This window comes from Suncus etruscus, chromosome 7 (genome assembly GCF_024139225.1).
Source record: "Suncus etruscus isolate mSunEtr1 chromosome 7, mSunEtr1.pri.cur, whole genome shotgun sequence".
NCBI classification, from domain to species: domain Eukaryota; kingdom Metazoa; phylum Chordata; class Mammalia; order Eulipotyphla; family Soricidae; genus Suncus; species Suncus etruscus.
The window spans coordinates 81,111,625-81,399,982 of NC_064854.1; the positions used below are offsets into that span (position 1 = coordinate 81,111,625).

General features: G+C 35.2%; 2 protein-coding genes, 2 non-coding genes and 1 pseudogene across 4 annotated transcripts in view; 2 read left to right on the forward strand and 3 right to left on the reverse strand.

Annotated features, from left to right (window-relative positions):
- GFRAL (GDNF family receptor alpha like) overlaps nt 1-4,705 on the reverse strand; it is a 61,720-nt gene extending 57,015 nt beyond the window's left edge. Inside the window, 1 exon segment of the mRNA XM_049777646.1 lies at nt 4,447-4,705. Within this exon segment, the coding sequence (XP_049633603.1) occupies nt 4,447-4,705 (259 nt within the window).
- Nucleotides 4,706-28,256: 23,551 nt separating this feature from the next.
- HCRTR2 (hypocretin receptor 2) lies at nt 28,257-181,870 on the reverse strand. The gene is made up of 7 exons (XM_049777019.1): nt 181,597-181,870; nt 70,333-70,511; nt 64,219-64,462; nt 50,084-50,199; nt 34,567-34,787; nt 31,372-31,493; nt 28,257-28,537 (listed from the first exon to the last, which is right to left on the reverse strand). The coding sequence occupies exons 1-7, from the start codon at nt 181,817-181,819 to the stop codon at nt 28,308-28,310; spliced, it is 1,335 nt and encodes a 444-aa protein (XP_049632976.1). The 5' UTR covers nt 181,820-181,870; the 3' UTR covers nt 28,257-28,307.
- LOC126013603 (lung adenoma susceptibility protein 2-like) lies at nt 119,874-124,552 on the forward strand (annotated as a pseudogene).
- Nucleotides 181,871-186,784: 4,914 nt separating the features above from the next.
- Nucleotides 186,785-186,916, forward strand: LOC126014804 (small nucleolar RNA SNORA51). Its single transcript, XR_007497795.1, has one exon. It is a non-coding gene; the product is annotated as a small nucleolar RNA SNORA51 (small nucleolar RNA).
- A 37,081-nt stretch (nt 186,917-223,997) lies between these two features.
- On the reverse strand, nt 223,998-224,130 carry LOC126014742 (small nucleolar RNA SNORA51). Its single transcript, XR_007497740.1, has one exon. It is a non-coding gene; the product is annotated as a small nucleolar RNA SNORA51 (small nucleolar RNA).
- Between the last annotated feature and the right edge of the window lie 64,228 nt (nt 224,131-288,358).

The following is a 288,358-nucleotide window of genomic DNA, read 5'->3' on the forward strand; positions in this document are numbered from 1 at the left end:
ATGCTAATATACTAGGTGACACAGTGCAGCTAATTAACAATCTGTATAGGGAGAAAGAACAGAGAAAATATTGTCTGTCTTGTAATTAAAAAGAAGCTAAAGCATCCTCTTTCTGAGAGTCCAAACGACATTTGAATGCATTTAATGACTTTTTATATCGAATCTTTAAGATTTCTGTAAATTATAAACTGTGATATTAGATAGAAGATAAGTATGTGGTCATCAAAACTAAAATATGCAATTTAATCAGCAGTTGAATATTGGAATTATGTTACATGCCATAATGAAGACACAAGGATCTCACTGAGCATCTCACAGTCTTGTAGAAAATATTGACACATTAATATTTAAATTTGTCCCATCTTAAACCATCTATTAATTCATAGAAAGATTGCATTAAATCTGTACAATGCTTTGGGAAGTATAGCTATTTTAATTATGTTAATCCACCCAGTTTAAGAGCAGGATATACGTCTCCATTTCTGAGTGAACTCTTCTATTTCTTGAAGTAGGGTCTTCTAGTTTTCTGTGTATAGTTCCTTTACCTCTTCATTTAAGTTGTTTAGAAGGCATTTCAGTTTGATACTAATGTTTGATACTAATCAATTGATACTAGTTTGATACTAATTAGTTTGATACTAATGTAAATTGGTTTTTTTTATTTCTTCTCTATCATTATTGGTGTATGAGAAGGCCATTAATTTTTGAGTGTTAATTTTGTAGACTGACATTTTCTATCTATTGTTTATAGAAACTTTTTGGTAGAATCTTTAGGATTTTCAAATTTTGTCTTATGTAATTTGTGAACAGTGAGAGCTTGATTTTTTTTCTTTTCCTATCTGGATGTCCTTGATATATTTTTCTTGCCTAATTGCTATGGCAAAAACTTCCAGCACTGTATTGAATAGGAGTGATGAGAAAGGGCAGCCTTATCTTGTACCAGATTTTAGAAAAAGGCTTTTAGTTTATATTCATTGGGAATAATATTTGCAATTGGCATGTGGTAGATGGCCTTGACTATATTGAGAAAAATTCCTTTCATTACCATCATGATGAGAGTTTTTATCAAGAATGGGTGTTGGAACTTAACAAACGTTTTCTCTGAATTTATTGATATGGTCATGTACTTTTTATTTTTTTATTTTGTTGATATTTTGATTAATTTACATATGCTAAACTATTCTTGAATTCCTGGAATAAATCCTACTTGGTTTTGGTATATAACCTACTTAATGAGGTGTTGAATCCTATTTGCCAGAATTTTGTTGAGGATCTGTGCATCTGTTTTCATCAGGGACATTAATCTGTAGTTTTCTTTTCTTTTCTTTTCTTTTTTTTTTTTTGCAGCATCTCTGTCTGGTTTGGGTATCAAGGTGATATTAGTTTCATAAAAGCTATTTGGCAGTGATCCTGATTTTTCAATTTTTATGAAAAGTATAGGTAGTAGTTCCTCTTGAAAGATTTGAGAGAATTCATTAGTGAATCCATCTGGGCCTGGATTTTTGTTTGTGGGAAGACTTTTGATGACTAATTTAATTTTCTTAATCCTGATGGGTCTGTTTATATGTGCTAGATCATCCTGGTTTAACCATGGAAAATTTTAAGAGTCCAAGGGATAATGGTCTATAATTTTCTTTATTAGCAGCATTTCTGTCTAATTTTGGTATCAAGGTAATGTTGACTTTATAAAAGCTATTTGGAAGTGTTCCATTTTTTTTTCAATTTCATGAAAGAGCCTGGGCAGGTTGATTTGAAAGGTTTGAAAGATTGCATTCATGAATTCATCCAGGCCTGAGCTTTTGTTTTTGGGCAGATTTTTGATTACGGTTTTAATTTCCTCAATAGTGATGGGGGTGTTCAGATGTGCTATGTCCTCCTTATTCAAGTGTGGAATGTTATAGGAGTCCAAGACTTTATCCATTTCTCCAGGTTCTCATGTTTTGTGGCATAGAATTTCTCAAAGTAGTTTCTGATTACCCTCTGAATCAGTGTAGTTTGCGTCCTTATATACCCCTTTTCATTTCTAATGTGTTTTATTAACTTTATCTCTCTCTGTTTTTTTGTGAGTTTTTGCTAGTGGTTTATTAATCTTATTTATTTTCTCAAAGAACAAACTTTTACTTTGGTTGATCTACTGGATTTACATTTGATCTCCACTTCATTGATTTCTGCTCTATGCTTTATTATTTTCTCCTGCCTACCTATGTTTGGTTATTTATGTTGGTCATTTTCTAATTTTGAAGCTGTGTCATTAAGCTTTTTATATAGGCCCCTTTTTTCCTTCCTTTAGTTTTTTTGTTTGTTTGTTTGTTTTTGTCTGTTTGATTTTTGTTTTGGTTTTTGGGTCACACCCTGCAGCGCTCAGGGATTACTCCTGGCTCGACTCTCAGAAATTGCTTCTGGCTGGCTCTGGGGACCATATGGGATGCAAGGATTTGAACCACCATCCTTCTGCATGCAAGGCAAACACCCTACCTCCATGATATTTACCTGGACCCCCTTCTTTCTGATATATGCTTGCAAAGCTATAAATATTCCTCTTAGTATTGCTTTTGTTGTGTCCAACAAATTCTGATAATTTGTGTCCCATTGTCATTTGTTTCCTGGAATGTTTTGATTTCCTATAATATTTCCTCTCCAACCCACCAGTCATTCATCAATAAGCTGTTTAATTTCCAGGTGTTAACATTTTCCTTCTGTGTCCCTTTGTATTTCAATTCTAATTTTAGTGCCTTGTAATCTGAGAGGTAGTTTGTACAATTTATGTACTCTTGACTTTATGGAGATATGTTTTATGGGTCATCATGCAGTCTGTCCTGGAGAATTGAAGAAAAAATTCTGTACCCAGTTTTCTGGGGATGGAGTGCCCTATATATTTATCTACTAGCCCACTTTCTTCCATTTATCTTTTCAGAGATTTTATACTCTTGTTGGGGTTCAGCCTGGTTGACCCACCAATGGGCAACAAGGCAGTGTTGAGGTCTCCCACTATTATTGCATTGCTATTGATTTCTTCTTTCAGACTTGTCAACAATTATATTTAATACACTGGTGGTTCCTAATTGGGTGCATATATATTTAGAAGTGTGATTTATTACTGTTGAACATATCCTTTGATTAGTTCAAAATGACCATCTTTGTCCCTTATAACTTTTCTGAGTCTGAAATTTGTGTCATCTGATATTAATATAGCCTCTTCAGCTTTTTTAAGGGAGTTGTTTTCTTGGTTAATTTTCTCCAGCCTTTGATTTTCAGTCTATATTTGTTCTGACTATTCAGATGTATATCTTGTAGGCAGGAAAATGTTGAATTCAGCTTTTTGATCCATTTTTCCACTCTGCACCTCTTAACAGGTGCATTTAAGACCATTGACGTTGAGAGAGATAATTGTCATGGGATTTAGTGTCATCTGGTGTAGAATTTTGTTGGGTCTGTTGGTATTTCTTTTCTTAAAGTAGACCCTTCATTTTTTACTTTAAGGCTGGCTTTGAATCTGTAAATTTTTGAGCTGTTGTTTATCTGGTTGGGTGCAGTATTCTAGGTAAAGCATTCATTTCATTGAGTATTGTCACTTTATCCCATCACTGTCTTCTGGTCTTGAAGGTTTCTTGTGACAGGTCTGCTGTAAATCTTAAGAATGCTCCTCTGAATGTAATTTCCCTTTTTGACCTTTCTGCTTTCACTATTCTATTTATATCTATGGGATTCATCATTGTGACTAGGATGCGTCTTGGGGTACTTTTCTTTATGTCTCTTTAATTTTGTACTCTTCGGTATGCAGTATTTGGTCCCATGCAGTCTTTATTTCTGAATGTTTCCCTGTAGTAATATCCTTTACTGTCGAATTTTCCTAGGAATTTTCTTCCTGGGTCTTTGAGACTCCAATGATTTTTATGTTGTTTCTGTTGAATTTATCAAATATTTCAACTTTTATCTGTTCACATTTCTTGAATAATTTTTCCATTATGTGATCATTTGCTTTAAGGCTTTTTTTTTTCCCAATCTCTTCTGATGTATGGAGTAGTTCTGTATCTCATCTTCCAGCTCACTGATTCTGTCTGCAGCTTCTGTTACTCTGTTCATGAGGCTGCCTATTAAAGTCTTTATTTCATCTACCAAGATTTTTAGTCCTGTTATTTTAGTTTAGAGTTTTCTGATCTGTCTTTGTGTTCTATTCAGCTCAACCTATGCTTTCTTTGAGTCTATGAGCATCTTCCATATTTCTACTCTAAACTCCTTATCTTATATGCTAATTAGTTTTTCAGCATTTTGGGGAGTCAACAGAGCTGCCACCTTTATTCTCTATATCTGGTGTTGGCTAGCATTGTTTCCCCATTGTCACACTTGCTGTGTGTTTTTTTTCCTCTGAGCTTTAGGGTGGAGTCATTTGCTAGAAGATGCACATGGTCATGAAGTATACTGAACAGCTGCTTTCTCTGGTCTCACCCTGCTCAATTGTTTCCAAGTCATCTCTCAGCACCTTTGGGAATTTTGTGATGGAGTTTTTTTCAAAGTAGCAGTGATCAGGTGCCCTTAGTAATGGCATTGGCGGTGCTGACCCATCCTCACCCTCTTTGGGTGTTTTCAAATAATCTCCATCTCTCAGCTTGTTTTGGGGATTCTGTGCTGGAGTTGATTTTAAAGCTGCAGCAATCAGGCGCCCTTCTGCTTTATTTCTGACCTCAAATTTATTCAACTCTTCCATGCTCTTCACTTGAACTATAGTATTTTCTTTTTGAAACCTCTGGACATATCCCTGGTGTTTTGTTTGTTTGTTTTTTTTTTAATTTTAGCTGTTCTTCCCCAAGATATCTACATGGTTCATTTCTCTTTGTTTTTCAATCTTTACTTCAAACATTTATTTTATTAGAGAATTTTTGGCCATGTTGTTAAAATTACAGACCTCCCATGCAGATGTCTTCCCTGATACCCAGATATTCTATGTGATATTCTCCTTAACACAACACTATTTAAAGTATTTCTATTAAAATCATTTATCTTTTAAACATTTATCTATTTTCCATACTGGGTGATGTGACTTATAAATTTTTCAACACACGGTGATCTAGGTAGGAATTCTCTAGCTCCAGTATTATTAAGTTCTGCACAACATCATAATTTTTATGCATTGTCTTCATCAAAAAGAAAGTACTATACTCAAAGCTACATATAGTTCCAGGATATAGTTAATATCTAAGAATTTGAGGGATAAACTCCCTTGCATTAATGGATGACTTTTTTTTTGAATAGGCACATCCTTTGATGCTAAGAGTTTACTCCTGGCTATGCACTCAGAAATCACTCCTAGCTTGGGGGACCATATGGATGCTAGGGATCTAACCAAGGTTTGTTCTGGATCAGCAGAGTGTAAGACAAATGCCCTGCTGCTTCACTACTGCTCCAGCCCCAAAGGATGACATTTTTGAAATACTATTTCAAGCCCAACAATTTTTCTATGACATCTACTGTTCATTTTAAAAACTCCTTCCCATCAATTTTGCATTTCTACTTTCTTCCAGCTCATGTATCTAAGCCTTTAGTCTAATATGTGTTTTGCGTGCAAACTTGTCATAGAGACTGTTTCTTGGAAAACTGACTGAAGACAGTTCAAAATCTATAGTGTAAATTCCCAGACATAAATATTTTCTTTGTTATTTTTCCTGCAGGTCATGGATGTCCGAGGACATGTAAAATACAAAGAATGTGGAAGGTACTTGAAATAGGTGGAGGTAAATTGCAATACTTTTGTGTTTTTATTTAATCTCTTAACAATAATAACCAATAAAATTTTATTTTATATTATTCTTCAGAAACTAGGATATTGTAAATATTTTTGTGAAGTGTAAATATTGTATCTTATACTACATAATACACATTGTAAATACTATTTCACACTATGAATTTTCACAAATAGAGGTTCATTAAATGCATAAATAATTGAAATTATTATTACATTGAAAGCATAAGGCACTTTGCCTCCATTTATTACTCCATTTGGACACAGAAGATTATAAACAGAATATTATTGAATTTTTAAATGTTCTTATAAAAATCTCTAGCATAAGTGATATAGCTAAAGAAAAATTCTTTAATTATCTAAAATTTGTGATTATATTTAATAGGCCCTCTTATGTTTATAAGATGTTATGTGGACAAAAAACAACAGTGCTCAGGTGCCATGTAGTGGCATGCATTGAGCCTGGGGCCTTGAAAATGCAAGATGTGTTCTGTCTCTTGAGCCACACTTACAAACCCCTAAATTCATCTTTTGAATACTTATCTGCAATATTCTTCTAGGTGAATCTTTCTGCATAGTCATTACTGAATGATGATGTTTTCTTTGCTTGAGAATTCCCTACACAAATGCCCTCAAAGAAACTTTTCCTAATATCAACACACTTTGATATTTCAAAGTATGGTTACATTGTCAGTTCCACAAAGCCGTCTATTCCAGTTTTTCTCTTAATGCTGCACAAAAGCACTTTCCCTCAAGAATGATTCAACTTTCTCATTCTCTCCCACAGATTTTTTTAAAGTTTCATATAGCAGAGCACAATATTCACTTTCTTCACAAATATATGTTGCTATGACACACTCATGCGCTTGTTCCATCATTAATGAAGAACATTTCTGATGGAGCCTTTGTGTGATATTACATTGTGGTGCCAGATTAGATACATTATTGATTTTTATATGTTAAAAAAGTGACTATAATTAAACAATTAACTTATATAGGACATCTAAGTACTTGAAACCATATTTTATTAAAATATGTATGACTTTTATAATTATAAATATTCTAGTATCTATAGTATTCAAAATCATTGATAAAAATATTTAAAGAGATTCTTGATATTGAGTGCCAGGCAGAAAGAACAGAGAGTTTAGAGTTTTTCCCAACCTGGCTGACCAAGGAACAAGCCATGGCACATATTTGATTCATTCTTCCCATCCCCAGTATCACCAGGAGTGATCCCTAAATATAGAGCCAGGATTCATCACTGAGTACTATTGGTTGTAACTCCATAAACCAAAGATATACTGAATTTTCTTAACTTTGGATAAAAATAAAATTAAATGGCCAGAAAATTGTACAAAAGGCTAGAGTACATGTTTTGCATAACTCCATTCCCTTCCAAGTTTTATTTCCAGCACTATAAAAACATGAATACTGTGGTAACCTTAGTAAACATTTTTAATTAATAGATTTATTTAAAAACATTCATTAGAAATATGATTGTGGTTGGGTTTCAGTCATGTAAAGAAAACCTGCCTTTAACAGTGCAACATTACCATTACCAATGTGCCAAATCTCCCTCCAACAACCGGACCCCCGTCTGTACTCTAGACAGGCTTTCTACTTCCTTCATTAATTAGTTATGATAGATCTCAATGTAGTTATTTCTATGACTACACTCCTCACTCTTTGTGGTGAACTCCATGAAGTGAGCTGGAACTTCCAGCCCTGCACCCTTTTGTCTCTGAAAATTATTGCAAAAATGTCTTCCATTTTTCTTAAAACCCATAGATTATTCTGCATTTATATCTCTCCCTCTGACTTATTTCACTCAGCATAATAGATTCCATGTATATCCATGTATGGGAAAATTTTATGACTTCATCTCTCCTGATGGCTGCAAAATATTTCATTGTGTATATGTACCACAGTTTCTTTAGCCATTCATATGTTGAAGGGCATCTTGGTTGTTTCCAGAGTCTGGCCATTGTAAATAGCACTGCAATGAATATAGGTGTGAGGAAGGGTTTTTTTTTTGTTTTTTTTTTTTTTGTATTGTATTATTGTGTTACTAGGGAATATCCCTAGGAGTGGTATAGATGGATTATATCGGAGCTCAATTTCCAATTTTTGGAGGAAGCTCCATATCACTTTCCATAAAGGTTTGACTAGATGGAATTCCCACCAGCAGTGGATAAGAGTTCCTTTCTCTCCACATCCCAGCCAGCACTGGTTGTTCTCATTCTTTATGATGTGCACCAATCTCTGTGGTGTGAGATGTACCTCATTGTTGTTTTGATTTGCATCTCTCTGATAAGTGATGTGGAGCATTTTTTTGTGCATTTTGGCCATTTGTATTTCTTTTTGTCAAAGTGTCCATCCATTACTTCTCCCTTGTAAAGTTCTGTCAGTGTCTTGTATATTTTGGATATACGCCCCTTAGCTGATGGGTATTAGGTGAATAGTTTCTCCCACTCAGTGGGTGGCTGTTGGATTCTGGGTACTGGTTCCTTTCAGGCGCAGAAGCTTCTCAGCTTAATATATCCCCCTCTGTTTATCTATGCATCTACTTGTTTAGATAGTGCAGTTTCCACGTGAAGATATCTTTAATTTCAAAGCCATGGAGTGTTTTACCTACGTGTTGTTCTATATACCTTATGGTATCATGTCTGATATCAATGTCTTTAAACGAAGGATTTTACCTTCGTACATGATGTTAGCTAAAGTTCTATGTTTCCTTTTTTGCAAGTGGCTGACTAGATGGGCCAACACCACTTGTTGAAGAGGCTTTCCTGCTCCAATTAGGATTTCTTGATCCTTTATCAAAAATTAGGTGATTGTATGTCTGGGAAACATTCTCTGATTATTCAGGCCTATTCCACTGATCTAAGGATCTGTCTTTATACCATGTCAATACCATGCTATTTTGATAACTATTGCTCTGTGATACAGTTTAAAGTTGGGGAAAGTAATGCCTCCCATAATCCTTTTCCCAAGGATTTCTTTAGTTATTCAAGGGTGTTTATTGTTCCAAATGAGTTTTAAATGTGTTTAATCCACTTCTTCAAAGAATGTCATGGGTATATTTAGAGGTTTTGCATTAAATCTGTATAATGCTTTGGGGAGTATTGCTATTTTAATGATGTTAATCCTGCCAATCCAAGATCAGGTATGGATTTCCATTTCCGTGTGTCTTCCCTTATTCATTGTAGCAGGGTTTTATAGTTTTCTTTTATAGGTCATTCACTTCTTTTGTCAAGTTGACTCCAAGATAGTTGAGTTTGTGTGGCACTAATGTGAATGGGGTTGTTTTCCTTAATGTCCATTTTTCCCTATCATTATTGGTGTATAAAAAGGCCATTGATTTTTGTGTGTTAATTTTGTTGCCTGCCACATTGTTATATGAATCTATTGTTTCTAGAAACTTTTTGGTAGAGTCTTTAGGGTTTTACTGAGTATCATGTCATATGCAAATAATGAGAGTTTGACTTCTTCCTTTTTGATCTGGATTCCCTTGATAACTTTTTCTTGCCTAATTGCTCTAGCAAGTACATCTAGTACTATGTTGAAAAGAATTGGTGAGAGCTTTCCCTGTACCAGAATTAAGAGGAAAGGCTTTTAGGTTTTCTCCATTGAGGATAATATTTGCCATTGACTGTGGTAGATGGCCTTAATTATATAGAGAAAGATTTCTTTCATTCCCATCTTGCTGAGAGTTTTTATCAAGAATGGGTGTTGGACCTTATCAATTTCTTTCTCTGCATCTATTGATATGATCGTGTGATTTTTATTTTTCTTGTTGTTGATGCTGTGTATTATGTTGATAGATTTATGGATGTTAAACAACCTTGCACTCCTGGGATGAAACCTACTGGATCATAGTGGATGATCTTCTTGATGAAGCATTAAATCCTATTTGCCAGAATTTTTTGAGGATCTTTGCATTTGAATTCATCAGGAATATTGGTTGTAATTATCTTTTTTGACAGAATCTGTGTCTTTATTTGGTATCAAGCTAACATTGTTTTCATAAAAGCTGTTTGGAAGTATTCCCAATTTTTCAATTTCATGAAAGAGCTTACCTAGGATTGGTAGTAGTTCCTCTTAAAAGGTTTGAAACAATTCATTAGTAAATCCATCTGGGACTGGGCTTTTGTTTTTTGGCAGACATTTGATTACCGTTTTAATTACCTCAATAATGTTTTGGTGTTTAGATATGCTACATCTTCCTTATTCAGTGTGAAATGTTATAAGAGTTCAAAAATTTATCCATTTCTTTCAGATTCTCATATTAATGCCATAGAGTTTCTCAAAGAAGTATCAAATTACCCTTTGAATCTCTGCAATATCTTTAGTTATCTCTCCCTTTTCCTTTCTAATATGGTTATCATGTATTTCCCCTTTCTCTCTTCATTTTTTGTGAGTTTGCCAATGGTCTATCAATCTTGCTTATTTCTTCAAAGAACCAACTTCTAATTTCATTCGATCTTTCCAATTATTTTTGAGTTTACATTTCATTGATTTCCTGCTCTAAACTTTGTCATTCCTTTGTCTCCCTATGTTTGGTTCCTTTTGTTGATCATTTTCTAATTTTATTAGATGCCTCATTATGCTGTTCAAGTATGCCCTTCCTTCCTGATGTGTGCTTGACAAAGCTATAAAATATCCTCACAGTACCTCATTTTCTGTGTCCATAGATTTTGGTAGATTTTGTCTTCATTGTCATTTGTTTCCAGGATAGTTTTGATTTCTTCCTTGATTTCATCTCAAACGCACTTGTTCTTCAATAATAGGCTGTTTAATTTTCAGCTGTTAATGTTCTTCTGTGTCCCTTTGTAATGCACATGTAATTTCAGAGCCTTTTGGTCAGCAAAGGTAGACTGCAAAATTTTCATCCTCTTGATTTTATGGAGGTATGTTTTATGTGCCAGCATCTGTTCTATCCTGGAGAATGATCTATGTACATCAGAGAAGAATGTATATCCAGTATTTTGGAGATGGCGTGCTCTATATATACCTACTAAGCCTCTCTCTTCCATTTCTCTCTTCAGGGCTAGTATATTTTTCTTGGGTTTCCGTCTGGTTGACCTATCAAGTGTTGGTAATTCTGTGTTCAGGTCTCTCACATTATTGTGTTATTATTGATGTGTTCTTTCAAAATTGTCAATAATTGTGTTAGATAATTTGCTGGTCTCTCATTGGGTGAATATACGTTTAGTAGTGTGATTTCTTCCTGTTGCACATATCCCCTTGATTTGTACAAAAGTGTCCATCTTTTGTTCCTTACAAACTTTTCTGAGTCTAAACGTTGGTGTCATCAGATATTAAAATGGCCACCCGCAGACTTTTTTTTTACTAATTATTTATTAATTACTTTCTTTAAACACCATGGCTATATGATTGTTCATACATTTGTTGTTTTTTTTCCACAGTTTAAAGTCATATTAATATACAATACCCCTTTACCAGTGCACATTTCCCACCACTTATGTCTCCAATTTCCTCCCATCCTCCTTTATGCCTTCTCCCCTGCTGTCTCTATGGCATATATTTATTCTTTCTCTCTCCTCTCCACCACTCCCCTACTCTCTCCTCTCCTCTTCTCCCCTATTTTTCCTCCCTCCCCACCCCCCCCCCATCCAGAATGTCTGGACTAACATTTTTGAGGAAACCACTTCTTAGATTTCAGCCTCATCACCACAGAACACAAATAAAGTACTGCCTTCCCCTCTGGACTGCAGAAGACCCATCTGAAAAACAGGAATGGAAAACAACTGGGGAAATGGAACAAATAGCAAAAAACACCAACATACATATTCAAGAATGGAAATTTGAACTAAACAAAAACAAAAGTGCAGTTTTATATGGTTTTACAAGTGTTTTTTAAAAAGGTTTAGAGTCAAAGGAGCACTGTAAAAAACAGTGTTAGAGTGGCAATTATCATTTGCATAGGCCCACCAAAGTATGAGGGACATAGAAAGGAAAAACATTGGCCTAAGTACAAGGAGATTTTACCCCTGAAGTTTCCTGACATAAGTCCAATTCTAGGCTCCAGGCAAACTAAGTCCAATCCAGGTCATTGTCTGTAGTGCCAATACAGTTTTATTTTTCACACAGTCTCTGTTGTTGGTATCATGTTTCTGTATTGAAGATACTAGAATCTGTATATCCTACATTGAAGTTAGGATGGTGCGTAGCGTTGTCTAATTTCAACTCACAATTAAAGGGCAATGCAGAAAGCCCTGTCCAGTAAGCAGGTCATTGTTTAAATCTTCTCAGTATTAAGGGAAGACTCTTTGCAGTAAAACGTTTAGAGCAGTAGAGGATTGCTTCCAGGTGATGTCATAGACATCTTTGGATGTTTCACACCCCAGATTTTTTAAGTGTGTTGTTTGCTTGGATGATTTTCCCCAGCCTTTGGTTTTGAGTCTATGTTTGTTTATTCAAGTTTTTTTTTTGTAGGCATCAGAATGTTAGGCTCATCTTTTAGATCCATTTTGCCACTCTGTGTCTCTTTATTGGTGCATTTAGTCCATTTACATTGAGGGAGATGATTGTCATAGGATTTAATGTCACCTTTGTGTATAAGTTTGGTGTGTTTGTTGGTCTGTCTTGTTAAAGTAGACTTTTCAGTTTTTCTTTTAAGGCTGGTTTTGCCTCTGTGAAGTTTCTGAGCTGTTGATTATCCTTGAAGCTATGAGTCCTTCCTTCAAACCTGAATGTGTGTTGGGCTGTGTTGTATCTGAAAATATTTCCATAAGATTATTCTTTGCCTGTTGTCCCACCTTGACCTTCCAGGTAGGGACGTTGTTGACAACCGAATAAATAGCTTGGGTGCCAGGCGTTTCGTGTCAGTGACCAGAGTTGGCTGGCTGGCTCTAGGTGCTTTAGAGCTAGCAGCAGGTTGACAAAGGACTCTCTTTACCCAACCTTTTAACCTTTAACATTCCTATCTGTGTGGACTATTTGCTGTGGATAAATATTACCAAGGTCTCACCTCAAAAGGCCTCTGGAACTCCAATGATTCTTATGTTGTTTCTGTTGAATTTATCAAAGACTTCTATTTTTATCTGTTCACATTCCTTGAGTATATTTTTCCATTGTCTGATTATTTCTTAAGGTTCTTTTTCAATCTCTTCTGCTCTATGGAGTTATTCTGCATGTGATCTTCCTATTCACTGATTCTGTTCTCAGCTGCTGTTACTGTTTTTCAGAAACTGTCCATTGAGTTTTTCAGTTGAGCTATTGTGTTTTTCAGATCTGTTATTTCAATTTGGAGTTTTCTGATTTCTGTCTTTATGTTCTGTTCATATAGAGATATGTTTTCTTTGATTTCCATGAGTATCTTCCACATTTCTATTGTAAACTCCTCATCTGAGTGGTTAAATCAGATGGGTGGTATTTTTGGTGTCATCAGAACTATCATCTTTATTATTTGTGCATGGTGTTTGCCTGCGAGGTTTTTTTATTGTCACACTTGTAGTGTGATTTTTATTCCTGCATGTTGTGGTGGCGTTCATTAGTTAGAAAAATGCGTGGCTGCGAAGCAAAGCAAATTTTGGAGGCTCTTCTGGGTTCTCCAGAAAACAGATTTTGGGGCCCTACCTAGCCCTCTGAGGAGAGCTTCAGGAGACCAAAGAAGAGAAACACATAAAGCCAACGGGTCCCCTTAGCTGCTTCCAGTCGCCAATCTCACAGCAGGGTGGACTCCTTCACAGACATAGGAGACACCGCTATGCCTGGCATCCCTGATAGCCAGTGTTTACTCATGCCATCTTTCTTGGCCTTTTGGCCTCAGTGGCTCCAAGAGACTGGTTATTTTTTGTCCCTTCTTAGCCCTCTGAGAAGAGCTTCAGGAGACCAGAGAAGAGAAACACACAAAGCCAACAGGAATGTTGCACTGGTGATGGGTGGTGCTCTTTACATGACTGAAACCCAAACACAATTATGTATGTAATCAAGGTGTTTAAATAAAATATATAAAAAATTAATAAAAATATAATTAACATGGCAATAATCCCCAATGTATTGTACAGATTTAATGTGATCCCTCTAAATATACCCATGGTATTTTTTAAAGAAGTGGATCAAACACTCCAAATTCATTTGGAAGAATAAACATCCACGAATAGCTAAAGCAATACTTGGGATAAAGAAATATAGTAAGCATTACTTTACTCAACTTTAAACTGTATTACAAAGCAATATTAATCAAAACAGCATGATATTGGAATAAAGACAAATTCTCAGATCAGTGGAAAAAACCTGAGTTTTCAGAGAATGTTTACCAGACAATCAATGAATTATTCTTTGATATAGAGGCAAGAAATCCAACATGGAACAAGGAAAGACTCTTCATTAAGTGGTGTTTGCACAACTCGCTAGGGAATTCCGAGCCCCATCTAACACCATGACAAAGATCAAATCCAAATGGATTACAGATCTTGATATTAGGCCTGAAACCATAAGGTATATAGAACAACATATAGGTAAAACACTCCATGACATTAAGACTAGATGCAATTTTAAGGAGAAAACAGCATTGTCGAAACAAGTTGAGGCAGAGATAAACATCTGGGACTATATTAAGTTGAGAAGCTTCTGCACCTCAAAGAAATAGTGCCTAATATACAAAAGCCACCCACAGAATGGGAGAAACTATTAACTCAACACCCATCATACAAGGGACAATAAAAAAATATACAAGGTGCTGTCAGAACTTAATCGGAACAAATAATATAACCCCATCAAAAAATGAGAAGAAATGAACAGCCATTTTCTTAAAGAAGAAATACAAATAGCCAAAAGATACATGAAAAAATGCTCCACATCACTAATCATCATGGAGATGCAAATCAAACCATCTATGAGGCACAATTTCACACAACAGAGACTGGCACACATCCAAAGAACAAGACCAATCAGTGCTGGCGGGGATGTTGAGAGAAAGGAATTCTTATTCACTGCTGGTTGGAATACTGTCTAGTCCAGTCTTTATGGATAACAATTTGGAGCTTCCTCAAAAACCTGGAAATTGAATTTCCATATGATTCAGCTATTCCACTCCTAGTGATATACCTTAGGAACACAAAAATCTAATTAAAAAATTCCTTCCTCACACTAATATTTATTGCAGTGCTATTTACAATAGCCTGACTCTGGAAACAATCAAGATGCCCTTCAACATATGAATGGCTAAAGAAATTATGGTACATATACACAATGGAATATCATGCAGTCATCAGGAAAGATGAAGTCATGAAGTTTTCCTATACATGGATGTACGTGGAATTTATTATTCTGGGTGAAATTAGTCAGAAGGAGAGAGATAGACACAGAATAGTCTCACTCATCTATGGGTTTTAAAAACATTAAAGACATCACTGTAATAAGGCCCAGAGATAATAGAGTTAAGGGCTGGAAGGGCCAGAAGGACTGGCTCACAATTTGAAGCTCATCACAGAGTGGTGAACGTTGTTCACCACCAAATAAACTAACAACTAGTACAACAATGTTAAAGAATGAGAGAGTTAGAATGCCTGTCGCAAATACAGGCAGGGGTGTGGTGATGGGGTCATTGATAGTGGGAATGTTGCACTGGTGAAGGGAGTTATTCTGTTTATGACTGAAAACCAACTACAAATATACTGGTAGTCATAGTGTTTAAATAGATATATATATTAAAAAAAGAAATGATTGCCTCATAGATTATTATATTATCTGAATATGGTGTGCTAGCTTTTCATATTACACATTATATTTTATCAAATCTAAAATGACATTAATTATAATATTCATTATAACCTATCTTTAAATAGGAAGTCCAAACTTTCTAAATAATTATGCTCAGACACATTAATGCCAAAATATCTATCTTAAGACAAACATCAATATCAAAGTTCACAAAATGTTAAAAAAATGATAGTGGTGAAGGGATGTGACACTTATTCATTAGTATATTAATAATCTGCATATCAATACCATAATTTTATTTTTAATTGTAATAATATTGTCATTACCTAAAAACTCGATGGCAAACTTATGGCACACGTGCCAACGACACGCAAAGGCTTTGTAGCTGCACTCGGGAAGGTCTACAATTAAGATATGCAGAGCGGTGGAGAGGCGAGTGTGCCAGTGTCTGATTTGCAGCTCACCTGGCAACAGTGCCAGACTGGCCATTGGGATGACCGGGCATTGTGCGGCAGTTTGGGCACTCGGGTTCAAAAAGGTTCGCCATCACTGAGTCCTAAACTTTCATACATAAATGTACATATATAATTTGTAAGAGAAGAAATGCAGCTAATGACATGAGACACTTGCATAGAGTGTTTTTGCAGTGCACCCATGTTGGGGAAGAGTGATAGCTGGATCATAAATCTTCTGAACATCTATTTTAAAATGTGCTCAAATATATACTTTTATATTTAAAATATATACTTTTATAAATATACAAATATTTATTAATTATTATATAAATATATAAAATATGTACTTTTATATATACTTTTATACTTAAAAGTTTATGGGCCCGAAGAGATAGCACTGAGGTGTCTGCCTTGCAAGCAGCCGATCCAAAAACAAAGGTGGTTGGTTTGAATCCCGGTGTCCCATATGGTCCCCCGTGCCTGCCAGGAGCTATTTCTGAGCAGACAGCCAGGAGTAACCCCTGAGCACTGCCGGGTGTGTCCCAAAATCCAAAAAAAAAAAAAAAAGTTTTAGAAGAGTGCCTCTAAGGAAGATTTTATGATGCTTATCAGGCCAAATGTAATTTATATTTAAATAAGATCTAGTAATAAGTACAATAATAAAGAATGGTCTTTCTTCCCCCTGAGGATGAGGAAGGAGGTAAAACAGGATTAAAATGATAAACTGAGATAAAGTAAAAGACATTTTTCTATAATTATTTATTAGAGCACCACAGTAACAAAATTGTTCATGGTTGTGTTTAAGTCATAGTGTACAACACCCTTCACCGGTGCACATAATTCCACCAATGTCCCCAGTTTTCCTCTCAACCCCACATGCCCCTGGGGCAGGCATTTTGCTTTTCTTTCTCTTTCTCTCTCTTTTCCTTTTTGATACTGTGGTTTTCACTTAATGAAGTGGTACCATTCATATCATTTTATCAACTCTTAGTACTCAATTCTTGTCCAGAGTGATCAGTTCTGTCATTGTCATTGTGAATCCTTCTCTACCCTTACTGCTCTCTTTATGGCAAAAAACAATTTGGTCCTCCTGACTGGTGCTACTGGCTTTCATCTCTATTGTCTCTGCATATTATTATCATAATGTCTTTTATTTTTATTATATTCCACAGATGAGCAAGTTTATCTACAAAAAGACAACACTCATTTGTGCATTAGAGAGAGGTAAGGGTTGTACTAGTAAGATGAGTAAAATGTTCAAGTATGGATTAGTAATTGCTTGTTCAGATGAGACTAATAGACAGTGGAAGATGAATTATTACAGGTGGTAATAATATAGAATTTTAACTTATAAACCCTGAAACAAAGAGAGTTAATAAATAAAGAATAAAAATGAAGATTTTACATCAATGCGACAGAGCTATAGTAGAGTGGTTAGAACATTTGTTTTGCTCACCAAGAGCGATTCTGAGACAGAGTCCACCAAGAGTGATCCAGAGCCATCTTGAGAACAGAGTCTGAAGTACATCCTGATAACTTTCAATTATGGCCAAATTTATCAAAAAATTACATCAAGAAAGTGTGGCCCTGAATTCTTAAGTACATTTGATATCTACTATATAGAACTGGTCAGATGTTAATGTATGTGATGAGGTAATAAGAAAGTCGAGGCTGATAATCAATAGATATTGGTGGCAAAACTTTCAATGGAGCTGAATTTTACTTAGATATAAATGATTTGTCATCTTGTCCTACTGTTGATAACGTGGAGAATGCAGCTGCTACCTCCCAACTACATGGTGGTTAGAGAATGAAAATTATTGCATTATCAACATGTAATTTATTTTGTTTGAAAAGAAATCCCATGAGCTATAGAGAAAGTACTTTGGCAAGGCACTTTCTTATATATGCTGACCAGGGTAAAATTTCTGACGTCCCATATAATACCTGTAACTCATCAGAAGTAACTCCTGAATGCAGAGTCAGAAGTAATCCCTGAACATTGCTGGGTGTGACCGCAACAATAAATAAAGCAAAACAAAACAAAAAACGATTTGTATAACTCTGAGAATATATATTTTCTTTAGTAAAAGAACTATAAGGAAACTTGGAGAAAACAGAACAAGATGATAAATAAAAGAGGGACCAGATCTAGCATATCTTGCCTGTATTTGAACCCCAACATCAAATAGGTCCCCACAAACAACCTTAGAAATAATTCCTGAGTACTGAGACAGGAGTTACCCCTGAGGACTTTAAGGTGTGACCATAAAATACAAAACAAAAAAATAAGTTGAGGAAGATTTCTCATGCAATTAATTTTTTAATTCAAGATATAGTTATTAAGTGATTTCTATGTGCCAGGCACAGGTTCTAGTGACCAGGGTATTCTAACAAATAAGAGGACCATAATGTCAAAACCTTAGAATCATTCTATTATTAATAAAAATATATGGGAAAAAACAGATTATTCTTTTCACTTGTTCCAAAATGATTTTATTGTGACTACTAATAAGAAAATAGACCAAATATATCTTATAAAGAATTGGAATTTATGCCATATATGTGGGGTTCGCTTTTTGATCCCAACTTACACTTGCATTCTGAGCAACGGCAGGACTGACCCTTGAGTAACATAGGGCATGGATGAGAAATATCTAACTGAAACCCAACTACAAACAAGTCTATAATCATGGTGCTTAAATAAAATATTATTAAAAAAGAAAAAGAGATTTTAGAGGAAAGGTTGTTTTGAATAGTAGCCTCCTGGAATCTATCTTAATTATTTAAAAAGACGTGAGAAAAATAAACAAAAGGATGAAATTATATAGATTGGCTAACCAGATGAAAGACATTTTCCTAAAAGTTAAAAATCTAATAAATAATTTTGGATAATTTTCCTATTAATATCTTTGTGTATATGAGGTAATGATACACTACAAAGGTAATTTTTCTACCCTATCATGGATATTAATAATTTATACACAGCTTAATAAAAAGCTTATCCACTTGTAAATATGTGTCCATGTGAATAAAACACCACTATAGTTTTATAGTGATGTTTTGTTTACCACATCTGCAACAAACTAACCTTCATCTGGCCATGAAATATTAAAGATTTTCGAATCCCATAAATATTCTCTGCATCATTCTTCCTTGGAAAATTAACATTCATTCTAATATTTTGAAATTAATTAGAAGTGTGTTATATAATAACAAGAGGATTTAAAAATGGTTTCAATATTTTGCTGTTGCAAAGGGACTAGAACTATAAAACGGAATAGATGGATTTTTTTTTTTCAAGATTTGGCCCATACTTTCTCAGACATTAACCTCTAGTTTTCTATGGCGGTCTTGGTCTAGGAGTTTAATACTTGGGACCCTTTCCAAATTGAGATAGCAAATTTATCTATGAAATGGAAGAAAAGATGACAATGAATCAGAAGACAACTGATAGACACACATTATTGAAAACAAGTAACAGGCATTTGGGTTTTGTTTATTTACTTTTTCCCTGCTTCCCTTGAGTTCTCCATTTATTTTCAAAGTAGTAATTTGCCACTTGTTAGCATTAGGAGTACCAGGAACTTGTAGTAGTAGGTTTGAGGTTTAGGTAATGGAAGTTCAGTTTGTCTTGGAAGGCAGGGCATTTTGAAAGGAGGTTGCCATTTCTTAGCTTGTAGACAGAAGTGTAGTTCTATATTTTTAAACAATTTTGATTGTGACCATAGTGAATAACAAATCTTTCACAGTAATATTCAGGGTACATAAGAGACAATGAATCAGGGCCATTCCCACTACCAGGTTGTCCTCCCTCCACCCCTGTTCCCAGCATGTTCCATATCTCCCTCCTTTGCTAGCCGGAATGCTAGTGTAATGGTCCCCCCCCCCCCCCCCGTGTATAGCTTGTTGTAGATAGGGTATCAACTCTTTTGTCCTTGACTTTGGGTTTGGTGTTTAAGTATGATCATCTTTTTTATTTTCACTCAATGTCAATATGCCTGGTTAATGGTCCTGGTACCATTCATAATGTTAATGGTACCATTCATTTTTATTTTCCTCTCAATTCATGAGGCAGAACAAGATGATTAAAGTTGTGTGGTTCTGTTGAAAGGAAACAAAATAAAAGACAAAAAAGAAGAAAAACATAACAAGAAACCAACAAACAACAAAAATTTTTTTAAAAAAATCAGTAAATACCTTAATAAAAGCACCCAGCAACAAAAGTCATCAAATAATAAAATAATAACCATAAGAGTGAAAAAGTTAGAAGAAAAAAGAAAAGGAGAATAAATAAATATAAAGAAAGAAAGAAAAAAGAAAAAACAAAGGAAGGAGTGCTAATGTGAAAAGGTTGGTTTTTTTTTTGTTTTGTTTTTATTTTTGCATAGGCACAGTAAGTATTGGGGAAATAAGAAAGGAATTCCCTTGGCCTAAGAGATTGAGGGTTTCTCCGCCCTTGAAGCATACTGCCATGGGAACAACTACTGGCTCCGTACATGCTCATTATCTCACCCTAAGGTCTTTTTATGGTGCAGGAAACTTTCCGCTCAGTTGTGGATGATGAAATCAGGCTTCTGTAGCTAGAGATCTTGGTATGTACACAGGTTATAGGATGAAGTCTAGTATAAGGTTGTAGAAGTTCTGTTTCTTCATTGTTGTAACTAGTCTTCTGTAATAAGTGGTCTTGGTTTTTGCTCAGATCTTAGGCCAAAGCCTAGGATAAAGTAATACAAAGAGGTTGAGTTCTATCTGGTTCTAAAGTGGAGAGTGAGAATTTTAGGGTCCAAAGTCTAAGGGAAAGAACAGATAATTGAAATAAAACAAAGCATAGCTTTATTTTGTCTAGCAACAAGCTACAGACTGACAGATCAAGGCCACTTCCCACAGGAGACAACCTCCTCAAGGGCCACAAGCCAGGTTATATAGGTTTATAGCAGAAAGTTCTGGCCTTTAAATTTGTTGGTTGTTATTTAGCATGTTTCTAAAGTGTGTTATCATGTCCTTTTATGGCTATATGTCTATGGAAGTATATTTTGGTTTATAAGGCTTTGAGGTCTACATCATTACTGTTGGAAAAGGAACTTAATTTTTAAATGGAAACTCAGTTCTTCTTAGCCTTAAATGGAAAATTATCTTTGGGTTGTCAAAATGCAGTCCCTTCTGCTCTAGGAAACACAAGAAAAGAGATTATGGAGGGCAAAACTAGGTGGTGTTTCCGATAATTTGTTACTCTCATTTGCATCCAAACCTTGACCACTGATCTAGAATAAGGTCGAGGTGGGTGGTTACAGTGATGAGTGGAGGAATGTCAGACACACTGTATTTCTCGATTTCTAGATGCAAATAGCCTCACCAATGAAAGAGGTTATATTACTTGGAATTTCTATCTGAATTTTACTTTATCTTAAAGAATTATCCCATATTCAAATATTTATCTTAATTGGTTATTTTGGCTCCATATTTATGTTACAATAAACACTATTTTAAAAATAATATTTGTGGGGTATAAAAAATTCACAAGGATAGTATGGTAATAATATCCAAAGGCAATAGGGCTGACGCTTAGTAGGACCAGTGTATTGTAGAAAGCTTCCCACAAATATCAAGGGAGTGTATGTAGTGCACAGACTATGACAATGATAGTTGGAAATGATCATTCTGAACAAGAAGATAAAGTATAAATCACAGTGATAGCACAGAGAATAGGTTGTTTATCTTGCATGATCCGCAGCATCCCATATGAGCCTGTCAAGAGTAATTTATGAGCACAGAGCCAGGAGTAATGCTGAGTAACTCAGGTGTGCCCCCAAAATAATAAAAAATAAAATTAAAGTTATACCTTTCCAGTAGCAATGTTTAAAACCACCGTGTCTGAAAGAAAAATAAAAGGAAGAGAGAAGCAGAGGAAGAGAAAGATAGAAAAGAACAATGTCTGCCATAGATGCAGAGATAGGCAAGGAAACAATAAATCAAGGGTGGGGAAAGGCAGAAACTGGGAATATTGGTGGCCGAAAAATATTGCACTAGTAAAAAGCATCATATGACTGAAAATCATGAACAACTTTGTAACTGTGTATATCATGGTGATTCAATTAAATAATTTATTTAAAATATTTTATATTTTCTTCTGTAATGTATCAGAATCATTTAGTGCTATAAGTATTTATAGTGTAATAATCCTGGTAGATAAAAATGTTAATTCATTGACATTATAAATATTTTCAAAGAGGGAAAGGAATAATCATTAAGATGGAACAGTTCTTTACTCATGCAGACAGGAGCAAAAGAGTGACTTACATATCAACATAATCATGTATGTGAAAGGCAAGAACAGATAAGTGCCTGATAGGAAGAGAGCACATTAAATTCAAATTGAATATGTGTGCTAATAACACATTCCTAAAATGATACACATTTTAAGAGTGAACTGGGATAGACTTAATAGAGTTATTGGAATGACTTTAAATTTTCCCTATCCCATTCCAATAGGGGAGGAGATGGTCCTCCTCTCTGAAAATGGACAGCAGGGAAGATATCGACAGCTTCTTATCAGCTACCCTCCTTTTATTTCTTAGATGCTTCATAATGGCCCCTCCCTCCAATAATTCCTAATAAACCCCATGCGTATTTGTATAAATTAGAACTCCCCTTCCAATAAATCAATACTGTAACTATATAGAGTTGGACTGAATTTTAGAGTAAATATGCTCATGTAAAATTTTATTTTTATTTAGTATCAAAATATCATATTTTAGGTAAATGGAGAGATAATACAGAAGTAGGTTTCTCTCTTGTTTTGATTTTCATTTGTAGCCACACTCAGCAGTGCTTGGGGTTACTCCCAACTCTGCTCAGTGATCATTATGATGTTGCTCAGGGTACCATATAGGTACCCAACCCAGAACCTGGTGGACCACATGAAAACAACCTTTTTTGAGAGATAATACAGTTATTAATGTTCTTGACTTTCACACGAACAACTCAATTATATTCCTGACTTTCCATATATTTTTCTGTTGATTCCTGAGCACAAACCAGGATTAAATCCTGAAAAATGCCAGTTGTGGCCTTAAAAATAAACATTTATTTTAATGTAAATGGAAAATAAAAATTAAATATTTAAAAGTTTACAACTGAATTTAAAAAAGTTTAAAGTTTATATTTAAGTACAAATAAATTGTTCATATTTACTCCATACCTACTAATCTAATAAATATAAAATGAAATTACAAGGTCATACTTTTATTTAAGGCAAACAAGATTAATTTTTGTTTAAGATATGTAAACGTAAAGTTGTATGTATGTAACTTGACAAAACCTTTATGCAATACTAATCTTAACCATCATTATTAAAGTACCTGTTCATAAAAAGCAGCATTAAGATTAGTATTGCATAAAGTACCTATTCTTAAAAACAGCATTAAAAACCTTTTATATCATGATGTCTTGTTATATAATCTTATGGGGGAAATATTTTTGTATCACTTAGCATAACAATATAAATTTTAATTCAATCTTTTTCAGCAAATATTTCACACTAGTTATGAGTAAACATCTAAATTAGTTAATTTACAACAAATTTTCCCACAACAGAGAGCAGAGTGAATAGTATTATCAGTATGTTTTTCCTTAAAAACTATATAACAAGCATCTTTCACAGTTATTGTTGTGCAATAGCATTAGATTTGATAAGAAATTTTTTTCATAAAGATCATTTATCAGTCAAAACCAACTAAATGTATAAGACAATTGTTAAACAGGAAACTTGATGTTTCATACATAAGATACAATAGTTATAGAAACACATTTCAGAAAAATTCAAAAGAGATGTTTAACTCCAAAACTTACAAAGAAAATTTGAGATAATGGAAATATGTGGCAAATGGGAAGATGTCTTTGCTCTTCTTAGTAGCTATAATTCTCTAGAAAATATAGTACTTTAAATTTGGATGATTAACAGTATTTTTCATGCCTTCCTTAGCACTTCATTTTATGTGGTATATAGGTAATATAATACATTTTAACAATATTGTTTCTGTTTTGTTTATATACTATAAAAAATCTATTATTTTGCTCATGCGATCTGAAAATTAATTTCATATTACCTAAATCAACTTTTAAAACAATTGAATATTTGGAAAGTAGAAAAGTCATCTGTTTAAAATTAATTGGAATTGAAGTCTGTAAATTTTAATAATTACCAAGAATTAATAAAGTTTAGATGATACTATTATGATTTACATTAATTATGAACCATTCTAGTAAATTATTTGTATATTTATTTATATTTATTTAATTAAGGTTTTGTTTTGGGGCCACAGCCAGATGCACTTAGGAATTACTCCTGGCTCTCCACTCAGAAATCACTTCTGGTAGGATCAGGAGAGCATATAGGATGCCGGGGATCAGTGATCTCACCCGGGTGTGTTGCATGCAAGACAAACACACTACCCACTGCGCTATCGTCCCCTTCATTATTTTAAAAAATATAATAGTCCTCAAACTTATGTCCTCATTATTTGGGGAGGTTCTTATTTTGGCATTTTAGTTTACATCTATTCAACTGCACTTATAAGCATATGCATGTTTATCTTAATTAAAATTAGTAGTGAAATTCTATGTGTCTGGCATTTTTTAATTAACATTTCAATAAGTTTTAAGAGTAATTTTGTATTGAAGAAATGCTTCCAGTCTTGGAAATTTTAAATGTCAATTACTTCATAAAGTATAATTAATATTTTGTCAAGAAAATATAATTTAAACATGATTTATAAAAATTTAGAAATAAGGAAATTCAAATAAATTCTGTATTGGACAAATTAGTCTCATAACTGTTAGTAAAAACGTCAATAACATTATCATTTTTCATTGCCTTGAGATATTGTAAAATAAAACATACTATAGGTTTAGGATAAAAAAGTTGTAAAACAATATTTTCATATATCATCTCATTTATGTTATTAGCACAGAATAAACTAAGTATTTGACCCTTTTCCCATAAGACTGGCACACTTGTTTCTGTATCAAGTTTTATTAAGATAGCTATATTAAATCCAGACTGTTTTGTAGTAATTTTGTATTAAATGTCGAAAGCAATGATCACAGTCTGTCATTTCATTCCTTATCTTTTGTTAGTACTGTTCTTTGTTTATCTTTCATCCATATAAATTCATTCTTATTATCTGTCTACTTCTACAAAAGATTTCCAGATGGGTTCTTCAATTAGAAAATACAACATTTTAAGTCATCCAAGTATCCATAAACACACAAGCCCTTTTAGTCTTCTTTCACATTGCATTGGTAATGCAGTAACAATTGTTTCTGAGACACATCTCCTTAAAATGACACTGAGTAACACTCAACATATAACCTCTTCTTTCATCCTTCCAACCAGGTTGATAGTAGTGAGGATGATGATGATGGTCCCTGTTGCATATATGTGTACAGTAAAATACTTAATTTCATACAGCTAATCAACAAGTACCAGGTGGTATTTAGTTCAGTTCTCAAATTGTATGGTCCTTAGAATCACTTTGAGGGTTTTTTTTTTTAATGAATTCTTTATTTTAGTCCCAAGTTTTCTGGCTTGGTAAGTAGAAGATAGAGTAGAGATATCTATGTATAATAAGGTCTCAGGTGATGCTGTTAATTTCAGAAGCGCACTTTGAGAATCTCTGATTTACAGCTAAGGAATTTTGACTTTAGAAATTTTCTTAAACAGTCATATAGCAGTCAACATTTTCAATGTATCCTACATTTAAATAAGGAACTACTTACTTTAAAATCTAAAAACATGTATTTGAATTGTTATTTGGCTATTAAGGCATATCATCAATATTATTTGAAATATTTCAAACTATTTGAAGTATAGCATCCTGGTAATCTGAAAACACATCTCTTTCATGAAGAGGAAATAATAAAAAAATTGTATAGATACTTTCATCAATATCACCCTAAATGTAACAAGATAACTTTAACCTTACACAAGAGCAGATTTTTGCTTCAAGTAGTAAAAAACTCAAAGAAATCTCTATTTTGAAGATTTGAAACAACATGTGAGTAATTTTATTGCATTCGTGCTTTTTGAAAATGAAAAATTGGAAAGGAAAAATAAAATCTATCAGAAAAAATTTATTAAATATTGTTCTCCACATCTTCATTTCAATAAAATATTTATGATCATTAAAAGAGTGATATCCCATAAGCATTTTACTTTAATTTATTATTATTTTGTTTTAGGGCCACACTCTGTGGTACTCAAGGCTTACTCTTGGCTCTATGTTCAAGGGTCACTCCTAGCAGTGCTTCAGGGCCCAAAAAAGTGCCAGGAATTAAACTCAAGTGAAGCAGCATGCAGGGCAAGTAATACCTACTGTAGTTTACCTCCAGCCTCTACCTTAATTTTTTTTCTTTTTTCCTGCCCCCTAGACTTTAATTTTAAAGTAAATATAGAAAGCAAAATATTTTTCAAAGGAACACGTCAGGGATATTTATAAGCTTTGAACCCCATATTTTATGCTTGTATAAACATAAACAAACAAAACACACAAAATACTATCCTTCCTTTGTGCCTGCATTAAACTAGAACCATCTATCTGAACAATGGCTCTGTGCTGCAGACCCAGGTGAGATTGCCTAGCACCAAAACATTGTTTTAATTAAACAATAACAAAACTTTTCATCCTTACTGCCAATGTCCTGATAAAAACAAAACAAAACAAAACAAAACAAAAAAAACAAAAAACACTGATTTGCAATTAGAAGCATTAGTGCTCTGAGTGTGAACAATCTCTAGCCCAAGGTAGCTTGAAGCCACGAAAACTCATAGTCCTCCCACAATTGAGAAGCAGTTTTATGAGCATTTTATTTCCCTTCTATCTCATTTCCTAGAACCCCAAAATGACTACTCTGGGTTATTAGAGAAATAAACATAAAACTTAAACACAAGTATTTATCATCAAATATCGATGGCATTAGCCTGCCCAATATGGGAATCATATGTGATTCAGCATTTCATTTAAAAAATGGATATGTAAATAAAGATGTAATCCAGAAAGTATGCTACTATTTTGATAGAAGAATATAATGTAGTAATTTTGTCTTATTATTAAATATTTAAGTGTTTCTTAGAGATAGAAATTAAGGAGTGCTTTTATTTACTCATTTATTTAATTTGTTTTTTGTTTTGTTTTTTTTGGGGGGGGCACACCTGGTGACGCTAAGGGGTTATTCCTGGCTATGCGCTCAGAAATCACTCCTGACTTGGGGAACCATATAGGATGCCTGGGGATTGAACCGCAGTCCACCCCAGGCTAGTGCCAACAAGGCAGACGCCTTCCTCTCTGCACCACCGCTACAGCCCCGTATTTACTCATTTTTTGGGGGTGTTATAATACAAAATATGTTAGTAACGGCAAGGGTCAAAACCTGAGAAAAATTTGTCAAGTGATAAAATAATTGAACTTTTAAAATATAAATTTTATAAAAGATAATTTTGGGGATATCTGATACAATATTCCATTTTTTATACTCATAGTCTCTCAGATAATAAATTATAGTGATGTCCCTTTGGATTTTGTTTCTTTGGATTTTGGGCCACATCCATGACACTGAGGGGATACTCCTTTTTATGTGTCCATAAATTACTCCTGGCTTGGAGGACGGTATGGTACACAGGGGATTAAACCCAGGTCCATCCTAGGCAGCTGTGTGCAAAGCAAATGCTCTACCACTGTGCTATTGCTCTGGCCCCCAACACTTGAATTTTAAAACAAAAAATTAAACTAACGTTCTCCATTCTTTCTATTCCTCAATTCCACATAGCCTGTTAAGTGTCAGTAAGTGCTATTTTTATTTTTTTAGTTATATTATTAATATAGTAACTTTGGATCAGTTTTAGCAATTAAGTTGAATGTGAAAGACTAAGGCAGCATTAGAAATTAGACATGTTCAAACATCTAATTAATGATAATTAAAATAATGCATGAAGCTAAAAGAAATAGCCTAAAATCCTGTGGAATATTAAATTTCTTTTTTTTTTTTTTTTTGGTTTTTGGGCCACACCTGGTGATGCTCAGGGGTTACTCCTGGCTATGAGCTCAGAAGTCGCTCCTGGCTTGGGGGACCATATGGGATGCCGGGGGATCGAACCGCGGTCCGTCCTAGGCTAGTGCAGGCAAGGCAGGCACCTTACCTCTAGTGCCACCGCCCGGCCCCAGAATATTAAATTTCTAAGATAAAAATGAAAAATTAAGAATCTGTTTTAAAAAATATTTTAAAATTGCAATAGATGCTTAAAAATAAAATCAGCAAAGTAGTTTAGCTTCACAACATTAGTTATTATAATTACTGTGTAAAGAGATTTAAAAATAAAAGAAAGAATATTTAACTCAGGTTTTCTTGCCATATGAATAAATATTCTACCAGTTTTGAAGGGGTCCTGCTCCATTAGCAGCTGGAAGTGTGCTTATACTGGTGAGCACAACTTGCTCAGAGAGTTTTGGTATGTTATCAAGGTTGCTGATCTGGGTAGTAAGAGATTTCCTACTCTCTGTGCTTGTTCTTCCTCTGTTGAGTCGATTCTCCTGGCGGTGGTGAACTCCAAGGCAACAACAAGAGAAGGCAGCTTTAAATTCTTCTCGAAATTTTCCTGGCAAACCAGGCATAATGAAAGAAAAAATAATTAAATGTAAATATCTTTCAACAAATATGGATAGGGTCAAATATTATAAAATAATAGAAATGTCTAATGTTTCATAATCTGCTTAGGTAGAATAAAATATTGGTGGATAACTCAACTACTTTTGATGATATTCTTTGTTGATGATATAAACTTTTAATATCAACTTATCAATATCATAAACTGCTTATATCATCTAAGTTGATGATATAAACTAGAAATGAAAGTCAATCACTTTATAAAGGATGAATGACAGCGTTAGGAATCATGGTTTCTACTTTCATTTAATGCAAGTTGGTTATTAGGAATTTAATGGGACAATAAAAGTTTACTGGATCTTAGGATAATAAACTGATTACTAGTCAAGTTATTGTCAGCTACTTTTCCTATCTCACTCGTTTTAATTGCTTGGGATAGATCCCAGAATGCACACACGGAAGGGAAAACTTGTGCTCTTGATCTGGGTGGCATTGTCAATCCTCCCTGTTTTACCTATTCCCACAGCAAAAATGTGGCTTGATTTCAAAACATCCGCTTCGAACAGTTCTCCATACAACCTCTTAAATGGTTTCCCCTGATTAGTACAGGGTTTATAATCATAGCTTTTCCACTGCTATAGTCATTGTTCATTCACTGGCAAGTTCTTTTTCTCCATTTTTTTCCTACTCCTTAATTCTATATGGCCTGTCCTTTTAAACACAGACCATGAGCAGTGGTATGTGATTGTTCACATTTATTATGTTTCACTTTTGGAGAATGAAATTGGGTATGGCAAAAAAAGTTATTAGAAAGAGAAAATGGTATATATATATACCATTTAATTCTTCTTTTCTCCTTTTCTCCTTCTTCCTCTTCTTCTTCTTTTCTTCTTCTTTTCTCCTTTTATTTCTTTTTCTTCTTTTCTCCTTTTACTTCTTTTTCTCCTTCTTCTCTTCTTCTTTTTCTTCTTCTTTCTTCGCTTCTTCCTTCTTCTGTCTTCCTCCTCCTCCTCCTCCTCCTCCCCTCCTCCTCCTCCCTCCTCCTCCTCCTCCTCCTCCTCTCTTCTCCTTCTTCTTCTTCTTCTTCTTCTTCTTCTTCTTCTTCTTCTTCTTCTTCTTCTTCTTCTTCTTCTTCTTCTTCTTCTTCTCTTCTTCTTCTTCTTTCTCTTCTTCTTCTTGTTCTTCTTCTTCTTCTTCTTCTTCTTCTTCCTTCTTCTTCTTCTTTTGGTTTATTAGGTCACACCCACTATTTTTTAGAGGTTACTCCTGGCTCTATGCTCAGAAATCACACCTGACTCAGGGGACCATATGGACTCCCAGGGATTGAACCCATGTCCTCCTGGTCAGCCACATGTAAGGCAAATGCCCTACCTCTCTGATACCACTCCAGCTCACCATATAATTCGTGGCAAAATAAAATAAAGCAGGTACAGAGCCTATGCTGTGACTAAAATAAGTCCTTGTACTACATGAAAAAATATTTTAAAAGGCAAAATACTTTAGGATTCTAAGTATATTACTTCTAGGAAAAGCCAAAATCTGAAAACAATAAAAAATACCAGCTGTTGAAAATGGGTAGGGGTGAATAGGTAAAGAATAAATAAATTTTAAAGCATAATAATTGGTGCATCTCCATTATACAATAGATGCTATCATGATGACATGATTCACATAAACAAGAGTACAAGATAAAAGAGAATTCAAAAGAGCAAGCTATAATTATAGGATGTTTTTGAGTTAATGGTGTCTGTTCTTCAATTTTGAAAAATAAAGCACTAATGATGTAGATCCTGTTCATGAACTATTTGTGAAGTCTTTGCCATCGCATTTATTATGAAACAAAAACTGCTTAAGAAATAAATGCTCAGAAATAAAAAAGGAGAGAGAAATAAAGCTTGAAATGAAGAACAGTAAAAGTATAAGAACTATAAAAGTCTAGAAATTCAAAGTTAAATTTGAAAAATAATTTTCTAAATATAAATACATCATTTATTATTAAATAAGATGAAATGTGTTGGCCCATATATTATTTATCACATATTTATAGATAAAAATAAAATAAAGCTAATTCTTAAGACAATTATGAATATGTAATTAATTGAGAAAACAATTCTTCAGCTGGTTCTTCAAGCTAGTATTGACCAATGAACACATATCCCACATGCTTGTCTCTATTTTTCTTTACATGTTTATTTCCACTCTTCAAATTGAGCACAAATTACATAAATAAAATAGTTAAATGATTTTTAATTATATTTATTCTACAACTTTACATGTCAAATTAGTAACAGATGTGTATATATGTTTTGTTTGTTGCTATTGATGACTATTTACTTTTTTGTAGCCAAGAGAAATCTTGAGATAAACCTAAGAAGTGTGACCCATGAGAGTGTGTATTTATAAAAAAAAAAAAAAGCAAGCAAAACCCACCTTAAAAGAAGAAAATCTCCAGTTAAATCTCAAATGTTGATAAAAAGAAAATATATCAAGGCAGTTTACTTTTCACATTTTTAAAATTTATGTTTAATATATGGTATATAAGATTCTGTTCATTTAGTTTACATGATTTTTATATTTTTACTTTTTGAAAATTTTGTACAAAATTTGAAATAAAAAATTACTTTGCTAATTTTCTTTATGAGATAACATGTTCCCCTTCATAAGGGAAAAACTTAAGTCAAATAGAGCCGGGTGAAAAAAAAAGTCTCATTTTGAAACTATACTCTTCATGTAGCTCAAGAGTGTTTGACACTTTCTCACTAAAGAATTCTTTCTCTAGGTTAGAATTGTAATTTACATACATAGAAGGTAGAATTTTAGACTTACCACTGAGAAAATTATAAATAATTGGGTTTGCAGCACTATTGGCATATACAAGCCAATGTGAAAATGTGAACCAAGCATATACAGTCTCTCTGTCTTCCGTGTGAGTAAACATCCCAAATACCCTATAGGAAAACAAATAGGATTGTGATTTTTGAAAGAATCTTAGAAATAATTAAATTCAATGGATGACAAAACTACTGATAGAAGCTACTGGACTATTATTGTTCTTTGCTATAGACAGTTACTACTTATGAGTTTAGAATAATAGTCTATAAAATCTTTGTAAAATGATAAATAAATATTAAGTCAAAGGCTAAATCAGATCAGTCTAGAAGGACAATTTGTCCTGTTAATAGTAAATGCACTCATATTTCTTGGTGTAAAATACAGAACTTGGAATTTATTTATGTCTATAAAGAAGGATTAATAGTTCACAGCATACCATTTAAAATAATCTTAAATTTCAATGTAATTATTTCTTTATACTTTTGATTGCACATTTATCAAATAATTGTATTTCTTCAACTCTAGTGATCTGATTTTCCGTGGATATCACCTAGAGGAAGGACTCATGTTCAGTTGTAAAATCGTTTTAAAAATTGATGTATGATTTTTATTTTAATAAACTCTTAAAATAATTTAATTATCATATTTTTAAGAATCATTTGAAGACCCTGACAAACTTTGAGAACTCATCTATGATATTCTAATCACTAGGGAGTGATGGGGACATTCAGCTCACAGGCACATAAGACCCCTAAAGCTATGCCCCTGCTGCATGATGGGACAGATACATTGGCCTCTTCTACGTTGTCTGCAGGAATCCTTTTGGGTGCATGGCCTGAAATGATGTGAATACATAAAAATAGCCCTTGGTACTAAATTCTTTTACCCACTTTAACATGCAATATTAGCAAATAACTCACAACAATACTATAAACGTATACACTGAAATATAATAATGATCACTCAATCATGGTAATGTAACTTGTGCCATGATTCACATGCCTTTCTATAATAAAGTAATGTTCCATTACCACAGATAGATATTACAGTGTAGGGAGGCTGACAGAAATAAAATATAGAGTAAAATAATATGACAATTTGACCCCCTAACTGAATATATATTTGAAACCCTACAGAAGAAAAAATTCCTTTAAAAGTTTAGTTTTAAGTAATCTAGAAAAAATACACTTTAAGAAAGCAATTTAAGAACTTATTTTTAAAATAAATATAATGCATGGTTTCAAAAAAGACACATTTAATGTGTATGGTAATGAGAAAACTATTTTAAAAGCATCTTTTGTTTTCTGTGGAAACAAGAAGAGCTTCCCCCAAACCAAACATCTTTTATGTCTAAGATGGACTTTATACTTAGAAAACTTTTGCTCTTCATTGAAAGTAAGGTATATTAATTAGAATAAGAGAAATACTACAAATAAGTCTATATTTGGGTCTAGCTCTAGATAGAGTACAAGTGGAGATTAGTATGCATTAAAATGAACTTTCTAGAAATCATGTTAGAAAATACAATTTTGTTTAAATTTAGGCTAAATAAAATGAATTAAAAGCATTTTATAAAAGGGAGAAAACCCATATGTTGTCATTAAATACATATTCATAATAGTAAGTTTCTTTGGAGGGGGTAAGTTTCTTAAGAGCTAAATCCATGACCAAGAAAAATATGTACATTTGTATAGACTCTTGTGAGAAAGAAATATTCTATAATATTTTAAGAATATTAGAATAATAATATAATATATGATACATCATAATATTTTATCATAATAATTATCATATCACAAAATATAACATTATATAACTATACTATTAATTACATAATTATAATTATGTTATTAATTATAATTATAGCATTATAATAATAGTAAAATAATAGAGAATAATTGTAAAAAGATATGAAGGGCTATGAGCCAGTATCTAGAATTCAAGATCCCAAGAAATTTTAGACCTTTAACTTTGTGTCTCAAATAAACAGTATAACTGACCAGAGGTTTATATTTTTTTCCTCTTCCTTTCTTTGAAAATGCCATTAAGCAATCAAAATAAGGGGCCAAAGAGAATAAGAAAATTTTGCAGCTGTCTATACACCATATATGTGTCAAGATGAAATTTTTCACTTCAGAGTGCAGGGGAAAGTGAGAAATACAATCATAATTTACATCCAAACTTTATTCATAAACAGAATTATCATCACATATAGCAGCCTATGTGCAGTTGTTAGAATCCCTGATTAATGTTGACTGCCATTAGGTTCATCCACATCAGTGCAGTGACATTACGTTTTAATGTAATAGTGTAAGCAACATAACAAATAACATATTGTACTTTCTCTCCTGAAAAACTTTTTTCCCACAAATCTTATTCATTTATTTATAAAATTAGCTCCCATTTTTAAATGGTTCTCACACTTTATGTATATGTGTATATATGTAATCTTTATTTAAGCACCATGATTACAAGCATGATCATAGTTGGGTTTCAGTCATAAACAGAACACCCCTTCTCATGAGTTCAATATTTCTACCACCAAAGACCCCCTCCCTCCTTCCCAACCTTTGCTTGTATTTGAGACATGCTGGTTTTTATTAATATCGCTGAGAGCTCAATTCAATGACTTCAGGAAATGAATTTTATTCTTTTCGTTTAAACATTCAAAACACCGTATGTTCTGTGACTCCGTGTATTCATGTGACTCCATTTGTGTGTTCACAATGCACTTTTAAGTACAATTATAATGAAAACCCACAAAACATAGTTATCTCTTTTTATCCTTTAGAAGGTATGTGTTTACAATTCCTCAAGTCTTTAAGAACGAAGTTTTGAACCTGTTCAGGTCAAAAAAGAATTCTGATATATAAATTAAATTTTAGATCGTGTTCTTCTCTTTTGTTTTTGCCTTTTTTTTTTTTTTTTTTTGCATCTCAGGCTTAAAGCATTTAACTTGAAGGGGTCAAAGAACATCTGTTTTATGTCTGCCATTCAACAAAAGACTTGAGGATTGAGAGTCTGAGAAATTTTTGAAAAGGGCTATTTGCTTTATTGGTAAAAACACATTAACTTTATCTCCCTGGAAAATACCAAGCCAGAGTTTTGACTCCCCCCCCCTTTTTAGTTTTTAATTAAAAACCTAGAAAAGATAAGTTGTTTTATTTTTAAAGGGGGTGTGAACTTTACCTCTTTAGCACATTGAGGATGCTAATTGGCAGATAGCAAATTGCAAACACCAAAAGCACAACCATCAGCATCCGGGCTGTTTTCCTTCTGGCTCGTATCTGTTTTATTTCAGCAGCCACAGCACTAATCTTGGACTTGGTCTGCTGCCCTGGACCTCGAGCCTGTGAAATGGGTTGTAGGGGCTTCCATTTCCTCTGAACCACAGAAGATGTTCCCGGGATCTGAAAAGAGAAGACACACTTTAATGAATTTACGAACACACTTTTTAATGACTTTAAAGACACAGTTTAATGACTAGGATAGTTCTATTTCAGGGAGCCCGAAAGGAGAGTGTCTCAAATGTTGAAGAAAGAAAAACAAACAAAACTATTACCTTTGAGATCTCCTTTATCCTGATTGCAGAGTCAGGTGAGTTCTTAGATAGGAGTATTGATTTTTTTTTAACAGGATGTTAGTTGAAAAAATAAAGTGGAAGCATCGTATTTTGCCAAATTCCAATGAGTTAACAATGAAAAAGATGTCTTTATAGAAAGAGAAATACCTCCAGAAAAAGAAGATGAGCTACCAACTGATATATAAAAGTTGATTACCTCATATGTGTTGTACTACTTGAAAATAAAAACTATCTAAAAAGGCAAAATACTATAGGATTCTAAATATATTACTTCTAGGAAAAGCCAAAATCTGAGAACAATAAAAATATCAACTGTTGAAAAATGGGTAGGGGTGAATAGACAAAGAATAGATAAAATTTAAAGCATAATGATAGGTGCATCTCCATTATACAGTATATGCTATCATGATAACATGATTCATATAAACAAGAGTAAAACATAAGTGAATTCAAAAGAGCAAGCTATCAATATAGGGTGTTTTTGAGGTGGTGGTGTCTGTTCTTCAATTTAAAAAAAATGTGCTTATAATGTGCAGCCTGTTCATGAACTATTTGTGAAGTCTTTACCATCACATTGATTATGAAACAAGAAATGCTCAAGAAATAAATGCTCAGAAAAAGAGAGAGAGAAGGCTTGGAATGAAGAACAGTATCAGAACTATATCAACATTAGGAATTCTCAGTCAACACAGAAACCTAACCTAAGAAAATCTTAACAGGTAATTTACAAAAGGAACCTGAAGGACCCTTTTCCCCATGCATCAATCAACACTGCCACCTGCTGTCCAATTGGAAAATATACAATATACGACTTAGTGGTTTTGTTTTTACTGGATCTTGATGGCTTTTCAAGTTTGACTAGGGACAAACCTTTGTATGACAGAAATAAAATACGTATTAGATTAATTTCTCTGTTGATAATTTGCTGTTATGAAATTTTTGAAACCATGATCTGGTTGTTTAAAATGTACAGAAAGACAGCATGTTTTGTGACCTTACAATTAACATTTTTAATTCCAAAATTAACATTTTGGAATTTTTAACAACTTACATAACTGTACCTTTTAATTTATCTTGGAAACTTATTGGGTAATGTCATAAAGTTTTTCCAGGCATAATATTTCTTAATTAGAAGGTCATGAAGATTGATAGGGTTTAGTGACCAAGAGCAATCAAATTCAGCATTTAATTCGTTAAGCAGAAAATGTGCCAGCCAGCACCAGCATAAGGCTTTTAGTTCTACTAAGATTTATCATCTGTTGCTTTTATCACTCTGTGCTGTATAGCCAGGACAGCCCAATGTGTCCCTGTGGTTTTCCAGAATGAATGTTGGATAGATTCTGCTGCTTATATATCCCAAGATCCAATATTGCTAAATATCTTTACTTGAAAACAGAATTTAACTTTGGTTTTCATCCATACAAATTAAGACGATACTTCTCTTTAATCTGTAGCTATTCTCTGTTTAAAATAACAAATATAGTTAGATTAAAACTTTCTCTTTATGTCTGACATAAATTATATGTGACATATTAATTATATGTGACATATAATTGCTCTTCTATAGAAATAGAGAAAGACTTTTGTACAGTATCGTTTTTTCCAATCACCTCATCCAATGATGGAAAACTGTCCTCTGAACACATACATTTGAATAGTCATTTTCAAAATAATTCAGAAACTAGAGTGGATGTCAGAAAGTTTTAGAAGACCTCTAGCGGAGTTGCCCTATAAATGTTTACTAAATGGCTTGAGCTGTTTTCTAAATGATCTCTGAGCGACTGCTTAAACGTTAGCAATTCTGTTATTGAATGGTACCCTGAAGGAATCAATATTCTGCATCTGATGACTTGTGCAATTATCAGAACCCATCAGAGTTCCCATAAAGAAAAATTATCATTGAGATTATGTCAGATCCCTGCAATCAAGAAAATGAGAACAAACCAACAAACCAAAAGAACCTGATGATTGTATTCCTTTTAAATGATACATTTTGGAGGCTGGGAAAATCTATGAAACTACGCTGCCCAGTGGGGCCTGACATGAGAAATTGTGAGTGCTGCCTGTGTGTATCTGTCTCCTGTCCTGTCGCCTGAACCTCTTGGGAGTTGGGCTGAAAAGAGGCTCCAGAAAACTTGCTATTTCCAGAGGCTCATTTAAGGGCAGGAACACCAAGAAATTGCTTCATAACGTGAAAAATGACTATAAGCAGTACTTTGCAGAAGTCAGGTCCCCTGTTTGTGACATCAGGGCTGGGGAAAATATTGTGAGTGCTGCCTGTGTGTGTCTGTCACTGTCCTGTCACCTGAACCTCTTGGGAGTGGGCCAAAAAGAGTCTCCAGCAGACCATGGCTGCTCAGCTTCGTTACATGGCCATGCGCTATTTCTAAGGAAAGAATGCCTTTGCAACAAGAAAAAAAAAAACACACTAAGAACTGTGCTGGATTACTGAAGCCCAGCATTTCTCCCCAGACTGTATTCTCTGCTGCATGCTCAGGCCTAAGATTTGATCCTGTGTGAGGCTTCATCCAAGGAGGACACTCCCTTCCTTGGAGGCAAGTCAACCTACCCCATAAAGGGCGGAGCCAGAGGAGCATGTCCACGTACATCATTTAGCCAATGAATACCACCACAACACGTAGAAAAACCCACAAAACAAGTGTGTCAATGGGGAAACAATGCAGGCCAGCATCAGACATAGAGAATGAAGACAATTGTGATGACCAGAAAATGACCAAAAAAATTAATCATCTCTCAGATAAAGAGTTTATACAAGCAATATGGAAGATGCTCAAAGAACTCAAAGAAACCATGGATAGAGTTGAACAGAACACTAAAAACAACCAAGAAAATATGAAGACAGAAACCACAAAACTCCAAACTGAAATAACAGGTCAAAAACAGGCCTGAAAACCTCAGTAAATGAATTGAATGACAAAATGAATAAGCTCTACACCAGGGTAACAGAAGCTGAGAATAGACTTGGTGCTGTGGAAGATGAGATAAATAACAACACCTATAGCAGGAGAGATTGGAAAAAAAACTTAAAGCATGAACAGACAATGGAAAAATTAGTCAAAGAATGGGAACAGATGAAAATAGATGTTTATGATAAGCTCAACAGAAACAACTTAGAAACATTGGAGTCCCAGAAACCCAGGAAGAAAATTTCCAGGAAGAATCAATGTTCAAGAACATAATTAAAGAGAAACTTCCAGAGCTAAAGAATATATGTGATCAAATCCTGCATGCTCGAAGAGTACCAACCAAAAGAGACCCCAGAAAAAATACCTCAAGACACATCCTAGTCACAATAATGAATCCCACAGATAGAGACAGAATTCTGAAAACAGCAAGATCAAAAAGGGAAATTACATTCAATGGAGCATCCTTGAGATTACAGCAGACCTGTCACCAGAAACACTCAACACCAGAAAGCAGTGGTGGGACAAACTCAATGAAATGAATGCTTCACCTAGAATACTGTACCCAGCAAAACTCACTTTCTGGTTTGACGGAAGAATACATGGTTTCACAGACAAACAACAGCTCAGAAACTTTACAAACTCAAAACCAGTCTTAAGAGAAAAACTGAAAGACCTAATTTAAGACAAGATTGACCAAAAGACACACCAAATTTTGATATAAAGATGGCATTAAATCCCAGGAATTTCTTTCCCTCAATATCAATGGACTAAATGCACCAGTTAAGAGACACAAAGTAGCTAAATGGATCAAAAAACTCAATACAACCTTCTGCTATCTACAAGAAATGCACCTGAAGTCAGAACAAATGTAGACTCAAAATAAAAGGCTGGAAGAAAATTATTCAAGCAAACAACACCCATAAAAAGGCTGGAGTGGCCATACTAATATCAGATAATGCAAACTTTATACTGAGGCAAGTTGTAAGGGACAAAGATGGACATTTTATATTAATCAAGGGGTATGTAGAGCAGGAGGAAATCACTCTCCTAAACATTTATGCACCAAATGAGGGTCCAGCAAAATACTTAATACAAATGTTGACAAATCCGAAAAATAATATCAATAACAACACAATAATTATGGGGGACCTGAACATAGCTTTATCAACACTGGATAGGACATCCAGACTAAAACCCAACAAGAAATTACTAGACCTGAAAAGAGAAATGGCAGAAAGGGGCCTAGTGGATATATATAGGACACTCCATCTACAGAAACTTGGATACACATTCTTCTCCAATGTACATGGGACATTATTCAGGATAGACTACATGCTGGCACATAAAATATACCACCATAATATCAAGAGAATAGAAATCTTGCAGGCTACCTTCACTGACCACAAAGCTCTGAAATTATTTGTAAGTTCCAAAGGGACACAGAAGAAAAACTTTAACACCTGGAAGTTAGGTAGCCTCATACATAATAACCAGTGGGTCCGAGATGAAATCAAAGAGGAAATCAAAACCTTCCTGGAAACAAATGATAATAAAGACACAAACTATCAGAACTTATGGGACACAGCAAAACAGTACTGAGAGGAAAATCCATAGCTTTGCAAGCACACATCAGGAAGGAAGAAGGGGCTTACCTGAGTAGCTTAATGACACAGCTCATAGAACTAAAAGTACTCAGCAAAAGGATCCAAAAATAGGGAGACAGAAGGAAATAACAAAGCTGATAGCAGAAATCAATGAAGTGGAAACCAAAAAAAAAAATATCTGAAAGATCAACGAAAGCAGAAGTTGGTTCTTTGAAAAAATAAACAAGATTGATAGACCACTGGCAAACCTAACAAAGAAAGAGAGAGAAACTTGATAACTCATATTAGGAATGAAAAAGGAGAGATCAGTACTGATATGGCAGAGATTCAAAGGGTAATCAGAAACTACTTTGAGAAACTCTATGCCACTAACAATGAGAACCTGGAAGAAATGGATAAATTCTTGGACTGTTATAATCTTCCACAGTTGGATGAAGAGGATATAGCAAATGTAAACACCCCCAACAATATTGATGAAATTAAAACTGTAATCAAAACTCTGCCCAAAAACAAAAGTTCAGGCCCAGATGGATTCACTAATGAATTCTTTCAAACTTTCCAAGAGGAACTTCTACCAATCCTGGCAAGACTCTTTTATAAAATCAAAAAAACAGGAACACTTACAAGTAGCTTTTATGAAGCCAACATCACCTTGATACCTAAACCAGACAGAGATGCTATGGAAAAAGAAAATAACAGACTAATATCACTGATGAATGCAGATGCAAAGATCCTCAACAAAATCCTGGCAAATAGGGCCCGGAGAGATAGCATGGTAGTGTTTGCCTTGCAAGCAGCCGATCCAGGACCAAAGGTGGTTGGTTCAAATCCCGGTGTCCCATATGATATCCCGTGCCTGCCAGGAGCTATTTCTGAGCAGACAGCCAGGAGTAACTCCTGAGCAATGCCGTGTGTGGCCCAAACCCCCCACCCCAAATCCTGGCAAATAGGATTCAATGCCTCATTAAGAAGATCATACAATACGATCGAGTAGGTTTCATCCCAGGAATGCAAGGCTGGTTTAACATCCATAAATTTATCAACATAATACACAACATCAACAAGAAGAAAAATAAAAATTACATGATCATATCAATACATGCAGAAAAAGCATTTGATAAGGTCCAACACCCATTATTGATCAAAACTCTCAGAAAGATGGGAATGATGGGAATCTTTCTCAATATAGTTAAGGCCATCTACCACAAGCCAGTGGCAAATATTATCCTCAATGGAAAAAAAACTAAAAGCCTTCCCTCTAAATTCTGGCACGACAAGGCTGTACTCTCTCACCACTCCTATTCAACATAGCACTGGAAGTACTCGCTATAGCAATTAGGCAAGAAAAAGATATCAAGGGATTCCAGATAGGAAAGGAAGAAGTTAAGCTCTCGCTGTTTGCAGATGACATGGTACTCTACTTAGAAAACGCTAAAGACTCTACCAAAAAGCTTCTAAAAACAATAGACTCATATAGCAAGGTGGCAGGCTACAAAACTAACACACAAAAATCAATGGCTTTTCTATACACCAATAGTAATAAGGAAGAAATTGACATTCAGAAAACAACCCCATTCACAATAGTGCCACACAAACTCAAATATCTTGGAATCAACTACTAAAAATGTGAAGAACCTATACAAAGAAAACAATAAAACTTTGCTCCAAGAAATAAGAGTGGACACACGGAAATGGAAACACATACCCTCATCATGGATTGGCAGGATGAACATCATCAAAATGGCAATATTCCCACAAGCATTGTAGAGATTTAATGCAATCCCTCTAAAGATACCCTTGACATTCTTCAAAGTGGATCAGGCACCTTTGAAAATCATTTGGAACAGTAAACACTCTAGAATAGCTAAATCAATCATTGGGGAAAAGAATATGAGAGGAATTACTTTCCCCAACTTTAAACTTTACTACAAAGCAATAGTTATCAAAACAGCATAGTATTGGAATAAAGACAGACTCTAAGATTAGTGGAATAGGCTTGAATACTCAGAAAATGTTCCCCAGACATATAGTCACCTAATTTTTGATAAAGGAGCAAGAAATCCTAAATGGAGCAAAGAAAGCCTCTTCAACAAGTGGTGTTGGCAGAGCTGGCTAGCCATTTGCAAAAAATTGAACTTAGACCGCCAGCTAACATCATGTACGAAGGTAAAATCCAAATGGATTAAAGACCTCGATATCAGACCCAAAACCATAAGATATATAGAACAACACATAGGCAAAACAATCCAGGACATTGAGACTACAGGCATATTCAAGGAGGAAACTGCACTCTCCAGGCAAGTGAAAGCAGAGATTAACAGATGGGAATATATTAAGCTGAGAAGCTTTTGCACCTTAAAGGAAATAGCGCCCAGGATACAAGAGCCACCCACTGAGTGGGAGAAACTATTAACCCAATACCCATCAGATAAGAGGCTAATCTCCAAAATATACAAGGCACTGACAGACCTTTACAAGAAAAAACATCTAATCCCATCAAAAATGGGGAGAAGAAATGGACAGACAACACTTTGACAGAGAAGAAATATAAATAGCTAAAAGGCACATGAAAAAATGCTCCACATCACTAACCATCAGGGAGATGCAAATCATAACAACTATGAGGTACCACCTCACACCCCAGAGACTGGCACACATCATAAAGAATGAGAACAAGCAATGTTGGCGAGGATGTGGAGAGAAAGGAACTCTTATCAACTGCTGGTGGGAATGCCGCCTAGTTCAACCTTTATGGAAAGCTATATGGAGATCCTCCAAAAACTGGAAATTGAGCTTCCATACAATCCAGCTATACCACTCCTAGGAATATACCCTAGGAACACAAAAATACAATACAAAAATCCCTTCCTTACACCCATATTCATCACAGCACTATTTACCATAGGAAGACTCTGGAAACAACGAAGATGCCCTTCAACAGAGGAATGGCTAAAGAAACTGGTACATATACACAATCGAATATTATGCAGCTGTCAGGAGAGTTGAAGTCATGAAATTTTCCTATACATGGATGTACATGGAATCTATTATGCCGAGTGAAATAGTCAGAGAGAGAGAGAAAGATGCAGAATGGTCTCACTCATCTATGGGTTTTAAGAAAAATGAAAGACATTCTTGCAATATATTCTTGCAATAATAACTTTCAGGCACGAAAGAGAAAAGAGCTGGAAGTTATTGCTCACCTCATGAAGCTCCCGCAAACAGGGATGAGTTTAGTTAGAGAAATAACTACATTCTGAACTGTCCTAATAATGAGAATATATGAGGGAAATGGAAAGCCTGTCTAGAATAGAGGCGGGGGTTAGGTGGGAGGAGGGAGGAGGGAGGAGGGAGATTTGGGACATTGGTGATGGGAATGTTGCACTGCTGATGGGTGGTGCTCTTTAAATGACTGAAACCCAAACATAATCATGTATGTAATCAAGGTGTTTAAATGAAATAAATTATATTAAAAATAAATGATACATTCTTTTGGAAGATACCTAATCTTTATAGAAATTGAGAGATTTGAATGTTCCTGTGACTTGCTTAGAGAAAGATAAATTAAGATTTATAGACACAATTTATAATAACTGATTTCTAAATGCCATACATAAGGCAGACACCTTACCTCTAGCGCCACCTCACCAGCCCCTGTTTTGTTTTGTTTTTGTTTCAAGTTTTGTCTTTTATTTATATATATATATATATATATATATATATATATATATATATATATATATATATATATATATATTGATACAAATTCTGTTGGAGAGGGAATTGTGCTCAGTCAACACTTCAATGGTTCTGGAATCAGAACCAAACATTATTAGGGGCACTAAAGCCACACCTGACAATACTCACAGGACCATGGGAAGCTGGAAATAAAAATTTGTATATTCTTACACATACAAGGTATCTACACTTATGTCTGATCTATCACACAATCTCTAGAAATAATTATTTTTCAATTTAAAATTGTAAATATTCTCTCATTCTTCAAGTCGCCTTTCATTTTATTCATGGTATACTTTGTAGCAAAAGGTTTTCATTATGATAGCATCTAATTTATTCCTTAATTGCGATTTTGTTATAAAATTTAATAAGCTATAACTTCACCCAAGATTGTAGTAATATATAACCAAAATTACATATTGCATGTGTTTTCCTCAAAAAATACTTACTTTATTAGTTTTATTTTTCTTTTTGTTATTTTTGGGCCACCCTCAGTGACTCTCAGGGGTTACTCCTGGCTATGTTCTCAGAAATCACTCCTGCCTAGAGGGACCATATGGGACACCAGGGATTGAACCAGGTCCATCCTGGATCTGCCACATGTAAGGCAAATACCCTACTGCAATTCTATTTCTCTGGCCTGTTTTATTAATTTTTATATTGAAGTATATTATTCAACTTGAATTAAAATGTATATATTATAAGGTGGAGTATAGCTTTATTCTTTTACAAAAGGATATACAATGGTCCTAATACCATTTGTTGACAAATACGTTTTCTCATCTCACTGGTTTGTTGGCATCATTGACAAAAATCCATTGATTCATATCATAAAGATTTATTTCTTTAAGTTATTATGCATTTTATTTCAATGATCTAATTCAGTTTTTATAATATTATTTAACATTGAAATATGTCTTCTAGCTGTCCTTTCTTTAAAGATAAATTAAACTATTTCTGATTTGCAATTTCATATTAATTTTAATATCAATTTTCTATAAAAGAAAATTAAAAAGTAGTGAAAATTTTGATATGTTGAATCCATAATTGAATTTGAGAATTTTCTCTAACATAACTTTATCTTTCAATTCTTGAATGCATATGCAATATAATGTTTTTTTAACATTTTCCTATATTTATTCTATAAAAGAAAATTAAAAAGTAGTGGGAATTTTATATGTTGAATCCATAATTGAATTTGAGAATTTTCTCTAACATAACTTTATCTTTCAATTCTTGAATGCATATGCAATATAATGATTTATTAACATTTTCCTATATTTTTCGGTTTTAAGAGATAAGACAGGGCCCGGAGAGATAGCACAGCGGTGTTTGCCTTGCAAGCAGCTGATCCAGGACCAAAGGTGGTTGATTCGAATCCCGGTATCCCATATGGTCCCCCGTGCCTGCCAGGAGCTATTTCTGAGCAGACAGCCAGGAGTAACCCCTGAGCACTGCCGGGTGTGGCCCCCGCAAAAAAAAGAGAGAGAGAGAGAGAAAGAGATGAAACAAATTTTTGTTTTAGTTTTAAATGTTTTGGTTGAATATATTCCTAATCATTTTGGTTTCTTTTAGTACTATGTTATAAGGAATTATTTTCTTGGTTTTATTTAACTTATATTTGCAAGTGTATAAATGTGAAATTAATTTATTGTACTTATATATTATCCTATGGACTTGCTGCTTTTATATATTTATTATTTGTATTTATTATTTCTATTATTTTGCTTTTGGGTCACGTCTGGTAATACACAGGGTCTTTGAGGTCTTTGAGGGGCCATCTGCATTGTTACTTAGGGTGAGCCATATGCATGACAAGCTCTTCAGTATTATCTCTCTTCCACTTTTTATTATTTCGAATATTTTATGTGGATTCTTGAGTTTTTCTTACCAAAGATATTATAATATATAATACAGAGAGCTTCTACTTACCTTCCAATTTTGATGACTCACTTTTAATTACTTATTGATTGATAAAGATAGAATACATATCTATTCAAAAAGATGTTCAAACTGTACAATTCAAACTGAGGATTATCCACCCAAGTTTGTTACACAGAACCAGGTACATAGTAAGTGTTTAATAAGTATTTGTGAAATTAATTTATATAATTTTAAAATATGATTAACAAATAAGATTAAATTATATAGATAAATTAAAAATACTGAGAGAGGCACATATGTAAAGGGTAAATGAGTACTTCTAAGAGTTTTAGAACAAAATTTGTGGAATTTCCAAATTCCAAGTTTATGAATTATATTGTCAAAAAATAAAGTTTAAGTCTTTTATTATAGTAAAGAAATGGATAATTCTTTCAGTGAGGCTTAAATTTTTTTAGCAAGTCAGAAAATAAGTCTGAAGTAGTCATCAAACAAGTCACTAATAATCTTATACTCACTATTTCCAAAGTATATATCAGATTACTGCATCTTCATAATTTTATGCAAGACCTCCATTAATTGTTTGCATTATACTGTCTACATATATAAAGCTTTAGAACTCTGTTTATAGACATGAACAGTTGGAAATAGAGTTGCTCAAGCAGAATTCTACATAATCACCCATTTCGAGTTAATTTACTTTATTGTGGCTGTTAAAGTGAACTCAGCTGAACTTGCCATTTTAAACTCCAATCTGTTTTCTAAATGTTTTTAGTTTCAAAGGCATTTTATTGCAAATCTTCTGAATCATGTGGCTTGTACTATCAAGTTAATTTATCAAAAGAATGTGAATTACTTCTCAAATTGTACTAGCATTTTAAATTTATTTTAAATTTTGATAAACTTAAGACTATAAACTTAATTGAGACATTGGCTCGGGGCTAGTAGTTATGTAATTATTTTATTCATTAAATATTTTGAATGAGGCTGGAGAGGTATCACAACTGTTGGGCACTTGCCCTACACGGCTGACCCAGGATGGACCTGGATTCCAACCCTGGCTGACCCAGGATGGACCCGGATTCCAACCCTGATGTCCCATATGATCCCCTGAGCCAGGAGTGGATAAAAAAAAACCAAAAACAAACAGAAAATAAAAATATTTTAAGTATCTGGTACAAATTATTGTAAATTTTGGGATATAATAACTATGAAAACCTAAAAAATTTTAAAGTTGTATAAAACTGTAAATAAATAAATAAATAAATAAATATGGTATGCATATTTAAGATACTAGTCATCAATATGCAACTATGGAATATCTTAATATTAAATATCCCTTGTCAAAATATCAATAAAAATTAAAATATTTTATGCTCACTAAATATTTTTCACCTGAAAGAGTTAAAAAATATTTTCTTTGTGGATTAAATTCACATTTTTAAAATTCTAAATTCTCAGTTTTCTAAATTGTTGGACAATAGATTTCCTTATGTCCATCTCCATACTTCCTTAGCAATCTCTGTTTTTAATCTGCTTCTTTATTTCATGTAAAGTATTGATTGACTTATCTGTAGTAATATTGTATTAATAGGAGAGATGCAAGATAGAATAACATGAACTATATTTATGTTAATAGAAAAGAGAAAACCAAAATAAAATCATCAATGCTATAATATGATACAATGGAAATATATATTTAATAAAGTGGTTATATTTATTAATTCACCATATGATTGTGTATATATCTTTGTTTTGTTTTTTGGGCCACACCTCATTATGCTCAGGGGTTACTCCTGGCTATATGCTCAGAAAACCCTCCTGGCTTAGGAGCCCATATGGGACTCTGGCGAATCGAACCATGGTCTGTCCTAGGCTAGCAATAGCAAAAGGGAGATGCCTTACCGCTCCATACCACCGCTCTGGCCCCATGATTATATATTTTAAAGTTATGAGGTTAATTAGTTGAAGAGCTCAGTAACAGTATATGCTATTTAGATATTTTCTTATTAGATACTTTCTTTTATCCAGGTACTTGGTTTTAACAACTGTGTGCAGTAGATGTATATAATCTTATTTTAAAGATGATTGAAGAGGTCCTAGATCATTAATACAGCAGTTAAGGCACCTGCCATACATAGGGATGATCCGTTTTATCTCCAACATTTTATGTGATTTTCCAAAATTTTTTTTTGGTCTTTGAGTCACACCCAGCAGCGCTCAGGAGTTACTCCTGGCTCTGTGCTATGGGACGCCGATATTCGAACCACCGTCCTTCTGATGATAGCCAAACGCCTTACCTCCATGCTATTTCTCCGGCCCTGATTTCCCAAATCTTGAGAGTAGTAAACCCAGACCAAAAGCAGGTGTAAAAAAAAAAGTCAAAGAGAAATACAGAAACTTTAAAAAAAAATTGAAATATCTCAAGTATCCATTGATTGGTAATGTAAGAGTTAGGTTAAAAATACTCATACTCTAAACCTGGAATGTATGTGTTTCAGTTATCTATACTAAAACATTTCCAAATATTTATTCCCCAGCTTAAAAAATAAATTCTACATCGTTTAATTTGTAGTATTTTTTTTCCTTTGGTCCTTCCTTTCTCTTTCTCTGTCCTTCTCACGTTGGTCCATTTCCTTTATTGTTGTTAGTATTGCACAATTGCTTATAGAGCTTACAACAGTTGCATTTGTTTTGGCACCAGAGATCACACAAGCAATGTTGGAGATCATACTCAATAACGTGGCACAGTGTAGAGCTCACTTGTTTGACTCCATATATGAAAGTTGAACACTACCTCTGAACAACATCTTGATAACCTTGCTGTATCTTTGTTTTTCTGAGAGATTATTTTCTGTTTTTATAGTCAAGTTCAGCTACAGGACTTGGTCATTAAAATTTAAGGAGACAAATTAATGGCGGGAAGGTTGCACTGGTTAAGGGGTGTACTTTTTTTTGTTTGTTTTTTGTTTTTTTGGGCCACACCCGGTGACGCTCAGGGGTTACTCCTGGCTATGCGCTCAGAAGTCGCTCCTGGCTTGGGGGACCATATGGGACGCCGGGGAATCGAACCTCAGTCCATCCAAGGCCAGAGCAGGTAAGGCAGGCACCTTACCTCTAGCGCCACCGCCCGGCCCCAGGGGTGTACTTTTTAATGACAAAACCCAACTACAAACATGTTTGTAATTATTGTGCTTAAATAAAGATATTAATAAAAATATAAATAAAATAAAAAGAGAAGTCTAGGTACAGCCCATTCTCACCACTGCTTTGGAACATGAGTGAGACAAACTACTTTTAAAACTACCTACTTTGAGTTTACTGTGTACAGAATAACCAAGCAAACAAGGGATGTTATGATTAAGTTACTAAGTGTTGAAGTGAAATAGTAACAAGTACCCTAAATTATATCATTTTGGAGAATGTTGAGCAAGCTGGTTCTCAGATATCAAAAATCAGCACCTAGTTTTATAGTGATAAACCTTTGTTTTCTTCATTTAAACATTGAATAATAGAACAAGGATTACTAGCAGTCACATTTATAAGATCATAAAAGAAGTTATTCCTTTGAGAAGAAAATAGAAAACTAGATAAAATAAAATGATGAGATGTGCAGGAATAAGATATGCAAATATTGCTCAGATTCAAGAGTAAAGGGCAATTTCTAAAATGTTTGAGTAACTAGGTACAGATTTAGCATGGAACTTAATCTTAGAATCAAATGGCCTCTGCATCAGTGTGTACAGGTCTGAAAGCTTAAGGGCACCGAAGAAGCATCTATAAGAAACCATTATCTCATTTTCAGATAGTTGCTTTAAAAAGATTTGTGAATCCTTCTGGTAAGTTAAAGTGGCCCCAGTAAATAGTTTCATTTAGACAAAATGTAGCAGAGAAAAACAGCTGAGAAAATGTATGACTTCAAAATCCTAATGAGCTCAAACTCAAAGTATTAAAATTTACTTTTTTTATCCAATTGTCTCTTGGAAAAAAACGTTAATTTCAAGAAATATGGAACTTTAAGATAAATTTATAGATTCTGCGAAAAGACTGGCTTTATGAGTAATTTTATAAATCATTGCATGCATTTTTCGGTGATTTTCTTCAAATAATCAAGGTTCCACTTAAAATTTACCTGCTCTGAATTACGTTTTCCTCTATTGTGCCTTTTTCTTATCTGCTCCTTTATTAAAGCCATTATTCTGCATTGAACTCTGCTTTTCCCTAGACTACTTTATTAGTGCCACTGATTGGAGATCTTAGCTTTTTCATACATTTTTCACACATTTTTCATACATTTATGCAAAAGCTGCTTAATAAATATCTGATATTTATCTCTGATTGGAAGAGGTAATCTCTGAGGTAGCCTTCTTTTTCAAGGCTCAGAAATCAGTTATAAAATTCCTAAACGTTTAAATTTTACCTGTGTCTTATACTTTTTAAAAGTAACATAATCATTAAAGTTGGAGAGTTTTCACATATGTTAAAATAATTATCACATAAATATAAAAAATAAAGTTGTAAATTTATAGTTGCAGAAAACATCACAGTGTTTTGTATTTGTTTTTTTTCTTACAAGAAACCAATGTAATAAAAGTTGCAGACAAAATTTGAATAAGTTAGGAACAGAATTTTAAAATTTAAATCACTAATGAAACTCATAAAAGGCATTTCTTAAATATCACTCTAAAACCTTATCTAGATATGAATAATGACTCAATATATTAAAACGTATTTTACTGACATAATCCTTTGAATAATGACTCAATATATTAAAACATATTTTACTGACATAATCCTTTGTTTTATTTTGGGGACAGATCTAGAGGTTCTCTCTCTCTCTCTCTCTCTCTCTGTCTCTCTCCCCTTTCTTTCTCTCACTCTTTCACTCTCACTCACTCTATCTCTTTCTCTCAATCCTTTTAGTTTTCAACACATTCTGTAAAAAATATAATAAATTATGTTAATTTACTTACCTGCCTGCACCATAATTTACGAAATATTTGTAGATATGCCAATATCATAAGACACAGTGGTGCCATGTATGTCACCAGAAAGAAACAGATGTGATACATCTTTGGATAAATTTCACCTGGAATTAAAGCCAAAATAACACAGTTCTATAAGTTACAGGTTCTTTTTCTTTCTTTCTTTCTTTCTTTCTTTCTTTCTTTCTTTCTTTCTTTCTTTCTTTCTTTCTTTCTTTCTTTCTTTCTTTCTTTCTTTCTTTCTTTCTTTCTTTCTTTCTTTCTTTCTTTCTTTCTTTCTTTCTTTCTTTCCTTTCTTTCTTTCTTTCTTTCTTTCCTTTCTTTCTTTTTCTTTCTTTCTTTCTTTCTTTCTTTCTTTCTTTCTTTCTTTCTTTCTTTCTTTCTTTCTTTCTTTCTTTCTTTCTTTCTTTCTTTCTTTCTTTCCTTTCTTTCTTTCTTTCTTTCTTTCTTTCTTTCTTTCTTTCTTTCTTTCTTTCTTTCTTTCTTTCTTTCTTTCTTTCTTTCTTTCTTTCTCTTTCTTTCTTTCTTTCTTTCTTTCTTTCTTTCTTTCTTTCTTTCTTTCTTTCTTTCTTTCTTTCTTTCTTTCTTTCTCTCTTTCTTTCTTTCTTTCTCTCTCTCTTTCTTTCCTTCTCTCTTTCTTTCTTTCTTTCTTTCTTTCTTTCTTTCTTTCTTTCTTTCTTTCTTTCTTTCTTTCTTTCTTTCTTTCTTTCTTTCTTTCTTTCTTTCTTTCTTTCTTCTTCTTCTTCTCTTCTTCCTTCTTCCTTCCTTCCTTCCTTCCTTCCTTCCTTCCTTCCTTCCTTCCTTCCTTCCTTCCTTCCTTCCTTCCTTCCTTCCTTCCTTCCTTCCTTCCTTCCTTCCTTCCTTCCTTCCTTCCTTCCTTCCTTCCTTCCTTCCTTCCTTCCTTCCTTCCTTCCTTCCTTCCTTCCTTCCTTCCTTCCTTCCTTCCTTCCTTCCTTCCTTCCTTCCTTCCTTCCTTCCTTCCTTCCTTCCTTCCTTCCTTCCACTGGTGGTGCTCAAGGGTTACTCCTGGCTATTTTATCAGAAATTGCTCCTGGCTAGGGGGACCATATGGGATGCCAGGGATCAAATCTGTGTCTGTCCTGAGTCACCCATGTGCAATGCAACACCCTACCACTGTGCTACCACTCTTGCCCTCTATCATTATTTCTGCTTCACTGTATTTAATAGACCTCTCTGTGATTTCATGACAAAATATATACACAAAAGAAAAATAATTTAAAGCTATAACTACTTAAATTTACTATCTCTATATATTGATGTGAAACATTTATTTTATCTAGCATGCTCAGAGATGTTAAATGAAATAACATAAAATAATTCAACCTAAATGTTAACAGAAGGAAGAGGTTATTTTTTAATATATTACATACATATACTTTATTTTGACTTAAATATTGTGTGATTGGGTTATTGTATTATTGAAGGATAATATGTCCAAATTTGTAAATAATTTTCATTATTTTAGAAAGGATATGAAGGACATAAAAAGTATATTATAGGCTAGATTCTGTTGTCAAAATTTTGCTAAACAAAATTTATAGTCATATTTGATCAGAAATAATTATGATGTGAACTAATGTTATTCCATTTTGTTTATATAATGGAAATTTGAGGCCAAAGTGTTAGCAGAGTTGTAGGACATTTGCATTGCATGCTGCTGACCCGGGACAAACTTGGATTCAAGTCCAGGCATCCTATATAATCCCCTAAGTCTGCCAGAAATGATGTCTGAGCTCAGAGCCAGATGAGCAACTCTGAGCACCACCAGGTGTGGCCCAAAGACAAACAAGCAAAAAACAAAAATAAGTAATGACAGTTTGATTGGTTTCATACTTTTTCAATATATCTTGAATGTTCTTCACAAACTTAATTTCATAGTCATGTTTTCTAAATTGATTTAAGTTAAATATTCTCCTTTACCTTATAAAACTCTGTCTTCAAATTGAGCATGAGAACTAACTTTCAATAAATCTCTTGACTGGTTTGGAGAAGGGGCAGTTACATAAAAAACAATATGACACAGGGGGAAGAAATTGGTCACTATGGAGGAGAATAAAATGCTAAAATAAGAATAAACTGCCTACAATAGAGTAGAAAATAGGAGGATTGGATTGGATATATTGTTGGGAGGAAGTTGACAGCTAAAGGGTTGGGCATTAGAACATTGTATGCCTTACACTCAATCATGAATAATTTAGCAATTTGTAATTCAGTGTTAGAATTAAAAAAACAAATACCCCCCTCACCCTCTGCTATCTTTTTTCATATAGATGTCTTTGGTAATGGTGCTCTGAAGCAGAGACAAAAGGTGTACAGAATATAGGAGGTCCTAGAGTCCATTTGAGGTGTCATTTTTAGTTCCTCTGTGATCCCAGTGGCATGCGCCTGCTCATCAAATTTCTAACTTCTTTTCAGATTTATCCTGTTAAATAGACTTGTTACATAAAAAGTACCAGAATCTAAGCAGCCTGACTGGAGGAATACCAAACAGTTCTTCCCTTTGAACTGCTACAGACCAAGCTATGATCTGTGGGCCAATTTCAAAGAAACTAAAAAGTGACCTCAACATTTCCCAGGCTCCTGAATTACTTTGAACATTTTGTTTTGAAGAAAGTGTCACAAGAGTTACCCATATAAGTTATACTTTTGAAGTTTACATATCTGAAACCCTACTGTCTCCATAGATTGTATTGAATTAGTGAAAGAAGGCAGACTTTATAGTTGAGATTTTTTTAATATTATTTTATTTTTAACTGCACCTGTATATACCAACTCTGATAACTGTTGCAGTTTGAAAGATTCCAGAGAGAATGCTGATTCAGTGATCAATATAATTATACATAACTAAAAAGCATATACTTGTCTAGTAAATGCACATATTAATAATAAATACTTACAAAGGCAAAATTGGATCCAGCAAAATTACACATTCAGGCTAGAATAAATTATTTAAATAAAGTAATTTTTATAGGTCATTGGAGAAGCATGCACTTCATGCTCATTTAAAACCCAGAAATGCAGCTGAAATTTTAAATTGTGTGAACTTATTCTTAAAGTTTCTTAATAAGAACTGTCTTTATATATTTGTTGACATTTATACATAATCTTTAATCTAACTATTTGCATTTTCTATTTTAAGTATTGCCTAATATTTTAAGTATTACCTAACTTTGAAAATATCATTTTAAAGATCGTAAAGCAATAAAAATACATATTAACAGACAACCTAAATAAATTCTTGCATATATATCAAAACAATGAAAATGGAACATATTAATATTTTTAAGTCTTTGGAACCAACAAATAATGTAATTTGTTAGAGAGTTATGTTTTAGGGTGGACACCATATTTCTATGTCTCAGTGCTCTATCTTACTAAATACCATATAAAGTGCTCATTATGACAATGTATTGATAAAATATCCAATTTACCCATGCCTTTTGTTTATGTCTTCTATTACGACCTAAAAAATATGATCATTCAGACCACTGAAATAGTCAATTTTGCACCACAGACTTATGTTAGAGGTTCCACTCATCGAATAAGTTTCTGCAAATTACCATCTCTTTTTTACTTTTTTACTTTTCTTTTTCCTCTCTTTTAATTTTCTTCTTCCTATTTCATTTTTCCTCCTCCCCTCCTCCTCCTCCTCTTCCTCCTCCTCCTCCTTCTACTTCTTCACTACTACTTCTTCTTTTCTCATAAATTCAATCTATGTTAAGTAAGCCCACACTGGTTTTTCTTTAGGAAAGAAACCTCGATACATAAGATGCAGCGTACAATAATACAATGGGTAACCATCTCTTATAGATCTCACTATTACATTATTTAGTATTATAGACATGAAACTATGCTTATTCTAAAGCACTCTCTAACCCTGAAATCTTCACTTAACAATGCCCACCTCAGTCACGGATGAAACCCCTAGATATTGGAATACCTTCCAACTTCAAAGCACAGGCCCCATTCTTTATATTATTTTCTAACTTATTTTACTGTATTTATCCTTATTTTTCCTTCTCTTTTGCTTTTAATTTCTTTCTCTCCTAATCTATAACTTAGCTAATTATTTATCTTCTTTTAAGGCAATTATATCTTAAGAGCTCAGACCCAACCTATGAGGGTTAGGCCTATAACAACAACTTGAATAGATCTATAATGTCTGTCTATATGTGGGCATAAGTTTGTATACGGTGGTCTTCTCTTTGATTGATAAATTGTAAACAATACATGTATATAGTGTACATAGCCCCTCTTATATACTATCACTCCTCCCCCTTTAGAAACACTTCTATCCTCTCATCCCCCAATCCTGGTCGGTTATCCCACCTTTTTTAACTCTCTTTACTCTGAACTCTTAACTCATTAGCCACCAAGACCGACCTCCTGCCCCAATAAACCACCACCTGGCTCCCAAAATGAAAGGACACCCTCTCAGTCCCACATCTTGTGCCCAGCAAGAAATTACAACCACCACACCTCCTGACATGCTATGTGGCCCTTCTTCTCACACTCCCAAATGTGTATTGTTGCATGGTACCGAATTCAGCGTCAGAAGGACCCCAGCTCAAGAACACTAACTGATCCCTTAATGCTGCAAAACATTTCTCAAACTCAACAAGACCACAGTGTGTTATGTAAAAGTGCCTATGATTTCACATCCAACAAGAATAACTCAAAAAAGTTAATTGGGATAACTATATTTCCTTTGCATGTTTATTATCTCTATAATAATGCCTCTTAGGGTTTTATTCCCAAACATAAAGTTAACCTCCTCCATAATTTTTTCCTTTAATTACTTTTTGTTAAAAATTCATTTTTATATATTTCTTCTATTTTATATATATATATATATTTTCTTTAATTTCACCTATTTGGTTCTGCTTGATATAAAAACCCAGACGAAAAAGTCTAGCCTGGAATAAAAGCTCAGGTCAAAACCAGGGCACAGAGATTGTGTAGCCTGTCATTCTTACCCCCAAATGCACCAGCAACATAAAATGTATAAAATGATATCATACGCTTTTGTAAATGCACAATCAAAAAGGGGGAAACCTTATGCACAGAAACAAGATCTTATCTTCTAGAGATAAGAACTCACACTTTGTATAATACAGCGGTGCCTCTCACCCTGACCGTGTGTCATGTTGACCCACATAGATTCCATGAAATTTGGCAGTGACTATCCAATCCCAAGCCCAGGATCCCAGACATAGAAAGGACACAATTCCCTGCAACAGCACCAGGAACAAAACTTCCCCTGGAAAATTCCTTATACTGCTCTGGTACCAACTTGCAACAGATTTGATATGACATCCTGACAACGAGAAAACGACAATAATGAGATCTGAGAGCAGATTATCCTATCTCATCACCTAGTAATAAGATAAAATCAGAAGACATGTCGTTTTTTGATCTGTGCTAAAACCAAGAGTGCTAACTATAGAAAACTGACTTTGACAATCATGACTGGGACCAATAAGAAAGTCCCTACCATAAGCTTTAGGCTAGGACTTGTACAAAAATCAAGATCTTTTATTCCAGAGGTTTGACTGAGACTGATCAGAAGTTTTGGAACCATAATGAAGACTCTATTCTAGGCTTCAGTCTAAGATCTGAGCAAAACCCAAGACCACTTATTACAGAAGAATGATTACAACAATGATAGAACAGAACTTCTAAAACCGTAAAGAAAGACTCTATCCTAGACTTTGTCCTATGACCTATGCAAATACCAAATCTCTAGCTACAGAGGCCTGATTTTATCATCCACAACTGAGTGGAAAGTTTCTTGGCACCATTAAAAGACCTTGGGGCTTGGTAATGAGTTTTTATGGAGCCAGTAGTAGTTGTTCCCATGACAGTATGCTTCAAGGTAAGAGAAACCCTGAATCTCTTAGGCCACGGGAATTCCCTCTTTTATTTCCCCAATACTTACTGTGCCTATGAAAAAAATAAAAGCACAAAACCTTGCCACACCAGCACTCCTTCCTTTGTATTTTTTCTTTTTATTTATTTTTTTCTCCTTTTTTCCTTTCTTTTCTTTCATTTTCACTCATGAGTTTATTAGTTGGTGATTTTTTTTTGCTGGGTGCTTTTTCATTTTTTGTAGTTATTGTTTTGTTGTTGTTGTGTTTTTTTTACTGTTTATTTTTTTGTTGAGGTTTTTAAAATTTTTTTTGTCTTCTTTCAACAGAACCACACAAGTTGAATTATCTTATTCTGCCTCATGAATTGAGGGGGAATATAAAAATGAATGGTACCAGGTCTAAACAGCTATAAAATAAAATATGATCAGACTTAAACACCAAATCCAAAGTCAACAACAACAAAATAGATACCCTATCTATGACAAGCTATACACAGAGGAAACAGTTACACTAGCGCACTGGGGGGGCAAAGGAGGGAGATATGGGACACATGCTGAGGAAAGGGGGTGGAGGGAGGACAACCTTGGTGGTGGCAATGACCCTGATTCATTGTCACTGTGTACCTTAAATATTACTGTGAAATATTGTTATTTACTTTTGGTCACAATAAAGATTATTAAAAAAAGAAAGTTATGTTTTAACTTTTCTCAGATGAAGTAAGTAGATTATTGAGCCAACATGTTAACTTAAATATCTAAAGACTTCAGTTATTTTCTTTTTGATGTTTAATGATCAATGATTATGCCATGGCATGTAAATTAATTATAAGTTAACAAATATTCCATTTGAACAATATTTATATGTGGTAGAGTCATAGCATTCACTTAGACCTTTATTACATTTTAATATCTTTTCCTCCAAAACTGTTACATGTTTTTTAAAAAATCACATGATAACTTCTGACTACTTTTTCAAGGAGGAATTTATTCATTTATTTTTTCAAGTCACCAAAGTACAATTTGGCAATAACATTCAAAAGGAGAGAAATAATGATTGTTGGTTTTTAGAACAGTATCTTATAATTAGCAAGCATTGATGAAGTGTTGTAAAAATGAATGAAGAATAAATAATAGTAAATTAAATTTTTGGTTTTGGACCCACACTCAGAAGTGTTCAGAACTAATTCCTGGCTTTATTTTCAGAGATCAATCCTGGTGGACTTGGGGGGGAGTGATATGCAATATAAATGATTAAACTCAGATTAAAGCATAAAAATTGAATATGCCTAATCCACTGTTCTACATCTTCAGCCCATCAATACATATTTGATCAATGAACAGAGTCAATTATAAGTGATTATAGCTTTTTTACTCACTGAATTTGTCTAATGAAATTAAGCATTTGCTGACAATAAATCAATAAATTATAATTTTTTGAAACATTCCATTATAAGCATGCAGCTGAAGCAAACAATGAACACATAACATATGTTAGATAACATTAAAATAAATGTTAATATATTTTGTTTCATTAGTGTTTCAGTCACTGGTCATGGTTTCTGGTCTCTAATTTTTAAGAAAATCCATAGATACTGATGAAATAATTGAATTTAAGTAATAATACATTTGTAAATTATTCTACATTTACAGTAATATTTAAAGTTAAATAGACTCTCAGTTAATTTGTACCACATAAGAAAGAACACTTGCTTAAACATGATTTAATAGTTGGGGATCAGGTGATATTTTTTTACTAATTTCCTTACAGATTACTTGCAGGATAGCCATGATCTCACTGCATACTTTTATATTATTTATCTACGTTATCAATTTAATCTGGTATAAAAATAAACAGTTCTAAAAGAAATTAAAACTTGATTGAAAATAAAGAACCAGCATACTCTTTGGATGTGATATAAACTTTATTTTGTTCTTCATCCTTAGATAAGAACCCTCACTCAGATATATTTATCTTAAAGGGTTTGCAGATAAAATCTGGCACTAACATGTGCCAGTTCTAATATGATATCCTGACAACGAGGAAATGGGAACAACTTTGATCTAAGTGCAGGTTGTCTTACCTCACCATCTAACGAAATCAGAAGATTTGTCACCCTGTGATCTGTGCAAAAGCCAAGATTGCTATCTACAGATGACTGACTGACTGTGACAACCATGACTGTGACAACCATGACAACATATCCTGGGACGAATAAAAAAGCCCTAGTCTAGGTTTTGGTCTACGATCTGTACAATAACCAAGATCCTAATTCCAGAGGTCTGACTGAGACCATTGCAACTGAATGGGTCTTCTGGAAACATAACGAAAGACTCTATCCCAGGCTCCATACTAGGACCAGTGCAATGACCAAGACCACAAACTACAGAAGACAAATTAAAATGACAGTGAAGGAACAGAACTTCTAGAATCACTAAGAAAGACTACATCCTATGCTCCATTCCTTGACCTGTACAGATACCAAGATCTCTAGATACAGAGGTCTGATTGTATCTCCCATGATGGAGTAGAAGTCTTCCATACACCACAAAGGCACAGAGGGGAGAATAAATGAATATGAAGGAGTCTATAGTTATTCCCATGACAGTATACTTCAAAGGGGTCTCAAACTCAATTTACCTGAGGGTCACAGGAGGCAAAGTCAGGGTGATCCTTGAGTGTAAGGTCAGTAGTAAGCCTTGAACATTGGGGTGTGTGACCCAAACAACTAAAACAAAACAAAACAAAACAAGATTCCTCTAGGACAGGGCCACAAAATGTTGTACGGAGGGCCGCAAGTTTGAAACCCCTGTAGGGAATTCACTTTCTAATGCCCACAATATTTATTGTGCATATGCAGGGGGGGAAAGCACAAAATAATATTTTTATTTATTTATCTATCTATTTTTTTTATTTCTTTGTTTTGGCTTGGATACTGAACTTGTTGTCTCCATGTTTTTTTTTGTTTTGTTTTGTTTTTCTCTCTCTTTTTTTCCCCCTTTTTTTTGCACTATGTTATGTTTTTATTTCATGACCGTGGTTATTATGTGGTGCTTATCTTATTGCTGTAGTGCTCACTGGATTTTCTATTTGATATCTCCTTTTGTATTGTTTGGTATCTCACTTCCTTTTTCCCGTTCCTCTCTCAAAGGTTGAGAGCTTCTATAAGGACTCCGCCACTTTCGGCTTATATGATTTTTACCCCATTTTATTGCTTTTCTTTTCTTCAACAAAAAAAAGGCATGTCTTGGGGTGCTTTTTTTTCGGTTCTCTTTTAGCTGATGTTCTTTGGGCATGCAGGATTTGGTTGCATGCAATCTTTAGCTCTGGGAGTTTCTCTGCAATGATGTCCATGATTGTTGATTTTTCCTGGACATTTTTTCCTGGGTCTCTGGGACTCCAATGATTCTTAAGTTGTTTCTGTTGAGTTTATCAAAGATTTCAATTTGTTCAATCCTTGAGTATTTTTTCCATTGTCTCATCTAAGGCTAGAACTAAGGCTCTTGTCCAATCACTTGTTATATGGAGTTATTATACATCTTATCTTCCAGCTACTGATTCTATCTTCAACTGATGTTACTCTGTTGGAGAGGCTTTCTTTTGGGGTTTTCAATTTTCTACAAAGTTTTTCACTCCTGTTATTTCAGTTTGGAGTTTTCTGATTTCTAACTTAATGTTCTCTTGATTAGTTTTTGTGGTCCTTTCACCTCGATCTATGCTTTCTTTAAGGTCTATGAACACCCTTCATATTTCTTTCCTAAACTTTTATTTGAGAGGCTAACTAGTTGGTTGGCACTTTTCAGGTCATCAGTGTTGCCATTTTTATGGCATGGTGTTGGCCTGTTTGTTTTCCCATTGTCACACTTGTGTGTTTTTTCTATGTGTTATGGTGGGGTTTTTTGGCTAGAGGATGTGCATGACCATGAAGCAGAGAAGCCATGTTCTTTATAATCCACCTTTCTGAGTGTTCTTTCTCACCTCCAATCACATAGCTTCTGCAAACGCTTCTTTCTGGGATGCATTTTTCTGAAAAGCCATAGCCAATGGTAAGGCTGTAGCCCTTTGCAATGGCGTTTGGCATAATGAGGCTTCACCCTCCTTATTATTTACATTTTAGATTAATTCTATAGTATGTGTTTTTAAAAACAGAGTCTGTTTTTCTCCAGATTAATATAGCTCCTCATCAAATACTTAAGATATTTGAATTTACATAAGTAGAACATAAGTACTATATTTAAAATAATATTCATACAATTTTTTAACTTTTCACTATTTTTTGTACTGAGGGAGATAATAGAGAACTTCCTCACCTTTGTTAAAGAGATTTCTATAAAAATCCAAGAGGCAAAAAGTGTGCCAAACAAAATAGCCCATAATAGAACAACACCAAGACATTTGTTAATCCAAATGACAAGAATCAAAAAGAGATATCAACTAACTCAAGTACAGAGGAAACAGATTAAGAATAAAACCAGATCTTTCATTTGAAGCAATTCAGGCAAAAAAGGGTAGAGTGACATATTCAATCTACTGAAAGAAACTTTCTACCTAGAGTCCACTACCCAGCAAAAACTCTCATTTACATGGGAGGGAGGGTTAAAATCGTTCTCAGACAAAATAGAACTCACAATATTTGCACTAACCAAACTGAGCCTAAATGAGCTACTCAAGGAGCAATTACACAAACCAAATCCTTAATTGTAAAAACTATCCTACACAATATAATGATACAATAGCCCTTTCTGTGAATATTTTTCTTAAATATCAATGAGTTAAACTGTCCCATCAAGAATAGATACACTGTTTAGTTTGAGCAAGTGTCCAATCAACTGATCTTTATAGAAACCTATAATAAAGTTCTATAGCTTTTGTCCAAAGAAATGGGCAAAATGTGTTTATAAGTCATTGAATCCCACTACACTGCTCACTATAAATAGTTTCATTTTACTATGTTTATAATAAATCCTTGATATTTTTGTCCACAGTGGTAAATGGACATATAGGGTGGTCACTTCAGTTCAACATCACAATTCTATTCTATAATAGACTCAGAAAACAGCTCGTTATGATAATGGAATGACAAAAATTCTAATCTTTTTATTTTCTACATGATTATGGCTGATAATATAATCAATTGTTTATGTCCACAAATAGCAATGGAATATACAATTGCATGCCAGGAACTCCTGTTACAGAGCATATTTATTGAATATGTTATTGTAATCTTTTCAATTGTAGGTAGTTTACCATTATAGCATAATGCTCATAATTTTAGATTGCTTTTAGGAAAGGAAACTGAATCCTCAAGACCCACTAGACAATATGACATGGTATAGACTCCTCTTATAGAGCTCATTACCATATCACTTATTTTTCCATTCTTGAAAATTATGATTGTTTTTAAGAATGCTCTACACACAGTCTAACCCATGAAGCCTATGTGTGTACATGAGTGCATGTGTTGGCCATTTTTTGTCTGTCTAATGTTTGTCTTTAATATATATATATATATACATATATATATATAAAATGTCTATTTTGTATATTTTCCTTCCACCTGTCATATAAAACCCATTCTCCCCCCTATTTGCTTACCACCTTTCAAATTCTTTTCTAAGCCTTCCCTCTCACATCCCCCATCAGGTGTTTCCCCCATTTAAACCCCTCTCTTTTTTTTTTTTTTTTTTTTTTTGGGTTTTGGTTTTGGGTCACATCCGGCAGCTTTCAAGGGTAACTCCTGGCTCTGTGCTCAGAAATCACTCCTGGCAGGCTCAGGGACCATATGGGATGCTGGGATTAGAGCCACTGTCCTTCTGCATTCAAGGCAAACACTCTACCTCCATGCTATCTCTCCGGCTCCTCATTTAATCCTTTTTATCTTCAATTCTTAACTCCTCATGAAGCAGAACATTTCCCCCAAGCCAGCCATCTGCCAACCAGCTCCCAAAGTTGAAAAGATAGATTCTCAGCCTAAGAAGAACCTAATACTCTACTGCTACTGATTTGCTCTTTTTCCTTTTTCCTTTTTCCTCCACCTCACTTCACTAGACTTTTGCTTGCTACTGGGTTCTGTTTCTGAAAGGCCCCAGCTCGAGGACATTTCCTAATATGTGACTAATGGGAGCCATTTTTAGACTATACAGACCAGGCTTAAGCTGGCTCCGGATTTTACGCTCCCATCCAGACTATTTCAAAGGACTTAAAGAGGACATGTCGCTCCCTTTAAATATTTCTTTAGATGTATTTACTTAATAGGTAAGATCCTTATTGAATATCTTCTTATGTAGTGACTATTTCCCCCATTTATGGAGATTTACTTACTAGAGATTTTTAGTAGATAAGTTTCTAGTGTTAAGAGTTCATGTTAGAACCAGGTTATGGGGATTGTTGGGTTTGTTCCTCTGCCTCCATATGCACAAGTAATACCTTGTGCTATTGTTCCTTTTTGCATAGGCACATTAAAATGGGGAAATCTTACATGTGAAAACAAGTTCTTATCTAACAGTGATAGGAACAAATAAGTCTTATACTGCAGTGGGGCTTTATACCCTAAAAACCTGTCATAGTTACTTGAGATAAGCTTCAGCAAATCAGACATTGACCATTCACCTCTGAACCTTGGATGCCATCTATAGAAACAACCAGGGTTTTCTACAAAATCACCAATAATCAAACTTGTACCAGGGAATGACCTACTGCTGCCCTAGCATCAATTTATTCCAAAGAGAGTTCTTATGACACCCTGATGACTTAGTAACAGCAAAAACCTGTTTTCAGGGCAGGCTTTTCTGCATTGCCACCTAATAAGACGAAACCAGAAGATGCTCCATGTCAATCTTTGAAGAAGGATCTGTACAGAAAACAGGATTTAAGGATCTACAGAAACCTCACAGCAACAACAATAATTGTGAAGAGCTTTTACTGGGACCACAGAGAATGATTTTGAGGTTGAATAACCTAGTATTTCTGGAACCTGGAATTGATCTTTTGCCAGAATACTTCATGTGTCTCCCTGTTTTAAGCCGAAATTTTTTTCTAATTCCCCCATATTTTTCTGTGCCTATGCAAACAATAACAATTTCCACACATAGACACATGCCTTTTTAATTATATTTTATCTATTATTTAGAAAAAGATCTAAATATACCTTCTGCTATTGTATTAATGACTTTATTAGAGATAAAATAATTTTCACAAATATTCTTGCTACTTAACTTTTTCTTTTTTTCTCTTTCATTTTATTTTTTAATTTTCTTTTTATTTTCTTTGCTATTAGTGCTATCCAATAGTAATGCTTCTACTCTTAAAGATAAATCTGATTGCCAGTGAGTGTTTTAAACCATAGGAACACAGGTTTTAAAATTTTTATTTAAGTGCATATGACTGCCATACTTATCATACGGAAAACTAAAAACAATTCAAAATTAATACAATTCCTTAACTATATAATTGTTTAAGTAATATAATTAAATTACTAAACTGAGAAAGCAGATTTAAATCATTTGTCTCAGAAAACATTATAGGTCCACATAGTCATTCTAGTCATTTCCTAAGTAGAGTATTATTTTAAGATGAAAAATTGAATTGAATTTGAAGTCCTCAAGATAGCTTGATGATGGAAGCATTATAATGTATCAGCCTATAAGATGCTAATATTTCAGAAGACATTTTTAGGTTTAAATAATATAAAGAATAATTCAGAATTGATTATGATTTAAGAAAAATTGTATGTTTTGCATGCAAAAGATCTGAATTTATCCCCTAGTACTCTATTGTCTCCAATACACTGCCCAAAATACCTTGGAGCACTGAGCCAATAATAACCCTGATCACTACTATGTGTGCCCAACTCTAAAGATATGAAAAGTTCTAATATGGTAGTAATATTTGTTAAGCAGTTCACTTATGTAACATTCAAGCAATATCTTCAGTATTTGGCTCAGAGTTCTTTTTTTAAATTTAGGGACTTGGAAAAGAAACAAAAACCTAATGTAACCAATCAAATTGTGTAATAAACTTTTCCTTTCATTTCCTATCTGAAAACTAGACAACAGTACATTTGAAAAGATGCAGATTGGTGCAATTACTTTGTAATCTTTGTTTTTACTTTTATGCAAATGTTTGCTAATAAATGACAATAAGATACCAAGGCCAGCTTTCTAGTGGCTATACCAATCATATTTCCAGTTTTTAAGCTATAATATAAATGTTATCTATGCAACTTGGCATACTTACCATCCCAATGTTCATCACACACAGTAAACAGAGTAGTTTTATTAGCTAAGCCTGGGAGCATTGTGCTGCACTCCATAACAATGGCCTGAGGAATCATTATAATGCAGGAGACAATCCAGATAATGACTATGCTGTTCCGGGCCCTCTTAGCTGTGCTCTTAAACATCAAAGGATGGCAGATTGCATACCATCTATCCAAAGCAATGCAGCTCAGGGTGAGGACAGATACTGACACTGACACAGTCTGGAAGAGAAAGAACATAGTGCAAGGAAAGGAAGAGGTGGGAAACAGATCACTCCAAATATTTTCACCACATTAGAAGGGAAGCTACAAAAATATTAAAAATATATTCAAAAAGATTATCTGCCTCTTACCTTAAATATAAATAGGTGCTATGAACCACTGCAATTTGTATGCCAAATATTTTAATATAGAATACAAAATACTTTGAATAGTTGCTAAGATAATTTTTGCAGCTTTTCCATTGACAGGCTTTTGAATTGTCTTTAAATGGGAAAAAGAATTTTTAATTTGAAGGAAATTTTTTTACAGAGAATAACATGCCATGCCATTTTTTAAATTATCACATAGGAATTTTACCTCAAGAGTATTTAATACTTTTTTGTTGTTCTTGTTTTTGTCTTGGGACCACACCTGGTCTGTGCTCAGGAATCACTCCTGGCAATCCTTGCCCTCAATGGATCACACCGACTGTGCTATTTCTAAGTCCCTGGTATTTTAGCTCTTAATTGGAACATATCAATTTTTTGATGATGAATTATAACAGAAATCAAAAGTAAACACTTAAAATATGTTATTTCACAAAGGTTAATTTTTATTCATTTTTGAGCTCAGCTGGCTATGATCTGGGCACTGGCAGGGCTTAGGGTATCTGTGGATCAAAGTTCAGCCACATAAAGGCAAATGCCCTACCCTCTCTATACTCTCACTCTGTCCAAAAAGTTAATTTTACTTGAAATATAACATTAAACTCATTAACAGATTTGGCTTAGGTCTGTTGATAATTCCCAGACATTATTTGCTGCTAGCTCTAAGTGAACTCAAGACTTCTTAATTCAATTCCCATTTCCTCTACACCTCCACTTTTCTCTGTAAATAAGCTGAACATTTAAGAGTTCTAAGAACCATGGTTTGCCCCAGAGAAGATAACTGTGGTGATTTAAGTCTGGAAAATTAACCAATCATAATTTCTGGACCTGGGATATATTTATCCAATTTGAATTAGAATTAAAAGTATAACACATTCAATACTTAGCAATTCATTTTTCTGAGTTTTAATCTATGTGGATGAATAGAATATATCTCCCAGTTCAAATCTGAAAGGTTTTCCTAGCATTTTCCTCTCCTATGAAATAATGATGATTAACAATAATTCAATTGAAGGGCCAGACTTATACTACAAGGGTTAAGCCTTTTGCCCTGTAAGGGGCTGACTGGTTTAATTTCTGGTACTAAATATTGGTACTCACTCAGAATGACTTTGTTAATTTCTGATATACAGGATCTGTGCAGCATTGGATTCTCAGGTTCTTATATTAAAATGTCAGCCTGATAGAATGAGTATGTGTTTAGGAGCTCCTAAACACTACTGGGCGTGAAAGGGAGATAACTAAAACCAAACAGCTCATTTGCAAACATTACAAACAGTTCAGCTGGCATCAATAGTGAGAGAATAAGGTCAAATACTATTTACGTGTTAACGTAAGAGAATATATAAATATAAACAAGCAGTAGAGCACTTTGAAGATGCTTTTAGAAACCAGGACTTTAATATGAGTGTTTGACTAATAAAGTATATAACATATACTTGCATATAAAATTATAACATTTTCTTTGGAGGATATAAAATTGCATTCTAACATCAAAAATATAAATTTTACTTGTTCCTTTTACTTTTAAAAGTACACTTCTAAAGGTCCTTGTTTAGATATTGATATCAGATCAGTTCAGCAGTGAGTAAATCATTTTAAAAATGTTGAGTTTATAGATCTAGTTGTGAATGAAGTGATATTAGTGTATTATTCATCCATACAAGATATATAGTCTCACTCTAATTAGGACTTACTCTTACCACTGTACTCAGGAATCACTCCTGGCAACCTTGGGAAATGGGAAGTAGTGCCAGAAATCACAAGAACTCTGCTTGTATCTCAGGCCCCCAGAGATGTTACATTCTATGGTCTAATGTGTCACAACATATTTCTTCACAATTGCTTCATAATGCTATCATATTTATACTATATTAAAAACCCTCTTTATCTTACTTTCATCTCACCCAATTCTCAAAAAACATGTTTTGCAAATTACATAGTTTTGTCCTTTCTAACATTATTGGAATCATATAGGCTTTATATTGGTTAATTTAGTGAATAAGCTACATTTAACATTACACCATCAGGAGCAAGAGCAATTTTTTTTTGAGCCAAAGCAGCCTCATGCAAGGCAAACACCCTACCACTGCGCCATCGCTCTGGCCCTGCCAGGAGCAATATTACATGTGTGTAGGGTACATGTCTTGCATGTGGTCGATTTAGATTTCCCGGCATGTCATATGGTTACCAGAACCCATAAGGAGCAATCCTTGAGTGTTGAGCACTGCTGGATGTGGGCCAAAAACAAACAACAAAAAATTCAACCATCAGGGGTGGAGCTATGGCACAAGTGGTAGGGCATTTGCCTTATGTGCTCTAACATAGGACAGACTGCGGTTCGATTCCCCGGCATCCCATATAGTCTCCCAAGCCAGAAGAGATTTCTTAGCACATAACCAGGAATAACCCCTGAGCGTCACCAGATGTGGCCCAACCCGCCCCCAAAATCCAAAACAAAAAAGAAAACAAAATTCAACTATGAGAGCTAGAGAGATAGTAGAATATTAAGGTACTATTTTGCATTCCCCTGACTTGGAACCCATATGAACTTCTAAATCAGGTCAGGAGTGATCTCTAAACACAGTCAGGAGTAAGTCCTAAGCACTGTTGTACATAGGCACACACCAAAAATAAATAACATTTTATCATATTTTTTCATGGTTGGATAGTTCATTTATTTTATTACTCAATAATAGCTTGCAAATTCCCCAGCTTTCTTACCCATTCACTTACTAAATGACATATATTTTATATTAGTCAGCAGCTATGAACAAAGCTATCATAAACATCCATAGGAGGGTTTAAATAATATCATGTTGTTGTCATTTTCTTTTGATATGTCTCAAGAAAGTGTTGCTTGTTCCAAGGAGTAGACTTTAAACTGCAAGAAATTGCAAAATTCTCTTCCAAAGTAGTTATACCAATTTGCATTACCACTGATAATTAATGACTATTTACTCATATCTTAACATAAATTTAATATTACTAGTATCCCAAAATTGATCAGATTAGTAAGTACTTAGTGGTATCTTTTTACAATTTACTTTGAATTTCCCGAAAAGAACATGACTCAACATTCTATATTTCTTTGCCATCTTCTATAAGCGACCTTTATTATGGTTATGTTAAGGTCTCCATTTTTGTTTTGTTTTTGTTTTATTAGTTTTTGGGCCCCATCTGGTAATGCTCTGGGGTTACTCCTGGCTATATGCTCAAAAATTGCTCTCAACTTGGGAGACCATATGGGCCCTTGGTATCCAGTCGAGGTCCTCTTGGGTCAGCCACGAGCAAGGCAAACATCGCTCATCCCCCTATTAAGGCCTCTTTATATTGTTTTATTTGCCTCTCCTATTGTTAAGCTGTATGAATGCTTCATTTGTATTGGATAGTGTCTCTTTATCTTAAATATCATTTTCACATATTTTATCCTATTCTCTGGAATTTTTCTGACTCTTTTGACATTATTTATAGAGCAGAACTTTCACATTCTAATAGTTTATCAATATTCTTTTCAAAGATTGCACCTTTGTTGTTGCCTTTTTATTCTATTTTTATCTCTGAGTTCTAGGTTTACATTGAAATCTATGATCCATTTTATTAAAACTTTTGTAAAGGATATAAATAAAGTGTGTTTCACTTCGTTTTTTTTTGTTTTTTTTTTTTTTTTGTATCACAGTTGGTGTTACTCAGGGCTCATTCCTGGCTCTGGGCTCAGCTATCACTCTTGGCAGGTTCTGGGACCAAAGATAATGCTGGGGATTAAATTGAACTTGGTTTAGGTCAGGGGTGGCAAACACGTGGCTCTCCAGCCGCATGCGGCTTCCAGCCAAAATGAATGCGGCTCTTTGTCTCTTATCATTATTTTGTATACTGTGGCTCTTTGTCAAGTTTGGATTTTTTTCTGCTGCTTCTGAGGAGGGACCTCTGAGGAGAGATCTCCGAGCACGAAGTCATGCCCCCAGACTACGGCATCCCGTCTCCCATCCCTTGGAAATAACTGCATGGGCCAGCGAGTGGGGTGACCGTGTGTCACATGTTGTGTCACATCTTGCCATTAGTTCTTTGTGTGGAGGACGCAGCACACCCTCACCATCACTGCAGGATTTTTAACCTCACTCAAAAAGGCAAAATGCAATATATGTTTAATATATTGTTAAAATTATATGCTTTTGTTTGAGTGTTTGTCTATTTTGGCAGGTCACTGCGTGGTGTGGCTCTCTGACTCTCACAGTTTAAAATTTTGGCTCTTTGTGTCGAACTTGTTCACCACTCCTGGTTTAGGTGCATATAAAAAAAGAATCCTGCCTACCATACTATTACTCTGGACCCCAAATATGTAAAGATTTGTTTTGTAAGTCAACACCTAAATTGTAATTTGTAAGTCATCACCCAAATTCTTATTATTTAAAATAGTATCAATTTATTCAAATATGATGAATGTCATTTGTGTGCTGATTAAAATAAATATGTGAGATAATGATCAGTTATACTTACAAATATTGACAAGTCGCCATGTTATTCACTATGAAACTTTTAAAAGGCATATATGTCTATGAAGACTATAACTTCTACCACTAGTAAGGGATATTATCAAAGATTTAAAACTTATTAGAATATCAGTCATGAAATTATTTTCTTAGTATTATTTATTCTTAATTTCTAGTAGTAATTTTATAACAGAAAACAGCTTTCCATTGTCAACAAAATTTGTAATGGTTGTTGATATATTTTGTAAATATACTATGAATTTACAAGGTGATCCTTCTCCAAAGAATAATTACTGATAATTGTCTAAGTAAATTACCATTTATGATATATTAACTAAGAATATTACCATTTATGTACAAGGAAATCATAATTATTAATTAAGAACAGAAATTCCAAAGACATTAAAACTTGTACACTCTTCTTCTTTAATTATGTAACTCTTAAATTCTCAGTGTACAATAAAATATCTGATAAATATAGATGGCTTTGATCATTTGTACTGGGATAAACTCAGTTGATTATTTCTTTAAATTTCGTATTTTACAAATGTAAAATGAGAAATTAAAGAAGTAAATAGTTTGAGATACATCTAACAATAACTTGAAGACTTGCTTTATTTAATTTATGTGGTTTCTCCTTTTTCTGTCATTGTTTCATTAACTGGGCACATAATTTTGGTTGCAATGACTTATTATTCAGCTGTTACATATACACAAATTCTTCATCAGAGTAACATTGAATTAGATGTGATATTCATGAAAAATTTAGGTGAAATTGTCAGGGGGCTGCTGTGGTTCTCATATACAATACTTTCTGGTGGAAATACACTCCTGACCACAGTGTTTATGAGTCTTTATTTACATATGGCAGACACTAGAGTCACCCATTTTAGTTATGGTAGCTGAAAAACATCTGATGATTGAGCAGAAATGGTATAATATACTCCATCATCCCGGCCCCAAGCATCAGAGCTTATAAGTTTTTTGTCTTATTATTAAGATTTAAAACTTATAGCTTTATATATGTAAAGTTGGCAATTTTTGTCAATGAACCTATATCCTAGACTAAAAATGAGTTACCTAAAATATTTCAGGTATTATTTTTCTTAAGTCTGACAAATCTATATCAGTTTATTTCTTAGAATCCCTTTAATTTAATAATTCATGACTATAATTAAAATACTTTTGTGGGATAGCTTCTTTGTTTAAATCCCAAAATGTTGAAAAACGTTACCTGTAAATAAGGAATCACTTTGCAGAGGGACTGTCCAAAGAACCAGGTCTCTGTAATGTCCACAACCAGTGTGGCTGGAAGGCAGGTAATGGTCACAAGCACATCAGCCAGAGAAAGGTTGACTATGAAGTAGTTGGTTACTGTTCTCATGTGGTGGTTCTTCCACACTGCCACACAAACTAGTTATAAGAAAAAAAGAACAATAACTATTTTTGATTGACTCGTTTTCTCAACTTTAATTGTAAAGTCTTAAAGGTGACTCTTTGTGATCTTATCTGGAAGTAGAAGGTAGACACTATTAGTACAATAAAATAACCCAGAGGCACATTTGTTCATTTACTTTGCAAGACTTTTCTCCACCCATCATAGTAGTGCTTCCTTTATTGGTACTTGAACTTAAATTGAGACATAAAGTATTTTTGTTTGTTTTTGTTCTGGGGCCACACCCACTGCCGCTCTGGGGTTACTCATTGCTATGCACTCAGAAATTGCTCCTGACTTGGGGACCATATGGGACACCAGAGATCTAACTAAGGTCCATCCTGGGTCAGCCACATGCAAGGCAAAAGCCCTACCACTGTGCTATTGCTCTGGACATGAAGAATTTTTTCAAATAATTTCTTTATTTAAGCACCGGGGTCACAAGAATATTTTAGTTGGGTTTCAGTCATCAAATTTACACCAACCTTCACCAATAAATTTTTCCACCACCTATGTTCTTCATTTCACTCCTTCTCTACCCCCATGTCTTTTATTTGTCTTAAAGCGCACAGATGTGGGAGACTATTCTGAGTCTATCTCTCCCTCTGACACATTTCACTCAGTGTAATAGTCTCCATGTCCATCCAGGCAAATTTCACGACTTGATTTTTTAACAACTGTGTAGTAGTCAATGTGTATCACAGTTTCATTAGTTACTCATTTGTTGTTGAGTACTTGTTTTTTTCTTCTTCTCATATTCTGGCTATTTTAAGTAGTGCTGCAATAAACATAGATGTTCAGAGAGCATTGTTGTATTGTGTTTTTGTGTTCCTAAGGTATGTCCTTGTGAGTGGTATTGCTAGATCATACGAGAGCTCAATGTCCAGTTTTTGATGACTAATCATATTGTTTTCAAGAAAGGTTGGACTAGACAGCATTCTCACCAGAAATGAATGAGAGCTCCATTCTCTCTACATCCTTGCCAGCACTGTTCTTTGTGATCCCAATCTCTGTAGCATAAGATGTTACTTCATTGTTGTTTTAATTTTTATCTCTCTGATGACTAGTGACGTGGAGCATATTTTATGTGCCTTTAGCTAGTATTTCTTTTTGGAGCAAATATGTGTTCATTCCTTCTGCTCATTTTTTGATGTTTTTTTAATTATTATTTTTTTTTATTAAGTTCTGTCAGTACCTTTATCTGATGGGTATTGGGTGATTAGTTTTGCCCATTCCATGGGTGGCCTTTGTTACGTAGTTACTATGAAGAAGCTTCTCTGTTTAATGGAGTCCCATTTGTTTATTTCTGGTTCCACTTTTTTGGATAGTGCTGCTTCCTCCTTAAAAAAACTTAGTCTTTAAGTTTTGGAGTGTTTTGTCTAAGTTTTCTTTGATATACCTTCCAATTTTAGGTCTGATATCAAAGTCTTTTAATCTATTATTTTTACCATTGTTCATATCATTTATCATTGTTCATATCAAGGTTTGAATTCCCTTTTTGCGTATGGCTGACAAGATGTCATGTAAAATTTAAAGAACAATATTTGTTCATTCCTTATAGTTTTTCAATGTCCAGCGTGCAATAGATATTTTTTAAATCACTGAATTGTTTTGATAAATTAGATGCTATATTTACCAAAATATGGGGCCATATCCAACAAAGTTTAGTCAGCCCCAAATTTTTGAAGATAAAACTTTAATTGCCAAAAAATTACTAAAAATTTAAAGACAAAATACAACAAGTTTCAGTCTCAATATTACAAATACTAATTAGGCAATTCAGATACCCAAGGCTATTTAATATCAATGACATCCTAAGGGAAAATACCTTTAAAGGAATTTCATTCATGAGCTAATTGAAACATTAAATTTATGGGCCTTGGCTAAACATAACATATGTTTAGGAACATAACAGTCTATAAAATCAGAGAGTGGTTATAATTAGACTGCAATTCCTACTGAAGAGTTTTCATGTCAATAATTGTCATTATTTTTCAAAATAAAGAAGTTTTAGAAAAGCGCATATAAATTCTAGAAAATATCCTTCTCATTATTATTGTTGATGGCTTCAAAATATCACATGAGATCAAACAACTTTTCAGTCAGTCTTCCTCACTATTTTTCAATACATTGCCAATTCTATAAGTTGTGCTGTCTTACACAGTTGCTTTTTAGAAAAAAGAACAAGATTCCCCATGATTCATTGTCCTCCCACTCTCTGCAATGTCCCAAAGGTTACATAATCAGTAGGTTCTGAATAACAAGGTGTGAGTACTGCTATCTTTATCTATTGTGGATTTACTTCACTGAAAGTGACTATAAATTTGCTTGAGGTATCATTAACCTGTCAGAGCTTTCATCTTTGCACCCAAATGATCCATTGATGAGTAACCTTAAACAGTGAAGAGATAAAAGCCCATTTTGTTAAATTTAAGTCACTGAATAGGATTTTTTTTGATAATTATGTTTCCTTTATTAGGAGTTTTATATGCTTTAAACGGCTTGTACTAGCACTTAAGTCAAAATTATCCCCCAGTCACCACCAGAGGCTAATTTAATAAAATACCCTGATTTACCCTGAGAAATTTTGAAAACTTTACATTTCTATTTAACTCCCATATACTAGTTTCCAAAAATCATATGAGCTCTTTTTTAGAATAAAATTTTGTTTTTATTACTTGAAAAATAATTCATAAATTATATCATCTATGCTTAAAATACACACACATTCACACACACATCCAACAAACATTGATCTAATTCAGTAGTTAATAAAAACATTATATTAGTTTATTCTCACTTTTGGACATTAGGTCAATTACAAGTTTGAATGTTACAATTTTGGATCTAGAAAAAAAAGTGAGGCTTGACAAAAGTCACATGGGTTTTAATCCACTCTTAATATATGGGAGATGAAGAACAGAAGTTATGGGATGAAGTGTTAATGAACCAGCACTTTATTTCTTATTTGTTATGTGTCCTGCTTACTCTACTGCAATATAAACCCATAAATAACAGAATTATAGTAATCTAAAGTGCTTACTATTTCTCTATTACTATCTTTTTTTAAAAAATAGGCAATTAGGGGCCAGAATTGTGGCACAAGCTGTAGGGCATTTGCCTTATAAGCGCTAACCTAGGTCAGGCCGTATCCCATATGGTCTCCTAAGCCAGGAGCGATTTCTGAGTGAAGAGCCAGTTGTAATCCATGAGCGTCACCGAGTGTGGCCCAAAAAACAAAACAAAACAACAACAAAAAATAGGCAATTAAATTAAATTGATTAAGGAAAATAAGGTCAAACTATTAGCAAAATGCCAGAACTTAGATTTAAATTTTTTATATCTTTGCCATTCTGTTATTTCTTCTTTTATTTTCTTTGTTTGTTTGTTTGTTTTTGAGCCACGCCCGGTGATGATCTGGGATTACTCCTGGCTCCTTGTTCCGAAGTCACTCTTGGCTTGGGGACCATCTGGTATGCTGGAGGATCAAACTTCTATCCATCCTGGGTCAGCCACGTGCAAGGCAAACACCTTACTGCTGCTCTATTGCTCTGGCCCCATTCTATTGATTCTTGATTGAACCAGAATATGAGAAGAATGCAGCTAAATTCTAGTGACAAAACTTTCTTTCATATAGGGTCACAAAATTTTTGTAGTTATAGCTCATTAATTCTAACTTGCAAATCTGATGCAAAAAGAATCGTTGCAGCATACCTGATCCATACAATAGAATATTGATTATTAAAATTGATTTTGGCCTGCTCTTCAAGCCAGTGTTTTCCCTTGGAAAAATATCTCACCTGTCACTCTTTCTTTACTTGCTTAATTTTTTTTTTACTCTGGAGAAGTCTGTGATCTCTCATGAATACACATTCTCTTTCCTCTTACATCAAAGTAAGTTAATTCAATAAATGTTATATTGTATCCACATAAAAAATATCCCCCTTCTTTTATTACAGGCTCAGTTCTATTCTATGTATTCAATTAGTTATGAAGAATACCATTAAGTAGATCATTAGAGGTGCATATATTTTGCTGTTTTTCAAAGTACTCTTGTTGGAGTGCCTTCAATCTCAAATCTATTAAATTGTTTATTTCATCAGGTTTCTTTGATATTTGAAGTCAGTGATAAAACCCAATGACTCCTATAAGCAAATCATAAACTCCTCCTTTGAACTATATCCAAGTCTCACAGATTGCTTATTTTTTTATTTATTAATTCTCTTTGCTCTTTTTCTTTACATTTTTATATTTTCAACATTATCTTACTCCTTTCTCCCAATTCCTTAGCTCTATTATCAGTATATATTGGATTGTCTTTTTGTTATATGCTATCCATTAATTTTATATCTGTATTTCATAAAACATGGAATTATATAAAACTGATTTTTTTCTTTCTGATTTATTTTGCCTCACATATTTACTGCAAGTACCTTCTATTTTGTTGCCAATATTATTATTTTATATTTTGATTACTGAATAGTCTTCAACTATACAGATATGTGACATATTTTTGTTTGATATTTGAACTACCATATGGTATCTGTGATTGATCCTGGTGCTCCCACATGCATATCATATACTATATCATCTTCCTGTGCATCTCTCTTGTCTATCACCTGTAAAAATCTTATTTACCTATGCATCTATTGATGGTTTTATACTTTTTTTTTTACCAATTTCAGTTAGTTCCATATTTTAGCTTTTGTAAATAATGCTAAAAATGAACATTAGGATGAATATAATTTTTGAACATATATATGTCCATCAATGTCAGGGATCAAACCTGAAGTGTATGTTAGCAAGCATACACCCTTCTGTTGAAGCATCTCCCTTGGCCCATTAATATAACTTTTTAAAGTAATACTAACTATAATAATAAACTTGCAAGTTGCTAACACACTTTACCACCCTTCATTTTATGATCTTTTTAACTGCCAAGAATATCTTCATGTTTTGTTGATTTTTATTTTCCTTATATATCAAATAATTTGGTCTCAATTTTTCCTAAAACTCAAAAAAAAACATTTTATTCATTTTTGTACATTGTGCCTTTGTAGTTTCCTGGAACAAAGTATCATACATTGAAAACTTCAAAACAAATAAATCAATTGTTCTATAGATCTAGAGGCTACAAGACCAAAATCAAGGTGACATTAGGGCTGTACTTCTAAAAACTGTAGCAGTCCTCCCTACTTTTACTTTTCTTCTTCAATAAATTTCTACCAATATTTGCACTGTTTCTTATTGTTGCACATCTCTAATCTCTGCTTTCCTTATGAAATTACTTTCTTTAGGTTTCCATTTCAGATAACTTCAAAATAGAAGACCAATCATACTATATTATGAGCCTACAATTTTCCAGATTCTAAACTCAAATAATAACATATACTTTATAATAATAACTTTACTTCCAACAAGTACATTCTAGATATTTTTGGGGAAGGTTGGGCCACTTTTGGTAGTGCTTAGGGCTTACTCCTCAGTTCTCAGGGATGACTCCTGGCAGTGATTCGGAGACCATATGTGAAAGAAGGGGATCAAATCTGCAAGCCTTTTACCCATTATGATTTCTGCACATTATTTGTATTTTTTTTATTTCTACACATTTAACTGATAAATGTCTTTCCAATGGACTCCTTCAGAGTCATGTATTTCCTGCATGCAAAATACATTTACTCCATCCTAACATCCTCTCAATTTACTATTTATTCCAGAATCAACTCCAAACACAAAATTATTTTTAAATTTTCTGTTTAGGGGCTGTAGTAGGTAGGAAAATACATAGTAGGTAGAGCATTTGGCTTGCATGTGGCTAACTAAGGTTCAATTCCTAGTATCTCATATGGTCCACTCAGCCTACCAGAAATAATTTCTAAGCACAGAGCTAGGAGTAACCCCTAGGTGCTGCTGGGTGTGGCCCCAAACCAAAATGTTGTTGTTGTTGTTGTTGTTGAATTTAGAACATGGTATTTCAAGGATATGATTCTCTATTTGTAAAGAAGTGAAATCTAGATACTAGTTGTATACTTCAAATATGTAGAGAATAGCTATTCCTATTTTAAAAAGTAAGCATCAGTAGGAGAAACAGGTGAACAAGTCAGTGCAAATTTTCAACCCAGAACAATCTTATCTTTTATCATTTTTATCTTACTAAATCAGTAATAAGGTTGCCCTCAAACATCAGATCTGATAAGCCTGAGCTCTATAAACTAGCCCTAACATCTAAACATAAAAAATAATTCTTTTTGTTTGTTTTTTAATCACACCCTTCAATATTCCTGACTCTATGCTCAGAAATCTCTCTTGACAGGCTCAGGAGACCATATGGGATGCTAGGAATCGAACCCTGGTCTTTGTCAGGTCAGCTGCATGCAAGGCAGATGCCCTACCACTGTGCTATCACTCTGGCTCCATAAAATAATTTCTTTTGCATTCCAAAGGTTGATGAATTGCCAGAAGTCTCTAACATCCCTGACTTGCAATGACAAATCCTTCCCTTACTATCTAATAGCTATTTTCTATCTCTATTTTGTCATATCCCTCTCATAATGGCAGCAGTTATGCTGAATTAGAGGCCCACTATAAAACAATATAAGTTCATTTAAATGAACTATACCTTTAATTATATATTTCCAAATCACATTAAGTTTGGAGAGACTGGAGATTAGGAATTCATATTTTTTGTGGACATGATAGAAGGAAACCTCAGCTGTAACCTTCCCCCCAAATTGTTGCTTAGCAAGAATAAACTCCAGAATAAACATCCATATGCAACTAAAGAATTTTATATACTAAATTAGTCTACCCCTCTTTTCTGAACACATTTCATATTAACAGTATTTATCTATATGAGACATTAGAAACTTCATACACATTCCCATGTGTGGTGTAACCAAGGCTGCAGAGAAAGTAAGTCAGCTTTGGTTAGTATCTCAGAATTAAGAACTCTAATATTTCTTTCAGTGTTTCATTGTATAAAATCACTGTTTTTTACACATGTATATAATTACTAGACAATTATAAATTTCTTGTATAGATGTTAAATTAAATATTTTCCACCTTTAAATTTGCCTCAATGAGGAAAAAATAAAGAATTTTCATACATGAGACTTGGGCTTGAATGCTCCACTAAAATTTATGAATTCTTGAGGAAATTGAACAAATATAAATTTTAAATTTATTTCAAATATTTTATTGTGATATTAAATGGAATCATGGTGACTGATACCTCAAAGTGTTTAGCACATAATTTATTTACAGGTGGCCTTTCTTTGATTTCCAGTACAACATGGTCCCCTGAGCACCACCAATAGTATATTCAATATATAGTATATTCAATTATAGTGTTAGGAGTAATCCACAAAGCACTTCATCTGTGGACCAAGAGTCAGAGAAAATATGTAGATTATGTGATTTCTGAATTAAATATTTGAATAGAATTTTGGGGGCCAATTTCTTACAGTACAGGAGGCAATATCTAAATTAATTAAACCTGGTTCTCCTGTGACAAAACATGTGCTCCAGCCCACTTACCACTAACTATCTATCACTTGTCCATTTACTTTTTCTTTTTACTTCTTAAAAATATTAAGGACAATGTGTAAGCCTATTTCCCCAAAATTTAATTATATGTGTCCTTCATATTTGATGCCAATATTTATCCAGAAATTTAACAAATATCTTTGTATTTTCCCAGTAAATGTTTTAATATGCTTCACAAACATATTTTAAATTAATCATTGTTTCCTATTTTATTGTAAATAAATATATAATATGTCTGTTTGTAGGAGTATCATAACACCCTTCTCAGAGTTCACCCAGTAGCATGTCTAAACTTATTTCTATAAACTAAATTCATTGATATCATTTATTCCAGTTATATAATCATTCATTTCAGGCCAATACATTCTTTTTTCTGAATTAAGTCCTACATTTTTAGATTGCTTTCATAGCACTGTGTTCTAGTTGGTACCCAGAAAATTCTCAGATCCATAAGACTTGCTATGTCAGGCCCATACAAAGTACAGTCGTTATTGCATGTAGGTCCCACATATCTTCTTAAACAGCACTGAATGCAACTCTTTAAGTTCGTAAGTAGGGCCAAGTGAACTCTGAATATCTCCAGCACTTCATCCTTGAGTCCTAGCATTGACCGGTGGCTTGGTTGATGTAGCATTGATGAAAATGGCTGCTATACCCTTGGGCACCACTTGGAAGGAATCCATCCCCCCCCCCCAAATAAATGTGATCTGTCACCATATGCTATTTTATATATAAATACGCCATTTAAATCTCCTTTCAAATAATCAAATCTTATGTAAACCATAAAATGTTAGTCTGGTAAAAAGTTTGTTTACAAAAACCTCTTTAAAGTAGCTAACACAACAATGGAAAAAGTACTCAAGGAATGTGAACAGATGAAAATAGAAGTCTTTGATAAATCAACAAAAACAACATAAGAATCAGTAGGATCCCAGAGGCCCAGGTAGAAGATCCCCAGGAAGAATTAACCATCAAAGACATCACAGAGAAACTGCATGCAATCAAATCCTGCATGCCAGAAGAGTACCAGCTAAAAGAGACTGAAGAAAAACCCCTGAAGACACATTCTAGTTACAACGACAAATCCCACAGACAGAGATAGAATACTGAAAGCAGCAAAATCAAAAAAGGGAAATTACATTCAAAGGAGCATCCTTCAGACTTACAGCAGACATGTCACAAGAAACCCTCAAGGCCAGAAGACAGTGGTGGGATATTGTGACAAAACTGAATGAAATGGATGCCTCACCAAGAATACTGCACCCAGCTCAACTCACGTTCAGGTTTGAAGGAAGGATACATAAGCTTCATGGATAAGGGACAGCCCAGAAACTTTACAGATGCAAAACCAGCCTTGGGAAAGCTGAAAGGTCTACTTTAAGACAAGATATACCAACAAACTTATCCAAAAAGATGACATTATATCCTATGACAATTATTTCCCTCAATGTCAATGGACTAAATGCACCAATTAAAAGACACAGAGTGGAAAATGGGTCAAAAAGATGAATCCAACCTTCTACTGCCTACAAGAAACACACCTGAATAGCTAGAACAAAAATAGGCTCAAAATCAAAGGCTGGAGGAAAGTCATCTAAGCAAACAATACCCGTAAAAAAGTGGGGGTGGCCATACTAATATCTGATGACACCAACTTTAGACAGAAATGTTGTAAGGGACAAAGATGGACACTTTGTACTAATCAAGGGATATGTACAACAGGAAAAAATCAGACTACTAAACATATATGCACTAAATGAGAGGCCAGCAAACTATCTAATACAATTATTGACAAATCGGAAAGAAGACATCAATAATAACACAATAATTGTAGGGGATTTCAACTCTGCCCTGTCAACACTTGATAGGTCAACCAAACTGAAACTCAACAATAATATACTAGCCCTGAAAAGAGAAATGGGAGAAACAGGACTAGTATATATATATATATATATATATATATATATATATATATATATATATATATATATATAGGACACTCCGTGCCCCAAACCTGGATACACATTCTTCTCCAATGTACATGGGACATATCCAGGATAGACCACATGCTTGTACATAAGACATACCTCCATAAAATCAAGAGGATAGAAATTTGCAGGCAACCTTTGCTGACCACAAAGCTCTGATAATAGATGTGAACTACAAAGAGACACAGAAGAAAAACTTTAACAATTGGAAATTAAACAACCTGCTAATGAGCGGTACTGAAAGAAAAATTTATAGATTTGCAAGCACACATCAGGAAGGAAGAAGGGGCATACCTGAATACCTTACTGACACAACTCATAAAGTTAGAAAATGGCCAACAAAAGGAACAAAAAATAGGAAGATAGAAGGAAATAACAAAGCTGAGAGCAGAAATCAATGAAGTGGAAACCCAAAAAATAATCCAAAGTATCAACGAAAGCAGAAGTTGGTTTTTTAAAAAAATAAACAAGATTTATAGACCATTGGAAAAATTCACAAAGAAAGAGAGAGAGAGAAACCTGATAACCCATATTAAAAATAAAAAGGGGGAGATCACGGCAGATATTGCAGAGACCCAAAGGGTAATCACAGACTACTTTGAGAAACTCTATGGTACTAAATATGAGAACCTGGAAGAAAGATAAATTCTTGGACACTTATAACATTCCACGGTTAAGTAAAGAGAATATAGCATATCTAAACACCCTCATCACTATTGAGGTTATTCAAACTGTAATCAAACGTCTGCCTAAAAAGAAAAGCCCAGGCCCAGATGAATTCACTAATGAATTCTTTCAAACCTTTCAAGAGGAGCTATTACCAATCCTAGCCAGGCTCTTCCATGAAAATGAAAAAAACAGGAACACTCCCAAACAGCTTTTATGAAGCCAACATCACCTTGATACCAAAACCAGACAAAGATGCTGCCAAAAAAAAAAAAACAAAAAAAAAAAAACAAAATTACAAACCAATATTCCTGATGAATGCAGATGCAAAGACCTTCAACAAAATCCTGGCAAATAGAATTCAATAACTCATCAAAAGATCATTCACTACGATCAAGTAGGTTTCATCCCAGGAATGCAAGGATGGTTTAATTTCTAATGAGTTTTTAAGAGTTCCTAAGTTATAAATAAGAAAATGGAAGAAAGAAAGAATGGGTTTCAGTGTTTCATCCTTCCCCACCAATACTTGGATCTTATTTTTCTCTGTTTTTTGTTTCTTTTTGTTTTGTCACACATGGCAGTGCTCAGGGGTCACCCTGGCTTTGAACTCAGAATTCGCTCCTGGCAGGCACTGGGGACCATATGGTATGTCAGCATTCAAACCATCATTTGCCCTGAATCAGATGTGTGCAAGGCAAAAGCTCTACTGCTGTGCTATCTTTCCAGCCTCATGAATATTATTGTTTCTTGTAGAAAAATATTTCAATTATTCAAGATGTTTGGAGAGAAATTTTGGTTATAATGTACAAACATGTTAATATAAAAGACACTAGTTATGATTATAATGATCAAAAAGAAAATTTATATCATTTTATGTTACCACAATTAAAATAATTTTTATAACAAAAATAAAATTAAAGTTGAAAATAAATCATTTGAAACATTAAGTTGTTTCCTAAAACTAAACAAAATAAAAATGCAAAAAGATAATTTATTAATATTACCCATCTTAATTGCTTCATTTTTTGTCTTTCTTGTTAATATTTTTGTCTGTATCTGGTAATGCTCAGGATTTACTCCTCACAGATCATGCTTGGTGAGAAGTCCAGGGTCTAAATGGGGAGCCAGTTATTGAATCCAGGTCAGTTGTGTGTAATCAAGCACTCGATTATTACTACTTACCTGTTAACCATAATTACTTTTTTTATTAAACTTCATGCCTAGGGATGCTTAGGAACTACTCCTGACTCTGTGTTTTAGAATCATTCTCTCCTGGAGGTGCATGGGAGAATCAAACTGCAGTAAGCTAAGCAGTTACCCTAGCCCCTGTACTATCTATATGGTCCTGAATCTCTTAAATATAATAGTACAAAAATATAATAAAAATACATAATTATTTAAAATATTATTATTTAACTATATAGTGGGTTTATTACAGTTGTATTATCTGTGAAACAAAATAGTGTTCATAGTGTTATAATTTCAGTTTGATACTATAGCAGTGAAAAAACAATTACTTAACTTAAAATTATATATATATATATGTATACATGTGTATATGTCTTGATGTCTTGAAAATTTATTGATTCATATTCAGTCTATTATTATTTTTATTATTCATCATTACATACTATATCAAATGATAAATGTTAGAAAACTGCAATTTGATGTAGTTCCACATATTACCACAAAGTGTCAGTGAAAGTATTTAAATTTTTTACCCCGACCCTTTAGGGAACATTTGGAACATTAAGGTAATTTTAAATTTCTTAATAATGTAGAAATGAAAGTATTCCATATGGGAATTTCAAGATGGAGCATTGGTGGTAGGAATGTTGCACTGGTGAAGTGGAGGGTGTTCTTTTTTATAACTTAAATCCAACTAAAAACATGTTTGTAGTCATGATAAAAGGTATTAAATTAAGATACTAATTAAACAACTTAAAATAAAAACATTAATTAAAAATCTTTAAGAAAATATAAAATATCAGGGGCCGGAGTGGTGGTGCAAAAGGTAGGGTGTTTGCCTTGCACACACTAACTTAGGACAGACCGAGGTTCGATCTCCTGGCATCCCATATAGATCCCAAGCCAGAAGCGATTTCTGAGTACATAGCCAGGAGTGGCCCCTGAGCGTCACGGGGTGTAGCCCAAAAATAAAAAAACAAGTAAACAAATAAAAGAAAATACAAAGTATAAATTTTTTTCAAGTCAATGAGTCAAAATAAAATAATTTTACTAAGTTACATTAAAAAGCAAAAGCCGGAGCTAGAGAAGTACAGTGGGTAGGGTGCTTGCCTATACAAAATCGGCATGGGTCTGATCCCTGGCACTCTCTATGGTCCCCTGAGCCCTTCCATGAGTGACCTCTAATCATATATCCAGGAGTAAATCTAAGAATAGGCAGTTTTATAGCCAAAACAAAAACAATAATAATATATTTTAAAAATATAATAAAAATGCAATTGAATACACATGAGCAATAACCCATATTTAGCTCCTGCAACAACCTATTATGTAAACAGATCACAAAATAGGTACATTATAACAGTATATATTTGTATATATATTTTCCTGAAATATAATTATATTTTTCTACTATTATTATATCCTGCCAATCATGTATTGGGCCACAATTCTATTATTATTTGTGCTTTCTTTATATGTACCAGATAGCCAAGACACCTGTTTCAGTTTCTCATTTTTCAAATCTACATACCACGAGTTTTTTTTATCAATCTATTTTCAGTCAAAATAGTCGCGAGCAAATGTGCTTTTGCTTTTCAACAAATTAGACATATGGCACAAATCACATATATCTGGGTTGTACAATTTACCACCAATAAATAGTATCTAATATTAATACAAAACAATTTTAAAAGGTCTTTATCTATATATAGAACAAGATGCTTTAAGTGTGTTTCCATTTTATTTTCTAATAAAGTATAGGCATTGATAAATTAGTTTTAACTGTCACTTGTTCATTAAATTAATGTAGGCATGAATTCTCACAGTGACTAATGTTGTGACTGGTGGTGATATCCATGGGATAGTGTGAGGAATATTAAGACACAACAACCTTGGAAGAGATTTCATAGGACAATGTATTCTTGCATGAACATTGCAACATTCATTACACTCTACATAGAGAAATGCTATATAAAACTGCAGAAAAATACAGAAAGAAACTTGGAAAATCTTTATTTATCTGTGTGTGCAATGCCATTATTTTTTTCCAGTGAAGGGCTTGGCCTTTTTGGCATCAGGGCCTCTGCCCAGTTGCTTACAGTACTGATATTGATTGGTAGATAATTCTAAACATAGAGCTGGCCTATGGAAAAATTTCCAGTTTAGAGGACATCAAGGTTTTATCTTACATTTCTATTGATTGCTACATCTAAACTGTTTTATATATTTGTAGGAATATATAAACTTATTGTTCATTTAAATATTTATCTTTGTTTACTTTATTTGGAAGTTTTGGGGGACAAATCAAACAGCATTAAGACATCTCTGATGATAGAGAGGCATAGCTCTTTATGGGACTTATTTAACTATATGTGATGTTGGGATTGAACAGATGTCAACATTCTACTAGGAAAGTACCTTCTCTGCTGTACTATCCCTTCAGCTTCTGGCCCTTATCTTTAAAGGTAAATCATTAAAAATGCTTGCCTAAGGAGAGACACTTCTAATTGAAAGTTTAGATACAAGTTTAGATAAATATTTACTAAAAATAAATTTCATTGGGTTGCAATGTAATAATAGATAGTGGAATAGCAGACATCATGTAAGCATGTAGGCCTTTAGCTTTGCAATTTGATTTTTTTTTTTTTGCCACATCCATATGTTCTCAGAGCTACTCCTATCTCTACACTCAGGAATTAGTCCATCAGTGCTTAGTGGAGCATTTGGGATGTTCATAATTGAACTCAGGTTTATCACATGGAAAGCAGATGCCTTACCTACCTATCACTCTGACTCTGACTCCTTGCCTTCCTATTTTGGTGCGTGGTACCACATATGTTGACATCATATTTATATATATATATATATATATATTTTTTTTGATGTAGGACAAGAAAATCATGTAAAATATTATTAAAGGAGTTTGTTTTCCATCATGGGTGCTGAGTAAATATATATCTATATAGAAAAATTATTTTGAATTCTATATCAAACAGTATTAATTCAAACCTAAATACTAGAGATAAAAATAATACACCCATAATTTTGGCCTTAGGAAAGATAAGATTTTGTTGAAAAATTTCTCTCAAATATATTAAGCATAAGGGAATATTTTTTATAGATTTAAGTTACATACAAAGAATATATAAATTCCTACCATAGACTAACACATTTTCAATGCAGTATTTTAACAAAAGCAATTTCAAAAATTATAGTGAATTAATATACTGGATGGGATATGCTGCTGCATTCATTGTGTTTAAAATATTTTACTGAGTATAAGGGCCCTGGCAAGAAGTTGCAATCACCATTCCCAATGACTCATTCTATGTGGTCCTTCTTTTCACATCTACCCCTAATGTGGATTGTTCCATGCTACTGAATTCAGCTCTAGAAGGACCCTCAGCTGTTCCCTTACAGCAGCAAACCATTTTTCAGACTCATTAAGACCCATGGTGTGGGATGAAAATGTGCTCTAAAGGTGCTCTAGATCCTCACCAATAATATTTCAAAAAAACTTAATGCAATATTTATATTTACCTTGTATGTTTAATACCTAAGAGTTTTCCTTCTTAGTGTGTTTATTTCAAAGGTAAAGGTAGCTTCCATTCCCTTTTATTTATTAATATTTTAGATTCTTATCTTTTTGTTCATATATAGAATTTTGCTTGTTTTGGTTCTAATAGGCACTAAATTCTAGAAGAAAAAGTTTTGTTCGGGATAAAATCTTAGGTCATAATTAGGGCACAGAGACTGTATAGCCTGTCATTCTCATTTAACATATGTAAATCAATTAACATAATACACCATATCAACAATAGAAAAATAAAAACCATATGATCATATTAATAGATAAAAGGTACAACACACATTCATGATACAAAAAATCTCATCAAGATGGGAATGGAAGGAATTCTCAGTACCGTCAAGGCCATCTACCACAAGCCCATGGCATATATTATTCTCAATGGAGATAAACTAAAGAACTTTCCTCCAAAATCTGGAACAAGACTGCCCTCTCTCACCACTCCTATTCAACATAGTTCTGGAAGTTCTTGCCATAGTCATTAGGCAAGAATAATATATAAAGGCATCCAGATAGAAAAAGAAGAAAGCTCTAATTGTTTGGATATGACATGCTATAATATTAAAAAAACCCTAAAGACTCTTCCAAAAGATTTCTATAACCAATAGATTCATATAGCAAAGTGGCAGGCTAGAAAATTAATACAAAAAATATCAATAGTCTTCTTTGTATTGTTTTGTTTTGGGGGGGCCACACCCAGTGAGGCTTACGGGTTACTCCTGGCTATGAGCTCAGAAATCGCTCCTGGCTTGGGGGAACTTTGGGATACCAGGGGAGCTACCCACGGTCCATCCTAGGCTAACACTTGCATGGCAAATGCCTTACATCTAGCAACACCGCTCCAGCCCACAATGGTCTTCTCATAAAACAATAATGATAGAGAAGGAATTGACATTTAAAAAGCGATTTCATTCACAATAGTGTCACACAAACTCAAATACCTTGAAGTCAACTTAACTAAAAAGGTAAGGACCTATGCAAAGAAAACTAAAATAACAAACAAACAAACAAAAAAAAAAACAACAGTGCTTCAAGAAATAAAAGAGGACACAAGAAAATGGAGACATATACATTATGCATGGATTGAGAAAATTAACATAATTAAAATGGCAATACTCCCAAAATCATAATATAGATTTAATTTAAGTACTCTAAGGATGCCCATGCCATTTTTTAAAGAAGTAGATCAAACATTCTTGAAATATTTGGAACAATAAACACCCACAATAGCTGAAGCAACCCTTAGGAAAAAAGTGTATGGGAGGCCTCACCTACTCCATCTTTAAATTGTACTACAAAGAAATAGTCATTAAAACAATATGGTATTGGAATGAAAATGATACTCAACAATGAAATAGACTTAATTATACAGAGAATGTCTCCCAGACATACAATACAGTAATATTTGTGGAAGGGGAAAGACATGCAAAATGGAGCAAGGAAACCAACAAGTGGTTTTGGGACAACTGTTCAGCAACATGTAGTAAAGTGACCTCAGACCTCCATCTAACACCATGCACAAATGTTAAATCCAAATGGATTCAATACCATGGTATTCAACTCAGAACCTAAGGTATATAGAAGAACACATAGGTAAAACACTCTAAGACATTGAGACTAAAGACATCTTGAAGGATAAAACAATTCGAAGCAGAGATAAATAGATGACTATATTAAGCTGAGAAGCTTCTGTTCCTCAAAGGAAATAGTGAGTAGGACACAAAGCCACCCACAGATTGGAGAAACTATTCACCCAAAACCCATATGATTAGGGACTAATATCTAAAATACAAGGTACTGACAAAACTTAACAAGAAAAATTATCTAACCCCATCAAAAAAAATGGGGAGAACAAATGGACAGACGCTTCCACAAATAAGAAATACAGATGGTCAAAAGGCACATGAAAAAATGCTCCACATCACTAATCATCAGGGACATGCAAATCAAAACAACAATGAGGTATCTTATCATACCACGGAGACTGGCAGACATCACAAAGTACAAAAACACTCAGTGATGGCGGGGATGTGGAGAGAAAGGAACTCATTCACTACTGGTGGGAATGCCGTCTATTTTAGCCTTTATGGAAAACAATATGGAGATTCCTCGTAATGTTGGAAATTGAGCTCCCATATGATGCATCTATACCACTCCTAGGGATATACCCTAGGAACACTAAAACTCAATACAAAAATGCATTCTGTTGTAATCTCTCCCCTTTCATTCGTGATCCTAGTGATTTGGGTGTTTTCCCTCTTTTTTTGGTGAGTTTTGCCAATGGTTTGTCTATCTTGTTTATTTTTTCAAAAAACCAACTCCTGGTCTCATTAATTTTTTGTATTGTTTTCTTAGTTTCTATGTTGTTTATTTCTGCTCTGGTTTTTATTATTTCTTGCCTTCTGGTTGTGGTTGTATTTCTCTGTTGCTGTTGTTCCAATTCTTTGAGGTGATCTTTTAAACTGTTGGTTTTGTTATTTTCCTGTTTCTTGACATAGGCCTGTATTGCTATGAGTTTCCCCCTAATTACTGCTTTTGCTGTGTCCCATAAATTTTGACATGTTGTCTCTTCATTGTCATTCGTGGAATCTTTTTATTTCTTCCTTGAGTTGTTCTTTGATCCAGCTGTTGTTAAGCAGCATGTTGTTTAATCTCCAGGTATTAGTTTTCCTCCATTGCTTCTTCTTGACATCAATTATAAGCTCTGTTGCATAGTGATCTGAAAGGGTACTTCTAATGATCCTTACCTTTGTGGTCTTATATAAGTTGGCTTTGTATCCTAAGACATGGTCTATTCTGGAGAAGGTTCCATGTGGGTTTGGGAAGAATGTGTATTCTACTTTCTGGGGATGGAGGGCTCTATATAAGTCTATTAGCCCTAAATCTTCTAATTTTTCATTTAGAGCTCTTATTTCTTTGCTATTTTTCTGTTTGGAGGATCTGTCCAGTGGTGATAGTGGAGTATTGAGGTCCCCTACTATTATCACAATGAAAGGGGAGAGATTACAACAGAACCCCAAGAAGTACAACATATCATGAGATCATATTATGAACAACTTTATTCAACTAGGCTAGAGAACCCACTAGAAATCGACAGATTCTTGGACAAACACCCTCTTCCAAGACTGGAAAAGGAAGATCTAGAAAGTCTAAACAGTCCAATCACTTCAGAGGAAATTGAAGATGTAATTAAAAAACTCCCTAAGAACAAATTCCCAGGCCCAGATGGATTTACAGGTGAATTCTATCAAACATTTCAAGAAGACTTATTACCACTGTTCCATAGGCTTTTCCAAACCATAGAAAAAACAGGAATCCTCCCCAACTCCTTTTATGAGGCTAATATCACACTCATTCCCAAAGAAGGCAAAGACACCACAAAAAAAGAAAACTACAGACCAATCTCACTAATGAACATAGATGCAAAGATACTCAACAAAATCTTAGCAAACCGAATCCAACACTTCATCAAAAAGATCATACATCACGATCAAGTGGGATTCATACCAGGAATGCAAGGTTGGTTCAACATACGCAAATCAATAAACATGATATATCACATCAACAACATGAAAGACAAAAACCACATGATCATATCAATCGATGCCGAGAAGGCGTTTGACAAAATCCAACATCCTTTCATGTTAAAGACACTCAGCAAAATAGGGTTAGAAGGTACCTTCCTTAAGATAGTTACAGCTATTTATGAAAAGCCTACAGCCAACATTATACTTAATGGCTAGAAACTAGAAGCATTCCCACTAAGGTCAGGAACTAGGCAAGGCTGTCCACTCTCTCCACTCTTATTCAATATAACCTTAGAAGTCCTAGCAATAGCAATCCGACAAGAGAAGGGAATCAAAGGAATTCAAGTAGGGAAAGAGGAACACAAGCTAGCTCTATTTGCCGACGATATGATGATATACATCAAAAACCCTAAAGAGTCCACAGAAAAACTCCTAGAAACAATCAACCAATACAGCAAAGTGGCTGAATACAAAGTCAATACACAAAAGACAGTAGCGTTTTTATATACAAACAATGAAGTTGAGGAGAGAGAGATTAAAAATACAATCCCATTTAAGATAGTATCAAAAAATATCAAATATCTAGGAATCAACCTTACAAGAGAAGTGAAAGACCTATACCAGGGAAACTTCAAAACATTTCAGAAGGAAATTGAAGACGATCTAAAGAAATGGAAGAACATCCCATCCTCATGGATAGGTAGAATTAACATAGTCAAAATGACTATCTTACCCAAACTGCTATATAGATTTAATGCAATCTCTATCCAAATCCAGACACAATTCTTTAAAGAGAACAATCAATTACAAAATTCATCTGGAACCACAAAAGACCCAGGATAGCCAAACACATACTGAAAAATGAGAAGTTGGGAGGCATCTCCTTACCTAACTTGAAACTATACTATAAAGCCATAGTAATTAAAACAGCATGGTACTAGAACAGAGACAGGACCTCAGACCAGTGGATCAAAACAGAATTCCCAGACATAAACCCCCAGATATACAGCCAACTAATATTTGATAAAAGAGGCAAGAATATGAAATGGAACAAAGAAAGCCTATTCAACAAATGGTATTGGTACAACTGGAAACTCACATGTACAAAAGTGAAAATCGACCCATATCTCACTCCTTATACAAAAGTCAACTCAAAATGGATCAAAGACCTGGAAATCAGACCTGAATCTATAAAGTTTATCGAGAATAAAATAGGCAGAACACTCGAAGACCTTTATATCAAAAGGGTCTTTGAGAATGGAGCACCAATGGCAAGAACGTTAGCATCAAATATAAACAAATGGGACTACATCAAACTAAAAAGCTTCTGCATGGCAAAAGAAACCCTACTTAACGCAAGAAGACAGCTAACAGAATAGGAAAAAATCTTTTCACTTAATATATCAGATAAAGGGCTGATATCTAGAACATACAAAGCGCTCAGAAAGCTGAGCCCCTCAAAACCAAATAAAGCCATAAAAAAATGGGGAGATGAAATGAATAGACACTTCTCTGAGGAAGACAGAAGGATGGCCAACAAACACATGAAAACATGCTCACCTTCACTCATCATCAGGGAGATCCAAATCAAGACAACAATGAGATACCACCTCACACCAGTGAGGTTGGCTCACATCAAAAATAATGGAAACAACCTTTGTTGGCGAGGATGCGGTATGAAAGGAACTCTTATCCACTGCTGGTGGGAATGCCCCCTATTCCAACATCTATGGGGAAAAGTCTGGAGAGTGCTCAAAGAACTCATAATAGAGCTGCCATTTGACCCAGCAATTGCTCTCCTAGGCATATATCTGGAAACAATCAAGATGCCCTTCAACAGAAGAATGGCTAAAGAAACTGTGGTACTTATACACAATGGAACATCATGTAGCCATCAGGAGAGATGAAGTCATGAAAGTTTCTTATATATGGATGGATATCAAAACTGTTATGCTGATTGAAAAAGTCATAGGAAGAGAGATAGACACAGAATAATCTCACTCATCTATGGGTTTTAAGAAAAATAAAAAAACATCGTAATAATGACCAGAGACATTAGAGATGAGGGTTGGAAGGAATGGCTCACAATATAAAGCACACCACAAAGAGTGGTGCCTGAAGTTAGAGAAATAACTACACTGACAACTATCATAACAATGTTAATAAGTAAGAGAACTAAAATAACTGTTTTAAATACAGGCAGAGGTGGAAGAGATGGGAGATGGGAGACACTGGCTATGGGATTGTTGCACTGTTGAAGGGGGGATATTCTTTTTATGACTAAAACCCAACTACAAATATGTTTGTAATCATGATGCTTAAATATATATTTAAAATATAAAAATAAAAATCACAAATGTGCCAACAAAAGTCATTTAAATAAAATAAAATACATATGTTATTTAATGTTTAATCTTGTTTATTATTTTCGTAAGATAATCTTTTTCACCAGGTACGTAGCTAATAAAAAGAATGTACAAGAACTCACACAATTTGAAGACCAAGGAGCAATTAATCTTTCAAAAAAAATGGAAAAAATTTTTGAAGTAAAAATTTATTTAAAAAAAAACCAGGTGGCCTATAGACAATCGAAAAACTTTCCAACATCATTTATTTTTGGGAGAATCAAAATGAAAGCACAATAACTTATCACTTCATATTCATGAGAAAAAGAAGAATTTGAAGAAAAATATTCACAAAGATGTGAAAAGGCAAAACTCTTGTAGCATACTGTAGTTCGGAAAGTAAACTGTCACAATTCCAATGGGTAAGGGTATGAATATTTTTTCTAAAAGTAGACAATTTCATACGACCCAGCAATGCAACTCCTAAGTATGCATCTTCAGTATATAAAAACATTAATTTAAGAGACTATCTGTACACCTCAGTTCATATAATCATTCACAATTGCCAAAATATTGATTCATTCTGAATATCCATAGGCAGATAATTCTTCACAGAGACTGTGAAATACTACTTTGCCATTAAAAATAATACCACTGGGACTTCAGAGCATAAAAACCGGCTAACCTTTGCAAAAGCTGGCTCCCTGTGTGTGACACCAGGCGGGGAAAATCCGCGAAAGTACACCGGCCCAGTGGGGCTCAGCTGTGAAAGACTGTGAGTGTGACCTGTCTATGTCTGTCTACTGTCCTCTTGCGTGAAACTCTTGCGAGTGGGGCAAAAAGAGCCTCCAGAAACCTCGCTCGCCCAGACGCCATTTTCAGGGAGGGACTTCAGAGCATAAAAACCGGCTAACCTTTGCAAAAGCTGGCTCCCTGTGTGTGACACCAGGCGGGGAAAATCCGCAAAAGTACACCGGCCCAGTGGGGCTCAGCTGTGAAAGACTGTGAGTGTGACCTGTCTATGTCTGTCTACTGTCCTCTTGCGTGAAACTCTTGCGAGTGGGGCAAAAAGAGCCTCCAGAAACCTCGCTCGCCCAGACGCCATTTTCAGGGAGGGACTTCAGAGCATAAAAACCGGCTAACCTTTGCAAAAGCTGGCTCCCTGTGTGTGACACCAGGCGGGGAAAATCCGCGAAAGTACACCGGCCCAGTGGGGCTCAGCTGTGAAAGACTGTGAGTGTGACCTGTCTATGTCTGTCTACTGTCCTCTTGCGTGAAACTCTTGTGAGTGGGGCAAAAAGAGCCTCCAGAAACCTCGCTCGCCCAGACGCCATTTTCAGGGAGGGACTTCAGAGCATAAAAACCGGCTAACCTTTGCAAAAGCTGGCTCCCTGTGTGTGACACCAGGCGGGGAAAATCCGCGAAAGTACACCGGCCCAGTGGGGCTCAGCTGTGAAAGACTGTGAGTGTGACCTGTCTATGTCTGTCTACTGTCCTCTTGCGTGAAACTCTTGTGAGTGGGGCAAAAAGAGCCTCCAGAAACCTCGCTCGCCCAGACGCCATTTTCAGGGAGGGACTTCAGAGCATAAAAACCGGCTAACCTTTGCAAAAGCTGGCTCCCTGTGTGTGACACCAGGCGGGGAAAATCCGCGAAAGTACACCGGCCCAGTGGGGCTCAGCTGTGAAAGACTGTGAGTGTGACCTGTCTATGTCTGTCTACTGTCCTCTTGCATGAATCTCTTGCGAGTGGGGCAAAAAGAGGCTCAGAGGAGCACGGCGGCTCCGCTTCGCTACGCGGCCGTGCACTCTTTCTAAGGAAAGAACTCCATTGCAACAAGAAGGAAAAATCACACTAAGAACGGCGCTATATCACAGAAGCAAACATTTCTCTCTGGACTGTCTTCTCTGTTGCATGCTCGGGCCTAAGATTTGACCCAGTGTGAGGCTTCATCCACGGAGGACTCCCCTCCCTTAGAGGCAAGTCAGCCCATCCAGAAAGGGAGGAGCCAGAGGAGTGTGCTGCCTACATCACATAGACAATGAATACCACCACAACACGTAGAAAAACCCACAATACAAGTGTGACAATGGGGAAACAACGCAGGCCAGCATCAGACATAGAGAATGAAGATGACAATTCTGAGGACCAGATAATGACTGAACAACTAATCAACCTCTCAGATAAGGACTTTAGACTAGCAATATGGAAGGTGCTCAACAGACTCCAAGAAACCATGGATCGAGTTGAACAGAACACTAATAAGAACCAAGAAAATATGAAGGCAGAAATGACAAAACTCCAAACTGAAATAACATGTCAACTAACAGGACTGAAAAAGTCAGTAAACGAAGTGAATGACAAAATGGATAAGCTCTGGGACAGGGTATCAGAAGCTGAGAATAGACTTGGTGCTGTGGAAGATGAGATACATAACAATTCCATACAGCAGGAGAGATTGGACAAAAATAATACCACTGGAGTGCTGCCTGTGTGTGTTTGTCTCCTGTCCTATCTCCTAAACCTCTTTGAAGTGGGCCAAAATGGACCCAGAAAATTCGCTCTCCCAGAGGCTCATTCAAGGGGCCAGAGCACCAAGGAACCACTTCCTAAAGTAAAAACCAGCTATAAGCAGTACTTCACAGAAGGCAAGTCTCCTGTTTGTAATGTCAGGCGGGAAAATTTATGCCGGCCCAGTGGGGCCCGACTGAGAACCTGTGAGTGCTGCCTGTGTGTGTTTGTCTCCTGTCCTGTCTCCTAAACCTCTTGGGAGTGGGCAGAAAAGAATCCAGAAATTCGCTCTCCCAGATGCTCATTCAAGGGGCCGGAATGCCAAGGACCTGATTCCTAAAGTAAAAACCGGTTATAAGCAGTACTTCACAGAAGGCAAGTCCCCTGTTTGTGATGTCAGGCTGGGAAAATTTATGCCGGCCCAGTGGGGTTCGACTGAGAATCTGTGAGTGCTGCCTATGTGCGTTTGTCTCCTGTCCTGTCTCCTGAACCTCTTGGAAGTGGGCCCAAAAGGGCTCAGAAAATTCACTCTCCCAGGGGCTCCAGAAGCTGATGAGCTAGGCGGACATGCACTCTTTCTAAGGAAAGAATGCCACTGCAACAAGAAGAAAAAAATCACACTAAGAAGTCACTGAAGTCCAGCATTTCTCCCCATACTGTCTTCTCTGCTACGTGCTCAGGTCTAAGATTTGATCCTGCGTGAGGCTTCATCCACAGAGGCAAGTTGACCCACCCAGAAAGGGTGAAGCCAGAGGAGCGTGGCCATGCATTTAGCCAATGAATACCACCACAACACATAGAAAAACCCATGAACAAGTGTGACATTGAGGAAACAACGCAGGACAGCATCAGACATAGAAAATAAAGATGACAACTCTGATGACCAGAAAATGACCAACAAACTAATCAATCTCTCAGATAAGGAGTTTAGACAAGCAATATGGAAGATGCTCAAAGAACTCAAAGAAACCATGGATCGTGTTGAACAGAACACTAATTAGAACCAAGAAAATATGAAGACAGATTTTACAAAACTCCAAACTGAAATAACAGGTCAAATAACAGGCCTGAAAACCTCAGTAAATGAATTAATTGAGAAAATGAATGTGCTCTACAACAGGTTAAAAGAAGCTGAGAATAGAATTGGTGCTGTGGAAGATGAGATAAATAAATCCACACAGCGGGAGAGAATGAAAAAATACTTAAATCAAATGAACAAACAATGAAAAAATTAGCCAAAGAATGGGAACTATTGAAAATAGAAGTCTATGATAAGCTCAATAGAAAGAGCTTAAGAATCATTGGAGTCCCTGAGACACAGAAAAAAAAATTTCCAAAAGAATCAATGGTCAAGAACATCACTAAAGAGAAACTTCCAGAGCTAAAGAATATATGTGATCAAATTCTGCATGCCCAAAGAGTACCAACCAAAATAGACCCCCCAAAAAATACCCAAAGACACATCCTAGTCACAATGACGAATCCCACAGATAAAGACAGAATTCTGAAAACAGCAAGATCAAAAAGGGAAATTACATTCAAGGGAGCATCCTTGAGATTTACAGCAGACTTGTCACCAGAAACACTCAAGGCCAGAAAGCCGTGGTGGGACATAGTGACAGAACTCAATAAAATTAATGCTTCACCTAGAATACTGTATCCAGAAAAACTCACTTTCTGGTTTGATGAAAGAATACATGGTTTCACAGACAAACAACAGCTCAGAAATTTTACAGACTTCAAACCAGTCTTAAGAGAAAAACTGAAAGAACTAACTTGAGAAAGACTGACTAAAAGACACACCAAATTTTGATATAAAGATGGCATTAAATCCCAGGACAATTCTTTCTCTCAATGTCAATGGACTAAATGCACCAGTTAAGAGACACAGAGTGGCGACATGGATCAAAAAACTCAATCCAACCTTCTGCTGCCTACAAGAAGTGCACCTGAATAGTCAGAACAAACATAGACTCAAAATAAAAGGCTGGAAGAAAATTGTTCAAGCAAACAGCACCCATAAAAACGCTGGAGTGGCCATACTAATATCAGATGATGCAAACTTTATACTGAGGAAAGATGGACATTTTGTATTAATCAAGGGATACGTACAGCAGGAAGAAACCACTCTCCTAAACATATATGCACCAAATAAAGACCACCAAAAATATTTAATACAATTGTTGGCAAATATAAAAAATAATATCAATAACAACACAATAATTGTGGGGGACTTCAACACGGCTTTGTCAACACTGGATAGGTCAACCAGACTGAAACCCAACAAGAATATACTAGACCTGAGAAGAGAAATGGAAGAAAGAGGCCTAGTGGATATATATATATATATATATATGACACTCCATCCCCAGAATCCTGGATACACATTTTTCTCCAGTGTACAAAGGCCTAGTGGATATATATATATATATATATATATGACACTCCATCCCCAGAATCCTGGATACATATTTTTCTCCAGTGTACAATGGACATCCTGCAGAATAGACTACATGCTAGCACATAAAACATGCCTCCATAATATCAAAAAGATTGAAATTTTGCAGGCTATCTTCGCTGACCACAAGGCTCTAAAATTATATGTGAATACCAAAGGGACACAGAAAAAAAACTCTAACACCTGGAAGTTAAACAGCCTAATACTGAATGACAAGCGGGTCTGAGATGAAATCAAAGAGGAAATCAAAACCTCCGTGGAAACAAATGATAATAAAGGCACAAACTATCAGATCTATGGGACACAGCAAAAGCAGTACTGAGAGAAAAATTTATAGCTTTGCAAGCACACATCAGAAAGGAAGAAGGGGCCTACCTGAATAGCTTAATGGCGCAGATCATAGAATTAGAAAATGCTCAACAAAAGGACCTAAAAATAGGGAGACAGAAGGAAATAACAAAGCTGAGAGCAGATATCAATAAAGTGGAAATGCAAAAATAAATCCAAAAGATCAACAAAAGCAGAAGTTGGTTCTTCGAAAAAATAAACAAGATCGATAGACCACTGGCAAAACTAACTAAGAAAGAGAGAGAGAAAATTTATAACTCATATTAGGAATAAAAAAGGAGAGATCACTACTGATATGGCAGAGATTCAAAGGGTAATAAGAAACTACTTTGAGAAACTCTATGCCACTAACAATGAGAACCTGGAAGAAATGGATAAATTTGTGGACTCTTATAGTCTTCTATGGTTGAATCAAGAGGATGTAGCATATATAAACACCCCCATCACTACTGATGAAATTAAAATGAAAATCATATATCTGCCAAAAAACAAAAGCTCAGGCCCAGATGGATTCACTAATGAATTTTTTCAAACTTTTCAAGAGGAACTACTACCAATCCTGGCAAGACTCTTTCATGAAATTGAAAAAATGAGAACACTTCCAAATAGCGTTTTTGAAGCCAACCTCACCTTGATACCTAAACCAGACAGAGATGCTACGAAAAAAAAATTACAGACCAATATTGCTGATGAATGCAGATGCAAAGATCCTCAACAAAATCCTGGCAAATAGGATTCAATGCCTCATTAAGAAGATCTTCCACTACTATCAAGTAGGTTTCATCCCAGGAATGCAAGGACAGTTTAACATCCGTAAATCTATCAACATCATACACAACATCAACAAAAAGAAAAAAATCTTATAATAATATCAATAGATGCAGAGAAAGCAATTGATATGATCCAATACCCATTCTTGATCAAAACTCTCATCAAGATGGGAATGAAAGGAACTTTCTCAATATAGTTAAGGCCATCTACCACAAGCCAGTGGCAAATATTATCCTCATTGAAGGAAAACTAAGTGCCTTCCCTCTAAATTCTGGCACAAGACAAGGCTGTCCTCTCTCACCACTTCTATTCAACATAGCACTGGAAGTACTCGCTATAGGCAAGAAAAAAATATCAAGGAAATTCAGATAGGAAAGGAAGAGGTCAAACTCTCACTTTTTGCAGATGACATGATACTCTACTTACAAAATCCTAAAGACACTAGCAAAAAGCTTCTAAAAACAATAGACTCATATAGCAAGGTGGCAGGCTACAATATTAACACACAAAAATCAATGGCCTTTTTATACACCGATAGTAAAAAAAAAAAGGCATTATGAAAACAACCCATTCACAATAGTGCCACAAAAATTCAAATATCTTTGAATCAACCTGACTAAAAATGTGAAGGACCTATACAAAGAAAACTATAAAACTCTGCTCCAAGAAATAAGTGAGGACACACGGAAATGGAAACACATACCCTCCCATGGATTGGCAGGATTAACATAATCAAAATGGCAATACTCTCCAAGGTATTGTACAGATTTAATGTTATCCCCCTAAAGATACCCTTGACATTCTTCAAAAAAGTGGATCAGGCACTTTTGGAATTCATCTGGAATAATAAACAACCTAAAATAGCTAAAGCAATCATTGGGAAAAAGAATATGGGATGAATTACTTTCCCCAACTTTAGAATTTACTGCAAAGCAATAGTTATCAAAACAGCATGGCATTGGAATAAAGACATGCCCTCAGATTAGTGGAATAGAATTGAATACTCAGAGAATGTTCCCCAGACATACAGTCACCTAATTTTTGATAAAGGAGCAAGAAATCCTAAATGGAGCATGGAAAGCCTCTTCAACAAGTGGTGTTGGCACAACTGGCAAGCCACTTGCAAAATTGAACTTAAACCCCCAGTTAACATAATGTAGGAAGGTAAAATCCAAATGAATTAAATACCTCGATATCAGACCCGAAACAATAAGATATATAGAACAACACGTAGGCAAAACACTCCAGGACATTGAGACTACAGGCATATTCAAGGAGGAAACTGCACTCTCCAAGCAAGTGAAAGAAGAGATTAACAAATGGGAATATATTAAGCTGAGAAGCATCTGCACCTCAAAGGAAATAGCGCCCATATACAAGAGCCACCCACTGATTGGGAGAAACTATTCACCCAATACCCATCAGATAAGGGGCTAATATCCAAAATATACAAGGCACTGACAGAACATTACAAGAAAAAAATCTAATCCCATCAAAAAATGAGGAGAAGAAATGGACACTTTGAGAAAGAAGAAATACAAATGGCCAAAAGACACATAAAAATGCTCCACATCACTAATTTTCAGGGAGATGCAAATCAAAACAACTATGAGGTGCAACCTCATACCACAGAGATTGGCACACATCACAAAGAGTGAGAATAAACAGTGTTGGTGAGGATACGGAGAGAAAGGAACTCTTATCCACTGCTGGTGGGATTGCCGTCTAGTTCAACGTTTATGGAAAGCTATATGGAGATTCCTCCAAAAACTGGAAATCAGGCTCCCATACAATCCAGCTATACCACTTCTAGGAACACAAAAATACAATACAAAAATCCTTCCTTACACCTATATTCATTGTAGCACTCTGTACCATAGTAAGACTTTGGAAACAACCAAGATGCCCTTCAAGTGACTAATGGCTAAAGAAACTGTGGTACATATACACAATGGAATATTATGCAGCTGTCAGGAGAGATGAAGTCACGAAATTTTCCTATACATGGATGTACATGGAATCTATTATGCTGAGTGAAATAAGTCAGAGAGAGAGAGAGAAAGACACAGAATGGTCTCACTCATCTATGGGTTTTAAGAAAAATGAAAGACATTCTTCCAATAATAGTTTTCAGACACAAAAGAGAGAAGGGCTGGAAGTTACAGTTCACCTCATGAAGCTCACCATAAACAGGGATGAATTTAATTCGAGAAATAACTACATTTTGAACTATCCTAATAATGAGAATGTATGTAATTGAGTGACTTTGTTGCATAAAATTTTTGTGGAATTTTGCCTTTTTTACATCAAAGAATTTCTCCTATTTAATATTGAAGATTAAAACAAAGTGGTAGTCAATCATATTGCCACTTTTTTGTGAAAACTTTCTATCACTCTGCTCATATGAATCCCTATAATTATGTCTGATATTATGTAGATAAAGGCTGAATAGAGCAGAATGGCCTTTAAAATAATAGGATGGGCTTGCATAAATCTAAACCTCAGTAAGAGTATAAAGGGAAAATTTTTGATGAGGGATCGGTACATTATAATTATGAAAAATTTTATATGCTAAAAATATACTGCTATTTTAAAAAGTAATTTAATTTAATCAACATAATAGAAACATTATTACTATTTTTTAACTTTAGTAAATAATTTTAAATTATATTTCATATTTTAATTGATACCTAAATAGATTGCAGTGAGTATATAAATAAGTTGAAGGAAAGACTATTTGCATCTTTCCACATTACTACTAACATATTTCAAATTATAGTATTGAAATAAAGTTTGATAAAGGCATACAATAATCCCATCCTAAGATTACATCATTAATTTTCAAAAGTATATCAGTTCTTCTATCAATGTAAAATGTATTTCAGTTTTCTTTGATCCTAACATATCTAATTCTTAGAATAACAAACATGAGTTTGAGCATCAAAAGTTGTTTTATCCTGCTATTATATTTATTTATTTTGGCTTTGGGCCACACCTGATGATGTTCAGAGGTTACACTTCTGCTATGGGCTCAGAAATAGTGCCTGGTTCAAGAGGACCATATGGGATGCCTGGGATCCAACCGAGGTCCATCCTGGATCAGCTGCATTCAAGGCAAACACCATACTACTGTGCTAATGCTCTGGCCCCCACTATTGTATTTATTGTAGAAAATCATAAAGAAAAAAATCTAGTTTTAAAATTATCAGTCTACTTACAGTAAAAGTATTCTCAAGTTAATAGAATTCCACATAAGTAAACTATACATATTGTAATGGATAGTACTGGACACTTTGATAATGGTAGGGTTCAATGAATAATGAATGTTAAGACTATTGTAATCAAGTTACCTAAATTATAAAAACACATATATTTTATTTTAAAACAAACATATATTAAAAATTAAACTTCAGGGGCCAGAGTAGTGGTGCAAGAGGTAAGGCTAGTCTAGGATGAACTGCAGTGTCCCATATGGTCCCCAAGCCAGGAGCGATTTCTTTTTTGTTGTTGTTGTTGTTTTTGTCATTGTTGTTTGTTTTTGTTCTTTTTTTGTTTTGGGGGGCCCCATCCGTTTGGGGTTACTCCTGGCTATGCACTCAGAAATCGCCCCTGGCTTGGGGGGCCATATGAGACACCAGAGGATCGAACCATGGTCCATTCCTTGGCTAGTGCTTGCAAGGCAGACACCTTACCTCTAGCGCCACCTCACTGGTCCCTCCAGAGTCACCACCAAAAAAATTAAACTTCAGGGGCTGGAATGATAGTGCAGTGTTAAAGCGTTTTCCTTGCACTCAGCTGACCCAGGACAGACCTGAGTTCACAGATAGCCAGAAGTAACTCCTGAGCGTCACCTATGTGGCTAAAAAAAACAAACAAATAAAAACACCGAAAACTTCCATTTCAATATCATTTAACCTCGGACAAATTACTTAACATTATTATGATTCATATTTAAAATGCTATATATCTCAGAGTATTGTATTTTTGTTTGTATGTTTTTGTTTTGGGGCCACACCGACTCCCAGTGGTGCTCAGGGGTTTCTACTGGTTCTGCACTTGGATGACTCCTGGCAAGTTCAGGGGACCATGTCAGGGATTGAAAACTAGTTGTAAACTTGCAAAGCAAATGCCCTACCAGCTGTGCTATCATTACAACCCCTCATAGAATTGTTTTTGTGAATATTTTAATCCTTGACATAGAACCTGCACCTTGATCACACTAGTAAATATTTGCTAAAAATAAATTGTTATTCAACCAATGCAAACGTAGAATTCTTCAGAGGTTATCTGCCTCTATCTTCCAGCAGAAGACTTCTAACTTTGGATACTTCAAACGTATTTTTCTTAAGAATTAAATTCTTGTTTTATAATTAAAACTTGTATGGAAATTAGTGAGCCATAAACATTTCCTAGTTTTAGACAAGGAGGAAGAGGAGTAGGAAAGAAAGAGAAGTTGAGGAGGGGAAGGAGAAATAGGAGGAGAAAAACAGAACAACAGGAGGAGAAAGGGAAATAAAAAATAAGGAGGAAAAGAACAGTGTTCTTCACCTGGAACCCTCTACAATCAATGGCATAAGTGGTTAAAACTGTTTCAAGTTTACATATCCAAAAATCAGTAAGAAGTTTCAAGGAAAAATAAACTGTATAGTACATTTTAATAAATGACTATGTAGTCACTGTATTAATTACCCATTCACTAAGTAATATACACACAATGAATGGATATAAAAATTAATCAGAGGCAAATTAATATAAATAATTGAACAATACTGTCATTGTGATGCACTTTGAAGAAAATATTAGTATTGTTAAAGATTTTGAAGTCAAATGTTTCAGAAATATTTTTGAGACTGAAAATAATTTGATATTCCAACATTTAGGAAAATAGGGTAGGGCATATCTGTTGTGTGAAAAATGATCAACATTTAAGAAAGATGGAGAAATTAATTAATGAGGATCAGAGTAACAGTAGGGAGATTATTAGTTATTTTTGAGTAAGGTAAATAATATGGTCTTAAAGAAAACCCATCAATAAGTATGCTGTGCTAAAAATTTATAATAAGAACAAAATACTTGAATAAAGACAGACTTGCTAAGGATGTGATGACAGTTATCCAATAGAAGGCTAGCAGAATATATGACTTTGTTTTTTCTTTAACTTGCCATTTTATCATTTGATATTGCTGCCCTTGCACTCTTTTTTCCTTGAATAGGATTTCCTTCCATTATTTTTTAGTAAAAAATATACTATGTATTAACTATAAGTAAGAATGTTATATTAGGAACTACTATTCCTTTTAGTAAAAAATAAACTTTACCAAAAATCTTACTTTCTTAAAAAATGTAGTACCATATTTTAAATTGAAAATCAATAAGCCTGACAATATCCATTGTTAGTGTAAGAGTTTATCGCTAAAATAAAGAGAATGATCCACTGTAAAGCTTTACATAACCAAATTGTTCTTATATTCTTTTTACATATCTAATTATTTCCACAGATCTAATTTTGTCATGATTAAATAAGCATAGTGAAAATGGTTATGGAACCCATTACTGGCATAAAATTAAAAGTACTTAATAAAGCACCAAAATCTAAGCTCATTATTATAAACAAAATTATTCATATTTATAAATTTAATGCATGTTTTCTTAGGAAATGTGTATATGGTGAATATAAAGCAGGAAATTGTTTCAAACATATTTTTAGGAAAAATTATATTTCGGTGCTTAATCATACTGTATTTCTGAATGATGCTCCAGACTGAAAGTGACATGGGAAAGAGCTGATGGGAACAAGAGTGATGGGAAATAGCAATTATGTGGGCTAATTATGGGAAATATTGAATTATCTCATCTATCTCACTGACTCACAGTCTCCAGTAAAGAATTATTATGTACAGAAATGAAATAAATTTTCTGCCATTTCTGATATAAACACTGCTGTTGTGTCAAGGAGTATTAGGAATTTGGTTCTAAAGCAAGGCAAGATATCCTAATACTAGTAAGAGCCCTGATATTTTTGAAGTTATGTAAAAAGTAGATTTTTAATGGTTTCTTATTGATAGTATTCACATGACTAAACCTCATAATTTCATGCCTGCATTTTTATTCATTCATTTATTAATGGTAATAATATGATATTTTTCAAAATAACTCATACAAGCATAAAATTGTGTGTTGTTGTTTGAGGTTTTTATTATTTTTTTGGTAGAGGGTGGCCTTTGAACCACAAAAGGTAGTGCTCAGATTCTCAGAGCTAACTCTATACTTTGAACTCAGGGATCACTCCTAGTAGGACTCAGGGAATCATATGCGATGCTGTCAATTGAATCTGGGTTTTCAGTATGCAAGGAAAACACTCTGCCTACCACATATCTCTTTTATCTCATATATTTATAATTAATTTAAATTAATTTGATTTAATTTTATGTGTAAGCTTATTTATTTTATTTATTTTTAATTTTTTTAATTTAAGCACCATTGTTACAAACATGTTCCTAGTGGAGTTTCAGCCATGAAATGCACAAACCTTTACCAGTACAACTTTCCCACCACCACTGTCCCCTACTTCCTAACTCTATCTCATCTGCCTGTTTTCAAGAAAGGCATTGTATTTCTCACTTTATCGTTTATCATGGTAGCTGTTAGTGTAGATATTTCTCTAACTGCACTTACCATTTTTTGTGATAATCTTGTTATTATGGGCTGGTCCTTCCAGACCTCATCTCTATATTCTCTGGGTGTTATTATTATACTGTCTTTTATTCTCCTTAAAACCCCACATATGAATGAGACTATTCTGTGCTTATATCTCCCCCTCTGAACTATTTCACTCAACATAATATTTTCCAAATCCATCCTTATATAAGCAAATTTTGTACTTAAGTTTATTCTAAAAGCTGCATAATTTTCCATTGAATAGATAGATGTACCACAATTTCTTTAGCCACTCATCAGTTGTAGAGAATTTGGTTGTTTCCAGATTCTTAATTTTAGAAATAGAGCTGCAATGAACATAGGCATGCAGAGGACATTTTTGGGTTGTACTTTTGTGTTCCTAGAATATATCCTTAGGAGTGGTATAGCTAGAGCATATGGGAGCTTAATTTTCAATTTTTGGAGGAATATCCATATTGTTTTCCATAAAGACTAGAATAGATGGCTTTCCCACCCAGTGAATTAGTATTTCTTTCTCTCCACATCACCACCAGCACTAATTGTTCTTATTATTTATGATGAATGACAGTCTCTTAGCACAAGATGGTACCTCCTTGTTGTTTTGATTTGCATCTCCCTAATGAATAGTGATGTGGAGCATTTTTCAATGTTCCTTTAGTTCATCTCTATTGCTTCTTTGAGGAAATGTCTGTTCATTTGTTCTCCCCATTTTTTGACGGGGACGTTTTTTCTTGTTAATTTTTTTCTTGTTAAGTACCATAAAATCTTAGATCTTATGGGTATTAGGTGAATAGTTTCTTCCATCCTGTGGGTGGTTTTTGTGTCCTGCTCAATATTTCCTTTAGATGCAGAAGCTTTTCATCTTAATATAGTCACATTTGTGTATCTGTTTTGGACAGTGATGTTTAATCCTTGAAGATGCCTTTAGTCTGTGCCACAAAACATGACATCATGGAAGAAATGAATAAAGTTTTGGCCTCTTATAATCTTCGTGGTTAAGTCAGGATGATTTATTATAATTAAACAGATCAATCACTATCGAGTAAGTTAAAATGATATTAAAAGTCTTCCCCAAAACAAAGCCCAGACATAGATATAATCATTAACAAATTCTTTCAAACCTTTTAGAGGAGTTACTACTAATCCTTTTCAGGCTCTTTTTGGAAATTGCAAAAGCAGAAACATTCCCAAATAGTTTTTATGATGATAACATTACCCTGATACTAAAATCAGAGAAAGTTGCTACCAGAAAAAAAAAAAAAAAGCAAATAAAAACTACAGACCAATTATCTCGGATGAACACAGGTGCAAAGATTCTAAAAAAGTCCTATAAAATAAGATCCAATATCTCATAAAGAAGATTATGTAAGCTGTACACATAGGCTTTATTCCAGGAAAGAAAAGATGGTTTAACATTAATAAATTAATCAATATAATACATCATATCAACAATATAGAAATAAAAACGATATTATCGTTTCAATAGATGCACAGAAATTATTTAACAAAGTCCAAAATTCATTCATGATAAAAAAAACTCTCAACAAGATGGAAATGGAAGGAACATTTTTTCAATATAGTAAGGCCATCTACCCCAACCAATGAAAATATTATTCTCAATAGAGATAAACTAAAAGCCTTTCCTCTAAAATCTAGTACAAGACAAGGATGCCCCTCTTAACACTCCTATTCAACATAATACTGGAATACTTGCCATACCAATTAGACAAGAAAAGCATTATAGGCATCCAGATAGCTAAGGAAGCTCTCATTGTTTGCATATGACATGCTATTTTATTTAGAAAACCCTAAAGACTTAACCAAAACATTTCTAGAAACAATAGTTTTATATAGTGAAGTGGCAAGCTACAAAATTAACACACACACAAAACTATGGTATTTTTATACACCTATAATGTTAGAGAACAAATAGACATTAAAAATTATTTCATTCACATTTGTGCCACACGAACTCAAACACCTTAGAGTCAACTAAAGAGGTGAAGGACCTATGCAAAGAAAATTACAAAGAAGAAATAAAATATACAAAAAATAAAATGGCAATACTCCCAAAAACACTATACACATTTAATGCAATTTCTCTAAGTATACCCATGACATTCTTTTTTATTATTTAAACAACTTTATTACATACATGATTGTGTTTGGGTTTTAGTCATGTAAAGAACACCACCCATCACCAGTGCAACATTCCATCACCAATGTCCCAAATCTCCCTGCTCTCCACCTAACACCTGCCTGTTTCTATTTTCCTCATACATTCTCATTATTAGGATAGTTCAAAACGTAGTTATTTCTCTAACTAAACTCATCCCTTTTTGTGGTGAGCTTCATGAGGTGATCTGTAACTTCGAGGTCTTTTCTCTTTTATGTCTGAAAGTTATTATTGCAAGAATGTCATTCATTTTTCTTAAAACCCATAGATGAGTGAGACCATTCTGCGTCTTTCTATCTCTCTGACTTATTTCCCTCAGCATAATAGATTCCATGTGCATCCATGTATAAGAAAATTTCATGACTTCATCTCTCCTGACAGCTGCATAATATTTCATTGTGTATATGTACCACAGTTTTTTTAGCCATTAGTCTCTTGAAGGGTATCTTGGCTGTTTCCAGTCTTGCTATGGTAAATGGTGCTGCAATGAATATAGGTGTAAGGAAGGGATTTTTGTATTGTATTTTTGTGTTCCTAGAGTGTATTCCTAGGAGTGGTATAGCTGGATCGTTTGGAAGCTCAATTTCCAGTTTTTGGAGGAATCTCCATATTGCTTTCCATAAAGGTTGAACTAGACAGCATTCCAAACAGCAGTAGATAAGAGTTTCTTTCTCTCCACATACCCGCCAACACTGCTTGCTCTCATTCTTTGTGATGTGTGCCAATCTCTGGGGTGTGAGGTGGTACCTCATAGTTGTTTTGATTTTCATCTCCCTGATGATTAGTGATGTGGAGCATTTTTTCATGTGTCTTTTGGCCATTTGTATTTCTTCTTTTTCAAAGTGGCTGTCCATTTCTTCTCTCCATTTTTTGATAGGATTAGATGTTGTTTCTTGTAAATTTCTGTCAGTGCCTTCTATATCTTGGAGATTAGCCCCTTGTCTGATGGGTATTGGGTGAATAGTTTTTCCCACTCAGTGGGGGGCTCCTGTATCCTGGGCGCTGTTTCTTTTGAGATGCAGAAGCATCTCAGTTTAATATATTCCCATCTGTTAATCTCTGCTGCTTTCACTTGCTTGGAGAGTGCAGTTTCCTCTTTGAAGATGCCTTTAGTCTCAATGTCTTGGAGAGTTTTACCTACGTGTTGTTCTATATATCTTATGGTTTAAGGTCTGAAATTGAGGTCTTTCATCCATTTGGATTTACCAATCGTAAATGATGTTAGCTGGGGGTCTAAGTTCAATTTTTTATAAGTGGCTAGCCAGTTGTGCCAATACCACTTGCTGAAGAGGCTTTCTTTGCTCCATTTAGGATTTCTTGCTCCTTTATCAAAAATTAGGTGACTGTATGTCTGGGGAACATTCTCTGAATATTCAAGCCTATTTCACTGATCTAAGGTCCTGTCTTTATTCCAATACCATGCTGTTTTAATAACTATTGCTTCGTAGTACAGTTTAAAGTTGGGAAAGTAATTCCTCTCATATTCTTTTTCCCATTGATTACTTTACCTATTCTAGTGTGTTTATTGTTCCAAATTAATTTCATAAGTGCCTGATCTACTTCTTTTAAGAATGTCATGTGTATCTTTAGAGGGATCCTTTAAATCTGTACAATTCTTTGGGGGAGTATTGCCATTTTAATGATGTTAATACTGCCAATCCATGAGCAGGGTATGTGCTTCCATTTCCACATGTCCTCTCTTCTTTCTTGGAGTAGAGTTTTCTAGTTTTCTTTGTATATGTCCTTCACATTTTTAGTCAAGTTGATGCCAAGATATTTGAGTTTGTGTGGCACTATTGTGAATGGGGTTGTTTTCTTAATGTCCATTCCTTCCTTATTACTATTGGTGTATAGAAAGGCATTTGATTTTTGTGTGTTAATTTTGTAGCCTGCCACCTTGCTGTATGAGTCTATTGTTTCTAGAAGCTTTTTGGTAGAGTCTTTAGCGTTTTCTAAGTAGAGTACCATGTCATCTGCAAACAGCGAGAGCTTAAATTCTTTCTTTCCTATCTGGATTGCTTTGATATCATTTTCTTGCCTAATTGTTAAAGCAAGTACTTCCAGTGCTATGTTGAATAGGAGTGGTGAGTGAAGACAGCCTTGTGTTGTGGCAGAATTTAGAAGAAAGGCTTTCATTTTTTCTCCATTGAGGATAATATTTGCCACTGGCTTGTGGTAGATGGCATTAACTATATTGAGAAAGGTTTCTTTCATCCCCATCTTGCTGAGAGTTTTGATAAAGAATAGGCGTTGGACCTTATCAAATGCTTTCTCTGTGTCTATTTATATGATCATGTGATTTCTATTATTCTTGTTGTTGATGTTGTGTATTATGCTGATAGATTTATAGATGTTAAACCAGCCTTGCATTCCTGGGGTGAAACCTACTTGATCTTAGTGGATAATCTTCTTAATGAGGCATTGAATCCTATTTGCCAGGATTTTGTTGAGGATCTTTGCATCTGTATTCATCAGCGGTATTGGTCTTTAATTTTTTTTTTCGTAGCATGTCTGTCTGGTTTAGGTATCAAGGCTTCATAAAAGCTATTTGGAAGTGTTCCTGTTTTTTCGATTTCATGAAAGAGTCTTGCCAGGATTGGTAGAAGTTCCTCTTGAAAGGTTTGAAAGAATTCATTATTAAATCCATCTGGGCCTGGACTTTGGGTTTTGGGCAGACATTTTATTACTGTCTTAATTTCCTCAATAGTGATGGGTGGGTTTAGATATGCTACATCATCGTCATTCAACCACGGAAGATATAAGAGTCTAAAAATTTATACATTTCTTCCACGTTTTCATTTCATTCCAGGCATAGATTTTCTCAAAGTAGTTTCTGATTGCCCTGTGGATCTCTACCATATCAGTAGTGATCTCTCCTTTTTTATTCCTAATATGAGTTATCAAGTTTCTCTCTCTCTTTCTTTGTTAGTTTTGCCAGTGGTCTTTAAATCTTGTTTATTTTTTCAAAGAACAAACTTCTGCATTCATTGGTCTTTTGGATTGTTTTTCGAGTTTCCACTTCATTGATTTCTGCTCTCACTTTTGTTATTTCCTTCTGTCTCTCTATTTTTGGGTCCTTATGTTGAGTACTTTCTAATTCTATGAGCTGCGTCATTAAGCTATTCAGGTATGCCCCTTCTTCTTTCCTGATTTGTGATTGCAAAGCTATAAATTTTCCTCTCAGTACCTCTTTTGCTGTGTCCCATAGGTTCTGATAGTTTGTGTCTCCATTGTCTTTTGTTTCTAGGAAGGTTTTGATTTCCTCTTTGATTTCATCTTGGACCAACTGGTTATTCAGTATTAGGCTTTTTAACTTCTAGTTATTAAGGTTTTCTTCTGTGTCCCTTTCTTAGTTCACATATAATTTCAGGGCCTTGTGGTCAGTGAAGGTAGCCTGCAAACTTTCTATCCTTTTGATATTATGGAGGTATGTTTTATGTGCTAGCATGTAGTCTATCCTGGAGAATGTCCATGTACATTGGGGAAAAATGTGTATCCAGGCTTCTGGGGGTGGAGTGTCCTGTATATATCTACTAGGCCTCTTTCTTCCATTTCTCTTATCAATTCTAGTATATTCTTGTTGGCTTTCAGTCTGGTTGACCTATCCAGTGTTCACAATGCTGTGTTGAGGTCTCCCACAATTATTTTGTTGTTATTGATACTATTTTTCAGATTTGTCAACAATTGTATTAAATATTTTGCTGGCCCCTCATTCGGTGCATATATGTTTAGGAGAGTTATTTCTTCCTGCTGTACATATCCCTTGATTAATACAAAATGTCCATCTTTGTCCATTCCAAATTTCCTAATTATAAAGTTTGCATCATCTGATATTAGTATGGACACTCCAGCATTTTTATTGGTGTTGTTTGCTTGGATGATTTTCCTCCAGCCTTTTATTTTGAGTCTACGTTTGTTCTGACTATTCAGGTGCATTTCTTATAGGCAGCAGAAGGTTGGATTGAGTTTTTTGATCCATTTAGCCACTCTGTATCTCTTAACTGGTGCAGTTAGTCCATTGACATTGAGAGAAAGAATTGTCCTGGGAGTTAGTGCCATCTTTATGTAAAAGTTTGGTGTGTCTGTTGGTCAGTCTTGTCTTAAAGTAGGCCATTCAGTTTTTCTTTTAAGAATGGTTTTGAGTCTGTAAAGTTTCTGAGCTGTAGTTTGTCTGTGAAACCATGTATTATTCCTTCAAACCTGAAAGTGAGTTTTGCTGGGTGCAGTATTCTAGGCGAAGCATTTATTTCATTGAGTTTTGTCATGATGTCCCACCACTGCCTTCTGGCCTTGAGTATTTCCGATGACAGTTCTGCAGTAAATCTCAAGGATGTTCATTTGAATGTAATTTCTCTTTTCAATCTTTTTGCTTTCAGAATTCTATCTCTATCTGTGGCATTCATCATTGTGACTAGAATATGTCTTGGGGTGTTTTTCCTGGGGTCTCTTTTAGTTGGTACTCTTCGGGCATGCAGGATTTGATTGCATGTATTCATTAGCTCTGGTAGTTTCTCTTTAATGATGTTCTTGACCGTTGATTCTTCCTGGAGATTTTCCTCCTGGGTCTCTGGGACTCCAATGATTCTTCAATTGTTTCTGTTGAGCTTATCATAGATTTATTTTCATCTGTTCCCATTCTTTGAGTAATTTTTCCATTGTTTGATCATTTTGCTTTAAGGCTTTTTACCAATTTCTTCTGCTGTATGGAATCTCATCTTCCAGTGTACTAATTCTATCCTCAGCTGCTGTTAACCCGTGGGAATGCTCAACTATGTTTTTCTTCAATTTATCTACTGAGTTTTTCAGACTTGTTTTTGACCGGAGATTTCATTTTGGAGTTTTCTGATTTCTATCTTAATATTCCCTTGATTCTTATTAGTGTTCTCTTCTATAGTTTCTTTGAGTTCTTTGAACATCTTACATATTTGATTCTAACCTCCTTATCTTAGAGACTGACTAGTTGGTTGGTCATGTTCAAGTCATCAGAGTTGCCATTGTCATTCTCTATGTCTGGTGCTGGCCTGCGTTGTTTCCCCATTGTCACACTTGTATTGTGGGTTTTTCTACGTGTTGTGGTTGTAGTCATTGGCTAAATGATGTGCACAGTCAGGAAGCGAAGTGGAGCAGCCATGCTCCTTTGGCTCCACCGTTTCTGGGCTTGTAAACTCACCTCCAGGGAAGGTTCCAGGGAAGTTGAGCCGTCCTTAGATGAGCCACACACAGGATGAAATCAGGCCAAACATGAAGCACAGCACAGAAGACAGGCAGGTAGTGGTGCTGGCATCTGAGTTCCAGCAGAGTTCAGTGGCTTCCCCTTTCTGGGCTTGTAATCTTGCCTCCAGGGAAGGCTCCAGGGAGGGCGAGCCATCCACAGATAAGCTACACACAGGATATCAGGCTGAAAATGGAGCACTGCATAGAATACAGGCAGACAGGGGTGCTGGCAATTGCATTCCAGCAGAGTTCAGCGGCTCCTCCTTTCTGGGCTTGTAAGTCACCTCTAGGGAAGGCTCCAGGGAAGGTGAGCAGTCCTCAGATGAGCCACACAGGATGAAATCAGGCCGAAAATGGAGCACAGCACAGAAGACAGACCCATGACATTCTTTAAAGAAGTGGACCAAATATTCAAATATTCAAATACATTTGAAACAATGAACACCCACTAATAGCTAGAGCAACCCTTAAGAAAAAGAGTATGGGAGGCCTCACCTTCACCAACTTTAAATTGTTCTACAATATAAATTAAAGCAATAGTTATTAAAATAGCATGGTATTACAATAAAAAAGGTTATCAGTTTAAGGAAATTAACTTGAGTATTCAGAGGATGTTCTCTTCAGCTATACAATCAGTTAATATTTGACATAAGGGCAGGGAAATGGAACATGGAGCAAGGAAAACCTTCTGAACAAGTGGTGTTGGGACAATTGGTCAACAGCATGTGGAAAAGCAACCTCAGACCTCCATATAATATAATGCTCAAAGGTCAAGACCAAAAGGATTAAATACCTTGATATTCAGTTATAAGGTTTCATATTTTCTGGCATATAAGACAGCATTTTTACTCATGACAAACTTCTTAAAAGTCGGGGGTCATCTTACACGCCGATATAGGGCATGCTGAAATTTACTCCAGCTTCAGGGATGAGTGATTTGTCCCCCTCTTCCTGCTGCATCCCATCCAGCTGCCAGGGATCATCACTCAGCCCTCTGCTTGCCCTGATTATTCTTTCAGGGCACACAGAGGAGCTGAGTTACCTAGCACCACATCTCATGCAGCTGCCAGATATGCGGCTTTCCTGTGCGCAATCCTCTGTTCAGCTTCTATGGGACACAGAAGAGGCTCTTTTTCTTCCTCTACCTGTCCTATTAATCACTGCACACAAGTTAGCTGCCCTTTGAGGAGCCCCATGCAGATCACAATAAAAAATCACAGTCACGGGGCCAGCAAGGTGGCGCTAGAGGTAAGGTGTCTGCCTTACAAGCCCTAGCCAAGGAAGGACCGTGGTTCGATCCTTTGGCTTCCCATATGGTCCCCCAAGCCAGGAGTGATTTCTGAGTGCTTAGCCAGGAGTAACCCCTGAGCATCAAACGAGTGTGGGAAAAAAAAAACAACCCAAAAAATCATAGTCACTCACTACAAATGAAAAATGTAAAATGATTGCTGGCATTCCAAAGTCTAGTTTTATTAAACATATATTAAACATATTAAAACATATATCTTTTTAGGTACTATTCTTTTACTCTTACATTTTTTTTAATTTCCATTTGGTGTGGTTTATAGGAGAGGTAGTCTTACATGGCAAATATAGCCCTAACACTATACTTTAACAGAAAAAGTAGGGATTCGTCTTATATGCTGCAAAATATTGTATATAGAATAACACGTAGGTAAAATATTCTATGTCAATGATATTTTCTGTATCTATTTTTCAACTACTAATTTATGTCACTCAGCTTAAAAGTTTCCATTCCATCATATATAGGAAAAATTTATGTCTTCACTTTTCCAAGGTTTGCATAGTATTGCTTTGTGTATATGTACCACAGATTCTTTAGCCACTCATCTGTTCTAGGGCATCTGGGTTGTTAACATATTCTGACTAATATAAAAAGCACTGCAATGAACATAGTCATGCAGAGAGCATCTTTATAGTATAATTGTGTTCCTAAGTTTCAACCTTAGGAGTTGTATGGCTTGATCATTTGGCAACTTAATTTCCAGTTGTTCCAAATGAATTTCAGGAGTGTGTGGACCACTTCTTTAAAAAATGTCATGGGTATTTTTTTTTTTAGAGAGATTGCATTAAATCTATGCAATGCTTTGGGGAGTATTGCCATTTTCATGATTTTATTCCTGCCAATCCATGAGCAGTTCATATGTATCCATTTCCTTGTGTCCACTCTTATTTCTTGAAACATATTTTTGTAGTTTTCTTTTTATAGATCTTTCACCTCTTTACTTAAGTTGACCCCAAGATATTTGAGTTTGTGGGCACTAATGTGAATGGGATTATTTATTTAATGTCCACTTCTCTATCTTTATTAGTGTATAAGAAGGCCATTGACTTTTGTGTGTTTATTTTGTAGCCTGACAATTTGCTATATGAATCTCTGGTTCCTATAAACTTTTTTGCAGAGTATTTAGGGTTTTCTAAATATATTATTATGTCATCTGCAAAGAGTGAGAGCTTGATTTCTTCCTTACCTATGTGGATGCCCTTAATATCTCTTTCTTGCCTAATTGGTAAGGCAAGAACTTCCAGCACTATGTTGAAGTGGTGAGAGAACACAGCCTTTTCTTGTACCAGATTTTAGGGGAAAGGCTTTTAGTTTATCTACATTGATAATATATTTTCCTTTTTTTTTTGTGGTAGATGGACTTGACTATAATGAGAAAAGTTCCTTTCATTTCCATCTTGATGAGGGTATTTTTTTTTATCATGAATAGGTGTTGAACCTTAACAAATGCTTTTGTGATTCTATAATTTCTATAAATTCTATAATTTTTATTTTATTTTTGATATGGTGTATTATATTGATTAATTTATGGATGTTAAACCATTCTTGCATTCCTGGGATAAAACCTACTTGGTCATGTTGGATGACTTTTTAATGATTCATTAAATTCTATTTGCCAGAATTTTGTTGAGCATCCTTGCATCAGTGTACATCAGAGATATTGGTCTGTAATTTTATTTTTTGGAAGCATCTCTGTCCAGTTTGGTATCAATGTGATGCTAGCTTAATAGAAACTATTTAAATGTGTTCCTGGTTTTTTTTTTGATTTTATGAAAGAGCTTTAAAATAATTGGTATAATTTCCTCTTAAATGGTTTGAAGAAATTCATTAGTGAGCCCATCTGGGCCTGGGCTTTTGAGTAGGGGAAGATTTTTGATCATTTTAATTTCCTCAATAGTGATGAGACTTGTTTGCATATGCTATCTCAAATTTATTTAATTGTGGAAGGTTATAAGAGTCCAAGAATTTGTCCATTTCTCCCAGGTTCTCATTTTCATGGCATAGAGTTTCTCAAAGTAGTCTCTGATTACCCTTTGAATTTCTGCAATATCAGTAGTGATCTCCCACTTTTCATTTCTGTTTTTTATAATTTTTATTTTGACCATATTGGCTTACATATCTTTCACAGTAGTATTTTTAGGTATATATTAACATTGAATCAGGGGAATTACCATCACCAAACTTGCCCTCCCTCCACCTCCATTCCCATTGTGCATCCCATATCACCCACTCTCACCCCCCGGGCTGCTAGAATACCACTTTTCATTTCTAATATGTTTTTATCAAGTTTCACTTTTTCAATTTTTCCTGAGTGTTGTCACTGTTTTTTTTCAAACTTATTTCTTCAAAGAACCAACTTTTGCTTTACCTGATCTTTTGGATTGTTTTCTGGATTTCCACCCCATTGGTTTCTGCTCTAAGCTTTGTTATTTCCTTCTGCCTATCTATCTTTAGTATTTGTTGATCATTTTCCAATTTTATATCTGTGTCATTGAGCTACTCATGTAGGCCCCTTCTTTCTCCCTGATGTGTGCTTGCAAAGCTATAAGTTTTCCTCTCAGTATCACTTTTGCTGTGCCATAAATTATTATAAACTGTGTATTTATTGTCATTTATTTTCAAGAATATTTTGATTTCCTCTTTGATTTCTTTGATTTCATCTTTGATCCACTAGTTTTTCAGTAGTAAGATGTCTAATTTCCAGGTGTTAAAGTTTTTCTTCTGTGTCCCTTTGTTGTTCACATCTAATTTCAGAGTCTTCTGATCAGTGAAGGTAGTCTGCACGATTTCTATCTTTCTTGACTTCATGGAGATATGTTATATTGGCAAGCGTGTGGACTACCCTGGAGAATGACCTCTGTGCATTGGAGAATAACATATATCCAGGTTTCTGGGGATGGAGTGCTATATATATATATAACCTACTCTCTTTCTTTTCTCTTTTCAGAGCTAGTAAATTTTTGTTAGGTTTTAGTCTTGCTGACCTATCAAGGGTTGAGAGGACAGTATTGAAGTTTCCCACAATTATTGTGTTGTTACTGATATCATTATTCAGATTTGTCAACAATTGTATTAAACATTTTGCTGGTCCCTCATTGAGTGCATATATGTTTAGGAGTGTAATTTCTTCCTGTCGTACATATCCCTTGATAGTACAAAATCTCCATCTTTGTCTCTTACAACGTAAAGTTTGTGTCATCTATATTACTATGATCATTCCAGCTTTTTAAGGGTGTTGTTATCTTGGATTATTTTCCTCCAGCCTTTGATTTTGAGTTTATGTTTGTTCTGACTATTTAGATGCGTTTCTTGTAGAGAGCAGAAGGCTGGATGCAGTTTTTTGATCCATTTAGCCACTCTTAATCTCTTAACAGGTGCATTTAGTCCACTGACATTGACAAAGATAATTGTCATGGGATTTAGTACCATCTTTGTGTAAAAGTTTGGTGTATCTGTTGGTCAGTCTTGTCTTAAAGTAGACCTTTAAGTTTTTTATTTAAGGCTGTTTTTGAGTGTGCAAAGTTTCTGAACTGTTGTTTATCTGTGAAGCTATCTATACTTTCTTCAAAAATGAAAGTGAGTCTTGCTGGGTGCAGTATTCTAGGAGAAGCATTTATTTCGTTGAGTTTTGTCACTATGTCAAACCACTGCCTACTGGCCTTGAATATTTCTTGTGACAGGTCTGCCGTAAATCTTAAGAATTCTCACTTGCATGCAATTTCCCATTTTGATCTTGCTGCTTTCAGTATTTTGTCCTTATCTGTGGAATTTGTCATTGTGATGAGGATGTGTCTTGGGGTGCTTTTCGTTGGGTCTCTTTTAACCAGTACTTCTCAGGTGTGCAGAATTTGGTCACATGTATATTTTAGCTCTGGTAGTTTCTCTATAATGATGTCCTTCACTGTTGATTTTTTCCGGGGTCTCTGGGACTCCAATGATTCTTTAGTTGTTTCTGTTGAGCTTATCAAATACTTTTATTTTCATTTGTTTACATTCCTTGAGTAATTTTTCAATTGTCTGATTATTTGGTTTAAAGCTTTTTTCCAATTCCTTCTGCTGTATTGAATTGTTATGCATCTTATCTTCCAGCTCACTGATTAGATCTTCAGCTGTTGTTACCTTGTTGGAGAGGCTTTTCATTGAAATTTTCAATTAATCTACTGAGTTTTTTAGACTTGTTCTTTCAGTTTGGAGTTTTCTGATTTTTATCTTCATATCTTCTTGATTCTTATAAGTGTTCTGTTCAACTCAATCTATGCTTTCTATGAGTTCTGTGAACATCCTCCATATTTCTTCTCTAAACTCTATATGTGAGAGACTAACTAGGTGGTTGGTCATCAGAATCGCCAACTTCATTCTCTATGCCTGATGTTGGCCTGCATTGTTTCCCCATTTTCATGCTTGTATTGTGGGTTTTTCTACGTGTTGTGGTGGTACTCATTGGCTAGATGATGTGTGCAGCTATGAAATGAAGCAGAGCTGCTACACTCCCCTGACTCCACCCTTTGTGGGTGGGAAGACTCACCTCCAAAGAAGACGAGCTTGCAGGGAAGAATGTAGCAGAGGATCAAGTGCAGGGCCAAAGCAAGCACGTGTCTGCAGTGCTTCAGAGATGCAGCAGAAGTCAGCTAGTTCCACTGTTTGGGCTCGATGACTTTGAGTGTATTTATTAAACCACGAGATAAATTGCTATCATAGGCTAGACCTCAACTACTAATTTACTGGCATGGCATAGATACAGCTAAATGGATCACAGATTCTAATAAAATATCTAACAAAATTGCAATATGGAATCAATAACTTGAAATTATTAAGCATTTCAGATAAATAAAGTAGAAAAATGAACAAATAAAACTGAAAAATATTTTATAAAATTTAATCTTTATTTCCTAAGATGACAATAAATATACAATTAATACATTGAACTCAATTTTAAAAAATTTGGGTGGGGTCACATTTGGCAGCGCTCAGGGGTTACTCATGGCCCTACATTCAGAAATCGCTTCTGGTAGACTTAAGGGATCATATGAGATGCCAGTATTCAAACCACCATTCTTCTGCATGCAAGGCAAACACCCAACCTCCACGCTATCTTTTCAGCCCTTGTACTCAATTTTTAACAGATTTTTGTATGAACTTAGGTTATTGCAAACATATTTAGGGTTTTCTTTAGTAATTAATTTTTATTATTGTCAAATCATTTAACATGAGTTTCATCTCTTTATTAAAGTTTTACTAGCTATAATTTTATATATTATGATTGATATATAGATATCTGTATATCTAGCACTTTTTGTGTATATTTAATTAGTATATATTTAGTACTTTGTGTATAGATAGTAGAGTAGATTCTAAAAATTTTAATCGACTAATCTCAATTCACTTTAATAATCCAGAGAAATACTTAATTGATGATTCTCCAAATATTTCTGACAATAAGTACTCATTCCCTGAGTACCATCAAAATTACATATTTATTAATACTTCTGTATGTGGAATCATGCAGAAAGATAATTATTTAAGAATATTGTTGATTCTTGGGGCCGGGCGGTGGCGCTGGAGGTAAGGTGCCTGCCTTGCTGCGCTAGCCTAGGACGGACCGCGGTTCGATCCCCCGGCATCCCATATGGTCCCCCAAGAAGCCAGGAGCAACTTCTGAGCGCATAGCCAGGAGTAACCCCTGAGCGTCACAGGGTGTGGCCCAAAAACCAAAAAAAAAAAAAAAAGAATATTGTTGATTCTACATTAATGCATGTTTTAATTAGGGTGGAAAAGCATGATGGACTTCTCTCATTTAGACTGTAACCTTTAAGTTCAATTCATGCAAAAATGTAGATTTCTGACTACATTGGTTATATTTCTCAGTTTCTTTATCTACTCAATATTTGTGAGCACAACTTATTTTATTTTCTTTACAATTAATAGTGAGAATATTTAGAAAAATTAGGCAAAAAATGAGAATCAAACACATCTCAGATAGATATTCTTTTCAATACTGATATATATATTATAAATATAATATATATTATATATACATGCCCAGAATTAGGATAGCTGGATTATATGCCAGTTGTACTTAAATTTTATGAGCTTCACAAGGCTTTCATATTGCTTGTATCATTTTACTTTTCCATGTACAAGGATACTAATTATTCTATATTTTACCTTGATATTAATTATATTTAAACAAGTATAAAGTAAATTATATATATTGTTTTGATTTACATTCAGCTTATTAAAGGCACTAAATATAATTTTTTGTTTTTTGGTTTTATAAATTTATTGCATTTTTTAAAAACAAGACTTTATTGTGTCTTATTATATCTTATTTTATTTTCTTGAAACAATTTTTATTTACAAAGTCCTTCAAATTGGGTTACAGACATACAATGAACCAGAGTCAATTTCATCACCAGTGTCGATCTCCCTCTACCAATGTTCCAGAGTGTACCACATACCACAACTCTTATCCCCCAGCCTGCCAGTATAGAAGGCCAATTTTAAGTTTCAATTATTAATGTTTGAGTTTTTTGATTCCATTATTGTTGACTCTGGCTTGTATATTAAGTCCTGTATTCTTTTGACACTACCAATACACTTAAGACCCCTTGTCACTGTTGATTCTGGAAAAGAGGTGACTATTGATTTTGGGGTGTAGCCTTTTAACTTTGGGTTTCAAGAGAATGGGTTCTCCACCCTGTAGATTAGGCGACCACCTAAAGGGTTCAACCTATATCTCTGCATGCCATCAGCCTCGGAGTTGGGGATAAATGATGTCATGAAGGGGGTGAACAGAAAGAAAATTGCACCTTTTCTATAAAAAATCATTGATGATTCAAACTGTATAAACCTATGAAATGCTTTGACCTGTATGTTCATTATCATATGATTTTCCTTAAATGTTTGTGAATTTGGATTCTCCGGGTCTCACTGCAGACCGAATTCCCACCTTGTGGTGGCACGCCAGGATCCTGGAAAAAGAATAAACCTACATGTTATTGCATCCTCTAAGGTTTGTGTCCCCTCAATTGAGTGATGGGCTTTCCTCGGACCTTGGGCATCCCTGACCTGGCCTCCCGGGCTTGGCCATCTCCAACCCCTGACCCCAACCCAGGTCCAGGCCAGTTTTGATTAGCTTTAACATCACCAGTCCCTCGTTCTTTCAAATTTGTGTTTCACCTTCTCTATAAAATAAAAATCCACAAGTTGATGAGACTACCTCAGGCTCTGTTTCTAATCCCTTAGGCTGACGGGTTAATGAGGTGGGTAATGACAGAGAAAAATACCAACCAATTAGGAAAGAGTCATCGGAGTCATCTTGCTTTTTGGCTTCATGGCATCTCTCTGCCATGTGTTCCCTCTGCACCCACCAAAATCCAAACTCCTCTCTCTTTGTTATCCAAAACCAAATCAGTCAAGGTGGGGGAATGTCCTGTAATCTAGCTGCACTTTTACATTCCAAAAGAAAGGTTACAGGGAAGAGGAAGTTGTGGGAACACCTTTGTTCAGCGTTTTTAGCTAGTCTTACTTGCACTTCCACCCTTTCTGTTTAAAACAAAACAAAAAGAAAATGAGGAAAAAGTTACCAAACTTTTGTTCTACTTTTCTTTGCCAGAGGTTGCAACCCCAGATCACAACTCAAGGCATTAAAGTTTAAATTGTATACATCATTTTCAAAACAATCCTACTTTACATATTTTAATACCTTATACATATCGCAAATTTCTTTCATAGACTTTTCTGAACATTAACTTAGAACCTTTCTGCAGATACACTTAATTTGAAAAATCTTAAACATCATTATACTGAAAACAGTAATACCCGTCAAGAACACATGAAATCATTTCTATAAAGTTCATTAAACAAAATCATAAGAATATTTCTGCAGATATAAATACAGTTTAAAAATTAGTTTTCTAAAAATTCTTATAATGAGCACTGTATTGAAAGCATATAGTATAGAAGTTTTTCTCCATCGACTTCTGTGGACAAAATGCTTAGAACATTTTTGCACATAATTTGAAAGTAAGTTGCTACATAGTATACACAATCAAACATCATAGTAATTGGGAAACATTTTTATTAGGATAGATGAGAACTTTTAAAACTCTAACATTCTGCATTTCCCCAGAATTTTGCAAACAAATATTAAACCCTTAAAGTTAAGATATTTTTTTTTTGCAGTGGGGCTTAGAACACAACAGTCACTAATAAAATTCATACAGAGTTTAACCAGTAATATAGTGACCGATGCAAATATGGTCAAGAGATTAACTTAAAATTAAGTTAATTTTTTGAAGATAATCCAGGTTCAGGAGGCTCTGTAAACAACTTCCCATTTAAGTTTTGACTGGTTTTAGAAATCCCATTTCTACCTTCTTTTGTGTTTGACTGCTTGGGTCATCTGGGACATAAAAACCTTCAGTTCCTGAGCTGAAATTTGGGTAGGGGGACACGATCCTCTGCCTACTGCTGGTTCCCCACCAATGAAGCTTTCTTTTTGCCTTGTACTTCATCAGTGACCTTGATAAGCTTCTGCATGTTGGGAGGGCTGAGGTCCTGGCAAAAAGTACCTCTGGTAGAGGAAAGATGGTAGATATTAATGTCTGGGATGCTATGCAGGTTCTTCAGCTCTCTCCCCTTCTTTTTGCTTTTGTCCCAGCTGAGGAGACTTATGTCACCATAGGTGGAGGAGCAGCTGAGTGAAGTTGGGGGATGCAACGACAGAACCTATATTGAATGGGAGTATATTTTCTACCATTCAATGGTATTCTGACAAGTCCATATACATTAACAGCTTCTGGATCCCTCTCCTTTATTTTCAGGTCCTTAAAACAATTTATTATCTAAATTTGCAAGTCCTGTGCAAGTCCTGTACCATCACACTGTAAAGTTAGTGCTTCAACAGAGAGGATTTTGGACATGGTCTTATGCAATTAATACAGTGCTTCTCAATTATTTTCTGTCATGCACCCCTTGGAAAAAGAAAACATTTTTCGCATCCCTATGCGACTGTAAATAGTATCTTTATTTAAAAAACTTTAACCTGCAAGACATAAATATATAAAATAATTTGAGCTGATTTTTTAATCAGAGGTGATGTCTGGATTAATGGCTACAATGAGCTCATTTTGCAATGCATAGCTTTTCGAATCGGGGTTTGAAGCAGGACACAGCAACTCTCAGCTCCACAGACATCACAGAGACATAAACACGGGGCTTAGCTTGTTATGACAGTATTTGCTGAGGGCAAATGCGCCCCCCCCATGGGGGGGTGTGCCTGACTATTTGAGAAGCACTGAGTTAATAAAACTTCCCTTTTTTTGAGTTGTAAGGTGCTTTTATTTTATTTTTTTTATTAAAACAAATATGTAAAGAAAGAGGACAAGGTGAAGTTACAGTGGGAAGAAAATCACCAATAAACAGAATTCTAAGAAGAAATTCCCTTGCTGACACCTTAATTTTGAACTTTCAGCCAAAAAACATTAAAGAAAAATAAAACAAAACACGTGCACAATTACATTGTCCCTCAAGTCCCCAGATTGTAGTACATTATACATTGTAGTATATATATATGTACTATATATATGTATATGTACATATATATATGAAAGGATCCCTCTCGTTTTATGACATCAAGATAGACAGTCTCCCCATCTCCATCACTACATAGAAGGTTCTTGGGATTGTTCCTCTAAATAGCTGTCTAGTGAACAAAAATAGCTTCTTTAGAGTCATTTTTGTTGATGAATTCATAACCATTATGGATACTGAACCACTGGACAATGCCTAGGACTTGAATTGTAAGCACCAGTGTGTTCACCTGACTCAGTGCTTGAGTCACCGGGGTATCTCTGGTTGAGCCGTTTTCAGACTCTGAGTCTGCAGAGATGTTAGCCGATTCATCATCCTTGGGAGACTTGGATCTCTCTAGTTTAGTTCCAGTAGTAAACAATATCAGCCCTTAGAGGACTTTTAATTGGTAACTCATCATAAGGGTAGGAATTTATCTTCTTGTGTGGCATGTGTGCAGGAGAATAACTAGGTAGCCTGGCACGTACAGTCCAGAGTGAGAAACGCAGGTACATGGACCAGAGCAACATCAAGCCACTCAGAACAGGGATCATGTGCACTGATGATCCAGTGAAAGAGGACACATACAGTATGAGGAGACCACCAGGGTGATTATCCATCAGAGAGGGTCAGGCCACCCACCATTGTTGGGGTCATCTTGGGTGTCTGGATCCTGTGTCACTGTTCAAGCATCAGTTGTAAAATAACTGAGACTGGCCCAGGCACAGTGTTTCTAACTCTTTGTGCAATATACAGGAGGAGTCTTAGGAGTCAATCTGCTTTATGCCTCATGGCCTGTCTTTGCCAGTTTCTCCCTCTAACAAAATTGCAGGACAATATGGGTTTTTGGGAATTGAATCCAAGTCCATCCAGGCTCAGCCCCGTGAAAGGCAAATGCCCTACTTCTGGGCTATCACTCCAGCCCCCACTTCTCTACTAAATTTCTCTCCTTCTACTCACTATACTCTGGACCAAGGATTCATAAAACAACTCCCATTTAAAATGTATTTGGTCATCAAGTTATTCTAAATATCACATATAAGTGATATAATTCCTTTATTTTACTTATACTACTTCTGGCTTATTTAATTTAACATAACATCTTCCAGTTCCATCTATGTTGCCACAAATTGCATGATCGCATCATTCCTCATAGCTATGAAGTGTTCCATTATTTCTATGTATCAATCTTCATGATCCACTAATCTGTTTTTGGACACCTAGTTTGATTCCAAATCTTAGCTATTATTAGTCTACCTGATTTCAAATACCCAGTCTTGCTCCACAATGAAGACTTATTACCTGATACAAATAGTGAAAGAATATTTAGGAGATCAAAATTCCCCTAGACAGTTACTAGGCACAAAGAACATCTCAATTTACAAATAAATTAGATTGCTTTGAAGATTCCTTTAAACCCTCAAATTCCTTGAGTAACAATCAAGAATTAATTAACAAATATGAATGTGATTATGTTCAAAATAAGTGTCAATGTGAGAACCCACTTTTCCCAAGGCAATCCAAAGAGCCATTCAGTGGTGACAGAATCAAATTGCTTATCCTAAAAGCCAAGAAAAATATAGAACCTTGTACTGAAGAACCACCAAAACCTGTGAAAAAGGAGGACAATCATTGCTCCTTAAATAAACTGGATGCAGAAAGATCATGGGAAAACATTCCTGTTACTTTAAAATCTCCTGTTCCTGTTAACTCTAATGATAGTCTTCAGACTTCAAGGGGAAATTTTGCTAATGTTCCATTGAAAATTTTTTACATGATAATAATCAGGGGTTACTTTTGGCTATAGGCTAAGAAATCTCTCCTGGGTCGGGAAGGGGGGGGACCATAGGGAAGGTGGGAGATTTAAGCAAGAAGGTTTATTCTAAAGGTCACCAAGGTCCTGTTGAAACCCTGAAAAAAATGTTATCTAATCTTCAAGCTTTTCAAGAAAGTTTTATTCAGAATAAGACCACAAAGCAAAACAAAGAAATTAAGCAAGTTTGGAAGATGATTTTTCTCAATTACAATGGAAAGGAAGTGTGATTCCTATTACTAAGTGACTTCAAAAGGCTTTGCACCATTTATCTCACCTGAGAGACCTAGTTGATGATACCAGTGGGAAACAGTCACAGACAATATGAAAAAGAAAAATAGAACTTCAGTTTAACCAATAAATAATCACCACAACACAGTATTTTTTCAATCACCTAAGCGGACATTAAGTGGAAGTTATAAGTTATTAGTCTGTAATTATTTCAAGTATTATGCATCTATTTATTTATTAAAAATATCCTGACATTTCCATGGGTTTGTGGTATATCTTCAATGTGTGCCAAATTACCAGAATAACCCGGAAGGACCCATTCTCTGTCCTATTGTAAATTTTATCTTTAGGACAGCAAAAATTTAGAATCAAATGTAGATTATCTCTATTCTTGAAGCCTAAATAGATTTATTATAATCACCTTCACCATCCTTATTTTTCATTTGATTTTGTATTATTGAAAAACCTTGCTTAGTTTCTGTGTATAATCTCCCTTTTCTCCTTTTTTTAAAAGTAAAACAACATAGTAGTTTATAGAAAGATATTTGCTTTGATGTGAGGGGAGAGATAATAATGTGTTTAAGGGAGAAGAGGGCCTTGAAAAAGCAAACTTTTTTGTTTGTTTATTTTTAATGATTTAAACACAACTTATCTAAAACTGCAGCTCCTGAAATAACCAGTTTGTTCTTGTAGGCCTGTATTTTCCTCGAAATTTTGAGCTTAGCTTCTTGCCATGCCTTACTAATTTTGAAGAGCCTGGTCTCTAAAGGTCTCCTTGATGTTTTTGTTTGAGGAAGTATCAGTGGGAAAGTTTGAGCTTTGACCTTAAAAGTAAATTTTATCAAAAAAAATTAATTCTAGGGGCTGGAGTGGTGGCACAAGCAATTGGGCATTTGCCTTGCATATGCTAACCTAGGATGGACCACGGTTTGATCTGCCAGCATCCCATATGGTCTCCCAAGCCAAGAGTGATTTCTGAGCGCATAGCCAGGAGTAACCCCTGTGTATCACCAGGTGTGTCCCCCCCCAAAAAAAAAACAAAATAAACAAATAAAAAAGATCATTTCTAATCTTGTTCAAAACGAAATACACTATTTACTAAAGAAAAATATATAAACAATAGAACCAAAACATTCTAAATAATTTATATAATTACTTATTTAACATTTTTGTTGTGTATATTTTAGATTTCCAGTTTTGTAACTGCTGTTTTAAAAATCAGATGAGCATAGCTATATTTTTAACCATTTGAAAAGCTATATTTTAATCATTCATTGGCATTTTTAGGTATATTGAAAAATGTTAAGTGAGAGTAAATTTTCATAAGACTTACTTAATTGAATATGAGGAAAATAAGTCCAGTTCTGATAACTATGTAAGTCTAGGGTAGAAACCGATAAATATGTGATTATTCAAAAACCAATTGGATTTTCTTTATTACTTTTTTCTGTCCTTTAGTTTTTGGGTGGGGTTGTTTTGAGGACTCATTTGGCTGTGCTCAAGCTCACTCCTTGCCCCAGGCATGGAGGGACTCTCTTGGCAAGGTCTCAAGGATTCACTGTGGCTGTAAACTAGTTCAGCTGTGCTTTCCTGCTGTAGTATCTTTCCAGTCTCACACAGTTCATTTCAATTAAATTGAAATACTCTTGGGTTTGGCTTGTATATGTCTAGTTGGCTATTGTTAAATTTTAATAATATCTGGATAAATCACATGTATTACAGCTACACCAATATGTTCTGAAGCAAAATCATGACAAAATTTATTATATTCTCCTCTATGTTTTTATTAGTACATGGGGTCACCCATATATTTGAATTTTTAATTTTTGTATTTTATTTTCACGTTTGAAAATCCATTTGGTGGAAATGTTCACAAGTGAACTTGCCCAAAGGTACAAGTAGTCCAAAAGAAGGAGAAATGAGAAACAAAATTGCAAGAAAATCTATAATTTCTGAAAAAATGTAAGAATTAAAAAATAAGTAAAAGAGGAAATAAGGAAATGGTGACACATACCTTATTCATGGATTGGGAAGATGAAAATAATTAACATGAAAATATACCTAAAAGCATTGTACAGATTTAATGCAATTCTTCTAAGAACACCCATGTTATGCTGAGTGAAATAAGTCAGAGAGAGAGAAAAATGCAGAATGGTCTCACTCATCTATGGGTTTTAAGAAAAATGAAAGACATTCTTGCAATAATAATTTTCAAAGACAAAAGAGAGGAGAGCTGGAAGTTACAGCTCACCTCATGAAGCTCACCACAAACAGGGATGAGGTTAGTTAGAGAAATAATTACATTTTGAACTGTCCTAATAATGAGAATGTATGAGGGTTATAGAAAGCCTGTCTAGAGTACAGGCGGGGGTTGGGTGGGGAGGAGGAAGATTTGGGACATTGGTGATGGGAGTGTTGTACTGGTGATGGGTGGTATTCTTTACATGACTGAAACCCAAACACAATCATGTATGTAATCAAGGTGTTTAAATAAAATATATATAAAAAATGGATCAAATACCCCTGAAATTCAAAACACCAATGATTATCTAAAGGAACCCTTAGATAAAATAAGATGGGTGGCATCACTTTCCTAAACTTTTGATTGTACTACGAAGCAATAGTCATTAAAACAACATGGTATAAGAATACAGAAAAATAATCAGATCAATGGAATAGACTTTAATTTCCAGAGAATTTTCTCCAGACATGCAATTAATTAATCTTTGACCAAAAGGACAATAAACACAAAATTGAGTAAGGAAAGCATCTTCAACAAGTGGTATTGGGACAACTGCTCAGCCACATGTAAAAAAGTGAACTTGTACTTCCATATAATACAATGCACAAAGGTCAAATCAAAATAGATAAAAGACCTTGGTATCTGACCCAGAATCATAAGCTATAAAGAAGAAAATGTAGGTAAAACATTGAGACTAAAGGCATGTTCAAGGAGGAAATACTGCTGTCCAAACAATAGGAAGCATAGATTAAAAAACTGGGGCTACATTAAGCTGAGTATCTTCTGCACCACAAAGGAAATAGTGACTAAGACACAAAAGCCACCTAAAGAATGGGAGAAAATATCCATCCATTAACATCATAAAATATGCTAATATATAAGATTTACAAAGTACTGACAAAAAATAACAAGAAAATAATGTAACCCTTCAATAATTGGGGCAGAGAAAAAATACAGATAGTCAAAAGGGATAAAAATGTTCCACATCATTAATCATCTGTGAGATGCAAATCAAAACAACAATGAGTTATCACCTCATGCCACAGATACTGTCACACGTCACAAAGAACAAGAGCAATTAGTTCTTGCAGGGATATGGAGAGAAAGGAAATTTTATTTATTGCTAATGGGAATGCCTTCTAGTCTAGACTTTCTGAAAAACTATATAAATATTCCTCAAAAACCTGAAAATTGAGCTCCCATATGATCCACTCCTAGGGATATACCTTAGGAACACAAAACACAATTAAAAACTGCCCTCTGCATGTCTATGTTCTTTGCAACTCTATATTATCCAGAATCTGTGCAACAACCCAGAAACTCGACAACAGATACCATGTACAGACGAGTGGCTAGGTAAACTAAACAAAATGCTATGCAGCTGTTAAAAATAATTTATTATGGGGCCAGAGCAGTGTCGCAAGTGGTAGGGCATTTTCCTTGTACTCACTAACCTAGCATAAATATATATATGTGTATGTATGTATATATACATATACACATATGTGTACATATATACACATACATATATGTATATATACATACATACACACATATATAATAACGAAATGCTATGCAGCTGTTAAAAATAATTTATCATGGGGCCAGAGCAGTGCGCAAGTGATAGGGCATTTTCTTTGTACTCACTAACCTAGCTTGAATTGCAGTTTGATCCCCTGGCGTCCCAAAAGATCCCCCCAAGAGTGATGTCTGAGTGCATAGCCAGGAGAAACTCGTGAACGTCACTGGGTGTGGCCCCCCCCCAAAATCAAAATTTACATGGTTGGACATGGGAACTATTATGCTGAGTGAAATGACTCATAGGGAGAGATATAGACACAGAATAGTCTCACTCATTTGTGGGACATAAGAGAAATAAAAGTATAGCAATAATACTCAGAGACAATAGAAATTAGAGCTGGAAGGACCAGCCCACAAGCTGAAGCTTACTACAAAGCATAGTGAGTGCAGATATAGAAATAACTACACTAATAACTATCATAAAAATGGTAGCGAGAGAAATAAAATTCCTGTCTCAAAGACAGGGTGGGGTAGGGGAGTAGAGAGAATGGGGCATTGGTGACAGGAAGATTGCACTGGTGAAGGGGTGTGTATATTTTATGACCAAAATTCAACTACAAACATGTTTGCAACCATTGTGCTTTAAATAAAGATATTATTATTACTATTATTTAAAAAAAAGAGAGACAGATTGAGCAGCAATCTGACTGAAATGTTTCTACTCCTGACTATGGCTTTTCTCAGCTTTAGTGTAGAGTGACATTACAGCAAGTAGGGTGCTTTTCTAACACTAGTGAATCCAGGTTCAATCCTTACCACCTGCCACGTGTTCCTCAGAGTACAACCAAGAGTGATCCCTGAAAGGAAAGGCAAAAAGGTAACACTGTGCACCACCAAGTGTGATCCCAAAACAGACAAATAAAACAAAATTTTAATGGTTCTGTAGAAATAGTGTTTTTATGTTCTAATTGACCAATAATGCTGAAAGGAAGATTTGATAAGAAATGCCATAAAAGATGGGTGAAATCAGAAAGAGATTTTGAAAGTATCAGTGTTCTTGGAATTTGTTCCTGCTCCACAACAAATAAAGACAATCAAAGCATAAAGCATTAATTAAATCAAAAGATTAGGGAAATAAGATAGGAAGGTCAATTTTCTTTAAAATATTTAGACAACATGTCTCTTTACATGAACCCAAAAGTTAATGAAAATATTTTCACAATAATATAAATTTTGATGCTTTATAAAATATTGTGTAAATGAGATTCAAGATATTCAGCTCAATATCCATAGTATCTTTTAATTTTTTATTTATTTTCAATGACCTCATAATTGAATGCTATAAAAACAAAATACAATCTGTAATAATCTTGAAGTAAAATATATGATTGGCTAGCTACAAGAGATTTTAAAGCCAGGAAAGTAAAACAAGTCATGTTGTGCCAATCAATGACCTTTTTTGTTGGCAAAAAAAAAATCTAAGTCTGTCTTTGAAAAATATGTTGTAAGAAATAAATGTCTTTCTTCTGTTTCTTTTCTTTCTTTTCTTTATTTTTGGGGGGGTGGGCACACCCAGCGGCCCTCAGGAGTTTTTCCTGGCTCTGTGCTCAGAAATCTCTCCTGGCAGGCTCAGGGGATCATATGGAATACTGGGATTTGAAACAAGGTCCATCCTGGGTTGGCACGTGCAAGGTAAATGCCCTACCACTTTGCTATCGGTCCAGCCCCAGAAATAAATATGTTTATTAGAGACATGCTCATATTTGGTCATGGAAAAGGACTTGTTCATCAGGAAATAGAAAACTATCAGGGTCATTTCTGTAGGTTTCATTCTATTTCCAATTACTTCTTAAGTATTTTTTTATTTCTTTTCTTTATTTGGTTTTTTATTTGTTTTGTTTTTGTATTTTGGGGGACACACCCAGTAACACTCAGGGGTTACTCTTAGCTATGTTCTCAGATATTGCTCCTGGTGAGGAGAACCATATGGGATGCCGGGGATCAAACACCTTTTCTTCTGGGATCAGCTCTGTGCAAGGCAAACACTCTAGCACTGTGCTATCGCTTTGTTTCAATTTTAATATTTTATTCTTCTCTTTTGCACTGCCAGATGTTTTTTATTTTGTCACATTCTAGCAGCAGTATATGGGCGCCTGTTGTATTTATGTTTCTTTTCTAATCTTTATTTCATTTTATTTTGTTACAGTTTTTGTACAATACCTGATAGTTGTCAGGGTTTACTTTTAGTTTTATGTTCCAGAATCACTCCTGATGTGACTTGGGAGGCCATAAAGAGTACAAGAGTTTGAACCCAGTTTGGGTAAGTATAACTTAGGTGCCCTAACTGCTGTATTTTTCTAAGGTACTGTTGTAGTTAAACAAAAAAAGTGAAGAAATGAGCTATAAATTCTCAAATTATACTACATTTGAAGACAATTTCTAAGTGAATCCTGAGAAAATATGTCCACCCCAAATCTATTTAGTTAAGAGGAGAATTAATTACACAGGTATAGATCTCTGGATGCTGTCTACACAATCCTATAAGTTTTAAGAGTAGATCTCAAAAGAAGAGATATTATTTTAAAATATGATGAGCTAAATTTTATTATAATGCTAGAAAATGGAAACTTTCTATTTCAAATAACTGCTTAATAATTTAAAGCATGTCTATACTTCCTAAACAAGTATTTTCTCATTGCATGATTATAGTATAATTATTATTACTACAAAACTGTTCTACCTATTGTTTGTTTTCTTTTTTAATGATAAAAGCACATAAAGAAACTGTCTTCAGCTGGAGTGATAATACATACAGTAGTTAAAATACTTATTTAAATAAAGCAAACTGGTTCAGTTTCTGGTATCATATACAGTCCCCTGACCTCTGCCAGAAATGACTCCTAAAAACCTCAGTGTGTCTCTTGAAGAAAATATACCTACACACAATGACTGCATGCCACTTAAAATTAAAATTTGGTATAACATTTGTGAGAATTATGTGGTGAAATATTATTCTTGGAACTGTGCCTAAGTTGATGAACAATATTCATAAAAACATTCCACAAAAATTAATAAATTATTCACTTTTCTCGTGCACTAATTTCAAAAGAAATGGGTCATTCTTAAAAGGTTTTAAAATTAAATAATAACACATTTCTGATATGTAATAATGTATATAAAGCACTTTATGTATTCAATAAGTGCCAGACATCTTATTATGCAGCCATTATTTTGATATAGTAAGAATGAGAAAAGTACATGAACTTTAATTATCACTTTGTTGATATTTTTAAAAAACATCAGTAGCTCTGCAAACCTTGATAAGCAGATGATATTTTTCATAATGTTCCTTATGTTCATTTTCCTTTTGAAATAAATCAAATATTTATAAATTCTTAATAACTTAAAACTTTTTTTCCTTAAATTTGTTTGAAATTTATAATTTCTCATAGTTTATCTTAGCTCATCTTTGGAGTAGATAACTAACTTCATAAAATAAATATAAAGTTGCTATTTAATGTTTAATTCAGAGGTTAACAAAGTTCTCAGTCAATTCACTTTTAATCATTTGATCATTCCTTATTTATTTTTCATTGGTAGTGTATTCTAATTTTTAATTTTTTCAGCCAGTGTGAATTTAAATAATATATTATTTAGTAATTAATATAACATATTCAATAACTGATATTAAATCATACTTATATGAAAACTAGTTTAGCTATAACTTAGTCCTTCCTACTACCAAAATATTTGAAATGTTCATTAACCAAATTTTGTCCTCTATTAATTCAATTTAATGTTATCACCTAATACTAATTTAGGTCCAATATCGAAAAAAAATGAATGCTTTTAATAAATCGCCTAATTTATTAATCAAAATCAAAGGATCAAAAGTTAAAATTAAAATACATTAGCTCAACTCTGCCTGCCCCAGGTCCTATGAACTCATTATTATGCTTCAACCATGATAGGAAGTTGCATTCAGGAGTCACCATTTTGCTTCCTTTGTGAAGGAATACTTCACTTCTTTACATTACTGGAATAATGTATTAACACTTTAAATCTAGTCATCAATTCAGACAATAAGCAAAATTCATTGTGGTGGTAAGAACAAAATTATGGGCGGAAAGATGGCAGGGCCAAAGACATTGAAATCTATCTTAACACAAATATATGAAAACCTAAACAATAAGTTTTTACAACAAAATTGAGGTTGCTTAAATAGAGAAGGAAGAGAGAGATACCCAGCTAGTTTCCTCAAACAACTGACAGGCCTGTGTGATGCAAAATGTTAATTGAAAAGAAACACTTTTTTTGCTCTTTTCTGTGAAAAAAGTCACAATAAGAAAGAAGTATAGAGCATCATTACACTCAATGAGTGAAGCCTGTAGCCATGAATATTCAACCAGTAATAACCAGATACATAACCACACTGATAAGAACTTTAGAGAGGAATTGTTGAGCATGTTTAATAAGTTTAAAGTAACAATGAAATAGCCAATAAAACTGAAAAGAGGATTATTATAGAAATGAGAAAATACAAGCAGAAATGACAACTAAAATGCATTATTAAGTGTAAAAGACTAAATAGGAAAATTATAGTGCCTGAATAATAAATAGGGAAATATTATTCTAGGCTGCCAGAGTAAAGATTAAACTGGGTAAAAGTGGGGCCAGAGAGGTGGTGCAAGAGGTAAGGTTGCCTTGCAAGTGTTAGGCAAGGAAAGACCGCAGTTCGATCCACTGTGGTTCGATCCCCTGTGGTTTGATCTCCCGGCATCCCATATGGTCCCCCAAGCCAGGGGCAATTTCTGAGCGCTTAGCCAATAGTAAACCCTGAGCATCAAATGGGTGTGACCCAAAAATCCAAAAAAAAAAAAAAACTGGATAAAAGTAAAAAACATTATAATTCTCTCACCTTATTTAAAAATACTTACTGTCAACAAAACATCACATTTGAGGCTATTCTGCTAAGTTTTACTGTTTTTCTCTTTAGTATCTGAAATTTGTTAACTTTTTTATATTAATGTCTATAATCACTTTACTTTTACACATTTTAATATACTTTAATATATTTTAATATACGTTTTTTATATTTCCATCTCATTACCAAATCATATCATTGTTTTACTGTAATGTCAGATTCTCATAATAACAAATATCATGGTCTATTATTACTCCATATATCCTTGACTTCTCAGTGGTACTTCATGTAACATATTGCACTCTCCATGATGAAGTTAAAAGTTAGTATTTCCTTAAATTTTATTATAATTAGCAATTATATTTACTTTGGTATATGGCTAATTGTTTATACAATATTAATTGAAGTATTCCATATTTAGCTCCATGGGTGTTTGATCATCTATATCTTTTTTTAATTAAATAATTTTTATTTTTGACTAAAGTAAAATTACAAATCTTTCATAGTAATATTTAGGTACATCTGATCATCTTTATCTATATAAATTTATTTAATGATTTAATACAGGTTCAGAATTGTATATAGCAAATACTTGCTGACTTTTCTTCAAATTGAGCTCAAATTGATCTCTATGAAATCATTGTATTATTTTAGTGGGGGAGGGATTATGTCATATCCAATAATGCCTGGCTTTCAATTTAGGGATTTCTCCTGGCAGTACTTGAGGACCATATACAGTGCCAGGGATAGAACCAAGGTTCATCATGTACAAGGCAAGTACCTCAACCTCTTGCCAAACCTCTAAACCACTTCCAATTTATGTAAGTGTCTACTTGGCTTCTATACATGGATATCTAATAGACAATTCTCATATTCATATCTAAAAATAAACTTTTTATGTTCTTCGAATTTGAATCTCCCAATTTTTAGCTTCTGCTTACTTATAATAACATTAGTTGTTATCCTTGACTTCTCTTTGCACCTTCTACCTTCAAACTGTCAATAAATATTCTTGACTCAGCTTTAAAAACATCCAATGTTTTATGGCTGTTTCAATCACTATGACTACTACTTTGACCAAAAGTGCCCCAGTAATAACAAAAATTTTCAAGTGTTGACTCCTAAACCTAGTATTCACCCTTGTAAGAGGTATTCACCAGAAATTTTATTGAAAAATAAAGCCATGCTAAAAGTAAGAAAATTAAATTCATGAAAACAGATGATCAGAAAGAAGCCTCTTTCTGATATAAACTACAGAGATATCCCATTCAAGGAATAAGAGACCAAAAAATATTTCCAGTAACTAAAATGAGTCGTAGATTGAACTTCTGGTTTTACTCAATGGTTCATCCATTGTCCTTCTGTCCTTGGGCAGATTAGGATTTCAAAGCCCTTATTAGAGGAAATAGCTAATCTAGGCATAGACCTAAAATCATAAATTAATTAAATGAAGATATAAAATATATTATAGATTCTAATCATGTATGTCATTTTCCTTGCAATCTTTTTTCCCTATCGCTAGCTGCATACTTTCCTCTTTCTTCATAACAGAACTTCAATAGCATTTTTTTTACTGGAAAAATTTTCATCCAGGATAACTCTGAAATTTCTTCTGCCTCCTGATAATTACCCCTTTCAGTGCTGACTTTTTTATAACCTAGTATAAAGTAAAACCGTATTCAATAGGAATTCCTGTGCTTCTTTAGCTATTATTAATATTATTGCGGGCCATTGTCTTGAGTTGTTTGGAGGCTCTCCCAAGCTCTGTGCCCAGAGATTTCTCAGGTGACCATTTGGTACCAGGAATGAACCAGGGACACGTGCAAGTAAGGTAGTCACTGAACACCTGTATTGTGTCTAATTTTTCTTATATTTTTTCTATCATATTAAAATTGAAATTTTATAAATATATTTGATTTTCTTCATTATCTTTCAACTATGATTAGAAAAGACAATAAATTTAAAAAACCATTATGACTATAGTAAACTATAATTGAATTGAATGCCATTGCTTATTAAAATTTCCATCAGATAATCTGGATAAACAAAAAATATCCAATTATGTAAGTATTTTTATCAAATAAATTTTTACATATAAGAAATAATATAATTTTTATCTTTGAGATTAAATTTTAAAAAATGTACTTATTTATTTATTTCATTTTAGGTTTCACCTGACTGTTCTCAGGGCTCACCCTTGGTTCTTTGTTAAGATATCACCCCTAGAAGGACTCAAGTTTGCTCTCTCTTGGGTGTTTCTCCTGTACATGTAGTATAGTATCAGGACCTCTGATGTTTGAGATCTCTAGAGTCACAAAAGAGTGATTTCTGGTCCACCAAAACCAGGGTATTTTTTAAATGTATACTATCCCAATCTGAATACAACTACCAATATGTGCAAAAAATCATGAGCAGGAGTGTTTTCTTTATAAAATACATGTGTAAGTACTTCAATTTAAATTGTGCCTTGGTTGCTCTTAAAGCCCACGTTCTCAATTAAATAACAATTTGCTTACTTCTATTTCTTTGTCTTTTTATTTCTTTATTTTTTATAAATTCTTTATTTAAAATATTGTTACATATTTTTTCTTCTTTAATATATTTATTTAAACACCTTGATTAAAATTTGATTGTAGTTGGGTTTAAGTCATGTAAAGGACACCTCCGTTCACCAGGGCAACATTCCCACTTCACCGGTGCAACATTCCCACCAGCAATATCCAAAATTTCCCTACTCACCACCCTGTTCCCAGCCTGTACTCGAGATGGGCTTTCTACTTCATGCATTCATTTGCATTGTTGTAATAGTTCTCAGTTGTAGACTTACAGCCCTTAGGATGGGCTTGGATGGAGATGGAGGCCCTTGTCTTTAGGCCCCAGCCACGTGGCTCCAGCCTCCATTAACCAGCAGGTCATTGTCTTCAGGTGGTCGAATCAGACTCACTCAGACAGGCTTCATGAGAGATTACATCTTTATTGTCCTGGCCAACGTCTATGTGGCCTATATCATAAACCTATTTAAGCATTTGCCATTCTTTTTTTTTATTTATTTTTTTTTTTTTGGTTTTTGGGCCATACCCGGCGGTGCTCAGGGGTTACTCCTGGCTGACTGCTCAGAAATAGCTCCTGGCAGGCACGGGGGACCATATGGGACACCGGGATTCGAACCAACCACCTTTGGTCCTGGATCGGTTGCTTGCAAGGCAAACGCCGCTGTGCTATCTCTCCGGCCCGCATTTGCCATTCTTAACTAGCACTGCATCTTACTTCTTTTATCCATATCTCCTCCAGTCTCCATCCTGGCAAAAGACCTCAATCCCCTGGGTCAAAGGCCTTATCTAACCTTTCCAAGACCCCTCCCACGAATGGGTGGGATCTTGCAGGTAAAGATACAAGTAATATCCGAGGTGGAGTCACATCTTCCCCTTCTCTAAAATATAAATGAAGCTTTTGTAATCCTGACCCCACCTTTAGCAAAAGGCGGGTAATATTTCCATAGCAACAATGTAATAAAGTGAAACTTAATGTACCATCCCTTTTCATAAACAACATTTCTGCAAAATATACCATACACCTGTAACTTAAAATTCTCTTAATGCTTTTTACCAAGTACTATTGTGGAACTTTCTTATTCCTATACCTTAAAATACTATATAAACTATTTTGGGGGGAAATATTTGTTCCTATAAACCTTCCCTAAACACAAGTACTACAACAAAAAATGCAGAACATACAGTTTAAAAACAGGCTCAATACATTAAAATATACAGTAGATCATTATACCAATGTATACATTAACTATGGAAAACAATAAAGCCCATTTAATTAATAAAGAAAATGACTTAATTAAGACAAAGATGCAGCCGGTTAGAAATCAGATCTTTAAATGGGCTAAGCTGTATTACTCATCTTTTTAAAAACTTTTTACACTACTACCTATTTTTTCCCATTACCAACACCTATTGTGAAATTCCTTCACCTGAAACCAAATGTCCAGACGTTGATCTTGTCTCATGCTGCTCTCACAATGTGGCTTTCTTCCATGGGGTTGCAGCTGGGTTAACTTGAGCCATTTTATTCTCCTGATGTGGAGGGTGGGTCCCAGGCTTCCGCTTTTGCCGCTTCCACGTGGCTTCACCTTTATGGGATCCTGGGCCTGCAGCTGCCTCTGCTGCAAGTAGAAGCTTGTTTTCTGCAGCTAGGGTGCTCACCTGCTTCTCTGCCCTGCCCTGCTGCCAGCCACAGTGAAATCAGCCTGAATTGCTGAAGAGTGATGCTGGCTACAGCTGCCATCTCTGCAAGTGGGCAGAATTTGGAAGTGTAGCTTTTTGCCGCTTTGGCCTTGTGTCTACATACTAAGAATTCAAAGTGATTCAAACTAAAAGTCCAGTTCGAAATTTTCAAAGTCAAAGTCCAAATTCAAGCTGAAGGTCATTCTTAGAAAATCAGTCCACTTGTAGAAGCTTTTCTTTCTGAACCTTTTCCAATAAAGGCCCTCCATCCGTATCTGAGGAGACCCAGAGTCACGAATGGGAGTGATACAAGTTTTCAACTCCCCTGTTTTGCTGATATTTTTGTCCCAGAAGGGGTCACGGCCATCTTTGAATATGGTTCCATGTGGCGCAGGGTTTTGGGCTCAGTCCATCGAAAAAAGTCAAAATAAAACAGAAAAGCAGAAATCTCACCATATTCGCTGTTTTATTGGGTCTAGGATTCAGGTCAGAGTTTGGAGCGCCAGATGTAGACTTACAGCCTTTAGGATGGGCTTGGATGGAGATGGAGGCCCTTGTCCTTAGGCCCCAGCCACGTGGCTCCATCCCCCGTTAACTGGCAGGTCATTATCTTCAGGTGGTCACGGCAGGAATCAGACTTACTCAGACAGGCTTCATGAGAGACAACATCTTTATTGCCCTGGCTAACATCTGTGTGGCCTATATCATAAACCTATTTAAGCATTTGCCATTCTTAGCTAGCCTTGCATCTTACTTCTTTCATCCATATCTCCTCCAACCTCCATCCTGGCAAAAGGCCTCAATCCCCTGGGTCAAAGGTCTTATCTAACCTTTCCAAGACCCCTCCCAGGAATGGGTGGGGTCTTGCCAGTAAAGATAAAAGTAATATCCTGGTGTCGCAGCTCTTCTGGGCCGGGCCTAAGCCACGCCAGATGAGGGAGGGACATTCATGGCGAAAGGGACCGATCTTCTCACTCTGCCAGTGGGCCCCTCGCTTCTCCCCGCACTGGGTGTGTCATGGGTGGGCGCAGGGATGCGGAATCCACCAGACCCTGCTCTCTTTGCTGAGGGCTGGGGTTCCTCTGACGCAGCAGACAGCCCTCGTGTGGTGGTCTTCTCTAGCTGGCTCTCACGCCTCAGCGGTGGAGGTGTTAGGGGGGCCGCCTGGGGTACTCCAGGTCGTCCATCAGGTGCCCGAGGCCCAGCTGGTGGTATCGCTTCCCGTTCCCTGGCGCTGTGCTTTCCCCTGTCGAACTGGGCTTTCCTTACTGACCTACCGGCAGGCTGGCGCAGAGGTTGGTGGTCGTTTTCCCCCCGAGGAGGGCTCAGGGGGGGGGTCAAGGCGGTGGAGCTTTGGCGATGATGGGGGTGTCAGGCCACCATCCTGCGGCAGCCGCCCCGAAAAAAAAAAGTAATATCCGAGGTGGAGTCACACAATGTAGTTATTTGTCTACTTGTACAAATCACTCTTTGTGGTGAGCTTCATATCTTGAGCCAAAATTACCAACCCTTCTCTCTTTTGTCTCTGAGAATTATTGTAAAACGCGTCTTTCATTTTTCTTAAGACCCGTAGATGAGTGAAACTATTCTTTGTCTATCTCTTTCCCTCTTATTTCACTCACTTTTAGATTCCATGTACATCCATGTATAGGAAAATTTCATGACTTCAATTCTTCTGATGGTTGCATAATATTCCATTGTGTATATGTGCCACAGTTTCTTTAGCCATTCATTTGCTGAAGGGCATCTTGGTTGTTTCCAGAGTTTGCAATTAGCATTTCAATGAATAGAGGGATGAGGAAGAGATTTTTGTATTGTATTCTTGTGTTCCTAGGGTATATCCCTAGGAGTGGTATGGTGGGATTGTATGGGAGCTCACTTTCCAGTTTTTGGAGAAATCTCCATAGCACATTCCTTAAAGAGTGGACTAGACAGCATTCCCACCAGCAGTAAATAAGAGTTCTTTTCTATCTACATCACCCCTTGTACTGCTTGTTCTCATTCTTTGTGATGTGCACCAATCTCTGTAGTATTAGATGGTACCTTATAGTTGTTTTAATTTCCATCTCCCTGAAAATTAGTGATGTGGAGCATATTTTCATGTGCTGTTAGGCTATTTGATTTTCTTCCTTAGCAAAGTGTCTGTTCATTTCATCTCCCCGTTATTTGATAGGGATAGATGATTATTTTCTTGTAAAATCCCATCTCTGCCTGGTACATTTTGCATCTTAGCCCCTTATCTGATGGGTATTGAGTGAATAGTTTCTCCCACTCAGTGTGTGACTCAGATATTCTGGGCACTATTTCCTTTGAGGCTCAGAAGTTTCTCAGCTTAATATAGTCACATATATTTATCTCTGCTTCAAATTGTTAGGAGAGGGCTGTTTCCTCCTTAAAAATGCCTTTAGTCTCAATGTCATGGAGTTTTTTACCTACATATTTTTCTATATACCTTATGCTTTCAGGTATGATATCAAGGACTTTAATGCATTTGGATTTCACCTTCATACATGGTGTTAGCTGGGAGGGTCTGAGTTCCCTTTATTTGCCAGTGTCTAACCATTTGTGCCATCATTTTTTGAAGAGGCTTTTCTTGCTCCATTTGGGATTTCTAGCTCCTTTATCAAAAATTAGGTGATTGTATGTATGGGGAACATTCTCTGAGTACTCAAGTCTAGTCCACTGATCTGAGGGTCTGTCATTATTCCAATACCATGCTGTTTTGATATACATTACTTTGTGATACAGTTTAAAGTGGGGAATGTAATGCCTCCCAAGTTCCTTTTCCCAAGGATTGCTTTAGCTATTTGAGGGTTTTTATAGTTACAAAATAATTTCAGAAGTGTTTGATCCACTTTTTTCAAGAACTTCATGAGTATCTTTAAAGAAATTGCATTAAATCTATAGTGTGCTTTGGGGACTATTGCCATGTTAATGCTGTTAATCCTGCCAATCTATGATCAGGGTTTATTTCTTTTACAGAGTAATATGCATATGTATCCCTCTCTTACCTCACATTTTTCTAAATAAGCTTCAAAAAAGTAACTTGCTTCACCAGATAAAGAAGAGGTGTGATTCCAGGCAATCCTAATACATAAAATATAAAGGCACACAACTAAGTATGTATAGAATAACAACAAAAAGTAGGTGAAAACTTAGTAAAGAATAGATAAAAATCTTGGGACATATTTTATTATTTATTTCCAAAGCCAAATTGCAAGATGTCATTAAGGAATTAAGAAAAGAATATAGAACAACACATAGGTAAACTAAAAATAATCTGGTCTAATTAGGCTTGAAAGTTAGGAAAATATTAGGACTCACTGGGCCTCTTAAGCATGGCAGACATCTTGGCCTTCACTCGGCTTCCTTCGGCCTGGGAACTTTGATCCTCTCTGGCATCCTTCACTGAGGGATTGTTTCTCTTGCAGTGATTGTCCTGCCCACAAGGTTGTGGAGCCAGAAGAGCCTGGTCGCTGCACTTCACTTTGTGGCCACCCACTCCACATAGCCAATGAATAACACCACAACACGTGACAATGGGGAAACAAAGCAAACCAACATCAGGCATAGAGAATGAAGATGGCAACTACAATGACCCAAAAATGGCCAACCCCCTCATTAGTCTCTCAGATATGAGGTATAGAGATAAATATGGAGGATGTTCACAAACTCAAAGAAAGCATAGATCAAGTTGAACGCAACACTGATAAGCATCAAGAAGATATGAAGATAGGGCCCGGAGAGATAGCACAGCGGCGTTTGCCTTGCAAGCAGCCGATCCAGGACCTAAGGTGGTTGGTTCGAATCCCGGTGTCCCATATGGTCCCCCGTGCCTGCCAGGAGCTATTTCTGAGCAGACAGCCAGGAGTAACCCCTGAGCAGCGCCGGGTGTGACCCAAAAACAACAACAACAAAAAAAAAACAAAAAAAAAAAACAAAAAAAAAAAAAAGAAGATATGAAGATAGAAATCAGAAAATTTCAAACTGAAATACAGGTCTAATAACAGGTCTGAAAAACTCAGTAGACAAATTGAAAAACTCAAGAGAAAGCCTCTCCAACAGGGTAAGAGAAACTGCAGACAAATTTAGTGAACTGAAAGATGAGATGCATAACAAATCCATACAGCAGAAGAGATTGGACAAGAGCTTTAAAGCAAATGATCAGACAATGGAAAAATTACTCAAAGAATGTGACCATATAAAAATAGAAGCCTTTGATAAGCTCCATAGGAACAACTTAAAAATTATTAGAGTCCCAGAGACCCAGAAAGAAAATCTCCAGGTAGACTCAAAAGTCAAGAACATCATTATAGAATAACTACCAGAGCTAAAGAATACATGCAACCAAATCCTGCATGCAAAAAGAGTACCAACTAAAAGAGACCCCATGAAAAACACCTCAAGACACATCCTAGTCACAATGATGAATTCCACAGATAGAGACTGAATACTGAGAGCAGCAAGATCAAAAAGGAAAATTACATTCAAGGGAGCATCCTTGAGATTTCCAACAGACCTGTCACAAGAAATTCTCAAGGCAAGAGGGCAGTGGTGGGGCATAGTGACAAAACTGAATGATATAAATGCTTTTTCTAGAATATACATCCAGCAAAACTCACTTTCAGGTTTGAAGGAAGTATATATAGCTTCACAGATAAACAAAAGTTCAGAAAATTTACTGACTCAAAACCAGCCTTCAAAGAAAAACTGAAAGGTCTACTTTAACACATGACTTATCAATAGACACAGCAAACTTCTACACAAAGATGGCACTAAATCCAAGGGCAATTGTTTCTCTCAATGTTAATGGACTAAATGCACCTGTTAAGAGACACAGAGTGGCTAAATGGATCAAAACACTGAATCTGACCTTCTGTTGTCTACAAGAAACACACCTGAATTGTCAGAACAAAAATAAACTCAAAATCAAAGTCTGGAGGAAAATCATTCAGGCAAACAACACAATTAAAAAAGATAGAGTGGCCTTACTAATATCAGATGCCGCAAACTTTATACTCAGAGAAGTTGTTAGGAACAAAGATAGAGATTTTGTACTAATCAAGGGATATGAACAGCAGGAAGAAATAACTCTCCTAAATGTATATGCACTCAATGAGGGACTAACAAAATATTTAATACAATTGTTGACAAATCTGAAAAGGATATCAATAATAACACAATAATTGTGGGAAACCTCAACTCGGCCCTGTCAACACTCGATAGGTTAACCAGATTGAAACCCAACAAAAATATATAAAACCTGAAAAGAGAAATGGAAGAAAAAGGCCATATATGTATATATATATATATATATATATATATATATATGACATTCCATCCCCGGAAACCTGGATACACATTCTTCTCCAATGTACATGGGACATTTTCCAGTATAGACCACTTGCTGGCACATAAAACATACCTCCATAAAATTAAGAGGATAGAAATTATGCAGGCACTATTCTCTGACAACAAGGCTCTGAAATTAGATGTGAACTTCAAAGGGATACAGAAGAACTTTAACAGCTGGAAATTAAGAGCCTACTACTGAACAACCAGTGGATCCAAGATGAAATCAAAGAGGAAATCAAAACTTTCCTGGAAACAAATGACAATAAAGACACAAACTATTAGAACCTATGGGACACAGTAAAAGCGGTACTGAGAGGAAAATTTATAGCTTTGCAAGCACACATTAGGAAGGAAGAAGGGGAATATCTGAATAGCTTTGTGATGCAGCTTTAAAAATTATAAAATGATGAGCAAAAGAAACCAGAAATAGGGAGACTGAAGGAAATAAAAAATCTCAGAGCAGAAATCAATGAAGTGGAAACCCAAAGAACAATCTGAAAGATCAATGAAATCAGAAGTTAGTTCTTTGAAAATATAAACAATATTGATAGACCATTGGCAAAACTCACAAAGAAAGGGAGGGAGAGAAACTTGGTAACCCGTATTTGAAACATAAATGGGGAGATAACTACGAATACTGCAGAGATTCAAAAGGTATTCAGAGACTACTTTGAGAAACTCTATGCCACTAAATATGAGAACCTGGAAGAAATGAATAAATTCTAGGACTTTTATAACCTTCCATGGTTGAAGAAAGACGCTGTAGCATATCTAAATACCCCCGTCACTATTGAGGATATTAAAATTATAATCAAAAGTCTGCTCAAAAGCAAAAGCCCAGGCCCAGGTGGATTCACGAATGAATTCTTTCAAACCTTAAATAGGAATTATTGCCAATCCTAGCCAGGATTTCTTTATGAAATTAAAAAAAAAGGGAACACTACCAAACAGTTTTTATGAAGCCAACATCACCTTGATAACAAAAACAGACAGAGATGATGCCAAAAAAATTTACAGACCAATATTCCTGATGAACTCAAATGCAAAGATCCTCAACAAAATCCTGGCAAATAGGATCTAATGCCACATAAAGATCATTCATTATGATCAAGCACGTTTCATCCCAAGAATGTAAGGATGATTAACATCCTTAAATCTATCAACATAATACAAAACATTACAAACTAACAATAAAACATCAACAATAAGAAAAACAAAAAATCATATGATCATATCAATAAAAATCACATGATCAATATCAATGGAGAGAAATCATTTGATAAGATCCAACACCCATTCCTGTTAAAAACACTCACAAAATGGGAATGAAAGGAACTTATCTCAATATAGTTAAAGCCATCTACCACAAACCAATGGCAAATATTATTTTCAATGGAGAAAAACTAAAAGCCTTTCCTCTAAATTCTGGTACAACTCAAGGCTGTTCTCTCTCACCACTCCTGTTCAACATAGAACTGGAATTACTTGCTATAGCAATAAAAGCAAAAAAAAAAAAGCATCCAGATAGGAAAAGAAGTAGTAAGGTTTCCATGTTTGCAGATGACATGATACTCTCCTGAGAAAAACCCTAAGGAATCTCCCTAAAAGCTTCTAGAAACAATAGATTCATATAGCAATGTGGCAGGCTACAAAATTAACACAAAAAAATCAATGGCCTTTTTATACACCAAAATGATAGGGAAGAAATGAACATTAGAAAAAGAACTGTATTCACATTAGTGCCTCACACTCTCAAATATCTTAGAGTCAAATTAACTAAAATCGTGAATAACCTATACAAAAAAACTATTAAATCCTGCTACAAGAAATAACAGAGGACACATGGAAATGGAAACACATACCCTGCTCATAGATTGGCAGGATTAACATCATTAAATTGGCAATACTCCCCCCAAAGCATTGTACAGATTTAATGCAATCTCTTTAAGGATACCCATGACATTCTTCAAAGAAGTGGATCAAACACTTCTGAAATTCTCTTTTTGAACAATAAACATCCTCAAGTAGCTAAAGCAATACTTTGAAAACTAAATATGGGAGGCATTACTTTCCCCAAAATTTAAAAGAGCGATGGTGTTGGAAAAAAATGACAGACCCTCAGATTAGTGGGCATAAGCTTGAGTACTCAGAGAATGTTTCCCATACATACAATCACCTAATTTTTGATAAAGGAGCTAGAAATCCTAAATGGAGCAAGGAAAGTCTCTTCAACAAGTGGTGTTGACACAAATGGTTAGCCACTTTAAAAAAAAGCAGTCAGACCCCCAGCTAACATTATGTATGGAGGTCAAATCTAAATAGATTAAAGACCTTGATATCAGACCTAAAATCATAGGTATATAGAACAACACGTATGTAAAAAATAAAACTCCATGACATTGAAACTAAAGGCATCCTTAAGGAGGGAAACAGCACTATTTCTAAACAAGTGGAAGCAGAGATAAACATATGTGACTATATTAAAGCTGAGCAGCCTTCTTCACCTCAAAGGAAAACAGTACCCAGAATACAAGGGCCACCCACTGAGTAGTAGAAACTATTCACCCAAAATCCATCAGATAAGGGTTTAATATCCAAAAATATACGGGGCACTAATGGAACTTTACAATAATGAAAAACATCTAATCCCATCAAAAAATGGGGAGAAAGAAATGAACACTTTCATAAAGAAGAAATACAAATTCACCAAAAGGCACATGAAAAAATGCTCCACATCACCAATCATCAGGGGAGATGCAAATCAAAACAGCTATGAGGTACCATCTCTCACCACAGAATTGGCTCACATCACAAAGAATGAGAACAAGCAGTGGCTGGTGGGAATGTGGATAGAAAGGAACTCTTATTCACTGCTGGTGGAAATGCTGTCTAGTCCAACCTTTATGGAAAGTGAAATGGAGAATCCTCCAAAAACTGGAAATTGAGCTTCCATACGATTCAGCTATATCACTCCTAGGAATATACCCAACTTACTCAAAAATACAATACAAAAAATCCCTTTCCTCACTACCTCTCTTTCCTGCAGTGCTATTTACAATAGCCAGACTCTTAAAACAACCAAGATGCCCTTTGGGCAAGATGAATGGCTAAAGAAACTGTGGTACATATACACAATGGAATATTATGCAGCTGTCAGGTGAGATGAACTTATGAAATTGTTCTATATATGATGTACATGGAATCTTTTATGCTAAGTGAAATAAGTCAGAAAGAGGGAGAGATAGACACAGAATATTCTCACTCATCTATGGGTTTTAAGAAAATGAAAGACATTTTTTGTAATAATTCTCAGAGGCAAATGAGAGGAGAGCTGGAAGTCCATCTTATGAAATGAAGTTCACCTACATTGAGAACTATCCTAACAATTTGAATGAATAAGGGAAGTAGAAAGCTTGTGTAGAGAGTACAGGTGGGGTGGTGTGGGAAGGAGGGATATTTGGGACATTGGTGATGGGAATGTTCCACTGGTGAAGAGGCGTGTTCTTTACATGTCTGAAACCCAACTACAATCAAATTTATAATCACGGTATTTAAATAAAAATAGTAAAATAAAAAAAAAACCGAAAGAAAGAAAAAAAATAACAGAAATAATACTAATGCAAAAACATTTGGGGGGTGTCGTGGTGGCACTAGAGTTAAGGTGTCTTCCTTTCCAGCACTAGCCTAGGACGAATGGCGGTTCGATCTCCCGGTGTCCCATATGGTCCCCCAAGCCAGGAGAGACTTCTGAGCGCATAGCCAGGAGTAACCCATGAGCGTCATATGAGTGCCCCCCCAAAAAAGAATATACTGTATGCATTAAAAGCTGGGACATTAAATTCTGAGAGAAACACATTAAATTTCCAAAAAAAAAGTCATTGAGCTAAAATAAGGAGAAAAAAACAGAAGAGACAGGTACATTTTTAAAAATTATGGGGCCAGATTGGTGGCGCAAGAGGTAAGGCATATGCCTTGCCTGCAGTAGCCTAGGACAAACAGCGGTTCGATCTCCCAGCATTCCATATTGTCCCCCAAGTCAGGAGAGATTTATGAGTGCATAACCAGGACTAACACCTAAGCATACCAGTTGTGGCCCCCAAAAGAACAAACATATAAAAAAAAAAAAACAAGAAATTTGAATCTAAAAAATTATGTACACAATTACATAATAAATTTCAAATAAAAAGAAATATTTAATATGCACAAGACACAAATTATTTGAAATATGTAATGTAACTATATATCTTAAGGATTATCAGAGATAAAGAAAAGTTAACTTCTCAAAGAACAAATATCAAAGAAGCAAAAATATTTCTTCTCAATAAAAAATATTGAAGACTTCTGTACATATTTCGATTCCAAAACACCATTTTTATGTCCAATTCACTTTTAAACCACTGAAATTACATTTCTGTTAGGAAAGGAGATTTTTGTACAACAAATACATACATAAAAACTACGATTATGCATAAAATAGCAAGATGTTAATATTAAAATTTAATTAAAGGTAAATTCTATTATGGAGTAGCAACAACTTTTAAATAAGTACACAATATTTAAAGAAAATGCTCTTACATGGAATAACATGTATAGTAGAATAACGTCGTATAAATATACTAGTTGTCTTGCATGACAAAAATCATTATGACTTATAATTTGAAATGTTTTCTTTAAAATATAAATTATATGGTTAGAGAGATACTACAATGGCTAAAGCCTTGCCTTTTGACCAACCGCTGTTACCATCTATGATTGGTCTGTTGAGCCCTGCCAGGCATTAGCACTGAGCCAAAACTAAAAGCTTAGCACAACTAGATATGACAACATTCCCATAAATGGCCAATATAAATAAATACATAAAAAATAAATTTGGGGCCAGAATGGGACATTTGCCTTGTAAGCGTCAAACTTGGGACAGACCCTCGTTTGATCCGATAGGGTACTCTGAGCCAGTCAGAAGTGAAATCTGAGTGCAGATCCAGGAGTAACACCTAAACACCACAAGTTGTGGCCCAAAAACAAACAAAAAAAGTAAGAAATTTGGGTTTAATTAGAGTAATTTACTGGGAGTTGCAAGGAGATATTGCAAGGAGATAGATGGATACCCAATCTACAACAGGCTAGACAACAGAAGGGACCACTTATAACTGGCAGCCGGGAGGGGGGGTGAAGGAGGGGCGATGTGGGATTAATGCTGAGAATGGGGGGTGTGGGATGGCATTGGTGGTGGGAGTGCCCCAGATTCAATGTCACTATTGCTGTGAAAGATTTGTAATCCACTTTGGTCAAAATAAAAATTATTAATAAAAAAGTTAAAAAATAAATAAAATTCTATTGCATTTGAGGCAAAAATAAATAAATAAATAAATAAATAAATATAATGTATCCATAATCAGAGGGGGAATGAGTAGTTACTATATATGCTGAATAACTGATAGAATTTGAAACAACCATTGTAAGTAAAATGCAAATTAAAATGACAAATAAGGTATCAACTCACATTAGTGAAAATGGCCTATGTTAAAAAGGCTAGAGATATCATATTGGTAGATATAAGGAGAAAAAAGAACACATTATGTTTCAGTAGGAATATAAATTGAATCAGCCTCAATTTCAAAAAGTGAAAAATAGAAGTATCATAAAATACAGCAATTCCACTCACAGGTATGAGTATCAGGGACACAAAAACACATATTTTCAAAAAAAGCTATATATTCATATATTTATTACAGTTCCATTTACAATAACCAAGATCTAGAAAGAACCTGAGTCACCACTGATATAAAAATAGAAGCTGTGGCTTGTATACACACATAATATTACTTAGTTATTAGAAAATATATATATCATTTAATATAGGGTTTTGTTCCAAGAAATATAGAAATTTTAAGATGTCATGCTATGCAAAATAAATGATAAGAAAGAACACAAAAACTGGATGATGTCACCTATGTTGTTGTCTAAAAAAGTCAAGGGAATACACAATGTTCATTTTGTAAACAAATATTTACCCTCCGAGGACAGTACTGTATTGCCAAGAGCATGAAAGTGAGAGCCAAAATGAAGAGTAGTATGGACAAAGATGATGATGATATAATGTAACAATTTAGTAAAGAATATAATAGGCTAACAGTGTAGAAAAACATATATTTATACTGTTGGAAACCATTACTTCACTAAAAATAAACCAAAAAAGGGGAATCTAACCATATTGTTTCCCAATTTCCAAATCATTAAGATATTTTTAAATATTAAAAATAGAATTCCAGTAAGAAGAGAAAAACGCTCAATAATAAAGTTTGTATGGAAACATGCAATATCACAAATAGCCATAACAATCCTAAAATTAAGAAACTGTGAGGCATCTCATCACCTAATCTGAAACTGAACTATCAAGACATAGTGAGGCAAAACAGTATGCTACTAGAATAAGCATAAATTCTCACTGATCAAAATAATATATTTAAGGACAACTCCCCACGAATATGGCCAGCTAATATTTGACAACAGAGTTGAGAGCATGAAGTGGAGGTCAAGACAGCCTCTTCAAAATATGAATAACCATAATTTTTAGTGTTAATGCATGATCCATATCTCACAGAGAAGTAAAGAAATCCAAGTGAGAAAATTCAGTCAGGAAGCAATATGGGCAGGGACAAGGGAATTTTGGTGCATAAAGGGTATCTAAATATCCTTTAGATATAGTTAAATATATAGTATAGCTAACTATCCAAGCCACAGAGTTAAAGATACTGACAAGAGATTGAAACAACTAAATTTAAAAATGTGCTTATCAAGGAGGGAGTTTGATGGAGTGGAAAGTAGGAAATAATCTGAAACACTGGTGGAAAGAAGTTCATTTAGGTCACTCCTTACAGTCCAGAAAGTTTTTGATCCATCCATTTATGAAAATATTTAGTTAAGTAGTCCCCAAATTTTCAAGATGCCTCCTTATCTCAAACTTTGAAACATTACAGTAAGATATAGTTAAACCCACACTGTGCCTAAAATAAAGATGGCTGTTAGGTTACATGACAATAAAGAGTAAGTTTCCCAAGCAAGTTTGTTGAAGATAAATCTATCTGTATGTATATCTATATCTATTTACATCTATATCATCTATATCTATATCTATATTGGCTGTATAGGGTCCATTCCCCCTTTACCAATTATTAGTAATATTATTCTTTTAGGGAAAAGCACTCCCAAGATTCCTGATGTTTATACATGTGTATTTAATGATTCTTCTTCTTGTTGGCATCTCCAGTAGCAGATATATGATTTTATAGCTAATTAACAAGTGCTTAATTTTAATTTATTAATGTATTTAAGAATAGCAATCTTCACTCATGTAAAGACAATTAGATACAATTCAAGTAATTCTGGAATTTAGATTTGAACAGCTAGAGAGGATTTGTTTCATTGAATTTGAACCTAACATGTTATAAGACAGATGTTGAATGCTCTCTGGTCACAGAAAACTGTAAATAAAGCCAATGTAGAAAATAATATGGAGTTGGAGTCATACCAGATCATGTTCCCAGTACTGGAATCTTTGAATCTAAGAATATGTAAAATGCACTTCTGGACTTTTTCATTAGTGAAGTCAACAGCTCTTCCCCACCCCAAACACATATGCATTTGTAGTCTTGTTAATTTAGTTGTAGCCTTTATCACTTGCAGCAGGAAAAATCCTGGATAATATGACCATATCTCTTTATTTATTATTTTTGGGTGCTATTTCTTGACTCACTATCAAAATTTGATAGTGAATCAAATCAGTGATATTAACAGCACCATTTGAGGGCAAATTATAATTCAGGTTTAAAATTATGGTTAAAGATAAATTTAAAGTTTGTATAGGATTTAATGGCAGACATCTGATTAATGTGAGAATTATATATAAACTTATTACTAAAATTAGAATTAAGATAGCATAATGGTTAAGAATTGAATTAGTGTTAATGTCTATATAGATTTAGAAATAGGCTTGAGGTTAATGGTAGAGTTAGGAATTAGGTTATATTTGACATTATTTTGAGAGGTATTACTATTAAATATAAGATTGTAAAACAATTGTTGGTATCAGGTAGGGATAGGTATTATTAGGTTTGCAGTTTGTTTTAAATATTGGGATATTGAAAGAAATTGAATTACTGGGATTATTATCCTATGACAGTTAGGGTATGCTTATAGGTGGGGTTTATTTTATGTTAATAAGGTAAGTTCATAGATATAGTTTGAAGCTATTCTATGAGCTTTTTCTGTCTAAAAAAGTGTAGAAACACAACGTGTGTGCATGCCTATATGTGGATGTAGATTGAGAATTAAATATGATCTTTGTCATTGAGTTAAGTTTATAGAGTTAGGTTTATTTTTAGGGTCAGAAGTAATTCAGATTAGAGTAAAATAAGAACTACATATTAGCCTAAGAATAGTTTAGAGGTTGGTTTATATAGCATTTAGAGAGTTTGGTGATTTAGAGTTTTTCTCATTTCCCAAAGATGCTATGTTTAATTTTAGATTCTAATATAAATAATATAAATTAGTTATATTTAAAGTTATAATTAGTGTTAGGTTCAATGTTAGGAATAAGAGTAAGATTTGTGTTGTAGACAAAAAAGAGATAAAAAGTAGATTTGGTAGTTTTTATTTGTTTTGATTACAGATAGAATTAAAAGTTAAATTGAGTTAGAGTTAAAGTGTTTTTGGATAAACATCTAGTTAAGAATCAAAGTTATAATAAAGACCACTGAATTCATTGGATTAGTTGTAAGCTTGGGTGTATAGAAATTTGGTTTCCGAGGGCTTGAATATTGGGTTAATTTTATAACTTTTGAGTCAAATAGTAGATTCAATTGTGCTTAATCAGCTTAATCAGTTGCTGAAGTAGTTTTTAGAAAATATTATGGTAATTCGGAAAAAATGTACTATTAGGATGGATTTATGTTTATAATTAAAATCAGGTTCTACTATGAATAGACTAAAAGGTAAATTAGAAGTTCCAAAAGGAGTAATTTACTTTTAAATCATTCAGTTAATATTTTTGCATGATCACTCAAGTAAAAGCCTATGTATTATATTTTTACTTTATAAAAGCATAGAGAAGAAATATCTTGAAAAGCATTAACTCTATCAACAATTCTTTCAGGGGCTGGAGTGGTGGCACAAGCAGTAGGGCATCTGCCTTGCATGCACTGGCCTAGGACGGGACCACAGTTTGATCCCCGGTGTCCCATAATAGTCTCCCCAAGCCAGGAGCTATTTCTGAGCACATAGCTAGGAGTAACCCCTGAGCATCACCGGGTGTGGCCCAAAAATAAAAACCAAGCTCAAACAAAGAAAAACCACAATCCATTCAAATGTTCTCTTTCCTCTTCTGTGTATTCATATTTTCTTCCTTTTATATTTTCTCCTTCTTCCTTCCTTCCCTCCTTCCTTCCTTCCTTCCTTCCTTCCTTCCTTCCTTCCTTCCTCCTTCCTTCCTTCCTTCCTTCCTTCCGTCCTTCCTTCTCTCTTTCTTTCTTTCTCTCTTTCTCTTTCTTTTTTTCTTTCTTTCTCTCTTTCTCTTTCTTTCTTTCTTTCTTTCTTTCTTTCTTTCTTTCTTTCTTTCTTTCTTTCTTTCTTTCTTTCTTTCTTCTTCTTTCTTTCTTTCTTTCTTTCTTTCTTTCTTTCTTTCTTTCTCTTCTCTCTCTCTCTTTCTTTCTCTTCTCTTCTCTCTCTTTCTTCTTTCTTTCTTTCTTTCTTTCTTTCTTTCTTTCTTTCTTTCTTTCTCTTTCTTTCTTTCTTCTTCTTTCTTTCTTCTGTGTTTCTTTCTCTTTCATTTATATTCTGGGGCACATTTATTAACAAGTTCAAATATCTTTTGATTGTGCTTTCTACTAGATCTATGAATTCTAGACTGATTTCTATTTTTTGATCTAGAAAATGGTCTAATTTTACTATTTCGGGTTTTCTTCTATATAGTAAATGAATTTTAGTTACTTCTATGTTTTATTATCCCAAGAAATTAAATATTAGATGGTAAAGACACTATAAATCTCTAATAAGAGAAATGTAAAATTTAAATACAAATTAAAAGATTGCTGAAAATGGCAGGATAAAGAAGTCAGAGGCAGAGATAGATTTGACCAAATTGGGTTTTTATTGGAGGTTACTTTGGGCAAAAACCACATGTAGAGAGGTTTTCGTAGAGAGACTTTCCTTGTTCCACTTTGGGTTTCTTGCTCCTGTCTCAAAAATTAATTTTAATAAAAATGTGGGTTCATAACTAGATATTTAAGTCTATTCCATTACTCTAAGAATCTGTCTTTATTTCATTATGTTTCTCTTTTAATAACTGTTGCCTTATATAACTTATAAAGGTGAAAAAAGTAATTCTACCCATCTTTGTTTATTGCCAAGGATTGTTAGCTATTCATGAAAGTTTATTTTTCTATATAAATACTAGAACAATTTGATCCACTGCTTTAAAATGTCCTGGAAATTTTTGTAGGGATTGCATAAAATCTGTACAATTATTTAGGAAATACGGACATTTTAATGATGTTAATACTTCCCATCCATGAAATGTATCCATTTCCACGTGTCCTCTTCTATTGCTTAAAACAGTGTTTTATAGTTTTCTTTACATAGCTCTTTCACTTCTTTAGTTAAGTTGACTCTTAAGTACTTGATTTTTTAAAATTTTTTTCAAAGGAGCATTTTATTTTATTGTTTTAAATATCTCTAAGTACCATGAATACAAACATGTTTGTATTTGGGTTTTAGTTATGAAAATAACACCCCTCTTCACCAGTACAGCATTCCCATGATCAATGCTTCATCCTCCCTCACCCCTTGCCTTTATTTGAGACAGAAATTCTATTTCTCTCACTCACTACCATTGTCAGATTAGTTGCAGTGTAGTTATTTCTGTAAATAACTACAAAGTACCTGATTTTCTGAGGCACAATTAAGAATGGATTTTTTTTCAGATCCTTTTTTTTCTCTTTCATTATTTGAGTATATGAAAGCCAGTAATATTTGTTTGTTGACTTTGTAAACTGCCACTTTACTATACAAGTCTATGGTTTCTAAAAGCTTTTTTGTGGAATCTTTAGGATTTTCTATATGCAGTGTCATGTCATCTGAAAACAACAGAGATTCACTTCTTCCTTTCCAGTGTGATGCCCTTGTATTTTTCTTGTTAATTGCTACAACAAGAAATTCCATACTATTAAATAGGAGTGGTGAGAAGGCAGCCTTGTCAGTGTCAGATTTTAGAGGAAAGGTAGTTAGGTTTTTTTCCATTGAGTAAAATATTTGCAATGGTCTTGCCTATATTGAGAACAGTTACTTCCATTTCCATCTTGTTGAAAGCTTTTGTCATGAATGGTGTTAGACCTTATCAAATAATTTATCTGCATCTATTGATATGATCATATGATCATGCCATATTATTTTTCTTTTGTTGATATGTTGTATTATGATGATTGACTTGGGTAGGTTAAAACATTGTTGCATCTCTGGAATAAATCCTACTTGGTCATTTATTATGATCTTCTTGATGAGTTGTTGGATCCTTTTGCCTAGAAATTTGTTGAGGTTTTTAGCATCTGTATTCATAAGTAATATTGGAACAGTAGTTCTATTTTTGTGTCATTTCTGCCTGCTTTCGATATCAGGGTGCTATCAAAAAATATTGGGGAATATTAGTTAGTTATTTTGTTCAGTTTCCTGGAGGAGACTCTAAAGTATTGGTAATAGTTCCTCTTTAAAAGTTTGAAAGAATTCACTAGTGAATCTATCTGGACCTGGGCTTTTGTGTTTGGAAAGCCTTTTAATTTCAATTTCCTCAATAGTAACAGATATGTTTGGATATTACAGATCATCTTAGTTCAAACTTGGAAGGTTATAGGAGTTTAAGCACATATCCATTTCTTCCATATTCCCTTTTTTGTCAAATAGTTTCTCAAAGTAATTTATGTTTAAGCTTTGAATTTCTATAATATCTGTAGTAACCTCACACTTCTCATTTCTAATTCAGTTTAAATGTCTCTCTCTCCCTTTGTGAGTTTTGTTGCTTATTTATCTATCTTATTTAATTTTTCAAAACATTAGTTTATTCTTTTAGATTGTTTGCTAGATTTGGAATTATTAATTTCTGCTTTAGTCTACTCTAATCTAATAAACTCTAATTATTTCCTCTGTCTGCCTGGGTTTTGTTCATTTTGTTTATTATTGTTTTTAATTTTATATGTTGTGGCATTAAAGTATTTATATAGTCCCCTTATTACTTTCTGATGAGTACTTCCAAATCTACAATATTTTTCTTTTACTAATTGTTTTTTGCTGTCTTCCATAAATTCTATAATTCATGTTTTTATTCTTGTATTTTTCTAGGAATTTTTTGATTTCTTCTTTAATTGCATTTCCTGACCCCAATGGTAGCTCAGCAATCGATGTTCTATTTTCCAGATGTTAAAGTTTTTTCTCTGTGTCTGTTTGTGATTCACTTCTAATTTATGTGCACCAAAGATCTGAGAAGGTAGTTATACAATTTCTATCATCTTAACTTTATGGAGGTATGTTTTTTATTATATTTTATTTAAACACCTTGATTACATACATGATTGTGTTTGGTTTCAGTCATGTAAAGAACACTCCCCTTCACCGATGGACCATTCCCACCACCAATGTCCCAAATCTCCCTCCTCCCCACCACAACCCCACCTGTACTCTAGACAGGCTTTCCACATCCCTCATTCATTCACATTGTTATGATAGTTCTCAATGTAGCTATTTTTCTAACTGCACTCACCATTCTTGTGGTGAGCTTCATGTCGTGAGCTGGACCAGAACTCTCCGTCTTGGGATAAGATTGTATTCTCTCGTCAGTGCGTTGCGTTACTCTCTCTTTCTTATCCTCTCTCCCCTTTCTCCGAATTCCCAAATAAAACCTGGTTTTACTTTGTTGCTAGTTTCCTCGTGAGGTTTTTTTCCTATGAGGTAAGGCAATAAAGATGAAAGCCCAGACACAGTAGTATGAGGGGACTGCAACTGTTATCTACTGTGGATTAGCTACCGCTTGCTAGAATCTTAAATTTCTTCCCCATTTATAAAAAGATCACGAAGGACATTCCAGTAAATGTTTAATCCTAAAATATGAGTGTGGACAAATCCCTGGAGCAGAGCTTTTATTATGTATCTTAATCCTGATCCATTCAGTATTTCTCTAACTTCAATATTATGGACAACATCTTTTTGATATTTTTAAATTTTTATATAATTTGACTGTTTGGTGACCAACTGCTGAAATATAATTTAATGAGTCTGCATGACTAGTTCTAAATAAGAACTTGTTCTCATTTATTTTAATGCAACACTTTTCAACCTTGTAGCAACCATGTTAATCTTCCACAAAATTATTCCACAAAATATGTACACATGTACATATTTATAATGTTTAAAATGTCACACAGTGAATGGAAATATATTTTATTTTAGTGCAGAAACAATAATTTCTCAAAGAAAACAATAAAGTATAAAGTGTGATAAATATTTATAATACCAATCAGATTTTTTCATGTATTTTTAATTTGTTGCATTCTATATTCTACATGTAGTTAATTCTGATGAGTACTATAATAATATAGCAAGTGTACTGACAGTTGTTTTAAGATGGTGTGTAACTTAGGCTTATCGTACAAAGTCTTGGAGAACAACTTATGCTTTATTCTTCTTGCCTCTCCTCTAATACCTCTTATTGGTCTTTTCACTTTTCACTGCGTTGCTCTTGTTTTCTTGCTGCCTAATACCACTTCAAGGCAGGTATTTTATTTTTCTCCATGATAGTTCTTTACTGACACCAGAATTCATGTCAAGTGTAAAGGAAGCTAAATTTCAAGTTCCTCACCATCAATAAATAGGGTGCTTATTCTTTTTCTTCTGCAAGAAATTTTCATTTTTCAGAGTATTATGACTCTATTTAACATATAGTTTCTAAATTTATCAGTCCCTGAAATTTTGAGGCAGAAGTACTTAAATTAATTTTCATGTCTTTTATTTGTTTATTTTGATTAGGAGACATAGTTTAGTAATGTTTTTGAATACATTTTGTTGCCCCTGCACCATCATCAGAGTGCACAAGACCCTCCATCATTATCATTGTGTTATATATAACCTGCTGCTTCCTCTCCCTCCCCATTTTGGTGACTATAAATCTGTACTTTAAGTCCAAGAGATTATTATAAATTATTGTAAATCAAATTTCATTTTGACATTTAAGAGAATATATCTGTGAAAATTTCAAATAAATAATCAAGTTAAATGATCTGTGATAAAGAAATCATTCACCATGTTTCTCTATATAGAGTTCATGTATTTAGTGAATAGCCAAAAATAGGAAAAAAAATATATAAAATTTGTTTTAAATCTAAGTTTTCTTTCTCCTTGTCTGATTTCCTAAATTTTTTTTGTTTGTTTTTTGGGTCACACAGGTGGCACTCAGGGGTTACTCCTGCCTCAGCACACAGATATTGCTCCTGGCTGGCATAGGGGACCATATGGGATGCAGGTATTTGAACCACATTCAGTCCTGGATTGACTGCATGCAAGGCAAATGCCCTACCACTTTGCTATCTCTCCTGCCCTCTAGATTCATTTTACTAATAGAATTCTAAATATATTTTAAAATTGTAGAATATATACAATGGAATACAAAGCAGGAGTTAGAAAAGATAAAATCTTGTATGGAACTGAAGGATATGATGCACAGTAATCAAGTCAGAATGAAAATTAAAAATAGTGCAGAATATTATACATATGTATATTGTTAAAAAGGGAAGGATAATAAACATTATCCAGTGGGGAAAATAAACTAAGATATTGCCAATGGAAGTGAAGTTTTAAAAGTAATGGGAGTAGTGAAAGTGTTATGGGAAAAAACAGACCAACACTTGCCTTACTTGCAATAAAGACATGTTTAATCCATGTTCCTTGTGTACCACCAGAAATGATCCCTTAGCACAGAATCAGAAATAAACCCTAAGTTTTACATTGAATGTGTCCCATAAAACAAAACAAAATAACCTAGGAATAGTGATGGAGCAATATTGAAAGTCTAGTAGTGAATAAGTTATAGTAGCATAATAATTAAAAAATAACAAAATTTTTTAATTTTTTTATTTTGAATTATGAGAACAAAAGATGCAAAGAAAGAGGACAAGGTAAAGTTACAGTGGAAGGACAATCATCCATAACATAATTCTCAGAAGAAGTCCCCTTGCTGATATCTTAACTTTGAACTTTCAGCCAAAGAACGTTAAGATAAATAAAACAGAATTCATGTGCAATTACTTTGTCCCTCAAGTCCCCAGATTGTAGCACATTATAATATTTCTTAACAGCACACAAGGCAATCTAAAGCCATAAAACTTACGTAACTCCTTAAACATTAGAGGCATAGTATTTTTTACATTTCCATGTACATGCATATTAGCTTAAGTTAACCTCAAATTTTAAGTGGTTTATTTTTTTAAGGATTAGAGTCAAAGGAGCACAGTAAAAACGGTGTTAGAGTGGCAATTGTTGTTTGCATAGGCCCACCAAAATATGAGGGGCATGGAAAGGAATAACCTTGGCCTAAATACAAAGAGATCCTACCCCTGAAGTTTCCTGGCATAAGACCAGCTCTAGGCTTCAGGCAAGTTATCGTCGGATCCAAGACATTGTCTGTAGTGCCAACACACTTTTCACACAGTCTCTGTTGTTGGTATCATGTTTCTGTATTAAAGATTCTGGAATCTGCATATCCTACATTGAAGTCATGATGTGGAGTGTCTTCTCGTTTCACCTCACCATGAAAGGGCAATGCAGGAAGCCCTGTCCTGTAAGCAGGTTGTTGTTGTTAAATCTTCTCAGTGTTAAGGGAAGTCTCTTTTGAAAGGACAATGTCTGAGCAGTGGTAGGTCTTCCTGTCTGAGCAGTGGTAGGGTCTTCCGTGGTAGAGGATTGCTTCCAGGTGATGTTATAGACAAACCTCACAATTAAGGGGCAATACAGCAAGCCCTGTCCAGTAAGCAGGTCATTGTTCTTGTTAAGTCTTCTCAGTGTTAAGGGAAGTCTCTTTTGATTAGATCGATGTCAGAGCAGCTGTAGGGTCTTCCCTGGTAGAAGAATGCCTCCAGGTGATGTTATATACAACCTTAGATGTTTGTAAATGTCTTCTGTAGATTAGGGGTGAATGGCAAGTGCCCATTCTTCTGAGGCCTGTGCCAGGTCTTTATGTCAATGTTCAGGGTGTAAGGTCTCATTGCACTACAAGATTTGTGTGTTCCCATCTCTATTAGATAAGAACTTATTGGTATGTATAGTATTTTCCCATTTTAGTGTGCCTAAACAAACAAGAAATAAAGCCACGTGGTGCTATCAGATATATGGGGGCGTAAGAACATTTCCAACAATACCCATGACTTGATTCTAACATAAGCATTAAACTGAGGGATTCTTTCACACCAAATTCCATATTGAGCAGTTCACAAAGAGAAGATAAAAAACATGGAGGGGGTGTCGTCACTGTATAAGAAAATATTTAGCAAAAGTTTATAGCCGTCAAAAAAAAACACCCATAAAATGTTGAAAAGAAAAAAAGGACACTTATATCTTTTCAAAAATAACAAATTTTAATACTTTTGTACATCATGACACCCCATCCAAGTCTAAAGTCACACTTTTATTCATTTTTTTCTCCTTAAATGTGATTTTCCTCCAGGCTTCAAAAGATGATTCCACCATCTCTTTTCTTGGAATAATATATTGACTTTTCTATTCCACACATACATATTTATTTCATCAACAATTAATTTTAGTTTACTGTCAAAATATATCCAAAGCATATCAACTGCAAATTTTCTAAAAGAAGCAGCAGCATCTCCTGTGTTTGTACAATAGGAGCATAAATATATTTTATTGAATACATTCTTAAAAAAGCTCAATCTATTACTTATGTAACTATAAAAAACTGAGAACAGTAGCACAGTAACTAATTGCAAATATCATAAGAAGAAAATTCGCACTTTGTATTAGAGAACTACATGTGAACACTAGTCTAAAAATTCAAGGTATACCACAATGGAATATTATGTAGTTTTCAGGAGAGATGAAGTCATGAAATGTTCCTATACAGGATGTACATGGAATCTATTATGCTGAGTGAAATTAGTCAGAAGGGGAGAGAGAGACACACACACAGAATAGTCTCACTCATATATGGGTTTTAAGAAAAATTAAAGACATTGAAATAATTCCCAGAGTTTAGAGCCATAAGGACCAGCTCAAGATATGAAGTTCCCACAAAAGTGGTGAGGACAGTTAGAGAAATAACTACTCTGAGATATATGATAACAATGACAGTGAGTGAGGGATGTAGAAAGCCTGTCTCGAATACAGGCGGGAGGATAGAGGAGGGAAGAGATGGGGGCATCGGTAATGGGAAGGTTGCATGGGTGAAGGGGGTTGTTCTTGTTATGACTGAAACCCAATTACAATTATGTTTGTAATCACAGTGTTTAAATAAAGAATTTAGTTTAAAACAAGAAAAAAAGAAAAGAATGCTGTAGCAACTGCAATTATAAAATACTAGTCTTAAAAACTTACCATCTTTCCTCTTGCTCCTTTAGGTCCTATTTCCCCTTTGTTACCAGAGTCTCCAACCTCACCTTTAATAAATTCAGAACAATAAACGACTATTAAAAGAAAAAAAAGTAAAATAAAAATTCAAGGTATATTTGCCAAATTCATTATAATATATGTGATATTTGATTTATTTTATATCCATATTAAGAAATAGACCAATGATTAGGCCTGAGCAATAGCAGAATGGTAGGACGTTTGCCTTGCACATGGCTGACTCAGGATGGACCTGGGTTTGATCCCCAGTGTCCCATATGATTCCCCAAGCCAGGAGTGATTTCTGAGCACATAGCCAGAAATACTCCTTTAGCATCACTAGGTGTGTCTCCCCAAAAAAACAAAAATAAACAAACAAGCAAGCAAAAGAAATAGATCAATGAGAGATGGAGAAATAGGGCAAAGGTTAAAACACTTAACCCAGTTTCAGTTAAATAACTCATATTGTCTCCCTCACTTCCATGAGTAGTGACATCTAAGCAGTGCCAGCAATAAGCTCTGATCACTCGGGTATGGACCAAACAGTCCCTACTTCCAAAAAACAGATATGATAATCACAGTACTTTGTTTAATTCAAACATCTACAATCAGAATTTTCTCTGCTCCTATAATTTTCTACAACTTATGGTTTCAAAATTCTATAACCAGTGTCTCTCATATTTTAGCATTTTATATGAAATTTTACTTTCTTAACTTTTACTTTTTATAAATAAATTTAACTGAGTCAACATAAAATACACAATTACAAAGTTGTTCATGATTGAGTTTTTGTCATACAATATACAACATTCTTCATCAGTGCACACTTCCGGCCATCAATGCCCGCAATTTGTATCTCAGCCTTTTCTTGTTCTCTCTTCTGTCTGCACTCAGATGTTTTGTAAACATCTTCTCTCTCATTTCTTTCTTTTTTCTTTATCCCCCTCTCTCATACTTGATGTCATCTTATATATTACTATTATGAAGAATTTCAATAGACTTCTAACTAGTTTCCTAGTATCTGATCTTTCTTAATTTCAAATAATTCTTATTTAGGGGAGCTGTGGTTACGAGCACAATGTATAAAAGTACAAAGCAAAAAAGTAAGACAACAATAATGTAAATAATAGGAGGAAAATACTCAAAGACTGTTACTTGAAATTACTTGAAAGCTTGGAAAGCCCATGTTTCATTAGAATTACTGGGTAAATTTTCAGCATAGTTATATATAAATCTTCAAGTTACTGCAAATGTAGTACTTGATCAACATAGGTATTTTTCTCATGCATTGGAAGTTTTCTAAAACAGACATAACTTTATCTAAATTCTACCTTCTTAAGAAAAAAAGAACTAATCCAAATCATACTTATGCAACTTCGTATTTCTGTGTCAAACACTTAAAACACACTCTTTCAATACTTTCATAATGAAATGTTTTGTGTTAGTGTCTCTTGAAAATTGTAAATTCTGTGTAGTTAAGAACTACTCATCATTCACTTCCATATTTCCTCCATAAAATGTAATAAAACAGATTACATGTTGTGGGTGTTCAATAAATGTTTGCTGAATGAAATCAGAAAAGGAAATATCTCCAAATTCAATCAGCCTGAGAAAGATAATGTGTTGTTTCAGGTCACTTTATTTTCTCTGATACTTTTGTCTCTATTGAGTCCTTAATTCTTTTTCCTGTGGTTCTGACCTACATTTGGAAAATATTTTTTTTTTCAAATTTCAATTAAATAATAAATAAATATTTTCATTGTTACTTGTGGTGACTAAGCACTCAGAGAAATCTTACAAATGACTGTTTAGCAGGAGACCCATCTATGACAACTTGACTCTTGCTACTTGCCTTTTTCTGCTCTACTATCTCTGAGTAGGTAACTATACATATTAATGTATCCTGAAGCAATGCTGATTGACAATTATGATTTAAGTTTCTTTCAGTTGAGTTTACTATAAATGTACATGAGATGTTATGTTGGCCTTAAATTACAAACATTGCATTGTCCAACTTGTAATTCCCACTAATATAATGTTACTATCAAAGAGGTATAAATATGAAAAACAGAACAATGTATTTAAGGATGTCTTGAGAATAAAGACATAAAGTAATAATATGCAAAGCTTTGAAACAGCTAACAAAAATTGCAGCTCAATACTGAAGGTCTCTATCTAGGAAAAGGTAAAAATTAACTAAGAATTGGTAATGGGAATGTTGCATTGGGGGTTTTCTTTACATGACTGAAACCCAACTACAATCATATTTTCAATCAAGATGTTTAAATAAGATATTTAGTAAGAAAAGAAAACTGTAAAAGAATACTAAGACAGTAGAAGCCAAGACTTCTGTTGGAGTTGTGTAATTAGGGTAATACAGCAACTTCAAAAGCCAATATATAATTTCTATCATTCACTTAATTCACAAACGTACATGAGAAATTTTGATAAAATCAGTCAATTTTTAAAGTTTTGCTAGAATTAACAAGGCTTCTATTCCCTGGGTGATATTGTACTTTGTTCTGTTTTCAACTAGTAATTTTTAGACATTTCAGAAAACATGTGATTTCTTGCTGCATTTCTTGTACTATCTAGGTACTGAAAACACCTGAAAGAAAATTAGGGAACTACTCATATGGTAAGTTTTACTTATGGGATACAACAGGAAATTAACTAAGTTACAATATAATTTTAAATAGCAATATGTTCTATTGAAAAATAAAATGTTATATCATAGGACATGAAGAGATAATGATTTAAACTGAGCTATGCATACCTTCTCTGAGGCTATGACATGTGAACAGAATAGAAATGAGTTTTTAAAGTGCTAAGGAGTTTAGAAATGTGAATACTCTAAAACAGGAATATCTTTTTTTTTTTAATTTATTCTCTCTTTTTTTTTTTTTTTTTTTTTGTGGTTTTTGGGCCACACCCGGTGGTGCTCAGGGGTTACTCCTGGCTGTCTGCTCAGAAATAGCTCCTGGCAGGCACAGGGGACCATATGGGACACTGGGATTCGAACCAACCACCTTTGGTCCTGGATCAGCTGCTTGCAAGGCAAACGCCGCTGTGCTATCTCTCCGGGCCCTATTCTCTTTTTTGTAATTTAACCAACTTTATTACATACATGATTGTATTTGGGTTTCAGTCATGTAAAGAACACCACCCAGCACCAGTGCAACATTCCTGTCACCAATGTCCCAAATCTCCCTCCTCCCCACCCAACCCCCGCCTGTACTCTAGACAGGCTTTCTATTTCTCTCCTACATTCTCATTATTAGGATAGTTCAAAACGTAGTTATTTCTCTAACTAAACTCATCCCTGTTTGCGGTGAGCTTCATGAGGTGAGCTGTAACTTCCAGCTTTTTTCTCTTTTGTGCCTGAAAATTATTATTGCAAAAATGTCTTTCATTTTTCTTAAAATCCATAGATGAGTGAGACCATTAAATTGTGCTGTAATGATCAATCACCCCAGAAATGTTTGTTTTTACATGAACATTAATTCAAGAACTTACTCATCTCTAGTCTATATATCATTATTTCTTTACCTAATGGCTAGTTCAGTTACTCAGGGGATAGTTGAAATTCACTTTGACTGAGAATGTCAATGCTTTATATCCACTTTTAGTATATTAACTGTTCAGTAGTTTCTCAGCTTGTAGAAAAATATCTTGAATCAATTCATATTATATTAAACATATAAAACAACCCAGAATGTCTGGTTATGCACTGTGTACAAGCAAGCACATATATAAGGTTTACTTAAATTTTTAATTCTTATAACTTTTCTACTGAGATAGTTTAGCTTTTTAGGTGACCACTTGGAAAATTTATTATATAAACTTATAAACTAGTATAATTTTACTAGCTTTTAGAAATCTATGAATCACTATCATTATCTCTGATGACTTCAAAGAATAAATTTTTTTGCTCTTTCCAACGTCTTATATATAGATCAAACTCAAGCACATACATGTGTCAATGTTTATAAAAATTCTTTTTCTATTTTATTGTCTTTGTTAATTTAGTTTTGAATTTTTTTATATTTTAGAAATATTTATTTTAAATTCTGCAATCAGAGAGCTTAACTTTTTAGTCATTTTTATGAAAAGTTGGCTCGAATTCACCCAATGACAAAACAATTTTATAATATTTAACCATACTTTTTGATGTATGTTGCACAAAGTTTAATATAATTTGTGTAATTTAAGAAAGACAAGTTGGCTTAAAATGGTGTTATGAGAAGATGGTTACCTAGCAAAGTGAATGACTCATCAAATCCATTCTGAATTGATGATATAAATTATTATAAGCAGTGACTTTCTGACCCCATTTCTAGCAATATAATTCTAAAATTAAGATGACATGGTTACAAACCGTGTGTCGTATAAATCATTTTATAGTTGCTGAATAAGAATTAAGAATACTGAGAAGTAGAAAGCACAATATCTTTAAGTAGTAGCCACATACTCATTGTGTACTATAAATATCAAATATTTTAATACAAATCACAGTTTTTAAAAGCTTAAAATGTTACATATCACCCTACACAGAATTATTCTCTATAACATATATGGGCTAAACTTGAATCAAGGAATTGATTCATTCATTCACTTTTGGAATGATGTAAATACCATTTAACAAAAAAAATCTTAAATGAGCATACTTTAAAAGTTAAGCGAACTAAAATTTTGACTAATTTAAACAAGACTTAAAATATTTAAGTTATCTCAAAAATTTAACCATTAGCTTCAGTTAGCTTTAGCCAAAACGCAACCGAAAGATGCAAATGAAGACTAGATAAAACAAAACACAGGAACCAAAGCCCAATGAGAAGATACAGACACATCTTTGTTTCTTTGGATTTATTTTTTACATTACCACCAGAATGTACAAAGGAAAAATGAAAATCATAAAAGATTTATGCTTTCGTTAAAATAAACTGAAAACTCCCTTTTTAAAACAGGATGGGGTTGGAAAGATTGTATAGGTATAAAGATGCACATTTTTCTTGTGGCCAACAGGTTAGATTTCTGGCATAATTGTGATCCCTCGTGTCCTTGGACGCTAGCACTGAAAAAATAGGTCTAGTTGGTAGATAATTTCTAAGATATGTCTTAGAATTTCTACTTACTGCTTAGGAAATATCTATTCCCCCATAAGAAACCCTAAATATAAAAACTAAAACGTAAAACCAATACAGATGTACATGTAACTGATCTCAAACAAATATTTATCCAGTGATGCAGCCTAGTTTTTAGACACCTCTGTCCCATACTAATTCATCTTAAATGAGGCACCATCTCATACCAGAGTCTGTCACACATCACAAAGAACAAGAATAATCAGTGCTGGTGGGGCGAGGAGAGAAAGGAACTCTCATTCACTGCTGGTGGGAATGTCGTCTAGTCCAGCCCTTATGGAAAACAATATGGAGATTCCTCAAAAAAATGGGAATTGAGCTCCCATATGATCCAGCAATACCTCTCCTAAGGATATAGCCTAGGAACACAAAAATCCAGTACAAAAATCCCTTCCTCACACCTATATTTATTGCAGCACTTTTTTAAAAGAGCCAGACTCTGGAAACAACCAAGATGTCCTTCAACAGATGAATGGCTAAAGAAACTGAGGTACTTATACACAATCGAATAATATGCAGCTTTCAGGAGAGATGAAATCACGAAACTTTCCTATACATGGATGTACATGAAATCCATTATGTTGAGTGAAAAACTTTCCTATACATGATGTACATGAAATCTATTATGTTGAGTGAAATTAGTTAGAGGGAGAGAGACACAGAATATTCTCACTCATCTCTGGGTTTTAAGAAAAATTAAAGACATTGGAATAATTCCTAGAGTTGAGGGCCTGAAAGACCATCTCAAGACATGAAGCTTACCACAAAGAGTGTTGAGTGCAGTTAAAGAAATAACTGTGCTGAGAGCTCAATAATGTAATTGAGTGAGGGATATTGAAAGCCAGTCTCGAATGCAGGAGGGGGCGAGGGAGAGGGAAGAGAAGGGGCCTTGGTGATAATAAGATTGCATGGGTGAAGGGGGGGTGTTCTTGTTATGACTAAAACCCAACTATAATTATGTTTGTAATCACAGTGTTTAAATAAAGACATATTTAATTAAAAATACTATTGTTGTAAAAAAAATTCACACCTGTTGGATCTTTTGCTTGCCCGGATTTCTCCCCACCAGTTTAACTAAAATTCATTTATTAAAACTCAGTTTAGATATCATCTCTTTATAGATATTTCATGAATACTCACAATGTAATTGAGTGCTCACTAATTCTATGCCAACTAATATATGTCCATTACATACAGTGTACCTATCTTGTTACACTTTATTGAGCACTTCTGACATTGTATTTTGATTATCTCTCAATATGTCTATCATTTTTATTACAGCCATAGTTTCCTTGATTTATGCTCTTTTTACAGTAGATATTGAGCACAGAATTTGGCAGTCTTCTCCCCATAATGTAGTTTTATAGAATGAGATTCAAAATTTTAGATGAATATACCAAATTCATCCAAATGCTCTTGTTTTGCTTATACATGAGTTAAAATACATTCAAGTGTCTTGGGGTATTTGAGAAAGGGAATGTTCCATTACACTTGCATTGTTTGCATCTCATTGCTGAAACATATTATTATTGTATTGTGAGTATTTTGGATTTACTGGGTTTCTTTATTGGGGAGTGGGGTTAGACCTGGTGGCTCTGCTGGAATACTCCTGGCTCTATGCTCAGAAATTGCCCCTGGCTCAGGGGACCATATGGAATGCTGGGGATCAAAACCACATCTGTTTTGGGTTAGCCACATGCAATACAAATCTCCTACCACTGTGCTGCCACTCCTGCTTGGAGTTACTGGTTTTTCTTTATTGTTTGTTTGGGGTTTGGGTTCACAATCAGCTGTTTCTAGGGAATACTGCTTTTTCTGTGCTAAGGATTGTTCCCTAGTGATTATAGACCACATCCTAGCCCATAAAAACATATCTGCATAACTGAAAGAGAATAGAAATAATACATAAAACCTTCTCAGATCATAATTTACTGAAATTAGAAGTGAATAATAAGCAAACACAGCAAAAAAAAATTAACACCTGGAAATTAAACAGCTCAATACTAGTGGGTCAAAGACTAATTCAAAGGGGAAATAAAAATATACCTGGAAACTAACAAGAATGAAGACACAAATTATCAGAAACTGTGAGTCAAGTGGTCCTAGGAGGAAAATTTATATTTGCAAACATTCATCAGGAAGTAAAAAGGGACCTACATAAATAACTTAATGGCACAACTATAAAATCATAATGTTATTGATAAAATAAACAAAAAGAAGAAAAAAGGAAGAAATAATAAAGCTTAGAGCACAAATCAAACAATTGAATATCCAGAAAACAATCTGGAAGTTCAATGTAAACAATAGGTAGTTACTTGGAAAAATAAACCTAATTGATATTTCACTAACAAAAGTCACAAAGAAAGGAAAAGAAAAAACTTAATAAATAGAATTAAAAAAGAAAATCAGGAGATTACTAGATATTACAGAAATGTAAAGGTAATCAAGATTACTTTTCAGAAACTCTATGCAACAAAGCATGAGAATTGGGAGGAAATGGGATAAATTCTTCTACTCTTATAATCTTTTAAGTTTTAAAAAAGATGCTTTAGCATATTTGAACAGACACATCACTTTTGAGAAAATCAAAATAGTAATCAAAAGTCTTCCCAACAACAAAAGCCAAGGTACAGATAGATTCACTAATAAATTCTTTCACTACCTCTAATAAAATCTACTGCCTATACTTTTGAAGATCTTCTAAAATTAAAGAAGCAGAAACAATTGCAAATAGGTTTTGTGAATCTAACATCAATCTAATATGAAAAATAGATAGAGATACCACAAAATGTAACTATAGACCAAATTTCTGATGAACACAAGATGCAGAGATCCCAACAAAATATTATCAAATAGGATCCATGCCTCATCAAGAAAGTCAGACACCATGTATGTACACATGAAATAGGAATTCATTCTGGAGATGCAAGAATGGCGCAACATATGCAAGTCAATCATATCTAATACATACACCATGTCAAGAAAATATAAATTAAAAAACTCACGATCATTATAATAGATGCAAAAAAGCATTTGATAAGTTCCAACACCCATTCATAATAAAAACTCTCAGCAAGATGAGAATGGAAGAAAATTATCTCAATATAGTTAAGACCATTTGCCACAAGCCAATGGCAAATATTAACTAAATGGAGAAAAACTGAGAGACTTTCCCCTAAGATCTGGCACTAAGCAAGGATGCCCTCTCTTGCTACTCATATTAAACATAGTACTGGAAGCACTTACCCCAGCAATTAGAGAAGAAAAAGATTAATTGTATCCATATGGAAAGGATGAAGTCAAACTTTCACTGCAGATGACAGGATACTACACTTAGAAATTCCTAAAGACTACCAAAAAAAGCTCCTAGACACAATAGATTTATATAGAAATGTGTCAGGATACAAGATTAACATACAAATGTCAAAGACCTTATTATACAGAGATAATGATTCTTCAAAGAATAATGATTCTTCAAAGAAGAGAATCAAACTCTCATGAAATTTATTTGGAACAATAAATGTCCAAATATAACTAAAGTAACCTTTATGGGGAAAAAAAGAAGGCATTACTTTCCCCAACATTAAAATGTACTACAAAGGCAACAATCCTTAAAAAAACCATGCTCCTAGAATAAAAGCAGATATTTAGATCAATGGAATAAACTTGCATATTTAGAGAATAACCCCCAGACTATACAATCATTTAATCTTTGACAAAAGGGGCAAGAAACAAAATGGAGCAAGGAAATCTTCTTCAATAAGTGGTACTGGGACAATCGGTCAGCCAAGAGCAAAAGGTGAATTCAGACCCTCTATCTAACACCATGCACAAAGGCCAAATTACAAAGGATTAAAAACACTGTTATCAGACCAGAAACTAATTGTGTATAGAAGAAAACATAAGCAAACCATTATATAATATTGAGACTAATGTCAATTTTTTTTAGATTCTTTTTTTGTTTGTTCGTTTTGTTTTGTTTTTGGGTCACACCTGGCGCCGCTCAGGAGTTACTCCTGGCTCTATGCTCAGAAATCGCTCCTGGCAGGCTTTGAAGACCATACGGGATGCTGGAATTTGAACCACCGTCCTTCTGCATTCAAAGCAAATGCCTTGCCTCCATGCTATTGTCTGGCCAGAGACTAATGTCATTTTTAATGAGGAAGCACCAGTGTCTAACCAAGTAGAACCAGAGTTAAAGAAATGGGATTACATCAAACTGAGAAGCTTCTAAACTCAATAAAACAGTGACTAGTGTAAAATGTTCCATGGAATGGAACAAACTATTCGCTCAATACCTATCAGATAAGAGGCCAATATCTAGGACATATCGATTAACAAGAAAAATATATAACCCCATTAAAAAATGCGGCAAAATATGAACATACATTTACTCAAATAAATATAGATAGCCAAAAGGCACATTAAAATGCTCCATGTTACTTCTAATCAGAGAGATGCAAATCAAAATAATAATAATAATATATCATCTCTCACCAGTGACTGGCACACAACACAAAGAGCAAGAAAGATTACTGCTGGCATGGATATGGGGAGAAAGGAACTCTGAGTCACTTCTCGTGGGAATACTTTCTAATCTAGTCTTTCTGAAAAACAATTATTACTTATTTCTTAAAAACTGGACATTGACCTCTTATATGGTCCAGCAAAACCACTACTAGGGATATACCCTAGGACCACAAAAACACAATAAAATAACACCCTATGCACTACTATGTTCATAGTAATGTTTTCTATAACAGTCTAAATCTGGAAACAGACCAGATTCCTGACAGCAGATTAGTGGCTAAAGAAACTCTGTACATCTACAAAATGAAATAATATGCAACTGTTAGAAAAAAACTGGTCTCAAAATTTGCCTAGCCATGCATGTATAAGGAGAACATTATGTTGAGTGAAATAAGATAGAGTGAGATATACACAAATAGTATCACTTATCTGTGATTTAAGAAAAATAAAAGACAGTACACTAATAATAATCATAGACAATAGAAATGAGGGCTGGAAGGACCATCCCACAATATGAAGCTTACCAAAAAGAATGGTGAGTGCAGATAGACAAATAATTACACTAAAAACTATCATGAAAATAATATAGAGAGAAATACAATACCCTTTTCAAAGACACAAAGAATAAAGAGGAGGTGGGAAATTAGAACATTGGTGGTGGGAAAGTTGCACTGGTAAAGGGCATTGTGTATTTTATGCCTAAAATCCAATTATGATCATGTTTGTAACTATGGTGCTTAAATAAAGTAACTATAAAAAATAAAAGAGAAAAAGCTTTGAAACTAATAAATTTATTCTAAGATACATATAGTTGGAAGACTGTTCATAAACTCCACAGACTAGAAGAATTATTTCCTCATCACTCATTAATAAAGGGTTAAAGTCCATGATAATTAACAATATACAAAATTCAAACCCCATAAATAATGGGGAAAAGGGATGAAAGAAACTTCCTCAAATATTACACAAAAACTACCCAAAAAAGTACATGAAAAAAAAGTGCATTAATCAGCATGCAAATGCAAGTCAAAAAATATTGAGATGTCACTTTACACCCAAGATACTGGCTCATAGCAATAATAATTGAGTTTGAAATGGTAGCCGAGGGGAAAAAGTACCACCATTTACTGCTGGTGGGAATATAGATTAACCTGGCCTTCCCAGAATACAATATGGATATTTCTCAAAAAAGTCAAAACAAAATGAGAATCCAGCTCCCATTTTTGCCAGCAAATGTATTTGCTGGAGTATATATCAAGGGCTCAAAAATACCATGGAAAAAAGACATTTTTATTTGTACCCTATGGTCCTGAACTGTCCACAGTGGCCAAAATCTGGTAAAATTCTATTTCTACAAGAACAAATGACTAAATTGAGAAACAGTAGATCATATTACAGTGGAATATTAGTTGGGCATAAGAAAAGATTCAATTATATAATTTGCTATTAGTCAGATGATTCTGGAGAATTTTATCTTAAATGAAGTTAACTGGAAGTAAGAGAACCAACACAGAATGAGCTCCCTTATGTGTGTTAATTAAAGAAAAAAAACAGCAGAATAGCAATTGTTCAAAGGCAATAGAAACAAAGAACATGAGAAATCATCAATAAAAAGCCTGAGACTGGGGGATTGTGTGTACAGTGATAAGATAGAAAAGTGAACACTACTGTGTTACACAACAATGAACACTACAATGAAGGAGTGAAAAATCAACCAAGAGAAAGTGAGAGGACTAAAATTTAGTAAACTGTTATATACTACTATCAAAAGTCTAACACAATAATTATAAAAATTATAATATATAAATATATATTAAATGTATAAATCATAAATATATAAATTCTTATAAGGTGTCAAAACTTTTTAAAATGACTCTTATATAGGGAGATGTATGGGTGGAAAGTAAATGAGGGACATTGTGGTGCAAAATAGACAAGGTAAAAGGATTATTATTGAATCATTTTATTCCTGAATCCAAATTATGAGTAACATATAATATACAGTGACTTAAAGAAAATAGTGAAAGAATGCTCATATGTCCTATTAAAGCAAAAGTAACTCATTATTAGTGTATCTCACTGTCAATATCTCACTGTCACTGTCTGTAAATAGTTCTATTTCTGGAATATTGAGTAACTCCTTTAGACTTTAACTATTTTGTTCAAAACTATTTTGTTATCTTACACATAATGTAATCGAGTTTGCTAAATAAGTAGAAACATGTTTTTTTTTGGTTTTTGGGCCACACCCGTTTGACGCTCAGGGGTTACTCCTGGCTATGCTCTCAGAAATTGCCCCTGGCTTGGGGGGACCAAATGGGAAGCCGGGGGATCAAACCGTGGTCGCGATCTTTCCTTGGCTAGCGCTTCAAGGCAGGCACCTTACCTGTAGCGCCACATTCCCGGCCCCAGAAACATGTTTTTTAAGGTTAACATTAGTCACATCAGAAATAAAACCACAATAGGGGGGAAGATTATTTAAATTATGCATATATAACATGATAAGGAAATCAGTTTTACATTGTGACTAAAGATAACACTTGAAAACAAATAATCCTTGTCCACAACTATCTAGCATTTTTGCAGTAAGTCATGACCCTTAATAGGCAAAAACACTTTCTGTACGTAAAATTTCCCCCTTTTTTTTTTGTATTTTTTAGTATTATATTTTAGGGTTTTTTTGCAGGAAGAAATGGTGCTACATTATATTGCAGGTGCAATTGGGGCTGGGAAGAGAAGAGAACAAAAATAAGACAAGAAATAAAAATATATATTCTCACATATATATGTGAAAATATATATATAAAGAAAAGAATGTAAAATGAGTTAAAAAATGTAATTCAGGGGCCAGAGAGACAGCATGGAGGTAAGGCATTTGCCTTTCATGCAAAAGGACGGTGGTTCAAGTCCCAGCATCCCATATGGTCTCCTGTGTCTGCCAGAGGTTATTTCTGAGCATAGTACCAGGAGTAACCCCTGAGCACTGCCGGGTGTGACCACAAAACCAAAAAAATAGTAATTAAGGGAACAGAATGATGCAGGAGACTACCTTACATTTGGGGAAAAGCAGGTTAAGAGGTAGTATTATATAGGTCTTAAACTTATGGAGGAAATATAGGCGTCTCCATTGACTTTTGAGATTTTCTTGTGGGGTGTGGGATGCAGGGCACATTTTTATCACACACCCTGGTCTTCTTGATACAAAGAAAAGTTTTGCAGCAGAGTGGTCTCGGGTAGAGTTCTTGTACTGGGGATTTTTTGGGGGCTGAGTCCAGTATCATACAACAGTCCAAGTTAGGGAGAGGTGAGAAGAAGGACCACACAGCATGAGACCGCAGGGGTGTTGGCTGTAGTTTCTTGCTCGGGATGAGATGTGGGTCTGAGTGGGTGTCCCTTCGCTTAGTTGCTGGGTAATGGCTTATTGGGGTAGGAGTTCGGTCTTGATGCCTAATGGATAAAGAACTGAGGGTAAAGAGTTTTAATAACTCTTATATACTAGGGATAAGAACTCATACTTTTTTTACCTTATCTACTAGGGATAAGAACTTATACTTTTTACAATACAGGGGCACCTCCCACCTTGATCATACATCATGCGAACCCATCTTAGACTCCAGGTGATTAGACAGCGACTGTCCAGCTTTGAACCCTAGATCCCAGACATAGAACCAATAAAGTTCTCTACAACAGCTCCAGGAATCAAACTCCCTCTGGTACATTCTTTTTTTTTTAATATAATTTTTATTTTGATCATAGTGGCTTACATATTGTTGACAATAATATTTTAGGTATATATTTACATAAAATCGGGGGGGATTCCCATTACCAAATTGTCCTCCCTACACCTCCGTTTTTGTCCTACCTCCCATATCCTCTTCCCTCACTCCCAGGGTTGCTAGAATATGTGGTCTCCTCTGTATCTAGCCTATTGCTAGTCTTGCACCTGTTTGGTCCTGGTGCCTCCCTTATTTCCCCCTCTAACTGGGGGGGCAGGACTAGCTAGTTTCTGGTACATTCTTAATACTGCTCTGGCACCAAAATGCACCAGTTTCGATATGATTCCCTGACAATGAGGAAATAGTAAAAACTTGATCTAAGAGAATGTCGTCTTACCTCAGCATCTAATGTATTCTTTGATCTGTGCAAAAGCCAAGATCACTATCTACAGAAGACTGACCGTGACAACCATGATTGGGCAGAACGTATCCTGGGACCAATTAAAAAACCCTAGTCTAGGTTTTGGTATACGATTGGTACAACAACCAAGATCTCTAATTTCAGAGGTCTGACTGAGACAACTGCAACTGAACGGATCTTCTGGAAACATAACGAAAGACTCTTCCCTAGGCTTCATCCTAGGATCAGCACAATAACCAAGACCACCAACTATGGAAGACTGATTTAAACGACAGTGAAGGAACAGAACTTCTACAACCATAAAGAAAGACGTCATCATAGGCTCCATTCTTTGACACATGCAGATACCAAGATCTCTAGATACAGAGGTCTGATTTTATCACCCATGACGGAGCAGAAGTCTTCCATACATCACAAAGGGACCTAGGGGAGAGTAAACAAACATGCAAGGAGTCTCTAGTTATTCCCATGACAGTACACTTCAAGGGTGGAGAAATTCTGTATCTCTTAGGCCAAGGGAATTCCCTTTCTAATTTCCCCAATATTTACCTTGCCTATGCCAAAAAAAAAAAAAAAAAAAAAAGAAAAGAGAAGCAGCACAAAATAATTTTTTTGGTTTTGTTATTGTTCTTTGTTTTCATTCTTTTTTTGTGCTGTTTTGTTTTTATTTCAGGACCATGGTTATTATGTAGTGCTTGTCTTTATTGCTTTAGTGATCATTGGATTTTTTGTTTTATTTTTCTTTTTGTATTGTTGTGGTCTTTCTCTTCCTTTTTCCCTTTCTTCTCTCAAACCGATGTTTAGAGCCTCTAGAAGAACTCTGCCAATTTTCAGCTTGTTTGATATTTACCCCATTTCATTTCTTTTCTTCTCTTCAAACATAACCACATAATTTGAACCATCTTGTTCTGCCTCTCACATTGAGGGGGAAATAATGGAGGGTACCAAGACCAAACCGTTATAATTTATAATCTACTCAGTGAAGTAGTAATAAAAATGATCGAACTTAAACACCAAATCCAAAGCCAATGACAACAAAATTGATACCCAACCTACAACAAGCTAGATACAGAGGGGACCACATATACTAGCATCCCAGGGGGTAAGGGAGGGGGAGATGGGATGCATACTGGGAACAGGGGTGGAGGAAGGACAATTTTGGTGGTAGGAATTCCACTGTTTCAAGGTTATTATGTACCTAAAATATTACTGTGAAAGATATGTATTCCACTTTGGTCTAAATAAAAAGTATTATTATAATATAAAAAACCCACTTTCTGGCAGTATCTGTTTTACCATAAAGCTCTCTCTTATAAAGTAACTCTAGGATGACATTAATTATTTTATCAAATTATCTCTTTCTGATGGTGTAGAAATATAGACTACCACAGAAAAATCTTGGTAATATGCTGGAAACATTTTGTAAAACATCTATAGGACACTTATGAGCATCATTTTAGTTCTCATTTCTGTGTGTGTGTGTGTTTTGATTAAAATTAGAAAGTAGGGGACCTATAGTATTAAGTCATGAACACCAGGAAACTTGCAAGTCTATATGTGAAGTTTAGTGGTCTTATTGTCTAAATTTAAGTAAAGTAAAATGACCTTTTAATTTTATTTCTCTTATCTGTGAGAGAAACAAGTGGACAATGACATTAATTTATTATAAAAAACAATAAAATATGTATATTCAATGTAAGCATTACCATTTTTAATCTGGCATTTACTACTCAACTCATAATTTTTATTTTCCTATAGAATATGAAGAAATGTAGATAAATATTGCCAGACTCTCTCATCATGTATGATTAACTGACCATATCAATGAGCTATTTATTAACCCCTCAGGGGTTAGACCATATCAATTGCTATAAGAAAGGATAGACAAAGGATTTCTCATCAGTGTAACATTACCAATGGATGGATGTGATGAATTGAACAAGTGGGATTTCAGTGACTTTTAAATAGCTTTGTAAGAATATCACGATTTACAAATATACTAAATATAGAAATTTACAAACTAAGATAAAATATCAAAATAATTATTTGAGGTTCATATTGGCTCCTTTTGAGATTATATTTAATATTTCTTCTCTTTCACATATAAGAAACCTGTATTGTATTTTAATTTTCTACAGAACATATAGAACATGTTACTTAGTTACTAATATTTATCCATGGTAAATGTTGCTTTATTCTATGAGCCTTTAATCAAACTTATCTCTATATTTCTATTCAAGTATAATACAAGTATAATATTACCAGGTAAAACAAAATCATCAATATATTTTATTTACTTTCTGTATTTTATTATGAAAGAAATATTTTAATAATAATATTCATTTAAGCACCATGATTACAAACATATTTGTAGTAGTTTCAGTCATAAAAAGAACACCCCCTTCACCAGTGCAACATTCCCACCAACAATGCCCCAACTTTCTCCTCCCCCACCCTCTACCTGTATTTGAGACATATATTCTATTTCTCTCACTCACTACCATTGTCATGATAGTTGTCAGTGTACTTATTTCTCTACCTGAACTCACTACTCTTCGTCATATTCATATTGTGAGCTGGTTCTTCCAGCTCTCATATCTAATGTCTCTGCGCATTATTACAATACTGTCTTTTAGTTTTCTTAAAACTAAAGAGATAGTCTATCTCTCTCTGACTTATTTGATGAATCATCAATATTTTACTTAAATTTTAATTTAATTATATACTAATATGTATATTTTGCATTCTGTGGTAAATATCACATTTTACTGATATTATTTATGATTTGGTGTGATGACTAATATAATATCCTTAACCTCTAAATGCATTTTTTTGTAGAATAGTTTACAAAAAATCAACAAATATGACCTGAGCTTTAGAAATAGCAGGAATGTCTTAAACTTAGGAATAATTGAAACTTGAAACCCTGCCATTTCCATAAATAAAATTAGACCCTTAGAACACCACTTTACAACAGATTTACACTCTCATCCTATAGTTTATCTTCTATTGTGCACTTTCATTGATGGATTGTCAATGTGCTTTAACTAATCTTAACTGGTAAATCAGCATATTACCAACCTCTTTTCCCTATTTCTATTTATCTAACTCCCCCTCCCTTACTCTTTTGTATTTCCACCTCTTCTTCTGTCTTTCTTCCTCTTTTAACTCTTTTTATCAATATATTAATATAAATAGATCAACCAACTAATAACTAAAATTGATTGATGTCAATCAGCATGAAGACAATAAATTATTGTTTGGGGATGATTAGAGAAAGTCAGTGTGAAAAAAAACAACATTGGCCAATTCCATTTCACTAAAAGCCTTTCAGAAATCGATACCCAATCTACAACAAGCTGTACATGGGGGGAACATTTGCACTAGCATTATGTGGGATGCATGCTGGGAACAGGGGTGGAGGGAGGACAACACTGGTGGTGGGAATGCCCCTCATTCATTGTCACTATGTGCCTCAAATATTTTTGTGAAAGATTTGTAATTCACTTGACCACAATAAAAATTAAAAAAGAAAGAAAGAAAACACTATCCTGAGAAAAAGAGCAGTCTTATTTCATTTTATCTTTGTAATAAAAGAGTCGGTTGACAAAGATTCAGAGCAGATACCATAGAAAGCTACTGACTATGTCTGGGGAAGGAAAATGACTTCAAACCTATTTAGAGATTTCAACAGGACATTAATGTATTTTTGGTAGCAACAAGGAAAATAAGCATACATAAATGTTTAAATACATGTATATTATTATATGCTATTCTTGCAAAGTCACAAGACTTATTCAAGGCAGATATTATCAACATTTAACTTTCATTTGTAAAAAGTTTTGGAGAGTTTAATAACACTAATTATCCACAAGAAGTAAAGAGCACAGTAAGATTGATATCATTGATGAAATGTTCTCAAATGCCAACAGGTGCAATAAAAAATCAGTAAAAGAGAATCAATAACTTCAAGTTAAAATCATGTTATCTTTGAATACTGGAATAATAGAAGCATATAATTGCTCATTCCCTTTAGATATTTAGGGTTTGAACTAGAAAATTTTTTCTACCTAAATTAAACTCAGGAATAAGAAGGAGTTTCACTAAGTATATTCCTTTTGAGACATTCCCATGCATACATTGAATTGTAAAACATGTTATAAAATTAAGACATTTTTCACAAATAATAATGGGTAATTAGATATATCTATTTGATTATAGTATGTTAAATATTTAGGAATAGGTTATTTTGGCAAAATTTTGATGTTTCTAAATACATTTATTGTAATATCATCCTTTCTATAACTTAAAATTCTAATATATATACATATATTTTTATAGTTATAGAATACATGAGAGCAATTTTTTGCCTTATTTTATAAATCAATATAATATATTCCATGAATGAGTTTACCATCTCTGGAGAACAGCCTCTAACAGTGGAGTGGAAATATATGATAAAGGGACTAGAGGGACAAAGAAAATGATGGTGATGATCAAAACATTTTCATTCTTCTTAGGGCATATAATTTTACTTCACTAAATAGTATAATATTGTGTAATACAAGACTTTTAGCTGATTACCTAATATTTGTATGTTCAGCAAAGTTGAGATTTTCTAACTTGCTAGTGATACATGCAAATAGATAAGGGCATTAGTGATCATTTATTATATATCTACTGTCTACACTGGTATTTAATCTTTATATTTTTACTGTTACCACTTTATCTTGTCCTGTCTTTTCTTTGCATAGAAACTTATACCAGAGAGGCAAAAGAGCGATTCTCAATCTCATCCATTTTGTAAATTTGACAGATTTTTCAAAGAGAAGAAAGTTGTTTGTAATGACATTGCTCATTTATTTAAATATCAAATTTAATCAATGTACTGATAAAAATTCAACATTTTTATCAGTAAAATTGGGTTTCAGTTCCACTATCGAGGGGTTCCAGAGATGTCAGTGTCATGCTGTCTTAAGGAAAATTGTTTTCAGTATCTTAGAGTATAATGCTCTGAACAAGGCATCTAAAGTTGAATGGAATTGATCTTTTCAGCACTTGATGCTGTGGACAGAGCTCTTTTACATATTTTTAAGTAGTTTCTTACTAAAAAAAAAAAAAAAAAAAAAAAACATTTCCTTTTAGATACTAAAACACTATTCAAAGTAGCAAACATATACCCATTATACTAGCAGACAATATTCCTAAACTGTGCAAGATTAGCAATACTATGCACCACAAAATGTATATGTGCAAAGGCAAAAGAAAATAACAGCCATGAGAAGCAAATTTAATCACAGAGATTTAATCAAAAATAAAACTAAGGTTGAAATAAACAGTTATGAATTGTAGTTTTTCCTGAAAAAAAAAAGACAATTTTACTGCAATGAAATCATGCTCCTCTCTGGATAGGTTTATGCTGAGGGAAATGACAGAGTCTTTACCCTCTTGTGGAGGTTTATTAACAATGGACAAAGATGCAGGGAGAACAAGAAACACATTGAATGGCCTTGCAGAAAATCAGTAGCCAAAATTTATATATGCTTTCAAATTCTGAAATGAAATATTAATGAGGGGTTCTAGATCTAAGATCAGAAAAGTAGAAGTCTAAATCATGATTTATAATGTCATTTTATTTCTATTCATTCTATTTTTTACTTCTGTCAAATGTGGGTTAAATTGCTCTGGCATTAATCTGAATTATTCACTTTTTAAATGATGGCATAATGAAGTCAAATATTGTACTATGTCTATTTATTCAATAGAGGGATAGATGACAAGTGGAAAAAAATAAATCATAATGATTAACAGACCAGGTTATAACTGAGTCGTAATTGCTATGCATTTTCACCTTCATGCCTTATATGCATATTTAGGGGTATGTTAAAAAATTAATGGAAAGGAGAATAGTCTGAAAATAGAAAAGAAGTCTGAGATGATTGCTATATATATATTACCAAATACTAAACAACCAATTCTGAATAGAATTCCTACAAACTGATCTGTTTAATTAATCGGCGAGTATTTTAAATCTAACCCAGAGGACACACATAAGAGAGAATAGGAAAAAATCAAGACATTGCTCAGATTCTGAGTTCCTTATCCTATTCCATTTCAGCTACAAATTCTTCTTTTTGGACATATAAACCTCCAAAAGCTATACTAATTCACCTCAGTTGTTTCTCTTTTTATAGCTGAAAAATCAAGAACTTCTCTGCCAAAATTTTCCCATCTCCTCCTGTCATTTTCAACAGACTCCACACTGCCCCCTGCATTTTAAACACCTCCTACTTTCCATTCATCTGAGTACAGACTTATTCCATTCTCAATTCAAGTTAAGCCTTCTCTGCTCTAGGACACCCAGCCCTTCTTTAAATGGATCTCTGGTGGCTCTAATAAACTCTGCCATCCTATATCACTCCAGATACTCAGAAATAGATTAGTGATAGGCTGTGCATGAGGAAGTGGTTGTATAAAGAAATCTAGGTAGACAATTCAAATGAGCTAGCATTAAAATCGGAAAGATCTCATCTTTGCGAGAAAAAAAACAACAACAGTTATAACCATTTCCCGAGCATACTCTTTTCTTCTTTCTTCCTTCTTGTTTTTCTTGATATTCTTGATCTTGTTCTTGTACTTCTTGTTCTTTATCTTTATCTTCTTCCTCTTCTTCCTCCTTTTCTTCTTCCTTCTTCTTTAATTCTTTCTTCTAATTCTTTAGGGAATATTACATTGCTAAATGAATGAATGGACGGATTGAAGAATGATTGCATCTCTTGGGCATTATTGTCAGATGCCACTCCTTCGTGCTAGCTACCAGCTTGGTTCCTGCTTAATTCAGCTTCTGAGCGTCACTCACTTCCCCGCTTTGCCAGTCTAAAATTACTTGGGCCCTTTCTTTCCTCCTACCTCTAGATACAGCTTAAACCTTTCCCAAATAAAACTCGACCTAGCTAGCGCACAAATCCTTTGTGATTTCAAACGCCAACAATAGCTTGCTCTTTCAAGTCACAGCATGATTTCCCATAGCGTTCCCCTTCCTAAAATCCTCTCTCCCCAAACACCCACCAACCTTACACAAAAGGGGCAAATGGTTTCCCCACCCTCTACCAAATTTACCTGGAGATCGATGTGTCTGACTCTCTTCAGATGCTGCTAACCTTGGGTGCTCGCGAGAGAAACGCGGTCTCTCTTCTCCCAGATGGAAAAAGAACAATTACACAGCTTGGCCCAAGATGGTAAAATAAGAAAACTTTTTGTTTGTCTGTTAATAGGAACCCCACCCGAAAGAGAGCTAGGCGCTCTTTGTTTGCATCCCAGGGGGAGGGAGGGGTCGCCAGAACCTTTGCAGACTGGGGTAAAGGGGTGCAGGAAGCCCTCTGGAGGAATGCCAGCGAGGAGACTCACCCAGGACGTTCCCAATGAGAGCCACCACGAACACAATAATGTAGCCAGCGATCAGGATCCACTCGTATTCTTTCGGATGGAGGTATTCCCTCCACAGGTAACGCAGGAATTCCTCGTCGTCATAATCGGTGGGGTTTAAAAAGGGCTCTTGAGTTTCATTCAGCTCCAAAGCAGATGACCAGTTGAGACAAGGAGGGGATTCCTCCAGTTTGGTTCCGGACATCACGGGCTTCAATCCGGTTAGGTTCAATGCTGCAAGCTTCTGTCCCCCTGCCCCATGAGCACTCGTGATTCGCGGTGGAAGGCTGCGCGGAGAGCCGAGAGAGGGGCTTCGGAGCAGAAAATGACGTGAAAAGTTATTGAGCCAATGCCTCTGGAGTCTTAATGCCCGGCAACTTCTGCCGCGTTGCTGTCTCTGCAGGAGGTTTTGCACTGGGGTGACTGGAGCCTGAAGAACTAGGGACCAGGCGCTGGAGGCTGCAGCAGTGACACCGGGGAGAGAAAGCTAGGCTAGCTCAGATCAAACTTAATTATTCCTCATTCCAGCACTGAACCCATAAAACGCAGCCTCCTTCCGCGGATGGAGGAGAGAGAACTAAACAAAAAATGTAGTAACGAAAAGAATTCTAACCCTTTTCTGTGAAGGTTAAATCTACTCCTTCAGTTCATTTCGTACATGCACTTTGTATGCATCTTAGGCAGACGTGCAGATATTGGCCAAGACAAGCAAATCAATACATGTTTGATACCTGATTTGCGGGAGGAATTTGTAATGCATATAGAAGTATTGAATAGGTACTATCCTCAATAAGGTCTTGTAATCAACATTTACTGAATATTTAAGGCAATCTGTCCCCCTCCCTTCAAATTAGGGAAAGGGAACATTGATTTTAGTTGAAAAATATATTTAGTAGAGATATATGGCTTGTTGGTTTTGGGGTGAAATGACACATCCAGCAGTGTTCAGGGCTTACTCCGGGCTCTATGCTCAGGGGGTCACTCCTGGAATTAGGTAAGGGACCATATATAGTAATGGCTTCCCAGAAGGCAAGTTCCTTAAATACTCTACTGTTTCTCTGACCCTGTTAGGTGAAGTTTGTATATGCTTAGGTACAATATAAAATATTGTATATTAAACTTGAAGGACACAAAGGCCATAAAAGTAATCTGATGCTGTCATGAGAACACAGAGTTCCAAGCTAGCATGGAACCAGGTTTTCTGTAGGATATAGTGGTATAAGCAGAAGTGCATTCTTCGCTCAGACTAATGTTCCTCAGTTTACCCACAAGAATTGATTTCATCTCTAAGAACAGTATTTTGGGATTTGCTAGAATGTGATATTATGGTTTTATCATTCTGAGTAAGAGAAAGATTGCATTTGAATAATTGAATAATTGTGATTTTTTAACTTGGGAAGTTTCTCAGAATTCTCTGTTCCAAATACTTTAGCTGAATATTACAGCCACATTAGAGTTGACGTGTTTCCAAGTGCTTTAAATGTGAACCCCAAATTATACTACCTTCACTTTCAAAACATAGCTCTGAAGGTCATAAAGATTTTCCTAATATTGAATTGATACTGAAAACTGAAAGCTATATTTGTTACCTGCTGCCAGAAATAATACCCACACATGACAATTCTTCACAGTTGAAGGAGCCCCACAATCCCATCCTTTCCAAAGTCACCGTTTCCACTTTAACCCTAATTACTTTCATTGTTTTTAAATGGCACCAATCCCACAACCAGTTATTCCTTGGCCATCCTTAAGTCTATTGTAAATATCTTACATAATATGTAATTAGGAAGAGATACAAGAGTCTGGGACGGTTCTTGCCAGTACAAAATGTATTTTATTCTTTGAATGCAGCCAAGGATTGTACATAAATAATTTCTTCAATGCTTACTAGATGTTGCTGATTTATACTGGACCTGTACTCAATAGCCTTTATCTCGCAATCATCAATCATGAGTGTTCACAAGTGTTTGTAGTTTGTAATTAAAGAAAATATTTATGTGCAGTATTCTGAATCCCCTGACTGGTTTCCTTACATTATAGATGCAATATTCTTAATGTAATAAAATGTAATGCTAATTATTGATAAAGCTATTCCTGAAAAAAATGATGAATAAATAGTCCAGAAAAGAAACAGACAAAATATTGATTTTTTTCTTATCGCAATCAGGTATATCCATTATTTTGTAAAGGTCATCTTTCATAAGAAATAATAATAACACAGTTTTCCTATGTGCCCTAGACATATTTTTTAATTTGGTGGCTTGGAGGAAGAAACTATCAGCTTAGAGTCTGCTCCTGGCAGATCCTAGGGGACCATATTCTACCATGGATTATACATGGGCCTCTGGCACATAAAGCTTCCACTTAGCTCAATGAGCTATCTATGTAATCCTCAATTAAAAATATGAATAATGCTTGATTTGTACACAGCTGATCTGGGTTCTGATCCCAAGAACCCTTGTGATTCCCTCAATACAACCAGGAGTGATCTGGAATTGCCGAGCCAGCTCCTAGCAAACAAAGCAAAATGAAAGTTTGAACGCTAGAGAAAATATAGGGTTTAAGAACCTAACCTCATAAGTGGTCACCTCAGGTTTGAACTTGTACATCACTCCACACCCAAATTTAAGAATAGGGGATGCATACATATTATCTTGCAACAAGTATTTATTTAAATTTCCTAGTCTACTCATAGGAATACATAATACATAAATGAAATACATAAACCAACTACTATGAGCTATTTTATTTTTTAGTAGAATTAAACAGAACACAATCCATTGAATACATAAGACAACTATAAGGGTAGCCAAAGATAGTGCAATAAGAAAGTCACTTGCTTGCAGACTTCAGACTAGGATTCAACTCCAAACACCACCATTGTGGTCCAGAGCCTGCCAGGATCTCTGAAGGTTCCCTGAGAAGAAGCCCACACAAACATAGCTGGTATGGCCCCAAAACATATTTGAAAAAATAAAAGAAAGATATCTGAATAACATAAGGAATGACTAAATAAATATGGTGAGTAATGGGATAGAGTTGAGGTGATAAGGTCACTTTAGAAATAGGTGACAACATCTGTGAGATTCATAGAAAACAAATAATATATAATTATCACTGCTATTAAATTAATTTGAGAATTATGAATATCTTCATATATGCTGACATTGCTATCCAAAGTATTAGCCATTTTTGTAAGACCTCTTGACATCAGTTATATAACAAACTGATCTTTTTTTTTTTTTTGGTTTGGTTTTTGGGCCACACCCGGTGATGCTCAGGGTTACACCTTGCTATGCACTCAGAAATCAGTCGTGGCTTGGGGAACCATATGGCACACCAGGGAATCGAAACTTGGTCCATCCTAGGCTAGCAAGGCAGATGCTTTACCTCTTGCTCTGTCCCCCAAGCTGGTCTTTTGAGACAAGAAGTTAATTGATATACAAATCTCTAACTTCATCTGCTGCGATGATGCTTTCCTTGATTTATTATTATCATCTGTATCTTGTTTTGTGTCCTGTTACTTTCAAAATGAAAATAAATGTTGCAATTTTAGTTCAATATATATTTATCAACCTTGAAAAACTCTTGTCTTTGAAAATCTATTCAGGGGTCCTCAAACTTTTTAAACAGGGGGCTAGTTCACTGTCCTTCAGACCATTGGAGAGTCTGACTATAGTAAAAACAAAACTTATGAATAAATTCTTATGCACACTGCATATATCTTATTTTGCAATGAAGAAACAAAACAGATACAAATAAAATATGTGGCCCGCGGGCCATAGTTTGAGGACCACTGATCTATATGAACCTCATATGCTATCTTCTAAGAATAAAATGTCACATGCTTTCATTATTTGGCACTTTATTTTGTCTACAGCTCAATACAATGCTTTAATGTCTTTACCCACAAGTAAACTTCAATATTTACTAATAACATTTGTAAGAAAAGTGAAAATATTTCCATGATTTTGTTCTGATATTACTCTATGTTGTGACCAGACTGATTCTTTTATTTCAATCCTTCAAATGATATATTTGTTTTGTCTATAGTTTACCAGGTAATTTATTTTAAACATACTCCATATAAAGCCATAAAATATGCACTCAAATCTTCAAAATTATTATTTGTATTCTTTTTAGGCATGTTACAAAAGATTATAAATATTGAAGTATTCCTTCTCTTAAAATATTTATTTAAATCGTTGTGACTTACAGATATTCATAGTTGGGTTTCAAACATAGTGTTTCAGGTGCAAACCCATCACCACTTTCAACCTCCCTTCACCAGCATTCCCAGAGTTTATCCCATACTATAGCTCCCTTTGCCCCCATCATGCCTGGAAAACAGGCCCACTATTTCTTTTTAATGTGAACTTATTTTTTATATATTTAGGGTTTTTTTTTAGAAAATTTGAAAATATTGGTTTGGTTTTTGTACTTTAAAACTTTCTGTTGTATCCAAAACAAGAGTCACCCAGGCAGTAGCAAAAAATATAAATATAAATATAAATATTTTAAGGTTTTTATAAATATCATTATTATTATTTATTTGGGAGAATCATACCTGCTAGTCCTCAAGGCTTACTCTAACTTTTGTATTCATGCATTACTCTGGACCACACTAAATACTATATTCATTGCAGCGTTGTTTACAATAGCCAGACTCTGGAAAGATCCTACATTCCCCTCAGTAGATAAATGGTTAAAAAAAACTACGGTACATATACACAATGGAATATTATGCAGCCATCATAAGAGATAAAGTCATAAAATTTTCCTATACATGGATGTATATGAAATCTATTATGCTGAGTGAAATAAGTCAGAGGGAGAGAGATAAACACAGAATGGTCTCATTCATCTATGGGTTTTGAGAAAAATAAAAAACATTTGTGTAATGATTCTCAGAGACAAAATAGAGGGGGACTGGAGGGTCCAGCTCCTGACATGAAGCTCACCACAAGGATCATTTAGTGCAATCACAGAAATAATTACACTGAGAACTACCGTAACAAAATGTGACTGAATGAGGAAAGTAAAAGGCCTGTCTAAAGTACAGACCAGTGTGGGTGGGGAGGAAGGACACTTAGGATATTGGTCATGGGAATGTTGCACTGGTGAAGAATTTTATATATATATATATTAAAAAATTAAAAAGAAAAGATAAGGCCTCCCAATTCTTACCACAGGCTGTGTTCTTTATATTGACTGTATAGAAAGAGGAGGTACAGTTAATGCACCTCATATACACCTCAACCCAGCCCTTTGCCTGTTCTGTATTGTGCATTGGGGGACAAAAAAAAAAAAAAGAATGTAATTGCGCTTGCCCATGTAAGGCAAGTGCATGGACACACACCCATACTATCTTTCTGGACTAGTTCTTACAAGAATTCTAAAAGGGCCCTAAAAAGGTGAGTTGATACACCCAGAGAGGGAGAAGTCTCTGAACTCTGCTGAAACTCTGATGCCAGCTCCTCTCTTTGTCTCCTGTGCTGTGCTGCATTCTCAGCCTTATTTTATCCTGTGTGTGTCTTCATCTGCAGACAGCTAGCCTTCCCTGGAGGTGAGATGATACGCCCAGAAAGGGACGAGCCAGAGGAGCATGGCCACACAGGTAAGCAGACATCATTTAGCCAATGAATACAACCAAAACACATAGAAAAACCCACAATACAAGTGTGACAATGGGAAAATAACGCAGATTCAGCACCAGACATAGAGAATGAAGATGGCAATTCTGATGACCGGACATGGCCAACTAACTAGTCAGTCTCTCAGATAAGGAGTTTAGAGTCGCAATGTGGAAAATGTTCACAGAACTTAAAGAAAGTATAGAAGAGAATACTAATAAGAATCAAGAAAATATGAAGATAGAAAACAGAACACATCAAACTGAAATTTCAGGTCAAATAAAAGGTCTGAAAAATGTAGATGAATTGAAGGAAAAAGGAATGAGCTTTTCAACAGGTTAACAGCAGCTGAAGATAGAATTAGTACACTGTAAGATGAGATGAATAACAAATCCATACAGCAGAAGAAATTGGAAAAAGAGCCTTAAAGCAAATGATCAAACAATGTAAAAATTACTCAAAGAATGTGAACAGATGAAAATAGAAGTCTATGATAAGCTCAACAGAAAAAAACTTAAGAGTCATTGGACTCCCAGAGACGCAGGAAGAAAATCTTCAGGAACAATCAACGATCAAGAACATCATTAAAAAGACTACCAGAGCTAAAGAATACATGTGATCAAATCCTGCATACCCAAAGAGTACCAACTAAAAGAGACCCCGGAAAAAAAAAATCAAGACAAATCATAGTCACAATGACAAATTCCACAGATAGAGACAGAATTCTGACAGCAACAAGATCAAAAAGAGATATTACATTCAAGGAAATATCTTTGAGATTTACATCAGACCTGTCACCAGAAACACTCAAAGCCAGAAGGCAGTGGTGGGACATACTGACAAAACTCAATGAAATAAATGCTTCACCTAGAATACTGCACCCAGCAAAATTCACTTTCAGGTTTGAAGGAACAATAAATGGTTTCACAGACAAACAATAGCTTAGAAACTTTACAGACTCAAAACCAGTCTTAAAAGAAAAACTGAAAGACCTATTTTAAGACAAGAATGACCAACAGATACACCAAACTTTGATAGAAAGATGGAACTAAATCCCAGGACAATTCTTTCTCTCAATGTCAGTGGACTAAATGCACCAGTTAAGAGACACAGAGTGGCTAAATGGATCAAAAAACTCAACCCAACCTTTTGCTGCCTACAAGAAATGCACCTGAATAGTCAGAACAAACAGACTCAAAATAAAAGGCTGGAGGAAAATCATCCAAGCAAACAACACCCATAAAAAAGCTGGAGTGGCCATACTAATATCAGATGATGCAAACTCTATTCTCAGGAAAGTTATAAGGGACAAGATGGATATTTTGTATTAATCAAGGGATACGTACAGCAGGAAGAAATCACTCTCCTAAACATATATGCACCTGAAGGGCCAGCAAAATATTTAATACAGTTGTTGACAAATCTGAAAAATAATATCAATCACAACACAATAATTGTGGGAGACCTCAACAAGGCATTGTCAACAGATGATAGGTCAACCAGACTAAAACCCAACAAGGATATACTAGACCAGAAAAGAGAAATGGAAGAAAGAGGCCTAGTAGATATTTATAGGACACTCCACCCCCAGAAACCTGGATGCGCATTCTTCTCTAATATACATGGGACATTATCCAGGATAGACTATATGCTAGCACATAAATCATATCTCCAAAATATCAAGGAGATAGAAATTTTGCAGGCTATCTTCACTAACCACAAGGCCCTGAATTTATTTGTGAACTACAAAAAAAAAAAAAAAAAAAAAAAAAAACAAACAGAAGAAAAACTTTAACACCTGGAAGTTAAACAGCCTAATACTGAAAAACCAGTAGGTCCGAAATGAAATCAAAGAGGAAATTAAAACCTTTCTGGAAACAAATGACAATAGAGACACAAGCTATCAGAACTTATGGGACACAAAAAAAGCAGTACTGAGAGGAAAATTGATAGCTTTTCAATCACACATTCGGAAAGAAGAAGGGGCATACCTGAATAGCTTAATGACGCAGATCATAGAATTAGAAAGTGCTCAACAAAAGGAACCAAAAATAGGGAGACAGAAAGAAATAACAAATCTGAGAGCAGAAATCAATTAAGTGGAAACCCAAAAAATAATCTGAAAGATCAAAGAAAGCAGAATTTGGTTCTTTGAATATGTAAGCAAGATTTATAGACCACTGGCAAAACTAACAAAGAAAGAGAGAGAGAAACTTGATAACTCTTATAAGGATTAAAAACGGAGAGATCACTACTGATATGGCAGAGATTCAAAGGGTAATCAGAAACTGCTTTGAGAAACTATGCCACTAAAAATGAGAACCTGGAAGAAATGGATAAATTCTTGGACTCTTATAATATTCCATGGTTGAATGAAGAGGAGGTAGCATATCTAAACACCCCCATCACTACTGAGGAAATTAATAAAGTAATCAAATGTTCACTCAAAAACAAAAGCCCAGGCCCAGATGAATTCACTAATGAATTCTTTCAAACATTTCAAGAGGAACTACAACCAATCCTGCTAAGACTCTTTCATGAAATCAAAAAAAACAGGAACACTTCCAAAGAACTTTTCTGAGGCCAACATCACCTTGATACGTAAACCGGACAGAGATGCTATGAAAATAGATTGTTACAGACCAATATCGCTGATTAATGCAGATGCACAGATCCTTAACAAAATCCTGGCAAATAGGATTCAGTGCCTGATAAAGAAGATCATCCACTACGATCAAGTAGGTTTCATCCCAGGAATGCAAGGATGATTTAACATCTGTAAATCTATTAGCATAATAAACAATATCAACATAAAGAAAAGTAATAATCACGTGATCGTATCAACAGATGCGGAGAAAGCATTTGATCAGGTCCAACACCCATTCTTGATCAAAACTCTCAGCAAGATGGGAATGGAAGGAACCTTTCTCAATATAGTTAAGGCCATCTACCACAAGCCAGTAGTAAATATTATCCTCAATGGAGAAAAACGAAAAGCCTTCCCTCTAAATTCTGGCACAAGACAAGTCTGTCCTCTCTCACCTCTCCTATTCAACATATCACTGGAAGTACTTCTGATAGCGATTAGGCAAGAAAAAGATATCAAGGGAATCCAGATAGGAAAGGAAGAAGTCAAGATCTCATTGTTTGCAGATGACTTGATATTCTACTTAGAAAACCCTAAAGACTCTAGCAAAAATGCTTCTAGAAATATAGACTCACATAGCAAGATGGCAGGCTACAAAATTAACACATAAAAATCAATGGCCTTTCTATACACCAATAGTAATAAGGAAGAAATGGACATTAAGAAAACAACCCCATTCACAATAGTGCCACACAAACTCAAATATCTTGGAATCAACTTGACTAAAAATGTGAAAAACCTATACAAAGAACACTATAAAACTCTGCTCCAAGCAATAAGAGAGGACACACGTAAATGGAAACACATACCCTGCTCATGGATTGGTAGGACTAACATAATTAAAATTGCAATACTCCCTAAATCATTGTACAGATTTAATGTGATCCCTCTAAAGATACCCATGCTATTTTTAAAGAAGTGAATCAGGCACTTTTGAAATTTATTTGGAACAATAAACACCCTAGAATATCTAAAGCAAACATAGGGAAAAAGAATATGGGAGGAATTACTTTCCCCAACCTTAAACTGTACTAAAAAGCAATAGTTATCAAAACAGCATAGTATTGGAATAAAGATAGCCCCTCAGATCAGTGGAATAGACTTGAATACTCAGAGAATGTTTCCCAGACATACTATCACCTAATTTTTGATAAAGGAGCAAGAAATCCTAAGTGGAGCAAAGAAAGCCTCTTCAACAAGTGGTGTTGGCACAACTGGATAGCCACTTGCAAAAAATTAAACTTAGACCCCCAGTTAACATCATGTAAAAGGTAAAATCCAAATGGATTAAAGACCTCGGTATCAGACCTGGAACCATAAGATATATAGAGCAACATGTAGGCAAAATACTCCAAGACATTGAGACTACAGACATCTTCAAGGGAGAAACTGCAATCTCCAAGCAAGTGAAAGCAGAGATTAACAGATGGGAATATATTAAGCTGAGAAGCTTCTGCATCTCAAAGGAAATATCGCCCAGGAGACAAGAGCCACCCACTGAGTGGGAGAAACTATTCACCAATACCCATCAGATAAAGAGCTAATCTCCAAAATATACAAGGCACTGACAGAATTTTACAAGAAAAAAACATATAATCCCATCAAAATATGGGGAGAAGAAATGGACAGACACTTTGACAAAGAAGAAATACAAATGGCCATAAGACACATGAAAAAAATGCTCCACATTACTAATAATCAGGGAGATGCAAATCAAAACAACTATGAGGTACAACCTCACACCACAGAGATTGGCACATATCACAAAGAATGAGAACAAACAGTGTTGGTGGGAATGTGGGGAGAAAGGAATTCTTATCCACTACTGGTGGGAATGCCGTGTAGTTCAACCTTTATGGAAAGTGATATGGAGATTCCTCCAAAAACTGATAGTTATAGATGAGAAAAGTGAGTCAGAGAGGTTTTGTAACCTGTCCGTGATCACACTGCTAGAAAGAGACAATTATTGAGCAATACTATAATGATCCAATTCTGGAAATGATTTTTATCACTCCATGTTGAAGTTCATAGAAAATTTGAAATAAAAATACAGAAATTTCTCATAGATGACACTACATATACATAGCAATTATCAATATCCTTCATCAGAATAAATATTTGGTAAAACGGTGAAGCTACATTGACATGTAATAATCATCCAAAAATGCACAAGTTACCCTATATGTAAACCTTTAGTGCCATATCTTCTATGAGTTTGGAAAATATATATTTAAATGGATATATCATTATATTACTATATAAATTAAAATAAGTCTAAAAATCAAGTGCTTTGTCTGTTTATTTTATCTTCTTCCTAAGTTCAGGAAAGCATTGATATTTTTAGACTCCATAATGGACTTTTTTCATAATGCTTATATTTGAGATAATATTTTATGTCTCATTTTCACATTGGCTTTTTTCACATAAGGTCAAAGGATTAGGTTTCTTACATATCCTTTTGTAACTTAACAGCTCATTTTTCTTAGCAGTGATTAACATTTAATTGTATGTATAATCAGGTTATTTCTGAGTGTCAGTAATTTTAATAAACTTTTTAAAAACATCTACATGCAGGTACTGTGTGAAAATAAACTTTATATTCGTTGGTAAAAATACTAAGAATGTTTGGTTTGGTTGAATTGTATGAAACTGATAGATGTTTTATTATTTTTGTTAATTTATTTTATTTTGGTGGCATACACAGGTGTGCTTAATGCTTACCCTTAGCTCTCCACTCCAGGATCATTATTGGCAGTGCTGGGGAACCATGTAGAATTCTGGAGATTAAACCAAGGTTTATGGTGTAAAAGTCATAAACTACCCATATAACAAGTAGATAGAGCCTAGTGCCTCTAAGAGATGATTAGGAAAGAACTAGCCAACTATCTTCATATTATACTATTTTGTATTCCCAGAATAAATTAATAAAAATCTAATACCTATCCAATAGTTAGCTGTAATTTGTGCTTTAAAAGTATTTATTTTTATTTTATATAATCTATCTTATGTTTTTAATTTTTATTTTACATTGCAATGAGTGAGCATTTTTCATAGATTTTTGTATGCTCCTTTGTTGTTGTCTGTTAATATCTTTGGCTTATTTTTAAAAATAGGGTGAAAAAATTTTTATTTCCATATTGTTGAATTATTTGCTTATTTTGATATTTTTTATATATTTTATTCAGGCCTATAAACTTAAGTTTTATTTATTTGTCTTTGACTTTTTTTTTCTATTTTTGCAATGCTGGGAATGAACCTATAACTTCATAAAAAGAGAGGAGAAACTACTATCCCACAGAGTCATTCCCTGCCCTTGAGTTTCTTTTTACAAGGCAAATATACTGATACTATATACTTAAATTATTTATTTGTTATTATTTATATACTTATTATTGAGAACACATTGAGAATTGTTCATATCTTAATGCAGTCACTACTGGTGGTCCTCATGTAACCTTGTATGGTTCTGCGAAGTCTGGTTAACTGCATTCAAGTGAAGCAACACTTTAATCACTAATAATTCTCTGGGCACAATTGTTTTTTTTTTATATTGGATTTTGTGCTCCTAGTTCTTATAGTCAAGTTTTGTATTGATGAAAATAATAACTTTACTGAAGCAGCATGGTTAAAAACTTGTTTCCAATTGTGTTTCAGCCATAAAATCCACAACCTTCTTCATCAGTGCTACTGTCCCATGACCAATGTTTTCCATTTCTCTCCTCCTTCATTTCCTGCTTGTCTTAGAGACAGGCATTGTCTTTCTCTCTCTATCATTGTCATGGTAGTTAGTGCTGTTGTTTCTCTAACTGTACTTATTTCTTTTTGTAGTAAACTTCATACCATGGGCTGGTATTTCTGGCCCTCATCTCTATTGTCTCTGGGTATTATTAAAATATGTCTTTTATTTTTTTTAATTCCCACAAGATGAGTGAGACTATTTGTCATGATCCTGGTATAAGGAACCCTAGCCTACAACCCAATGGCTAAGAAGGGCAATAGGCTCAAAAAAACTTTGGTTGACTGAACCCACAGTTGCAATGAGATGCTAAAGTAAAGGGGATATTAATAGAGGTCGTGGCATAAATTTGCCCCCTCATTTGAGACAGTTTTACTAGTATTCTAAGGATATCTCTCTGAGTCCCCCTAAAGACTACCAAGACATCTATAAATCATAACTGCTTTCTAGTTAGCAAGTAAATGTGTTGAGGCCTGATAATTCCAGGCCTTCCTGATTAGTATAGGAATGCTATAGAAGATAAGAATATGAAAATAACGGAAGAGTAAACTTATCCTGCACCTGTCTGCCTGTGTTTCTGAATCCCTGAAGGTCTCCTCAGAGGCCTCGGGAGCGCACCCTCAAAAAACTGCATTTTGAAGCTGCTCAGTGAGTAGACTCTGGCTGTGGGGGTTGCTGTCCAATAGGCAGGGCTCTCTGGCTTGCAGAGGCTCCACCCTGTTGTGCCTTTGTTCACTCTGAGGACTTCAAGAGAAACTTCTCCTTTGCCTGTCTGCCTGTGCTTCTGAATCCCTGAACGTCTCCTCAGAGGCCTAGGGAGCATATCCCCAAAAAACTGTCAACTAGAGGCAGCAGAAGAGTGCTTCGTTTTACGGCCACACACTCTTTCTAACAGATGAACCTCACCACAACATGCTGGAAGAACCACACTACAAGCGTGACAATGGGGAAACCTCGCAGGCAAACACCATGCACAGAGAATGAAAACGAAAGCTCAGTGTCCCGTCCTGCAGGACTCCGTTTTTCCATGGCTGTATAGAGGGTTTCCAGTCTGAAAATAGAATGGGGAGAAAGAAGGGGGCCAAGCAACATGAGGCTTGTGAAGGCTTCGTTTACTGATCAGTACAGGCTTCTTTTAAGAACAATTTTTACAGGAAGTGGAGAGAAGGCAGGATAAACAGCCCACATTACAGAGGTCACCTTACAGCTAATCTTTACATACCATCTTTACATAAGGGACACAAAACATCTCAAGGTTAGTGAGGTTTCAAGGATGTCACGAGCTTCCTTGAATGTATGCCTGATAGGAAACTGTAATATTTCTTAGGGCTCTGGGGCTAGCCAATGCCTTAGGTTATGAATTCTTGCCACACAGACTGGTTTGTCTGCTGAATTCCATATTGGTCTCTGACAGCTGGGATGACCTAATAAATTCCAACCACCTGATTAATCTCTTGAATAAGGAACTTAAAATAGCAATATGGAAGATGTTGGAAGAACTCAAAAAAAAAGCATAAATCGATCTGAACAGAACACAAAGACAGAAATTAGAAAACTCCAACTGAAATAGCAGATCTGAAAAACACAGTAGCTCAAATGAAAACTTCAATGGATGGACTGCCAGTAGGGTATCAGCAGCTGAGGAGAGAATCAGAATACTGGAAGACGTGATGCAGAAAAACTCAACACAACAGAAGAAATTGGAAAAGAATCTTAAGACAAATGAACAGGCAATGGAAAAAGTACTCAAGGAATGCAAACAGATGAAAATAGAAGTCTTTGATAAACTCAACAGAAAAAACATAAGAATCATTGGCGTCCCAGAGACTCAGGTAGAAGATCTTCAAGAAGAATCAACTGTCAAAGACATCATCAAAGAGATACTCCCAGAGTTAAAGACTATATGCAATCAAATCTTGCATGCCTGAAGAGTACCAGCTAAAAAAGACACAAAGAGGGGGCCGGGTGGTGGCGCTAGAGGTAAGGTGCCTGCCTTGCCTGCGCTAGCCTAGGACGGACCTCGGTTCGATCCCCCGGCGTTCCATATGGTCCCCCAAGCCAGGAGCGACTTCTGAGCGCATAGCCAGGAGTAATCCCTGAGCATCACCGGGTGTGGCCCAAAAACCAAAAAAAAAAAAAAAAAAAAGACACAAAGAAAAACACCCCAAGACACATCCTCATTACAATGACAAATCCCACAGATAGAGATAGAATACTGAAAGCAGCAAGATCAAAAAGGGAAATTACATTCCAAAGAGCATCCCTAAGACTTACAGCAGACATGTCACAAGAAACTCTCAAGGCCAGCGGACAGTGGTGGGATATTGTGACAAGACTGAAAGAATTGAATGCATCACCAAGAATACTGCACCCAGCTGACTCACGTTAAGGTTTGAAAAAAGAATACATAGCTTCATGGATAAAAAAAATAGCTCAGAAACTTCACAGATAATAAACCAGCCTTAAAGAAAAAACTGACAGGTCTATTCTAAGACAAGAGAGACCAACAAACACAGCAAACTTATCTACAAAGATGACATTATCCTATGACAATCATCTCCCTCAATGTCAATAGACTAAATTCACCAATTAAAAGACACAGAGTGGCAAAATGGGTCAAAAGATGAATCCAACCTTCTGCTGCCTACAAGAAACACATCTGAATAGTCAGAAAAAACATAGACTCAAATCAAAGGCTGGAGGAAAATAATCCAAGCAAACAACACCCTCAAAAAAGCTGGGGTGGCCATATTATTATCTGATGACACCAACTTTATACTCAGAAAAGTGGTAAGGGACAAAGATGAACACTATATACTAATCAAGGGATATGTGCAACAGGAAGAATACAGAATATTAAACATGTATGCATCCAATGAGAGAACAACAAATTATCTAATACAATTACTGACAAATCTGAAAGAAGAAATCAATAATAAGACAATAAGTGTGGGAGACCTCAACACGGCCCTATCAACACTTGATAGAGCAACCAGACTGAAACCCCCAAAAGACATACTAGCCCTGAAAAGAGAAATGAAAGAAAAAGAACTATATATAGGATATATATAGGACACTCCATCCCAAAAAAACCTGGATACACATTCTTCTCCAATGTACATGGGTCATTCTCCAGGATAGACTACATGCTGACACATAAAACATACCTCCAAAAAATCAAAAGGATAGAAATCTTGCAGGCTACCTTTGCTGAAATTAGATGTGAACTACAAAGCCACACAAAAGAAAAACATTAACAATTTGAAATTACACACCCTGCTAATGAACAACCAGTGGGTTCGAGATGAAAGCAAAAAGGAAATCAAAAGTTTCCTGGAAACAAATGATAATGAAGACACAAACTGCTAGAATCTATGGGACACAAAAAAAGTGGTCCTGAGAGGAAAATTTATAGCTCTACAAACACACATCAGGAAGAAGGGGCATACCTAAAAACTTAATGACACAGATAAAAATTAGAAAATGACCAACAAAAGGAACCAAAAATAGAAAGACAGAGGAAATAACAAAGCTGAAAGCAGAACTCAATGAAGTGGAAAATCAAAAAGCAATCCAAAAGATCAATGAAAGCAGAAGTTGGTTCTTTGAAAAAATAAGCAAGATTGATAGACCATCAGCAAAACTCACAAAGAAAGAGAGAAATCTGATAATCCGTATTAGAAATGAGAAGGGGGAGATCACAACAGATATTGCAGAGATCCAAAGGGTAATCAGAGAATACTTTGAGAAACTTTATGCTACTAAACATGAGAACATAGAAGAAATGGATAAATTCTTGGACACTTATAACCTTCCACATTTAAATAAGGAGGATGGAACATATCTAGATACCCCCATCACTACTGAGTAAATTGAAACTGTAATCAAACATCTACCAAAAAAGAAAAGCCCAGGCCCAGATGGATATCGTAATAAATTTTTTTAAATCTTTCAAGAGGAGCTACTACCAATCCTAGACAGGCTCTTCCATAAAATTGAACAAACGGGAACACTCCCAAACAGCTTTTATGAAGCCCAACATCACCTTGATACCAAAAGCAGGCAGAGATGCTGCCATAAAAGAAAATTACAGACCAATATCCCTGATGAATGCTGATGCAAAGATCTTCAACAAAATCCTGGCAAATAGATCCAATCCATCATCAAGAAGATCATAGACTACGACCAAGTAGGTTTCATCCCAGGAATGCAAGGATGGTTTAACATCTGTAAATCTATCAACATCATACACAACATCAACAAGAAGAAAAATAAAAAATTACATAATCATATCAATAGATGCAGAGAAAACATTTGATAAGTTCCAACACACATTCTTGATCAAAACTCTCAGCAAGAGGGAAATGGAAGGATCCATTCTCAATCTAGTTGAAGCCATCTACCACAAGCCAATAGCAAATATTATCCTCAATGGAGAAACACTAAAAGCCTTTCCTCTAAATTCTGGTACAAGACAAGGCTGTTCTCTCTTACCACTTCTCTTCAACATAGTACTGGAAGTTCTTGCTATAGTGATCAGGCAAGAAAAAGATATCAAGGGAGTCCAGATAGGAAAGGAAGAAGTCATGCTTCCATTTTTTTGCAGCCAACATGATACTCTACTTAGAAAACTCTAAAGACTCTACCAAAAAGCTTTTAGAAAGAATAGACTCAAATGGCAAGGTGGCAGGCTACAAAATTAACACATAGAAATCAATGGCCTTTTTATACACCAATAATGATAGGGAATAGAAGGAAGTCAAGAAGAAATCCCATTCACAATAGTGCCACACAAGCTCAAATATCTTGGAGTCAACTTGACCAAAGATGTGAAGGACCTATACGAAGAAAACTATAAAGCCCTGCTCCAAGAAATAAGAGAGGACAAACGGGAATGGAAACACATACCCTGCTCATGGATTGGCAGGATTAACACCATTAAAAGGGCAATACTCCCTAAAGTATTATACAGATTAATGTAATCCCCTTAAAAATACCCATGACATTCTCCAAAGAAGTGGATCATACACTTATGAAGTTCATCTGGAACAATAAACACCCTCGAATAGCTAAAGCACTCCTAGGGTAAAGGAAAGTGGGAGGCATTACTTTCCTCAACTTTACTGTACTACAAAGCAATAGTTATCAAGACAGCATAGTATTGAAATAAAGACAGCCCCTCAGATCAGTGGAATAGGCTTGAGTTCTCAGACGTTGTCCCCCAGACATACAATTATCTAATTTTTGACAAAGGAGCAAGAAATACTAAGTAGATCAGGGAAAACCTCTTTAACAAGTGGTGCTGGCAGAACTGGTTAGCCACTTGCAAAAAAGCAAACATAGACGCCCAGTTAATATCATATACGAAGGTAAAATCCAAATGGATTAAAGACCTTTATATCAGACTCGATACCATAAGGTATATAGAACAACACGTCAGTAAAACACTCCATGACATTGAGAGTAAAGGCATCTTCAAGGAGGAAACTTCACTTATCAAACAAGTGGAAGCAGAGATCAACAGATGGGAATACATTAAACTGAGAAGCTTCTGCACCTCAAAAGAAATAGTGCCCAGGATATAAGAGCCACCCACCATGTGGGAGAAACTATTCACCCAACACCCATTAGATAAGTGGCTAATATTAAAAATATACAGGGCACTGACAGAACTTTACAAGAAAAAAAAAAACATCTAATCCCATCAAAAAATGGGGAGAAGAAATAAATGGACGCTTTGATAAAAAAGAAATACAAATGGCCAAAAGGCACATGAAAAAAATGCTCCTCGTCACTAATCACCAGGGAGATGCAAATCAAAACAACTATGAGATACCACCTCACACCACAGAGATTGGTGCACATCACAAAGAATGAGAACAATCAGTGCCTGTGGGGATGTGGAGAGAAAGGAACTCTTATCCACTGCTGGTGGGAATGTCATCTAGTCCAACCACTATGGAATGTGATATGGAGATTCCTCCAAAATATGGAAATTGAGCTCCATTTTACCCAGCTATTTTACTCCTAGGGATATACCCTAAGAACACAAGAACACAATACAAAAACCCCTTCCTCACACCTATATTTATTGCAGCACTATTCACATAAGCCAGGCTCTGGAAACAACCACGATGCCCTTCAACAGATGAATGGCTAAAGAAACTGTGGTACATATACACAATGGAATATTATGCAGCCGTCAGGAGAGATGAAGTCATGAAATTTTCCTATACATGGATGTACATTGAATCTATCATGATGAGTAAAATAAGTCAGAGGGAGAGAGAGATGCAGAATAGTCTCACTCATCTATGGGTTTTAAGAAAAATAAAAGTCATTTTTGCAACAATCCTCAGAGACAATGAGAGGAGGGCTGGGACTTCCAGCTCACTTCATGAAGCTCACCACAAAAAGTGGTGGGTGCAGTTATAAAAATAACTACACAGAGAACTACCATAATCATGTGAATGAATGAGAGAACTGGAAAGCCTGTCTAAAGTACAGGTGGGGGTAGGGACATTTGGTACATTGGTGGTGGGAATGTTGCACTGGTGAAGGGGGTGTTCTTTACATGACTGAAACCTAATCACAATCATATATGTAATCAGAGGTTTAAATAAAGAGAAAATGTTTTGGAAAAAAAAAGTAAATAATTGAAGAATCATTGCACCCAGCCATGAGTCAAGACTCTGTCTTTGTTCCAGTACCATGCTGGTTTGATTACTTTGGTTTTATAGTAAAGCTTCAAGTTTTGTAAAGAGATGCCAACCAGATTTATGTTCTTCAGTATGTATATGGCTAAACTGGGTCTTTTGTGGTTTTATATGAATTCTGTGATTAATTATTCTAAGTCCTTAAAATTATGTTTAAATATAGATAGGGGTTGCATTGAATATATATAAAATTTAGGTTAGATAATCATTTTGACTATGTTGATTCTACTTAGCCATGAGCATGGGATGTTCTTGCATTTTCTTAGGTCCTATTCAATTTCTTTCTGAAGTGTTTTGAATTTTTTATGGTATAGGTTCATCAGTTCTCTAGTAAGTTTGATTCATATGTACTTGATATTTGGGATACTATATTAAATGGGTTGTCTCCTTAATATCTTTCTCCTCTACTTTTTAATTTTTACAGAGGAACACTTCTGTCTTTTGTGTATTGACTTTGTGGCTGGTCACTATATTGTATTGGTTAATTGTTTCTAGGAGTTTTACTGTAGACTTTGAGGTTTTTGATGTATATCATCATATCATCAGAAAAAAGAGATAGTTTGAGTTACTCTTTCCCTATTTGTATCCCTTTGATTTCTTTCTCATGTCTAATTTTGTTGCTAGGAATTTTAATACGATATTGAATAAGGGAGGAGAGAGTGGACAGCATTGCCTATTCCTGACCTTAGTGAAAATGCTTTCAGTTTTTCACCATTAAGGATAATGTTGGCTGTGGGCTTTTTTATATAGAGCTATAACTGTCTTAAGGACGTTTCCTTCTAGTCTTATTTTGCTGAGAGTTTTCATCAAGAATGGGTGTTGGATTTTGTCAAACCCCTTCTCTGCATCTATTGATATAATTATGTGATTTTTGTCTTTCTTTTTAATGTGGTCTATGATGCTGATTGTTCTGCGTATGTTGAACCATCCTTACATCCCTGGGATGAAATTCACTTGGTCATGGTGGATAATCTTTTTGATATATTGTTGGATTTGGTTTGCTAATGTTTTGTTGAGGATTTTTGCATCTATGTTCATTAGTGAGATTGGTCTGCTTATGGCATGTTTTTGGCATCTTTGGGAGTGAGTGTGATATTGGCCTCAATATCCAAGGAAGAGCCTGTGGATCAATGGTAGTAATTCTTTTCAGAATGTTTGATAGAATTCACCTGTAAAATTATCTGGACTCAGAATTTTGTTCTTGGAAAATTTCTTAATTACTGATTCAATTTCCTCAGATGTGATTGGCCTGTTTAGGCTTTCTACATACACCTTATTAAGTGTCAGAAGATGAAAATTTCCCAGAAATCTGTATGTTTTATCTGGGTTCTCTAACCTTATATAGTTTTTCATAATAAGTCTTCATGATGTGTATATTTCTTGGTGTTCTGTTGTAATATTTCCCCTTTCATTTCTGATTCTATTTATTTGAATGGTTTTCCTAGTTTTTAGTGAGTCTTGCCAACTATTTGTCTGTCTTGTTTATACTTTTAAAATAAGACTCCTGGTCTCAATGATTTTTTGTATTGTTTTTGTTCTATGTTGTTTATTTCTGCTCTGGTTTTTATTATTTCTTATCTTCTGGTTTTTCTTGAGTTTCTTTGCTGCCATTTTTCCAGCTCCTTAAGGTGTCCCTTTAAACTGTTGATTTTGTCATTTTCCTCTTTCCTAACATCGACCTGAACTGCTATGAATTTTCCCATAATTACTGAGTTTGCTTTGTCCAACAGATTTTGACAATTTGTCTCCTCATTATTGTGTGTCTCAAAAGAACTTTTTTATTTCTTCTTTGATTTGCTCTTTGATCCAGTTGTTGATGTGTTCATCAAATGTTGTTTAATCTCCAGGTGTTAGATTTTCTCCATAGCTTTTTTTACAGTCAATCTTGATCTCTGTTTTATAGTGATCTGATAGGGTGTCTGTAATTGTTCTTTTTGTGTTTTGTAAAAGTTAGATTTATATCCTAACGCATGTACACTTGAGAAGAATGAGTTTTCTGCTTTCTTTTGTGGTGAAGTGCCCTGTATCAGCCCATTAATCATAGTTATTCTAATTTCTCATTCAGGACTTATAATTCTTTGCTAGTTTTCTGTCTGGTAGATCACTCCAGTGGTGTGATTAGAGTATTGAAATCTCCTACTACTATCACATTTCCTTCCATATGTTTCTCCAGGTTTGCAAGCAAATGCCTTACATATTTTGCCAGTTCTGCATTTAGTGCATAAATGTTGACCAGAGTTAGTGCTTCTTGATCTAGTGTTGCACTGATTAGTATGTAATGACCCTCTTTGTCTCTGATCACTTTTTTTTTCAGGGTTGAATTTGGCACAGGGTGACATTGTATCAGGGGCCTTTTCACCACCAATGTTGTCCTCCCTTCACCTCTGTTCCCAACATGCATCCTATATGCCCCTCTTTTGCCCCTTCAGGCTGCTAGAATAAGTTGTCCCGTCTGTGTCTATTTTGTTGTATATTGTGCATGTATTCTGTTGTCATTGTTTTTGGATTTAGTGTTTAAATAGGATCTTTTTAATTTCTACTCAATGTTCATACAACTGTTTGGTCTTGGTACCCTCCATTATTTCCCCCTCAGTTTGTGAGAACAAGATCATTCAAGTTATGTGGTTCTGTTTAAAGGAATAAAAAATAAAAAAGGGGACAGTCAAAAATCAAACAAGCAAAATGGGAGGAATTTTTCTTGAGGCTATAAATATCAATTTAATAAAAGAAAATGAAAAAGGAAAAAAATGTAACCGCAATACAAAAAAAAAAGAATCAAACAAAATAAAACTGAAAAGCATCACAGCAATTAAGACAACAAGCAAACAATAACCAGTTCCCAAAGTAAAAACAAAACAAAGCACACACAAAAAGCAACAACAATTACAAAAAATTAATTTGTGCTACTTTTATTTTTTGCATAGGCACAGTAAATATTGGGGGAGATTAGAAAGGGAATTCCCTTGGCCTAAAAGATATAGGTTCTCCATTCTTGAAATATACTGTCATGGATATAACTACAGGCTCCCTACATGCTCTTTTACTCTCTCCTATTTCTGTTGTGATGTCTGGAAATTTTCCACTCAGTCATGGATGATAAAATCAGGCCTCTGTAACTAGAGAGCTTGGTATTTGCACAGGTCATGGGATGGAGTCTTTCTTTACAATTCTAGAATCTGTTCCATTACTGTTGTTTTAATCAGTCTTCTGTAGTTTGTGGTCTTTGTTTTTACATTGATCCTAGGATGAAGCCTAATATAAAGTTTTTCATTATATTTTCAAAAGTTCTTCTCAGTTGCAGTTGTCTCAGTCAGAGATCTTGGTTGTTGTATAGATCGTAGGACAAATCCAAAACTAGGGTCTTATTTATTGGTCCCAGCATATGTTCTGCCCAGTCATGGTTGTCAGAGTCAGTCATCTGTAATTAGTTATCTTGGCTTTTGGACAGATCAAAGGATGACGTGTCTTCTGATTTCATATTATCATTAGGTGGTGAGGTAAGACAAACCGCTCTTAGACCAAGTGGCAGCCATTTCTTTGTTGTCAGGATGTCATCAAGACTAGCACATGTTGATGTCAGACAGTATTAAGAATGTCCCAGAGAGAGTTTGGTTCCTGGAGGTGTGCAGAGAACTATTTCAGTTCTATGTTTGAGATCTAGGGTTTGGGTTTGAATGGTCTCTGTCTAATTACACAGAGTCTAAGTTGGGACCACATGACATATGTTTAAGGTGGGAGGTGGATAAAGTGGGCAGCCTTGCGTAGTTCCTGACCTTAGTGAAACTGTTTTCAGTTTTTTACCATTATCAATAATGTTGGCTGTGGTTTTTTTTATAGAAAGCTGTAACTATCATGAGGAAGGTTCCTTCTAACCTTATTTTGCTGACTGTTTTCAGTATGAATGGGTGTTGGATTTTGTCAAATGCCTTCTCTGCATCGATTGTTATGATAAAGGGATTTTTGTCTTTCTTCTTGTTGAGGTGATGCATGTTGTTGATTGATTTGTGTATATTGAATCATCCTTGCATCCCTGGGATGAAATCTACTTTGTCATGGTTTATAATCTTTTTGATGAATATTTGGATTTGGTTTGCTAAGATGTTGAGGATTTTTGCATCCATGTTCTAATTATTGAGATTGATCTGTAGTTTTCTTTCTTGGCAATGTTTTTGCCATCTTTGAGAATGAGTATGATATTTGCCTCATTAAGGAGTAGGAAACATTCCTATCTTTTCAATGTTTTGCAAGAGCCTAAAGATCAGTGGTTGTAATTTTTCTCAGAATTTTTGATAGATTTCACCTGTGAAATCATTTGGACCTAGACTTTTGTTCTTGGGAGTTTCTTATTCACTGTTTCAATTTCCTCAGCTATTATTAGATTTTTTAGGCTTTATCCAATCTCAGAAGATGAAATTTTTCCAGATGTCTGTCGGTTTCTTCAGGATTCTCTAGTCTGAGTATAATTTGTCTTAGAATGCCTTCATGATATCTTTGATTTCTTGGGGTTCTGTTGTAATCTCTCCTCTTTAATTATGATCCAATTGCTTTTAGGTGCCCCCCCCATTTTTTGGAGAGTATTGCCAGCGGTTTGTATATCTTGTATATTTTTTTCAAAAAAGCAACTCTTGGTCTTGTTGATTTTTTGTATATTTTTTGTTTCTATGTTGTTTATTTCTGCCCTTCTTTTTATTATTTCTTTTCTTCTTCTGTGATTGGGTTTCTTTGATGTTGTTTTTCCATATCCTGAAGGTGTCCTTGTAAACTGCCTTTTTTTTTTCATTTTCCTCTCTCCTGACATAGGTCTGTATTGCTATGAGTTTCCCTGTAATTATTGCTTTTGCTGTGTCCCACAGCTTTCAACAATTTGTCTCTTTATTATTCATCTCAAGGAATATTTTTATTTCTTCCTTAATTTTCTCTTTGATCGGGCTGTTGTTTAGTAGCATGTTGTTTAATCTCCAGATGTTGGATTGTCTCCGCAGTTTCTTTTTACAATCCATCTTGATCGCTATTGCATAATAGCCCTGTACAGGTGTGTTAGTCCTAATTACTCAAATTTCTCATTAATGGCTCTTATGTCTTTGCTAGTCTTCTGCCTTGTGGATCTGTCTAGTGGTGATAGTGAAGTATTGAAATCTCCTACTACTATAATGTTTTCTTCCATATGTTTTTCTAGATTTGTGAGCAAATGCCTAGCTTATTTTGCTGGCTCTGCAGTCAGTGCATAAATATTGATCAGAGTTAGTACTTTTTTGTTTCATGTTCCCCTGTTCAGTAGGTAGAGACACTCCTGGTCTCTGAGCACTTTCTTGAGGTTGAATGCAATTTGGTCTGATATAAGAATGGCTGTCCTGGCTTCTTTTTTTTGATTGGCTTGAATAATTGATTTCCATCCTTTAGTTCTAAGCCTGTGCCTGTCCTATTTTTTTAGATTTGTTTCTTGGAGGCAGAAGATATCTGGTTTTTGTTTTATGATCCATCCCTCTACTCTGTATCTTTTAATGGGGGGATTTAGCCCATTGACATTTAAGAAGATTACTGCCAGAAAGTGGTGTTGTGCTATTTAATTGAGTAGAGTGGTTGTAGTTACAATCAGGGGTTTGGATTGTGTAGTACATCTTTGAGAAGTTCATTTAGAGATGGTTTGGTTAGCGCAAATAGTGTGAGTTTTTTCTTTTCTTTTCTTTTTTTCTAAGAATGTTTTAAGTTCTCCTTCCCATATGAATGAGAGTTTTGCTGGGTAGTATACTCTAGGTTGGAAGTTTCTTTCATTCAGTAGTTAAAATATATCACTCCACTGTACTCTTGCTTGAATTTTTTCCAATAAAAGGACTCATTTGATTCTTATGTCCCTTCCGTTGTATTTGGGGGGTTTTCTATTCCTTGTTACTTTAAAGAATTTGTTTTGGGGCCGGAGAGATAGTATGGAGGTAAGGTGTTTGCCTTGCATGCAGAAGGTTGGTAGTTCGAATCCTGACATCCCATATGGTCCCCTAAGCCTGCCAGGAGTGAGTTCTGAGCATAGATCCAGGAGAAACACCTGAGAGCTGCTGGGTGTGACCCAAAAAAAAATAAAAAAGAATTTGTCTTTCTCTTTGTTTTTTTTGCCAGTTGGATTACTAATTGTCTTGGTGTTGGTCTGTTAGGGTTTATTCTACTAGGCACTCTTTTTGCCTCCTGGATTTGTAGAGGTATCTCTTTCCAGAGGGTGGGAAAATTCTCTCCTATTAATTTCCTCACTACTTGTTCTCTCCTTTTTCTTTTTCCTCCCCTTCTGGTATTCCTACAACACGTAGGTTATTTCTTTTATCTTTGATCATTAGGTATCTAAATTTTTCTTCCAATGTTTTGTCTCTTGCTTTCTAATTGACTTCTTTGTCATTGTTATTTTGTAGTTCTTCTTAAGTTCTTTTATCTGCTTCTCTAACTATAATTCTGCTATTATGGCTTGATAACATCTTTTTTATTTTTCTTAGTTCCAATTTTATGAATTTTTTCATCTGATGTTAAAGTTCTTCTTTAAGTTGCTTAATACCTCACAGGTTAGTGATTTCTTGATTTCCATTTCTAGGGAGTTCATTGTTGCTTTTAGATTCTTATTTACTGGGCTCTTGTGTTTTGGTGGACTTGGAAACTTAGTAAGATTTCTCTTCATTTCCCCATGTGCTAGTGTCTTCCTTAGTTTACTCATATTTCTTTGCATCTGGTGGTTTTCAATGTTGAGTTTTCTGATTGTTTAATAAAGTGGTCTGCTGTACTGATTGTATTAGATGTACTTGAAGGTATATTCAATTTAGAGTTTATTTTTCCTTCGCCAGGTAGCTTGTCTAAGTATGATAGAGATATTGCAAGCTGCTTCAGTGTTTGGCTATCTTGTTTTATGGGCTATGGATTATCTAAGGAAATTGAGTTTTTGGATTGAGCTGACTGGGCCTACGTGGTGTACCTTAGACTATGTGTTGCATTCGCATGGTTTGTGGTCTGGGAATGGGGGCAGGCTGTCTCTAACCTTCCCAAAGGTTCCAGGCACAGTTGCTCGTCCTTCCCCAGAAAGAGGTTTGGTGGAGGGGGCCATAGAGTGGTCTCAAGCCTGGCCAAGGTTGGTGCCCAGGTGCATAAGCTTACAGGTTGTCCAAGGGGGGAGAGTGGTCTCAAGCCTGTCAAAAGTCCCAGGCAAAGGAGCCCACACTTCCCAGTCAGTAGAGTGGAGGGCGGTCTCAAGCCTGTCCAAAGATCAGCACCCAGGTACACTCGCTTCCTGAGGTGGGGGAGGGCGGTCTCAAGCCTACCAAAGGTCAGTGCCCAGTTGAGTGCTTAGTCTGATTACTTTCTTAATGTTGAATGCAATTTGGTCTGATATAAGATTGGCTGTCCTAGGTTTATTTTGTTTTGTTTTGCTTTCCATTGGCTTGAATAATTATTTCCACCCTTTTTCAGAAGTTGTGTCTGTCCTGTACTTTTAGGTGTGTTTCTTGCAGGCAGCAGAAATCTGTTTTTTGTTTTCTGATTCAACTCTCTGTTTTCTTTTAATGGGAGAGTTTGTTCCATTGACATTTAAGGAGATTATTGACATAGAGGGCTATTGTGTAGTTGTATTTTGCAGGGTTGTTGTTACAATTGGGTGTTTAGATTGTGTAATTCATCTCTGTGTAAATTAATTAAAATTTGTTTTTTTTGTTTTTTTTTTTTTCACAAATAATGCGAGTTCTTTTTTGTTTGATAATGTTTTAGTTCTCCCTTCCATATGAATGAAAGTTTTGCCTGGTAGTGGACTCTAGTTTGAAATTTTCTTTCATTCAGTCTTTTAAATTTGTCATTCCACTGTATTCTTGCTTGAATTGTTTCAAATGGGAGATGTTTTGTTTCTTATGTTCCTTCTTTTAACTTGAGGGTTTTTTCTCCCTTATTGCTTTAAGGAGTTAATCTTTCTCTCTTTTTTGCCATTTGCATTACTATATGTTTTGGTCTTGGTTTCTTAAGGTCTGTTTTATTACGGATTCTTTTTACCTCTTGGATTTGCACACAAGCCTCTTTCTAGAGGGTGGGAAATTTTTCTGCTATTATTTCCCTCAACTCTTGTCTTTTCCTTTCCCTATTTCCTCCCCTTCTGGTATTCCTACAATCTGTAGATTATATTTTTTTACTTTGTTCATTAAATACCTAACATTTTTTCCAATGCCTTATCTCTTATTTCCTTATTGGCTTTTTTGTCATTTTTGGTTTGTAGTTTTTCTTCAAGTTCTTCTATGCGATTCTTCAACTGTGTAATTCTGCTATTATGGCTTGCTAAGATGTTTTTATTTCATTTAAATTTATTTGTATGGATTCTCTCATCTTCTGTAAGAGTTCATTGAGTTGGTAGATTTGTTTATCTATGGATTTCTTGAACTCTCTGGCTAGTGATTCCTTGATTTATAATGCCATGGCCTTTATTGCCACTTTTAGGTCCTCATGTATTTTGGTGGGCTTGAAAATTGGCATTTGCCTTGCACACTGTCAACCCAGGACAGACCCAGTTTCAATCCTTATCTTCACATATGTTTTCATGAGGCTTCCAGAAATGACTTCTGAGTGCAGAGCCAGGAGAGTGCAGAGCTTCTGTATCTCAAAGGAAATAGTGTATCGGATACAAAAGCCACCCACAAAGGGAGATAAACTATTCACCCAATACCCGTCAGATAAGGGGCTAATATCGAAGGTATATGTCAGGGGAAGACTCAAGATGGAGTCTGTATAGCTTGACTTCTTTCACCACAGCATGAACTTTTCTTTTGTGTGGCATGCATACGTGCCTAACCTTTTACAGAGGCATTTGCCCAGTTCCAAAGTCGCAGGAAACAGCACAGATCCTGTTGTAGACTATGTTCTGTGAACTTGTGAAAGTTGAATGCATCTATAGAAATTAAGTATGGAAACAGCACATTGTCCTGTCAAAAGTTATGAGAAACAGATGTTGACTACAGAATGTATGAATAGGATGTACACAAATGTTCCAGGTTTGACCTGTCTAAGTTGACCACAAAATGTTCTTGAGAAAATATCAAATTTTACCTTGTAAATAAAAATCATCTGTAATACAAAGGCTGTTCTTGTATTCCCCTATTATCCCCCTGCTCTGCTAGAGTATATAAGCTGGTCGTCTGCTTCAATAAATTTGGCCCTTGATCAGACTCTTTGTCTTGGGTTCCGTTTCTCTCTCCTTATTTTTCAGGCTGGGACCCCCTCACATACCCACGAATTACTGAGTTCTGCGGGTCAGGACAGATATAAAGGCACTGACAGAATTTGCCAAGAAAAAGACACCTAACCCCATCAAATGGAGAGAAGAAATTAAAAGACACTCCTGAAAGAAGGAATACAAATGGCCAAAAGACACATGAAAAAATGTCCCACATCACTAATCACTGGGAGAAATGAATCATAATAGCTAAGGGGTACTGTCTCATGCCACAGACTGGCATACATCACAAAGTATAAGAACAATAGTGCTGGTGGGGATGTGGAGAAAAAGGAACTTTCATTCACTGCTGATGGAAATGCCTTCTAGTCCAGCCTTTACGGAATACAATATGGAGTTTCCTCAAAAATCTAGAAATTGAGCTCCCATGTGATCCAGCTATACAATTCCTAGGGATATACCCTAGGAACATAAACATACAATTCAAAAATCCCTTCTTCACACCATTATGCATTGCAGCACTATTTACAATAGCCAGACTGTGGAACCAACCAAAATGTCCTTTAACAGATGAATGGCTAAAGAAATTGTGGAACATAGTGCACAATGGAATAATATGCAGCAGTCAGAAGAGATGAAGTCATAAAATTTTCCTATACATGGATGTACATGGAATCTATTATGCTGAGTGAAATAATTCAGAGAGAGAGAGATAGACACAGAATTGTCTCACTCATCTATGATTTTTTTTCACTTCTTGTCTATGGTTTTTAAGAAAAAAAGACATTATTGTAATAATACACATACAATAGAGATGAAGGGTGGAAGGGCTGGCTCATGATATAAAGGTCACCACAAAGAGTGGTGAGTGTAGTTAGAGAAATAACTGCACTGACAACTATGGTGACAATGTAAATGATTTGAAGAAGTAGAATGCCAGTCACTAGTACAGGCAGGTCGGGGGAGGAAGTAGATTGGGGATATTGGTAGTGGGAATATTTCACTGGTAAAGGTGGGTTTTCTGTTTATTACTGAAACTCATCTACAATCAAGTTTAAAATCACGGTGCTTAAATAAAGATATTTTTAAAATATAAACCATAATTTGATATACACAGGTAAATTAAAAATTACTGCAACTTTATTTCGTGACAATTATAACTATTGGTTAACTTAATCAATGCAAACATATTGTAGAGGAGGGGCCATGCACACTAGTGATTAGGATTAACTCCTGAATCTGTGGTAAATGAATCACTTCTGTTAGTGCTCAGATGATTAAGTAAGAAGATGATGTGGAACCTGGGTCAACTCTCCAAAGCATGTATTATTCCTTCTGTATTATATTTTTAACCTCACAACCATATAGTGACAAATACATTTGATCAACAGAAGAAAATAGAGTTGAGAAACATGCTTTGGAAATATACCATAATCTTGTGGTTACAACAATGGATTGAATTACTATACTATAATTATATAGTATTAAATGATCAGTTTGCTATATAGAATAAAATTGAGTGTTCAACATGTTTGGGAATTGGACCCTAGGTATTAAGGTTAACATTATTACATAGACATCATGACTAGAAATATTCCTCCATACTTCTATCAAAAGAAACCAGTATCTTCATTTGGTCACAATCATAATTTTGTTTAGATATTTTATAAACAATAAAAATTAAGATATTAAATTACAATCATTTATTAAACATTATTTACAATTAAAAGTTATGAAAACAATTACTTAATTTGTTCATTGTTTAAATTTATTTCAACCATTTTTAAAAAATATTATACAAATTTTATATAAATGTAATAAAGTAAAATTTTAATAACTTATATGAGAACAGGGAATATTTTAAATCATTAACATTTATTTTCATCATTAAATATTTAAAATTAATTTTGAGTATTTGAGACATTATTATTTTTATGCCAAAATACAAATGTTATGTTGACTTTGTATAAAATTTAATTTAATTTAAGAGGTTTTATAATTTTTAATTTATTGCTTATGTATGTCAGGTTTGGCTTTATCAAGATGTTTGTTATGTCCTTATTTTACTTTTCTTGCATTCAACTTAATAAAAGAGAACAGAAAGCACAGTTAAAATTAATCATAACATCAAATTCCCTGTCTCAGTTTCTAATTCTCATGTGATTCTGTTTTCCTTTGTTGTTAAGAGCCTGAAAAAAATATAAGTGACCAAATATGCACTATTTCAAACACAAGACTTGCTGTGGACTGTTGATTGACCACACTGATTTAAATATTAAAGCATTAATAAACTCATTTGAAATAATAATATAAGTAAACAGATTTCAGACACATTACTAAAGTGACTGCTTTCCTCAAATAAATTCTGTATTTTGTTTGCTAGAAAATAAAGCAAAATTGTAGAATACTTACCAATATAAAAATAGCAGAAACAAAACTATTTAAAGATCATATCACTGCAATTCCCTTAATAAAACAGGTTTCTATGGCTATATTCACAACAAAGTAACCAAGTAAATAATTGTCCTCTAATTATGAACATTTATGGACAATTCATTAAATATTAGCTCTTTTTATGAAAATATTTAGGCATGTAAGTGTACTATGTTATGAATGGCCATATTATTTTGTGATACTTTAATTTCTCTGCAAAATAACATTTCATTGCAGTTATGTCTCTCAAATCAAGTTTCTTGAATTATCATAATTCCTGTATCTTTTTAAGTGTCTAAAATGTGTGTTAAAATTCATTCCTATAAAATGTTCATATAAACATATATTCAAACTTTATAACTCACGAATGAGTTGCAAAGTCTATAATTCTATTTATTTATTTATTTTTGGTTTTTGGGTCACACCCGGCAGTGCTCAGGGATTAGTTACTCCTGGCTCTATGCTCAGAAATCGCCCCTAGCAGGCACTGGAGACCATCTGGGATGCCGGGATTTGAACCACTGTCCTTCTATATGTAAAGCAAATGCTCTACCTCCAATGCTATCTCTCCGGCCCCAAAGTCTATAATTCTTGTGCTGTGAATTCTTTGCAATTGGAGGCATCTCTAAGAATTAGTATTTATTGCTATAGTTGAAGAAGCAGCATGAATCAAAATTGCATAGAAAAATTAAATTAACTTTCCATTGCTACCCAGATTTAAGTACTGTTAGCAACTGTCTTGCACACTTATGGAAGAAAAGTGCACAAATCTATAATGTGTTCCTCTAAAGAAGTGAATTTATATTGTGTTCCTCTGGAAAAAAGAATGGGTAGTCAGGGTATAGGTAATTCTGCCAGTGTCTAACACCAATACATATATGAGGAAAAAAGGATTTTAACATAATTTCCAAACAAACTTTTTTTATAATCAATATTAATTCCTTTGTACTTGTCTATAAATTTATATAGTGCTTTTCTATGTGCTCATTAAATATTTGTTTAATCTCATAATATATAATTTGCATACATGATGTTATTACATTACACTAAAATGTAATGCCATCCTATATTTTACAATAGGTACTTTTCAGCATATTTACTTGCCGGTCTTTCCCCTTATTTTAAATACTAAATTGAATTTATAATCTCAATTTCTTTTTATTTATTTCATTTCTTAAAATTTCTCTTATTTAATATTTTAAATATAATTTAAAATATAGGTTGCTTGTTTTTTTATAGCTATCATATTTCACCAAGCATAAGTTATAGTGGGTTTAACAATTTTGTTTCAAATGATGGAATTTCACCTTTTTATAGTTCAGTTATATTTTTTGTGCATAAGGTTTTTATTTAAATATTTATAAAAATAATTGGGTTACTTTTAACTACTGGATGTTGCATATAATATTGAAAAAATGGAAGTGCATATATTTTGTTTTAAAATATATTTTAGGGTGGTTCAAAATCTCTCTAGTATAATTAAAGTTCCTAAGTAGCCAAATGAATCTAGGAAAATAGAGACTGAGTGGCTTCTATTTTCTTGACTTTTAATTATGCTATATTAATTTTTACTTTTTTTTTTTTTTTTGGTTTTTCTGGCCACACCCGTTTGATGCTCAGGGGTTTCTCCTGGCTAAGTGCTCAGAAATTGCCCCTGGCTTGGGGGGAACATATGGGATGCCAGGGGATCGAACCATGGTCCTTCCTTGGCTAGCGCTTGCAAGGCAGACACCTTACCTCTAGCACCACCTCGCTGGCCCCTAATTTTTACTTTTAATTTATGCTATAAAGTTACAGTAATCAAGGCTCTGTGGTACTGGTATATGGAAGACTCTTAGAATGATGGCAAAGAACCAAAAATCTAGAGACAGAGCTTAGTTGTATGGATAACTTCTAATTCACAAAGAATTTAAAGTATGTAGTAGACCCCAAAAAAAACTTCATTAGATGGTATGTGAAAATTAGTTTAAAATATGTTTCAAAAAACTTAACTTGGATTTCAAACTTGTAATTTATATAAACATTAGTACCTCAATATTTGATGCAAATTCAAAATAATATTTATTAAAACATAGACAGAAGGTACATGATATTAAGAATATTGGCATCGTCAATGATCAATATCATTAACCAATGAAACAGAAGAAAAATTAATAAAATTCATAATTGTGGAAGTTGTTCAATATGTATTTGATAAATGATATGTAGTTTATTTCTTAGGGTTTGAATGGTATGTATGTTTTTATTGAGTACAAATTGCTGAAAGTAATTTAAGTCCAACATTTCTGCCCTCTTTCCACCCTTCCTTCCTCCATTCCTCTCTTCCTTTCCACCATTACTTCATTCCTCCCTCCATTTTTCCTTCCTTCCTTCCTCTTTTCCTTCCTCTCTGCATCCCTTCCTGCCTTCCTTCCTTGCTAACATCCTCCTTTTCTTCCTTATTTCCTCATTCCCTCTTTCTGACTTTCTTCCTTCCTCCCTCTCTACCTTTGTCCCTTTATTTCTCCTTCTGTCCTACCATCCTTCCTTTATTTCTCCCTTTCTTCCTTCCTCCCTAATTAATTCTTTTCTCCCTCCCTCCCTTCCATACTTTCTTTCTTCCTATGTTCCTTCCTTCCTCTACCTCCCTCCCTCCCTCCCTTCTTTTGTTTTTTAAAATGAAGTAAAATTAAATAAGCAAAAAATACCAGTATTTAAATGGGAACTATCAGCCTGATTTGGCTAATGAGATGATCAGTGTTCTGTTACATATTTGTCAATGCTAGTTGTAACAAATAATGCAAGTGTGCATCTGTTAGTCTTGATCTGGTGGGAGATTTCAAATATTTCATTCAAGAAAAATTCTGTTCACAGACATAAGTGATGCTAAAGATGGTTGCCATTTTGAGTACATTGTTACTGAGATGAGGATATGTCTCAGAGGAAAGAGATACATAAAATTAAGAAGGCTGCTTGACTTGAATGCGTCTTTCAGAGAGTCACAATTCTGCAGTTCAGCCAGTTTCATTTGGAATGGGTTACGAAAAGCTGTATGTCTGTTCGTGGAGATGAAGCTCTTTAAATCTAAGTTGGCAATCTTTTTGCAATATTTCCAGTGAATTCACACATGTTTTGTTTGGGAATGCAACCAATGGTATTTCCGCTAACAGATTATGAGTTGTGAAGAGGTGGCAGACATTTTCTTTCTTCACTTGTTTGATGAGGAGGCCTAATTTTACTTCAAATGCTTTGACATGTGATTGCATTTCACAGATGATCCCCTACCACTTTTCTTTGAAGTAGCACATTGCAATTTTTGAGTAGCTCTGGTACATCTGTCAGAAAGGCAAGGTGCCATTTTCATTGTGCATCATTGAGCTCTGGTACTTCTTTGTTTTGTGAAAGCAAAGAAATTGTAATCTGTGGAAGTAACTCATAGAAACATTTCAAAACTTTCACTTGACTCAGCCAATGGACTTCTCTGTGATACAAAACATTTTTATAGTCAACATTTAGCTCAGACAAAAATTCCTGAACTTGTTTGTGGTTTAGTGCATGAACTCTAATGAAGATACCCCAATTTTCATAACAGAGTTCCAATTTAGTGAATTACAACACAGCACTTGTTGCTAGATTAGGCAATGTATGGCTAAAATGAGAAAGGCAATTTTTGTCCATTTCTTGGTTACTGAGAGCAAATACTCCTTTTTTAGAACCCACTATGCTAAGAGCATCATTAGTTGTCACACTGGCTAGTTTAGCACAGTCAAGTGCCAAACCATTCACAGTTTGGCAAAAGTTTTCACAGATATTCTCGCCTTTAACGTTTTGCAGTGCAGCAAACTCTTCTGTGACTTTGAAATAATCATTTATCTCACGAATAAAAATGAGAAGTTATTCAGAATCACAAACATCATTGCTTTCATTGAATGCCAAGAAAAACTATTAAAGTTTTTTGGTGGAGTTTTGCAAATGATGATGGAAATTGTCTCCCATTTCTGCAATCTTCCATGTAATTGTAGTTCTAAAAGACCCACTATGCTAAATAACAATTTATTTAGTAAATAAATTCTCTGAACACATCTCTTTGGCAACAGAAAGAAGGCATTTTATTAAACAGATTCTCCTTCCATGAATTATCTGCCAGTGCATGCTATTAGCTTGTTAACTTGAAAACATGTTTCCAGTGATGGGATATTTAGCTGCTTCTACATCACAAAAGTATTTTGCTGAGCTGTTGGTACAGTTTTAAGGTTTTTTTTTTTGGAAGGGGGGTACACCAGTGATGCTCAGATGTTACTCCTGGCTATGTGCTCAGAAATCATTCCTGGCTTGGGGGACCATCTTGTACACTATGGATCAAAATGAGGTCCATCCTGTATCAACCACATTCAAAGCAAACATCCTCCCACTGCGCTATCACTCTGTCTCCAGTTCTAAGTTTTAATAAGTTATCTTTTCTCACTTCTCTGACAAAATAATCATATTTATCTTTATGTTGAGTTTCATAGTGCTGACACAAATTGTATTCTTTGAACACAGACACTATTTTCTGGCATATCAGACACACAAATCTTTCCATGTATCGCATAAAAATGTAATCCTACACTCCAAGTCAATTTTTCTCTTTCTTGACATCATTGGTTCCTAGGGATTCCGAATTACTAATATATAGAATATATTACTAATATACTGATTACTTATATACTAATTACTAATATATATTATATATTTATATATAATACATATTATATAATAGATATATTATACATATATAATATACATATTAATACATATATAATACATTTATATATAATATATTATATATACATATATATATATATATATATATATAGCATTACAAACGAAATATACTAGCGAAAACTTGGCCCACACAGCGACATATACTGCAGTGCAAGGTTTCACCAATCGACTGCAATCTGATTGGTGAAACTTTACTTTTACCTCAGGCTTACACTGTGCAGGTGCCATTAACCACTTGACATCTGCAGTGTTCCACCTCTTAATGACTAGGCCTCTTTAAAAATGTTGCGCTATACAAATTTAAGGGTTTACTGCACAGATATACCACATATTATGAGCGATCAGATCAATGCACTTTTCCCACCACATCTAGAGCTTTCGTTGAAAACTATTTGATCACTTTTGCCACTTTTTTTATGAAATTTATAAAAAGGTTAGTAAATTTTATTTTTCTATTATCATTTTTTACAATACGGTCTAATACGCAGAAAATAAGCAGAATTCTTCTAGAGGGTCTCATCCTCAGTTAGAGAGACGAAGGAGAAAAAGGTTAAACACTTCACCAGTTCAAAAAGAAGTGTCAAATATCCAGTGAGGACTCCAACAATAACACTAAGCACCACAAAAAAAAAAAAAAAAAAAAAAAAAACCGCCATGGTCTTGAGATAAGAAACATGGCAGAGCATATAGTGAAAGAAAAGAAAAGAAAAGAAAAAAAGTGTAAATGGGGGCAACAGCTTCAATAACCACACCAAAACACAAAAATCAACAAAAATAGATAGTTAACTATAATAATAATAATAATAATAATAATAAACAAAGATAAAATAATATATATAAAAAGATAAATAATATATTGTGTTTTGTTTCTTTCCTGCTGCCATGGGGTTTCTCCGCCCTTAGAGTATATTGTCACGGGATCAACTATAGCCTCTGTTCAGGATCCTTTACTCTCCCGGTGGTGTTTTTGTGTTGTTTGGAAGACTTCTGTTCCATCCTAGGTGAGACAATCAGACCTCTGTATCTATCGATCTCAGTATCTGCACAGTTCCAGGGATGGGACTTATGATGAAGTCAGTCTTTGTGGTTCTAGAAGTTTCGTTCCCTCAGTGTCATTTTAATCCATCTTCTGTGGTTGGTGGTCTTGGTCTTGGCACTAAACCTGGGATGGCACCTAAGATAACGCCTTTCCTTGTGTTTCCAGAAGCCCCATTCCATTACAGTTGTCTCTGCCAGACCTTTGGAACTGGGGATCATGGTTGTTGTGTAGGTCGTAGTTCAAACCCTAGACTAGGGCTTTTTTATTGGTCCCAAGATATATACAGTCTGGTCATGGTTCTAGCAGCCAGTCATCTGTAGATCGCGATCTTGGTTTTTGGACCTACCAACGGGTGACAAGTCTTGTGATTTTGACTTATCGATGGCTGGTAAGGTAGGATAACCTGTTCTTAGGTCATGTTGTTCCCATTTTCCTCGTTGTCAGGATATCGTATTAGAGCTGGCACTTGTTGGTGTTCCAGCAGTATTAAGGTTGTCCTGGGTGGGGTTTGTTTCCTGCAGCTGTTGTGAAGAACTGTGCTGTTACTGTGACTGGGATCCAGGGTTCAAGGCTGGATGGATGGGATCTAATCTCCTGAGGTCTAAGTTGATTCCACATGACATATTTTCAAGGTAGGAGTTATCCCTGTATTGTAAACAACTATGAGTTTCTAACTCTAGTAGATAAGAGCTCTTTTTTATGTGTAAGATTTCCCCTTTTTTTAGTGTGCCTTTGCAGAGGGAAATGGTGCTACGTTATATTGTTGGTGCATTTGGGGGTGGACAGAGAGGAAAACAGAAACAGGTCACATACCCAAAAAAGATTAAAAAAATAGGATTAAAAATGTATGTGCTCACATATGTATATGTAGAACAGACAATTAAAAAATGAATTAACGTAGTATTTAAAGGACTAAAGTGATGCAGAAGACTACTTTACATTTGGGGAAAGGCAGGTAAAGAGGAGGTGTAATGCAGGTCTTATGTTTGTGTTGGGAGTACATGTTTTCCCATTGTCTTTTGGGTTTTTCTTGTAATGTGTGGGTTCCCAGGCACCTTTCCATCACACCCCCTGACCTTCTTCAGATTGGCAAAAGATTTGCGGCAGGGAGGTCTTGGAAGAGTTCTTGTATTGGGACTACTTTTGGAACTAAGTCCGGTTTCAAGTAACAGTCTACATTAGGGGAAGATGGTAGGGAGGGCCATGGAGCAGGGGAGTTAGCTGCCTTTTCTTGCAGGAGACAAAGTGTGGGTTTGACTGGGTGTCTCTTTGTTTGGGTACTGGGTACTGGTTCATTTGGGTAGGAGGTCAATCTTGATGCCTAATAGATTAAGAACTGAGGGTGAAGAGTTTTAATACAGTGGGAAGTCTGGATGGGAATGAGGGGTGAGGGGGTAGTTGGATTTCCAAAGGGGGAAGGGGGAAGGTATATGGTAGGGGTAGAAAGGGAGAAAAGAGAAAATACATTAGAAAGAAAGGGAAAAGAGAAAAGAAAAAAGTACAGAGAAGAGTAGAAAAGAAATGATAAAAAAGAAAGTAGTGAGGAGAGAGGAGAGAATAGTGAGGGAATGTTAGTTTGCTTGAATGTGTTTGATGAGTAGAGTCTATAGTTTAAGTCTGTATGTCACAGTTACTGCTTCGGTGATCTGACTGGTCACGTGCTTCGATTCCTAAAAGAAGGTATAACCTTGAAATAAAGTGTATGTTAAAGAGTTTTCTTGGGACCATCTCATAGTGCCAGCTAGGTATGGTATCTCATGTGGTATCCTGAGCTGCCATCTTGGTTTGTCCACCCCTTGTATCCAAGAATGCCTGTGGACAGAAAAGCAGAGAGTTTATTTTAAATATAGTAAGATACGGCATTAAAACATGATGTTATGGGATGTTTCCATTGGAGTCCGTGATTTCCCATGGTATTCTTTAACTGTGATCCTGTATACGATCTCCAAGGGATTAATGTGGGCCTTTGTCATAGAAGGCTGATTACATACCTGTTCTCTCTATGCTGCTGTTTCTGGTGTTGCGGTTTTCTTTGTGGTATAATGCGGTCAAGAGTTTGCGTTGTTCCTTTTTCATGTATTTTGGGCACTGTTCCCAAGTATATGTTGATTATTACAGTGTTTAGAGTTTCTACCCTGTTAAACCCTATTATTTGATTGTTGAGTGTTAGTTGTGTATAATATGTATGTTCTAGGTGCTTCAGAATTGTGCTATTATTTTGTGTTTATCTTTTGTCTTCTGACTTACTTCGTTTAACATAACATGTTCTAGGTCCATCCACATTGCTGCAAAGTCTGTGATTGTATCATTTCTGACTGCCATGTAATATTCCATTGTGTATAGATACCACATCTTAATGATCCATTCATCTGTTGTTGGACATCGAGGTTTGTTCCAAGACTTGGCTATTATACTGAGTGCTGCAATAAATAGTGGGGTGCACACGTATTTTGGAATAAATGTCCTTCCAACTTGGGGGTATATACCTAGGTTTGGAAGAGCCTATGGAAAAGTGGTAGCAGGTCTTCTCGAAATGTTTGGTAGAATTCACCTGTAAATCCATCTGGGCCTGGACTTTTATTCTTAGGGAGTTTCTTAATTACATCTTCAATTTCCTCTGAGGTGATTGGTCTATTTAGGCTTTCTAGTTCTTCCTTTTCCAGTCTTGGAAGATGGTATTTTTCTAGGAATCTGTCGATTTCTGCTGGGTTCTCTAGCCTAACTGAGTATAGTTGTTCATAATATGATCTCATGATATATTGTATTTCTTGGGGTTCTGTTGTAATCTCTCCCCTTTCATTTGTGATCCTACTGATTTGGGTGTTTTCCCTTTTTTTTGGTGAGTTTTCCCAGTGGATGGTTTGTCTATCTTGTTTATTTTTTCGAAAAACCAACTCCTGGTCTCATTGATTTTTTGTATTGTTTTCTTAGTTTCTATGTTGTTTATTTCTGCTCTGGTTTTTATTATTTCTTGCCTTCTGGTTGTGGTTGGATTTTTCTGCTGCTGTTGTTCCAATTCCTTGAGGTGATCCTTTAAACTGTTGATTTTGTCATTTTCCTGTTTCTTGATATAGGCCTGTATTGCTATGAGTTTCCCCCTAATTACTGCTTTTGCTGTGTCCCACAAATTTTGACAAGTTGTCTCTTCTTTATCATTTATATCAAGGAATCTTTTTATTTCTTCCTTGAGTTGTTCTTTGATCCAGCTGTTGTTGAGCAGCATGTTGTTTAATCTCCAGGTATTAGTTTTTCTCCATTGTTTCTTCTTGAAGTCAATTTTGACCTCTATTGCATAGTGATCTGATAGGGTACTTCTAATGGCCCTTACATTTGTGGTCTTATATAGGTTGGCTTTGTATCCTAAGACATGGTCTATTCTGGAGAAGGAGCCATATGGGCTTGAGAAGAATGTGTATTCTGATTTCTGGGGCTGGAGGGCTCTATATAAGTCTATTAGCCCTAGATCTTCTAATTTTTAATTTAGGGCTCTTATTGCTTTGCTATTTTTCTGTTTTGTGGATCTGTCCAGTTGTGATAGTGGAGTATTAAGGTCCCCTACTATTATCACATTTCCCTTCATGTATTTCTCCAGGTTTGCGAGCAGTTGCCTCACATATTTTGCTGGCTCTACATTAGGTGCATAGATATTGACCAGGGTTAGTACTTCTTGATCTAATGTTCCCCTGATCAGTATGTAGTGACCCTCTTTATCTTTGATCACTTTCTTGAGATTGAATGCAATTTGGTCTGATACAAGAATGGCTGTCCCTGCTCTTTTTTGTTTTCCATTGGCCTGTATAATTACTTTCCATCCTTTTATTCTAAGCCGGTGCTTATCCTGTAGTTGTAGGTGAGTTTCTTGCAGACAGCAGAAGTCCGGTTTATTTTTCCTAACCCAATTCTCTACTATGTGTCTTTTATTTGGAGAGTTTAGTCCGTTAACATTTAGGGAAATTATTGAGAGAGAGGACTGTTGTGCAGTTGTATTGTGTGCAGTGGTTGTTGTTACAATCGGGGGTTTGGATTGTGTAATTCGTCTCTGAGTAAGTCGTTTAGGATCGGCTTAGTTTGCACAAATAGTTCGTTTGTTTCTGTTTGAGAATGTTTTTAGTCTGCCCTCCCATATGAATGATAGTTTTGCTGGGTATTGGACCCTGGGTTGGAAATTTCTTTCATTCAATCATTTAAATATGTCATTCCACTGTCTTCTTGCTTGAATTATTTTAAATGAGAGATCTGGTTTGATTCTTATGTCCTTTCCTTTGTACTTGAGGGTTTTTTCTCCCTTATTGCTCTAAGGAGTTTCTCCTTCTCTTTGTTTTTTGCCATTTGGATTATTATATGTCTTGGTGTTGGTTTATTAGAGTCTATTTTATTAGGGACTCTCTTGACTTCCTAGATTTGCCCTGAAGTTTCTTTCTAGAGGGTGGGGAAGTTCTCTGTTATTATCTCCCTTGACTACCTGTTCTTACCCTTTCCCTATTTCCTCCCCTTCTGGTATACCCACAATTCTTAGATTGTTTCTTTTGTCCTTGTTCATTAGATATTGGATTTTTCCTTCCAGTGCTTTGCCTTTTATTTCTTTGTTGGTTTCTTGATCATTTTTTGTTTGCAGTTTTCCTTCGAGTTCTTCAATGTGCTTCTCCAACTCTGTGTTTCTGCTCATAAGGCTTGTTACTTTGTATTTTAATTCCTTCACTTCTTTTTGTATGGAATCTCTCATGTTCTTTAACATTTCTTTTTTAATTTGGCTGATTCGTTCATCCATGGATTTCTTATACTCGGTAGCTAGGATTTCTTTCATTTCTTTTATTAATTCTTGCATTTCCTTCCTCATGGCCGCTTTTAGGTCTTCTTCCCATGGATCTGTGCTTTTTGGTGGACTTGGAAACTTGCTAGGGTTTGTCACAGTATCTACAGATATTAGGGTTCTCCTTGATTTATGCATAGTTTTTGTATTTAATGGTGTGCTTTGGAGTGCTGTGCCTTCTAATTTTGGCCTGCTTTGGTCCACTGTGGCGTGGAGATGGGTCCCCTTCCTGAAGGTGGTTCTAGAGGGGGCTGTTGGGTGAGCTTGTTGAACCTAGCTCTTTCTCTTCCCCTTTGCTACCTAGAGGTCAGCCTTCCTTCCGTGGGTATTGTCACTTTTCTGCTCCTTATTTCTGTCAGCGGTGCAGTTCTGTTCCTGGCCACAATGTTTGCTGGCGCTGTTGAGCATAGCTCTCTATCCTCCCTCCTCTCTCTGGGAGTCAATGGAGCTCTGCCCCCTCTAAGCCTCAGTTGAAGGAATTCCATCAGCCAAACCCTGCCGGCTCTGCCCTCAACCATTGGGGAGTCCCAGGTCCGTTCCAGGGCTCAGGGGGTGGACTGGTCTAGGTCACCCAAGGGTCCAGTTGGCTGATTCTATCTCCCCTGTCTATTGGTCCTAGTCTGCCCCAGTGATGCAGGGTTCTCCTCACCCCTCCTACCTTTCACTCGGGCTTGGGGTCCCGGAGTGGCTTGCTCAACTTGCCGGTCTAGGCGCCCCCCCCCCCGGGGGGGAAGGGACTCACCCAGTCCGCTCGTGCCTGGGCTTGGGGTCCGGGGGGGGGCTTGCCAGACTAGGCGCCCACATGAGGGGAAAGGGGACTCCCCCGGTCCACTCTGCCTGCTCCCGGGGTCCCGGGGAGCTTGCTGGACTAGGCGCCCATGTGAGGGGAAAGGGGACTCCCCTGGTCCACTCTTGCCTGCACTGGGGTCCCGGGGGGGGGGGCTTGTCAGGCTAGGTGCCCACGTGAGGGGAAAGGGGACTCCCCTGGTCTGCTCTCGCCTGTGGTTGGGGTCCTGGGGGGGGGGGCTTGCCGGGCTAGGCACCCACGTGAGGAGAAAGGGGACTCCCCCGGTCCGCTTTTGCCTGCGCTGGGGGGGCTTGCCGGACTAGGCACCCATATGAGGGAAAAGGGGACTTACCCAGTCCGCTCTTGCCTGTGCTTCGTAAGACTCATTTTTTGCCACATCCAGTGAATAACAAGATTATTCCTTGTTCTGTGCTCAGAAGGGCTCCTGACTTGGAAGACCATATGAAATGCAAGGAATAAGATAAAATATGGGTCCATCCTGGGTAAACTGTGTACAAGGCAGAGATTCTTCCACTCTCACTAACCTACCCTATCACTCTGCCCCCTGAAATTTTTATTCTATATTTGTGGCCCTACACAATATTACTAATATTGTTACATTGTTCTTGCAGTGTAAGAAAATTATTCCTGAACTATTTTTTTTTGTCCCCCAATTCACAATACATACCCGGCAAGGGGCCTGTGTTGAGGTGTATATGGGGTACCTTTACTGTACCTCCTCTTTCTATACAGCCAGTGTAAAGAACACAGCCTGTGGTAAGATTTGGGAGGCCTTATCTTATCTTTTATTTATTTTATTTTTTTTTTCTTCAAAGCAAACTAAAGTTTTTTTTTGTTTTGTTTTTGTTTTTTTAAAGTAAGAATTCATTTAAAGGACAAAATTGGGCTTCTTCTGAGGAACTGAGCACCGGAAGGGAGCCCTGTCCTACCCTTCTCTGTCTTTCCTGAACTCTGGAAGCTCTCCTCAGAGCCCTGGGAAGCGAACCCCAAAGAAACTACATTCGGGAGCTACCCAGCGAGCCAGTGAGTGAGTGAGAAATGGCTGCAGGTGGGGGTTTCCAGGCAGAGTGATGACTGCTCTACCTGCAGAATCTCCACCGGGCTGTGCTTCTTCTGAGGAACTGAGCACCGGAAGGGAGCCCTGTCCTACCCTTCTCTGTCTTTCCTGAACTCTGGAAGCTCTCCTCAGAGCCCTGGGAAGCGAACCCCAAAGAAACTACATTCAGAAGCTACCCAGCGAGCCAGTGAGTGAGTGAGAAATGGCTGCAGGTGGGGGTTTCCAGGCAGAGTGCTGACTGCTCTACCTGCAGAATCTCCACCGGGCTGTGCTTCTTCTGAGGAACTGAGCACCGGAAGGGAACCCTGTCCTACCCTTCTCTGTCTTTCCTGAACTCTGGAAGCTCTCCTCAGAGCCCTGGGAAGTGAACCCCAAAGAAACTACATTCGGGAGCTAACCAGCGAGCCAGTGAGTGAGTGAGAAAAGGCTGCAGGTGGGGGTTTCCAGGCAGAGTGCTGACTGCTCTACCTGCAGAATCTCCACCGGGCTGTGCTTCTTCTGAGGAACTGAGCACCGGAAGGGAACCCTGTCCTACCCTTCTCTGTCTTTCCTGAACTCTGGAAGCTCTCCTCAGAGCCCTGGGAAGTGAACCCCAAAGAAACTACATTCGGGAGCTAACCAGCGAGCCAGTGAGTGAGTGAGAAAAGGCTGCAGGTGGGGGTTTCCAGGCAGAGTGCTGACTGCTCTACCTGCAGAATCTCCACCGGGCTGTGCTTCTTCTGAGGAACTGAGCACCGGAAGGGAGCCCTGTCCTACCCTTCTCTGTCTTTCCTGAACTCTGGAAGCTCTCCTCAGAGCCCTGGGAAGCTAACTCCAAAGAAACTACATTCGGGAAGAGATAACAATGCTATCTGGGCAAAAGCCGGCTCCCTGTGTGTGACACCAGGCAGGGAAAATCCGCGAAAGTACACCGGCCCAGTGGGGCTCAACTGTGAAAGACTGTGAGTGTGACCTGTCTATGTCTGTCTACTGTCCTCTTGCGTGAAACTCTTGCGAGTGGGGCAAAAAGAAGCTCCAGCGGAGCACTTTGGCTCCGCTTCGCTACGCGGCCGTGCACTCTTTCTAAGGAAAGAACTCCATTGCAACAAGAAGGAAAAATCACACTAAGAACGGCGCTATATCACAGAAGCAAACATTTCTCTCTGGACTGTCTTCTCTGTTGCATGCTCGGGCCTAAGATTTGACCCAGTGTGAGGCTTCATCCACGGAGGACTCCCCTCCCTTAGAGGCAAGTCAGCCCATCCAGAAAGGGAGGAGCCAGAGGAGTGTGCTGCCTACATCATATAGACAATGAATACCACCACAACACGTAGAAAAACCCACAATACAAGTGTGACAATGGGGAAACAACGCAGGCCAGCATCAGACATAGAGAATGAAGATGACAATTCTGAGGACCAGATAATGACTGAACAACTAATCAACCTCTCAGATAAGGACTTTAGACTAGCAATATGGAAGGTGCTCAACAGACTCCAAGAAACCATGGATCGAGTTGAACAGAACACTAATAAGAACCAAGAAAATATGAAGGCAGAAATGACAAAACTCCAAACTGAAATAACATGCCAACTAACAGGACTGAAAAAGTCAGTAAACGAAGTGAATGACAAAATGGATAAGCTCTGGGACAGGGTATCAGAAGCTGAGAATAGACTTGGTGCTGTGGAAGATGAGATACATAACAATTCCATACAGCAGGAGAGATTGGACAAAAAACTTAAAGCAAATGAGCAGACAATGGAAAAATTAGTCAAAGAATGGGAACAGACGAAAATAGAAGTCTATGATAAGATCAACAGAAACAACTTAAGAATCATTGGAGTCCCAGAGACCCAGGAAGAAAATTTCCAGGAAGAATCAATGGTCAAGAACATCATTAAAGAGAAACTTCCAGAGCTAAAGAATATATGTGATCAAATCCTGCATGCCCGAAGAGTACCAACCAAAAGAGACCCCAGAAAAACCACCCCAAGACACATCCTAGTCACAATGACAAATCCCACAGATAGAGACAGAATTCTGAAAACAGCAAGATCAAAAGGGGAAATCATGTTCAAGCAAGCTTCCCTGAGATTTACAGCAGACCTGTCACCAGAAACACTCAATGCCAGAAAGCAGTGGTGGGATATTGTGACAAGACTGAATGAAATGAATGCTTCACCCAGAATACTATACCCAGCAAAACTCACTTTCCGGTTTGATGGAAGAATACATGGTTTCACAGACAAAAAACAGCTCAGAAACTTCACAGACACAAAACCAGTCTTAAGAGAAAAACTGAAAGACCTAATCTAAGACAAGACTACCCAAAAGACACACCAAATTTTGAAATAAAGATGGCGTTAAATCCCAGGACAATTCTTTCTCTCAACGTCAATGGACTAAATGCACCAGTTAAGAGACACAGAATGGCTAAATGGATCAAAAAACTCAATCCAACCTTCTGCTGCCTACAAGAAACGCACCTGAATAGTCAGAACAAACATAGACTCAAAATAAAAGGATGGAGAAAAATTATCCAAGCAAACAACACCCATAAAAAAGCTGGAGTGGCCATACTAATATCAGATAATGCAAACTTTATACTCAGGAAGGTTGTAAGGGACAAAGATGGACATTTTATATTAATCAAGGGGTACGTAGAGCAGGATAAATTCTTGGACTCTTATAATCTTCCACGGTTGAAGGAAGAGGATGTAGCATATCTAAACACCCCCATCACCATTGATGAAATTAAAACAGTAATCAAATGTCTGCCGAAAAACAAAAGCCCAGGTCCAGATGGATTCACTAATGAATTCTATCAAACTTTCCAAGAGGAACTACTGCCAATCTTGGCAAGACTCTTTCATGAAATTGAACAAACAGAAACACTCCCAAATAGCTTGTATGAAGCCAACATCACCTTGATACCTAAACCAGACAGAGACGCTACCAAAAAAGAAAATTACAGACCAATATCACTGATGAATGCAGATGCAAAGATCCTCAACAAAATCCTGGCAAATAGGATTCAATGCCTCGTTAAGAAGATCATCCACTACGATCAAGTAGGTTTCATCCCAGGAATGCAAGGCTGGTTTAACATCCGTAAATCTATCAACATCATACACAACATCAATAACAAGAAAAATAAAAACCACATGATCATATCAATAGATGCAGAGAAAAGCATTTGATAAGGTCCAACACCCATTCTTGATCAAAACTCTCAGCAAGATGGGAATGGAGGGAACCTTTCTCAATATAGTGAAGGCCATCTACCACAAGCCAGTGGCAAATATTATCCTCAATGGAGAAAAACTGAAAGCCTTCCCTCTAAATTCTGGCACAAGACAAGGCTGTCCTCTCTCACCACTCCTATTCAACATAGCACTGGAAGTACTTGCTATAGCGATTAGGCAAGAAAAGGATATCAAGGGAATCCAGATAGGAAAGGAAGAAGTCAAGCTCTCACTGTTTGCAGATGACATGATACTCTACTTAGAAAACCCTAAAGACTCTATCAAAAAGCTTCTAGAAACAATAGACTCATATAGCAAGGTGGCAGGCTACAAAATTAACACACAAAAATCAATGGCCTTTCTATATACCAATAGTAATAAGGATGAAAAGGACATTAAGAAAACAACCCCATTCACAATAGTGCCACACAAACTCAAATATCTTGGAATCAACTTGACTAAATATGTGAAGGACCTATACAAAGAAAACTATAAAACTCTGCTCCAAGAAATAAGAGAGGACACACGGAAATAGAAACGCATACCCTGCTCATGGATTGGCAGGATTAACATCATCAAAATGTCAATACTCCCCAAGGCATTATACAGATTTAATGCCATCCCTCTAAAGATACCCATGACATTCTTCAAAGAAGTGGATCAGACACTTTTAAAATTCATTTGGAACAATAAACACCCTCGAATAGCTAAAGCAATCATTGGGTAAAAGAATATGGGAGGAATTACTTTTCCCAACTTTAAACTGTACTACAAAGCAACAGTTATCATGGTATACAGCATGGTATTGGAATAAGGATAGGTCCTCAGATCAGTGGAATAGGCTTGAATACTCAGAAAATGTTCCCCAGAGATACAACCATCTAATTTTTGATAAAGGAGCAGGAAATCCTAAATGGAGCAGGGAAAGCCTCTTCAACAAGTGGTGTTGGCACAATTGGATAGCCACTTGCAAAAAATTAAACTTAGACCCCCAGCTAACATCATGTACAAAGGTAAAATCCAAATGGATTAAAGACCTCGATATCAGCCCCAAAACCATAAGATATATAGAACAGCACATAGGCAAAACACTCCAGGACATTACAGGCATCTTCCAGGATGTACCTTCTTACATGAGGTTAACTGGGGGGTCTAAGTTCAATATTTTGCAAGTGACTAGCTAGTTGTGCCAACAACACTTGTTGAAGAGGCTTTCTTTGCTCTATTTAGGATTTCTTGCTCCTTTATAAAACATTAGGTGATTTTATGTCTGGGGAACATTCTCTGAGTATTCAAGTTTATTCCACTGATCTGAGGGCCTGTCTTTTATTACAGTATCATGCTCTTTTGATAACTATTGCTTTATAGTAAAGTTTGAAGTTGGTGAAAGTAATTTTCCCATATTCTTTTTCCCATTGATTGCTTTAGCTATTTGAGGGTGTTAATTATTCAAAATGAATTCCAAAAGTGCCTGCTTTACTTCTTTGAAGAATATCATGGGTATCTTTAGAGGGATTGCATTAAATCTGTGCAATACTTTGGGGAGTATTGCCATTTTGATGATGTTAATCCTGCCAATCCATGAGCAGGGTATGTGCTTCCATTTCGGTGTGTCCTCTCTTATTTATTTGAGCAGAGTTTTATAGTTTTTTGTGTATAGGTCCTTCACATTTTTAGTCAAGTTGATTCCAAGATATTTGAGTTTGTGTGGCACTATTGTGAATGGGGTTGTTTTCTTAATGTCCATTTCTTTCATATTACTATTAGTGTGTAGAAAGGCCATTGATTTTTGTGTGTTAATTTTGTAGCCTGCCACTATAATAATAATATAATAATATAATAATAATATATATTATATATTATATATAATATGATATAATATATATTACATATATATTATATATATATTATATTATATTATATTATATTATATAATAATAAGTCTATTATTTCTAGAAGCTTTTTGGTAAAGTCTTTAGGGTTTTTTAAGTAGAGTATCATGTCATCTGCAAACAGCGAGAGCTTGACTTCCTTTTTTATCTGGATTCCCTTGATATCTTTTTCTTGCCTAATCGCTATAGCGAGTAATTCCAGTACTATGTTGAATAGGGGTGGTGAGAGAAGACAGCCTTGTCTTGTACCAGAATTTAGAGGGAAGGCTTTTAGTTTTTCTCCATTGAGGATAATATTTGCCACTGGCTTGTGGTAGATGGCCTTTACTATATTGAGAAAGGTTCCTTCCATTCCCATCTTGCTGAGAGTTTTGATCAAGAATGGGTGTTGGATCTTATCAAATGCTTTCTCTGCATCTATTGATATGATCATCTGATTTTTAGTTTTCTTGTTGTTGATGTTGTTTATTATGTTGATAGATTTATGGATATTAAACCATCCTTGTATTCCTGGGATGAAACCTACTTGATCATAGTGGATGATCTTAATGAGACATTGAATTCTATCTGCCAGGATTTTGTTGAGGATCCATCATAGATATTGGTCTGTAATTTTCCTTTTTCGTAGCATCTCTGTCTGGTTTAGGTATCAAGGTGATGTTGGCTTCATAAAAGCTATTTGGAGTGTTCCTGTGTTTGTTTTTTTGTGGTTTTTTTTTTAATTTCATGAAAGAGTCTTGCCAGAATTGGTAGTAGCTCCTCTTGGAAAGTTTGAAAGAATTCATTAGTGAATCCATCTGGGCCTGGGCTTTTTTTGGGGGGGACAGATATTTGATTACAATTTAAATTTCAGCAATAGTAATGGGGGTGTTTAGATATGCTACGTCCTCTTCATTCAACCGTGGAAGACTATAAGAATCCTAGAATTTATCCATTTCTTCCAGGTTCTCATTTTTAGTGGCATAGAGTTTCTCAAAGTAGTTTCTGATTACCCTTTGAGTCTCTACCACATCAGTAGTGATTTCTCCTTTTTCATTCCTAATATTAGTTATCAAGTTTCTCTCTCTTTCTTTGTTAGTTTTGCAGTGGTCTATCAATCTTGTTTATTTTTTTGAAGAACCAACTTCTGCTTTCGTTGACCTTTCGGATTTTTTTTTTTTTTTTTTTTTTGAGTTTCCACTTCATTGATTTCTGCTCTCAGTTTATTATATCCTTCCTTCTCCTATTTTTTGTCCTTTTGTTGAGCACTTTCTAATTCTTTGAGCTGTGTCATTAAGCTATTCAGGTAGGCCCCTTCTTTCCTGATGTGTTTGCAAAGCTATAATTATTCCTCTCAGTACTGCTTCTTCTGTGTCCCATAAGTTCTGAGAGTTTGTGTCTTTATTATCATTTGTTTCCAGAAAAGTTTTCATTTCTTCTTTGATTTCATCTCAGACCCACTGATTATTCAGTATTAGGCTGTTTAACTTCCAGGTGTTAAAGTTTTTCTTCTGTGTCCCTTTGTAATTCACATATAATTTCGGAGCCTTGTGGTCAGCGAAGGTAGCCTATAAACTTTCTATCTTCTTGATATTATGGAGTTATGTTTTATGTGCCAGCATGTAGTGTATCCTGAAGAATGTCCCATATTTATTGGAGAAAATTGTGTACCCAGGTTTCTGGGGATGGACTCTCCTATATATATCTACTAGGCCTCTTTTTTCCATTTCCCCTTTCAGGACTAGTATATTCTTGTTGGGTTTCAGTCTGGTTGACCTATACAGTGTTGACAAAGCCGTGTTGAGTACCTCAAAATTATTGTGTTCGTATTGATATTATTTTTCAGTTTTGTCAACAATTGTATTAAATATTTACTGGCCTCTCATTTTGTGCAAATATGTTTAGGAGAGTGATTTCTTCCTGCTGTATATATACCTTGATTAATACAAAATGTTCATCTTTGTCCCTTACAGCTTTCCTGCGTATAAAGTTTGCAACATCTGATATTAGTATGGGCACTCCAGCTTTTTTATGGTTGTTATTTGCTTGGATACTTTTCTTCCAACCTTTTTTTGAGTCGATATTTGTTCTGACTATTCAGGTGTATTTCTTGTAGGCAGCAGAAGGTTGGATTGAGTTTTTTGATCCATTTAGCCACTCTGTATCTCTTAACTTGTGCATTTAGTCCATTGATATTGAAAGAAAGAATTGTCCTGGGATTTAATGCCATGTTTATATCGAAATTTGGTGTGTCTTTTGCTCAGTCTTGTCTTAAATTAGATCTTTAGTTTTTCTCTTAAGACTGGTTTTGAGACTGTAAACTTTCTGAGATTTTTTTTTTCCTGTGAAACCATGTATTCTTTCTTCAAACAGAAAAGTGAGTTTTGCTGGGTACAGTATTCTAGGTGAAACATTCATTTCATTGAGTTTTGTCACTATGTCCCATGACGGCTTTCTGGTCTTGAGTATTTCTGGTGACATGTCTGCGGTAAATCTCAAGGATGTTCTCTTGAATGTAATTTCCATTTTTGATCTTGCTGCCTTCAGAATTCTGTCTCTATCTGTGGGATTCGTCATTATGACTAAGATGTGTCTTGGAGTATTTTTTCTGGAGTCTCTTTTAGTTGGTACTCTTTGGGCAAGCAGGATCTGATCGCATATATTCTTTAGCTCTAGAAGTTTCTCTTTAATAATGTTCTTGACCATTGATTCTTCCTGGAAATTTTCTTCCTGGGTTTCTCAGAATCCAATGATTCTAAGTTGTTTCTGTTGAGCTTATCATAGACTTCCATTTTCATCTGTTTACATTCTTTGAATAATTTTTCCATTGTCTGTTTATTTGCTTTAAGTTTTTATCTAATCTCTCCCACTGTATGGAGTTGTTATTTATCTCATCTTCCACAGCACCAAGTCTATTCTCAGCTTCTGATACCCTGTCCCAGAGCTTATCCATTTTGTCATTCACTTCATTTACTGAGTTTCTCAGGCCTGTTATTTGACCTGTTATTTCAGTTTGGAGTTTTGTGATTTCTGTATTCATATTTTCTTGTTTATTATTAGTGTTCTGTTCAACTCGATCCATGGTTTCTTTGAGTTCTTTGAGCATCTTCCATATTTCTTGTCTAAGCTCCTTATCTGAGAGATTGATTAGTTGGTTGGTCATTTTCTGGTCATCAGAATTGTCATCTTCATTCTCTATGTCTGATGCTGGCCCACGTTGTTTCCCCATTGTCACACATGTATTGTGGGTTTTTCTATGTGTTGTGGTTGTATTCATTGGCTAAATGATGTGCACGGCCAAGCTCCTCTGGGTCCACCCTTTCTGACTGGGTTGACTTGCCTCCAAAGAAGGGGATCCCTCTGTGGATGAAGCCTCACACAGGATCAAATCTTAGGTGCGAGCATGTAGCAGAGAAGACAGTCCGGGGAAAGATGCTGGGCTTCAGTGATCCAGCTCAGTTCTTAGTGTGATTTTCTCTTCTTGTTGCAGTGGCATTCTTTCCTTAAAATGAGTGCATGGCCGTGTAGTGAAGTGGAGCAGCCATGCTCTTCTGGATTCTCTGGGAGAGCGAATTTTCTGGGCCCTTTTCGGCCTACTCCCAAGAGGTTCAGGAGACAGGACAGGAGATAAACACACACAGTCAGCACTCACAGTTTCTCACAGTCAGGCCCCACTGGGCTGGCGTAGATTTTCCCAGCCTGATGTCACAAACAGTGTACCTGCCTTCTGTGAAGTACTGCTTATAGCTGGTTTTCACTTTAGGAAGTAGTTCCTTGGCTATCCGGCCCCTTGAATGAGCCTCTGCGAGAGTAAATTATTTGGGCCATTTTTGGCCCACTCCCAAGAGGTTCAAGAGACAGGACAGGAGACAAACACACACAAGGCTGCACTCACAGTTTCTTACAATCGGGTCCCACTGGGCCGGCATCAAGTTGTCAACCTTTTAATATAATATTTTGCATTAATTTTTGAGTATGTTTAAGGGAAACAAATCTAGATTTATTTTTAAAATTAAACAAAAAATGATATCATCCCTCATTTTTTATAAAGTCTCATTGTTTGCTTTATTTACTTAAGTGACTTTATTAATAAATATGTGGTTTTAGTGTCCTTGTTGGTCATTTATTAATCCTGCAAGTGAATCTCATGTCTACAACTAAATCAATGATGAAAACAAGTGAAATGTTTGTAAAACAATATCTTTTCTATTCCTTTTTTTTTTGTTTTGTTTCATTTTGTTTTAGGGCCACACCCATTGATTCTCAGAAGTTACTCCCAGCTATGCGCTCAGAAATCATTCCTGGCTTGGGTGGACCATATGGGATGCTGGGAGATTAATCCATGGTCCATCCTAGGCTAGCGCTTGCAAGGCAGATGCCTTACCTCTAGCGCCACTTCTCCAGTCCCAATAAACTCCCCTTCTTTTGTCAGGTTACACATACTGGACCATGACCCTACTTCATGCTATTATAAGTCCAGCATTCTCTTTACTACCAGAGAGCATCACTTCATCTTTGCTGGAATAGAAAAATAGATTTTTTTTTCTTGCAAGGATATAGAGCTCAGCAAATAGTGGTAGTTTTGTTTCTAAAATGATAAGCCCAATAATTACCATATACATATTCATACTCCATATATGCACTAAATGAAGCACCAAATAAACATATATCTGGCACATTTTATATGTCATTTTGTTTCTTAGAAGACCCAGTCAGTCATTCTGTACCATAAGATACCCATACTTGCATGAGACTGGATGTTATTTTTAAGTTCAGATTCACTGGGCAATTTTTGGCTTTTAGGTTAGTTCATAATAGATAAATAAATCTTTGAAATGTATATCATATATTTACTTGGTCATTAATTATATACGAATTGATGCACAGCCATCTAATTTATAAAACAATCATACCAAATACATACACACACTCAAACACTGAAAAGTATTAGAAGGAAAATGCTTGTTGGCTTCAATTTTGTATGCATAAAATGCAAGAGAAAAGGAACTGAAAACATTGAAGCAAAAAGAACATGTCCAACTTGATTGATAGATTATGTCTAGGGAAAAATTACTCTAAATATAACTCATAGTACTTAATTTGCTGGTGATGGTTTGATTTTTATATTTATCAGTAATAACAAAGATTGAATCTAGACAGTTATTCCACAAAACTAAGGCCTCTGTTTCTCAGCACATCGAAACTCTTAATGAGATGTCATTCATTATAGTTTTTAGATTGAGTATATTTTTGCCCTGTTGTGGCCCAATACTTTCCTGTAATTTGAAAGCTGTGGTCATAATGGATCTCTGACATCTAGTAAAATGCTGTTTTTCTAAGTTATGTCTTATGAAAAATCAACTTCTGCCAGATATAAAACAATACATCTGATTCTTTTTTTGCTTGCTTGCCTTCATGATTTGCAATCTCAATATAAATAAGAGATGGAGAAAGCTGATCCGCATTAGGGCTCTACTAGTTCTTCCCATTGCCACTCAACCAATTTCTATTTGTTTTTCTGTTTTTGAAAATAAATTCTTTTTTTTTTGTTTGGGGGCCACACCTGGCAGTGCTCATGGGTGTTTTTTGTTTGGGGGCCATACCTGGCTCTGCGCTCAGATATCGCTCCTACCTGGCTCTGCGCTCAGATATTGCTCCTGGCAGGCTAGGTCTATCATCTGGGATGCCAGGAATCGAACCCAGTTTTGTCCTGGGTCAGTTGCATGCAAGGCAAATGCCCTACTGCTGTGTTATCTTTCATGCCTAAGTTATTTTTAAGACCTATTCAGTATTTTAACTTTGAATAATTGTTCACCCTAAATTCCAGCAATTTTGATTTTTTTATATTCCTTCTGCTTCCTTACTCCTGGTGTTAATCATGTTGCTAAACAATTTCATTCTCCTTTCCCTGATCATGGCAATGCAAATATTTCATAATTAGATTCTTTCAACTTAACCCAAAACTATGTAGAATTTCTAGCATCATTGCACTTTATATTGTCATAGAGAAAACAATAAGTTATAGGTATTGGAGCCATAGTACAATGTGTCGGGCACTTGCATTACACTTGACCAACCCTGTTCCAATTCCTAGCACACCAATGGTCCCCAGAGCCAACCCTGACTAATTTCTGAGTGAAGAACCATGAGTAAACACTGAACATAGTTGGGTGTGACCCAACTGCCCCCCAAAAACATGACCTATACAAATAGAATCTTTTTATTAATCTCAGACTCTTATATCTGTTTAACCTCAAAACTTTTGGAAATGAAAATACTATTGAGGAAAGATATTACAATACAATCAAAAACATATGCAAAATATGTTAATCTACCCAACAAAGTTTGTTGAAATTATGAATTTAAGATATATTTTATTTAGATATACTGTATTGTAAATCACTTGCTTTGTTTTGTTTCACTAACAAGCTTCTTGGAAAGAGTACCTTATTTATTTTTTTATTCTCATCAGTCTTCCTGGAATTTTTTGTTTTGTTTTGGGGCATCTAAGATTACTCATGGCTATGAGCTCAGAAATTACTCCTGTCAGTTTCAGGGAACTATATGGGATGAGAGAGGTCTAATACAGAAAGGCTGTGTGCAAAGCAAATGCATTTCCTGCTGTACTATCTCTCCAGCCCTGAAATTTTTAGCACAGTATTACTGTGACAAATAAATAATTATTGAATGAATAGGAGATTTTGTTCTTTCACAATTGACTTTATACTGCTCTGCTGTCATAAAATTAAATCAATTCTTAGTATTTCAAAAGCATGTTTAAATTTTCCCAATAAAACTTAGTATATGCTGCCTTCATATTTATATTTCTAACTTAATTTGAAATAAAGAAATTTTCCTTATCTGCTCCTGATATATTATGTAAATAGACCTACATAGTTCTTAGTATATTTAATGTTACTAATTTGTGCTAATTGTAAAATTATTATTTTATAACTATAATTTCTTTCTTTTTTGTTTGTTTTTGTTTTCTGGCAAAACCAGATGATGCTCAGGAGTTACTCCTGTCTATGTGCTCAGAAATAGCTCCTGGCTTGAGGGATCATATGGGATGCCAGGGGATCAAACCACAATCCATCCTAGGCTAGCATGTGCAAGTTAGAAACCTTATTGCTTGCACCACTGCTCCGACCCCAATAGCTATAATAGCTATAATTCCTAAAGCTGTGAGTAAATACAATGACAAGGCATTATGAAGATTTTTCTTGTTCCTAAAATAATGATTTTATTGAGATAACATTAGTTGCAGTTACATCTTTAGAATATTTGATACGCATCAACCTGAACCCCTCCTGAGAGCACTAATCATTTATCACAGACTCAGTGTTCCTTGCTGATTCCTCTTCAGTAACCTCAGGTATGCTGTTTGTGTTCAAGGATTTTCTTTGCTTTGCTTTATTTCTTTTCACTTGCTTTGCTTCTCTATGTCCCACTTATGGGTAAAATAATCTAGTAATTGTCTTTTACCTAAAATTTATTATATTTAACAACTTTAATTTAGATTGTTAGAAAGATTGTAATGCTTTTTATATCACATAAGTATAATAAGTTTTTTAACATCTTAAAGGAGTTAAAATCGCATTTCAAAAATAAAGCATTGTAATTTCTGAGAAATATGTGAAAATTATGTTTCTAAAATAATGTTTTTAAAGTGATATTTACTCTTTTCTTTAAACATATATACATTCCCACAATAGCTAAAAAGTCAAGAGTCTTATAAAAGAAAAATTATTGTGTATATATGTATACTATATTTTATAACTACATTTAGAAGCATGTGTATTTTATATAAATATGAAATAATGATAATTATAGATTATTAACATATGTATTTATATTAATGTTGAGCTGGCTTAGAAAATCATACATTTCTGACATGGTACTAGTTTTTCAAGTTAAATTTAGTCTTTCTAAATCTTCAGCTAAACTCACCCTGTGATATTTTATTTTGTATTTTGAAATTGAGCTAGCCCTAGTCCATTTCAAACCCACTTTCTATGTGTACAGCTTGTTAAGTACTTGTGGTTATGATTCATGAAACCCAAGGACATTCCTTTCAATTATGAAGATTTATTGAAATTAAAAATGCTATCTTTGAGGAAATAACTGACCCTGAGGTATTATAAAAGAGTGTTTCTTAAAAGTTACAAAATGTCCAAATGGTTCATAGGACAGTATTAGATTTTTTTTTGCTTAGCACTAATTGTCAATTTGATTATATCTAGTTATATGGGAAAATTTGGTAATATGTGTAGATTTTAAAAAATAAAAATTTATTCTTTCAGGGCTGGAGAGATAGCATAAAGGTAATGTGTTTGCCTTTCATGCAGAAGGACGGTGGTTCGAATCCCAGCTCCCATATGGTCCCCTGTGCCTGCCAGGGGCGATTTCTGAGCCTAGAGCCAGGAGTAACCACTGAGCACTGCCAGGTGTGACCCAAAAACAAAAAAAAAAATTATGCTGTCTCGAATAATTTATAGTAATGCTGAGTATATGTTCTTTTATGATATATCTATAACCCTACTATTTCTTACATTATGATAGAGAAAATTGTATTTAATATTTACAACTTATTTTGAAGTATATGTGTTTTGAACTATGAGAGTAATAAAGCAAGGAGAAAATAGTACACAGCAATTGTGGGCTGGATTAGGCAGGATTTGTAGGTACGGATTCTCAAGAAAGCAGAAGTCCTAAGTTTCCTGAATTTTTTAGGCCCTGAAGTGCAGGGGTCTCCATGGCCACCACCCTGGTAACATTCAAGGGACAGGAAGATCATACATTGTGAGAGTAAGGAACCATATGATGCTTGAAGAGACCCTTGTGTTATCTCCTCAACAAGGAACATGTGTCTAAGGAACAAACTGTTATGGAAAGTTTGGCTGAAAAAATGATAATCAGAACTGAAATCAAAATAAAATATATCTTTTCATGCTAAAGAGAACAAGAAACAAAGTATTTTAGATAATTTAAAACTGAGAATGTCCGATGCAAAAGAGATGTATTGTCTTTGATAGCATGAGGAATAATTACATCTATTCTACTGTGTGGGTGATTCCATTTCTTTGTATGATGGTTAAACATTTTAATCAGTGATTGAGAGTTCTAATATAGTATAGCAGTGGCCATCTTACATGCCTTATCTCTATGGTACTAATAACTATATATTTAAACAAATGTATACATAATAAGGAGTTAGAACCACTACAATGTGAATATTACAAAAATATTTTTAAAAGGGCTGGAGCTCTTGTACAGTGGGCAGGAAGGTTTGTATTGCAATCGACCAATTTAGGTTCAATCTAGCTCCAGAGCATGGGGAACCATTTCTGATTGCAGATCCAGGAGTAATTTCTTGACTCACAAAATGTAGCCCCAAATACAACAGCAAGAGCAGCAGCAACAATAAAAGAGCAACCAAAAAAGGTAATACAAATAAGCTGATTATGAAGGGAGTTCTAAATTTTGAGGAATAGCTGACAAAGGGCTGAATTTTATTTTTTTCTTTAAGGTTTTACCTCAAGGCACTATTCATTACAATATTGTGCCTAAAAGCTCAATAGAAACCGCTCTATCTCTATCCCTCTCAAGAGAAAATGTATTAGATTAAGAGTATGTAGAAAAATAGTTTTAACAGGTTCAGTTGTTCTATAATTAAATGAACAATTCACAGTGTATGAGGACATTAACACATAAGTTCCTTTTATGTTTTTTTATTTCTGTGACACCAATTATAAAAATACATGTGCATGTATTTTAAACTTATAATTTTCAGTTAAATATGTTATTAATATTAATTTATATTTATAATGGTTTATAATATTTGAAATTGTCACAATATGAATTGATATTCTAGCCACTGAAAATAATTCAAGTTTAGATAATTATCATAACTTTTCTTATCCTAATGAAGTCAGTGGAATTATTTTTTGATCAGCTTGTGTCATACTAAAACATATCCTTTTTAAGATATTCCCTCTTTTTCATATAAATGTAGATAGAGAATTAAAATATTTGTAAAAAGATTTTTTAAAGTCCAATATCTCATGAACAAGAAAATTTATTTATCATTGATGGAAATCTGTTTTCTGTTCCCCATGTCATATTACTACTTTCTATTTTCTATATAATTATAGTTTTTAGAGGTTTGTGAACCAATTTGTTCATTTGGAGATCATATCATTTAGAATGTTAGCAACTTTAATAATTATGATCTTTGATCAGTGTGTTTTAGTTTTCTTTCCTTTTTAAATTTTTTTAAATTTCTTTATTATTTAAGCACCATGATTTTGTTCATTTTGTGGTTTCAGTCATACAGTATACACCATCATTCACCATTGCACTTTTCACATCTCTCACACCTTACCTTCACTGTCTCTAGGGCAGGTAATTTCTTCTTCATCTTCTTCATTAGCATCATCATCAATCTTCTTTATTCTTCCACTCCTCCTTTATTCTTTCTTTTTCTTTCTCTCTGTCTTTTTTGGACACAGTAGTCTGCACTTTAGTTAACAGAAGGAGGACTTGCATGATACTTTCTCCCTATGCAGTATTGAGTCCCTGCCCTGAGTGATTAGTTCTAACTATTTTGTTCTACTTCTCTATTCTAACTGCACTCTGCACTAAATGTTCTTTGTGTTCTGATAGTTTGTGTCTTCATTGTCATTTGTTTCTAGGAACATTTTTATTTTCTATTTGATTTCACCTTGGACCCACTGGTTGTTCAGTAATAAGCTGTTTAATTTTCAGGTGTTAAAGTTTTTCTTCTGTGTTGCTTTGTGTTTTACATCTAATTTCAGAGACCTGTGGTCAGCCAAGGTAGCCTGTATAATTTCTATCCTCTTGATTTTATGGAGGTATGTTTTCTGTGCTAGCATGTGGTCTATCCTGTACATACGTGGTGTATATGTGGTGTATCCATGTACATTGGAGAAGAATGTGTATTCACTTTTCTTGGGAAGGCGTGTCATATATGTGTACATTTATATATATGACACATAGTGTGTATATATACGACACTTAGTATATACCACATATATATGTATGTATATTATATATATAATAAATATATTATATATTATGCCTCTTTCTTCCATTTCTCTTTTCGGGCCTAGTATATTTTGGTTGGGTTTCAGTCTGGTTGACATATCAAGTGGTGACAGGGCCATGTTGAGGTCTCTCACAAGTATTGTGTTATTATTGTGTTATTGTTCTCTTTAAAATATGTCAATAACTGTATTAGACATTTTGCTGGTCTCTCATTGGGTGCGTATATGTTTAATAGTGTGATTTCTTCCTGTGTCACATATCTCTTGATTAGTATGAAGTATCAATCATTGTCCCTTATAACTTTTCTGAGTCTAAATTTTGTGTCATCTGATATTAATATAGCCACTGCGTTTTTTTTTAAGGGTGTTGGATGATTTTCCTCTACCCTTTGATTTTGAGTCTATGTTTTTTCTGACTATTCAGGTGTGTTTCTTGTAGACAGAAGATTTAATTCATCCTTTTGATATATTTTGCCACTCAATGTCATTTAATTCATTGACATTAATGGAGATGATTGTCATAGGATTTAGTATAATCTTTGTGTATAAGTTTGATGTGTCTGTTGGTCTGTCTTGTCTTAACAGACATTTCAGCTTTTCTTTAAAGGATGGTTTTACATATGTAAAGTTTCTGAGCTGTTATTTATCTGTGAAGCTATATATACTTCCTTCAAACCTGAACGTGAGTCTAGCAGGGTGCAGTTTTCTAGGTGAAGTCTCCATTCATTCAGTCTTGTCACAGTATCGCACCATTATCATTTGGCCTTAAGGGTTTCTTGTGACATATCTGCTGTAAATCTTAAGGATGCTTCTTTGAATGTAATTTATCTTGTGATCTTTTTGCTTTCAGTATCCTATCTCTATCTGTTAGGTTCGTCATTGTGACTAGGATGTATCTTGGGGTGCTTTACTTCGGGTCTCTTTTAGCTGGTACTCTTTGGGCATACTGGCATTGGTTGCATGCAGTCTTTAATCTGGGAGTTTTTCTGTGATGCTGTCTTTGACTGGTGATTCTTCCTGGATCTCTTCTTCCTGAGCTTCTGGGATTTCAATGATTCTTATGTTATTTCTTTTGAGTTTATCAAAGACTTGTATTATCATCTGTTCACATTCTTTGAGTACATTTTCCATTCTCTGCTCATTTGCCTTAAGATTCTTTTCCAATTTCTTCTGCTGTATAGGGTTGTTCTGCATTTTATCTTCCAGTTCACTGATTCTGTCCTCAGCTGCAGTTACCCTGTTGGAGAGGCTTTTCATTGAGGTTTTCAGTTCATCTATTTTGTTTTTCAGACCTGTTATTTCAGTTTGGAGTTTTCTGATTTCTATCTTTGTGTTCTGAACAACTTGATCTATTTTTTCTTCGATTTCTATGAGGATCCTCCATATTTCTATTTTATATTCTATTCTATTCCTTAATGAGAGAGTAATCAGATGGTTGGTATTTTAAGGACCATCAGAGCTATCATCTTCATTATATGTGCTTGGTATTTGTCTACAAGGTTTCCCCATTGCCATGTTTGCAGTGTGATTTTTATCTATGCATTCTGGTGGGGTTTATTATTTAGAAAGAGCATGCAGCCTCAAAGTGAAGCCGAGGCACTCTCTGGAGCCTCTAGGAAACAGTTTTCCTGGGTCTTTCTTTGCCTTCTTAGCAGAATTTCAGGAGATAGAAGAGAAGAGGAAAAGACAAAGGCAACATATGCTCTCAGTCACTCTCCCTGTTGCTACGCCCACAGCAGGGGCCAGACACCGTCCCCACCTTCACAGACAGAAGATTTTACTTTTCTGCTGGGGTTCCTCTGGGTGACAGTTTTCACTGGGTCTTTCTTCACCTTCTTAACAAAGTTTCAGGAGATAGAAGAGAAGAGGGAAAGGCAAAGGCAACAGATCCTCTCAGTCTCTCTCCCTGTTGCTATGCTCACAGCAGGTGCCAGAAACCTCCCCCACCTTCACAGACAGAGACACTTACCTTTATGCTGGGGTGCCTCTGAAAGACAGTTTTTGCTGGGTCATTCTTGGCCTTCTTAGCTGAATTTCTGGAGACAGACTAGAAGAGGGAAAGGCAAAGGTGACAGATCATCTCTTTAGATTGTAATTTTAGCTCTATTTTAATTTCATTATTAATTTAGTAATTTTTCCAACTCTGATATAAATATATAAATCCAATCCTTTTACTTACCCTTTCTTTCCTTTTTACACTAACTTTATTTCTAAAGTTGTACTTTTTGGCACAAACATAGAAAAAATTTAGAGAGTCTGCAATAAAAATCACCCATTTTTAATCTATTCATTTTAATTAATTACATAAATTTGGGGTATTATTAAAATATTATTTAAAAATTGTTTCCTGTATATTTATATTTTATCATTAATATAATATTTTTTAAAAATAAAAATGGAAGAACACTCAAATACTACAAAATATTCCCTTTTTCTTATCAAATTATTGTCCAGTGTATAATATTGGACAATATAATACATTGCTAGTCATTATCATAATGGGCAATCATTTTTTGTTCTCTATTTTCTCTAATTAAATAGATTCTCTGGATAAATCTAAATCAGAGACCCTTTTGTTTCAATGGGGAGCAACGATGCAGAGGAAATTGAAGAAGACATATTTCTCAGACCTCATCTACAAAATCAAGGTATTTATAATTTGATATTTATGATATAGGGTTAGTAAAGTGACTACAATCATTCTGAAATAACAAAGAAATATGTTATTGAAAATAAATAGTGCTTAGTTCAAGTATTTTCCTTGTGTCATATGGAAGCTCAGTTTATAGCTTTTGGAGGAATATACATATTGTTTTCTGAAAATAATATGTATTTTCATCAGCAATCAATGAGAGTCTCTTTCTCTCTACATCCTTTCCAGCAATGGCATTTCTTGATTTGTGTGTGTATGTGATGTGTACAGTCTCTACAGTATGAGATAGTTTGTTATTGTTTTGATTTGCATCTCCCTGATAATTTATGATGAGGAACATTTTTCATGTGACTTTGGCCATCTGTATTTCTTTTTTGAGGAAATGTCCGTTAATTTTTTTCTTCTCAATTTTAATTTGGTGATATTTTTTGTAAAGTTCAATCAGAGCTTGTATATGTTAGATTTTAATTCCTTATCTGATGGCTATTGGGTGAACAGTTTTCCATTTCTTGGGTAGCCTTTGTATCTAGACATTAATTTTCTGTGATACAGAAGATTCTGAGTTTGATGTAGTTCTGATTATTTTATCTTTGCCTCCACTTGATTGCCCAGTAGTGTACCATGCTTGAAGATGACTTCAACTTCAATTTAATAGAATATTAAATACTTTATTTTAATCAATGATCTTCACACAGACACCAATCCAACCAAAAACCCTTACATGCCTTTATTTGGAATAACATAATCATGTCTTTGGAGTGTGAGTACACACCCCAACCTTCTTTTATTTCTGAAATCCTTGGAAGCTAAAATAATGCCCCACAAAAGCCAAAATATCAGCCACGAAGTTTGGACTTTCTGAAACACATGGCTAAATACTTAGTTGGAGTACAACTCAATTTTCTCATATGTATTACAATAGAAACACAACAACTTTAGACATCAATATGAATTCTATACCACATAATGTCTGAAACAAAACAAAAGAAAATCAAAAGCAACAATTTAATGAGCCTCTGACATTAGCTTAACAAAATCACTTAAAGATACATTAATTTTCAAAAAAATTATTGCTCTACTTAAAAATAATTTTAATACCACTATGTGTAAACAAGCAATGTAAAATGTGTTATCTTAAGTCAAATGCGGTAGGCTTTAGACTGAGTAGGAATCTGGGGAAAATGGTGAAGGAAATTTTACATCGGTGGTAGGACTGGTCTTGGAATAAATGTATAATGAATAACTGTATAATAACAAAGCATTTAAATAATGTAATTAATAAACAAAAGATAAAATTATAATAACAGTTTGTTGTTTAAAATTAACATTTTTGTTGCTCAGAAGCTACTTCTATCTTGGTGCTTGAAGCAGGGTATGTCCCTCATTTCTGGTAGGTATCAAGAAATCAAATAGTGCTGGGTCAATAATCAGAGACTTCTGCATGCAAAATTTGTTTTATTTATTTTAACTATATCTTGTCAATAACAATTTTAATTTATTTAATATTATTTTTAATTTTTCATAATTCATACACATTTCATCATATGGTGAAGTAATAATTATACATTTTTTCAGATGTGGAACATATTCACATATCAAAAAATTAGAAAACTGAATTTAGAAAGCCAAAATACATATTTAGTATCTCTCATTTACTTAGAAATAGAGATATATAAATCAATTATGTATATTCAAAGACCAGAGCCAGAGATCCTCGAAGTATATACTTAAAATGAGTAGAGATACATTTTAAGTGTTATCCAAATATTAATAGAACATATATTTTTAAACTAAGAGTATTAAGAATAACACTATCATTTAATTCAAAATCAAATGACAAGAAGTCACCGAATTCTCACTAAGTTTCTCCATAGATTCAATCATTTATCGAAGAGCTATGAAACAGACCGTGAAAATTCATGGGTACTCTGGATACACAGAAGAAAGATGACAATCTTAGTAGAAGGGGTTAATCTTACACTGCTAAAGACACATCTGCTGCCACTGTCAACAAGAATCATGTTTTTTGAATGGCCTTGCCTCATCACTGCTCTAAAATTTCCTTTAGAGACACCAATCTAACCTAACTTAAGGTTTTTTTGAAATGATCTCACCTGGCCTTTATGAAGTGAGTGCAAGCACTCTCACACCATACCTTACTTACCATCTCACACCACAGAGATTGGCACACATCACAAAAATTGAGAACAAGTAGTGCTTGCAGTGATGTGGTGAGAAAGGAACTCTTTTTCACTGCTGTTGGGAATGCAGTCTAGCCCAACCTTTATGGAAAGCGATATGGAGATTCGTCCAAAAACTGGTAATTGAACTCCCATACGATCCAGCTATACCACTCCTAGGGATATACCCGAGGAACACAAAAATACAATTCAAGAATTTCTTCCTCACTCCTATATTCATTTCAGCCCTGTTTACAATATCCAGACTCTGAAAACAACCAAAATACCCCTAACAGATGAATGCTAAAGAAACTGTGTAATATATACACAATGTAATATTATGTAGCCATCAGGAGAGATGAAGTCATGAAATTTTCCTATACATGGATGTACATGGATTCTATTATGCTGAGTGAATTAAGCCAGAGAGAGAGACATAGAATAGTTTCACTCATCTATGGGTTTTAAGAAAAATAAAAGTCATATTTGCAACAATCCTCAGAGAAAAATGGAGGAGGTCTGGAAGGTCCAGATCACTACATAAAGCTCACCACAAAGCGTGATGAGTGCAAATAGAGAAATAACTACATTGAGAACTATCATGACAATGTTCATGAATGAGGATAGTAGATAGCCTGTCTAGAGTACATGCAGGGTTGGGGTAGGAGGAGGGAGATTTGGGACATTGGTGATGGGAATGTTGCACTGGTGAAAGAGGGTATTCTTTACATGACTGAAACACAACCACAATCATGTTTGTAATCAAGGTGTTTAAATAAAGATATTAATTTAAAAAAGACAATATGCTTCAGTGGTGGAGACATTTGTATCTCTTATCTTACCCCAAGGGTAATTTTCTTCTAATACCCCCAGTACTTGATGTGTCTATGCAAAATAAAACAAAACAAAACAAAACAAAAAAACCCTCACCATACCAGCCCCCTCTTTTATAAAATTCATATTTATATCTTCTAGACATTTCATTTTTTTAAATCAGAACCATAGAACATTAATCGTCATGTTATCCCTCATATTTCTATGTCTTCCTACAAAATGAGAATAAAATAGTGGATTGTACCAGGAGCATTAAACAGAAATAAAAAATGATCAGACTTAAATAACCAACTCAAAGTGAATGACAATAGATTCAATAGACCCAAACTATAACAAGATATATACAAAAGGAACTGTTACACTAGTAGTTCAAGAGACTAAAGGTGGAGGTATGGATGATTGCTGGAATCAGTGGTGTAGGAAGATCATCACTAGTAGTGGGAATTACCTTAATTCACTCTCAATATGTACCATAAATATATATATAAATGTGAAAGACTTGTAATTAACATTGTTTTCCATTTAAAAAAAGATTATACAATATGACCAAGTGATATTTATAACAGAAATGCAAGGGTAGTTTAACATATGTAAATCAAGCAACATGATACACCATATCAATAAAAGAAATATTACCATATCAATAAGTATCATAAAAAGCATTTGACAAATCTAAAACCAAGACATGACATAAAAACAGTTAAAACTGTAAAAGACAATTATTAATTATTTGCTAAAAATATATCATTATTAGGAATGATGTTGATTAGTAAAAAGTGGTATAATTTATAATATCACATTCTAACTAAATATGTATAAAATATAAATTGGTGGGGATGAAAAATAAAAATAATTTTATCTTATATAGCATAATAATCATAATGAGGCAATAATTACAAGTATAGCTAAACTAAAGGATTATAATATATCAAATGTCATTTTGCCACTGCAACCTTCATATATAATTGCGTATTAAATATATAGTAATATAAAACATTCAATTTAAATGCAAAAATTTTGTAAAAAGTGATGTTAGCTATTGGTAGGATAGTATCAATTGTTATAACATGAATAATTTGTTTTAATTTTATTGAAACAAATCTATGAGCATGGAATGTTCTCCTATTTCCTTAAGTATCCTTCAATTTACTTCTGAAATGTTTTGAAGGTTTGAGTTATAGAACTCTCACCTCTTTTTTTAGGTTAATTCCTAGGTACTTGATAGTTTGGGACTTTATTTTAAATCTTGCTTCTATCTTTTGTTTACTGACTTTATAGCCAGCCACTTTACTGTATTGGTTTAATTTTTCTAGGAGCGTTTTTTTTTTTTTTTGATTCATTAGGACCTTTGAAATATATTATTATGTCATGTACAAATGGAGTTAGTTTGAGTTCCTCTTTTCTAATTTGTACTTCTTTGATTTTCTTCTGGTTTTTTTTTTTTTTACTGCTACTTCTAGGACTATGCTAAATAAGAGTTCTATGTTAAGAGTACTATGTTGAGATCACAAAAACAGAGTACTATGTTGAGTAAGAGTTGAAACAGTGGACAGACAGTCTTTAGTGCCTGCCCTTAGTGGAAATGCTTTCAGTGAAATTGTTGCTGTTTTGATCAATGTTTGCTGTTTTTTTATAGGTAGTTGTTACTATCAGAAGACATTCTTTCCATAATTTTTGTTGAAGGTTTTCATCAAATATGGGTGTTAGATAGTGTCAAATGCATTTTCTGCATCATTTGATATGATCTTGTGTTTTTTATCTTTCATTATACTGATGTGGTGTAAGATGATTGACATGCATCTTCCTTGCATACCCAAGATGAAATCCACTTAGTCATGATGTGCCCTTTTTAATTTGTTGTTGGATTCTGTTTGCTATGATTTAGTTAGGATTTTCACATCAATGATCATAAGTTAGCTTGATGTATAGTTTTCTCTCTTGGTAATATATCTGTAAGCTTTCAGAATGAGCATTATATTAGCTTAATAGGTGGTATTAAGGAAGAATTTTTATCACTTCTATAATTCAGAATAGTTTAAGGGTCAATGGTAGTAATTCTCTGAATGTTGGATAAAACTCACAAAAAAAGTTTGGTCTTGGACTTTTATTATGGGAAGTGTTTCTTAAATTACTGTTTCAATTTCCTTCCTTGTAATTGGTCTGTTATGCTTTCTACTGCCTCCTCATTCAGGATTGGGAGATTAAATATTTTCAGAAATATTTTCATTTTTTCTACTTTCTCTGGCTTAAAGAACAGTTTTCAATAATAAACTCTCATGATGTCTTGGATTTCTTGGGGTTCTATTATAATCTCTCCCCTTTCTTCTTTAGCAATTAATTTATTTTCCCCTTTTTCTTTGTGAGATTTGTCAATGATGTATCTATATTGTTTAGTCTTTCAAAATAAAAATTCCAGATTTGATAGAATCTTTGCATTGTTTTTTTCTATTGATTTCTGTACCTTTTTTAAAAATTTTTCTTCTACTGCTTTTGTTTCAGTTCCTTGGCTCTTATAATCATGCAAAAATTTTCATCTATAAGTGAATATAATTATTTATACCTAAATAAATCTGACTTCCTCAGATCAGCTGTCGAAACTGGAGTACTATAAAGCAATACAAAAAATTAAGAGAATTCTAATTTTAATAAACTAGAAAAGCTTGTAATTAATAGGATCATAAATTATAGCTCTTCATCATTGATTAACTCAATCTTAGTTTGCATGTTTTGGAGTAATAATATTTAATAATATAACATTAAAAGCTATAATCCATGTAATATCCTTAAAACAATGATATAAACATTATACTTATTTTTTTTAATTTTGAAGCCATTGTTTCAAATTTGTCTAACTCAGGGATATGTAATAAATCACCTATATAAAATATATTTACTAAAAATATAACAACTGAAAATATAAATAAATATAAAATAGAATTTGTCTGTTTTAAAGGAATTCTGCTAATGATTATGAAAGCTTAACTATATAAATTTAGATAATGCATAATTGATAATAACATCAATGCATCAAATAGAGAGGTACCATTCTGTGGAATTTTAGTGACTGATCATTTTTAGTAGCAAGAAAATAAATGAGTATAGGTGAATAATAATATATATATGAAGATATAAAATTTTAGAATAATCACAAACACCACATACCTGTTATTTGTAAATCAATATGTAAAATGGTAAAAGGACCAAAATATAGGATATGAATCTTAAGAGTTAAAATATGCAGAAATAATCTTAAAAGCAAATATTATAAATTATGTGAAAGAACTAAAAACTAAAATATCTTGAAAATAATAAATATATATAGTAATACTTTACTTATTTAAAAAGTCAGCTTTCTTGAGCCTGGAGAGATAGCACAGCAGTAGGTGTTTTGCCTTGCACTCAATTAATTCAGGACAGATGGTGCTTTGAATTCTGGCATCCCGTATGGTCCCTCATGTCTGCCAGGAGCGATTTCTGATCTCAGAGCCAGGAATAACTCCTGAGAGCCATTAAATGTGACCAAAAAAAAAAACAAAAACAAAAACAAAACATAAAAAGGCAATTCTCTTGTAGATGTATAAAGTAAAATAATGTGTTCTCTATAGATTCGTTTCAAAAATAAAAAATAAAAGAAAGAGTATTTAAAAATTCTAAGGAATATCAATATTTTGAAAAGTATGGTCATGATATTGTCAGAAAAGTCAAACTTGGGGCTGGAGCGATAGGGCAGCAGTAGGGTGTTTGCCTTGCAAGCAGCTGACCCAGGACTGAACTGTGTTCCATACCCGACAACCCATATGGTCCCCCAAACCAATAGAAATTTCTGAGGACATAGCCAGGAGTAAATCCTGAGCATCACTGGTTCTGACCTAAAAACAAAACAAAACAGAAACAGAAAAATAAAAGTCAAATTTAAAGAAGTGAGTATTTAAAGGAGAAACAGTATTTTAGTGACACTAAAATGTTTTTGTGGTTGAATTTACATAGAAGATTAAGCAATAGTTTTGGGTTTGGCTGAATAAATACTTATATGTTGAACAAATATAACATTAAAACTTTCAGAATACACAATATATTGTTTAAAACTTTGAAAATTGATGTGAAAAATTTACAATGATTTGTCTGAGATAATAATAATATATTCAAACACATACAAACATATAAGTTTGTATAGCTCAAACTAAAGGATTATAATATATCAAATGTCATTTTGCCACTGCAACCTTCATATATCATTGCATATTAAATATATAGTAATATAAAACATTCAATTTAAATGCAAAAATTTTGTAAAACCTTCAGCAGGCCACCCCACCACAAAAGCAGGCCATTTTGAAGAACAATAACTTTCAAAATTAACTTTCTTGACTAATCAGTCCAGTGTTCTTTTCTACTTTCTGCACCTTCTAGAAATGCACCATAAAAAACTCTTAGGGATAGTGTGAACTTCACCCATATTATATTTTATACTTAACAGCTCACAAGTAATTATAACAGATAGACAACAAACAACAACACAAATTCCTTTCTCACTACTCCATACACTCTGACCAGTCCACACAAACACCTCAAGTGTTCTCTCCCTCACAACCCAATCAGCCTAGGCAGATAATATACCAAAAGAAGTCCATCTCCACTTGGGGTTCAGAGAAACATTTCCCTCGACCCATAAATATTCCAGTTTAAAGGAAAAAATATAACCAATCAGTTAAAAAATCGTCTCTCAGGCTTCTTGCCCCTGTTTCAGACACATGGCTAGGAATGTTGAGGGATCTTCAGGTCTTGCTTCTACTTTGAACTGAAGGAGACACGAAAACCCGACTCCAACCTCAATCCGCTGGGTCTGATTTCAGTCTGAGGGAGCTCAAAAGGAGAGACGACCACTTGGTGTCAGCACCTATTTCCCTGCAGCCTTAATCTTTCAACAACCCCCAGGGTACCCAGGGGAGGGAGACACAAAAACTCGGCTCCAAACTCCCCTGATTTTTCTTTTGGGCCTCAACGGTAAATATTTATTTTTAATGAGAAACATTAACAAACATTTTGATCTTCTCAAGGTAAAACGTCCAAAATTAGGGCTAGGGTGTGTGCCCAGTGGCTGGTGAGGTGCCTCCTCCTACTAATTTCCTCACATTGTCTTTCTTTGGTATGTGCAAGCAGAAAAGCTCTCCTCTTTTCCTCTTCTAATAGAAAAGATAGTCCTATTCTTGCCTGCATTATTTTAAATGTAAGTTCTGGTTTGATTTTTATGGTCTTTCTTTTTTTTAATATAATTTTTATTTTGAACATAGTGATTTACATATTGTTGACAATAATATTTTAGGTACATATTTACATAAAATCAGGGGGATTCCCATCACCGATTTGTCCTCCGTACACTTCCATTTTCGTCCTACCTCCCATATCCTCCTCCTCATCCCTGGGGCTGCTAGAAAATATGGTCCCCTCTGTACCTAGTTTACTACTTAGTAGTCTTGCACCTGTTTGGTCTTGGTGCCTCCCTTATTTCCCGCTCTAACTGGGAGGCAGGACTAGATAGTTCAAGTTATGTGGTTTTGTTTGAAGAAGAGAAAAGTAATAAATTGGGGTAAAAGTCTAATACAACAAAAATGGGCGGAATCCTTCTAGAAGCTCTCATCATCGGTTTGAGAGACAGAGAAAAATAAGGTGAAACACCCCAACAGTACAAAAAGAAGTGTCAAATATCCAGTGAGCACTCCAACAATAACAATGATAAGCACCACAAAAAAGCCATGGTCTTGAGATAAAAAACATGGCAGGGCACATAAAAAAGAAAAGTAAAAAAGAAAAAAACATAAATATAAATGGAAACAACAACTTCAATTATCACACCAAAACAAGGAAATCAACAAGAAGTAGATAGGTAAGTAAAAATAAAAAATAATTTAAAAATGAGTTTATAAAAATATAATATATAAAAAATAATAAATGTTTTGTGCTTTTTGCCTTATTTTTCCCTCCTGCAATGGCATAGTAAATATTGGGATCATTCGAAAAGAAATCCACTTGGCCTAAGAGATATGGGGTTTCTCCACCCTTGGAGTATATTGTCATGGGATTAACTATAGACTCCATTCAGGTTCATTTACTCTCCCCTTGGTGCTTTCGGGGTGTTTGGAAGACTTCTGCTCCTTCCTGGGTGATAAAATTAGACCTCTGTATCTAGAGATCTCAGTATCTGCACAGGTCCAGGAGTGGGATTTATGATGAAATCTTTCTTTGTGGTTCTAGAAGTTCTGTTCCCTCAGTGTCATTTTAATCCCTCTTCTCTGATGGTGGTCTTGGTCTTTGCACTGATCCTAGGATGGAACCTAGGATAGTGTCTTTCATTGTGTTTCCAGAAGTCCCATTCCATTGTAATTGTCTCAGCCAGACCTTTGGAACTGGGGATCATGGTTGTTGTGCAGGTCGTTAGTCAAAACCTAGACTGGGGCTTTTTTATTGGTCCCAAGATATATACAGTCCAGTCATGGTTCTAGTAGCCAGTAATCTGTAAATCGTGATCTTGGCTTTTGGACTGACCAAAGGGTGACAAGTCTTCTGATTTTGTCTTATCGTTAGCTGGAGATAACCTGCTCTTAGGTCAAGTTGTTCCCATTTTCCTCGTTGTCAGGATATCATATTAGAACTGGCACTTCTTGGTGGCCCAGCAGTATTAAGGATGTCCCGAATGGGATTTATTTCCAGTAGCTGTTCTGAAGAATTTTGTCGTTTCTATGTCTGGGATCCAGGGTTCAAGGCTGAACGGATGGTGTCTAATCAACTGGGGTCTAAATTGAGTCCAAATGACATATTTTCAAGGTGGGAGATATCCCTGTATTGTAAACAAGTATGAGTTTTTATCCATAGTAGATAAGAGCTTGTTTTTATATGTAGGGTTTCCCCTTTCATTAGTGTGCCTTTGCAGGGAGAAATGGTGCTACATTATATTGTCGGTGCATTTAGGGGTGGACAGAGAAGAAAACAGAACAGGTCACACACCCAAAAAATATAAAAATAGGAATAAAAATATATGTGCTCACCTATGTATATGTAGAACAAACATTTTTAAAAAATGAATTAACAAAATAATTAAAGGAACAAAGTGATGCAAGAGACTACTTTACTTTTAGGGAAAAGCAGGCAAGGAGGTGGTGTAATACAGGTCTTATACTTATGTTGAAGTTTAGGTTTCCCCATTATCTTTTGGGATTTTCTTGTGGTGTGTGGGTTCCCAGGCACCTTTCCATCACAGCCCCTGACCTTCTTGAGATTGGTAAAAGATTTGTGGCAGGGAGGTCTTGGAAGAGCTCTTGCATTGGGGATACTTTTAGAGCTAAGTCCAGTTTCAAGTAACAGTCCACATTAGGGGGAGTTCGTAGGGAGGGCCGAGCAGCATGAGTCAGCAGGGGAGTTGGTTGCCTTTTCTTTCAGGGGACGAGGTGTGGGTTTGACTGGGTGTCCCTTTGCTTGGGTGCTGGGTACTGGTTCGTTGGGGTAGGATATTAGTCTTGATGCCTAATGGATTAAGAACTAAGTGTGAAAAGTTTTAATACGGTGGGAGGTCTGGATGGGATTGAGGGGTGAAGGGATAGTTGGATTTCCAAAGGGGGGAAGGGAAAATTATATGGAAGGTGTAGGAAGGAAGAAAAGAGAAAATACATTAGAAAAAAATTGAGAATAAGGAAGAAAAAAGGAAAAGAGAAGAAAAGTAAAGAAAAGAAAAATAAAAAAAAAAGTAGTGAGAAGAGAGGAGAAAATAGCAAGGGAATGCTAGTTTGCTTGAATGTGTTCAATGAGTAGGGCCTGTAGTATAAGTCTGTATTTCAAAGTTGCTTCTTCGGAGGTCTGACTGGTCACGTGCTTCAAATCCTAAAAGAAGGTATAATCTAGATAAAGTGTATGTTAAAGAGTTTTCTTGGGACATTCTCATAGTGCAATCTGGGTATGGTATCTTGTGTGACTGAGCCCCAAGATGCCATCTTAGTTTGTCCACCCTTTGTAACCGAGAACACCTATGATTAAAAAAGCTGAGAGGTTATTTTAAATATAGTAAGATTAAGGCATTAAAACACAGTGTTATGAAATGTTTCCATTGGAGTCCGTGATTTCCCGTGGTATTTTTACCTGTGATCCTGTATAAGATCCCTAAGGGATTATTATGGGCCTTTGTATTAGAAGGTTGATTACATACCTGTTCTCTCAATGCTGCTATTTCTGATGTTGCTGGCTTCTTTGTGGTATAATGTGTTGTCAAGAGTTTGTGTTGCTCCTTTTTCATGTATTTTGGACCCTACTCCCGAGTATATGTTGACTATTACAGTGTTCGGAGTTTCTACCCTGTTAAACCCTGTTATTTGGTTGTTGAGTATTAGTTGTGTATAAGGTGTATATTCTAGGTGCTTCAGAATAGTACTATCATTCTGTGTTTATCTTTCGTCTTCTGACTCTTCGTTTAACATAATATATTCTAGGCCCATCCACGTTGCTGCAACGTCTGTGATTGTATCATTTCTGATTGCCAGGTAGTATTCCATTGTGTATAGATATCACATCATAATGATCCATTCATCTGTTGTTGGACAACGAGGTTGGTTCCACGACTTGGCTATTATACTGAGTGCTGTGATAAATAGTGGAGTGCACACATACTTTGGAATGAATGTCCTTCTAACTTGGGGGTAGATAACTAGGAGAGCAATTCCTGGGTCAAATGGCAGCTCAATTTTGAGTTCTTTGAGCACTCTCCAGACTGTTCTCCATAGGTGTTGGACTAGGGGGCATTCCCACCAGCAGTGGATAAGAGTGCCTTTCATACCGCATCCCCGCCAACAGAGATTGTTCCCATTATTTTTGATGTGAGCCATCCTTACTGGTGTAAGGTGGTATCTCATTGTTGTCTTGATTTGGATCTCTCTGATGATGAGTGAAGGTGAGCATGTTTTCATGTGTTTGTTGGCCATCCTTCTGTCTTCCTCAGAAAACTGTCTATTCATTTCATATCCCCATTTTTATGGCTTTATTTGGTTTTGGGGGGCTCAGCTTTCTGAGTGCTTTGTATGTTCTAGATATCAGCCCTTTATCTGATATGTCGAGTGAAAAAATTTTTTCCCACTCTGTTAACTGTCTTCTTGCATTAAGTAAGGTTTCTTTCACCATGCAGAAGCTTTTTAGTTTGATGTAGTCCTATTTGTTTATGTTTGATGCTAAAGTTCTTGCCATTGGTGCTCCATTTTCGAAGACCTTTTTGATATATATGCCTTCAAGTGTTCTGCCTATTTTGTTCTCGATAAACTTTATAGATTCGGGTCTGATTTCAAGGTCTTTGATCCATTTTGAGTTGACTTTTGTATAAGGAGTGAGGTATGGGTCAATTTTCACTTTCGTACATGTGGTTTTCCAGTTGTACCAATGCCATTTGTTGAATAGACTTTCTTTGTTCCATTTCAAGTTCTTGCCTCTTTTATCAAATATTAGTTGGCTGTATATCTGGGGGTTTATGTCTGGGAATTCTGTTCTGATCCACTGGTCTGAGGTCCTGTCTCTGTTTAGTACCATGCTGTTTTGATCACTATGGCTTTATAGTATAGTTTCAAGTTAGGTAAGGAGATGCCACCCAGCTTTTTTTTTTTTAGTATGTGTTTGGCTGTCCTGGGTCTTTTGTGGTTTCAGATAAATTTTTTGGATTGATTGTTTTAATTCTTTAAAGAATGATGTCTGAATTTGGATAGGGATTGTATTAAATCTATATAGTAGTTTGGGTAGGATAGTCATTTTGACTATGTTAATTCTACCTATCCATGAGCATGGGATATTCTTCCATTTCCTTAGATCCTCTTCAATTTCTTTCTGGAGTGTTTTAAAGTTTCCTTGGTATAGGTCTTTCATTTCCCTTGTAAAGTTGATTCCTAGGTACCTGATATTTTTTCAAACTATATTAAATGGATTTGTATTTTTAATCTCTCTCTCCTCGGCTTCGTTATTTATATAGAGAAACTCAACTGTCTTTTGTGTATTGACTTTTTAAACAGCCACTTTGCTGTAATGGTTAATTGTTTCTAGGAGTTTTACTGTGGACTCTTTAGGGTTTTCCATGTATATCATCATATCATCTGCAAAAAGAGATTGTTTGAGTTCCTCTTTCCCAATTTGGATTCCTTTGATTACCTTCTCTTGTCGGATTGCTATTGCTAGGACTTCTAAGGTTATATTGAATAAGAGTGGAGAGAGTGGACAGCCTTGCCTAGTTCCTGACCTTAGTGGGAATGCGCCTATTTCCTCGCCATTAAGTATCATGTTGGCTGTAGGCTTTTCATAGATAGCTGTAACTATCTTGAGGAAGGTTCCTTCTCACCCTATTTTCTTGAGTGTCTTTAACATGAAAGGGTGTTGGATTTTGTCAAATGCCTTCTCTGCATAGATTGATATGATCATGTGGTTTTTTATTTTCTTGTTGTTGATGTGATGTATAATGTTGAATGATTTGCATATGTTGAACCAATCTTGCATTCCTGGTATAAAACCCACTTGCTCATGATGTATAATCTTTTTGATAAAGTGCTGGATTCGGTTTGCTAAGATTTTGTTGAGTATCTTTGCATTTATGTACATTAGTGATATTTGTCTATAATATTATTTCTTTTTTTTTTTTTTTTTTGGTTTTTGGGTCACACACCCGGCAGTGCTCAGGGGTTACTCCTGGCTGTCTGCTCAGAAATAGCTCCTGGCAGGCACGGGGGACCATATGGGACACCGGGATTTGAACCAACCACCTTTGGTCCTGGATCGGCTGCTTGCAAGGCAAACACCACTGTGCTATCTCACCGGGCCCTATAATATTATTTCTTGGTGGTGTCTTTTTCATCTGTGGGGATGAGTGTGATATTAGCCTCATAAAAGGAGTTGGCGAGGATTCCTGTTTTTTCAATGGTTTGGAAGAGCCTATGAAAAAGTGGTAGTAAGTCTTCTCGGAATGTTTGATAGAATTCACCGGTAAATCCATTTGGCCCTGGACTTTTGTTCTTAGGGAGTTTCTTAATTACATCTTCTATTTCCTTTGAAGTGATTGGTCTGTTTAGGTTTTCTAATTCCTCCTTTTCCAATCTCGGAAGATGGTATTTTTCCAAGAATCTGGTGATTTCTACTGGGTTTTCTAGCCTAGCTGAGTATAGATGTTCATAATATGATTTCATGATATGTTGAATTTCTTGAGATTTTGTTGTAATCTCTCCCTTTTCATTTGTGATCCTACTGATTTGGGTGTTTTCCCTCTTTTTTTTTTTTTTTTTTTTTGGTGAGTCTTTCCAGTGGTTTGTCTATCTTGTTTATTTTTTCGAAAAACCAACTCCTGGTCTCATTGATTTTTTTGTATTGTTTTCTTAGTTTCTATGTTGTTTATTTCTGCTCTGGTTTTTATTATTTCTTGCCTTCTGGTTGTGGTTGGATTTTTCTGCTGCTGTTGTTCCAATTCCTTGAGGTGATCCTTTAAACTGTTGATTTTGTCATTTTCCTGTTTCTTGATATAGGCCTGTATTGCTATGAGTTTCCCCTAATTACTGCTTTTGCTGTGTCCCACAAATTTTGACAAGTTGTCTCTTCTTTATCATTTATATCAAGGAATCTTTTTATTTCTTCCTTGAGTTGATCTTTGGTCCAGCTGTTGCTGAGCAGCATGTTGTTTAATCTCCAGGTATTAGTTTTTCTCCTTTGCTTCTTCTTGACGTCAATTTTGACCTCTGTTGCATAGTGATCTCATAGGGTGCTTCTAATGATCCTTACGTTTGTGGTCTTATATAGGTTGGCTTTGTGTCTTAAGACATGGTAAATTCTGGAGAAGGTTCCATGTGGGCTTGAGAAGAATGTGTATTCTGCTTTCTTGGTTGGAGGGCCCTATATAAGTCTATTAGCCCTAGTTCTTCTAATTTTTCACTTAGAGCTCTTATTTCTTTGCTATTTTTATTTTTGGTGGATCTGTCTAGTGGTGATATTGGAGTATTGAGGCCCCTACTATAATCATGTTTCCCTTCATGTATTTCTCCAGGTTTGAGAGCAGTTGCCTCACATATTTTGCTGGCTCTACATTAGGTGCATAGATATTGACCAGGGTTAGTACTTCTTGATCTAATGTTCCCTTTTCAGTAAGTAGTGACCCTCTTTGTCTCTGATCACTTTCTCGAGGTTGAATGCAATTTGGTCTGATATAAGAATGGCTGTCTGCTCTTTTATGTTTTCCATTGGCCTGAATAACTACTTTCCATCCTTTTATTCTAAGCCTGTGTTATCCTGTATTTGTAGGTGTGTTTCTTGTAGGCAGCAGAGGTCTGTTTTATTTTTCCTAATCCAGTTCTCTACTATGTGTCTTTTAATTGGTGAGTTTAGTCCGTTAACATTTAGGGAGATTACTGACAGAGATGACTGTTGTGCAGTTGTGTTGTATAGGGTGGTTTTTGTTACAATCGGGGGTTTGGATTGTGTAATTCATCTGAATAGGTCGTTTAGAATCGGCTTTGTTTGCACAAATAGCTCAAGTTCGTTCTTGTTTGAGAATGTTTTTAGTCTGCCTTCCCATATGAATGATAGTTTTGCTGGGCATTGGACCCTAGGTTGGAAATTTCTTTCATTCAGTCGTTTAAATATGTTATTCCACTGTCTTCTTGCTTGAATTATTTCAAATGGGAGATCTGGTTTGATTCTTATGTCCCTTCCTTTGTACTTGAGTTTTTTTTCTACCTTATTGCTTAAGGAGTTCATCCTTTGTTTTTTGTTTTTTTTTTGTTTTTTGTTTTGTTTTGTTTTTGTTTTTGTTTTTTTCATTTGGATTACTATATGTCTTGGTGTTGGTTTATTAGGGTCTATTTTATTAGTAACTCTCTTCAGTTCCTGGATTTGCACTGAAGTTTCTTTCCAAAGGGTGGGAAAGTTCTCTGCTATTATTTCCCTAGTTACTTGTTCTTCCCCTTTCCGTTTTACTCACATTCTTGTATACCCACAATTCTTAGATTGTTTCTTTTGTCCTTGTTAATTAGACACTGGACTTTTCCTTCCAGTGCTTTGCCTCTTATTTCTTTTTTGGTTTCTTGATCATTTTTTGTTTGCAGTTTTCCTTCGAGTTCTTCAACGTGCTTCTCCATCTCTGTGTTTCTGGTTGTAAGGCTTGTTACTTTGTCTTTTAATTTCTTCAATTCTCTTTGTATGGAATCTCTCATGTTCTTTAACATTTCTTCTTTAATTTGGCTGATTTGTTCATCCATAGATTTCTTATACTCAGTGGCTAGTGTTTCTTTCATTACATTACTTTTATCAATTCTTGCATTTCCTTCCTCATGACTGCTTTTAGGTCTCCTTCCCATGAATCTGTGCATTTTGCTGGACTTGGAAACTTGCTAGGGTTTGTCTCTGTATCTCCAGATATTAGGGTTCTCCTTGATTTACCCATATTTCTTTGCATTTATTGGTGTGGTTTGGAGTGCTGTGCCTTCTAAATTCAGCCTGCTTTGGCCCCCTGTGGCATAGGGATTGGTCCCCACCCTGAGGGCATTTCTAGAGGGGGCTGTTGCGTGAGCTCACTGAGGTTTGGCTCCTCCTGTGCTCTTTATGTGGCCTTATCAGTTGCTTTTCCCTTTTGTTGTTCGCTAGTGCAGGTCCTCTCCTGGCCACAATGGTGGAGGGCGCTGTTGAGTCTAGCTCTTTTTCCCTCCCCCCCTCTGCTACCTGGAGGTCAGCCTTCCTTCAGTGGATCTTGTCAATTTCCTTCTCCTTATTCCCGTCAGCCGGTGCAGTTCTGCTCCTGGCCACAATGGTTGTGGGCGCTGTTGAGCCTAGCTCTTTATCCTCCCTCCCCTCTCTGGGGTCAATGGAGCTCAGCCCCCTCCGAGCCTCAGCAAATAAATTCCCATAGTCAAACCCACCAGTACTGCCCTCAGCCCTTGGGGAGTCTCAGGTCCACTCCGGGGCGCAGGGGGGTAGGTTGCTCTAGGTTAGCCAAAGGTCCTAGTGGCAGGCCCAAGCTCACCCAGTTTATTGGTCCTAGCCTGTCCCTGCGGCACAGGGTTCTCCTCACCCCTCCTACACTCTGCTCGGGCTTGGGGTCCCTGGGGCAGGGTGCTGGGGTGCCTGTGCTGCCACGGGTCTAGGGTGCTCACATGGGAAGTGGGGACTCACCCAGTCCACTCTCTGCTCCAGCTTGGGGTCCCTGGGACGGGCTCCCCTAAGAGTTTTAATGCCTTTTAAAGACTCTCCCTTGACCTAAGTCTTCTCCAGGTACCTTTCTTGATAAACCTCTATCTCTGGGCTTTTGGTGCTTTTATGAGGGGCTTCTGGCCATCCTGGAAGAGACCCTACTGTTAAGGGTCCAAGAAACCCCACTGCCTCAAATAAAGACCACAAACCTTCAGAGAATGCAATCAGCAAAGCAGGATTTTTGAATCCAGCTAGCTGAGGCATCCAGATCTTTTATTCATTCTAAAGCCAAAAGCCCTGAGCAACTTGGGGAAGTACCTTTTATAGGTTAAAGAACCTTAAGGGGAGTGTTGATATGGAAAATTGGACTTACAGAATGCCCCAATCCTTAGTCCAGGTTCAAACACAATGTCCAACCAGATGGTGAGCCTATTCTTCCAAATAAGGTGAGCCCCTTGGAGGGGGTGAGCAGAAGTCTATCCTTTGCCCAAATATGCTAAATACCTCTTAGGACGTGGTCAGCTGATGGTTACCACCCGGGTTCACACACATTCACTCACACACACATTCTCTTTGTACACTGGCCTCAGATGAGATGTAATAAGTCTATTATTACATAGACTTATCTGTTACTAGTACTAGGGATAAAACTTATGTTTAATGTAGGATAGTTTTCCTAAACTATCGTTCTGGTATATTTTGTTTATTTTAGAATCACAAGTGCATCACTCACTCTATTATATGGATCGATATAAGGCTTTGTATTAATCTTACAAATGTATTTTTTTAAAACTTTCATGTCATGCTATCATCAAATGACTGTAAAAAATTTTAGATAAAGAAGTCTTGGTACTGTCAATCTGTTCACTTGCATCTGAGGTAGGAATATTTGATCTTGCTCACATTTTGCTGTTCTCCTGGTGAGGACTAAAGGCAAGTGGCAGCTCTAATCATGAATATAGTGGAATAATCCAAAATATAATGTCATATATAAGCACAGAGTCTTAACTTAATGAGCTGTTGTTGACAGTAGTATATTTTATGTTGTTATAAGAGTAATATAAATGGAGAAAACAATATGTGCAAAATTCTTAAAACTATTCAGAAGGTAAACTATTTAAATTACAGAAATTCATTGCTTTGTAATAAGTTGTGACAAAGGTGAAATACAGAATCCCAGGATAAATAAATTGTTTTAAGTCTTCAACTTGACAATTAACATCATGCTCTTCAGTACCTGTTAGGATGTGGGGATGGTGGAATAAGAGCATATTCATTTGAGTCTGATTATGAAGATTATTTGAGTTGTGCTTTTACTCAAGGTCAAAAACAATTCCTGCAAGACAAGTGCTTAGTTACTTAATATGACAGTCACAAAAATTTTCACAACTTTTTAGTTGTCTTTGTATTTGAAATATTCATTTAAAACCAAATTTGAGGAGGATACTGTGATGGTTTTATGCTGATGCTGCAAGTCAGGTCTTGAAAACCTTCAATAGTAATACAAGGAAAAGTGTCAGACAAAAACAGTACCTAATAATCTAGAATTATTGGCATAAAAGAGACAGATGGATGAAATTGTTCATGCTGAAAGTAATCTGAAAGGTGACATTGTACACACGTAATAAAGATGGTTTAATTCCCTAACTTATACGTTTGACTGAGAATGCAATGTTCTATAAAGCAAGGGTCAAAAATTTAAGCTAAATGTGGTATGTAAGTATAAAAACGGACATTGCTCTAAATATCTGGTGATTTATTTCATGCCATACTGGAAAAAAGATAATGAAAACTATAATGTGCTTTTTAGGGATGAAAATAAATCTTGAGTATATATATATATATATATATATATATATATATATATATACTCAAGCTTATTATATAATATATATGTATATATATACTAATATAGACTAATTGCATTCAAGCTCAATAAAGTAATTAGAGACAAGAATAGACACTAATTACTGCTCAGGGGACAATAGATCAATAAGTACTAACTCTAATCAGAATATATACACCAAATTTTGGGCCAACAAATTATGTAAGATTTTTCTCACAACTCTAGATTATCTATATCGGTTGAAATATAAAATTAGTGGGAGATTTCAACACATCATTTCAGCTTCTGTATAGATATGCTAGGAAGACTATCAGGAAGGACATAAGAGACCTAAATGAGAAATTAAAAGAATAGAGATATACAGAGCCTGTGATTCTCAAATATCTGAATATGTATTCTTTTCAGGTGCACATGAAACATTCTATAGGATAGATGACATTTTAGGACATAAGTCTAATTATAAAAAATTCCAACATAAGAATCATGTCAAGCATTCTATCTATGAGTTGCCACCAAGATAGAGTTGTAAAATGAGAATGTGGAGAAACTTGAACATATGGAGACTGAACATGCTGCTTAGTAACAGCTGGATCAGTAAGGAAATTAAGGAAGAAATAAATAGATTCCTTGAGACTAATTACTAAACAAGTTTCAAAACCTTAATGGACTTAGGTAAAAAGAGTTAGGGGCAAAAACTTAACAATACAAACCTAAATAAGGAAGAAAAGATAAAAGCAACAATCTAAGAGGACTCACTTAAATAGCTAGAAAACCAAAACCAAGCTAAAGTATAAATAACCAAACACAAGTAGAAGAAAAGAAATAATAAACAAATACTTGAGCAGAAATCAACGACATGGAAACCAAAAAGATCAAACAAAGAAACAGCGAAACTAAAATGAGGAAATTTTTTATACAAGTTAGGCAAATGATGGGCAAGTATCACATTAAAAGAGAAAGTTCTTATATAAATTGAATCAAAAATGAAAGGCAATAAAATACAACACAACGTCTTGATATCCTAGACATAATCAGAGCATTATGAACAACTGTGTTTTGTAATCTAGAAGAAAGAAAATTGAAAGAGTAACTATTAATATCTCCATGAATTAAAAAGAGGACTAGATGGATTTATGGATGGTTTTACCAAAATTTATTGGAGAACTATTATAATATAGCTGAAATTATTCCAAATATCAAAGGAATGGGAACCTTTCTTATTACCATCTATGAAGCTAACAATATCCTCAGAGATATTCACAAGAAAGAAAACGTCAGAACAATTTTAATGATGAACAATAATGCAAGATCTTTTAGAAAAATCTTAGCAAGTCAAATTAAACAGGAATCAATAAAATTATGAAACATGATTGAGTGGATTTTATTCTGGGATAATTTAATATACATAAATCAATCAACATCATACATCAAACACATTAAGAAAGGATAAAACCAAATTATCATATGATTAAATGCAGACAAAGCATTAAATAAAAAAATTAAAAAATAAAAAAGTATGAATAAAAACACTCAGCAAAACAGGAATATTGAATTGAAAACAGGAATGTTGAAGGAATATTCCTCAAGATATTAACAGCTACACATAATAAGCATATAGCAAACATCATTATTAATGGTAAAAAACTGAAAGCATTCTCTGAGATCAGACACAGGTAAGGATGCACATTGTCTCCTCTCTTTATTCAACATAGTATTAGAAGTCCTAGCAACAACTCTCAGAGAAGAGAAGAAAATCAAAGGGGTCCAAATTTGAAAAAAGGAAGTCAGTCTATTTTTATTTTCATATTATATGATAATGTATATAAAAGATATAAGAGCCTAAATGTTCACAGAAAGGCTCCTAAAAACAATAAACTAATGGGCAAAATAACTATCTAAAAAGTCAATGTACAAAAATAAGTTGTATAACTTTACATAAATAATGACTCATAGAAAAATAGATTAAGAAACCTATCCCATTAAAAGAGTGTAAAAAGATTATCAAATAAGTAAGACTCAACATAACAAAAGAGGTTAGATATCTGTACCAAGAAAATCTTAAAAAACACTTATGAGAGAAATTAAAAAAGACCTAAGGTAATGGGAATTATTCATTCTCATGTATGATCAATTTGATCAAAATGACTATCATATCTAAATTTAACTTAATGGAATCCATATTCAAATTCAGACAATATTCTTCAATAAATAAATTACAAAGTTTGTGAGGACCATAAAATGCCCAATATGGCCATAACCATACTGAAAAACAAGAAACTAGGTGTTATCTTATTAACTAACTTGAATTTGGATTACAAAGCCATCATGATCAAAATAGTGTAGTATTGGAAAAAGATAGACTTTCAGACCAATGTGTAAGAAAATAATATCCGGTGAAAAACTGCCAAATATATGGTTATTTAATCTTTGACAAAGAGACTCAAAACATGAAATAGAATACAGGCAGCCTCTTCAACAATTTCTGTTAGGACAACTGGATAGCTACACATAAGTAATTAAAGCTGGATCCATATATCACATTTTCTATAAAAAGGCAATTCAAGTATATGAAAAATTGAGATAAGGTTTGAATCCATTAAGTATGTTGTGTAAAATTTATGCAGACCACTCTAAGACCTAGACCTAAAATGAGTCTTTAACAATATGATACCATTGACAAGGGCTATAGAATCAATCTGAATAAATTAAACTAAATGTAATTTGATAATTACATCAAGAAAAACATTTCTCTAAGGCAAAATAGACTTGTATCTAAAATACAACTGACTGAATGGGATATATTTTCACTCAACACATCAAATAATGAGCTGATATCTAAGATACACAAAGAATTCACAAAGGTCAACCCTGAAAAAAATTAAAATGGGTATAATAAATAAGTAGAAATCTCTCTGAGGAAGACCAACTGATGACAAATTGCACCTAAAAAATTGGTAATCATAGGTAAATCCAAATCAGATTAAATGAGTTTAACTCTTTTTTTTTATTTGAACCTAAGAGTATGTGCTTCCTTTTTATTTTATTTTATTTAAACACCTTGATTACATACATGATTGTGTTTGGGTTTCAGTCATGTAAAGAACACCACCCATCACCAGTGCAATGTTCCCATCACCAATGTCCCAAATCTCCCTCCTCCCCACCCAACCCCCGCCTGTACTCTAGACAGGCTTTCCATTTCCCTCATAGATTCTTATTATTAGGACAGTTCAAAACGTAATTATTTCTCTAACTAAACTCATCACTCTTTGTGGTGAGCTTCCTGAGGTGAGCTGTAACTTCCAGCTCTTTTCTCTTTTGTGTCTGAAAATTATTATTGCAAGAATTTCTTTCATTTTTCTTAAAACCCATAGATGAGTGAGACCATTCTGTGTTTTTCTCTCTCTCTTTCTCTCTCTCTCTCTCTATCTGTGACTTATTTTACTCAGCATAATAGATTCCGTGTACATCCATGTATAGGAAAATTTTATGACTTCATCTCTCCTGACAGCTGTATAATATTCCATTGTGTATATGTAACACAGTTTCTTTAGCCATTCGTCTGTTGAAGGGCATCTTGGTTGTTTCCAGAGTCTTGCTATGGTAAATAGTTTTGCAATGAATATAGGTGTAAGGAAGGAGTTTTTATATTATGTTTTTGTGTTCCTAGGGTATATTCCTAGAAGTGGTATAGCTGGATTGTATGGGAGCTCAATTTCCAGTTTTTGGAGGAATCTCCATATTGCTTTCCATAAAGGTTGAACTATGAATGGTTGAACAGATGAATGGCTAAAGAAACTGTGGTACATACACACAGTGTAATATTATGCAGTCGTCAGGAGAGATGAAGTCATGAAATTTTCCTATACATGGATCTACATGGAATCTATTATGCTGAGTGAAATAAGTCAGTGACAGAAAGACGCAGAATGGTCTCACTAATCTATGGGTTTTAAGAATAATGAAAAACATTCTTCGCAATAATTTTAAGAGACATAAAATAGGAGGGCTGGAAGTTTCAGCCCACTTCATGAATCTCACTACAAAGACTGATGAGTTTAGTTAGAGAAATTACTACATGCGAACTATCCTAACAATGAGAATGTATGAGGAAAATAGAAAGCCTGTACAGGTACAGGTGGGGGTGGGGTGGGGAGGAGGGAGATTTGAGACATTGGTGGTAGGAATATTGCACTGGTGAATGGGGGTGTCCACTTATATGACTGAAACCCAACCACAATCATGTTTGTAACCAAGGTGTTTAAATAAATATTATTTAAAACAAAACAAAATTTAAATTAAAACAAAACAATAAAGTGTTAGCTTAAAAAAAGAAATATTTGTATGAAGATATAAATATCAAAAAGAAACCAGTGTGTAGATGCAAAGAAAATCCAATTCAGATATTATTGGTGAAACTTCTATTTTATGAAAGAACTTACTGGGCCTGAATGATAATACAGTGTGTAGGTTGTTTATCTTGCATACTTTTGACAGATTTAATTCCTAGCATCCCATATCATCCACTGGGCCCACCAGGCATAACTCCTGAGTTCAGAGCAAGGAATAAGCACTGAGAACCACCAGTGATGGTTTCTGCAAATACATACATAATAAAATAAAATAAAATAAAGTCGCATTATTTTAAAAAATGGAACTTGCTTCTTTTGAGCTAAAACAGCCATATAATAGATATTTTGCAGGGAAACTTTAGAAGATGGTATTAGAGAAAAATGAAAATAGGAAAGGAATTTTTTTTATTAAACTACAGTAGTAGTCACTAAAAATTTTATGAAAAAAATCATGTTATAATTATTTTTCATGAGTTAGAGTGGAGCAATAATATAACAGGTAGAATATTTTCCTTGCAAAAATACAACCTTGTTTCTATTTTCAATAACCCATATGGTCCACTGAGCCCACCAGTAGTAATCCTGAAAAAAAAAGCCTGTAGTAACTACTTGAGTTAAAAAAAATTACTTGGATTACTCAGTAGAGGAGGAGCAAGAGAAGGAAAAGGGCAACCTGAAGAGAAGGAAGGAGTATAAGAGGAAGAAAGAAATACATGAATATAATTATCTAGGGGTAAGACTAACAAGCCTAGATTTTCATTAGAAAATGAAAATGGTGAGAATAAATATAAAAACAATATTTGAAGTTCTTGAAACCATACTATTGATTTTAGTAAGACCTGTGATTTGAGCTACTAGTTTGATACACATTCTATTTTTATATAAAGAAATAAACAAAATAAATATGTTAAAATATGTGCCCCAATTAGGTATGAGAAGTTTGAACTGCCTATTTTACACAACTATACATAGTAATTATAAAATAGTATATAAAACATTAGAAATCAGAAGAGTAGTCCATATTAGAAAAGACTACTTGAGGCATGCTGTCAAGGAAATAGCATTTGAATAGGTTATATTAAGATAAATGAATGTACAATTGCCACCAAAAGGCTTATAAAATAGAATTTATCAGCTTAATTTTATTATCTAGAGTTTTAATTATTTTAGTTATTTTATTATGTGTGAAGGACTGGACTTCTCCCAGTTGTTTTCAGGCATTATTCCTTACTTTAGTGCTGAGTGATTGATCACCTATGGTTGTGGACTAGGGACCATAATTAACATTGGAGATTGATCCAGGATCAACCACATGCAAGTATTTGCTTCATCTCCTATACCATCTCTATGGACCTGTTTTCAATTATTTTAAAGAGCTGTGAGTGCTATTCATAATTGATAATTCTGTTTTATTTATTCCATAATAATTTCGTAGATGCTTCAAAGAAGTGACTTATTTTGGTAGTGTTTACTATGCTGAATTTAATAAAAAGCAAAATTAAACTGAACTAAAATAGGGTGAAGTAAGGAATGAATTGAATACACTGCTTCTAGTGAGTCATTCATGCTTTTTATTATTTTTATTTTGGGATCATAACTGGCTAGGTTCTGGGTTTACTCATTACTCAGTGTTCAGGGATTAATTCGACAATTGCTAGGATATCATGTGCAATACTAGGGATAAATTATGGCTTGTGACCAACCAAAGCAGGCACCCCATGGTGCTTTATCTAAAAATAGATGACGCCTGGCTTTTAATCCAAAACAAAGGCTTTCCTCCATCTTCCTCCTTCCCTTGAATCTCTCTTTTGATATATAATAGCCCACCTAGATTACTCGACCCAGTGTATGGGTATTAGTTAAATAAAGAAAGAGATGTTTTGGCTTTTTTTACTCTATCAGACACCATGACGGAAAAGACATGAGAAAATAATAACTACTCCATTACTCTCTCTTAAATTGCTTAGCTTATTTCTTTGCTGCTACCTGTTTTTTCAGACATTTCCAACGGGGTTAAAGATACAGTGTGTGAGGTGAATTTACAATTCTGAGTTACTTTTATGGACACCCAGAGACCTGAAAAGACCACAATTCTGATAAGTACCTTGACTCTCTTGTGGATATTCACCATGACAGTCTCATTGAATTGGATTGAGTGTGAAGTGCCCATCACTGAAACATTGGTGTAAAAGTCCACTGTCCTATTGTGGCAGACTCCTTTCAGGTGAGACAGAAGCAGATAGTAAAGGAGAAAGAGTTGAAGACTTTGAGCAGAGACCCACAGATCGAGGCCAACCAACATTCTTCAACCAGATTTGCATTGTACAAGGACCTTGGCTCCTCAATCTGCAGCAACTTATTGAGGTCACTGATGGGGTAGAAGCCAAAATGGAAACTCTATATGAGGAGAACCAAAATAGAGAGAATAGTGGATCCCCTCACTAGATTCCATCCCAGGAACCGAAGGTTTTTCTCTTCCAAAAGACCTCAGTAGCCTCCCACAGAAGGAGAAGATGAAGGAGAGGATGGATGATCCAAATCCAGCTGAAGAACAGCTGAGGAGAATTATTATTCAAAACTTCCTGCAATTTTCTCCTAGGATACTCTCTGGATACTATTTGCATCAGTCATTATATTGGTGATTAAACTGTGTGTTTCTCCTGTAATAGATTTCATGGCTATTGTTTTTTTTTTCTGTGTCACACTACAAATAGATGATTTTGCATCCAACATTAGTGGTTTAATATTAGTTTGCAAAGTTCCAAGGAAATTCATAACGTTTGATTTTAATAGGTCTCAGCTATCTTAGTGAATGTTCCCAAATGCTCTAGTGTTTTATTGTGTATAGTATGTAGGAATGTCAAAATTATGTCTGCAAACTTTGCCCACAAAGTCTATAAAAAGGATCTTGGATACTATAGTGTTCATTATAGCAGTATTTTAGCGAACATATTTTCATACTTTATATCTGCAAAAATGTTCTTGTGGTTTTTTTTTTAGGGAAGTGTATAGAAAAGTAATTACAGTGCTTGATGTAAGAATATTTGAAATTTTTCAAGTTAAGTCTATGTGAAAAAAAGTTCTGTTTTCTTTCAGGGAATCTATAAAATTCTGATATGTATAAGACAAATATATAAAAATAGCTGATTGTTTTAATAACATGTATGTATAATCTAAACTTTGGTGCTTTTATTTTTATGTATTATTTAAATAATATTTTTATTTAAATAACATGATTACAAACATGATTGTAGTTGAATTTCAGACATAAAGAGAACACCTACCCTCACCAGTGCAACATTTCCATCAACTATGCTTCATCTCCCTCCTCCCATTCCCTTTTCTATATTCGACAGTCTTTCCACTTCTCTCATTAATTTACATTGTTATGATAGTTCTCAGAGTAGTTATTCCATGTACATACATGTATAGGAAAATTTTATGACTTCATCTCTCCTGAGGGCTGCATAATATTCCATGTTGTATATGTACCACAGTTTTTTTAGCCTTTTATCTGTTGAAGGGAATCTTGGTTGTTTCCAGATTATGGCTATTGTAAATAGCACTGCAATTAAGATAGGTGCAAGAAAGGGATTTTTGTTGCATTTTTTTAGTTCCTATGATATAGTCCTAGGAGTGGCATAGCTGGATCATATGAGAAATCAAGCTCCATTTTTTTAAATTTTTATATTGGTCAAAGTGTATTACAAATCTTTCACAGTGATATTTAAGGTACATAGTGACAATAAATAAGGGGTATTCTCACCACCAATGTTGTCCTTCCTCCACCTCTGTTTCTAGTATGCATCCCACATCTTCCTCCTTTACCCTCAGTAATGGTATTGCAACTGTTCCCCTTGTAAAGTTGGTTGTAGATTGGATATCTATACTGTTGTTGACTTTGGATTTGGTGATCATTTTTTATTTCTACTTAATGAACATAAACAATCCATTTGCCCCTCCAATTGTGAGGCTTATCAAGGTGATCCAAGTAATGTGACCTATTAGAGATACAAGAAAAGATATGGGTGAAGAAAAGAAAAAAAGGCCAACAAAAAAGAGAAAATATTAGGAGGAGTTCTTCTAGGTGTTATAAATATCCATTTACAGAAAGAAAGGAAAAAAGAAAAAGGTAACAAATCAAAACAAGTAAAAAATAAAAGAAAAAATGAGTGAGGCCTTTTTGTAATCAGGTCAAGGTTTTTTTTTTCCCATTTTCTACATTTTTCTGGACCTTTGCAAACATTGGCGATTGCCACTATCACACCTTTACTATATTTTTTACTCTTATCCTTTAAGGAAAAAATACAACTCACTGAACTTAAAATCAAATTACTGTAGTAGAATGCCTGTCTTGAAAACAGGCAGGGGATGGGAAGGGGGGAGGGGTAATGTTGCACTGGTGAAGGGGGGCATTCTGATTATGACTGTAACCCAAATATGATGTTACTTAAATAAAAATATATTTAATTAAAAAAATTAACCAAAAACAAAAACCATCATCTATGAAGAAAAAAACAAACAACAACAACAAACCAGACCAGCAACTTCTTAAAAAAGGTTTTGTTTCTTCTTTTTTTTCCTTTATTGCACAGACACACTAAATATTGGGGAAATTAAAGAGGGAATTTCCTTGGCCTCAGAGATACAGGGTTTCTTCGTCCTTGAAGCATACTGCCATGGGAACAATCACAGGCTCCATACACACTTATTTTCATACCTCAAGGTCTTTTTATGATGCCAGAGAACTTTTTGCTCAGATGTGGGTGATTATATCCTGCCTCTATAGCTGAAGATCTTGTATTCAGAGTTTCCACAGGAGGAGTTTGGTTCCTGGTGCTGCGTCGGTTCCACATCTGGGATCTGGAGTTCTGGTTGGAAGGTTACTGTTCAATCTAAGTCTAAGTTGGGTCCACATGACATATGTTTAGGGTGGGAGGCGTCGCTGTATTATAAAAAATATGGGTTCCTATTCCTAGTAGATAAGAGCTTGTTTCTGTGCATAACATTTTTCTTTATTTAAAGTGCCTATGCAAAAGGGTATGTTGACATATTATGTTGCTGGTGGATTTGTAGGTAAAAATGATAGTCTGCACAATCTCTGTGCCCTGGTTTTCACCTGAGTTTATATCCCAGGCAAGACATTTCATGTAGGATTTCATACTAAGCAGAACCAAAAATGGGTAAAGAGGATTAAATCAGGAAGAATAATGAATCTGGATTGGGGAATGAGAGGATAGAAAGATTTCTGAAGAGGGGATGATGGGTAATATATAAGAGGGGTTATATACAGTTTAGGCATGGTTTGTTTACATTTTAGGTTTGCCAATCAGAGAGGAGTCTACTGTCTACAAACTCATACCCAAATAAAGACAGATATTAGTGTTTGATTGTTAGGTTGTTACTGGAGGTCTGACCCTCATAGGCTGGGTCTGAGCTTTAGGATATAACTGAGATAAGGAAAAATAAATAATTGGTTAAGATATGCCTTAGGAGAGAAAGAGGGAACAAAAGATAAGAGAGAAGAGAAAAAAGAATAAGTAATTTGATAAAAATATGTTAAAGAGGATTGGGCCAGTGCATTGGTATTGGAGGATTTTCCTCTTTCAAGTCTCTTCATCACTGAAGCGGGTGGTTTTAGCTAAATAAAGGTATCAGGATTATATAGTGGCCGAAGCTTTTTAGAATAAGCACAGTTTTCACATATAGAGTACTAAGCAATGTGGTGGTCAGGACTATAGTATGTGGTTACCTTATGTAGTGTCACCTGCTGCATCTTTTTTTAATTAATATCTTTATTAAACACCTGGTATTCTTTCTTTTCTTTTTCAATACTATATTTAATAAGAGAGGACTCACGGAAATGCTCTAACATCATTAAAATGGCAATACTTCCCAAAGCATTATACAGATTTAATGTGATCCCTCAAAAGATACCCATTACATTCTTCAAAGAAGTGGGATCAAACACTGTTGAAATTCATTTGAAACAATAATCACCCTCGAATAGCTAAAGCAATCATTGGGAAAAAAAATATGGGAAGCATTACATTCCCCAACTTTAAGCTGTATTACAAAGCAATAGTTATCAAAACAGCATGGTATTGGAATAAAGACAGACCCTCAGATCAGTGGAATAGATTTGAGTATCAGAGAATGTTCCCCAGACATACAATCACCTAATTTTTGACAAAGGAGCAAGAAACCCTAAGTGGAGCATGGAAAGCCTCTTCAACAATTGGTGTTGGCAGACCTGGTTAGCCACTTGCAAAAAACTGTACAGAGACCCCCCCAAGTAACATCATATTCTTTTTTTACTTGTGGATGTGTTTGGGTTTCTTTGTTGTTTATTCAGCTCCTTAAGGTGTCCTTGTAAACTGTTAATTTTGTCCTTTTCCTGTCTCTTGACTTGGGCCTGTATTGCTATGAGTTTCACCCTAATTATTGCTTTTGTTGTGTCCCACAGATTTAAACAATTTGTCTCTTCATTATCATTTGTCTCAAGGAATCATTTTATTTCTTCCTTTATTTTCTCTTTGATCCAGCTATTGTTGAGTAGCATGTTGTTTATTCTCTAGATTTTGAATTTTCTCCACAGTTTCTTTTTATAATCAATTTTGATTTCTGTTGCATAATGGTCTGATGAGGTGCTTCTAATATTCCTTATGTTTGTGACTTTGTGCGAATTAGATTTATATCTTAAGGCATGGTCTATTCTACAGAAGGTCCTATGTGCCCTTGACAAGAATGTATATTCTTCTTTCTTGGGTGAAGAGCCCTGTATAGGTCTGTTAGTCCTATTTCCTCTAATTTCTCATTTTATATCTTTGCTAGTTTTCTGCTTAGTGTATCTGTCTAGTTGTGATAGTGAAGTATTGAAATCTTCTACTACTATCACATTTACTTACATATGTGTCTCTAGATTTGTGAGCAAATGTCTTACATATTTTGCTGGCTCTACAGTTGGTGCAAAAATATTGATCAGAGTTAATACTTCTTGGTCTAATGTTCTTCTGATCAGTAAGTAGTGACTGTCTTGGTATCTGAGTACTTTCTTGAGGTTGAATGCAATTTGGTCTGATATAAGAATGGTTGTTCCAGCCTTTTTTTTTACCATTTGCTTGAATAATTGATTTTCATCCTTTAATTTTAAGCCTGTGCCTGTCCTGTTATTTTAGGTGTGTTTCTTGGAGGCAGCAGATATCTGGTTTTTGTTTTCTGATCCATTTTTCTGCTCTGAGTCTTTTAATGACAGAATTTAGCCCTTTGACATTTAATAAGATTACTTCCAGAGAGGGATGTTGTGCTATTTTATTGAGTATAGTGGTTGTTGTTAAAATTGGGTGTTTAGATTATGTAGCATATCTTTGTGAAGTTCATTTAGAGATGGTTTGGTTATCGAAAATAATGTGAGTTCTTTTTTGTTTAAGAATGTTTTTAGGGGCCGGGCGGTGGCGCTGGAGGTAAGGTGCCTGCCTTGCCTGCGCTAGCCTAGGACGGACTGCGGTTCGATCCCCCGGTGTCCCATATGGTCCCCCAAGAAGCCAGGAGCAACTTCTGAGCGCATAGCCAGGAGTAACCCCTGAGCGTCACAGGGTGTGGCCCAAAAACCAAAAAAAAAAAAAAAAAAAAAAAGAATGTTTTTAGCTCTCCTTCTCATATGATCAGAGTTTTGCTGGGTAGTGTACTCTAGGTTGGAAGTTTCTTTTATTCAGTAGTGTAAATATATCTCTCCACTGTCTTCTTAATTGAATTGTTTCAATTGGGGAGGTCTGCTTTGTTTCTTATGTCTCTTCCTTTACATTTGAGGGTTATTCTCTCCATTAATACTTTAAAAGAATTCATGTTTATCTTTATTTTTTGCTAGTTGGATTATATATGTCTTGGTGTTGGTCTATTAGGTTCTATTTTATTAGGGACTCTTTTTGCCTCCTGGTTTTGTACAGGTGTCTGTTTCTAGAGGGTGAGAAATTCTTTGCTGTTCATTCCCTCACTATTTGTTCTTCTACTTTCCCTTTAAACTCCCCTTCTGGCATTCCTACAATTTGTAGGTTATTTCTTTTATCTTTGTTCACTAGGTATCTAAATTTTTCTTCCAATGGTTTGTCTCTTGCTTTCTTATTGACTTCTTTGCCATTGTTCTTTTGTAGTTTTCCTCAAGTTCCTCTACTTGTTCTTCTAATTGTGTAATTCTGCTATTATGCTATTATGCTATTCTTGCTAACATGTTCTTTTATTTCCCGTAGTTCTAATTGTATGTTTTTTTTTTTTTGTCTGTTGTAAAAGTTCTTCTTTGAGTTGGCTGAATTTTTCATCGATAGATTTCACTAGCTTGCAGGCTAGTGATTCCTTGATTTCCATTGTTAGGTCATTCATTTTCGCTTTTAGGTTCTCATCTATTGGGCTTGTGTGTTTTGGTGGACTTGGACTTATCTCCATTTTCCCAGCTGCTAGTATCTTCCTTAGTTTACACCATATTTCTTTGCATCTGGAAGTTTTGAATGTTGAATTTTCTGTTTGCTTAATAAAGGGGTCTGCTTACTGATTGTATTAGAGGTGTTTGAAGGTATATTTGATTTAGAGTTTATTTTTACTTAGTCAAGTGGCTTGTCTAAGTATGATTGGGGGATTACAAAATGCTTCAGTGTTTTGCTATCCTGTTTTATGGGTGTGGATTATCTGAGGAAATTGAGTGTTAGACCTGAACTGACTGGACCTAGGTGGTGTAAGTCAGACTACCTGGTGTGTTTGCATGATTTATGTTCCAGGGGAGGGGGGAGCTGTCTCAACCCTGCTCAAAGGTCCCATGCCAAGGTGATGTGCTTCCTGGTCTGGTGGAAGGGGGCGGACAGTCTCAAACCTGCCCAAGGATCCTATGCCAATGTGATTGTGCTTTCTGATCCAGCAGAGGGGGTCGAGCGGGGGGAAGAAGAAGGGTGGTCTCAAACCATTTCAAAAGTCCGGAGTCCTGGTGCGCATGCTCTTGTCTGGTAGGAGGGGGTCTAGCAGAGGGAATGGGTGGTCTCAAACCAGCCCAAAGGTCTGGTGTGTGCACATTACCCGGTACAGTTGGGGGGGGGGGGAGGCAGTCTCAAGCCTGCCTAAAGTTCAGGTGCCCAGGTATGCACGCTTCTTGGTCTAGCAGATGGGGTCCGGTTGGTAGGAAGGACCATCTTAAACCATCCCAAATATTTGGCACCCAGGTGCTTGTGCTTCCTGTTCTGACAGGTCCAGCCAAGTTCCAGTTTTTGAAGATTCTCTATGTTTTCCATAAAGGCTGGACTAGACAGCATTCTCACTTGCAGTGAATGAGAGTTCCTTTCTCCTCACATTCCTGCAAGCACTGATTGATCTTGTTCTTTGTGATATGTGACAGGCTCTGTGGAATTAGAAACCTCATTGTTGTTTTGATTTGCATCTCCCTGATGATGTGATGTGAAAATTTTTCATGTGCATTTGGCCATTTTTCTTTGAAAAATGTCTTTCCAATTCTTCTATCCATTTTTTGATGGGGTTAGATTTTTTTATAAAGTTTTTTTTTAGTACCTTGTATGTCTTAGACCTTAGCCTATTATCAGAGGGGTATCTCATTCTGTGGGTGGCTTTTGTAATATAGACATTTCCTTTGAAATACAGGAGCCTCTTAGCTTAATATAGTCTCATATGTTTATTTCTACCCCAACTGTTTGAAGAGTGCTGTTTCCAAATTAAAGATTTCATTAGAATCAATGTCTTTGAGTGATTTACCTGCATGTTATTCTATATATATTATGGTGTTGGGTCTGATATCAAGGTCTTTAGTCTATTTTTGTGTGTTAATTTTGTGTGTTAATTTTCAGCCTGTCATTTTTCTATATGAATCTATTACTTCTAGAAGCTTTTTATAGAGTCTTTTGGTTTTTCTAAATATAGTATCATGTCTCTGGCAAACAGTGAGAACTTGACTTCTTTTTTCCTATCTGGATTCCCTTGATATCTTTTTTTTTTTTTTTTTTTTTGCCTAATCGCTATGGCAAGAACTTTCAGCACTATGTTGAAAAGAATGGTGAGAGAGGGCAGCTTTACCATGTACCAGATTTTTGAAAAATAGCTTTTAATTTATCTCCATTGTGAAAAATATTTGCCATTGGCTTGTGATATAAGGCCTTGACTATACTGAGAAAAGTTCCTGCATTCCTATATTAATGAAAGTTTTTCTTTTTAATAAGAATGGGTGTTGGAACTTAAGAAATACTTTCTCTGCATCTATTCATATAATCATATGGTTTTTCTTTTTTTGATATATTGTATCATGATGATAATCTTACATATGTTAATTCAATATTGCATTCCTGGAATGCAATTTACTTGATCATTGTTTATGACCTTCTTGATGAGGCATTGGTTCTGATTTGTCAGAATTTTGTTGAGGATCTTTATATTCTTTTTTCATCAAGGATATTGGTCTGTAATTTACTTTCTTGCAGCATCTATGTCTCGTTTTTGTTTCAAGGTGGTGTTAGCTTTGTAAAAACTATTTTGAGTGTTCCTGATTCTTCTATTTCATAAAAGAGCCTGAAGAAAGTTGATAGAGTTTTCTGTTAAAAACTTTGAAAAAATTCTTAGTGAATCCATTTGCGCCTGGCTTTTGTTTTTCAGGAAGACTCTTGATTTCCATTTTAACTTAATAGTGACAGATCTGTGTGGATATGCTAGATCATCCTCATTAATCTTTGGAAATTTACAAGAGTTTAATAATTTATCCATTTCTTCTAGGTCCTCAAGTTTCAAGGCATTGTATTCTCAAAGCAGTTTCTGAATACCTTTTCAATCTCTGCAGTATCAGCAGTGATCTCCCCTTTCCATTTCTAATCTCTTAGGTTTCTCTCTGTGTGTCTCTTTGTGAATTTTGCTAGTGATTTATCAATTTTGTTTATTTTTTCAAAGAACCAGATTTTGCTTTGGTTGATCTTTTGAATTGTTATTTTAATTTTCACTTCATAGATTTCTGCTCTAAGCTTTGTTATTTCCTTCTACCTACCTATTTTTGTTCCTTTTTAAAATCAACTTCTAATTTGAAAAGCTCTGTCATTACTCTTCATATAGGCCCCTTCTTCCTTTCTGATATGTGCTTGAAATGCTATACATTTTCCTCTTATTTGCTGTGTCCATAAATTCTGGTAATCTGTGCCATCATTTTTTTCCAGGAATGTTTTTATTTCTGCATTCATTTCGTCTCTAACACACTAGTTATTCAATAGTGAGCTATTTAATTTCCAGATGTTAGAAATTTTCTTCTGTGTCTCTTTGTAGATCACTTTTACTTTGAGGGCCTTGTGTTCTGAGAATATAGTCTGTCAATTTCTACCCTCTTTTTTTTTAAACATCCCAAAGTTTTTATTGCATTTCCTTTTACAGTTACTATATGCATCACAGAAAAGTGAGACCATCCTGTGTTTGTCTTTCTTCTCTGGCTTACTTCATACAGCATGATATCTTTCAGTTCCAACTAAGTTGCAGCAAATTGCACAATTTCATCATTCGCTGCAGCTGCATAGTATTCTATTGTGTATATAAAATCTTCTTCATAGATCTTCATCTTCATAAATGTGGCAATATACCATTCATTGGGTGTTTAGGTTGATCCCATATCTTAGCTTTTATAATAAGCTCTGCAATGAGTAATGGTGTACATATGTCCCTTTCAATGTTTTTGTATTTTGGGAGTAGCTACCCCAAAGTGGAATTACTGGGTCATATGGATGTTCAATTCTAAATTTAAAACTGGGGGCCTTTGTTTTTGGGTCACATCTGGCAGTGCTCAGGGGTTACTCCTGGCTTTCTGTTTAGAAATCACTCCTGGCAGGCACGAGGTACCATATGGGATGCTGGGAACCATTATTGGTCCTGGGTCAGCCGCTTGCAAGTCAAACACCCTATCGTTGTGCAATTTCTACCCTCTTGACTTTATAAAGATAAGTGTTATGGGCCAGCATGTAGTGTATCCTGGATAATGACCATGTGCATTGGAGAAGAATGTGTATCCAGTTTTCTGAGAAGGGAGTGATATATATATATATATATATATATATATATATATACATATATATATATATGTATGTATGTATACACATATACCATATATACTAGTATTTATACTAGTCATATATATATATATATACTCATCCACTTTCTTCCATTTGTCTTTTTTTCTTTAATAATAACATATTTATTTAAACATCATGATCACAAACATATTTGTAGTTGGGTTTCAGTCATAAAAAGCATTCCTCCCTTTACCAGTGCAATGTTCCCACCAAAAATGCACCATCTCCTCACTCACTCACCCTCGCCTGTATTCAAGACAGACTTTCTAAGTCCCTCACTCAATGACATTGTTATGATAGATTTTTCCATAGTTATTTCCCTAACTGCATTCACCGCTCTTTGTGGTGAGCTTCCTATCTTGAGCCTGTCCTTCTGGCCCAAATATCTGGGAATTATTTTAATGTCTTTAAGTTTTCTTAAAACCCATAGATGAGTGAGACTATTTGGTGTCTATCTCTGTCCCTCTGACTTGCTTCACTCAGTATAATAGATTCCATGTACATTCATATATAGAATTCCATGACTTCATCTCTCCTGATGGCTGCATACTATTCCATTGTGTATATGTACTACAGTTTCCTTAGCTATTCATCTGTTGAAGGGCATCTTGGTTCTTTCCAGAGTCTCTCTATTGTAGACAGTGCTGCAATGAATATAGGTGTGAGTAAGGAATTTTCGTATTGCGTTTTTGAATATCTAGGGTATACACCAAGAAGTGGTGTAGCTGAATCAACTTGGAGCTCAAATTCCAGTCTTTTGAGAAAACTCCATAATGTTTTCCATAAGGTCAAGACTAGATGGCATTTCCACTCACAGTGAATGAGATTTTCATTCTCCTCACATCCTTGGAGCACTTATTGTCCTTTTCTTTGTAATGTGAGTCAGTCTCTGTATTGTGAAATAGTACCTCATTTTTGTTTTGCTCTGCATCCCCCCCCCCGATGATTATCAATGTGGAGCATAATTTAATGTTCTTTTGTCCATTTGTATTTCTTCTTTGAGAAAGTGTCTGTTCCTTTCTTATCCCCATTTTTTTTTGGATTATATTTTTTCTTGTTCAGTTCTGTCAACGTATTGTATGTCTTAGATATTAACACTTTATCTGGTGTGTATTGGGTGAATAGCTCCTCCCATTCTGTGGGTGGTTTTTGTATTCAAGGCATTATTTCCTTTGAGGTGAAGAAGCTTCTCAGCTTAATATACTGCCATTTGTGTATCTCTGCTTACACTTGTTTGGAGAGTACTGTTTCTTCCTTGAAGATGCCTTTAGTTTTAATGTCCTGGAATGTTTTACCTATATGGTGTTCTACATACCTTATGGTTTCAGGTTTGATATTAAGGTTTTTAATCCATTTGCATTTAACCTGTGGGCAGGGTGTTAGATGGAGATCTGAATTTATTTTTTTGCAAGTGGCTGGCCAGTTTTCCCAACACCACTTATGCAAGAGGCTTTCTTTGCTCCATTTTGGATTTATTTACCGTTTATCAAAGATTAATTGAATGTATATCTGGGAAGCATTTTCTGAATAATCTAATCTATTCCACTGATCTTATGGTTTGTCTTTATTCCAACACCATGCTGTTTTAATAATTATAGCTTTGTATATTGTTTAAAGATAGGGAAAGTGATGCCTCCCATATTCTTTATCCCAATCATTACTCTATCTATTCATGAGTGATTTTTTTATCTTTAATTTTGTGACAATGATGCAAAGAAAGAGGACAAGGTAAAGTTACAGTGGAAGGAGTCACCCAAAAACAGAGCTCTCAGAAGAAATACCCCTGCTGACACCATAATTTCGAACTTACAGTTAAAGAACATTAAGAAAAATAAAACAGAACTCATGTACAATTACTTTGTCCCTCAAGACCCCAGGTTGTATTACATTATAACATTTTTTAGCGGTACACAAAGCAACCTAAAGCCATAAAATTTATGTAACCCCTTAATCTTGAAGGCATAGTAGTTTTATTTTACATTTCCATGCACATGCATATTAGTTTAAGTTAACTTCAAAAGTTTAAGTGGGTATTTTTACGGTTTAGAGTCAAAGGAGCACAGTAGAAAAGGTGTTAGAGTGGCAATTATCCTTTTCATAGGCCCACCAAAGTTTAGGGGACATGGAAAGGAAAACCCTTGGCATAAATACAAGGAAACCCTACCCCTGAAGTTTCCTGACATAAAAACAACTCTAGGCTCTAGGCAAACTAGTTTGTCCAATCCAGATCATTGTAGTGCCAATACAGTTTTATTTTTCACAGTCTCTATTGTTGGTATCATGTTTCTGTATTGAAGATCCTGGAATCTGTATATCCTACATTGAAGTCAGGATGGTGCGGAGCATCCTCTAATTTCAACTCACAATTAAAGGGCAATGCAGAAAGCCCTGTCCAGTAAGCAGGTTGTTGCTGTTTTTAAGTCTTCTCAGAGTTAAGGGAAGATTCTTTTGAGTAGATCGTTGTCAGAGCAGCAGTAGGGTCTTCCCTGGTAGAGGATTGCTTCCAGGTGATGTTATAGACAACTTTGGATGTTTTGTAGCTGGCTTCCCTGGTTCAGGGGTGAATGGAGAATGCCCATTTTTTTTGAGGCCTGTGCCAGTCATTATGTCAATGTTTAGGGTGTAAGGTCCCATTGCACTACAAGATTTGTGTGTTCCTATCTTTTTTAGATAAGAAATTTTTTGTATGTATAGTATTTTCCATTTAAATGTGCCTATGCAAATAAAGAATAATGCAACGTGGCATTATCAGTGCATATGGGGGCCACAAGAACAAGTCAAACAATCCACATGACTTAGTTCAAATATAAGCATTGAACTGAGGAACTCTTTCACCAAAATTCCTTATTGAACAGTTCACAAAGAGAAGAAAAGACAAAAAGTGGAGAAAATAAACAATCTAACTTAAGACAGTGGACACACTTGTCACTGTTTAAGGTGATATACAATAATAGTTATAGTGGTTGAGGGAATATATCTACAATATTCAAAGGAGACATTCATGTCCCTTTTATGTCATTAGAAATAGTTGGGAGGAGGGTGCTGAATCCTGGACACCACTTTGTTCTGTGATTTAGCCTTCTGGAGTCTGCAAAATAACTCCCTGCTTTCCACATAGGAAATGCATTTGAGTGGGTACTAATCAGAAACCTCGTATGGTAGCAACCACAGTTACACAATGAAAGAAGGAAGAGGCCAAGAGGCCACTGAAAGTAAACAAGTAGGAAAAGAGTACTGGTCTCTTCACAGCCTGATAGTCCATTCTCTCATTTTTCTTTTCAATATATGTGGTATGCGCAGGGGCACTAGCCCCCACACTGTTTTAAAAATGGAGACCAATGAGAAAAAAAATTACGAGTGAATGTCCTGACATACACCAGTGCTGCATCGACCCACCCTCCTCCCCATGTGTCTCCCCTTAATGTAGGGAGAGAAAGGGGGAAAGCCTGAGGACCACTATAGAGTCCACCTGAGCTGGCAACCAGGGAAGGCCTGGAGTCCAGGGGAGAAATAGGGGAAACGCTGGGAGCCGACCAAGCCTCCCAGCACCCTCCCCAAACTAGGGAGTAGGCCTCCGTCATGGGGTGTCACCTAACTCCATATCTGGGAAGAGCTGGCCTCCAGAATCAGGGAGATACCTACCTGGCCTCCTCCCCATGATCCTCCCCCCTAGAGTAGGGATGGGGAAAGCCTGAGGACCCTTAAATGAGCCCACCTGGAACCCACTTCAGGCCACCTGAGCTAGCACCCAGGGAGTAGCTAAGGAGTAGGCCTCTGGCATGGGGTGTCCCCTAACCCCAAACCTGGAAAGAGCTGGCCTCCAGGATCAAGGGACCCGAAGCCAGATATCTGTCTGACCTCCTCCGATGGGTGATTATTTTTCCAGATAAATTTCAGTAGTGTTTGTTTCAATTCTTTAAAGAATGTCATGAGTATCTTTAGAGGGATTGCAAAAATCTGTAAAAAGCCTTGGGAGTATTGCTATTTTAATGATGTTAGTCCTGTCAATCCATGAGCAGAGTATGTGTCTCCATTTTTTGTGTCCTCTTATATTTCTTAAAGCATGATTTTGTAGCTTTCTTTGTATAAGAACTTCACATCTTTAGTTAAGTTGACTCCAAGATATTTGAATTTGTGGGGCACTAGTATGAATAGGATTGTTTTTAATATTTATTTCTTCTCTATTTTTATTGGTGTATAAGAAGGCCATTAATTTTTGCCTGTTAATTTTGTAATTTTGTAATTTTGCCAATTTGCTATAGGAATCTATTATTTCTAGAAGCTTTTTGTTAGAGTCTTTAGTGTTTTCTAAATATTCTATCATGTCATCTGCAAAGAGTGAAAGCTTGACACCTTCCTTCTGTCTGGATGACCTTGATATCTTTTTCTTGTCTAATTGCCGTGGCAAGAACTTCCAACACTATGTTGCATAAGATTGGTAACAGAGGGCAGCCTTGTCTTGCACTAGATTTTAGGGGAAAAAAGCTTTCAGTTTATCTTCATTGAGGATAATATTTGCCGTTGGCTTGTGGTAGATGGCCTTAACTATTTTGAGATTAGTTCCTTCCATTCCCATCTTGATGAGAGTTTTCTCAAGAATGGGTGTTAGAACTTATCAAATTCTTTCTCTGCATCTATTGATATAATAATGTGGTTTTTATTTTTCTTTTTGTTGATATAGTGTATTATGTTGATTGATTTACAGATGTTCAACCATCATTGCATTCCTGGAATAAATCCTACTTGGTCGTGGTGTATGACCTTCTTGATGAGGTGTTGGGTCTTATTTGCTAGAATTTTGCTGAGAATTTTTGCATCTGTGTTAATCATGGATATTGGTCTGTTGTTTACTCTTTTGCAGCATCTTTGTCTGCTTTTGGTATCAAGGTGATGTTATCTTCATAGAAATTATTTGGGAGTATTCCCAACTCTTCAATTTCATGAAAAAGCCTGCAGAGGATTGGTAGAATTTCTTCCTGAAAGGTTTGAAAGAATTCATTACTGAATCAAGCTGGGCCTTGTGTTTTTTTTGGGGGGAGACACTTGATGACCATTTTAATTTCCTCTGTAGTTTTGGGTCTGTTTAGATATTCTAGATTATCCTTGTTTAATAGTGGGATATTTTGAGTACAAGAATTTATCCATTTCTTCCAGGTTTTCATGTTCCAAGGCATAGAGTTTCTCAAAGTAGTCTCTGATTATATTTTGCATCTCCAGTATCTGTGGCCATTGTCGTTCCTAATACATGTTAATAAGTATGGTGTAAAAAATATGAGAATGGTAATATTCCTATTAGATTTCTCTCTCACCGTGTCTTTATGAGTTTGCTAGTGGTTTATCAATCATGTTTATTTTTTCAAAGAACCAACTTCTGCTTTCATTGATCCTTCAGATTGTTCTATAGATTTCCACTTCATTGATTTCTGCTCTAAGCTTTATTATTTCCCTCTGCCTACCTATTTTTGTTTTTTGTTGACCATTTTCCAATTCTAAAAAATGTGCCATTAAGCTTTTTGTAATGGCCCCTTGTTCCTTTATGATATGTGTTTGCAAGTCTATAAATTTACCTCTTAATACTGCTTTGTTGTGTCCCATAAATTCTGACAATTTGTGTATACATTGTCACTTGTTTCCAGGAATGTTTTGATTTCCTTTTTTATTTTATCTCTGGCCCACTGGTTGTTTAATAGTGAGCTGTTTAGTTTCCAGGTGTTATAGTTTTCCTTTTGTATTTGTTTGTTTTTTTTTGTAGTTCACTATTAGTTTTAGTGCCTTGTGATCAGTGAAGTAGTTTCTACAATTATCTTCTTGACCTTATGAAGGTATGTTTTGTAGGCCAGCTTGGAGAATGACCAATGTGCACTGGAGATGAATGTGTATCCAGTTTTCTGGAAATTGAATGCCCCAGTCCAATTTCTTCCATTTCACTTTTCAGAGCTATCAACCTATCAAGGGGTGTCAAGGCATAGATGAGACCCCCCAATATTATTGTGTTGCTATTGCCAGGATTTAAAACACCATCCTTCTACATACAAGGCAAATGCCCTACCTCCATGCTATTTCTCTGGCCCTGTAATTTTCTTTTTTGATCTTGCTGCCTTCAGTATTGTATTCTTATTTGTACAATTCTTCATTGTGACTAGAATGTGTCATGGGGTGTTTTTTATAGTTTCTCTTTTAGCTGGTATTCTTCAGGCATACAGAATTTGGTTGCATGTTGTCTTTAGCTCTGGGAGTCCCTACAATGATGTCCTTGACTATTGATTCTTCCTGCGGGGTTTCTTCCTGGGTTTCTGGGACTCCAAAGATTCTTATGTTCTTTCTGTTGAACTGGTTAAGGACTTCTATTTTAATCTGTTCACAATCTTTGTGTAGATTGTCCATTGTCTGTTCCTTTCATTAAGTTTCTTTTCCAATTTCTTCTGCTGTATGATGTTGTTCTGCATCTCTCTTCCAGCTCACTAATTCTGTCCTCAGCTGCTAATAGTTTGTTGGAGAGGCTTTCCATTTAGCTTTTAATTTTGTCTACAGACTTGTTCAGTCCAGTCTTTTCAGCTTGGGGTTTTCTGATTTCTATCATTGTGTTCTCGAACTACTTTTTTTTTATTAATTTCTAAGAGCATCTTCCATATTACTACTATAAACTTTGTCTGAGAGTTTAATAATGTGGTTGATATTTTCTAGGACATCCTCATAATTTATGAATGCAGTTTTTCTGTGTTGTTTCCCTATTGACACATTTGAAGTGTGGTTCTTTTTTTTTTTAGGCCACACACATTTGATACTCAGGTGTTACTCCTGGCTAAGCACTCAGAAATTGTCCCTGGCTTGGGGGGACCATATGGGATGTCGGGGGATTGAACCGGGCCTTCTTTGGCTAGACTTTGATATAAAGAATCTTTATATGTGTGTGTGTGTGTGTGTGTGTGTGTGTATATATATATATATATATATATATATATATATATATATATATATATATATATATATATGAGGTCTTTGGATAAAACACTCATTTGTTCCTGCTGAGCCAGCCTAGAGACACCAAGGACCATAATCCCTCCAGGACCCACACCCAGTAAGATGTCCCCACCCAACAAATGTGGGGCCGATTCCTGCCATGTGATTGGGCACCCAGAGACTTAAAAGGCATGGCGTCCATGCTCTCTGCCTTTTTCCTGCTGAACCAGCCTAGAGACACCAAGGACCATAATCCCTCCAGGACCCACACCCAAGAAGCGGGACTGCGGAGCTCTGCTTCGCATATCTTTTAACCCCTGAATTCCATTTCTCCATATTGTAAGAAGCAATCTACAGCCTTACCAATAGAGAAATTTTTCAGAACACACCCATGTTTAAAAAAATCAAGATGGCTGCTCTGATAATCTAAATTGTAGGAAATAGCTAGGTATCCTCTCAAATAAGAAGTTTAGATTAAAATTATGGAAGATGTTCAGAGAGCTCTAAAAAACATTGATACACTTGACTGGAGCAGTTCAGCACCAAGAGGATTTGACAATTGAAATTAGAAATGTTCACACTGAAATAACAGGTCTGAAAAACTGAGCTTACGCAACTCTTGCCAGCATGGATTTGGAGAGACCTCATGCCGAGGCTTTCTCCCAAGCCTGTGGAGTGCTGGGAGGCTTGGCAGGTCCCACAACTGTCCCCCTTTTTATCCCCTGACTCCAGGCCTTTCCTGGGTGCCATTTCAGATGGCCAGAAGTGGGTTCAGGGCCCGGAGATATAGCACAGCGGTGTTTGCCTTGCAAGTAGCCAATCCAGGACCAAAGGTGGTTGGTTCGAATCCCGGTATCCCATATGGTCCCCCGTGCCTGCCAAGAGCTATTTCTGAGCAGACAGCCAGAAGTAAGCCCTGAGCACCGCGGGGTGTGACCCAAAAACCAAAAAAAAAAAATAGTGGGTTCAGGTGGACTCTTAGGTGTCCTTCAGCTTCCCCCCTCCCTTTATATTCCAGGGGGGACATGCATGGGGAGGAGGGCGGCCAGATATCTGGCTTCTGGTTTTCTCTTTGATTCTAGAGGCCAGCTCTTGCCAGGTATGGGGTTTGGGGAAGCCCCATGCCGGAGGTCTTTTCCCTGGCTTGGAGAGGGCTGGGAGGTTTGGCAGGCCCCCAGTCATCCTTGTCTTTTTCCCCTGACTCCAGGCCTTCACTGGGTGCCAGCTCAGATGGCCAGAAGTGGGTTCAGGTGGATCCTTAGGGGTCCTGTGGTTCCCCCCTCCCTCTGTACTCCAGGGGAGAGGTGCATGGGGAGGAGGTTGGTCAGATATCTGGCTTCCAGTTTCTCTTTGATTCTGGAGGCCAGCTCATGCCAGGTATGGGATTTGGGGAGGCCCTATGCTGGAGGCCTTCTTCCTAGTCTGGGAGTGCTGGGAGGCTTAGCAGGCCCCCAGCCGTCCCCCTCTTTTTTCCCTGGACTCCAGGCACTCCCTGGGTGCCGGCTCAGATGGCCAGAATTCTTAGGGGTCCTCAGGCTTCCCTTCTCCTTCCGTACTCCAGGGTGGAGGTGCATGAGGAGGAGGGCGGGCAAATATCTGGCTTCCAGTTTCCCCTTTGATTCTGGGGCCAGCTCTTCCCAGGCCTTCCCTGGGCGCTGGTCCAGGTGGGCTCTATAGGGGTCATCAGGCTTTCCCCCTAACTCTCCCTACAGAAAGGGAACGCACTTTGGGAGGAGTGCAGGTTGTTCGAGCACGGTTTATGTTGAAACAGTCACTGGAAATTTTTTCTCCTGGTCTCCTATTGACAGTATTGTATGCATATAGTTTATATATGCATAATATCCAACTTGTATTGTGACCTTGATACTACCCTACAAAGCTCATATCTAATTTTTTACTGCCTCAGTCCCAACCCTTATTTTCCCCCATCTTCCCATGTAGTTGCAGCTCTTGACATGAAGCTCAACACATAGAGTGATGAGTGCAGTTAGAGAAATAACTACACTGAAAGATATCATAACAATGTGAATGAATGAGGGAAATAGAAAGCCTGTCTTGAGTACAGATATGGGTGAGGTGGGGAGGAGGGAGATCTGAAACACTGGTGATGGGAATCTTGCACTGGTGAAGGGGGGTTTTCTTTATATGACTGTTATCATACAACTACAATCATATTTGTAATCACCATGTTTAAATAAAGATAATTAAAAACAAAAACGCTCCTCATACAGAAAATGTGTTTTTTGTTGTTTTGGAGAAATTTGCTGTCCACATCCAGGAAATTAAGGATAGTCAGTGTTGAATCTTGGCTTTACATTTAGGCATAACTCCAGGTGGACTTCAGGAACTATATTTTATTCAGGAACAGTTCTTTATTCAGGAACAATATGGGATGATGCAATCAAACCTGGCTAAAATGAAAATTTCTTATCCACAATCCTACCCCTAGTACAGTAAGATTTTTATTAGTATATTTTTATTTATTTAAACAGTCATGTAAAAAACTCCCCCCTTCACCAGTGCAACATTCCCACCACCAATGTCCCAAATCTCCCTCCATCCCACCCCACCCCCACCTGTACTCTAGAAAGGCTTTCCAATTCCCCCATTCATTCACATGGTTATGGTAGTTCTCAGTGTAGTTATTTCTATAACTGCACTCATTGCTCTTTGTGGTGAGCTTCAAGAAGT

Coding starts and splice junctions, on each gene's coding strand:
- HCRTR2 (XM_049777019.1), bottom strand. CDS start 181,819: ATGTCCGGAACCAAACTGGAGGAATCCCCTCCTTGTCTCAACTGGTCA. Junction 70,512..181,596: donor TCTCATTGGGAACGTCCTGG/GTGAGTCTCCTC, acceptor TCTTATAACTAG/TTTGTGTGGCAGTGTGGAAG. Junction 64,463..70,332: donor AAGTGATTCCTTATTTACAG/GTAACGTTTTTC, acceptor TTTCTCTTCCAG/ACTGTGTCAGTGTCAGTATC.